This window comes from Coloeus monedula (genome assembly GCF_965178545.1).
Source record: "Coloeus monedula genome assembly, chromosome: 15".
In the NCBI taxonomy this organism is placed as follows: domain Eukaryota; kingdom Metazoa; phylum Chordata; class Aves; order Passeriformes; family Corvidae; genus Coloeus; species Coloeus monedula.
Window position 1 is genome coordinate 7,307,757 of NC_138795.1, and position 264,860 is coordinate 7,572,616.

Here is a 264,860-nt window from a genome sequence, read left to right on the forward strand (position 1 = left end):
GAAGAAATGGGCTCATACTGTTCTATTAGTGTAACAGAAATTATGCAAATTGCATAAGAAAATGTTGTTAGTTATTATATCAGCCAATGAAATAAATTATATATTCCCTAGACAAGTTTAGAAAAACACCTTTATGCTATACAAAACCACTGTAGTAATTTTAATCATGTTTCAAAAGCAAATACTGGAAGTTCATAAAAAATGTACTCCATTATCCGTAAACTAAAGAACATTTAGGTGCTTGCATGCAGTTCTGGTGACACTGTAGTCATGCACTTGAGGGCACAATGTGGCACAAACTGGCTCAGGTTTCTCCACAAGGAATTGAGGTTTTATGACTGAGTCCCTTCTGTAAGGTGCAGAATTGGAAAAGATTGTTAACTAGCAATGTGAGAAGTGCAATTCCTGACTTTTCTGCTGTCTTTGATTTTCTCATTTTCTGATTTCTCTACGAGTGACACTGCATACTAATTAGTAAGATATTTAGAGAGCTTAAACCAAAAGTGAAGTCAATAAATCTTCAGCTAGATTTGTCTTTGTTTTAAATAGAAACAATATCTTCTCTCTCTTCTTTCCTTTCCTTCCTCAGAGAGTTTTTCCTTGCAGAGTTGTAATTTAAATTTGGTATACCACACTTAGGGATAGCTCACAGACCCTTTCATTCAATAGGAATTTTTATGGGGTGAAAAAGGGAAAAAATGAGCTATGTGTTTTACAGATGTACAAAAGCACCTTAGTCATTGACAAAATCAAAGGGAAACCTGAGCTTTTGGTTAATGCAGGTGTGCAGCTCAGCTTCACCATGTCTCTATTATCAGTTCCCCTCATATTACAGGTTAGGCTAATTTCTCGTCAGGCCTTTCCGAGCTTGATGGAAGTTTGAGTGGGCAGGTTAGATGTTAACAATCAGATTGCTTAGTGATCTCTCACCAGAAATCCTTTTGAAATATCTTCACTAATCCATTTCAGGGAATTAATCATATGTAAGCATGTCACCTTTGGAAACAACTGAAAAACGTAGGGCAGTAGCCACTTTAGTGGTTTAAACTAGTTTAAAGGGCCACTGGAGTGCTGCTGTTCTCCTTTTTCTGCAGCTGTGTGTTCCCATTTCCTTACATAGCACTGCTCCCCATCTGACCTCCTGACAAGCCTCCTGACAAAGCAGCAGGAAATGCAGGCTGGGGCTCTGTAGCACCCCAAGGCGATCTGACTGCTTGCTGCCTTCTTGCCACCTCTTGCCTCTGGCCAAACCCTTCCTCAGCTCCCTTGGCCACTGGCTTGCTGAGCCATTTCAGTGCACTGAGTTAGCAGAAAACTAATACAACAAAAGCAAATAGTTTTTCTGCTGATTTAATGCACTGAAACAGCTCATATTTTCCAAATTGTGTGCTGGGAGAATCACTTCCTATATGGATGTTCTGTTCAACCCCCAGTTTTCTGCCTGCCCTGTGTTCTTCACAGAGGCTCCACATGGCAGATGTGCAAACAGATGATGCAAAACAGATGACAGAGTTACTACTAGAGTGTTTTTATCTTAAAGATCCTTCTTTCCATCTTTTCTTTGTCATAGGGACTCCTGGCATCATACCAGCACAGGGGCAAAAAGGACCAGAAATAGAAAGAGGAAGCATTGCTTTGGTAAATCCCAAAAGCTTCTAGTAACCAATGGATCAGAGACTTTGTGATTAGGAGTTGTATCTGAAGCAGCCATCTTTAGATAAAGAATATAGAGAAAACAAGATGTGGGTGTAGACTGAAGGCTCATATGCCCAACAGCAGAACCTCCCCAGAAACCTCCAAATTATTATTTTTCAATTTTTTCCATTTGGATCCTCAGTTTATACTGTTCCTGACTTACACATTAACCTTGGATGCTGATGGTGCTGTCATATAGGCAGATGTAACTTCCTTCCTCAAATACTGAGAAACAGAGCAACCAAGGAACCATGACAGGTTCAGCTAGGAAAAAAAAAAATAGGAGGGTCTAATAATGCCAAATACATTTAGTGTGCAACAGGTGGCATTGTTAGAAGTGCATACCATGGGAAATTTCTGTTGACACCTCACCTGATGTGTCTTTAAACTATCTCACATAATCAAGAGAATTCCTTTTTCTACAGCAGACTTTCTTAGGGGTGAACCTTAAGAGCACACAAAGATGAAAGTTACAGAATTGTGAAAGAACCATAATTTATAATAACTTGGGTGGCAATAAAGAAATGTAATGATGGCTTCAATGAAATAAATTGGAGATCATTAATCTTTGTAGGTGAAACTTGTTTAAAATTTCTAGCAGTGTGAAAGAAAAAGACCTCTAATTGAATTGCCACTTTGTGCAAGTGGGGAGGCAAAGATACCTCTGGTAGATGGCTGTGTTTTGTTAACACAGAGTGGTAATTGGCCTCCCACTGTTAAGATACAGTGTCTTCCATCTTTCCTTTTCCTTTTTGGTCTAATAATTTCAGAAGATTTTACACATTGCCCTGACTGCTGTTGGAAATTGTTTCAGTATTAGTAACTATTAGTATTAGTAGAAATAGTGTTAGTATTAGTAACTGTAATAAAATTTTCAGGACCTCTTTTAAAAAGCAAAAAAACCCCCAAACCCTCATCTGAAAATGGCTCATTGACTGAAGTGAGGAAGAAAAATGTGAAGCCCAAATGTAGTAATAAAGGCTTAAGTTGAAGAATTTTGTTGTTTTTCCAATAAACATAAACAAAACATGTTTGTTTTTAAATACAATAAGAGCAATAAAAAATCCCAACATTCTCTGCCAATTATCACTTCAGGCTTTGATCTTGTCAGAATTCATAAGCTCTCAACTCCAGTACTGCCAGGATATGTTGGTATTGATCTCCCCTGGATCAATGCTTTATAATGGTTGAAAGCATGAGGCCACCCAAGGCACTGTCACATAATACTGAGGCCCTGCTTTGGTCTTTAACTGTGTCAGGGTTGCCATATGCAGTCTGTAAACACGGAAGGAAAAGATCTTTTCTTTCACTGTGTCATATTGGTGGGTAACCACTGCTGTATTGGAACTCTCACAACAGACTGACATTTCAGGTGCAACCCCAAAAGTTCCAATTATGACGGTTCTTGCCAGTTGGGCATACCCTCCCAGGACCTCAGTGTTACTTCTTGGTGTTTTCTTTCTTAAAAATCCACCACCAGTTTCAGGTAAAGGAGAAAATCTGGAGATGCCGTGGAAGAAGATGAGTAAATGGGATTTAAAGGCTGTTACATTGGTTGTATTTTAGTTGCAAATTGAAAAGTCATTGAGGAGTTTCATGGTGTCAGAAAAATAGTTGGCTTTGCTTTTTGGAGAAAATGTTATGTTTATATGCAAGAGAGAAACTGCTTGATTAAAAAACTTCACAGTTTACTATTAAGTGATACTACTTTGTACTCATAAGGAGAAGCCTTATGGCTGAGACACTGCAGGGAAACTTAGATCTTTGTTCTATTCCCAGGTCTGGGGTAGTTTATTTATATCCTGACACTTATATTGTTTATGATTCCAAACTTTGCCTTAGTTTTTTTTCTACAGAATGGTCACTATCTTCCTTAATTTTGTCTATGTAGACTGCAGGCTGTTTGGAACAGGGACTTCTCATTGTATTACTAAATGCATGTATCATGCCTGGCACGACCAGAGCTAATGTTGTTTGGGTAAGTAGATATATATTTAATGCCACTGTTTCTAAAAAATTATTGTAAAGCGCTGCTGTTGAATTGGAGTGCTTCCAGTTAAAGTTACTTTTATGTCTGGTTGTAGAGAAAATGTTTCACAGTGAAAGCTATAAATTTTCATTAACCAAAACGAACTAAATTTGCCACAGGCTTCTAACTTCAGCTCATTATGTGTCTTGGAAAGTAAAGTATTTCAGTTATTTGTTATTTGTAGAGGCTGAACTGCAAAATCCTTAACTGCTTGAGAAATTATGTAGATATGATGGATCCCAGAATAAGAAAGATGGAGGGAAGGAAAGAGCAAAATTTTGTCCTGAACTAACTGGATGTGAGAGAAGATTTTGAACTAATTTGGAAGACTAGGACTGTAGCATAACAGAGAAAAGTTCTATGTTTTTCCTTCTATGACTTATGTTTTCTCACCACTGTGCTCATATTTTATAAAACCCAATTAAAGAAAAATCAGTTTGATTCCTGATATAGCCATGGCCACTCTTTTATCATAAATACAGCTTTTTTTTCAGGCTAGCCTCTGCTTAGTGCAGATACAAAACAATAATGGAACTGTGGATCTAGGTGCAAGTTAACTTTTTCAAAGTAGTTTCTGATACAAATCTCATTTTATTTGACTATGACACTCTGTAGAGATTCCTAATTAGCTAACTTCTTTTTAAATTCAATTTTAGATCAGAATCAGAGCAGTCAGTTGTTTGATTTCCCACTGGTGGGGAAGTGAGTGAGCAGCTCCATGGTGCTTAGTTGCCAGCTGGGGTTAAACCATGACAACTCATTATGTAAAGTTTTACTTCTAGAGCAGCTCTGAGATGCACTGAGCACAGAGTCCAAAGGGAAATACTTGCTTTGTGCCTAAAGTTTCTTTGAAATTTATTAAAACCAGTTTTGCAATAGTTTGGAGGTAGTGCCTAGGTCTGAACTTTGGGCCTTAATCCTCAATTCTGCCTTCTGTATTTATCTTCCTCCTTTATGGTTCCTAAGTGAGCAGAGGTGATGGTGTCATGATCACAATGCTGTCTTAACTAAAATTTGCATTGCTTTATGAAGAGGAACTTCACTGGCATTAATTAAATATATGATCCCTGCTTTTAGAGAAGGAAACAAAAAACCAAGTGATTTTAGTTCTTGCTAATCAAAATTTCAATCTCTGCACTGAATAATTGATATGAGATCCAAATCTCTGTGAAGTAAATTTAATTTATACTCATGAACAGGACAGAAGCCACAAGAAGCTGGTAAGAATTTGCTTCGAGAATTTTCCTCAGGATAGCGACCTTCCTCATGATAATAGTTGTGTGGCTGTCCTGGGTTGCAGTGTATTCTATTACCATCCTCATGAGCTGTTGAAATCAGGTGGGGCAGTGTTTCCTTGCCTCCTCCCCCCAGACTGTCTTTCTGTTAATGGCCCATCGTTGTCCTGCCGCCTGACTCAGAGATAACTCCCTCCGGACTATCTTCTGTTAATGAGCCTCATCAACACTTGGCCTCATGACTCACTACCCCATTGTGAGATGCTCCACCCAGAGGGAGGAACCAAGCATCCCATCGTGGATATAATCTGAGACTCTGAACACCAGAGACAGCCCTTCCACTGGATTTCCAGAGGACAGGAGCTACACAGCCACCACTGGACTTTCTGAGGAGGAGCAGACCCTTTTCTACAGGGTCACCGCTTCAGAGGACTGCAGCCACCATTCTACCAGACTGCTACCACCACCCTGCCTAACAGGGACTCAGGTTGTATCTTGACTCTGTCAGTTTGAACCAGTGTTTTCTTTTACTTTTTTTCCTTTTCTTTAATTTCCATTAAATTGTTATTCTGACTAGGTGCCTCCCACTGGTTTGTTTTCAAACTAGTACAGTGGCTTATTGTTACTTTAATTTAAAATTCCAGAAATCCTTTATATTTCAGGACAAATCAAATGTAACATGCATTGTTCTTAGGGATCATAGGAAGAAGAGATTGAATTGGGGCTTACAATAAATTGTAAGAAACAAAAAAATCCTCAGATGTTTTCCTGCACAGGTTAATAGATGTTCATTTTTGGTATTAAGCTTTGCAATGTCTGAGCCAGAGCAGGAACTCACAACCTCTAAAAGAGCAATGTCACTTCCTACTTCTTTTTTCTGCTTGTTTGTAATCAACATGTTCCTTTCTTCATCTTCTTCCCTTGGCTCAGGGACTCACCTGACACTTATCATGAGCTGATTCAGCTAAATCTGACTAAATGAGCAGAAAACTACAGCCCTCAAAAAAAAAAAAAAAAAAACCAAAAAACAAAAAACAACAACAACAAAAAAAACAACAACAAAACCAACCCCTCAGTATTTTTCTGCTTATTTGGAGGGTTGAATGAACTGAGTGGCAGAGAACGTGTAAGGATGCAAACATGTAATTGGGAGAGGCACTTATTCTCTCCATGGGAAGTTATATATCACTTCAGTTACAGGGCAGGAACTTCTGTTATTAAATTGAAACTCTAGGTGCAATCCTTTTTGTTTTTTAGTAAGTCTCTCCCTCTCGCAATTTAAAAACTTTTGAAATGTTACAATATGCATTTTTAAAAAAATATGTCAAATATTAATTTGGAATGTTACATTTTTGCCTCTTTTTTAGAAGACCATCAATACAAAAATCTAATCTTTGTGAATCATGCAAGCTGGCAAGGACATCTTCAGTATCTGCTGCAGTCTGAGAAATCTGTTCTATAGGTGGCACTTAATCTACTTTTCTTTAGCATATGCTTAATTTTTCTGATTTGAGTGATTTTGCTTAGGAATAAAATAGTCAGAATTTGAGCCTTGCCAACACAAAAACCTGAAGCATCTCAGGAAATGCCATGTTCCCATTTTTTTGATTAATTCTCCTTCTACTGGTTTGATCTACCAGTTATGGTCATAGTTAGACCAATGTGATTTCCATATCACTGTCTACACATACTTGACTTTTTCCTCTGACTGTGATAGTTTCCTACCTGCTCTACTGCAGTTTGATGAAAATTCAGCTGCTGTGAGAAACATGTGGCACCAACACTCTGTGATGACTCAAGAGCTGGCAGGGAGCCCTACAGTTCTGCTGAGTAAGTTGTTATTCCTGAGTTTGCAATTTAATGGCTTATATTTTTGCTGGAAAAATTATACTATGGTATGAGAGTTATTGTGGCTTCTTTTTAATTTTCATATACTCCTACCTATGACTTTTTCTGTTATTTTAGTATCAGTCTAAAATAAGTGTTTAAAAGCAGTGGTCTCCTTTTCAGAATCTGACAATGTTTCACACACCTCTTTCTCTGAGTTATTTCTGACTAATACATTGAATTGTAAAGGTCAAAAGAAAGAACTTGATGTTATGGTTTTTGATAATGATAGTAGAAAATATTATGAAATAAGAGCTATGCCTTGATAGAAGAAGTGATTTTTGCTGGACTGAATTTGCTGTCTCTCCCAGATTTTCAGTCTTAAAAAAGGCTTTTTTTTTTTTTTTGTACTACTTGTAGAAACACTGCATGGTACAATAGGAAATAAAAACCAGATTTCAGAAGGTTTGACATTTTTCTTTACAGAGATACACTCGATTTTTATTTTAATCTTGAAATATTGTAACAAGTCATGGGATTAGCTGGAAAGGACCTCAGTCTGCTGCTACCAGCACATTTACAAAAGAAACTTAGGAAACCCAACCTGGGAAACCTTCTTTTAATATAGTTCTGAGTATACAGTTCATTACTGTCACTAAGACACTCAGATTTAGCTTGACTTAAATGTCAGAAAATATTATTCAGGTGTAGAAGACACCAAAGATCACATCTAACTGGTATATTGAATCTTAATTAGCAGGGAGACCATATAAAACTCAGAAGCTTCTATGAACTAAGAAAACAACCCTGACATTCTCTGCTCAGCTCTGGATATTTGTTACCGACTTTGATCTCCAGTGATAATCTCCAAAGACCCAGGATTCTGGCTCACTTAAAAATTGGGTTTACTTTCAAACTTTGCTGTTAAGTCATTATTACCAAATAGCTGGAAGTATTAGAACCTCATAAAAAGCATTTTATTTCCCATTGCAAGAGTTGGAGTTTAGGCAACAACATTACATAAAGCAAAACTTGTTTCTTCTCTGCAGCTCAGTTTACTTAGTGTTAAATATATTCTATGCATTGACACCGTGTCCTGTTAGGTTTTTATAACAGTCAGCAGGTTTTGTGCAGGTCCCAGTATGTTTAGAAAATATCACAATATTTTTAAAAGATATAATAACCAAATAGTTGTGAAATGGCCTAATGCATCTTTGCTTGAGATAAAGACCACAGTCCACATCATAGTTAATGGACTCATCTGACAAGTAGGGAAAAAACATCAGTGTTTCTTCTAGATTTTCTTCTTTGATATTTGTTATTGGCAGGATTATTTCTAATTAGATTGTTCTTTTTCCCAGTCTCAGAAGGGACACATACAGTGAGTGAACAAGCAGACTTTGTAGCTCATGCATCTGAACTGCAACTAATAAAGTGCACTGACACTGCAGCTAAATTTGCATTTTTAAGAAGTCCATTGTCACGACTAATTACATAATTTCCTTTGTTATGTGAGAATGTTACGGGAACAATCTGTGAAAGACTCTGCATCAAACTTCAGATTATTTGGACTTCTATTATGGTTAAGTTTATGAATTTGCAGTGTGATCTTGAAAAATACTTCAGGTGCTCAGAAGCCTGAGGTGCATTTAGCTTTTATTTGAGAGGGCAACATTAAATGTTCTCTCATACTTGTAATTTAATTGGTACCATATCACCTGTATTATAAAAAATTATTGGGATATCAGAATCTGTTTTTTACTTCCCGACATTTCCATTGTTATGAAAAGCAAAGCTGAAATCTCATGTCAAAGATGTTGGAAAATATGGTTGTGTTCGTAATTAAACACAGGCAAAGCAACTCTAAGCCCATTTTCTCATTTCTTCCTCGAATAAGTAAAAACCATTCCTGGTATTTTGTGGGCAAGATATCTACCAAAATCAATGAACTAATACACAGGTTTGCATAAAGTGCTGCAAAAGTAAATGCACCAGGGAACCTTTCTGAATATTTATGTAAAGCCCCCATTGCTATGCATTCTGTGGGAATGTTATGTATGAGGACAAATGGGATCAACACTTGGATGGCTGAAAGTGATGCTTGGAGAGGATGAGATCAACTTACCATTGTGAAGTTGGGTTGGAAACCTTCTGGTTGACTGCAGCACACAAACCCAGATCGCCTTGCGTTACTGACACTTGTAACGATGTTGTGAGGAGGTTTCAGTCAGTGCCTAGCTGGCATTTTTTGTACAGAGTGGAGCTGATACAAACTTGCAATTTTCAGTTTGTGGGATGTTCTGAATTCCATGTTTTGTTTTCATCTCGGGATACAAAGCAATGCAATTTCCAAAATAATTCTCAATGCAGCTTTGTTTAAACTGACACATTGCTGACAAAAATGGTCTGTGATAGCCCAACATAATTTTTCCTGTGGCTGCTTTGCTGTGTAGAACTTCATTCTCGTGTATTCTGGGAAACTTCAGGTATGTAACTCTGTGTCCTCTGTCCTTTGGGAAACAAAGTGATACCATTGTCATAAAACACACAGGACACTATGAACACTGTAAGTTTTACTTCTAAGGTTTCGTAAAAAGGTCACAAATTTTACTTTTTACTTTGGATTTTTTATATTTTCCTACATTTTGGATTGCAAACTCCATTTAATGGCCAAATTCCTTTATTTTCATTGCCATTTTTTCAATATTTTCAGGAAAAATTTTTTGGGGTATAAATCTTGGATCATGACCTCAGTGTGATGGGTCTGCTCTATATCTGAAAGGAAAGAGACCTTGTCCCAGAACTCACCATCTCTGTGAAATTGTTCTGTGGCTCTGTTTGACAGAGGATGGTCAGTCACACTGGTCATGTTAGATCTTAGCGAGATTTATAGGTTATCTGTTGCTGTCTGGGCAAACCTTTCTGCAAAACCTGCTGAGAACTGCTGCCCCCAGTATTTCTGTTATATTGCCAGGTGCAATATACAGTGACATGGATGTGTCTTGAAGCCCAGACTTCACGTTTACATAGATGAAAATGATTTTATATGGTTTCTTTTTAATAAAAAAATTATTTTCTTAAATGTTTCCTGTATAATTGGATAATGTGAGTTATTTTCATGTTGGGGAGTAGAAAAAAGGAAAAAAACAGAAGCTAAGTATGCTGACTTCTATGAAGTTTGTGTTCTTAAGGCAATGATTCAAAGTAACTTATACTGTTACTTCTTTTTATCAGTGAACATAATTTAAAAATTTTTAACATCTCTTTCTGTGGCACTATACAGTATATACTTTAATTCTTCCGGCAGACACTGTTAATGCAACTGTACATTACTTCAGCCACAGTCTGCAGGCTGTTGATGAGAGCATGGTGATTTTCCCAATCCTGTTGGCACATCCATTCCCTGATATGTGCCTCAGCCTCTCACAGGGTACCATAGGAGTAAATGTCTATGAAATGTTGATGGACATTTCCTCAGTTGTCAGGATGATCATGAAGACAGACAATTATCTATGTTGTGGACTTAAGATTTGGTACTCATTACTGTTTACCACACTCAGATGTTAGGGCTGAAGAGCCATAGTATCTCTGCTGTCTGTTTGGACTAGAATTTAAACTTGGAAAATAAGAGTAGTGAGAAGCTTTTCAATGACCATTTTTACTGGCAGAGTGGGTTTTCAATCTTTTTTTTTTTTTTTTTTTGGGTGACTATTGATTATCTTCTGATTCTTTTTGATAAATATTAAGGGAAATAAAATAGTACCTGTTCATCTGGTGTGCAGGAAGTGTGATTTGACACAACCAAGTGGCTTTTAGGTGGTAGATCCTTATAAATAATTACATAAGAGTTACTTTAACTTAATTTTACTTCATTTAAGAAACAATGTAAAATGTAGGTACTTAGTCAATTGGCTTCCAAGAAGGAGGAAATGTAGGGCATTTACAATTTAACAAATATGTTACATTTAGAAATCCATAGAAACATGACTTTTAATTGCTTTCATTGTTTTCCTACTATCGCGTATATTAATTTTTTATTTTCTAATTTCTACCTTTTATTTTGTCTCTAGATGATGTCACTCTCTTGTAGTCTGTGATTGCCAACTCTTCCCTTCAAGAACAGATTATTGACCATTTCTTTGAGTTTACTGTTGGTGAAGAAGCTATTGAAAATAATTTTAGTAGGGTTGACTGAAGTCCATGAGTCACATGCTATTTGAGCTTTTTATCTTATTAAATTTAGGAGCTGAAAGTGACATAGTAATGAAAAGTCAGAAGGGGGAGAAGTGGATCAATATATTGCTGAATTCTTATTGAAATTCTCGTGCTTAGACTGTTCCGGGCGGTTTTATTTCTGCTTAACATTTGCTGAGTAAAAGTCATTGCCCTAGAGATGCAAGATTTATTGACACACAGAGATGAAAATGATTAGCTAAAAGGTTTCTGCACAAAGAGAATCAGAATCAGCTGAAACACTACAGGGTGGTTCATGTACAGGAGGCTGAGCTATTTCAAATAAGTTATTAATGTTCAAAGCTGAAAGCTGAGGTAGTTAATATTACACCAATTGTTTATTCTTTGCTTCCTTTGTAGGGGCCATAAAATTCTGAAAAAAATTCAGCTATATATATAGGCTTATATATTCTATACACACATGCTTTGCTTTTTAGAGTTCAGAAAGGCTTTATTATGTTACCATAGATTTATTTTCTAATTAAGTACATGGTTGTTTATTTAAAGATACCAGCTTTTGAAGAATTGACTTTATGGAATATTCCTGCAGTCCTGACAACGGTAAAGATCTATGACAATATATTCTGGTTCATTGGGAATCATGCACACTCATTTTTTTATTTGATTTCATATGCCACATACACAGCATCTTGTTACACCCTATTTAGCTTTTCAAACATCTGAAAGATGTCAGCATGGTTTGGCTTACAGTGCACATGAGCCTGCCAGGAACACAAGGCAGAACCTCTGCTTTTTGACGTAATGAAGAGCAGGTTTTGTCCTCAGACTCGACTTTCTCTTGACTTTGTACAGACAAGAGTATAGTAATGCCTGAAAAGCTTAATTGTCAGACAGATCAAATTGAATTACAGTGTGGTTCAATGCTCTCAGAAGTCAAACATAGGGAAAAATTAATCTTCTAACTAGATGGCATTCAAAAGAGTTTACTGATCTTACTAAAGCTAATCACAGTCCCAGCGCCACCACATTTCTAGTGATAATCTCTATTGGGCCACATCTTTGCTTCCTTCATCCAGGTACTGAATGGACAGTCATCCACAGGGAATTTGTGGTACTCTGTGAGAACCTGCTCTGTCCTGCCCTGGGCTGCCAGCACAAGTGCTGGAGGGTGGTGCTTCCAGTCACAGGGCCTGGGATAAAGAAGTGAGGGCTTCGGTGGATGGATGCCGCGTTTGCCCCTGCCGGGTCCCTCGTGGCCCGCTCAGGCAGCGCTCTCCCGGCACCCACGCGTGCACACAACCTCACCTGCGCAGGTGGTCACCAACAGCCGCTCACAGCCACAGTCTGTGCACGAACCGGAGACACAGAGGCGGGAGGGGCTCTCTGCATGCAATTCAAACACCCCGAAGGCAACAGAGGCAAGAAAGAACAACAACCGAAAGCCCGAGCCGCTTTTACCCCGAAAACTCCCAAAGGCGGGCAGAGCATCCAAAACCAATGGTCTGAGGGCTCGGGGGCAGAGGCGAGGTTGAATGGCATAACAGGGGCCAATGGGAAAAGGGATGGGAGGGGGAGAGGGCCAGTGACCAGCAGGATCTAGACAAAGGGAGAACTTTCTAGCAGAGTGTTGTAAGGAGAGACCACTTTTAGGGCAACTTGAGGGGTGTAAAGTGGACTTAGCCACTGCAACATCTCCCCCTAATTTACCTTAAAAGAAGGCCTCCTCCGTTTACTCGGAACTAACCAAAGTGGGAATTGTTCTTCCCCTTTCTATGAGTGGGGAAAGTGTATTTTGATTTTTGACAGTGAGGGTCCACGGTTGTGGCAGTATTTCAAACAATGAATGGATGGCAGAACAACCAGGAACACCCGCAAAGCCTCTGGAGGGAGGCATCCCCTCCCCCGAGTTCCCAATGTCCCAACAAGTCCTGAGTTCCTTCGACAGAGCTGGGTGCGGTGGACCTTTCTGGGCTACCGAGGCTGCTATTTCCATGCTCTTATCAGCCACAGCATCCATAGCCACAGCAGCGTCTCTGGGTACTTGCTCGGGTTAGGGACATCTAGGAGATGGCAGGGTGACAGGTGCCGGGTTCCATGGGGGAGCTGGGGCCGGTGACTCTGTAAGGGTCTCAGACAAAGTTGTTAAGGATCATGGCAAGATTATTGAAAAGTCAAATCACTCGAGAATTTATGAAACTAGAAATATTCATTCTCCCTTTGTCAGTTTCCCTTTTCCATCCCCTCTTTTCAAAAAAGAAGGTAGGTATAGGGTATAGGTGCTGGAAGCCCTGGTGCCCTGAGTCAGAGCTGGCTTTGAGGAAGAAGACATCTCACTGTTGAGCTTGTCTTGACCAAAGGACAGGGCTTTATATATCTTGCTGTTTCTCCTTATTAAATCTGGAACATTCTAAGCAAAAACTACTAAATAAAAAAGTTTAAATACAACTCACAGTTCAGAGAAAATGAGATGAGAGATTACTGAACACCAGACAAACCTGGAAGTATTGAATAATTATATATACTGTTGCAGGCAATGTTGTATGAAATTTAATTCCAGGTTTCACACAGGTTTTAAAGCTCTGAGCAGGTTTTATTTTCAAATAGAAATGATTAAATGTAATTTTTCAATAGTTTTACATGATTAATGTAACAGGCTGATTTTCCTTTGAGTACATCATAAATACCATTCACATTGGTGTGCTATATATGGAAAGTTTTATTGCTGCAGCACTTTATGAAATTATTCTTTGGGAAATTATAGATATTCAATGAATAATTCAAGGAAAAGAATAAAACAAAATCTAATAAACTCTGTGTATGACTGAACTTTGACATTATTACAGTAATGTGTATACACAAATCTCGCTGTTATTGTGGAAAAATTATTCAAGTAGACTGACTTTTGTAAGAAGAGATGTTTCCACACTTTGTCAGAGTAGAAAAGTGTAAATTATTAACTAATTGATAACCTGAACACCAATCACGCTTTCTTCTCTTTCCAGAGAAGTAAAGAGCAGAAGATATAAAAGATAAACTGTTGAGGAAATACTGGCAATTTGCCAGGGGTTCCAAACATTATAACAGTTTCTGTGAGTCTAAAACACTCCTGTAAGTCAGAAAATTAAAAACCTTGAGGAAAGTCACACCTTAGAGGATTATACCAAAAAGTGCCTGTACTCTTTTCTCCCTTCACTACTTTGGGGAAACTAAAGAGGTGAGGCAGAGCTGGTTACAACAGGTAGGGAATGGAAATGAGGAGAACCATGTGGTCTTGACTAAGCTGGGAAAAACTGGGGCAAGTAATGAGAGAGACTGAACAGGTACCATCTTGGTGTTTTCTTTTGTGTACAGCTGCAACCCAATTTCCTGCCAATACTTAATTACTGGCCTATGGAAAATAGTCCATAAGCTCTTTAATGTGTGCTTTAGACTGGTATGAAGAGTCTCTGCCACAAATATCTTGTTTAACTCCTTACAGGAGCCTTGGGTAACTAGAAAGTGCACAGAAGGGTACACCCAAAAGCTTCTCACATCTTTTTACATCCTCACCATCCTAAAGGACAATGGAGCAGGGCAAGAGAGGGGTATTTCCTTCTCAAAAGGGTTAAAGCTGATTCAGCACCATACTCCTGTGCTTATCTGCCCTCAGGATTTTGTGCTCTCTCCCTCCTCACTGCACAGGTGTCCTGTAGAGCCTGACCTCCTGGCTTAGCATGGAGGGGATATGAATACCTGTGCTATCTTCATGTTATGCACTGACTTTAGAGACAGTTTGAGGTAAAATACCCCCCATCACTTCAATGGTCCTTGAGCCTGGGAAAAGGACAGAGTCAAAATACAGCCCGCCCTGTATTTTAAACAGCTACAGCAGTTCCAGACATTTGTTAAAAAAATAAAGTCCTATAGCTCCCCTCCCAGAAATTTCCTACAAATATATCCAATTTTTCTGTTTTATTTGGTATATAACATGGCAACTCTTCTTCAGTGACTGTAAATCAAAGTAACACCATGGATTTTAAGAGCAGTATGTGAATTTATTCCAACTAGCAGGCTCGTGATTAGCTTCAGTGGTCCCAGGGAGATTCATGTTAGCTGGAGGGTCTAATCCAGTGATTTCAGTGGAGCTGTCCAATTTATTCCAGGTGGAGAGCTGCCTACATTCTACCATTATTTCTTTCAAATTTGCTAAACTAAAATCAGTGATCACAAGACACAGAAAAAAAATTTATGAGTTTGACATGTTGATGACTGTCATGGATTTTCCTTAACCTGAATGGATTTTTAGGTATGGAACTGAGTCTTGTTTTCTCCCTACTGTAGATCCCCAGCTCTTCAGTTTGTCCCTAAATTGAATCAAATGAACAATCTGACCGCAGCTGAACCACACATGTGCCATAGGACTGTGATGCTGCTAAAGTCCTTCCACTGGAAACAATTGACAAAGTTCTCTAAAACTAATGTAAATGAGAGTAGGATCAAGACTTTTTCTGTTAGTGTTTAGAAAAGATGTCAAAAAAGGGAATGGTGAAGAAACAGGTAACAAGTGTTTCCATTTGCTTGGAAAAGGCACTAGTGCTTTTTTGGAATTGCCTCCTGATTTGTTATGAAACTCTAAAATTTTTATTTTTAGTTCAGTTTCATGACTAATCACAGTTTGACAAATATGGAAATTTGTAAGTGTGGGGGAATTGATGTGCAGTAGTTTTTGTTCTTTCCCCTGTTCAGTTTGAGGATCTGCATGTTGATGTATTTATTTTGAATTAATGTTTATTTCAGTAAGCTGAGGGAATTGTTATGATTATTATGAAAGGGCCTGGTATATATGTAAATGAAATGCAGAGAAGTAGGAGAAAGGAACTAATTTGTTATTGGAATTTGAGGATAAGTTGTCTTGGTCAAAGCTTCTAGATAAATACTTTTCCACATAGCAAACCTGTTTCCTCCTTGTCTTAATGAATCCTTGTATTGTAAATTTGTGTGAGGGAAGTTGATTTGGAACACCAATATTAGTTTAGTCAGTCAGTCAGTTTATATGTTACTGGAATATTTTCAGTTACAAGCAGGGTAACATATGTCCACCTTATTTTCAAGGAATTTAGGGAAACAATATTCTTGTTGTCAATGTGTGATGATTTGGTGAAGATCTGGGTTTTAAAGTGTGATTAATTTTTATTTCAATTTATTTTTCTTGCAAGGATTTTACTTAGCTAAAATGCATAGAAATGGGGTTTTAGGAGACTTGGTTCTTTAGATATAGTAGAGGGAATGTGCTTCTTTTTTTGTTTGAAGAAAACTTATTTTAATGTGAATTACTTTGATAGTTGCAGTGTAAACAACACACAGTGGGATCAGTTATCAAAAAGGTGACTTTCTAATGCAAGTTAAAGGGTGAAATGATGAATTCCACATCTGTTAAATAGACTTAATTTCTGGTGACATTATAAACTGAAAAGGGCAACAAGCTCCTTCTTCATCACACACAGATCTCTCCAAACAGATTACAATTTAGAATGAGTTCAGAATCGAAGGTGAAACTGCTGAATGGTCTCAAGAATGCAAGTTACCCTGTTAGGGGAATACTTGCTGACTTTTTAGGATTTTGGCTCACTTTCTTGACAGATATTTCTGGATGCAGTTTTACAATTACAGAGATGGGCTCTTGGAGCAGATACTTGGTATCAGTAAATTTCTACAGTAATTTGCATTATATGACACCTGGCAAGAGTCTGTCTCATGTTCTGATATGTTAATCCACTGCATAGTCGAAGGATATGAACCTGAAAAACATACATTAATCATAATTTACCATTAATATGTCCTATGAAGGACATAGTCAAATTTCTTATGTCAGGATGGGCTATGGAATTATTGCCAGTGTACAATTTGAAGCAAACACTGACAAGTTATAGTTGAATCCATTATATTTATACATCTGTGTCCAAGGTGCAAGAAAAAATTTGCACAATCAAGTTTGCAATGCAGCCTTTTTAAGGATGCTGCACAATGAATTACCTGCAGGTTTGGTGCATTCTGTAACAATTACTTTGAAACAGGACTTCCTAGTGCTGTATGATTTCTTTTCATGGTAATCTGCCCCATCTGTTTCACAGATACACTTTTAGTCCATTTCCCTCCAAACCCCTTTTCTCTCTTCAAGGCAGTGATCATATATCTACTATTTTTACTTATCTGATGAGTCTGTTATAGTACTCATCTAATCATTTCCCTTTCTTTTTATTGCTTATGAATGATGAGATATATTCTAACTTTACAGCTAAAATTAATTTGGAAGATAGTTTTTATAGCTGATTATTTTTATATTCATTTCTGAACTATAATTCAAGTGCTACTAGTTAAAATACTTTGTCATGGATACACTTCCAAGTCTTTCATTTAGTGATATTTTCAAAGACATTACAATTGTTCCAAAGCTTTCTAGCAGAAAAATACACTTATGGATTAGGCCTAGGCCATTTGTTTATCTTGTGGTTTTCATAACCTGTACCGACTCTGCTCTATATTTTCAGAGAAGTTTTTTCTCTTCCAAAAAGACACTGTTTGTTTTACATAAGAGCCAGCTCTAGATTCTGAACCACTGCAAATTAGCAAGGTAGCATCTGTGGAACAACCATGTCCTCCTCAGTGCATTTATCTCAACTGTTACCATTTCTCTGAACCCGAGGAAACACAGGTCAGGAAAACATGCTTATAAAGGCACCACACCTTGACCCTTCCAGAACTGCATACCTGAGAAGCATAACAAGAATTTATAGAACAAATGTTCTTTTTAATACATTTCTACAAAATATACACTGCAAAGTCAGAGCTAAGAAAAGGACAGCAAGAGCTCTACAGAGCCTGACTTGTTTTCCAACATTGTATTTTGTAGTTCTTCCACTTCATTCCAACAATTTTCTGAGTTATAACTCCCCATCCTCACAATTCCTTTTGTAAATATCATAATTGACTACCATTCAGAAAAGTGTGATTTCCTCTTGACATATGTACTAAAGGGCTCGATCAAGGGCCTGGCATTGCTCTGATACAAAACTGGCTTCAAGCTGCTTTGAAGATTGCAGCGCAATCCCAACATATCCCAACATTTTGAAAACAAAGATTCAACAATATTCTAATATCACTTACAGGAATATGCTGAGATCTTTGTGCCTTCTGAGAGAGGGAATGTCAGCAATGGGAAAATCTGAGGGGTCAAATCTTTAGCATGGTACTACTCTGATAATTTCTTCCTTCAATTTTTTTCTTCTCCTGAGGTCTTAGTTCTGTCTTTTACCTTACACTTGTGCTCTGTACATTTTAATTAAAATCCTTTTCCCAGAGTAGAACGGAAATTATAAGTATGAAATTTTAATGAAATGCTTATTTTTATGAAATATTTATACTTTTTCATTCTAGTAAACATTTTTCATTGTCATTTTGGGACAGCAGGTGCTTGAAGGGATTTTGTTTTGTATTTTCAATGGAAGTTTGATGTTATTTGATGTAAATATCTTCTGACAAGCTAAGAGTATCACTGGGTTATAGAAAAGGTAGTCACCCAGAGGACAGATTCACTGAGGTGTGCTATCAGACTCATTTTCCATGCAGCCAGTCATTTAATAGCCAAGATGGTATCACTCCTGTTTAATAAAATGAGTTTTACATTGGAGAACCAACAAAGAACCTTGCAGAGTTTGACATTTACTGTTAGGACAGGGAGAAGAGTGATGCAGTTGCTAATGACTGTGTTGTCACCAGGTGTCTGAGAATCAAACATTATAGCAACAGGTTTTTTGCTCAGTCCTAATGATTCTGTTTCAGCAGTGAATCGATGAGCAAAACAGAAGCTAATGTCCTGTTCAGGTGTACCTTTTAGTCCTACAGAGCTTATTTCTGAGAAAATCTCTGTTTTCTAAGTAGGCTGATAAAATTTCAGGTAGTTATGACTTCACAGCCCATTTTAAGTATCCACTTATATGTCTAGGAAGAGCAAGATTGTTTTAATGTAGAATGCAATGTGGCAAATGATTACCAGGGGATCAGCTGATGGGAAGATTGAGGTCTAATAGCCAGTTCCATGCCTTGAGTTCCATCCTCATGGTTTATGAGTAGAAGGACCTTCACACTGTTTGTCCTGTATATTACCATTAAAAACATATTATTGGTAAAATTGACCAAGGCAGAGAATTTCTGTCCTCATTGTACTGGATTACAAGTGGTATGTTTTGAGTTGGTGTCATCCATGGAGATGCACTGGAGTCTGTCACACATGGGGACTGCAGCATGTGTTTGTAGTAACATACCCTCAGAGCTGCTGCCACAGAATCTGTTTTGTATAAGCAGCCTTGCAAGTGAGTTCTAGTGTGTGGCCCTCTCTCTTCCTCAGACAGGTCTGGCTGCTCAGTTCCCAAAGCACTAAGCGGAATTCCATCATTTATCTGTCTTTGCTGGCTCTTAGACCCTGCCATGCCTTCTACCATCTCAGCAGGTTCAGCCTCCCTTGCAGTTGTTCTCAATAGCACCCTGTAGATACAAAAATGCTGCTAGCAAGGATTTTCTTGCTATTTTCTAAGTCCGCGAGAGACTTTTCTCTCTCACAGAAGAGGGAGCAGAGTTCTGTAAACAACCAAACACCTGCAACCTTGAGAAGTCTTGTTTATGGTACAGTAGAAAAATATTTTGACAATGGATGTTTTAGGATTTTAGCCAATCACCCCCAAGGGGTGGCTGATCCTTGTCCAATTAGACTATGAAGAAAAAGTCTATAAAAGAGTTTGTAAAATAATTAAATAAATCAATCTTGCTGCACAATTCCTGCCTGCTGGATCTCCTCCTCCTCCTCCTCCCTACGGCTGCGGGACACGGGGATATACCCTAGGGCCCAGGCCTGTGGTAACAGCACCCACCAGTAATAGAAGGGATGGCTGAGTAAAGAGAGACAGAAAATTAATCTTCTGTGAAATTTTTTATGTTCAGTAAGAAAGAACACCATAGAACATTGAGCCAGTGTGGCTTCAAAATGAAAAATCACAGAGTACTGTGACCAAAAGGAGGGTTGCTCCTGTGATGAGGAATAAATAAATGGGGGAGATGCTTCTGTGGGACCAAAGCAGAGACAACACCTGTATCATCTAAGATATTTTCTTCATTGAGAGCATTGGATTTCCTCTGATCCAGGACAAAGTGTGAAGTTCTGGGTTCTTACTCAGTCGTCACTTTAGCAAATACTCATCGAAACTGGTGCCAGAACTGAAGTCTTCAGCCATGAGATTGCTCTCAAAATCTCATAAAACGCACTGCTTTTTCTTCCTCATCATATCATGTCATATCATATCAAGACAGTGCAAACATCAATGCCATTTGATGAACTGTAATGGCTGCTCATTGGTTCCAGGCAATAACTTTTTATTTAGCTCTATTATGCAAAGATTAATATTAGCATGATCACTTCATCTGATTATTATTTTTAAGCTGTCCCAATTTTATGGACGTTGTATGACTAAATTGTATTTGTTCTTTTTCTTCCCCTTGCAAGCACAGTATCCCTAATATTAAATCTTCCAACATCCTGCATCCTTTCTGTCAGGGTGTGCTGTTGCTCAGCAACAACAGATTTGCTCTTTAAAATTATCCAGGTTTCTTTAGCCAGCTTTGTGAGTTGGTGCAGCAGGGAAGCAGTAATATTCTAAATGCTTTAAAAATATACATACTTTTTATTCAAACTATTTATTACCATTTCTTGTCTTTGGGCCATCATACATGGGTATGTGGCTATACATTTAAAAATAATACAGTTCCACAAAATTTAAAAATTTTGCTATGAGGATTTTTGTAATTATATAACTGTACTTGTATAACATATATTAACTCTTTATACATAGGTGCGAGAAGAGAGAAAAATTTAAACATACATGTGCTTGGGAAAGTTCTTATCAGAGAGACTATTAATTGACTTTTTCCCCCTAAAGCATATATATTTCAGCTTAACTGTCTAGATGGTCATAAAAGTTGACAAAATGTTTCTTTTGACCTTATAACTGAGTGTTGTAGGAGTTATTTGCCTGTAGATTGTGGTAGTAACTATTTCAATGCAGACCCTAATATAGGACCATGTCTTTTCCAAATGTTTTATTCTTCAGTGTCAATTTTTAATGACAATAGCAAAAACTTTCATTACTTACTTTATTGAACTGTTCCTGTGAATATGACCATTACTAGCAAGGTGATAAAATGTGTGTGTAATACTTGCACATAAGGCCAACATCTGATTAGCAGGGTTGCAAAGCAGGAGAGAGGCTGAGGTATTGCCTACCTGGTGGAAGCTCAGAATCCTAAGAACCCTTGTGAAAAATTGGAAACCTCAGCCTCAGCAGAGGATTCTGAGTGCCTTCCTGCTCCTGTGCCGTAGCACAGGAATGCTTTGGGAGAGGAGCCTTGAGCATCTGGGCTGTTTACCAGGAGCTGAGTCTGTTTGAAGCACGTTCTTCCCTGTGTTCAGCAGAAAGTAATGTTAGCATGAGTTCAAACTGTTAGAACAAGGTACTGCGAGAACAAACCAGTGGCAATAAGTTTGGAAATGGAGCTGCACTTTCAGGCACAGAAAAGAAGAGACTGGGCTGCAGCTTCACACCTGCTTTCAGTTGATTTTCAGCTGTTACTAAACAGAGCAATATCTTCAGTCCTGCCCTTCATCCTCAGTAGCATATGTTCACTGTTCTCCAGAGCTGATGCTCGTAGATCTTTGCAATGAGTTATATCAGGGAATTTATTTGACTGAAAACGAATATTCAAGAGGGTCTTGCTGGTTTAGTTTGCAGTTGCATCAGTTCCTGTATCAGACTCACTGTGCAACCATGGGAGAGCTAAAGCCAGGGTTAGTGAGGGAATGAGAAGGAGCAGTTTCATAGAGAGAGGAATTTAGAAGTCCCCCATTTCCCTGGCTGACTGGGTTTATGCTGGATTAAAGCAGCTGTGTAACCATGGCCACAGATCTCCTAGGATAGCTAAAGGGTTTTACAGGTGCTCTCTGTGCTTTTCTGTGAAGCTTGTAAATACCTGCTTTGCAGAGGAATAGTGCTGCAAGAACCTCATATGTGAACCCATGAAGGTTTATGGGACTTCTTTGCTGTTTGTGTGATATAAGAAGAAGGAGTTCTGGGAAGATACCTTTGCATAAACCAACAGTGTAGCCATCAGCTGAATGTCTAAGTGGAAGAATCTTGCCTATTCTCCATCACAGCTTTCTTCTTATTGACTCTTCTTGTGTGCTCAAGTCAATTTAATGATTAGAGATCAATTTTAAATTAAAAGCAGAGAATATTCAACCTCTGGAAGACGAAAAGAAGGAAGCACTTGAATACACATGCACAACACATACAGCTAGAACAAATCCTTTGGCAGCCATTGCAGAGGAGGCAAGAAAGAAAAGCACAGCAAATAATGATCTGAAAATGTTGATTACCACATTTTTAAAGCTGTGAGAGCTCCTTGAAAATGTTGACCCAAGCAACGATAACACCTAAGAGAAACAAAAGGTAATTACTTAGGAGATAATAAATCCAAATGGAAGGCAAAAATAGTATCAGGGGAAAGTGTTAAAATGTTGTGCAAAGGATGAAAGGGTATTTTAAGTCCAGATGTTCCTTTATGAATTTATGGGAAATGAGCCTGCATTTGAATAGTACTTTGAAAGCTCTCCAAGGAGGAAAAAAAAGGCATTTTTAAATTCTGTAATTCTAATGTAACTGGGAGAAGTCTTTGTATTAATCAGCTCTCAGAAGGATGTCCTCAGACATAACTTTGTATTTCTCTTTAAGAATCTCATTTCCAACAATGTTTGTAAAAAGAATTGGCTGCACTTAGGTTGTTGATGTACTTGCACCTCGATTTATGACACTCACAGGCAATATCTGTATGTGCTGTGCTGTGCTCTGCATGTGGTTGCATACCTGTCTCCTATATCTTTGCATGGATGATTGGCTTTCTCTGGACAGAGATAATTTTCGATTCTGTGTTGCTACACACGTCGTCTGTCTGGGTCCCAGCCCTTGGCTAAGAATCCTACTTAGTGTCACAACAAGGATAATGCCATTCAAATGCCACTAAACCTTGCCATGCTTCAGAGTCTTCTGGCCTCTAACCTGTGCCCATAACAGTGAATTTCTGCTGCCATTTCTGAAGTAAGTTTGGCTGCTTTGGACTCCTGACCCTCCCTGACCCAATTTATCAAACTGAGTGACAGTAATTCCATTAAGTTGAACAGCTAGTTGGAGAAGAGAAATAGACTAAGAAGCGAACCATACCAGCTCAAAAAGTATTAAAACAAAGAAAATAGCTCAATGTTTATCATTAAAAACCCCCCTCAAACCCTAAGATTTTTTACTTAATCTCTTTGTAAGATAATAAACATAAACTTAGGCAAATGCTATGTGCTCTGTCAAATCATAGCAGCATTAAAGGAAAACAATAAAAAAAGGACATAAATCCATGCAGTGATTATGAGAAGTGACATTGGTCATGTTCCTCAGGATGAAAGACAAAGTTAAGTACACTTTCTAAGTTCTAAAATTTACAAGCCAACTCGTATTTAGTTTCCTTCTTAGTAGAGTATTGAAGGTATTTGCATATGGCCAAAGTCTCGGTCAGCACCTTTCAAAAGCCGACAATTTTCTTGCTGCCATTGGTCTACATTTTCACATTACCAGCATACAAAATCTTGAAGAAAGACCTTGGCCAGTTAATTAACTGGAAGAATTAGCTGAGGGTGGAGGAAAAGTGGGTTTGATAAATGAGGCTGTTGTTTTTCACTCAGTAGTTAAAGGTATTTGAAGCTTCTGGCATCCTGATGCACAGCCCGCAGCAGGTCAGAAAAGCAGCTCACTAGTTTGGTGTTCTGTACTTCAGCTCTTACGAAATCAAATTATAGCCACTCAGCTAAGTGAACTTATGCTTAACTTAAATCATATTGCAAAGCATTCAAGAAAACATTTTTTTCCAATTACATTAAAATGAAGCTAGCAAAAGTCTTGAGTGATGAAGGATATTTTAATGATATGCTTGATATTTCAAGATCTTTAATTTCAGTTTTTGAAAGTCACAAGTAGCCATGAACACTGCACATCATTATCTAAAACAAACACTTCATGATTTCCCTAAGCACATCCTGGAAATAATGATCAGTTGCCGCCTACAGAAGATAACAAACAACAAATACTGCACTGTAAAAAGAATGAAATTTTACATTGAAGCGCTTACCCTATGTCCGCTTTAATTTGCACATTATTCAGATGGTATCTAAGAGAGTATTTATTTATACACCAAAAGTTAAGCTCATTAAAAAGCGCCACCACACAGGCAACTCAAGATGTATATTTATTTTCCAAAATCTCATTAAGCTCAGGTACTTCTTCTACATTTCCTTTCATAATAATGAAGCACATCCAGACTTTCTGCTAACACTGAACAAGGAATTTTTTAAAGCAAGGCATACAATTCTTAGAGGCAAATCTGTTAGGACGAATGTATTCTGCCTCCCTTTTTCCTTTTGCCTTGGCGAAGGTTCTTTCGACACCTTGCCTGGTCCCCTTCTTCAGGTACACTTAACTGCTACTACTTAACTTCAAATACTTAACTGTAATAAGACAGCATATTATTAGCAATTGGAAGGGAGCATGAGAAACAATAACAAAGGCTTCAAAGTATAAAGCTGCTCCCTGTATTAGTTTCATCTTAATGTGGAGTGTTTTGGGGGTTTATCTAATTAAAACCAGCACTAGATCACAGAAAGGCAGTTTGGAATTTGTCAGTCATGTTATTCCCTCAGCAACATCATCGTTTCATCGCCCTGCCAGGGATGTGTGTGTTTGACCACACGTGTCAGTAACTCCTTAGTAGTAAACCTGCACTCACAGGTATATTTATAGAGTATATAAATATAGAAAAATAGATAACATTTATAATAAATATATATATATTTATTATATAAATATTAAACCCAGACAAACGCCCCATTATCCATTAATGATTGAAAAAAATATATGATCTTTACCTACATGACTTATCTAAATGCTTTGGCCTATCCTCAAAAGTTTCTCATTTTTCAAAGTTGTTTTCAACTGGAATGACATTTTGAATTCCTCCTAGTATGACTAATTGGACTAAAGCCTGGCAAGTATTTGTTACATTGAAAAAAAGATTAAAAAAAAGGTTCAACTTCCAATAACTTTTTTCCTTTTTTTTCCCCCTCCTTTTCCTGAAAGGTTCTGTAATTTAATACAAAAGAACAACATCAAAAGAAAAAAGTTAAATCTATCCTCTCTCCTCACTTTAGGGACTTGTTAATGTGACAGTGATATTTATTTTTGGCTTTTTGAATTCTCTGCAGAGTCACCTTATGTTCATTTATGAAATAGTCTTTTGAAGAGATGTTAAAAATTGAGATGTTTAATGGAAATGTGTGATTAACACCCAAGTCTACCTGAAATGTCCTGGGAAAAAATTTATTGTCTGCAACTGTGATTAAAGTATCTCTGTAAGTTCTGTAGCCAAGTTTGCCAACCTCTTTATAGCTCAGTCTCCATTGCCGGGGGAGAGCAGGGGATTAAGGAGTGGGAGTTACACTTCTTTATTTTCATTATTGTAATAAAAGATAAGTATTGTTTAATAAGTATATGGGGATGAATTCAGCAGTAGGGCTTGAAGTCTAATGAAAACATTAACTTCATAATCTTCTTAGAATTGCCATTTCCATATTCCAAGAATATTCCACTTAATCAGGACCATTATGGCAATTCCTGACTCTCTTTTCCTAAGGGTAGTACCACAACCTGACATCACTTCCTGAAAAATTATGGAAAAAGTTGTTGTTATGTAACATGGATGTCCCTTGTGCCCAGCCCAATGTCTGTGCAGATGTGATGAAAGTGAATTATACAGAATATGATGAGGCATCAGAATATTAACTGAGGAGGGGCCTGTTACAGCCAGAGGTGGCTCTGCTCCTTGAGATTTCACTCTGTACCAGAATAAGTGACTTAATTTTACAAAGATGATCAGCCTGTGGTAAGGACTTGGTGCATGGCGCTTGTGACCTTTGTTTAAAAACTGTTATTGAGTTTCTTTCTAGTGATGAAGTACTCACTGCTGAGAAACTATCCTGAGCACAATGATAAAACATTGCAGATGCCTATCTGGGGATGTTCATCTGTAAAGGTGGTGTTTTTTACAGCTGAAATATGTTATGCTAAAATACTCCCAGTTGGCCTAATTAAAACTGAGAAGCAAGTGAATGCCATATTTGCCATCTTTATGTTCTGATGCTCTTAACCTATAGTACATGCATTTATACTTCAATAAAGTTCATTAAGAACCACATAACTCAGGGATAAATGGCAGAAATTGTAATCATTGGATTATAGACCCATGACAGTATTTTACAGTAGTTATAATGAATTTTAGAAACCTCCTTCCAGTAACTTTGGGTTTAAGCCAAAGAGTATCATAAAGCACTAAATGGTCCTTTATATGAACAAATACTGAGTTTTCTTCATGTTGTTGTACATGTGAGGTACTGGCATACAAACCACAGTAAGTAGAGAATCCTTTTCTTAATGCATCAGGGTGAACTAAAAAGAATTTCCAGAAGGGAAATGTCCTTGTCTCTCTGCCTTCAGTGCAAATGACTGAATGCAGTAATCATTGCTCTCCTGTTTGGTTGGATATCGGCTTTCAGATTTCCAGTTTCACATCAGATCTTACTGGACTGGGACACAAAACTTTAAGTCATCACCTTTATTTTTGCTGTATCCTCCGTACTCATTTAAGGCATTGCATTCAGATTCAGATCTCTTGCTGAAAGTACATAACAATTAATAATTATTCAAGAATTAAAACTCCATGTTAAAAAGGAAAGCATTTTAAAGACAGTATTTCTTTGGCTAAGTAGTTTTTCTAATTATTACAAGACCATCTGCTCAATACCTTATTGGACCTTTAAGCACATATAATTGTTATGTTCTAATAGGTAGTCTTTATTTTTCTTGATTGTTTTTCAGTTTACTACAGGACTTGTATATCGACAAGCTCTTTTAAATGTCGATTTAAATAGTATCTTTAGTGTTTATCTTTATTGTTAATTGTAACTTTAGTGTTTATTGGGCTTTCAAATGGCTCCCCATGTATGTGTCCGCATGACCTGAAGCTAGTGGCTGCGTCCCAGGCAGGACAGTGACCTCTAATGGTAAAGAGCAGCTCACAGAATGAATTGCTGCGACTTTTCTCATTATACTGGCGATGAAACTGCCTTTTCTGTGCCTTTCTTCAGGGCCACAGGAGGCACAGGCAGAGCAGTGGTCTCCCAAGGCAGCAAGAGAATTAGGGGCAGCAACCAAGAGCCCTGAGCCACTGCCAGAGCACTGGAAGGTTCCTGCTTTTGCCTCAGGAGAAGCCGGTGTGTGTGACATGGTCACTGCAGGTGTGACAGCAGAAAGCCCTTTGAAAAGCCTGTCACTCCATGTTATATCATCTCATCCCTTTGAACAGTGTCAGAAGAAGCCAAGTTTTTCTCCCTTTCCAGATCTCTGGCTGCTTTTTGCCTCCATTTTTCCCCCTTCCCGGGAAAGGTGTGCCCTGGTTACTCTCCTTGCAGATGCTGCTGTTTCTTGGTTGTACTGGAGTGCTGAGAAACCCTGGGCCAGTTTTGCTGCTCCTAAAGAGGCACTGGAAGTTTTTTATAGGAGAAGGTACGGTCCAGAGCACAGCTGGAAAACGTGAGACACACAGAGATCTGCTTGAACCCAGAGAGATGAGTTGGGAAGCAATGTGATAATCTCCCCCCCCCCTTTTTTTTTTCTGGTTAAGTATGGCAAAACCTTTACCATTCTGTACGCAAAAATTGTGACTACCACAAATTCAACTCTGTAGCCTTTTCTAATGTATAGAAATCATAGCCTTGTGATTATTTTGAACCTTTAGCATTTCCCCTTTGTCTTCATAATAGTAGATCATATTGCAAAACTACCTACTGCTATTGGAACGGGGATGATGCTGTGGTGGTAGGTCACACACAGATGTGCTACATACGGATCTTTCAGCACCAATCCCAACCTGCTGCCAACAATATCCAGCAGTGCCAGCACAAACACCGTGCCTGCTTTGCACTTGCAGGTGTAATCATCAGGTCAAGATGAGAAACATTTGTCAAGGTGGAATCTGATCAAAGTAAATGAGCACATTTATTCCCCAATGTAATCCTGAGCTTTCTGGGCTGCAGAGTCTGATTTTTTCACTTTTAGCTGTGTGGGAAACTGGAAGTAGTTTAGCCAGGAAATGTCCCAGAACCTCGAACAGGAACTGCTCTTCACCTGCTTTGGCTGAACTTACCCTGCATCTCAGCAATGTCATATTTTACTTTTTGCTGAAATTCATATCTTGATTTTTCTAGCAGTTGGCAGAGATTTTATTTTGCCACTTGGTGTATTACACTGATATAGGCTGCAGATATAGGCTGCAGTTCCCAGGAACTCAAGGTTTTTCACACTTATTTCTAATATGACTAATATTACTGTAATTTTTTGTGTTTCAGGTTCTAGTTTTCTTTCTCCTCCTCCCTCCTCCCCCCCCCCACCCCCACCCCCCCGTATTATAATCTGTTTTCTTTTATTTAATACCAGAAATGCAATTGTAACAAGAATATCAGTGTTGACACCTTCCGGTTTCATCAGTGAGACTGTCAAAATTAATCTGAAATCTCAAATCTGTCCCTGACTGATTACTTCTGAATCAATTACTGTGCTGAAATCAGAAGAGGTTTATTATTCTAAATTTTTTTTGCAATACTTGATCTTGAATATTTCTAGAATTCTGGGTCAAAATTTTGTGAAAAAATCTGTGATTTGAGCCTTAATTTAAAAATGGATTTCAAAGAACAGATTGTTTCTGTACACGTCACTGGATAGATACCATTGAGAACAAATCAAATGCTTGTGCTAATATTTAAGGCTCCTATTTTAAATATGAATAAATCATCTAGATGCATTGGAAACTGGCAATCAGTAGACTGCAGAATCTTCATCAAAATAGCTAATTTCCATTGTGTTTTTTTCCTGTAGTAAATACCAATGTTGCAGGTTGATGGTGACTTAGGAAAAAGCAGAGGCTTACTAAAACAGCCAAAGGAGAAGGTAACAGAGTTTGTAACTTCCAAAATCTATTCCTTGGTGAAGTCAGAAAGTATAATATTTTCAGATTTGTATGATGGCAGAGAGTAGATTATCAGAGAGATCATGAAAAATGTATTTTATTATTCTTCCCTGGTAGTTAGAGTATTTCTTTTTGTCAAAACTGCAAACTTCAGGCTAATGTTATAAACTGAGATTTAAGTTAAGGAAGAATGAGCAGTGCTATATGGGCCTTCCTTGTGCTCAGTATAAGTATATTAAACCAGAGAGATTATCTCTGAGTTTTCTAATCTACACTAATTTGGGGATAGAATTACAATTATTTGATATAGTAATTAACTCTCCCAAATACATTTTTTCCTGAGAACTACTGGAATATTTAATTTAACAAATAAACACTTTGTGAGAATTCCCCAATATATATATAAAAAAATCCAATTACTGTTTCATAATCCTGTAAAAAAACTGTAAGAGGTTAGGTTCTCAGGAAACTTCAGTGGAGTTTTCAACTTCAGTATGAACAATTACATTGAGTGCTCTTGAACAGACAGTAAAAGAAGGTATAAATATTTACTGTTGCTCAGTTGTTGTAAAGCAGTTCTTTATAGTTTACTATTCTTTTTTGCCTGCATGTTTCCATCTTTTTATGTAGCATATATATGTATTAGATATAAATACAGTGTAATAGGATATAGAGGATATAGGTAATACATGTTCATATGTAATATTTCCTGCTTTCTGGTCTAAATACATGGTGGACTTTAGAAGGACTTGCTGGAATGAACTGTTTATACTTTGTCTTTAAAATCCTATGTGATATATGGTGATATAGAGAATAATAACTCAGTTTAATTAAAAAATTTTGGTTCATAGAGTTTTGTAGATGTGACAAATACAGATATATATATATACTCCAGATTTGTGTATTCACATCTCTGCAAATTAAGAGTGATTATGTTTTAACAAGGCAGAGACAGCTAATAATATAGTAACAACACGTTTCATCTGTGTTCTGAAATGACAATCAATGAACAATCTGAAGCTATTAACTGTGTGGTATATTTGGAACTTCATAATGATTTGGGCTTCTCTGCAGTTTTTCTGGGGACGTCTGTGTGTGTGTTCAGCAGTGGCAGAATGAAAAGATAAAAAAGTGCCAAGGATTAAACTCTACAAACTAATATACAGGAATAATAAACTATAATATTGTAAGTGACCTGACCTTCGAGGTGCAATTGCACACTAACTGTGGTGGATTATTAAAATTTCCTGTATGACTGTATTGATCCAGCTTAAAAGTGGATTGCACTGGGAAGAGCAAGCAGGAAAGCATTGCCATGCACAGATGTAGGTACAGGTGCACCAGTATTTGAAAGGTACACAGAAATAGGTGCCTGCTTGTATCCTGCCTCTGTGGTGCCACAAGCCTTATTCTGTGGGAGCTCAGAACCTGGAAAACAAAAACCTCATCCTGTTAAAAGTGCAATTAATGAGAGCCTTGACGGGCTATGATTTTCCAGAAGGTATCTATACTTTTTCAAGGCTGTTTGCAGGAGCTGTCACCCATGACAATGAGGTGGAAACAGAGTCTGTGATAACTGCAGTGGCCTCTGCAGGAGTCTAGCTAAGACCCTGGTGCACTGCAGGGCCCAGCTGAATCCCTGTGCCAGGTGTGGAGTGCAGTGTAGAACGGTGGAGCACAGCTCAGTGTTAAGAGTGTTTCCTGTATCTGTTCTCTAAATCCTAAAAGAACCTCTGCATGTATCCCTGATTTTATCATAGTTTATGATCTCCTGTTAAGATTTTATAGTGTGGAACTTGAATTTTCACAGAACGCATCTTCTAAACGAAAGCTTTAAAAATCACTAAGAAATGTTGTGACTTGAAAAGTGTGTGTGCAGTCATTGAAATATACAACACCCAGAGACACAAATCAGTCACATAAGATTATTTAGGCAACATGACTGAAGTTTTTAAGTTCTTGAATTTGAAAGTCTTCTACATTGCAAGCATGAATATGCACTATTTAAAAGACAATCTGTGATGAAATTTTTTTGTGGCTTCTACCTTGAACCACAGATTTTGCAGAGAGAATATACTTTTTACATGAAAGCAAACAGTTCAAATTTAGGACAATAACCACTTGGAAGCTTAAAGAGTCTAGATGAAATTAAATTCTACAACTAACCTTCAAACCTACATCTGTAGAACTGTAGATTAGTCAGTCTTATATCTCAATCAACCATGAACAAGCAATACAGTGCATTGAATAAAAGAACAGCAGATTTCAGCATAGCAATGAATTGTATTCTTAGTGTATCTGGAATAGGAATTTTAATCCTGTAATTCCTCTGTGTCAATAACTTGACTCTAGGTCACGGTAAATGATTCCCAAGAAATTCTTAATCTGTTCAAACCCCATATCAGATAAAATGGATTTACGTATCTTGTTTGACAAAAAAACACCTTTTACTTAACTGTAAACATCATAATAGGTGATTGTTAATAAGTCACTGATGGGTTGGGAGCACCAATAAATTTGTCAAAAGCACTCTGGGACAGATTTTAACATTTGTTTTAATTTTTACACCCTTCAGAATTTCAGCTGGAACTGAAAAAGGAACTTGATTTTGCTGTATTGTGGGAGCAGAACACCTAGTAATCCAAGCAGACTAAAACCTAGAGCTGACAAAACAGGGAAATTTTTTTAAAAAAATCAATTTCTAGGAAACCATCAAGGATGTGCAGTTTAAAATATATGCAGTCAATACCTGCATTTTATATAGCGTAGCTGTAAAATTTTATTGAGTTTGAATGGGATGTATTTAGGGGTTAACACTATTCAGCACGTGATGTCCACTGCGGCTCTGAAGTCAATCGAGTACGAATTTGTACGTCTCATGCTGAAGGATAAGTGCAATGTGATGTGACGGTTTTTCTGCCTTTCTTCTTGAAACAACCAGATTTATTTGAAATGGGTGAGCTCCTGTATTCAATCTGTTCACAGTAGCTCCTTTTCTATCTTCATACTTAGCTGCCATTAACATTAATGGCAGGTATGCACTGAGAAAGGAAATTAAATATCTTAATTTTCTTGCATCTGGTAGACAGCTGTACTTTAAAAGCAACACCATACAGGAGACTGAGGAAAGAGCAGCACTTCCTTTTATCTGCTGATCCCTACTGTAATAAATACAGTAGGGAATGAAGTATTGCAATATTCAACTAATGCTGAAGATTTTACAACTAAACCCATGGACAGCATGTTTGAAAGGAATTAGCAAATTACTGTTCAAAACTCACTGTGGACAAATTCAAATAGTACATGGCAGCTTGGGAACATCCCAGCCGTACAATTGGACAGTGTTAGTGTGGGAAAAGATGTTCTTTTTCCAGTCTGCATATTTATGGTGAACCCATGGCATTCCTATTTTTTTTCTGAAAGTGAGACAGCAGCATCATTTTCCTCAACCACCTCTGTACCCAAGAATCTAAAATTAGCTCGGTGTTATTAAGCATTGCCTGTGAGAGGATCGGACTCAGCACCAGAGATCAGGGCTGCTGGTTCACAGAGAAAACCTGGTTAAGGAGGGAGTTGTTGATGTTATAAACTGTGACTGAGCTGCCCACAGCTGGCTCAGACACCCACTGTGTGTGTAGCCATACAAACACATATTCAGTGACCAAACACACGATCCAGATCACAATGCAATGAGTTCTCAGGGAGTTCTAGGACCCACTCAAGTTAGTGTTCATTGCTCTCTCAGTGGATGCAGTATTTTAATTTGGATGCATGTTCATGGTCAGACTGAGGTGACCTATGACCAATGACCCCTGATCTCCCATTCTTCAGCCTGTCCAGGGCAGAAGGTGGGACAACCCATTTTGGTGACAGTGCAGTTTTAGATGGGATTAAACTGATTATGAAACCACATCCTTACACAGCAATGACAGTGTAGTAGGAATGTAGAAAACAATTGCATTGTCATATGAGTGAGTAAATTATTTTCTTCCATGAGAATATCAAATTTTTTATCCTAGCACATCTTTCTGTATCCTGCAATTTGCCATTCACCATAGTGCAGCTGCAGCAATATTCCTAACATCTTAACATCCATTATACATGGATGTATAACAAAACTTATCTTTTACCCAAAAGATCTCGCTATCTGATCAGGAAAAAATAAGCTCCAGCCTCAACTAATCCTTTTCTTTCAACTCCTCATTCAGATTAATATGTGCAAATTCCCTCACAGAATCCCTAATTACTTCTAAATTTTTCCATCTGTGGACACAATCTTCTTTTATTTTTTTGTTTGCAGTGGAAAGCTCATCTTTGTGTCTGCATTTTCAGCACATCCAAATAATCATCTTAGTTTTTCAGTTTCTGCATAATTTTGAACAATTGCCAATTTACAAGTGGTCAGCCAGATAGTACTCAGCGTGTGCTCTCTAGTTGACTGTGATAATTCTTAGCAAATTTTACTATGTGAAGATTATTCTAAAAGGGAGAGTGGGCACTGACAATACCTCAGAGTGGTACGTGGTTATTTTTGCTTTGGACTCAAATAGGCCGGTCCCTAGCCACAGTGGCAGATATATCATCTGAGTTATGTAATATATTTGTCACTTTTAATTCTATTTGGGAAGATTTAAAGAATTTAGGACTTTATGATTTGGGACTCACTCAGTACATAATGTTCTTTCTGCAGTGAGGGAGGAATAAAAGGTCTTGTTTTATGACTTGGCTGGTTGTCCTGCCTGTGATAGTTTTCTTCAGTGTGCGTGTTTTTCTTTGGTAGAATTATGGATGACAAAAGAGAACCAGAAGTAGCAAATTGCCAAGTGACAATTGACTTTAAAGACCAGAACTGACCATGAATGAACTGAAAGTCTTTCAACAAGTGTAAACACCTAATTCTTTTCTCACATGAGTGTCAATCAGAATAACTTCTGTGAGCCTGCAGTGATTCAGCTCGAAGTAAAAGATATTCAGCAGCATCATTGTTAGTATTTCCAATATGATGCTGTGTTTGGTGGGACATGGTAACTGATGTCAGAATTAAGACATTCAAAGTAACAGCAGGGGGTAATCTCAAGAACTATATTTAAACAGAAGTACAGCCCAGACATGTCTTGTTACATTTGACAGATCGGATTCTTAGTGCATTTAAGCTGGCTGTGCAAAATCCAATTATTAAATAAATGTTTAAGGTAACAATTTTGCTGAAGCCAGTTTGATGATCTTTGAAGCAGATCTCAGCTAACTTCTCTTGCTTTTCCTTGTTTGCATTTTATTCTCCCATCTTGTGCTCTGCATAGCTTGAGAATCACAGTCAGCTGACAAAAACTCCTGCTATAAACAGAAAACCTTTTTTCACTGAGTTTCCAGAGAGTATAGTGCTTCACTGCAGCAAGGGAGACCTTCCCAAAGAACAGGGCACTGCAGAGATCAGGAGTATAATTGCTTGGCTGCTGAGCATCTGAAAGTTTCTACAAGGCTTTTGAATGCCTTGGCATAAGGTGGGGTAAAACATAGGTCGTGTTTACAGGGTGTTATTATTCCTCTGTAATGATGCCAGTGTGCCTCTGCTTTCCTGTGGGAATGCTCTGTTCCAGAATAATCCTTTAAATCCTTTGTTTGAAAGTAGAATGCCTGCAGAAAGGAGAAACATGACAATACTTCGGGTCTGATATGTGTTTGTCCGCAGTTCTCCTGGGTCAACATAGCCATGCAGACAAGATTTTATCATAGGGTGGAAAAACCAGAAGGGTTTCTCTGTTTTGAACTGATATATCTGAATCTTACAAAGATTTCCTCCCCATGTTAGAGTATGTGATGTAGTAGGCAATGCTCTTTTAAAAACTTTCTCTCACATGTCTAATGTTATTTTTTTAAAAAAATCTTGTGTACAAAACAAAGCTACATCATTTCAGCTGCTGTCTTATCTCTTTTATGTCTCTCAAAAATTCTTTCAGCCTTGATGTATCTTCTGGGCGTCTAGATCCCGCTGGTGAGCTTTGACTGTCCTATTCATCCTTTGTCTTCTTTTACCTCATATGATCACCTATTCTCAGTGCCAGCTATTTGTAATCCATCCTTAACAAGAAACAAAGCCTAACAGAACAAGAAGCATCTTCTAACAAATATATCCAACTTTTCATGCTCTTCACTTGCCTGGATGTGATCACCTTGTATCTGTTTTTCTGTTCACACAGAACAAGAAGCATCTTCTAACAAATATATCCAGCTTTTCATGCTCTTCACTTGCCTGGATGTGATCACCTTGTACCTGTTTTTCTGTTCACACCTTGCTTGACACTTAAAGCTGCTGAGGCAAGACTGGGTTTTATTCTGTGTTTGCATAGCACAGGAGTGATCTTTCCATGCACTCCAACTACTGCTAACATATGTATTTTCACAATAGTAATGAAGAAAGGTTCTGATACTTGGGAGAATAAAGAAAGAAGAAAAAAATATAGTTAAAAAGAATGGTGGTAGAAATTCAGGATTCAGACAGACTGAAAGTAGAAAGATAGAAGAATATGCTGGACTTCTCAAAACTCCACTGTTATATAACTTCATATAATTTCAGAGGAGTGTGAATTTATGTCCATATCATTATCAATGTGTTCTACTTTATTATTCACTTTTAAATAAAAAAAAAAAACCAAACCAAACAAGCTCCTGAAGAGTGTGTTTATCCCTGCAGAGTTCTTTCAATAAACTAAAACGAAAGGCAACAGCTAAGTCAGTATTCTGCATCTCTCAGGTCTACACAGGTCAGAAAAAGAAAAGGAAAAAAGGGATAGAGTAAAACTGTCTGATCTCATTTTACAATCAGACCTGATTAAGGTTTTACATAAGATGACCAGTCGCAGGCACCCTATACAAATATAATAAAGACTTTTTAAAGGCATAATAAACAGACTTTTAAATTTATATTTGTTAAACAGCAACTCTCACAAAAAACACTCCCCTGACTGAGATTCACTAAAACCAGATTAAAATCTGAAGTAAAGCAAATAGAAACTAAAATAAAAATATTGATTATTGCAGTGGGTTGGGACCAAACACAGTTCTTTGAAACAGATCAAAGCTGCTGTAGGGATGTGATTTGCTCAGGCCAGGAACAAGTGAGCAATTTTAATTTTCATTTGGCTTAACACATTGGGCAGATCATTTCAATCAGATGAATTCATCTGATCCCAGCACTCCTTGTTATCCTTTATGAAATCAGTAAAAGAAGGGAAAGAGTAATGGACTGAAAGTAAACATTTTCAGTACATTTGCCCTCTCCAGGAGAGGAAGTGCCACAGAAATCAGGAAGCCCTTCTGCTGATCCCATCATGCTTTGGAGGCTGCAAGTAAAAGTCACTGGCCATGGTCATCAAGATTCCCAGAAACTTCAATGAGTAATTGATAGGATTTAAGAAGAAAGAAAGAGGATAAAACTAATTCCGTAAGAATTCTGTCACGGCTCACTAAACCAAGAAAATAATAGCAGTCTTTCAGTTGAATTTCATTACATTTTGGATCTGGCCTTAATAAAACATAGTGTTTCATGGGGCCATCACAAAGCACTTAACTAGATCTGTCTTTGGGAGGATGTTTATATTGCTTAAATACACTACTGACAGAAATACAGACTGAGTTATAGCTGGCTTAAATGAAAAATTTTCTGCCTCTTATCTCTTTCCTTATGGAACCATTTAAAAACCCTCTGTAAGGTTTTTGAAACTTCTTATAAATTTTAGTGAGGAATTATATCCCTATCAAATTCCATTGAGAATTTGAAAGACCCACTACAAATGTAGAATTCTCTGGCAACATCAATAGATCTCCAAAAGCACTCTACAGAGACCAATGATATTTCAATGAAACCTTGTTGTTTCATTCTACTTGGAAATCTTTGGTGCTCAGTTATTGGAGCAAAACTGGTTTTAAACACTCTCTGTCTCTCTCTGGTAGCTGCAACCTGTGACAGAAACCACTGAGCTCCAAGGCTGGAATAATGGCATGAAATTCTGTTTAATTCCATGCAACTCTCATGTTGGCTCTCCAACCACACGTCTCAGGTAGCTTTGAAAGCCATTACAGTCTTTAAAGCTCTTTCTTCCATAGGAGCCAGGTCCTACTCCTGACAAATCTACATACATGTTCCTCTGAAATATTTCATTAACCTGGCCAATTTCATTGGCCATTTCAGGTTAAGTCTTCTGGATGCTAGGTCCTAAACCAGCTACTTAAACCCTTACATTCTTCTTATGGAAAATTTATTTCTTTTTATGTAACTTTCCATTGCTATGGCTGGAGATGTCAGCAGGGAAGCAGAATTTTGCAGCAGTTCTTCAGATTTCACGGATGTTGACTTGCCCAGAATTGAAGCAATGAAAAGTGTCTGCAGAACCAGGTGTCCTAGCTGAAAAGGAATATAATAGAACATAAAATATATAAAACTCAGCTGTGTTATACCACATCTTGGAAAAGCAGGCAGTAATAACCTATTCTAAGAGACATTTAGAAAATGTGATCAAAGTTATTTCATTTATTTAGTTTCCATCCAGGGGCAAAATACAGTTATACCTAAGTGTGACTGCCTCTGCTGTGATACTTTCTGTAAAAATAGTCATGGATCAACTTGATCCCTGGTATAATTATATGGTATTAAACTGTCAAATATGCTTAGCACACACACACGAAGACAGGAGGTCATTTGTGGTAGTAAAGATTTAGAACATGGAATCTTCTGCAAGTGGTTGTTGTTTCATAAGTGATCATTGTCACTTCAATAGCTCTTCTGCTGTCAAGACTTTTGGTTGAAGCATGTGAAGCAATTCCTTGCTGGGCTCAGTGCTGTTATTGACTGGGGGATGGAGTGAACGTGCTGTTGCTGGGAAACTGAGAGGGGGAGGCAGAAGGAAAACATGGCAGGTGGAAGCAGCATGTGGAAATGTGGAAATGGTGGTATTTCCTTTCAGTTTGAACAAGACATCCCTGGATTTTTATTAACATGTACCTGTTGTAGCAGTCTATGCATAGGTTGTTTGAGGAAGGAGGTGCTTGGCTGTCACTGGGAAGTTATGGTGTGGTCAAAGCACAGCGAGGTGTGATTTCAAGTAAAATGTTACATTATTGGCAGAATGTTAGGGAAGAAAATGCTATACATGTTTCAAGAGCAAGAGAACTATCTAAATAGTGATTTTATATTTTCTCTGCTTATTTTGGGTAAAGATGTACCCTCTTAGTGGACTGTAGGGTAACAGAAGAACCAAAAACCCCAAATAAGCCAAAGAAGAACAGAATAACTTGGGATGAAGTACTTCAGTTTTTAATCAGAGGGTCGTCTAGAAAATGCCATGATTATAATTCCAGACAGAGGTCTGCAGATGCTACTAATGCATAAATTAAAAAGGAACAGAAAGATAAAGAAGAGGGACAGAAAACATATTGGAAACTATTTATGTTTTCAAGAGAAGGGCATAGTGTTGGTGCATCATGTTCATGCTGATGGAGCAAACATTTTTAAAAAGGAGATGGTAGGAGATAAAAATGACAAGAAGTTTTACTTAGAATAAATGTGTACATGATGGCTGGCATCTTGGTGTGAACTAAATCATGATGTCCAGAATGGAAAAATTCAGATAAATTTGCCTAAAAAACTAAAACACCCTGAATGAAGTAGTAGGATTTATGTCCTCTACAAGCTGGACACCAAGGGAAACCTTTAACCCATATTCCTCAATGGCAGAACCCAACAAAATGACAAATAACATTTTTGGATTAGAGCCAGCTGAGTTTTCCTCTCTTGCCCCCAACTAATGTAGGATCTGCAGGGATTATGTTAAACCTGGAAGTCAATAAATTTCTTACTTGATTTGGAATTAAACCGGCAGGGAACCGTAGGAAGTATGAACTTTAATTTTAGACATCCATTCCAAAGATAAAAAGCTTTTTGTCTTCCAAGGGACAAACTGACCTAGGATGTTACAGAAACCTGATTTTTTTTTAGCACTCACATAATGGGAAATGAAAAGTTCCTTTTTTCAGTGGTGGAGATTACAGAAAAAGAGCTAAGAACCTTCACATGGGAAGGAATATGTTAGAGCAACTTAAATATAGCACGACTTCCTTCATGTGCTGTCAAGGAGGCAGGCTGTTGTTTTTTGTCTTCTGAGAATGAAGAGGTAGTAGGGGGTAATCTGGCTGCTGCAGCTCATGGCTGCAGCCAGATGATCTGAGACAATATTTATGCCAACATGTAAAAATATAGTAGTATATAAGGTCTGTACATTGAACTTTTCCAGCAATTAATACTGGCAATCAGGTATGACACCAAAACTGGTTTAAAATTGTTTCCCAATTAATATGTGCATCAGATAACAAAGAGTATTCTTCTAGTTACAGTTTTAGTTAATATTGGAGGTACAACTGACTATATAATAAAGCAAGGATCATAGCCGCAATAGATTTGGGATTAAAACAAAAATGAAAGGGAGGAGAGTGCTGCCAAGAAGTTAAACATGGAAAAGGAGAAGTGTGCCCTGGAAACACGCTGTGTTTTATACTGCAAAGCTTTATTAGAAGGAAATATTTCATTAATGAAGTCTGGGGCAGAGAAATCATGAAATATGCCAAAGATGACTGTAGTAGGTATAAGAATAAAAGAATATTCCAAAGAATAAGGACAAAACCCTGCCTCATGGAAATCAATGAACTTTTGCCATTGGTGTAGTGGGATCAACATCTTCCAAAAGAAGTCAGTGGGAAATCACTATGAGAAATGTGCAGATAAAATGCACTGAGGACATTTACAATTGGATACTGAACCCTTTTAAAAAAAATTAGTTGTTAAACCTGAACCACTGAATATAAATTAAGAAAGGAATCGCTGTCCCTCCAAAGTTGCTTGGTCCTCATTCTGCCAACCTAACTCTGAAGTAAAATCAATAGGACTCTTCAAAGGGCAAGGTACTGCTCACTATAATGCAGTGACTTGCTAATATACATTAGAAACCATTGCTGGGGGCTGTTTAATTTGTGCACATGTTGATGACAAATAACTTAGTGAATAAAGTGTTATTTTACATACGTTTACTTGCAGTCATTCTAGTTTCCAAGCTTTGCTTGTGATGTAGAGTTTCTATGATCCCTTGGCACATCACAGCTCTGACTACAGCTTAGCCAGCGTAGGTACTCTCATTCCAACTTCCATACACTAAGAATAACTGCAAAACAAGTTAATGTCCAAAATTAATTAAAATTTTGGGGTCATATGTATTTGGAGTGATGCCCAGCATATGTATTGCAAGCTTTCAGCATGTTGGAAATGCTAGTACATGTTAAATATATTCCATCAGATTCAGCCAAGACATGCCTATAAGCACAGAATGATGCAAAAGGAAGGATGTGCCAATTAAAGCTAGTAGCAAGTCACTTCAGTGTAGGCAGAGCGCTGCTTTCTTCCAGGTGAAAATCCAGCTGAATGACATATCCACAAGTCATCTGCTCGTTGGAGAGCATGGCAGGAGGAAATCTGGCTTGTGTTACGTTTTATTGGCAAAATGTCTGCAGAAAGTGAATCAAAGCAGCATAGGCAAGAATTAATGGAAAACCTCTGAGTTTCCTTTGCTTTGGCTTCTGGAACAGGCCAGCCTTGAGCCATGTCGAGGGAAGCACATCAGAAATTTTCATGACACATGAGGGGATGTAACGCTGTGCTACAACCTTTTGGTGCCATCCAGCACGACCATTTAAAGAAATATTTCCAGTAGGGGCTGCAGTGCCAGGTTCATTACTGTGGTCCCCCCCATGCCCTGTGGTGCTGGACACAAATGTGGCTGGCAGATAAAGGATACATGGGAGCAGAGAGTGGGAAAGAGACGGTAGTGCTGGTGCCTGGAGTTGCCCTAGCTAAGGGAGAACCTTGGTGTGAGGCTCACACTCAAGTTAGGTTACCTGGCAGGTCTTGAAAGCTAAATATTAAATTCAAATGGACAGGTATCTGAATTGCAAATATTGGCACTCTATTCTGGGAATTGAAACAATTAGTATATAATTTCACCTGACTGCTTTAGTGATGGCTGTTGTCCTTTTCAGATGGAGACAGGAAACATTTTTGAAGAAAGTTACAGTATTCAGCTACAAGGAATCAGAAGAATTGTCCCCAGAACCTAAAAAAGAAGAAAATCCTAATCTTTCAGAGAATATTTGTAAGCAGTGGAATTTTTTTACCACGGTGCACAGTTCCTTAGCCTTACAGTATTTTGGCAGAGTATTCCACCTGGAAGCTGTTGTAGGTAGAAGATGAAAGAGGAAATAACACTGTCTACATTTTGCAAATGGAAAATTAAATCTAGCTCAATGGCTAGATTTGCAAAGTTAGTTATTTAAAATCCCCTGGAGTCGGATGTCCAGATGCCCATAAAAACCTTGCCCTGAGCGACTTGCCTAAGGTCACAGGGGAAGTCTGGCAGAACAGGAATTTAAATCAGCTCTCCTTACTCTCTTAAACAACATTATATTTCCTTTGAATTAAGCCACACTTTTCCAGCCACAGATTGCTGAGCTTTTCTGGTTTTATGAAGACCCCAATTCTACAGTAAAATCCATGTCTCCCTCAGCTTCCTTTATGGTGAAAGCAAGACATTAAAGTTAAACTATTCATACCATCCAAATTTAGATATTTAATTCAGCTGCCTGCAATAGGACCTCTGAGTTTGCACATAATCAGGGAAGTATACTGTGAACAGAGTTAGGTAGTGAGGATGCTCTGAATTGCTCTCTCCAGACTCCATTGACTATATTGGGTGTCCATACTACTGTGGCTTAATGTTAGATAGTTGCCTAAAATGAAGAGCCATTGGAAATAGGGGAGTTCTTACCTGTCTCTAAAGGAAAGTGAGGCAGAAGGGGAAAAGAGACAAAGTCCTTAAGTAAAATAGGCTTTTACTCAAAGTGTTTTGGAGGAGCCGCCTTACCTGTCACACTCACTATTCAAACAGAAAATAGTGAATAATTTTTAACAACTAAGTGTAACTTTCTGAAGTCAGTCTAAAAATCAATTGAATGTAAGGGCCTTGTTTATTAAGTAACTGTTCTTTTATACTGTTCTTAATACTGATTAGAGAATGGTTTGTTTTCAAGTAAATGTAATTACCATAGTTAATTAATGAATAGAAATGAGGGGGAAAACCTCAGGGAAGCCCTCTTGATTACTGCAAAGGTATTTATTCTAATATATAAGTATATACATTTATTACAGATGGATCATTTTAGGAGTTGGGCTCTATTCACCACCTTTATGTACAGTATAGTATGCTACACCATGTACTGTAGTCTAATTAGGGCAGGTGATTCAGTTAAGTGATCAGTCAGATAATTTATTTATAAAGCTGTTATCCAACTTGAGAAGAAAGAAAGATATGAACAATTAGAGCTTTTTAAAGCTATTATTTAAATGCTCTATTTTTGAATAAGGACTCTGTCAAGGGAATTGTATAATTTCCTCTCTTTTGTCATTGAAAGGGGCATTTTACACATAGTCTTTAGTTCTTTAATAGACTGGTTCTAAGCTTATTGTTGTCAATATATTGACTTCCTTGACAATTTACTCAGCCCATAATTGCAGCCAGTGTGAAGAACAAGGGAGCGGCCCTGAGTGCTCATTGCAGGGCAGAAGGAGGGCAGGGCACAGGCTTGTCCCTCACAATTACATGTTTCCAAAAAAGTTTCTAACAGGAATTACTCCCAGCAAATTCCTACACTGAAGTTTGCTTTTTAGAAATCTAAGGTTTTACTACTGAAGAGACGGCAGAAGAAATGGCAATCGATTCGAAAACTGATTCAGTAACTCATATTTCTGTGGGGTTAGTAAGCCACAGAAGACTAGCAAAAACACCCAAATGATCATACTCTAAATAAAACAAATGTAAATTTTTGGGGAGATATTTGTTCAAGACAGTATCATGGATTCACTGAAAAGCCACCTCCCTTCAGAGAGAACTAATGTCTCTGTTTTAAACTGACTTTCCTCAAGGGTAAGAAACATCCCTGCCCAGGTGGGCTGTGCTCGCAGCTGGTTAGATAAAGTACCCAGGTAGTCACATGTGTTGAAACCCAGTTCTCCCTGGAGGTAGCTGGCAGTATTATAATCACCCTGGGATCTGCCATGGGAAATAGTAAGACATGAGGAGAATAGTTAATTCTGTGGAAAATGTCATGGAAGAACATCAGGCTCCAGATAAAAATTCACAAAGTAAAAGTAATGTCTGCACTTGGTATGAACAAAATCTCCCAAATTTTTAATCCCTGTGCTTCCATTTAAGAGCTAAATAATACTAGAATTCATAATATCAGTACTAAACTTACAGGCTGTTCCAGTTTTTAAAGTCTTAAATATCCCCAAGTATACATTTTAAAGTCTACAGAGCCAAACCCCCCTTCTCCCCAACAAACCAGTTATGCTTCAATTATGGCTTCAAGGAACTGTCTTGTACTTCAGTGCTCTCCACAGAGGAATCAGTGGGAGGATGCAGGGGCACAACTACATTACGGGCATATGCCAATGCCTGGAAGATGCATTCCCTGGGTCATGAAGAGGCTTTGGATCCCTCATGCCCAGGTAAAACCATACTCAGCCAGCGGCAGCTACTTCAGAAAAAATGGTGGCAACAGACTCTCTCTGTTGTTCTGAAGCAACACTGTGTGCCCTGCATCTGCAGGCAGATTGTTTTAGGCACCTGTTCCCGATGTTTCCTCTCTGCCATGGGTAAATTTCCAAAAGTTTAAGACCCAATATTGCTTGGAGTTTCCCTGGGGCATTGCTCTGCAGCTGCCCTGCTTTCTAATGGCACAATCATACTCTAAACTGACAGGTGTTGCAAGCATAAGCGAGAAAGGAGAAATAATAAAAAGGGATCTAAAGAGCTCAGAAATATGTGCAGGAAGCAAAATGAGATTCAAGTTGGAGAACTGCAAGCTGATATATCTGGAGGAATTGATAAATTCAGTTCTGGCCATCTTAATAGCAGAAACGTGAAAGAAATTTAGAGACAACCAACAAAAATGATTAAGAGGCAGGACAGTGCAGCTTCTGCAGATCATGAGTAGCACCAACTGGGCAGTCCTGAAGCCCTTACTCAGCAAATGTAGGGTGATTGTGGCCTTCCAGAATCCAATCCTCTTCTCAGCCCAATAAATGACAGAATTAGTGTTCAGATGAAAGGTAATGAGGACAGCCTCAAGAGAAAGAAGGTTGAGGGACAGGAATTGACCAAACTCAAGTGCAGGAAGCCACAGAAGACACAGTATTTCCCTTGGATCAAATTTGCATCAGCATTAGAACCAGAACATTTTATCTCCAATTTCTTATTCCATGTGGTTTTGGGCTGCTTGTGTGCTTACTACCTAGAAGTGACTTTGTTTCTAGTGGCTGGAGGAGACAAAGGATGGTAAATGCTCAAGTAAAAATGTGAGGAAAGTGTGGGGTTTTGAAACAGAAGCTAGAAGCTTTTCTTGCACATGTGTTTAAAATGGCGTATGTTTGTTTGGCTTTGATTGTAAGGTATTACTTGTATGTGAAATGGTCAAAAGAGATTACAGTTGTCTTTGACCTCAGATTAAAATTTACATCAAGTAATTCTGATTTCTCATATTATAGCTACACTATATTTTAAAATTGTTTCATAAAACTGAGCAGAATAGACAATTTTATAATATTGTATATTTAGTAATTCCCTATACTTTAAAATTATATATGGACAGTAGGAAAGTTCGGCTGCCATGGCCTGTTGCAGTGAGGATACTGCAACACGCATATATCAAACCAGGAGTCCCGTGGAAAAAGAGATATATAATGGACTGATTCTTGGTAGATGTTTCAGAGATGTTTATTTCTCCAGCCGCCTGGCCGGGATCTGCTGAGGAACTGCTGCAATTACGGGACCCGAGGGTCCTTCTGCCCGCGCAGGGAACACAAACCAACCAATGGGAATGAGGCTGAGCAGGGGCAGGGAAACGCCGTGTCTGTGCCCTCAGGGCCCCTCTGCCAGGGCTCCATGGCAGGGGAGGGACCCCAACACCTCACCCGTTTTATTTTAATAAAAGGAGAATGAAAACAACTGGATAAACATAACAAGAACAGTTTCAAAACAAAACAAGCCACCCTCCTGAGTCTTTAAATGTCCAAACAGATTCTGTGGAACATCTTAGGGCTGACAGAAGGGAGACAGGACTCTCCGGTCATGCTTTGTGGGGAAACTGAGGCAGGAGAGGGTTTAATTTCTTCCCTCCCCCTTTCCATCCCCCCTTCGGCATCGGAGAGGAATTGTAGGGAAATGGAATTGTATAGGGAAACCATGGGGTGAAAAATGGATTAGGAATAAACTGGGCATAGGGTAAACTTAGGAAGGGGTACATATTGGGTATAGGGTAAAAGGGAAAAATAGGCTGTGGGTAGGGAAATTGCTGGGATGGATATTGTTTATAATTTTGTGCATAACGGCTGCCTTTGATGGGAATACCTCCAGGCCCAGTAACATTCACTGCTTGTAAACCCTTCTTTCCTTGCACTATATCAAATTGTACAACTTCCCCATCTCCTACACTTTGCAGGTAATTTTTTAGGGTTATTCCTTTTAATAGCAGTTCTATGGATGAATAGATCTTCTCCTGTATCATCTCGTGTTATAAATCCATAGTTGTTTTTTACATTGTACCATTTCACAGCTCCTGTGATTTTCATTGCTATAACTTGTCCTATCACGCGCTTGCGTGTTCGTCGTGGCTGCTGGTCCCGCGTGGCCGCCGCCTCGCTGACTCCGACGTCTCAGCCGGGCCCCCGCATTGCGGCTGCTCCGGCGTGTCTGGGCTCTGCGCGGCCCTGCGTTGCCATCGCCGCTGGCTCTGTGCCCTGTGAGTGGTTTCGCTCCGCCAACTCCACGCTGCTTTGAGAGCGGCCCTGTTCTGGCTCGGCGCTGCGCGGCTTCTCGTGTCGCTGTGGAAACCGCCGCTTCTCCCTCCGCAGGGCTCTCCGAGCCGTGTGCTCAGAGCTGCCTGCCACGCCAATGCCCGGTTCCTGGCTGCTCGTGGCCCACGGCACCCGCGGCGCCTGCGGCATCGCTCCCTCACTCGCGGCCGCGTGGCCGGGGACCCCGAGACAGGGATGGGGTCCGCGATAAGGAGCGCGCTCCCGAGGGGGCCGGGCGCATCCAGCACAGGCACCTCCGCCGGCACGGCTGCAGTCGTGTGCTCCCGGGATGGCGGCCACGCAGCCTCGGCCACGGGACTGTGGCCATCCTCTGCTCTAGGGGTAATGGGACCATACAAATGCTCCTGAATAGCTTCACTGACCACAAGGGATCCACGTAAGGGTTCAATCACTAATGCATGTTTTGTTTGATCCTTCATCTCCAACAAGATCTCGTGCCAAAAACACCCGTGATAAGCCAGAGGAACTCCAGGAGGACTAATATCAAAAAGTAAATCTCAAGAAATATAGAAGAAATTTTTGAAAAGCCAGGTAAAAAAATGTTCTAGATCTCCCGGTTCCAATACTTTCTTGTTTTGTTGTTCAAAGATTCCTTTAACTTCTAGATACATTTTTTTTCTGTGGCTCAGAGAGCCACATTTCCCACGATTCTTCCATAGTTTAGATATGGAATAGCAAAACAAAAACAAGAAGAGGAATCCAAAGTCTCTGGGGTTTACTCACACAAATCAGTCGCTTAGGGATCGGGGATCGTTCTGCCCGCATTCTCTACCATTATGTTGCAGTGGGGATACTGCAACATGCATATATCAAACCAGGAGTCCCGTGGAAGAAGAAATATATATGGACTGATTCTTGATAGATGTTTCAGAGATGTTTATTTCTCCAGCCACATGGCCGGGATCTGCTGAGGAACTGCTGCAATTACGGGACCCGAGGGTCCTTTGCCCGCGCAGGGAACACAAACCAACCCATGGGAACGAGGCTGAGCAGGGGCAGGGAAACCCCGTGTCTGTGCCCTCAGGGCCCCTCTGCCAGGGCTACATGGCAGGGGAGGGACCCCAACAATGGCCATTGTGTAATTTAAAACAAAAACTTGGTGAACTGAAAGGACACCTGAGTCTCACAAGGTATTGCACTTTGCAAATAACTTTTTAGCTTGTATTTTCAGTATATTTTTGCATCAAGTGCATTTATGTCAGAAAAAATTATTTTCTTTATTACTATATACTTTATTCTTGACATTCATTTTTGTCCCTTATCATTAAAAACCTCAGCAACTCAATACACGTTTCAACAATTCCTTTACTAAGCACAGTAATACAGAAGAAAAAATTGCTGTCTTGTGTGTGGTGAACTATTTGAGTATGTTCATGATTCCACTGTATATAACCAATGTTTTAGACACAGGCAGCTAGATACAAATCATGCACTCCTGGAGGATTGATTTTAGGTGACTAGGAAGCTGAACATCTGTTCTGTAGGTGAGCAGAATGGCAGCTAATCTCATATTGTCAGTGTGTTTATTCCCAGCCTTTTTTTGTTTGATGCTTGGCTGTGCCTCAGCATGGATGATGCAAATGGCATCTTTTGAGAAGAGCACACAAGTGTTTGAAACACGGGCAGGGCTGATTTAAAATCTTTTGCCACAAGTTGATCATGCCAGCTGTTGGGAAGTGCTCACCAGCAACCATATGTTGTGAACGAGATAAGCAACTACTGTGTGCCATCCAGGCTTTCTACTGAACAGGAAAAGCTTTTAAGGTAGAACTCCTCAGGAAAAGTTCTACCCCACTCATTCTGTCCCTAACCAGCTATTAGAGGGCATTGTTGCTAATAAATACCAGCAGTAATACTTAGTGAGGGATCACTGAGCCAAATAATAAAGTCACTGCATACCCTTGGGTTACAATTCCATGTCTCTGCAGGAATAATTTACCACAGAAAGAACTGGATGGGACTGTGTTTGTATTATTGTTATTTTCGCCTCACGATTGTTGTTTTCATTGTGACTGAGCCCTCAACCATTTGTTAACAATTTAGGTTTTTGTCAGAGGTGTGGCAGAGAATGTGAGTTGTTTTGGAAAAAAAACCAGTTGGAACAAGTTACCTTGATTGGTCTCTAGATTTAATCAGGATGACAATGAAAACAGGAGTACAGCTCCAGCCTCTTCCTACAGTAGCAAGAGATAGGGCCAGAGGGTCTTTGTGGAAGTTTTCTCTAGGAAGCTGGTGAGAGCTGTGTGTCCCCAGCTGTTGTTTTCCCAGCCTACAGGAGCACAGGCTTGCTGAACAGCTTTTTCCTGCTGTTTGTGGCCCTGAGCAGCTACTTGCAGGTGAGAAAATATGGGGAAATTAACATTCTGTTTGCTTTTACTAAGGATTTGGGATTATAATGTGGGATGTTCTGTATTAGAGGATATTTGGCAACCTTCCCAGTATTGTAATTTTTACAGTAGCTTTCAACTATGTAGAGACTCTATGAACATTTTTTTTCTGTCAGTATTGCAGTAGGGCCAATACAGAGACTGAAGAATCAGTACTCAGCTGAATGCCACTGCTAACAATTGCTGGTGACAGTGCCTTCCCCCATGCTTGTGTCTCCCTTGAGCTATAGGAGAACTTTCCCTAGTTAATATGTATTGGGTGAGGGCTTCGGTGGATGGATGCCGCGTTTGTCCCTGCCGGGTCCCTCGTGGCCCGCTCAGGCAGCGCTCTCCCGGCACCCACGCGTGCACACAACCTCACCTGCGCAGGTGGTCACCAACAGCCGCTCACAGCCACAGTCTGTGCACGAACCGGAGACACAGAGGCGGGAGGGGCTCTCTGCATGCAATTCAAACACCCCGAAGGCAACAGAGGCAAGAAAGAACAACAACCGAAAGCCCGAGCCGCTTTTATCCCGAAAACTCCCAAAGGCGGGCAGAGCATCCAAAACCAATGGTCTGAGGGCTCGGGGGCAGAGGCGAGGTTGAATGGCATAACAGGGGCCAATGGGAAAAGGGATGGGAGGGGGAGAGGGCCAGTGACCAGCAGGATCTAGACAAAGGGAGAACTTTCTAGCAGAGTGTTGTAAGGCGAGACCCCTTTTAGGGCAACTTGAGGGGTGTAAAGTGGACTTAGCCACCACAACAAATATGTAAAAGCAAATGCTCTGCTGAGTTGCCTTTAATCTGTGTCATGCAAGGCCATGCATCCTGAAGCAGACTGGTGCCTTCAAAGAGCTGACTGACCATAGGATATAGTTTCGGCTACTAAATTACTCTCAGAAAATGTATAGAAGGTTTTCTTATTTGTGTGTGTGTCTGAAAGAGGCATAAAAAGTTGTCTTACATAGAATAATACATATAGTGATGTGGCCTCGCAGTCCATGAAGAAGACTATGAAATCTCATGTCTTTTTATTTTCGTAAGTGGAGAATTCCCCCTGCTCCAATAAGTATACTTTGCATTTGGTGTAAGTTTGGGACTTGTTTAATAAACAGCTCACACAGCTGTTGAATTTTGTATTTTGCATTCATAGCATTTCTGCTTAATTTGGGGGTGATCACCTCAGATATTCAAATGGATTAGGGAGGAAATGGCTTTTCATGCAATCAAATCCTTTGAATGGGTATTTTTACTGGAAGGGGTTGTTTTGGGGGCTGTAGTCAGACAGCAAAGCCTGGATTTGTCATATTTTGATAAGAAGGAATTGGGTTATGAAGCAGCTTGCCATTGTCTTGGAGAGACTGAGAACACTGGAGTTCTGGACTCTCAGGGAACATAGCTTTTCTCCTGAGACCCTGGAACAGGAGCCGAGAGATGCTGAAAATCAACCTCCCCGTGTAGGTGCTCTGCACTCCAAGAAACCAGGGCCAAAAAAGTCCCCAGAAAGGGACATGTTCTAATGACAGCACACTGAACCCCAGCCGTGAGCAAATAATGTCCTTTTGAACTGTTACGTGCCATCCTGTGCTGCTCCATCTGATTGCATTTTATTTTGAGGCTTCACATAAACAGATGCAGAACAGTTCAGAATAAGAAGCTAAAAAGGCTTGTATTAGGGATAGCTCAAGAATTTTTTATATAGTTACAGAAGAAATTCCTCTCCCACCCTCCTGAAATGTGATCATTACAATAACATATATTGCAAAAGAAAGCATCTGTATCAACACCTCCAGACATAAATGAATGGAAATACTGACTTTGCCTATTATTATTATAAAGGTTGTTAGTTCTGCTAATAAAATGTTTCTTAAGCTCCACAGCTAGATGGGTTTCCTGTGGAATTGTCTAAACCCTTCCAATGCTAACTGTTTGCAGTATTCAGAAAAGTATTTGCAGAACTGCTGTACCAGAATAAGGCCACCTTTCCCAGGAAATACAGCTCCAGTTACAGTTGTATTGAAAGGAGGCCAAAGAGGCCAGAGCAGAGCACTTATAGACACATTTCCTCATCATACATGGAATGCTGAATTATTGCTGTATGCAGTGCTTGGGTTTAGAACTGAATTTGCAAGGGGAAGCTGACTGCAGTGGGACCAAAGGGCATGGACACAGAGTCCTGCACACTTCTACCACTCCAAACCTTTCTGTCCCACACATACAGAACACTTTAACTGCTGGTGGGTTCTTGTCTCTTTTTTAAAGCCCACAGGCTGCCTCGCCCTTCATCTTCCTGAATTCTTTACCATTTTCTGGCAGCCATCTGCTGTGTCTCAGTCGGAAATGTCTGCTCCTCTGTCTTAATTTAAAAAAAAAAAAAAAAAAAAAACCCACAACATTTTCTTCCAGTTCTTTTGGAGAGCAGTGCACACCCTGGGCTGCTGCTCACAGTGAGCTCTATCTTTGTCTCCATAGCTGTAACTGTGTGCAGAGAGAAAATGGGCAGATGCAAGATCAGCTTGCAGAGTAAAAAGTGGATGAGCCTGCAAACAATCTTGTATTCAAACCCAAACTGATTGCTGAACTTTCAGCTCAATTTTAATTTCCCTTGATGCCTTATTTTTAAAATAAATATGCAGGGCTTTTTTTCCATTGGTATTATCCAGCCTCCTATTGCAGCTGTTGCCAGGATGTTCCAAGCAGCCACACAGGGTGGATGTGAGAGGTCTCAATATCTGCAGATTGGTTACAATAACAATCTCTCTTGTCCCTCAGTTCAAACAATTTAAAATGTCATGTCAGGAATGAAAAGATATTAATCACTGCACAGCTAGAGAGAGTTCCTAGGAAGAAGACTGAACTGTGGATTCAGAAGCCTGTTGAATGAGATGGGGATGGGGCTGAGGAGAACCTCTGCCTTGGAAACCCGATTCAGCAGATGTGAGATCCTGTAGGTTCTGAGTACAGGTCCACAGAGCTCAGCTTCTCATCTGTTTCAAAGGGAAACACCCTGTTATATGCAGGAGCATTGGCACATACAGGGTAACACTTAGATATTTTGAGATAATTGAAATATAAAACTAAGCAAAATAGTTTCTTTTCATCATGACATAAGCAGCATTTTGTTTAAGCAGAATTTAATGATTATAACAGCAGGGACCAATGATTTTCTTTCACAATTAGCCCTATTAGAGTGAAGATATGCACATGGTTGACCTTGAAAAAAGAATCAATATTTTTTTTCACTTTTGTGTATGTTTTCCCTTTTTCATTCCTTTCATCATTTAATATACTGTTTGATCAATATCTAATGTGATGTAATATCTAAGAAAGGATTGGATGCAGGTGTTTAATGTAAGTTGCATGTTCTTACTGTTTCAAAGTATCAAATTACCAAACCTTGTAACAGTGAATTAATGTTTATCCAAGTGTAATGCAGATTCATTATGGTGATGTTAGATTATGTTCTGAGGTAATGATTACATAGTCCATTGAGATGTGTTTATTCTTGATTTTTTTAGCTGACCTACTGTATGATTTTAGGCAAGTTATACCCTTACTCCCTGCCAGTCATTTTCTTACCATGTTTATCCTGTCTTGTTTATGTAAATAATAAGATATTTACGAAAGAGTGAGTCATTTACTATATTTAATAGGATTTACCACAATATGTTCTGGTCTTGTTTGAATCTGCTTCACATTAAATAATTACTTATAATCGTGACTCTTAATCCACTGCAGTCACCAATGGCACATTTTCTTTAGGGAATCTGTATGTTAATCCTCTCTTATGCTGATATTGTAATGATATTAAAGTTGTAAGTGGTTGAACTGCAAAATTCAAATCTAGTAATTTAATAGCTTCTGAGAGCTTTGAGAATTATTTGGTTTAGTAAAAATCAGAGCAATGGGAATATCAGTTTGTGTAGTAATACTGGTCACCAGTAGCTCAGGTTGCCCTTCACTCCTCCCTTCAGTTTGAGGGCAGAAGTTTTAAGAACTTGCCCAATACTGCCCACCCTTTCTGTTTCCATAAGATTGAAATTCTGTTTTGAAGATTATTTCCCTTTTGTTCTCCTGCTTGCAATATTCAGTTAAATATAGGAGAGAATCAGCTTCATGAGAAGCTTCAAGTTTTTATGATATCATGGGAATGGCTGAGCTAAAATTGCAATTAAAGACTGAAGCCAGATGGAACACCATCAAGTAAGTAAGACAGGAGTAATGTTGGAATAGGGAAATTTCTAAAGAAACTCAGAAAAGAATAAAACAACTTTCTCTTAGAGGCTTGAATAACCTTGGAAAAGACAGCATCTTAGAAATACTTGGTCTCGTCATAAAACTGCTTGCTTTTCTTTCTTCTCCCATGGAACATGGCAGGTGCAAGTTAAAATACAAGACCAACTGAAGGAAGAGTACAGTAGATTTCTTGAAGACACTAAACAAACCGTTTTTCCCTTGTCCCTCAAAACCAGAAATGCTCATATTTTAGTACATACATATTCAGTAGCAAGTAATGTTTGAATAATCACTTAGAGGGAAGGGGTGAAGGAGTAATGAGGTGGTATTTGAAACTCTCTAGGAAGAGATTCCTCTTCCATGTGGACAAGGATTTGTCTTGATTTGTTTACCAATTGTACTCCAGCTGCATTTTCCCTTTTGCTCTTGATGTAACTTATTTCATAATTGGTATAATTTACAGTCAGAGCTATGTCTTCTTGAGAGATCCTACATACATTTTAGCACTCTATATTTATATGAGAAACCCCATGATTACCATCATGATAAATTATTAATTTAACTACTGCCAGTTGACATAAGTACGACATTTCTATAGAATATTTCAAGCATATTTCTAAGAGATGATGCAATTCAGAAGAATATATGGCTCTTGTTAAAATATTTAACTGGAGTCACTTTTAGAACGATGTCTGATGTCTGCTCCTTAGTTTGTGCATCTGTATTTGTGTGTACACAGCCACAGGGAAGAGAGGTTTTACAAAGGAAAGGTACAGAGATTAAAAACTGATTAGTTTTAAGAATCTCCCCCAGAATCACGCACATCAGTACATATATATTGTACAGGACATGTACTTCTTGCAAAACCTGCCAGACACAGAATGAAATTCCTTTTATGAGGACAGCTGGAGAGTTATGCAACTTCAGGAGGATTATGCAGATGTGTATAGGCCATGAAGTTGTCTGATGGATTATGAGCCTGTGTAGGTTTGATTTAAAAAGAAAAACAACTTAATTCTCTTCCGTAGTGAATGGAATGTTTCCAGAGAGGGCCAGAAGCCTGGAATCTTCAGAACTTAGAGTCTGATGAATGCACAGGCCTATACTGGTGTCTTCAGTCTGACCAGCAATGAGAATTGACCAAGTTTAGGCAGGACCTATGTTATTCTGTACAACCTATAATGGAAATTATGTTCTCAGTCTCTACAGAAAGTGCCCAAAGCTCAGTGTAGAAAGACTATTTGTAAATTAGTCCTGTTGAAATCCTTTTGTAATATGCCACCTAATGAAGGTGGATATTTTACACAGTTGTATTAAACTGTTAAATATTAAGCAGACATGTTCTATCAAGAATTGCATCAGTTGTAATTAGGAGGCAGATGTCATTTTACCTACTCTTTCACTGTAAGAGTTTGATCCTGTTTGTACTCAGGCATTGCCCTGGCAAAACTGAGTGCCACAATCTTCAACATTTGCAAACAGGAATGCTGGAAGCAAATATGCAGAGTGAAAGGCACAGCTATTTCTGGTGGCTGAGGGCTCTGTCCACTCAACCACAACACACCTTCGAGCTGGAGAAAGCTGCAGGGAGTCCTGCAGGTCCATCATGCTGTTTCCACAAATGCTTTGGAGAAATGCACTCATGAACAGAGATCAGAAACTAGAGTTGTTCTTGCTTTTAAAGAATCCATCTTTGACATAGACAAGATGCACAGACCACTTTTGAAGTTCAGTAATTCATGTACAGCAGTGCCTAAAGAAGACAGAATCCAGAAGTTATTTCAGGTGGAAAAAGTTGTCAGAGAATGCAAAGCACATTCACTTTTATCATTGATACAGTATCCCTTATGTAGTATCACATCATTATTGTGAGCATAAAAACAGATCGATAAAATACTCCACTGCAGTTGGTTAACTATTCTGAAACTAAAGCAGCCCAAAACCCCCTAAACTGGCCCATGAATGCCTGAGGAAATAAATTCTAGGGGATCATGTTTAGTAGATATACTTCATGTTTATCACCTGCTTCTGTGTTTAGGGATTCTTTGCTGTCTGGCTATGAAATGCACCTTAAATAATTGCCCAAAACTACAAGTTAGAGGCAGAGATGCTGTAAGCACAGCAGGCTGAAATGATTCAAAACCATGTTGTCAATAGGTGATCCTGATTGTATTAACATCCATTTCAGATGAGGGTCACAGCTCTTAGTTCAGTGAATTCACTCTTGATTTATATGTCTATAAAGGACAGGAACAATCATAAGATACTCCCTGTGATACTCTGAAATCAATACAAAGGACCAAAGAACAAGGAAGGCTGCTAACAAGCTTTCACGTCATGGACTGAGCGCTGCAGTCTACTTGTCAACCATTGGTTGAAAGTGGAGCAAAAACCAGTTATAAATTTGCTAAACATTAGATATCCGTTTGAAAGTGATTTTATTACATTTGTGAAATAAAGAAGGTCATTAGAAACATCAAGATTTTCCCTTTGTTGCCTTGGGGCACTGAAATGCCTAATGTGTGATTTGCACTTAACTGCTCTAAGCCAGCTTTCTGCAGCTTTGAATTTTCAGGTGAAAATTATTTCTTATTATGCTTTCTGAATGTGTTTCCTTAAATTTCCATTTCTGTGAGCTTGCTCTATTATTTCCACTAAACTGGACTTTCTGAAGCTGCAACAATTCTTTTTGTGTAACATAGAGCAGGCTTACCCAAGTTAAAGCTCTTCCCATTAGGCTAGACCCTGACATGTCATTTGAAGAATAAGCTGAAGAACAGCCAGAAACATTTGGTTGTTTTACTGCATGTGTTTCAATAATAGCCCTGGGCTTACTAGAGATTTTCCATGCAATTTTCCTTTGATGCTGGTGTGACACCATTTCTAGTTCACTCTAGGAGTGGCAGCTCACACTCAATAAGTTCTGATTGGGGATTAAAAAGAAGGCAGTGATGGGATCCAATTTCTGCACGATAAAGGTGAATACAAATTATTCTATTCTTAGTCCTTGTCTCAAATTTTTCTTAGTGAAAAATTATGCAAGTGGCTTGCTTTTAAATGCTCCTAAAGAATTCCTGCCCTCATTTCCTCATGTGAATGAGTGAAGGATTAGGCAGAGCTTCCATGTGCAGTGCCACATCATTTGGCAGGCTTAGAGACTGGAGCTGGAGGAAATGCAAAATTCACAATCTTAACATAACTCTCTTGTAAGAAAATGCACATTCCCAAAAGTTTCCCATTTCCCAACTGTCTGAGAATTGTTTTCCTTTATCCTTCAGGCACTGTGATTGTGACCTTCCCCCTGAGCTGGCAGCTCTCCCTAAGTCAAATTCCATGAACCTTCTGAGCTCGTTTGACTTGAGGCTGCAGATATTCCATATTGGATAAGATCCCAGTAATCTGCTGTGCTTTTCCTTCTGTGTTACTTATATACTGAAACAGCAGCTACAGAAATTCTATCATTTCTGTGACTGATGAAAAACCTCTTAAAATATGGGGTCCTGGGTAGTAGTAAGTTTTCCTTACCCTAATTTGTAAGGCCTTCTCTGATGAAGCATGGTGGAGCATATGAATTCAGTATTTCTGCCACTGCTTAAAGCTTAAACTCATCTCTGAAGATGCAATTATTTACGGTTTTCTCCCTTTCAGCTTTATGGCTCCCAGCAAGCATGATTAAGGGGAAAAAAAAAAAAGGCTAAGTTGCAAACGCACGGCATCTCTCGAGGAGATGGAGTAGGCGGTGTGAAGGGAATTAGCTTAAGACTTCTGTTGTTAAAGGATAAAATTATTCAGATAAATTGTTTGTAAATGTAAAGAATAAATACTATTTGAAAAGGGTGCCTACGAGTAATAGATAAGGACTGCAGAGATGATTTTTTAAAATATTATCCAACCTGTTAGGATTTTGGGATGGAAATCTTTATTTTTGTACTTGTTTCACTAAACTGTTATATTGAATTTTGTACTTAGGGAGGTCACTTTCTTCAGTGTCTTACTAACTCAATAGACCTCAGTCTCAGCTGAGCCTTCTAGGCATTACTTCAATACAAATATACAAATAATGATTCTGAAACTGGAAAATCTCCCTGTCTATTTTAAATGGGTATTTGTTTTTAGTGAAGATATAAATTACTAAGATGTCCTATTATCAGAGTGCAGCTGTGAAACAGGCAACAGGAAAGTAAAATTTGTTTTATTTGAAGAGAGAATTGAATCTGGAGATCTTGGTAAGTCTTAATTTTCAAAAATTATCTGTTTTGGGAATAATCTTGCTTTTTGGTTGTACTCAGATTTATTAATAAGTGTTAAAGAGGTATTTGCCACTAGTTGTTAGGAATATTTTTGCTTTGTTTCTTAATATATACTCTTTATGTGTATCTTTACTCACTAAAACAATGCTTAAACTGAACAAATGACCAATTAATATCAGCAGTGGGTGAATCAGTGAAAATGAGTGGTGTGGTTTTTCTGGAGAGTGAAGAAATCTGCATGGCTGAAATGCTTCTGAAATGATTTCTTTCTAGCAGAACAATTTGTAAGTATGGTTGGTTGAAACTGCTCCGTCAAAAATATTTCTCAACAATGAATTAGTATGTTGACTGCAAACATGTTTTCCCTCCAGAAATGTTTCTTCTGGAAGAAGCTGAACCTTCTCTTTTTAAAAAGTCATGGTGCACAAGGCCAATATATTTCAGCCAAACTTGCTAAATGTTTTCCTGGGAAAATTATGTATGGTTAGATTTGCACTGGGAAAAAATCCCAAACACTTTTTTGGGTCCTAAACTTCCTTTATAGGTAAAGCTGACAGGGAAAGTGATTTCCCTGAGAGTGGCAGATCTGAGTGCCATCAGACTTTTGTTATATTTCCCAGATCTTGCGCAAATCTGAACTTAGTGACTTGTCCCAGTCTGTGGCATAATAAGATGTTAAATAAGGATTGTCTTTCTGCAAGGTTGGAAGAATGTTGATAGGCAGGATGGGAGTGCTTTATTGTCACTGCCTGTGTACTTGATGTTTTTGAGATTTCTGACCTAGGAGAGTTATTTTGGTATCAGATTGACATGAACAATATGAAGAAGGGTAGAACAGTACTGAAAAATTGTTTGGTTCATTCATTGACTCTATTCTCTCCCCTCAAAATAGGTCTCTCTTATACTGGAAAGGACCTGGTTAGTAGCAAATGAGAATTCTTCAAGAGGAAAATCAAATGTCCCAGTACTAATTAGTTGAAATTAAGATCATTCAAATATTTATATAGGGAAGGCAAGTATTCCGGGAACATGCTGGGATAAATCACATGGCTGGAATATTAATAGTGAGGCAATAAATCTGAACAGAAAGAATCAAGGTGAAAACATAGGGGAGGGAATGCACTATTTATCAAAAGACAATTACACTAGCTGGTAAATACAGACGGTTAGTGGAAGAAGTGGTAACAATGAAATTTTGCATTTTCTCTGTCAGCATAATACATAAAGGGGAATTAAGATGGGACATCTACTATGGGCCACAAAGTCAGGACAAAGTGACTGAACCAAATACTGAAGCTGCTGAAGGAAGCTTGAATCCACCCCTGCTGTTCTGTTACTTCCTTCTCTGGATCTGAGTGCAAACTTGTGTGTGCCGACAATTCAGGTGCAAGGCTGTGGTCAGGCAGGAGCTCTGGGCCAGCACAGAAGGAAACTGAACCTGTGTTATCAATGAGCACAGACCAGAGAAGGTACCCACAGCTGGTCCCTGTGTGAGCAGCACCTTGCAGATTAATCTCTTGGCCTGAGTAAATTGCAGGCAGCATGGCCTTTTAACTGTCCCAGGCTGCAGGTGTACCAGCAGGTAGGGTTGGGAAGAATGCCTTCTACTCTGTTCTGTCTTGGAAGAATGGACACTTGGGTCTTAGACAGCCAAAATGAGAGTTAAGTCCCATCATCCAACAGTGAAAGGCTTCTGTCTGCCTAAGTTTTTCTGAGCAAAGTTCCTTAATCCTCTGAAATTCTGGGATATGTCCCATGCTGCTCCTGGCTCAGCGGAATCACCAAGTCTCTTGAGGAGCCTGGGCACACTGAGCATGTCTGGGAAGGGCGTAGGAGCTGATTCTCAGAAATCTCAGGATGAACAGGCAGAGGGGATGCCCTTCTTTTACACCTTCAGTCAGTAGTTTTCTGTTGAAGGCAGGATTTTATTAGTCAAAGATGTTAATATCTTTTGTAGTATTACCTGATTTCTTACTTCAGGAATCTAAGGGACTAGCCTGGGTATTACTGCTTTAATTTAGTTAATTTTCACTTATCTTAGAATATTTCTTTGGCACTTTCTTAAAAAAGAAGTGGAAGTGAAATTATTAGCAAGAGCTGAATAATTTGATAATTTATTAATAGTTCAATTGGTCTATTTTTTGTGTGATGCATTGTTTTTTTACTGTGCTAAACTAAAGGGGGGGAAGGTAGGACTGTTCCAATTTTAATTACTGCTCTTTAGCTTGCACTGCTTCAAAATCAGCATTAAATACATGCTTTTTTTTGTAGGTAGTATGCCATAGTGCCACATAATGGCAAAAGGGTTCAAACAATATGAAGCCTGGAAATGTCAAGGGTGAAGGAAGAGAACTGGCACACTATTTTAATTTTTCTTCCTTTTTATTAAACTTTATAACATTGCATAGCCACAAAATGTGCACGGCAGTCAAGGTTGAGAGCAAAGACAATCATCTGCATGAGAAACACAGGCAACACACAGTCCTTGTGCAGACAGGTACCATCTTCCTCATCAGGAGGTCAGGAATGAGAATTCCCCTTTTGGGGAACCTCTTACCTGAGAGCTTGGACTGCTTTGGGCTATAAGCAGACTCAAAGTTACCTGCTTAGGTGATGGTGTGCCCTTTGCAGAAGGCAAAATGCTGCAGTCCAGCATCTCCCCTCACAGCCCCACTAATATAAGCAAAAGAGTGATTTTCCCTTGGAAACAGCAAGAGATCTTAGAAATTTCAGATACAGTAAATTTCTCATTGCAATGTGCAGTTATATGTGTTTTAAACATCTTCAGAGCAGTATTGGTGATTAAGCTTAGGATCTTTTCATTTTCCTAAGCAAAATTGAATGTTGTGAGAATGTCTCCAAGGGAAGGTCTGGCTGCAGTTTATGCAGATGTACCCTAGCTGGAACAGGAACAGATAGCACAAACTTGGTGTGGATTAGAAGATCTGTAAATCCAATAAATACTCCACAGTCTGTGCTGAGCTCCATATCAGTTCAGTTACAGGACTGTTCATACCTCTGCTGACTTGTTTAAAGCTACTTCAGGTATTTCAGCTGCTAGAACACCTTTCCTTCAGCCTGGGCATTCATTCAGGACAAACAGAGCATCATTTTCTCCTTTCTATATGCCTGTATCTGGTGAAGGCAAACATCTATGTGACCAGTCATGGTTGGCAGCAGCACAGCCATGCTCTCAGATCGAAGTAGCCAAGCACAGTTGCAGTATCTAGTCCTTCTCCCTTCATTCCAGTAAAATAAATATGATGTGACTTCATTCACACCAATTAATTTAGAGGTTTGTGGACTATAATTAGTGCAGCAGTCCATACATTCCACGTTGAGTTTTTCTAGTTGTTCTAAAAAGTATAGAAGCATCATACTGGAGAGAGCCATGGCAATGCCCCACTAAGGAAACCCAGGCCACAACCTCATCTGTCTGCGACAAGAATCCCAGTTCAGGAAATGGAGAACTGGTTTTGAGGAGGGTATTTCCCTGAATTTCTCTGCTACAGTGGTGTAAGTGATGTAAGAACTTCTCTTCTTGAATTTCAGTCCTCTGGGCTCTGTGGTGGTTGGCATGCTTTGGGCCACCTTCTCCAACATGGATCCATTTTTCCTGTGGAAGGATAAGGGGCCATGTGGCACATCCTCAGTTGGTCTAAATCGCACTGAGAACCAATTGCAGAAAATCTTGGCTCTGCTGAAGTCAGTGGCAAAACTTTCACTGACTTCAGTGGGGATCAGGATTTATTCCAGCAAGTGCAGTGGAAGCAGAGCTTTTACCAACTGCAGCTCTGGCTCCATTGTTTGACACTTGTTCTCAGTTTGGTTTTGTTTAAAATTTTAAAGGAGTTTGTAAAACAGTCCCCCCCAAGCCCTGGAGCCCATGGAGCTTTTGTCTCCATGTGATAAGGTAACAACATGTGCACATAGAACTGGATTTCTGTATAGAAATAAACTGCATGAAGGCAGTTACTGATTCTTTTTGTTTATATCATTACTCTGCAGTACAGCTGTTATCCATATTAAAGCATATTTTCTAACCTCCAGTATTTTTAAGAGTAAAAAATCCATCTAAATTAGTAGAACTATTGGCTGGGTTGTTTTGTGTTTGTATAATCAATTCTGTCTCCTTTTTTCTTTTTTTTGACGAGTCATATACAAATAAGAACTTTGATTTCAAATGTAGAGGGCCAACCCCTCTCCATTTCAAGTTTTTGTGCAGAAGTTATTTCAATTTGAGCGGGATGGGATGGATGAAACATAAAAAAGCCACATCATCAGCTTAAAATACAAGTCCAATAAAAATGAAGTTGGAACTTTACCAGCTGTGTACTGATGAAAGCATATGAGATTTTAAGTAAGAGAAGCTGCTCAATATGGACTCAAAACCAAACCAAAACAAAAAAAAAAAAAAATAAGCCAACAGAAAACCAAACCAAAAGGAAGAACTGGGAGAGGCCTGGTGCAGACAGCAATTCCAAATAGGGGTAGTTTGAAAAGATAAGAAAAGGGATGTTTTAATGCAATGTACAAGTTGATCTACCTCATAATTCAGAATAATCTTTCCCTTTTTATCCTTAACCTAAAAAATGTGAAAGCCAAACCAGAACATCAAACAGAAATCATATACTGCCATAACTGATCAGGGCTGGGGTCCATAAAACCTCACCGTGGGCACAGAGCAGGACTGGCTTGCTGTTATTTTTCTTCTATACCCTTCATTTATATCCATAATATAGGGGTGGAAGGTAATAGCTGGACCCTGAGTCATAAAGGAGCAAGAATAGTCAAGGATACCCAGGAAAATTCCTTGGCAGAAGACCAGCTTCCTGCAGGAAGCCATTGCCTGCAGCTTTCCAGAGAGGTCTAACACATGCAGATACAGTGAAAACCAGCCTGGGGTAGGTAAGGCCGTGGGCTGGCAGGGCCAGAGGAAGCACAAGAAGGGCTAATAAGATTCTGCAAGGTTAAAGAGTAAAGTGGTGAAAACAGCAGATGATCCCAGTAATGTAAAAGCCGAGTAAATATATACATTATCTGAAGGGAATAAGTGGTATGGCATTAATCCTGGCCATATGGAAACAAATATAACTTGTTTTTTACCATAAAGGCCACTCTTGATTATTTAATTATTTAAAAATCCTTCTTCTATATTGTATTTATAGTATTCCTAAAGACTTCCAGGGTCTATCTCTCCAATTGCAGATATTTAATATAAGATTGCAGGAAGCAATTTCAGTCTTATTAGCAAATAGTCCAAAGAATTTTTCCTGTGAAATGGCTGCTTAGAGTAATTTACTGGATCAGATGAAGATCTCTGATAGTGTTTTGCCTCTGCTGGTGGCACTTTTTCCATTTGGGTCCCTGCTGTCAGCTGGAAACCAAGACTGCAACACAGCTCATGCCGAGGTGCCTTAAGTTTCCCTCGTCTGTCTCTGGTGTTCCTTGACTACCCGTTTCCATATGGATGCACAGCCGGGACGGCGCAGCCCGCGGACCTCGGTGGCGGGACGCTGCCCCAGCGCCCGGGGGCTCCCGAGCGCGGCGCGGGGCGTTCCTTTTCGCCTCCACACGCGTTCTGCCAACTCCCGTCCCCGCCGGCGGGCCCGTCCCGGAGCGGGGCGCGGCGCGGGGCGGGCGCTGCCGGCCGGGGCTGCCCGGAGCGCGGCGGGGGCGGCGCGGGGGCTGCCCGGCGGGGCGGGCGGTCCCGTCCCCGCTGCCCGCGGCCCGTCCCCGCTCCCCGCGGCCCGGCTGCGCCTTGTGGCAGCGCCTCTGTCAATCAGCCTGACTTCACTCCGCACGCCCTGTGCTTCCAGTACTATACCCCCGCCGCCTCCTGGTGTCTCTGCTTCGCTGCGAGCCGGGAGCGCGGCCGCCACTGCCGCTGCGGCTGCGGCTGGGCGAATGCGCGGGCGGCGGGGCGCGGGGCAGCGCTGAGCGGCGCGGAGCAGCGCGGAGCGGGGCTGCCGCCTGGCCCGCCCCGGCTGCGGGCAGCCCGGGCGCCGGCCCCCGCGTCGGGCCGGGGCCGCCGCGATGGACCCTCCCGCGGGCATCGCCTGCGTCCTGCTCTGCTGCGCGCTCGCCCTGCCCGCCGGCGCCCAGCGGCGCCCCGGGGACAGAGGTAGGTCTCCGCCGGGACGCCTTCGGGGCGGCTCGCCCTGCCCCGCCGCCGCCGGCCGGTGCCCGCAGCCCGCCCGTCCCAAGTCGGGGCTCGTCGCTCCGCGGCTTTCGGCTCCCCTTGAACTTCTTCTGCGGCTACTTTTGCCGGGTTTCCAGTTGTTTCCTGCAAGCGGCAGGCGGGGACGGGGACCGGGGCAGCCGCGCCGCCGGTGGGGAAGGGACGCGGGAGCGCCCGGCAGTGACAGCGCTGCGCCGGTGCCCGCAGCCCCGCGCCGCCCGCTGCCTGCCCCGCGGAGCGGCCGAGCCACGGCGGGCAGGGAGCGGTGCTTGGGGTTCCCCGTGCGGGATGAAACACATGGCAGCTCCTCTGCCTCCTCCTCCTCGTCCTGCCCGGGCTATCGCCTCCGTCCAAAACTCTCGGGGTTCCCGCCCGCCGAGACCACTCCCGATCGCTGCCCGTGGCGTCCCCATCACCGCTCGACTCAAACCCGCCGCACCGGGGGTAGTTTGAGGGACGTGCCTTTGCCTTGCAGGCTTGCCACCTGCAAACCCAGCCTCTACCCCTGCCCCTGCGAGCAGTCCCGAAGTGAATCAATACCCTCTCTTCAACGCTGGCCACCCGGGAAACCCCAAAGTCCCCGAGGCGACCCGGTCACTGACTGGGTGTGCAGGCATGCGGGGTCCCGGCTGGATGGGCAAAAGGGAGCGGGACCCCGCTGCAGGGGCAGGAGTGCGGGGTCCTGATGGGGTGGGGAGGCTCACGCTGCCGTTTGGTATTCTGGGGAGGAAAAGGCAAGTTTGAGTGAACTCTGCACACTTCATGCAGGTGAACCAAGTGCCTGCACAGAGTGCAGTGTCCATCTGCCTTATGTAAGTGTCTGCTGTGCTAATGAATAATGGAATAAAAATCCCGCGGCATCAGGATATGTTTAGTTCTAGTATCTCTGTCCTCTCTTGCTTTCTCCCTGTAAAGATTCAATTCTGAGGAATATAGAGGAGTACAGCCTTGTCATCCCCACCAGCACTGATTCAGAGGGCAGGTTCCTATCCCACTTGGTGTCTGGACCGCCAAAAGCACGCTTCAGGAGAGCTGTGGAGGACTTGCAACATGAAGCAGCAAATGAGCAAATATTTTACAATGTCACTGTTTTTGGAAGAGAGTTTCACTTCAGGTTGCGGCCAAACTCCAGGCTCGTGGCCCCTGGAGCAACAGTTGAGTGGCAGGAGGACTCTGAGGAGACTCATATTGAACCTCTCTATGGGAATTGCCTCTATGTTGGGGATATCACTGATCTGCCAAATGCTTCAGTTGCTATCAGCAATTGCGATGGACTGGTAAGTTACTTTTGTTATTATATCAAAGATAATTATATTAATTTCCTGCAGTCTTTAAATATAAAATGTGTGGACTGTCAGAAACTCACACCTCATATGGTAACTGTGAATGCAAATTAACTAATGTTCCCTTGTGTGGGAATAGCTGCGCTGCACCAGGCACTGCTTTACAGACAGTGGCACTAGAAGTTTGAGCACATGCTCTGAGGTAGCTACTCTGGAACAGAACAGCTGAAACCAGCATTTATGTTGATTTGTGGTAAAGTGACTTGAGGGGTCTGATGCTCTAAACCAGAGGGTTAAGTGGCAAATTCTCAGCATCCTCTTCCACTTCTCACTTCCAGCCTGCAAGGGTAAATGTTAGAAAGAGTTAACCCCAAATAATGGGCTGGGCTACCCTGGAAACAAATTTGATAGGTAAAATATAGTTTTGTCCTGGAAAATTTTAATTTATTCGGAGTCTGTTTTCTTGGATATTTTACTTGGTGAGTTTCATTGCCTAATCAAGTGATTGATGAAAAGTTGCAGAAGACTTTGCGTTTTATGAGCAAAACAGCCCCCTGTGTTACATTTGTCAAAGCTGTGTGTTTTAAAACTGGCTGCAGCTTTCTGTTCTGGAGTGCATGTTCAGCACCCAGATTATCTCTGTTTGTCCCTGACAACTGTTACACTGTCATTTGAGCTGTAATTACTGCACAGCAATTTGTTTAGTGAGAAAAGGGCTATATTTTTTTTTATAATGACCAGTTTATCCAGCCTGTATTTCCTTGCTATAACCTTTAGAGTTTGTAATTTTGAGATTGCTTAAACGTAATGCATTCTGCCTCGGCATAAAGAGCCAGTAGGAGTCATTTGTATTTCTATTTATTTAGTCATAGGAAGTTGTTCGTTTGCTGTGCCAAGAAGATGACATGTATGGAGATAGTATGTTGGCTATCTGAGAATGGAAGGGAATCAAATACTTTTCCCCTTAGTCTTTCCTTTCCTGTGGTTTCTCCTAGCCATGTGCATTCCTGTTTTGAGAAGCAAGTTTTAATGTTGCAGTTGTTTGATGTGGACAGCTGGCTGAGGGTAAGAGAAGCACCAGGACTGAGCAAGAAGAGCCATTCAGACAGCAGAGTGTGAGCCTGCCGTTCTGCCTCGGGGGGGAAGCAAAAGTTCTGTGCTCTCCCTATATCTAGCACAGATCATTTTGTGAAAGGCAAATTTACTTGCTCAAAATTTACTTGCTCTTTACTTTTAGATTGGGGGCAGAGCCAAAGCTCGTCTTCCTTGTTCATCTGTGCTGAAAGGTGGAGGAAGATTCTGTTGATGGCTACTCCTTGCCTTGTGCTCTTCTCCTCAGCACAGGTGTTGACTGTAGGGGCAGGGGGGGAGCTTGTTCCTGCTTTCTTCCAGTGTTTGCCTGAGTGTGGCCTCCTTATATTTAGAAAAAAGAGTTATAAAATAGAACAGTAGTTAAAGCCAAAGTATGGACGAGACTCTAAAGGTCCAAGGCCTCATGTTGCATGTAAAAATGACAAAGAATGAGAATGGTTTATAAAATGAAGTGAAAATATAAATGAAAAGGCTTTATGAATTACTGCTCTTTTTGCATTTGTAATTTCTCAAATGCAGAGGAGTGAAGCATCAATTCAATGGCACTCATAAATGACTGGAATCCAGAAAGCTACCAGAGGAATTGTAGTTTTCAACCTGGATGCCCAACCCATGCACCTGCCTTTTCCAGTGTTCTTGTTTTCATTAGAAGAAGCTGGAGAGTTGGTCTGGGTTGGGAGGTGCCACATTCTAATCTGGATGATTTTTACGTGGAATTACAACTTCTGTGGTTCTGCTAATACATTTGGAAATGGATTACTGCTTCCTCCAGGGTGCATCTATATGGTAGATGTTGCAAGGCAGAGACGTAGTTTTTTTTGCCCAAGTCACTGAAGCCTTCCTGCAGGAAGCATCGCCTCAATACCTTTAGGCTGTAAAGATTTCCCTGAGATTGTGCAGTAAATGTGTTTTGGAACAACAAATTGAACTCCAGTCCCTTGGGTAGCATGTTCCATCTCTACCCTTTCCCTCCATTTCAGGTTCTTTCTTTCTTGCAGGGTGAGAGTATAAAACAGATTATCAATAGAATTACACAAACTCCAAGAAATTATACCAGTGTTTCTCCAAAAGCCACTGCTCCCTGGACAGAAATAATAAGCAAGTAACCACAGAAGTTAATACTGCATGTATGTCTCTCCCTTTACCTTTTTATTTCTTGTTTTTGCAAGGAGTATCGAAGAGTCCTGGGAGCAATGTATTGCCAGCAAGACATACTTAGAGACCACTGAGCTGTATGCTTTTCTTGGGTTTATTGACATTTTGGAGGTGAATAAAGACATGGACAAGGCTATTCTCAGCTGTTTTTCTATGCTCATTTTTTACTTCACACCTAGTTTTCTTCAGTGGGCCCAAGTATTTCCACCACCTTTTCTAGGTTATTCTGGAGATACGGATGGTGGAGCTCCCTTACAACTGAGATGTCAAGTGACAAGTGCTAGAATTTTATGCTACAAACTTGATTAATTTAATTCCTAGTATTTATTTTTGAAGTGCTTGCTTTTGAAGATGTTTTCACATCTGTCTATGCTTCTCGTGGTCTTCCACTTTGCAGCAGCCATCAGGGCTGAAACAATACTGGTGTTGAAATGTCCTGCTTTGATCTTTACATTGCAAACTTTTCTTGACTGAATCTGGTTTAAGTCAGCAAATGCATCTACCACCTTGCCAACTTCTGATGTTATTTCCTTTGAACATCCCTTTTGGTTTGCACTGTACTGCCAACTCTGTCCTTTTTTCCAGTTATTGTCTGAGAAGAGTCTGGCCGATGGAATTGGTATTGCCAGATGAGAAGTTGCTGGAAGGGATTTGCATGAAAATAGTAGATCTGTGAAGGCACTTTTGAACTGTACTATAAATGATGATCTGCTGTCCTGACTGAGGAGATACTCATTAGTTTGGGTACTCACGGTTTTCTGTATCAGAAGTCAATGACAAAATGTATTGAGCTAAAAATCAAATCTGAGGTAGATGAAGAGAACTTCTGAAGTATGCAATCTAGGTGTGTTGTCAGAACTGAAGTGGGTCATTAAAAATCATGATTGAAGAATCAAAGTTGAAGCTAATCAATATATTTTTAACAGCTTTCTAAATTATGAATGTGATTTTTACCATATTAAAAAAAAAGTACTGTGAAAGCTTTCCCACTCAAGATAAAAACACTCTGGACAACTTGTTATCATCTTGGTTGTCCTGATAGCATTCAAATTAATTCTCCACTGAGTGGGCAGAACAAGCATGGTCAGCTCTCCATGGCCTGCAGGCTGTGGTGGAAGGTCTCGTGCTTTGAGTATGTTCTTGGTCCTTGGCCAGATTATTACTTGTGGATGCAGTTGGAGGATGAGGGAGCTGGCTGTCCTCTCCAAGGGTTGTGAAGGAGAAGTGGTTGCAGGCTGCAAAAAATGCTATAAACCAACAAAAAGTTAGGATTATGCTAATGCTTTCAGATTATTGCTGGAACTATGGGAACTCCCTTTCTTCACTTTAGCAGATGAACTCTATATTCATTTTTAGAATATTGTAGAAGAACTCTTTTTGAATCTGGATTTCTGATTTTTGATAAATACTTCTGCAGTGCTTGAGGCAGATATGCCAAAAATGTCTTCTTCAGGTTGACAGGAAGGCACTATTTGGTTGTGGAAATTCAGAGGCATAAATTCCCTCCCAGTCTCCTCATGACATTTGTAGTTTGTGAGCTAGAATGTGTACTTAGACAGGAGAAACCCAGTATCAACACCACATCTGAAGTGGATAATGAGCACATGATTAACTTAGGCTGCAGTGCAGAGTCAGATGTACTGACAGGACTGAGAAGACTGAGAATCACAACTTCATAATGAACAATCAATGTGATCTGATTGTACCCACTGAAGCAAAGGAGGGAACATCAGTTTCAGTAACACATCATGATGTCCTAGTTTGGCTCCATTAGTATAATCCTCTTCCTTTTTGAAAGTTAGAAGATCAGCTGTTCAAAAATTTCACAGTATTGTCATTAAAATGGAAAGTTATTAGACAAACATATATAGAAACAGCTTTTGAAGACATCTATGGTTGTTTGTTTTCTTAATGAGCTGTAAGCATTCCATGGCTGGGGGTACCAAGACACAGACACCTTACAAGTGCAGTGGACTTGTTTCTTCTTGTGATGAACCCGGCAGGGTTTGCTCTACAACATTTCAGTCTTTCCTGTGCTCTGTGCTAACCCTCCCAAACTGTTTGTGAGCCGCCTGCTGGCTGGCTGGCTGCTTGCCCAGACGCTATTTCTTCTAGAAATGCTTGGGACACCAGCAGTGCTTTTTGACTCATGCCCAATGCTACAGTATCTGTAGCCCTGGGCTGACCTGGGTGGGCTTGTGGTGATCTGTTTCCCTTTCCTAACCAGTCATGGATCCTCAGGAACTGGCTGGTGCTTTGGCTGCTGTCAATAGAAGTGCACATCTGTCAGTTGTCCCAAGACTTTGTTATGTATTATTTATATTATGAGTATTTTCTTTCCTGTTTTAAATCAGAGAACAAAACCTTTTCCCTCAGTTTTTATTTTACAGGGTTGTATGCTATAATCTAATTTCTAAGTTGTAAATGTAGACACTCAGGTTCAGATCCAGACAATGGTGTTTCCTAAGAGCAATTCCAGATACCCATGTGAAATGCCCACCTTTCTCCCCTTCCTCCTGCCACCTTCCCTGCATTCCTAAAGACATTTAGACGCCTTGTGAAGCCTAGCCTTGTTTAATATAGTTCTTCTTCGCTTTAAGCATGAGCTTGAACTCTTTAAAGTTACTGAAATTTTAAGGTTATTTTCTTATATACTGTCCTGACAGAGGTGCTTTCTTGGAACTGCCCACAGAGTTGAAGGTGAATCTAACTCACCTTAGATGGAACATGTAATTTACCTGCATAAGAGGGTGAAGGAGCTGCTCACAATGAATATACCAGGAGAAGGCAGACATGCTTATATAACCGTGTTATTTTTCCTTTTAGATATCCATCTCCTGCTTTCATATGGATTTACAATTTAGTTGTGGTTCTTTTTGATCTGGTTTTTGGATTACACTGGTTTGTGATGTAGCAAAAAAGCAGAGCTCAAGGTAGCACAATATTATCTTCAAAGTCTGGTCAGGTCTAGTGCCTGACAGTTAAAACAGATGCCTGCTACAAGTAATTCCAGTAATTCCTTTTCTGTATGCTAAATTCTTAGCATTTATATTATGGTGGGGTTGCATACATTTTAAGGAGATCAAAATTGGGCATATATAATCTTTTCATTTGGGAGCATTTTCTCATTAAATTAAACCAGAATCAAACCAAAGTCGCCATCTGTGGTTTTTTTTTTTTCTTTCCCCATTTTTTTATGTAATGGCAAAACTCACTGTGGGCTTTTTTGCAAAGTAGAACTGTAATACAGTGGCAGAAGAAGTGAAAATAATTTCTGTGACACAGTATAGAACAAAATGTAAAAGGCATTCTCATTAAGGAAGCAGCAGCCCTTCCTCTGCAGATGATCAGTGGGATCACCTTTAACCCTTTTTCAAGGGCATTTTGAATTCAGCTGGAATTTCCACATGGGTAAGCCAAGCATGTATGTGAATTCTAGCACAATCAGAGCCTGACTGCACATCCCCATCTACACATATAATTTAAAAGACCTGTGTTGCCTGGCAAAGCAATGGAGGTGTTTTGATGCCTAACCCTCCAGCATGTCCATGTTTTCACAGGACAGAGACTTTGCTTTGAAACCCATTCTCTGGGTTTCTGCTGTTGATTTTCCTCGCCAGCAAGAGCCTCATTGGACAGTCCCTTCTGCTTTGTAAATTGCACAGGCTTTCCCTTTTAAAAGTTATGGTGTGAAACACAAAGAGTGTAAACATTATGATTCAGCCTCTGACTGGAGTAAATTATCCTCTGCTGTCCTTAAAAGAGACTCTGTCATCAGTAAATACTATTTTTTTTTTCTTTGCATCTTCTGTGCATGGATCATCTCACCTACATTTTATCTGAGAGCAGAGCAAGTAATTTCCTACATTATACAGGTGGACACCATCTGGACAGAGTATCCTCAGGCAGTCAAAACTGGCATCTTTGTGGTATGTTGTAGGCCTTTGGATAAAATATAAGTATTTCTTTATGTCCTATTTGACCTTGTGTTGCATGTCCTCCTTGTAGTAGTGTCTCAGCTGTACTATACTCTTTGACCACACAAGAACTAATTTTCCAACCAGAATATTAAACTCTGTACATCCAAGGAAAGGTGCCTAGTGGCTCCTTCTGCTCTCCATCTTGAAAGACCCAAATATAGGAACTAATTTTGATAAGGTCATAATTAATTTCTGGAGTAAGCAGAACGTCTATTTTGAGAAGTCTGTCCCTCCTCAGCTTCCAAAGGTGTGTCCCTCAAAAGTGCTGTTAGCTCACTTACCTGCCAGCTCGCTGCTTCCTTGTGGTGTGGCGAGGGTGCTCCCTGAGAATTCAAGACTCCTGCAAATGGCAAGGCATTACCACACTTCAAGTTAGTTACATGTTTACTTTTTGCTACAGAAGGTTAAAAAATATATTTTTTGGATCAACCAGAATCCCAGCTGTTGCATGGAGCAGGACCTTTTCTCCAGATCACGCTACTGTTTTATTTGACCTACTTCTAAGTACTTTTTATTTATGGTGACTGTTGCTTTGTAAGCAGGTCATGCCATTACTTAATGGCACACTAGGACATTTCTCATACTGGGTCTGATTAAAACAGAACCAGGGAGCAGGTCTTGAGTGTCTTGTGGGGGGTTGCCCAACCTTGCACTGATGTACACACCCTCCTTTTTGGATCACTGTATCCCTTTATTTCTTTCTTTCTTCCAAAGTTTCAGTAAGTGCTCTAACACATCACATCTGGTTCCTTTAGCCCCTTTATCTGAGTGTGTTTTAAATTCATCTTTGTTTGCAGAGTCTTGACACAGCGGGTTCCCAGTTTTAATAGTCTGCAAATGAAAGGCCCACATTTCACACGCTATTTTCAGCACTGTTCTATTAAACTGTAACATTGAAAAGAAGAGTGTCCTCTTCAAGTGCAGAAGAGCACATTGCTTCCCCCTGTCTAAATCACAGCTTCTGTTATAGATCTTCTGAGTTATTCCCAGGTCTCAAAATGTCTGGTACTTTCTTCAGATCCGGAGTTCTTGGAGTTGTAGGTGTGAATCTCAGCATTGATGTTTCTGCTTTTTCTTCTAAGTAACTGTTTTCTGTTTAAAGGAAGTGTTTTAAAGTAAGAATTTCCCTCAAGGAAAAGACAGAGATGCCAGTTCTCTTTGTTGAAGTCTCAAAAATCATCACGCCAGTGAAAAGTGTCCCAAGTATGTAGTTTTGAAGGTGTCCTATTACAGTACAGATGAGTTTCTCTTTACACCTTGTGTGTTTTGTCTTGTGTGTACTTCTGAGAGGCTTTGAGCACTGGTGTGGGTTCCGTGGGCTGGCTGCCCTCCAAGAGGGGGAGGTTCATTTACTGAACATGGTAACTTCAGTATCATTTTATCCTCTCTAATCCCACTGAGAGAACCTGCCCTCACCACTGATTTATATCCTTGCTTCCCCCCCCCCCCCCCAGGACTGTATCTGTTTGTTTTCCAATCTTTGCCTTGCTGGCATGGAAGTCCCATTTGTACAACTTGCTGTTACTTTTTGGTCCAGCATCCTAACTGTGTCCAAATTTTTCAGTGTTATCTTCATGTTTATATTTTTTTCTTCCTTTTAAATTGGTTTATGTAAAATGTAATACTTTACCCCGTTATTACTGCATTTGTGACCTTTATCTTCAAAACAAAGACATAATTAATTCTTCACTTATGCATCTCTCTGTGGAGAATTCAGAGGCTGTAATTGCCCAGTGTCCCTGGTACTGTCTGACTCTTCCACCTGCAAAGTACAATGTTACCACTTTTCTTTTGATGTGGTGAGCTATAAATACAGCTGCTTTAACTTCTTTCCTACTGTCATTCCCTTTAACTTTTCCTGTAGTTGCCACCTCTGTGTCTGAATTTCATTATATGGCCAGACTGCATTTTCTCAGCATTTAACCTCTAGCCTGGTGGACCTCAGGGGACAAATTACAATCTATTTTCCACTGAAATTAAGTGTGAAGCCTACTAATCCTGTAATGAGAAAGTCAGTGGACATCGTTGGTATCTGTGGATAAGAAGAGCTCCTTCTCCCTGTAACCAGATACAGCTAATTCATGCATTGAAGTTACTTCTCTTCACCAAGTGTGCTGACTATAGCTTGCTGTTATTGCCCTCTAATGAAGGTGAATGATTTCTACAGATTTTTGAGGCAAGAAAACTGGAAGAAAATACCTGGCATATGGTGGCCATTTAAACTGTTTTTTGAAAAACATAAAATCAAATTATCTACCTGAGGTTTAGGGTAGCACAGAGCCACACCTTGATGTAGGCCCTGAGTCTTTAAGCCTTTATTAATGTGTTTTCTGATTTACTATCACTGTAAGAATAATGAAGTGGACGTGTGGAGAGGAACCTGCATGGCTAATGAGCAGGCTGGCTAATTAGCAGGCTGGCCAGCAGCTCTTTTCTTTTACCCCATCACTTACAATACTGACAAGAAGCAGTCCATGAAAGGGCAGGGGGGATTGAATTTTGTGAATGATACAGCAAATTTCTATAGAAGCCCTGATTGCAGCTCTCTCAGCCTGCTGCTGTACCTGCTTCCCAAGGTTGCAGGCAGTTCCTCTTTCACACCTGCCTGCTCCCTCTGTGCCCTGGGGGCTGCTGGGCTGCAGCAGCAGCTTCCAGCATGTCCAGTGGAGCTCTGGGCATGGTTCAGCCCCCTCAGGCAAACCCATCCAAAGGCACTCTAACATCATGCACCCAGGATGGGCACTGTAGACTCAGGGCTACTATTGCACAATTTGGTCTGTGGGAGGGATTTCTCTTTCAAGATTTCTCTTTCTGAACATGTGCTTTTTTGGCATGATTTAATGAGTATTGTAGAGTATAGAATAGAGAAAGTCAAAATAATATGTTGAGTCCAACAGGAAAGGAACGCTTTCTGTCTTGGGAGTAAAACTATTTCAAGAGCTAAACACAGTAATAAACCATTTACATTTTAATTCAAATACAGTAAAATGATACCATTTAGAAAGGAAGAGGGGAAAGCACAGATTTTACTTCAAGCACTTGCTAAATTTTTGGGTTAGATATTAGGAAAAACTTCTTCACCAAAAGGGCTGTCAGGCCTTGGAACAGGCTGCTCAGGGAAGTACAGATGTGGCACCCGGGGATGTGGTTTAGTGGTGGGCTTGACAGTGCTGTGTTAACAGCTGGACTTAAAGATTTTCCAAATCTTTTCCAACCTAAATGATTCTGTAGTTCTGCCATTCTAATTTCTCTGCTCTGTCCCCCATATGCAGAAGGCAGAACTAACATCCAGTACCTGCCCTAAGCAGCTGCACCTTGCATTTCTCTCATGATGAAGTATGTGACTCCCAAGGCTGGTATCAGTGCTGGTGCCCATGGCCGTTACATCACCTGCAGGGCAAACCTGTTCCCAGAGTGCATGATTTGGAAAAAGAGCCTGCAGAAAATGCAGAGATTAACCAAGGGTAGGTGGCAGCACAGGCTGTGGTTACTGTTTTAATAGTTGGTTTATTTGTTTTAAATCATGGCTTTTGGGTAAATCATGTTCATCCAACTCATATGCAGAAGAATATACTTCTTCATTCTTCAGAGTGTTAAAATTGTGAGGCTTTTCTCTTTCTCTAAGCAGAGGAGCTGTGGAAGGAATGTGAGAGATGTTGTTTGGAAAGCATTCTGCAAACCAGAATGTATTTAAGAAACAGTCTTTGAGAAATAAATCACTACCTGATGATGAAGACAGCTGAACTGGGCCAAGAGTCTTTCACGTGCCAGCAGTCTCTCTCTCATGTGACAGGAATTATATTGGAAGCTGACAGGCTTTGAAGCTTGTAAGGGTGAAAATGTCTAAAAATGTTTGTAAACCTAAAGCAATAGCTGGATAAAATGATGCCTTTCAGACTTCAAAACACTCTCCCTAGAACACCATGAACCAACATAAGGTCACAATCTTTTACCTATTGGGAACAACAACAAAAAAGCAACCCCAAAACCCAGAAGCAGAAACTTTATGCCACTTCTGTTCAATACCACTAAGGACTTCAGGGATAAAGAAATTTTAGAGATGAATTTGGATTGATTTCAGATTTATAACCAAGCTTGAAATCAGAGTTTTCTAATAGTTTTAGGTTTCATTGTAAAAATGGCAAATCCACCATTCATCAGTAAACCAAAATATTTAATTCCCAAATAAATGCTAAGAGGTATCTGTCACTATTAAATTTGTTTGCAAAGTTACAGCACATTAAGCCTGACATAAGCAGCAAGTGTAAAAATGGGATTAATCAAAGGATGATTTAGTACTCTGAAAGAAGAATATGAAACTCACTCTGGATAAGTAATAGACAAGCAAAGAAAGACAAGACAAATTACAAGATGTTTTGTATTAATTTAAATTCCTCAGTAGGAGAGTGTAATGAATTTCTGTGAAAATAAGGTGCTTAGTTCACTGCAGTCAAATTAAGGCCAACAATAATTGTACGCATCTTATAAAATAGAATAGAAATGCTGGACCTATGAAAATACAGTGTAATCTTGCATTTATCTAAACAGAAAATCACACAGGAAAAAAACCATATCTGTCAATGTTTGTGTCATGATCCAGCATCATTTTGCATAAGGGTCAGGGAGGTCCCATGGCAAGTAGCTGATTTTTGGTTCTGTTCCAAAGCTGCTGAAGTGAATGTGTTGGTTTCACTGTGTCCATTTGGCTTTGTGTGGACAGGTTGATTAGCAGAGTATTTGGGACCAAAACCAGGCCATGGAGTATTCCACATCATAACCTTGTCTTTCACCTTGTTCTCTGTCCCCTGGTGCAGTGGTGGTGGGGAGGGAGGTGAGGACGAGAGGCTCAAGTGCAGCTTTTCCCATGGCTGTTTATATCCCGTGTGCTGGATGGAACAGGACAGAACTGTGTGCCTCCAAACCTGAAATAGCTCTGCTAAACCTTCTTCCCCTTCTGCCTCACACCACATCCCCACCACAGAAGAGGTGATGCATTAAGTAAGGAGGAAGGATCAGGAGAAACCCTCCAGTCCGTGCCAGGAGGATGAGGCAATTCCAGCTGCCTTGAATTTGCAGGCTCATTCTGACAGCTTTTCTGTCTCCATCTTCCTATGAAGATGAGGCCAGAAAGGAGACAGATTTTCCTGCTTTCTGAGACTGCCCTTCTTTGCTTCTGCACTGCTGGAGGCGTGGTGGTGGGACGAACTTTCTCTGCCTGTCTAAGATGTTAGCTTTGACCTCAATAAAACTAGCATCACTTGCAAAAAAGCCCCACCCAAATGCCAAATACAACCCCCCCAATAAAAACACCCAACTCATGAGAGAGAACAACATGAGAAAAACTCTAATTGCACATCTGTTCAACAGACTTTTGTGATAACTCAGCAACAGCTAATTGAAACTCCTGGATCATAAATATGCTTTCAGCCAAACTGAAATTTACTTTCCCTGATGCTATCTCGTTTCAACTCCCCATTGCACTGTGAGGTTGTGGTGGTCAGGATTCCAACAATCTGTCACTAGATGGGAAAATTAGAAGTTGGGTCCATTCAACTATAATGAGCCAAACCTCTGTTAATCTGCATCATCGTGTCTCCATGGGTTTCTGGGGGTTTTGTCACTTTGCATTAGCTGAGGACCTGGCCTTATGTAATTAGATGTTTTCACACTCTTGTGGTGATATGCCCTCCTCCGACAGTCTGGATTACAGGCTTCCATGGTTTGAAAAGAGATACACTCCTTGGGAGGCAGCAGGACACACAAGATCTGTGAATGTGTATATGCTTTCATGAGATTTCACTAGGTAACATATTCAGGATTTGTTTACATACTTGGAAATGGCAAAGTGCATTGGAAAGGGAGACCAGGAATCCCAGGATCTTTGAAGGGTCCTTGATCTTGAATGGGCAGATGGGTTAAATACACAGCTCTGGGCACTGCTTCTTGTCACATAAAGCATAGCTCACTGAGGGCCTCGTGGCTCCCTGCCTCTGGATTGCCATTCTGACGTAATTTTTGTGACATTTTCATGTTATTATGCAAGCCTGTAGAAATCATGACAAGACTAGGAAAACTGTTGAATAAATGTGATGTTAGTAATGTGAAATTCATCTGTGATGGATATACTGAGGTCTTTGAAGGATTTAGCTGCTTCTGGCAATTTTATGTTCCTTTTGGGTGATTCAAAGAGGTGTTTGCTTTGACTTGTGGGTTTAAGAAATATTTGTGCCTAGGTAATGTTTTTATAGTGCACTTCCAGAATGAACTCCATGCAGTCTTTAACCCAAGGTATAATTTTGGAGTATTGAATCACTGCTTGCAAGTTCTACAGTAGATTCTAGCCATCCCACTGTGGGACAGAGTAGGTTTTTTTTCTCTTTTTATTTTATATTTGTTTATATTAAGACTGCTTTTCACTGACGTCAGAGACCTATCAGGTCAAATCTAATCCTCTATATCTCATGGTGTGCTGGCTAGATTAGCCCTAATACGTGTGTTTTCTAGTCAGTGTGGCGGCAGCTTTCACCTTGTAATGATGTCCTTCCTGAAGCTGGTTCTAGGGGATGGTTGAGCCTGTAGGTTCTCACTCCTCACCTTCACAGAGCCAGGGACCTTGTCAGCATCCCTCCTTTGCCGAGCAATGTGGAGCAAAAGGCCATGTTTGAAATTGCTGCCAAGAGGCAGTGAATTCTCTCCACCACAGTGAAGGCGTTTGAATTCCAAAGCTGCACAGATTATTTGGAAGTCTACCTCCCTCCCCACTGGCTGCTGCTGGGCTGCTGGGCAGTTCTGCTCTCCTTTTCACGATCTGGAAAGACTTTCTTCACTGGGGAAAAATGCACTGTGGTTCCTGTGGAGAAGTGTAGTGCTCAGAGCAGCAAGCTGACTATCTGTGTGGGATTTGGGGGAGAGGAAGGGATGTGTCAGAAAAAAAGGCCAAAAGAAAGAGCAGTTGGAGACATCTGAGCAGCGTCAGCAGGGCAAGATGCTGAGCACTGGTGCTGGAGTGCTGAGGTGGTGAGAATAGCTTGTGAATAACCCATACAGCAGGAAGGAACAGAAAACACTGTATTTCCTGGCAATTCACAATAGAATCCTTGCTCGGTGAATATTCTCCTTTAATGAGTAGCTCTAGAAGGGAGAATGAAGCAAGAAGTGATGTCCCCATTTATCCTCAGTGCAGGTTTGCAGGGCAGGGCTGGAATCTGACTCCATGGGAGAGCAAGAGGAGGTTCCACCTCCCAGCCCAGTGCACATGTCAGTACAAGGTGAGTCAGGGCTGCCCAGAGGCACTGGGCAGATGGGAGCAGGGGGCTGGAGACGTGTGCACACATCACCAACATGTCCTGGTGTGCTGCAGGACAGTCCCCTCCAGAGCTGCTGTGATTGATTGCCTGGGAAGGGTCACGGCTCCAGCCCAGAAGGGACTGAAGCACTTCTCACACTCGCCCTGAATTTTCTTCTTTCTCTATTAGCATTCTGCCAAAGTTGTTTTCAAAGAAAGTTGTCCCCCAGCCTATTGTGTTGCCAGGTTGGAGTAGTGTGAAATGAAAAAAAAACATTGAAACCAACAGCACAAGTTTGGTTTTTTGCTTGGGCTTTTGAGAATTTAAAAAATGGATTCTGTGGCTCTGCTACTGAGTCAGCACTGGTTGATGTGATTTCTGAACGTGATTTCTGTGGTCAAACTTGACACAGAACTTCGATGTTTAATGTGCTAGTCAATTAAAACATGCTGCTGTGCAAGAAATGATGTGGTGGCTTTGTGTGGCTTGCTTGGTATTGCCAAAATGGGTCAAAATTATCAGAAGAAGGTTTAATCTCCTTGTTTACATAGTGTCATTTTGCTTGCTTTGTGGTTCATTGCTTTCTGCAGTGACTGGGGTATAGTCTAAGAGCAGGAAGCCTCCTCTCTCCTCTGTGTGACAAAAATAGCTGGTGCTCTCTCCTGCTGATTTGATTAAAGTGGTTATGGAAGTTCAGCTGTGCTGCACTAGAACTGACTGCTCTGCTGTCAGAGCTCTCCTCAGCTGGGCCCTGGCTGTCCTGATCCCACCTGGTCAGGTGTGGGTGTCTCTGGCCTACCAGCCTTAGCTGGTGAACCACATTGGTGAAGTTTTCTGCAGAGCAGCCCAACAGACCCAGTGTTGGCACAACTGTGGGGGTGCCAGAGAAAGAACAAGTGTTTGGAGCAGGACCTTTTGAACAGTTCTGTTGCCAGGTCTGTCCTCCCACGGTGAACCCTCATGTTCTGGCCCAGCACAGGAGCCCCAGGAAAAGCTTCAGGAAGGCGTCACCTTCTGCTGTGGGAAGGTTTCTCCCAGCGAAGCTCTGCATACATTTAGATGCCTTCTGACACTTTAATCAGACTGGCAAAAAAAGAGCTGTCCAGCTGTTTTTATAAGATGTTCAATAATGAGATTTACTTTAAAACGGGTAAAAACCTTAGGAAGTTTTTAAGATTGTACTTTAAAGTGTAAGATTGGTATATCTGTTCTTTTCCTAGGGGTATTTTATTTGATTCTGGTATTAAACCAGGAGTTGGTCCAAAGCCCGTTAACATAAATGAAAAGAGTTTTATTGACTTTGATGGGATTTGGATCATGCTGCACTAATTAAATAGCAAAGTATCCATTAGTAGTGAAGAAAACAGAAGAGAGGAGAGCCAAATACTGTTGTGATGAACCCTGTGAAGTTGAGTGAACTGCAGCCAAAGTCTCAGCATCTTTACAGATGAGCTTTTCCATATTTCTCTGCCTCAGTCCTTCTGACACAGATACATTGTGGATTTTTAAGAGAGCTGAATTTATAAAGATCCTTGCATTTATCCTGCCTATTTACAAGTTTTCATGGACTTTATTCAATAAATATTACTTTATTCAAGGTAATAATAAAAAAAAAAAAGGGAAGTGAGGTGTGATGGAAGAAAAAATTATGCTTGAAACAACATTGAAATCAGGAACTAATAATTTGTATGTCCTTTGCCTGAATATTCTTGTAAGACTCTTAAGGAACAAAGATTTTCTAGATTCCAAGAACAGAAAAACAGCTTTTCACTGTTACTGATGTTGTAAGTAGAAGGTAAAGGAAATGTTAATATCTTATGTGTCTAGAAGATCTGTGTAAAAAGTGGGTTGCATTTTAAAAAATAAAATTTAAAAAAGCTGTTCTGGAACTGGCCAAAACCCAGTCATGTACAGACAGCTTAAAAATACAGTAATAAATTAATTTATATGGGCTGCTGGATGGATGTTAGAAGGATCTGGCATTTAAAACTCTGAAATGCTGGTCCTCCTTCCTCTTGCTGGGACCCACTTTGCCTGGGTGGCAGCAGTGGCCCTTGAATTCAGTAGCCTGCAGCCCTGCTGAGACAGGAGGTCAGCACTCACACAAAGCATTTACGGGAATTTCCCTACGACAGTGGGATGGTTGGAAAACACCCCTCATTTTAGACAAGCTGGATGTGTTGGGATTCAACTGTAACCATGTAAGCTGAGGTTTTGAGGACATGAGGAGCCCATCTGTGTTTGGCTGTCAGTTCTTCCTAGGTGTCTTTGACAACACAACCCTAAATGAGATGTTTTCTAAAAACAACTTGCTGACATTGTTTGCCTGCTGCTGCATTTACTGAAGGACAGTGCTCTCAAGCCAGTTCACAAGGTTTTTTCAATTTCAGATCTTGTCATCAGGTTTCCTAGCACCCTCTCTCTCAAACTTAGCAAAAATGAGGTTTTCCCACCTTCACTGCTCAGGTATTTATGAAGAAATGAAGTCTGCAATTTGATTCAGATTTCTGCTAAAGTTATCAAGCAAAAATGTTGATCGTGCCATGATGACACCATGACCCTGTCTTCTGTGTTTATAAGCATATCTTGAACTTCTACTTGCAGAAACCATGAGGTCTTGTCAGCTGCAGCTGCAGACTGGAGAATAATTTGAGTTTAATTGTAGATTAGTAGATTTGTCACTTCTGTGATGACCCAAACTCCCAAACAAATAAATGTTCTAGTAGACTGAAATTTTCTAGAATACTCAAAATAGGAAAAGATGAAAGAATCAGTCTTAGGCTCAGCAGTTCAAATGTTCTTCTGTGCTTCCAAAAATAGTGTCAGAAATAGAACCCCATGTCCCCTTTTTATAAATCTTCTCTTTCAAATCCAGTGGATAACTAATAGAAAGTTTTCAGAAGAAAAAATAAGGACTTTATGTTTTATGTAAGAAAGATTAAGTGGAGAGGGTTTTTTTTTCCCTTGACTAGATGGGTCTGTAGGAATTGTGTTTTAGAATCAGGCTTTTCATGAGGCCTGCAGAATAAAACTGTTGTTTGGGAATTCAAAATTGTTCTTGTGCTTGTTGGGAGGGCAGGGAATGAAGCAGAAGAGATTGGCATTGAAAAATGCCACTGCACAACAATACCCCAGAAGGGCAGGTGTCACCTTGCAACGGTAACAGGTTATAAAACAGGGCTTAGGAAGCATCTGAGAGCTGCCAGACTGCCCAAGGATGCAATTCTGCTCTTTTCTGATCAGTTCTACTTCTATATTAGTTGTATTGGCCAGTGTCTATACACAGTTAAGGTTATAGAAGAGTTAAAGGCTCAACCCTTCAAAGAACATAACCATTCATTAAAGTGATTTCATTAATTATAAAAAGAAAAGTAGATGGAGACTCCAGTACATGGGGATATAGAGATGGATTTGCTGTATATGAGCTTCAAAAGAAAGTCTTTCCATATAAAATTACTTTTTGCTCTGAGACAAGGGAAATAATCCAAAATATAATGCAAATGCTTTCATTATTTTTCTAAACAAAAATATTTCTGTCTGAGAACAAAAGACAAACTAATTTTTCCCCATCCTAAACCTAATTTGGCAACCAGCTAATTTGTTGGTCCAAGGTTGTTTTTTTTTTTAAATTCTTAATGTAAAATGTTGCCTTATGTTCCAGGCAATACTGCATGTGTTTCCATAGCAACCTTTTCTCATGTCTTGAACTTGTCAGCATCAACATATGACATTTTAAACTATAAAGTATTTGCATGTACTGCTGCCTCTTTGGACATGAGTGAGATTTGCCAAAACTGGGTTCTTGCAGACAGCTGAAGTGAGGGAAAGGTAATGGAGTCAGATGTTCTTTGTACCTCCTACTTGTTTACAAAGAATAAGGAAATTCTTTGAGTTCTCACTGAATTCAGGCAACAGGACACAGATTCCTGCTCCCAGCTCCAAGTTCAACAACTAACTCAAAGTCTAGTTTTTCCCCTAGGACTGTTTGTCAGTGAGTTCTGTGTCTGATTCTCTGCACTGTGTGTTTTTGGGCTGTCTGGCTTTGCTCAGGTGCACCTGCTTCTCTGTACTGTGTTCAGCAGAGTTGTTCTTGACCCTGGACACGCACAGGCTTTGGACAGTGATGTACACCAGACCTCTCTCTGTTGCTCTGATACTTTTCGTTTTGAACCCAGGGAATGGTGAACGCTTTTCAGGTCAAGTGCAGCCTAATCCAACTGACAGTGTATTTGCAAAACATTTGTGAAATAAAAGAACTGAAGAAGGGGACCAGAAAAGCCCTAGTCAACTTGGAGGAAATAGAAGAGGTGCTGTTCCAGTGAGCAGTAAAGAGAAATTGGTTTGACTAGCCAGACATAATTGTAAAATATTCTTTAGGAGGGAGCACTAATATAATTGTATGATATGTGCTTTTACTGCTTTCCTTTTTCTGTCTGTAGCACGGGTTGGCTGCTGATTTGATCTTCTAAAATATGTATTTGCAGATAGGGACACGCTGCCAAAAATGTGACTAATAAAAATGCCTATTGATCTCTTTTTAAAGGCTGCATTAACACTGCTCTCTGCAAGATAGTAATCACTTCTCAGTCTTTGTAGTATTTATACAGACACCCTCCTAAAGGATAGCTCTACTTTTCCAAACAGAGAGGGATACCTCTATCAGGTTTGCAAGGCAAGGTTTTGATACTGTGTGTGTGGGGACTACAGGGGTGGCCTCTGTGAGCAGCTTCTAAAATCTTCCCCTGTTCCCCACTGCCACTGGCTCCAAGATGGGCTCGCTGCTGGCCAAGGCTGAGCCCATCAGTGATGGTGGTTGTGGCTGTGGGATAACATATTTTAGAAGAAGGGGGAAAGAACTTGCAGCTGTGGTGAGAGGAGTGAGGATATGTGAGAGCAGCAGCTCTGCAGACCCCAAGGTCAGTGTAGAAGAAAGGGAGGAGGTGCTCCAGGTGCGGGAGCAGAGATTCCCCATGGTGAGGCAAGACGTCCCCATGCAGCCCATGGAGGAATACGGGGGAGCAGAGATCCACCTGCAGCCCAAGGAGGACCTCACACTGGGACTGGACAAGAGTGTGAGGAGTCCTCTCCCTGAGGAGGAAGGAGCAGCAGAGAAAATGTGTGATGAACTGACCACAACCCCCATTCCCCATCCCACTGCACCATTGTGAGGAAGGAGGCAGAGAATTCAGGAGTGAAGTTGAGCTCAGGAAGAACAGAGGGATGAGATGGAAGGTGTTTTTAAGATTTGGTTATATTTCTCATTATTGTACTGTGATTTCATTGGTAATAAATTAAATTGATTTTCCCCAAGTCGAGTTTCTCCTGTGACAGTAATTGGGGAGTGATCTCTCCCTGTCTTTATCTCAGCCTAGAGTATTTTGTTATATTTTATCTCCTCTGTCCATCCGAGGAGGGGAGTGATGGACTGGCTTTGGTGGGCATCTGGCTTCCAGCCCGTGGCCCCCCACCACAGTACCCCTCTCCTGTTTTGGCTCTCAGTGTGTATTTGGATTTATCCTTCACACGATTATGTAGGAGAGACCTGATTTATGCAGCAGGACTTGTCATGGCTTAAACCCTCACTGCAGTGGTGCATCTCCACATAAGAATAAAAACAGGTCAATGGTTTGTTTTCCCTTGATTTATGACTTTATGGCTTGGAGCAGGAGACTCCTTTTATTGATGACTCTGTGCATTCAGATGATGTGGGTGTAGATTCTTTCCTCTGTCTTCACTGAAAATAGATATCACAGTGATGTTTAACTCTTAGGAATTGTGCTGAAGCCTCCCCCCATGCACTGCTCCTTACAGGGTGTCCCTGTGCCATTTATTGGCCCAGAGACACCCATGTCCTGTGGGAGTTGTGGCCCTCTGGTACTCATTAGAGGTGATGGTTTTTCCAGGTATGGAATAAACCTTTCTCTGTGAGACCTGGGAAGAGAAGTGATGGTGGAATGAACTTTAGTGATTTGTCTAGGACTGGGCATGAAGTCTGCTCCCAAAGCAGAGCAGATACTCTTTGTGCTGAGGTAATAACTGCAACAAAAAACAGGTATAAAACTATCTGGGCACGTATCTGTCAGTATAGTGCATGAAGAGCCCATGTTTATATTCTGGGGTGATAACTTTATCAGGAGAGATGAGAAGTAGATGCTTGAATTTCTTGTGGACTTTCTTCATAACTAATCTGATACAGTATGTTCTTGGGCCAGTGCTTTGATCCAGCTGGGATATAGCCAGAGGGAAAACAATTTCATACTTTTAGTTTGCTAATCAGGAAATGAGATAATTCATATAAAAAAATCTCTTTTTGGAAAAAGAATGGAAGCGTTCTAGTCACTTTGCAGGCATTAATTTTCAGATAAAGAATTTCTATTTTGCTTCTGAACCAACCAAATCTTTAGTACAAATAATATAAAGCTTGGTGTTTTCTGTGTTCCTTAAATCTAGTTTCAGAGAAGAAAGTGGCCTTTCCTTCCTTTCAAAATACAGCTGCTCCTCTTGAAATTCTCGCTGTGTAAATGCACTTGTTGCTCTCTTCTGTTAGTTTTCTGCATCTTTTGCTCACTGGAGTGTAAAACAATAAATGGCATTATCACATCCTCTTTGGAAGACTGGGAAAGTTTTGTTCTGTTGTTGCTGGGGGAATTACTGAGTTTCAGTATTGCCTTTTATTTCCCCTGGTTTGTAAGGAATGCTACCATTTTCCAGAGTTGTTCTTACATGAACAGCTCTAAAGTGTTTGTCCCTTCCTTGATTCACTGTCTGATTTCATTCTCTTCTGCATGTTGAGGCCCAGACTAAATACAACATCACCCACTGAGATAAGGAAATTTGGGGCTTCAGTGTCCTAACATTCGTGTCTGTTGCTCTTTTCCCTTGCTGGAACTGTCACTCTGAGCTGCTGATGAGCTGCAGTTCCCCAGGTCCCTTTTGCCTGGCAGCTCCTTGAAAGATGCTGGTTCAGCATCCCTGCATAAGGAGAGGGTAAAGTTGGGGGTATGGGAGAGACAATTTTTGGATCATAAAGTGGTCCATCTGTGGCATATGCAGCCTCCTCCCTCAGTGACTGTTTTATCTCCCTCTTTTAATCTTCTCCAGGCAATAGACATGAGCTGTGTGAGGAAGAGGTAGTAAAGCATCCCTCTCTTTCCCATTTGTAGGAAATCAGTGGAAGTGGTAATGCTGTGGTGGCTCGAAAGAGGTCAGCTCGACTGAGTCCAGCAATAAGTGACTGTAGTGTTACTTTACCTTCAAAATGTAGTGGTTGCACTGTCATGGGTTAGCAAAGCATAGTCTCAGAAGTGATGTTCTTGCAAAGGGGTTCTTACAGCTCCTCTGTGACCTGACAGAACCTATCAGCTGGCCAGTTTGAATATGGACAATTCTTTGAGCCACTTAAAATTGTGACTGCCTCTGTGATCCACACTTCAGAATAGACAAACCCCGGGCAGAGGCTCTGTCTCGTTTCCAGCGCTGGCACAGGTGGCTGCGGGTCCCCATGTGGGGTCAGCGGGCTCAGCCCAGGCCCTGCTCGGGCCAGGCCAGGCCAGGCCACGGCCATCCTGGAGCCAATGGGCCCTGTTCCACCCACAGAACCCCCCCCACAGCCCTGCTGTGGGCAGCCAGAGCGGCCCAGCTCCCCCTCTCCAGTGCGGCCAAGATTCAGCTGAAAGCTGCACCGCTGTCCAGCAAAGATCATGTGAGCAACAGTGATAAGAGAAATTCCAGCTGCAAGGCCAAGGTGAGATTATCCCTTTTATTGCTGTGAAGAGCTGAAAACCTGAGGGAAGAGAAAGAGGAGATGCTTAAAGCTGAAATTCTATTGTAAAGCTATGATGTATCAGAGTACCCGTTGTAATCTCATGAAGGCATGGGGGGTGGAGCGTTCAACTTGTACTTGTGAGCAAAAGCACCTGCACTGAGATAGGCAGATGCTGAAGCAGCTGTAATTTGATGAGAAGTTTGAGCAGGGAGAGATGGAAGCGATGAGGACTCTTACTCCACATGGAAAGGGGAAGACCTCTGTTCCTAGAGGTGCTCCCAGAGATAGTCCTAGAGACAAAGATGAGGAGGACCCTTTGGTCCCAGGGAAGGAGAAGGGCCTCTGTTCTTAGAGATTAAATGCTCCCAGAGATGAGTGAAGAGAACTTTTGTTTCTGAATGGCTCAACCTTAAAACTGTACCCCAGTAATTCAAGAGTGGACCCTCGAAAGCAGTTGTGGGAAAAACTATAAGTTGGGGGAAGGGACTCACATGCGAGCAGAGAACCAACCTGGGCGGCTGTCTCGTTGTGATAATGTTTTCATAGCATGGGCAAGAGAGACTCCTCTTCCTAAATGGACTGAACAAGGTTATTATGGAAGTGATAAACAGACTGAACATCCCAAGGGTTGTCTTTTTACATTGTCAGTGGGAGAAGGGAGGAAGGTGGGGGGAGGAGAAGAGTTCTGAAGCTGTGGTATGATTTTATTTTTTTTCTTTTCCCTCTTTTAGGTCTGTTAATGAATGTCTTTATATTCTTTCAAGTTTGGTGCCTGCTTTGCTTTTCTCCTAATTCTTATCTCACAGAAGATAAACAGTAATGAGTATTTTAGACCAAACCACTACATGCACCAATTCCGAAATTGAGAATAATTCAGTTATTTGGGGCAGTACAATTAAAAGCCAACAGATGAAAGTTAATTTAACAATAATTTTCTTTTTATCAGGCATCAGGGTCATGTTTTTCTTTTTATACATCCTATATTTTAATCTTCTGCATAGACCTTACCAAGTACATACTGCTCTTTCCTTTAGAAAAAAAAGTCTTTCCAGTTTCTGGGTTAAGATTTATGGAAAATACTGAAAAAGGGAGGTTTATTGGAGTAGTCTGTGCATATCATTATATTTCTCTGTGTTTGAAACATTATATTGTATACTGGTCCAGGTACCACCTTTTGCAAAAGACAATTGATTCTTTTTGTGGAACTCACAGAAAATGAACTTAAAATATTGATGAAACAAAATTTGGGCTGAATAGTTTAGACTATTGTACATTCACAATCCCTTAAATACTTATAAAATGGAATAGATTGGCAAATGATACTAGTACACCTCTAGAACATATGGGGAAAATGGGTAAAATAAATAAATCTCTGTTACTTTCAGAACTTACAGGGAGCATAATGTCATTAAGAAAGAAAAATGCAAAACATGTGACAGCACATGCCAGACAAACCACAGTGCTCCAGCTCTCACAAGAAGCCCCCTTTTCAAGCTGTATGTGGCCCTGGCCAAAGCATTTTTTTTTGGACTGAGAGTTTTTCATTCCTGGTTTTAAGCCAAAGGTAAGCTCTCCTCTGTGTGGAAACTTTGAATAAAACCAATTCAATAATTTTTTGGATTCTCCCTCTCATCTGGGTACCTGCACCTTTCTCATTGCTGTGCCAATGCTGCAGCAGCTGTGAGGGCTCTGCCTTAGCTTCTTCTGGAGTGCTTTTGCACATGTTCACAAAAATATTGTTATGGTCCTTTGCCTTTTGTTTCTAATATGCACAAAAATGTTTATGATGCTGCTGATTGATCTCTTGTACAACACAAACCACAAAATCTCCTGAAGTCGTGCTGAAGCCAGCCTAAGAAAGTAGCTGAGACCCAAATCAACCCTCTCAGAAAAGTAAGAGTTTGAAACTTCCACTGATGTCAAAGGTTATGGTGGATTTTCTGAGTCTTTGTAGAGTTATGTAGGGAAATAAAAAAGATGCGTGGTACCCAGGGAAGCTTTCGCATTCACCTGACCTATGGTCTTAATTAACTTGATGCCAATGGGTTTAACTATCTCATTCGCTGGGGCTTTGCAGATCCCACCTGCCTCTTTGGTAGGTGAATACCTTTGGATATCTTGTTATGATCCGGTTTAAACCCAGAAAAGCAAAGAAAGCTAAGTCTCTGTGTATAAACCGGAAAGAACTGAGAAGGTTAAAAATATTCCCAGAAATGAGATTAAAACCAAATGAGGTTAGATGTTGATGCCAAAAAATTGATGTATTTTACTTAATAGTAGAGAGACAAAGAGAAGGAAAGAAAGAGAGAAAGAGAGAAAGAGAGAAAGAGAGAAAGAGAGAAAGAAAGAGAGAAAGAAAGAGAGAAAGAAAGAGAGAAAGAAAGAGAGAAAGAAAGAGAGAAAGAGAGAAAGAGAGAAAGAGAGAAAGAGAGAAAGAAAGAAAGAGAGAAAGAAAGAAAGAGAGAAAGAAAGAAAGAAAGAAAGAAAGAAAGAAAGAAAGAAAGAAAGAAAGAAAGAAAGAAAGAAAAAGAAAGAAAGAAAGAAAGAAAGAAAGAAAGAAAGAAAGAAAGAAAGAAAGAAAGAAAGAAAGAAAGAAAGAAAGAAAGAAAGAAAGAAAGAAAGAAAGAAAGAAAGAAAGAAAGAAAGAAAGAAAGAAAGAAAGAAAGAAAGAAAGAAAGTGTGCATGGGGGGTGGGGGCACAGGGAGAGGTGACAGGGGTTAGGTGGAAGCATATCACCCATCCGAGGATCCCAATAGTGTCTTGTTGCTCCCCTCCATCCGGTCTGCTGGTGGTGAGGGTCCCCTGTCGCCACCGTGGCCGCACCACTGCATGCCACCACATGCCACCACATGCTGCCACACACCAGCACACGCCAAAGAGTACAGAATCCCGTGGGTTAAGATGCGCTTTGGGCCAGGTGGGAACACCCATGTGCCTCTGCTTGCAGGGGCTGGCTTGACACACTGTCCCTTGCCACACTGAGGGTCTGTTGCATCATCTCTGGTGCAGGATCTGGGGACCCCTTTGAGGGGGCTCCCTTTGATGGGCCATGTCACCCCTTCTGCTGTGGATAAGCTTTCCCCTCCCCGGGTGAGGGCCCCTCAGCTGGGCTCCTCTGCACAGTGGAGGATGGGCAGTCACTGCGCCTCTGACCAGAGGCCTTTCTAACACACACCCAAACCCTCTCCTCCCTCCACCCTCTGGTGCAGGGGGTCCGTGTGAGCCTGGCAGCTGATAGCCCTGGGCCTGTGGTCTCCATCTTGGAGGTGCTAAACTTGTGCTTTGTGAATGTCCCCAGCCCTGAGTTGTTACTTTATCTTATCTTCATCACCAGTGGTGTAAGGCCTCACTCAGGGCCCCATTCAGGGCGCAGAATTCTTCTTTGCAGCTTTTGTAATACAGTTTTAAAAGTCCTTTAAGAAAATGTTTAAGTCATAAACTATAACATTTCAGTTTCTGACATATCTAACCCCACAAAGTTGAGTTTCTGAACAGTTGGCTTTTGTTGGATCTCCTTCATAGGCTCCTGAGGAAGTGAAGTCATGGCTGAGCTTCACTGTCCTCTTCTGAATTTGGCCCCAACTCCTTTCAAAATGGTTTGTTTAGGGGTTGTTTTAATGCTTAAAAAAAAAATTACTTGTATCTGTCCTCTGCAATAGCAGTGGTGAGAATCACTGTACTAGCAAAGAAGGAAGAGTGGAACCAAGGACTTTGAAGTTGCTAGAGCTCTTCAATGAGGCAATGTGAACAGGTCAGGCAAGACAAAGAGGAGCTAAAGCACATTTCTTCTGTTATTTGAAGGTAATTTTCAGTTTCATTTGGACTGCCTGGTTGAAAGACATTCACTTGTGAACTTGCTTGATTTTAGAGACTTCAGATCTCTTTTCATTTGAATGAGTTTATACCTTGGTGTTGTCATTCTGTTATATGAAACTTCCCCTGCTCACTTCTGGCTTCATGCACCTGGATTTTTCTAATCAGGCAAGAATGGTGGATGCAGAATGGGTCAGTTTGGGATCCTTGATAGGTTTAAGTGTGTATGAAGCTGAATCTAAATAACCAATTACTTGCTGTGGCTTATTTAATTTCACTCAGTTTTTTTTGCCCTGATGGTTTATAAAGTATTCATACCACATTTTCCCTCGTTGACTTAAGTTACTTCTTCCTTTTCCAAAAGGAAATATGCCAAACTAAAAGGTTTCAAATGAAGACTGACATCACATTGTAATTTTTTCGTCATCTTGACGACAACATTTAGTAGTGGAAAAAACTGCTGATAAAATTACGTGATAGAGTGCTATCAGACACTTAAGAAAAACAAAAGTCAAATGGAACTATTAGGAGACAAATCTGGCCACTACAGCAGTTATATCTCATGCAAGTCTCAGCTGTAATCTGGTTTTCCATTCATTGAATAGCAGATAAAGAATAATCTCTTCTTAATGTGATAATGTGGGCATTTGTGTTTTTTTGAGAATTCAGACTTATGTTCTGAAGAAACAAATGCTTTATTTCAATTTGGCAGGATATTTCAAAGCTTTTAATTAAGAAAAAAAAGAGCTTTTTAATCTAAAGAAATAAATGTTGAGTTTCTACTTGAATGCAGAGAGAGAGAAACTTACTGTTGCTTTTACTTTGTTTGTTTAGTTTAGTTTAAGGGTTTGTCTTTTTTTTTTTTTGAGTGCTTGTGCGTCAAAGGCTGTAATTGGCTCTGGAGAAGGCCTTTTACTTGTGTTTCCCAGTCATGGATGTCTGCACTTATCTCATTCTTGGCATCCTCCCATTTCAAAGTAAGACGTGGCAGTAAAGTATTCTGAGGCAGTGCCAAAGAGCAGATTGTTATATGGAAAAAAGTGTTCCTTATATGTTATGCTGAACTCCAAAGCTTTTAAGGAATTGAACTTACCCATTTTCCCTATAACATTACAGGAGAGGTTAATTGCCACCCAAATGACAAGTTGCTCCTCAGTGCTTTTGTGTACAGCTCATATGTTTGGGTGAGGAATAACTTTAGTCTGTTCCTCTTTACCTGTTCCACTCCCGGAACGTGACTTGGTCGCTGTTGTTGGAAGCAGTTGCTGTGGGAAGCAGGGAGGTGTATGGCATCACCCATGTGTGGTCTGCTCTGCTTAGACTCCAAGGCAGCTGCTGGGGTGAGGAAGGTGGTCATGATGTAAGAAACCCCGTGCAAATCAGATTTGCTTTGTTTTTATTAATCTGGTATTTTTGGGGTTTCTGCAAGTGATTTTTATGAGGTGGAAGTGAAAATGAATGAGGGTTAAAAAGGAGGAAAAGCTGCTGATTTTAAACATGTGGTAGGTGTAGATCAGCCTTCCTTATAGCAGGGTTTTGCAGAAAATAAATCCTCTGCTAGTTTCCTGTGGGATGGATTAAGGCATTAATTAATGATTTTGGCTCTAACTCTATTCCAAAGTAGTTCGTATACCTGAGAATATGGAGTGTGGTTACAGAAAGGGAGGAACTTCTCTCGTTAAACCTTCTATGTTTTGATTCATAAATCCATGTGTATTAATCTGTGGGAATCTACTTTGGAAATGGAAGGGATCACACCATATTTTGGTAAAGTATTAAATCTGCGTTGGAACAGGAGAAAGTGGTGGAAAGTCTGTAGCTGGGAAGAGGAGAATTTTTTGCATCAGTGTCATGTGGACCGTCAGCAGTGCTGGGTGAAGTGGTGCAAGAGGGCAAAGTGGGACCGTCTACAAAGAATTAAAACAGGAGATGAAGGAGAACAGTATTTTTAATCATGTTTCATCTGAGGCACATGTTCATTGTCTCAAGACAGATTTTGAGATTTTGTCCATATTTGAACTGGAACAAGAGAACAGTTTTTCTCCAGTTTTGCATCTGACTTGCATCCAAAGCAGATTTGGATGCGTGCCCCACCTGAATTGTTAAGGATTTGGAAGAAATCTTTCAGTCTTGGCCTATTTCTGGTTAAAATACATTCTTCTGCAATGGAGCAAAAGTATTTTTTTAAATAAGTGAAACAGACAGGAGGCGGATGTAATCTCAAAGAGATAAGGTTAAGATTTCAAACATCTTTTAAACTGATCTATTTTTGATAGGCAGATTCCTAAGACTTGACTGTTGGGCAGGTTTATTTAAACTCTCAGTGGTGTGTGGTATTGAGAAAACTGCACCATCAATGCAGGGAAATGTGAGTTTGGGCACAGCATTTGCCTTATTTACTTGAAAAATCTCACAGTGCACCCAGTACACAAAGCAGTTCTCCCGCTCATTATGTGTTTCCTGTTCTGTTAATTAGGATGTCACTGCTCTTCCATATCTCATTTCTTAAAGTAATTTCTTAATGAGTCAGTGGAAGTTTTTTGGGCATGGGAAATCTGGTGGACTGGCTAACATTTTCCTCTGATATCTGTTTTGATATCAATTATGCTTCAGCTTCCAATTAAGCAGGTCAGGGTGCGTTAGCAAGTCTCCAGTTCATGGCAAAATACTGCATAGAGAGATGGCATAAGAATAAATTCAAGATTATCCGAAGTAATTGGGACAGAAAATTATTTAGTTTGCCTTGCTGAAATTAGTCTGACTTATTGTTGAAATTCTGCCCGCCTTAGTTCAGTTCTCTCTGTAGTTCCAGGCAGAAGAAAGCCATTTGCAGCAGACTGTAATCTTTAATAAGGTTGTATTATGCAACTGAGTAAACCAGGGTGAGGAAAGACTGGAGCTGAACTCCCTGAAAAACAATGGACTGAAAAAGCAAAAGAGATGAACTTGAAATTAAAAGGCCAAAATTACACATGATCTGTTGGAAAATAGGCTCTGATATTAAAGAATGGTGACTAAGAATATAATTTGGGGGAAGAAAAATAGACGAGTCCTGTACCATTGAGTTGTTCACATTCATGTTTTTTACCTTCTTTTCTAAATATTTCTAATAGCAGCATAGGCAGTGCTCATCCTTGTCATATTGACTTGCAGGACAAGTGAAAACGATATCTGCGAAGCTTTATTAGAATATGTTAATTTGGCCAGGCTGTGTAGGATGTGGTTGGAATGCAGCAATTTGTACGCTAAGGAAAATGAGAATTTTTTCAAATTAAGTGATAAAATTTGGCAGCATTTCTTAACACAAAAATGTATGTTGAGTTGTATCTAGAATGAAATAATGACTTTTAATTTGAAAAAATTGCTTTGTGGTTATCAGAGATTCTTCTTACAGCTGGTCATGATCTGAAATGATCAAGGAAAAAAGTCTAAAAAGCAGTATATACTTATACTGTAAAGTTCCAGAGTCTCCACTCTTTATTTTTTTTTTTTTTTTACTTATTTCTTGTGATGACTAGAATTCTGCAGGATCAATCAAGTGCATTAGTATAACTCTTAATAATAGTATATATCTTTGGCTCAGGCTCTTCCAAGGTGAGAGAGCTCTTCCCCCTCCTCCCATATGAAAAATGAAATTTAAATCTATGTATCTGAAAGACTTCTCTATGTAACGTTCCTGTTTTTCTCTCACTATAGTGCAGCTCTTCAGACCTCGATCACTGATGTTGAGTGAGGCATTCCACAGTTGTCTCCAGGCTATGGACTGGATCCAAGAACAAGACAGTGAATTTTTTAACTGCTTATATAGAAGTTTCATATGTACTGATACCTTTTTTTGTGTGTTTCTGAAGCCTGCCTTTTAAAACCTTATTATGCCTTATTATGCCCTAGGAAATCACTGGATGCTGTTCTACCAGATGTGCATTAACCAATTTCTTCTCTTTAGGATTCTGCTTTCCTGCACATCTGACAAAAAATCTCTGGACCACAGCTGTCATTTAGCACTTTGAAATCGAACCATCTTTCATTACAGTTGGTATTTCTGACCTTCAAGACTGAAATTCTGAACATGCCCCCTTGTTGGCATTGGGTTTTATGCTGTGCTCTAGGCAGTAATTTGCTGAACCACTCCTGTGCCTTCCAAAAGCCATTTTGTAATTAAAAAAGTCTTCAACAGAGATAGCTGCAAGGAAAGTAGAGTATACAACAGACTCCTAAGGCTTCTGGCTTTTTTTCTGTATTAGGGAAAGGTTTTGGAAAAACTTTGATTCCTAAAGGCTTAAACAACAGCAATAAAAAGTGAGATAAAATTTGATGAAAAACTGATACAACTCATGAGAGCTGAGGCGTTATCCTCAATAAAGGAAATATTTCCTATAGATAGCACAACTTGATGCTCTGTGTAAAGTCCTGGTTACATTACATACATGTCACAGCACTGCTTAATTTTCTTAAATGATGATGGGATAGACTCTTCCATGTATTCTTACTTAGCAGATACTCTCACGCATGGCATACTGATAACTGGTTTTGCTTGGTGTATCTTTTCTGTGTGCGATGGGGTGGTGTTATTTTACTTGGGGATAAAGTACCTAGGGTGTTCTTAACCCCTTCTTTAATTGTCTTTGAATTAGAAGTGCTGCTTCAGGTGTAACATCAGGGTTGTAGTTTCCTTGGGCTGGTGATACAGGCAGTTGCAGTCAATATTATGGCTAATCCAGCTCCACAATTTAAATGGAAGAAAGGAAGCTGAATGTTTAAAATTAGGTCATTTTTAAGTGCTCAGATACGTGTTTGAAGAGCCAAACTTACACACACAGCTCAGTGTTCCAGTTTTAGTTTAACTAGTGGTGATGGTGTTTGTTTTGTTTTGTTTTCCTCACAAGATGCAAGAGGATTTTAAACTACTGCTACTTTTGTGAAGAGAGCAAAAAGGGGTGCTGAGGACAGCAGCATGCAGGCAGAAAAGAGAGCAGGAATGTTTACAAGAGTAAAAGTTGTTGTTCTTTTCTTTAAGGATGGGCCATTCTGAACTTAAAAACTTCTTTTTATTTCTTAAGGCAAACCTTTGCTCAGATGGCAGTGTTAAATTTCTTGTGCTTATCTAAATCTTCTATGTGGTCTCCTTGCCATGGAATTTTTATGGCGCCCTAAGTAAAAGGAGAAATTAAAAAGCATCTACTTGTTTACTCTGGTCCTGTCAGCTGAAATAAATGTCCCAATTTATCCCAAGCCCTGCTTACACTAAAGAAGTTCAGTTAGCTGATGGTAAATGAACCTGGGTCATTGTTCATTAGTCTCTGTAGCTGGACAGAGTGTTCTGTGTTCTGCTCTACCTTTTCCCATCTTACTTTTATACTTAAATGCTCTTACTTGTTCAGGATGGGTGTTTTTACTCTGTCCCCTGAGGCCCCTTATGAAAATGAGATGATGCATCTTAGCCTATTCTGTTAAGCAAAACTGTCTGAATAAAATACAGATCCATGTCTTATGATAACAGCTGACTGCCATGGTGGGGAACACAGGTCCCTCAGGACTCACACGCTCCTTTACCTTCTCCTTTGAATTTGATGAAACAGATGAAAGCTTCCTTTTATTTTTAATTACCTTTCCCTTCCTCTGCTGTAGTTTGAAAGGAGATTTCAGAACGGCTTTAAATAAAGGGTATTAAAAAGACCACTGTGAGGCACTGCCAGATCCCTGTGTCCCTCCCATTGCTGGGGCCATGTGGAGCATCTGTGCCAGGAGCAGAAGGAGCTGGAGAGTCCCAGCTCTGAGACCTGCATGGAGGCTCTGGCAGCAGAGCATTGCTGGAGATTGGTGCTAGAATTTCTTCTCCTCTCTCCTCTTGGCATATTTTGCTGTTTGGCTCCCGGAGGCAAGGTCTACCTCTTCTGTGATGATGGTGCTTCCTGTTATGTTAAGACTAATTTATGGCCAGGGCAAGGAGTTGTGGTGGCAGGCTTAGGCAGTGGGCTTGCTGTCCCAGCTAATGCATTTGTGCCTAGAGCTGTTTTGATATATTCCCTTGCCTCCATCATGATTACAAATTCTCCATCTCTCTTTTCACTGCTCCCAGGCTACAGTTTAAGAGAAATTCTGCCTGAAACTTAGGAGAAGATGATGAAAGAGGGAGGGATTCTTTTCTCTCCAGTTATCCATTTGTTTCTTGGCTTTGTGTGAGGTTTTTCTTCTTTCTTTCTATCTTTCCTGTTGTACTTCAATTTGCAGGCAGTTTCTCATCCCAGTCCTCCTCCTTTGATCCTCCTCCAAAACAGAAAAATAATGACCCCCCTTCCTCCCAAACACATGCTTTTTTAATGCTTATTTGTAATCCAGTCATAAGAACTTAATCTATTAGTAAGAATCATGAACTGAGATTTCACAACCTATTTTATTTATCTATTTTATTGTACCTGACAAGACTTTAATCTCAAGATACTTTCCTTTGCGCCTGAATTTTGAAATAACTACTCTCATGGCCAAATCACATATCCCAATGCTGACATCCGCTCTGTCCAGATTACTTGCCCTGCACAGAATGTACTCTTGTGTTTGGTGTCACGCTCCAGTGTGACATTGCTCTGTGCAATGGAAGTTTCCTTGTGAACTGCAGCAGCTTCTGGAACTGGATCAACCAAAGATGAAGATGAGCCTGGCTTTTGTAGGAGAGCATCTGAAGGATAGTATTTACTACTTTCTTTAATTTGTAACTTCTCTGTGTAGCTCAGCTTTCTGCAATGGAACTTCACTGGAAGCTACTGATTTTGGGAAAGGCTTGTGAATGGGTTGGAAGTGGTGCTTGGACTAATGATAGGCTGCAGGTATAGATAGATCCATCTTGGATATGGGGTTTTATTTGTTTTTAGAAATTAAGTTACAGTTTATTTTGTATGCCATCACTTTTCCACTGCAATAGAACACATCTTTTATTGGTCTGCTTTGAATAGGATAAATTTGGATAAAGTTAAAGTAGTAAGAACATTGGTCAGATTATATTCTCAGTATTTCCAAAAATTGTTTCCCTGCCCTTTATGCCCCACAGGGAATTGATGCAATGTGCCCTATGAAAAGAGCCTCAATTATTTAAGGAACCCAAAGAACTTTATGTAAATTAAGGATTTTTAAGACCATGGAGTGGAAGAAACCTCCTGAGCTGCCATGTGCTTTCTGCTGCTGGTGCGGGTGCCGCGCACGTGCGAGGTTGTCCCTTTCTCATCTCCATTTCACAAACCAGCAATCTGTGGCAATTACACAGATGGGTCAGTGGCAGGGCTAGCACAAAGCCAGGGTTTTGTCTTGCAGTTACACTGCACTGCCCTCTAAACAGAGTATTTACCAAGTGTAGAAGTCTCCATAGCAGTTCTGCCAGTTTCTATGATCACTGTGTGTTATGACTGTGAAGATTACAAGGAATGTGGGATAATGCCAATAATTTTTCTTACTGTAGATTTCTGAAGGAAATGGAATAATTCAACTGAAGTTCATTTTGTGATACATGTATGAACCAATTTTATTCTGAAAACGGTCTTCAGTGTTTTGCGATGGAGATATTGGAAGGTACAGCTCTCTGCGGTGCACTGATGGAAACGGGCACTAACTCCGTTGTGGTCAGTGAAATTGTTACATGAATACAAAGAGCCTAAGGGCCCATTTTATGATCTAGTGTCTGTTTAGGAAGCTGGCTGAGCTGGAGGATAGAGTTCTGTCTCATAGACGTGTAGCCACAAGTCATTATGAGCTTCCTGCTAATTCAGAAACTGCAGAAACCAAATCACTCTGCTCCCGGTGCTGTGTTGATTTTGCAGCCTCTGTGCATTGCAGGAGTCTAAGAGAAAGAGAAGTTTCCCTACATGTAGCTCATTGTTAGCAAAATAGCAAGGCATAAATATCCAAAGGCAAAGGAATCATGGAAAGTTGCAGATAATGAAAGTGAACATGCAGTAGTAGTTACTGGCTGGTGGCCTTTCCAGCCAAGAGTGTACTTCTTAGGAGGCTGTCTCATGGGCTGGGGATAATTAGCAAGTTTAAGTGCAGAAGAAGGAGGAGATGAGAATCTTTTGTTCATTACTAGAGCATCGGAAAACAGCTGAAAATGGTAATAAATTTTTGCAATGGATTTAGTAAGTAGTTTTTCTGGTCAACTTCTTTTTTCACCTAGTTTACCAGCATGCAAATGCTCTTTTAACAGCAAACCAAATTATTAGAGTTCCTGAAGGGTTCTCACCCTAATTTGTGGCTTCAAGGAGATTGCTAACCTCTCAGCACAACACTTGAGTAGCATAGATCAGGCCAGAGGAATTTCCTTGGTCTCTAAAGGTATGAATGTTGACACTGGATCTGATTTTAGGAAGTGTGAAGCACTCCAAAATCTCAAGGATGTTAATAGAAAAAATATGGAACAAAATTCTCTTTCTGCTAGAGGTGTGTGGAGCTGATTGGCAGTGGAACTGGGAAGCAGAGGGCAGGATTTTCAGTTCAGATCTTAAAATACCTTTGAATAAGATGGAAGTGGTACTGAGGAATGAAAATATTTGGTGTAGTCAGCCGGTTGAGAGATACAAGGAGAATTAAAAACTCTGCAGGGTGTCTGCCCTTTTCTTTGTGGAAGGGTTATGCAGCTAATTTTACAGAGGGGTTTGAAACTGTTGTGGTTTCATTAATCTGTACTAGAGATGATATGGGGAAAAGGAGTCAAGATTGTTGGCCCTAAAAACGAGGGGAAAAATGTCTTCTCAACATAAAGATGTTTATTAATATAAAAGTGTTTGTGAAGTGCATGTGTCAGAATCACACTGTGTAGTGTAACTGTTAATGCATACATATAAATACTGTAGTGAGCTAGTGGCATTATAAATTCTAGGGCACATAACAATGAATTATCCCAGTGACCTAAATAATTTTCTGGCAGAATGCTTTTTCCTTTTTACATTTTCAAATTGTCTGTAGTAAATCTTCCATGTGTTTCACTGAGATTTATTTTTAAACTCTCACACTATTTACCCCTTCAGGTTCAAAGCTTGAACTTAAGATAAGCAGCTGTAGAAAAATGCATGTTTCCCTTCCAGACAAGCAAACTACTTCTAACACTTACCTGACTTTATGGGGAAGGATGTGGGAGACATGAGGCTTTGCCATTTAGGCTCCATTAAACATATATACTTAGTGCTATAAACAGGATATTTAATGTTGTTCTCACTGCTTGCAGTTGTTGTGACTTGGCAGGTGTATTTGTACACCTTGTCACCAAGCATGTGTGAAAAATAACTGATTGAAATTGCAACACAAATAGGTATTGTGAAATAAGCTCCTTGTGGTATGCTGGAATTACTGGCCTATAATTAAATATTCTATTAAAATATGCACTTTACATGCGGTAGCAGGGGTCACAGACAGGGACAAATTTCATGTGCATAAAATATTCCATTACTCAAGCAGAGCATAAAGGAGTAAGAACTATTCTTAAACAGTCATTATTTGGTTGCAAAACAAAGGGGAATATTAAGATTTATCTACTTTTCTGGCAAGCGTGAAATTCAGTCATCGCTTTGAAGAACTCGAAAACCTGCCATATCATTGCCTTGTGAGCACAGTTTGTAGATATCATTACTGCTAGCAGTTATTTTACAGAGAATTTGGGCAGAACCTGCTCTAGGAGAAGTCCTACATGTCAAAGTACAAATGCTTATGTGGCTTTATGATTTCTTCTATAACCTTTGATCCAGACAGCTCCTGGGCTGAACACCAAGGCTTCTGCTCTCATTTGCTGGGTTTAAATCCTCCTGGGGATGTATTGCAGTAAAGCAAATTTAAAGTATTCTTTCTCAGTCCTGCTGTTCCACCCCCAAGTACAGAATAATGTAAAAAAAATAATAGAAAAGATTTTTTTTTAGTTACTCACATTCTCTTTTTGTTTCTTGATGCTGAGAATACCTTTTTGGTTGTACTAAATTGTTGTTTACAAGTTGTGACTGCTTTATTAAAATTTTTTTTAAAAGCCCACTGTGTGATAATGAACATATAAGTTTAAAGACAGGAACAGAAACTTGATCCTTTGGGGCTTTGGATAAAACCAGGACATAAAATTTACAGTTGCTTACAATTAAAAAAACAATAGATTTCAAAAACTTCAAGAATTGATTTTAGGTCTGTGAGTCTATTAGATTCCTTCTGTACCATATCCTGGTGCTGCTGGGAACTGGAGGAGCAAGCACTCTGGTTGATACTCAGTTCCTCAAAGTGCTGCTGTAATTTGAATAATCAGTAAGGGCTGTAGAAGTTCCTTCAGTGTGATCTCCAGGGTCAGCTCCCACCATGGCTCCGTGCTCGACCCTGCAGGCAGAATCCTTCCAGTGGGAGTTTTTTCCTGACACAGTGATCAGTCAAATGTCCCAGAGCTGTGTTTTTTAAGAGCCCATCAATGGACAGTGGCACTTCTCAGCCTGCTAGCAAATATTTAGGATGTGTCATGATTTTTCCCTGAGTTCTCATTTGTTTGCTGTGGATGGACAATGCACAAAACATCCCACCACCATATGTGGTTTAAATATTTAATGAGGTAGAGAAACCCATCTGCTTTTGAGTAAGTGCTTCAGTTCCCGTTGTGAGCTCAAGGTGAGAATCCAGTCTGACAGGATTTTGGTTGCCTTCAAAACCTGGAGTATGGGGATCTGTGATTCTGATCTGTCCTGTTTTAAGCCTAAGATTTCCTTGTAAAATTTTGAGAAATAGTGGTGTGTTAACCAGAAAAACCTGACTTAATAGTGGGAGAGTGGAATGGCTTCATGCTTGGATATATCCCATAAAAGACCATGAAGTTAGGCTCTGTGTCTAGGATTGTGTGGTTTTGTGAATGCACTGGAAGTGTCTTTTTCTCTCTTCAGTCCATCATCCATTGGGATCTGTGATACATTTTGAAGAGGGTCACAGTAGCACTAAACCCACCAAATCTATAAGCAGGAAGATAATTTCTGTATCATCTGAGTCCCTGTTTCCCTGGAAATTGTTAGATGTATGCACTGGAAAATGTATTGATAATAATGATGAAACAAAAATTAATAACCACCTCAGCCTTCACCAAATACTAAAATAAGTATTCTGTGCTTTCCACAGTCCTTTGCTCATTGGAATTGATTTTCTGCTGGAGCGTGCCTGCTGTGCAGCACTGGAATGAATTCCTGTAGTTTTACAAATTGGCTAGATTAGAAGGTCCGGCTTTACATGTCAGGAGTGGTTGTCAGATTCTCCAGATAAATGGGGTACTGCTTGTCTCAGGATTCTGGCTGGTTCTTAAGGCATGAGTGTATGGGAGTTTGGGACTTCTTTCTTTCTTTCTTTTACTTTCAGACTTCCATGGAAATGACTAGAACCTGTCAGGGATCACAAGTCATAGCTGCCCACTCAGAGGCCTGAACTGCTTTGGCTGCAGCTTGTGCAGCTACTAAGAGCTTCCAGGTGATGAGATGGTGAGACTTAAACCAAAGCAGGAACTCATAGGAGTGTCAGTGCTGACATTTCTGGAAGATGAATGGGAGAACTCTTCCTCTTGTACCATCAGAAGGGCACATCGGAAGGTCTTCAGGAAGCAATATTCCCGTCCTTATCCTCTCCTACCCAGTAACCCCATGAATATGACATTCTCCATCAGAAGGACCAGACAAGCTTAAAAGTCGTAAAATTGTGGAGTAGACTTCCCTTTCCAAATACCAATTTCCCCTTGGCATCCCATGGAAACACTTCCATGTGAACTCTGGGCTCTGGGAATGGATGGAGAGAGATGGTTGTAGCCTGTGGTTTCCTCATGGATTTCTGGTCAGCTGCCTGGTCATTGAGAGGGCACTGATGTGTGTTCAAACACACAATGTTTAAAGTGAAGGAGAAAATAAAGCACCTTGGTTTTCAGTGGAACATATAGAATGTAAAAGCCTGATGTGAGAATAGAAGCCAGGCAGAGTTGTCTCCTGCCAATTCAGTGTAGCTACTAAGGGGAGACAACTGAAATAAGCCATGTGGGAGCAATGTAACATGGTCTGTATTAAAAAATAAAAAGGGGAAAACAAAATAAATAATTTACCATCTCACAGCTGAGGTATTTCCTCGGAGAGCTACCTGGAAAATTCTGAGGGGATTTCCCAGTAGTGTTTGGGGATGTGTTCAGACATGGTTGGAAACCAGAGGCTTGAATGTAGGGCAGAGGGAAGCGCGTCAGTGCTTGTGGAAGTATGGACAGGCTCATAGCCAAGGCCACAAAGAAATTAAGGGGAATGGGTAGGATCAGGTCCCAGAGCTGGGCACAAAATGTAGCTAGTGAGCCTCCACTGATTGTGTCTAGAACAATTGTAGAACAGTTTTACAACGTTCAATGTTTGAAGCTATCTTCAAACTCCCCATTTTTTTCATTTTCTGTAAATAGGTTTTTTACATGCCAAGATTGTCAGATAAATGCCTGCTTGTTTCAGCCAAACTTGAATTTAGCTGACTTCTAAGCCATTTTGTTCAAATGAGGGCAAATTCATGGAATGAATCATAGAAGGGTTTGGGTTGGAAAGGACCTTAAAGATCATCTAGTTCCAACCCCCTGCCATAGCAAGGACAATTGCCATTTATATTTATACTTACAAACATTGCCATTTATATTCTCAAATTGAGAAGATGATTGTGAAATCTGACTCAAATTTAACTCAGTCCATGATTAAGTTTTCAGGACAGAGCATGTTCTTCATATTGTGTGTAAAATGATCTGTGTGTTTTCAGTGTTGTATAAAAGCTGCTAATAATAATTCAGAGAAGCTTCTGAAAAGAAGTTCTGAATCAAGTGTAAACAAACTGTAAGTGAGTACCAATTTCCTGGAGCAGCTGTTACCATTTTTAGGTTCCCATCTTACGTAAAGACTCAAAATATGCAACGATTTCATACAAACAGACATAAATACATGGAAGTTGGATACAAACTGCAACATGAATTTTGAGTATGTGAGTATTATTTTGTAACTTAGTGTGATGTGCAGAATGAAAAAGATGTTTCAGTTGTACTCTGAACTGTGGAAAGCAGCAGAGTGAAGCTATGAGCAGCTAAATCCAACCTGGAGTCCTTCTGCACTCAATTTAGGTCTATGGCCCTTAGATCAAAGGTGTGTTTGCAGCTTGTGTAGACCACTTGCAGTAGCTTTAGCTGAATTGAATATTGATCATAGTATTGCTGAGACATCAAGAGCTTGAAGGAGAGGCTACAACCCCCCCAAAAAAGCCTGTAACTGCAGCCTCCCTCATCCTGGAAAGAGTGATGAGCCTGAGCTGAACTTTGTGGTCAAATGAATACCCAAGGAACCTGCTTTAAACTTGCATGAGCTTGTAGGCATGACGTTAGGAAACAGATGGATAATCCGTAGAGGGTACAGGGGGGTTCATGTGCTAAATCCAATTGCTCAGAAAATGAGATTTGGTGAAAAATCCTCAGATTTGTTGTTTAATTTCTCATCATGTTTGGGTTTATATCTGCTGCCTCCCCTGAGCTTTTAAGATTGTGTTAAAGTTCAAATGTTTCTTTGCAACCACAACAGCTCGAGCTGTTTTGTTTTAAATGCAGGGAGAGAATTGCAGGGAATTATGCTCCTGCCAGAGCAGGCTTTAAAAGAAACCCCTGCTGCTATCATAACAACAGTGATAAAATTGTGAAATGAGTTCTTTCCTCTGAGCATGAATTGCTTGAACTTTACAGTGGTAGAAAACAGACTTCACTGAGATAGTAGAAGCTGTGGTTGTGTAAGGATAAACCACTAATTTTGCTGTCTGTCACTTTTCATCAACAATAGTATCCTGTCATCTTGAATTATAACTTGCAAATCTTATATTCAGATTGGAGCTTAACCTTGAATTGAGACTGAACATTTAGATGGGATCTCTGTGGCAAGTTTGCAGGAGGTATGATGTGTAATACCAAAATAATATAAAACGAAGCTATGGAATGTGGCACTATTACAGAACTGAGGATGTAGGGAAGAACAGCCAGGAATTGCAGTGGTAATATGTAGCATTTCCCCAAAACTTCCTCATCTGAGTCTCTGGAAGAGCAGACTGTTTGTATGGCAGTGTGGAAATGAAATGAAACTGTTCTTGGGCTCTGAGAGTAGAATGGGGGCTGTGATGAACCTGTCTCCAAGGGCAGTTTAAAGAGTGCTGCAGAGGACAGAACAATTCCAGGAGAGGGGAGATGGAAAGCGATAGCGAGATATCAAGATCTATAAAATCATGAGTGATCAGGAGAAGTCCCATGTCTCTTCCTATGGGACAACTAAGAGACATCAAGTAAAGCTTAGAGAAAGCAGTTTCAGACAAGAACAATGAAGCCAGGTCAGCACAATAAAGCCGTGGGACTACTTGCTGAGTGATACTGTGAATGGTAAAGTGCTGCAAAAGTTCAAAAAGTCATCAGAGATTCACAGAAGGAAAATTGATTAAGGGCTGGGAAGTATCCATTCACCAGCACTGCTGCAGGAAATCCCAGACTAGCACTTTGCTGGAAGTAGGAGGTATATTCTGGAGAATATCACTGCTTTCTTGCCTTAGTCTTACGTAGTTTCTTAGGAAGCAGTTACAGGACGCCTTTGGAAACAGGATATTGAACTTTTATTTGGGAGTCTCAAAGTACTGAGAATATTTGTTCTTATTGAAGCTGGGGAACCTTGGGGCTTCACAGGCAATCAGTAGGCTCACAAACTCTGCTCTCATATCTTTCTCTATCATCCTCTATTTATTTATTTATTTAGACAGAAAAACTCTGTGTCTGTCTTGGCCTGGTGAGAACAGACATTTGGTCTTATGCATCATATATTACGGAAAAAAACCCCATATTTCTCCACAATCCCATCAGCACATCTCATTAGTGTTGTTACGAGTGGCTTGGAGCTTTGCTGTTAATGCAGTTCTCATAGCTTTCCTATATTATATTGTCCAAATATCCCATCACTCTCCATGTATTAAATTCTCAGTTTCTTATTATGATACTTCTCCCATCTTCTGTTAGTTGGCATCAAAGCTTTTCAGACACTGGAGAAAATGTTTTCTTTGTCTAACTCACCATTTTCTTTAGCAGTATGGGGTTTGTGTTCGTTGTGATATTTTAAAGATATTTTCTTGGCATAATGACTGATTTGCAAGAAGTTGCAAAGATACAAAAAAGCCCAAGATGGGAAGTTAAATTAGATTTAATTTCTTGGCAATGTGAAAATTCATTTCTCCAGTCTTTCCACTTACAGGGCAAAATTTCAGCCTGTTCCCAAGCTATCAACATTCTTGGGTCTTTCAGTGGCTGAAAATGCGTTTCTCACGATCCATGTCATTGGGACAGGGCAAAAAGTGACCATGTAGGCTGCTCCATCCCATGCTTTTCTTGCTGCTCTGACTAATGGATGTTCAGAGACCCCTTGCTAATGGGATGTTTTGCTTATTCATAAAATTTCATCAATGCCAATTTCTGAAGAAATGTCGTAGTCTACATGCAGCATTGAACCCAGAGGCAGGAATTTGGCAGGCCTCATAATAAGTCTGAGTATTGAGAATTGTTATGTCTTCCTCACCAATACGTCTAAATAATGGTTCATAATTAACTGGCAATCTCTCCTGTCCAAGCAAAATTCATCATTTTGTAATTCTCTGGGGCTTCTGCCAGCTTTCCCACAAGCAGTGTCTGGACTGTGTGTGAAGAGGTTGCAAGGCCAGCTGAAACAGGCAGCAGATGATTCTTTCAATTAGCGTGGAGTGAGTGTGATGCCTGTCCTTGCTGGGAGCATGCCTTTCCCACCCTGGCAGTGGGGCAACCATCGGTCCCTGTTTGTAGTAGATAGCACTTGGTCTCGGTGGAAAATGAAGCCATCAGACTTTGCAGATCTTGTTTTTTGTTGCATACATGAGGCTTGAAAATGCAGTGGAGGTGGATTTGAATATTTCCCTTGAGGAAGACAGATGCAATTCCCAACATGGTAAGAATTTGCTTTCCATCTTTCTTACCATCTTGTGGTCACCATGTAGACTATTTGATATCTGTAGAGGACTTTTATTCTGACCCTTGTGCTGGGAATGAAGTCGGTAAGATCACTCACCATTCTGCAGGAGAAATACCAGGACACTGGCCTTAGACTGAGAACATATTAAGTGTTTCTTCGAATGGCTCACAATAGTCATGTATGTCCATCTGGTCTGCATTTTTACCAGGCTTGCCCCTGCAAAACAAAGTTACCACATGTCTTTAGAAGGATGGACTGAGAAAAAGATCTTAGAGTTTCTATCTCTGTTCCCAGAAATCACCATTACAGGAGAATGCCAGACTCAAGTGTTGACTCGGGATGGAAAATCCTATGTGTGCTTGGGCCATATGCAAAGGATTTGTGAGTCACATGGAATTTACACGTCACTTGCTGAACTCAAAGTTTGGATAAGACTAATCTTCTTTTAATTTATGTAAACAGGAAGCTGTGTTTGGCCATTCAGATGTTCTTAAGCTGCACACTTTACCTTATTTAATCACTAGATTTCCCTAGAGAATAACAATGTCCTGTCATCATGCCAGTCCTGCTTTGTATTTCATACCTGTACATTGACTCTGCCTGCATGCCTAATTCCCCTGCCTAGGTTTGCATTATTTTATCTTTCAGTTGGAAAACTATGTACATCTGTAAAAACAGAGTGTAATATATGGCAGTGGTCTGCTACTGTATTAATTTGAATTAATGTCCCTTAAAGTGCAAAGGCTGCAGAATTCATGCACTGAGGGATGGCAGAGCTCTGTGCATTTTAAGACAACAAATTCTGTTTTTATAAAGGCAAATTTATAACTTGTTCCAGGTTCATTTAATTTTGGTTATGCAACAAGAAGAAAAGTGGTGGCAAAAACTTCGATTATCTGAATTCACATACTGTACAATCCTGGTTTTGTTGCCTCTCTACCAATGGGAATTCTCCGTGTTCACATTCTTGATCCTTCTCTTCTTCCTTGAGGAAACACAGCTGTGGAGCAGGAGCCGTGACTGTATTGCACTTCTGAGGAGGGCAGGGGGAATTGGGTTGCACTGGATGTAAATGTGATTGTGTTGTTTCTGCCTGTCAAGAATAAGTGTTTTATCATATCACTTACCATCTGTTTTCCCATTAATCAGGTTTTTCTGCCTTGAAAATGGCCAAAGTCAAAGGTCCCAGCTACAGGTACATGAAGATTAATAGCAGGTGTAAAGTCATCCCCCTCTGAAGCTGAGTGGTTGCTTTTTTTTCCCTGAAATAGGAAGATTTATTTACTCCATGTAGTAGCCTTAAGATTTCTTTAACAATACTTGAGGATGGTTTGTTTGAAAACACAAAAAGTTGGTCAAATCTCCCTAAAACTGTGAAGTGGATGGGACATAGCTAGAGCATCTCAAGCCTCTGCCAGAATGGTCTTGTCTGGCAGTGAAGTGAATGTAGTTGCTGAATGTTCATCTGGGTAGGATTAAGGTATGACAAATCTTTCAGATGAGCATAATACCCAGCACTTAGTGAGCTTTAATTTATGTGCATCAACTTTGTGGAACTAGTTGATTCATTTACTTCTGCTTATTCTGCTCATCCTTCTAGCTTGGGATCGTGATGCTTCTTTATCTAGTAGGAAGCATTCAAAGTTAGGATTTCTTTTCAAACTGCCTGAAGCACCTTAAACATTTCTCAAATGCAGGTCTCATCATCCACATTTTCCCCTTTCATATATTTTGAGATCTGCTTTCCTGGCTGGTGCCCACAGCCTTGTTTCTAAATCAGTTGCAGCAACATCTACATGGTGCAGTGGAGTGTCCTCTTTCTAAATAATCTGGTTAACAAAAAATGTTGACACGGATGTGGCTGATGGCTGTGAATGGGGTCACCTTAGCCCCTCACCTCTCTCCTTGATCACAAGTGAGAGGCTCCTCTGGGTTCAAAGCCTTCCCCACCTGCTCCTTCAGGTAGTGCAGAACTCATTGCCAGAGAGGAGATCAGATCAGAACTTCATCTCTGATCTGTCAAGCTCCCCATGGAAACTCATTTTGCATTAATGATGTAAGTTGACAGCTACTTAGAGATGGTCTTTCCCTTTATCTCTACACAAACAAATAGGCCGAAGAGTGTGTTAATGTGCAGAGCAGCTGTGTGCTAGAGAGAGAACAGTGACAGTGGAGAGTATTGACACCAAGTTGTGAGTTACAGGGCTGATACCCACCATGAGCAGAAGTATGTGATACACATATGGGACCCAGTACGTGGTTTCCATTTACATGGTAATTTTCTTTCTTTTAGATCTATGTTTTTCTCCCCTCCTTTTGCTTTCTATCCCTATCTTTTAAAGTTCTTGGAAGAAGGAGGAAAAACCATTTTATTTGGAGCCAACAGCAACACCATGGGGTTTTTTTTTGGTTTTGGCAGTCTGCTAGCACTTTGGATTTTGATTTCCTTTACCTACTAGATATGTTTAAATACGTAGACATTAAAAGAGCACAAAAAGAATTTTGTCTGTTTCTGCTCATCTTTAAAACAATGTGCAGCTGTTGAACTGCACATGAGTGTTCCCTTGCTGTGGGTCATTCTTGATGGATGTGTTGTATTGCAGTGCCAGGCAGCGATCTCTGAGAACAGTGAGATGGGCTTGGTCTCTCTCCTTTAAAGACATAAGAATAATAAGAAATAATTCCAGGTATGTATGTGGTGAGAAAGAAACTTTGAATTATGTTCTTGGCATGATCACTTTTCATCACCTTATATTTCCTGTGACAAAAATTTCTCGTTTCTAAAAATTCACTGGTGGCAGCTGCATAACAAACCACTCATGACATTTCAGTTGAAACCCTGTTCTCCTACTCACCACTCCATCCCTTTCTGTTGGACCTTTATGCCCTTTACTGCAGGTTCTGCTTTCTCTCCCATTCTACCCTTGCCATATCTTTCTCTTTTCTTTCTTCCCTTTGGTATTTTCAGTTGTGGATCATTCCGTTCCATCTTTTTTCCTGCTAACAGCAAATAGAGGATTTATCCTAAGTGGTTTTTATCTGGAGGTCACCTGACACTCCAAGGAAAATGTTTTCTGGGGTTTTAGGCTGGTACAGAGTACACATGAGAGGTCACTGTCCAGCATTTTGAGTCATCAGATTACTCCTCCTGCTCGTTAGTCATGTTTCTTGGATGCAAACAGGAGGCTGTGGCTGTATAGGGTCAGGGTAGTGACATAGCAGACGGAACACAGCTGTGGATCCATTAGGGTTAGCTGGAAGTCTTTAGTCAGTTTTTCCTCTGAAAAGAACACTTTCCCTCACCTTCCCAAGCCCTAAATTTGCTCAGAAATATCTATGTAAGATTTAGATTTTCCTTCAAAGATGAGCAGCAGAAACTTCACTGGGATTTGCAGAGAACTCAGACACTGAAAATGAGAACAGAGAATTTGAGAACAGAGTTAGTTTATTTAATGCTGATATTTTTCTCAGGAAGGGAATGGGGGGACGCCCTTTCTAGTCTTTCAGAGATACACACTGGCTCTGCTGTCCTCTGTTTCTCCATCCTCTGTGCATAGCAGCACCAAGTACAGAGATACCACAAGTCCCTCCTCAGTGAGCACAGGCTTCCCCCTCACGGTAACCTGGAGGGACAGAAGTTGCTCTGAGGTGCATCACTACCTGTCCTGGCCCCTCTTGTTTATTGTCCTGTAATGCAGAATTGTGTTTCTTTTCCTGCTTTTGCATACTTCCATATTTACTTGAGCTGCCAACAAACCATTGAAAATCTGGCTAAGATTCTGGGAAAGATTGTAAATATTAGATTTGCATTGTGAGTCTCTTGCCTTCAGTGCTGCCTGGCATTTGGGATCCTGGTGTGCCCGGAGCAGCATGTGCTCAGCTTCCCAGCAGAGCAGAGGCCTCTGTAGATGCGTGGTCCTATCCTCTGGTGTGGTGCTGCATTTTGTTCTCAGGGCTGGGACTACAGCAGTGCTCTGTAATGTGCTGATTTGCAATTCCCTGACATATGCTGGTTACAATGATACATCAGGTTTCAGGAAAACAGCCCTCCTAATATACATGAGAGATAACACACCAGATGACTGTTATGGGAGAGATCTGAGACATCTTATTTAACGTAATAGCAAACCAAATGGAGAAACCTTGCAGCAATGACTGCCAGATTATCCTCTGTGGACCACAGCCTGGCTATTTGGCTGATGATAAAACTGCATATTTTTGTATTTACTATTAGGGGAGAAGTGAACTCTCCATGGTGAGTAATGCAGACAGCAGCAGCTCCAGTTCCTCTTCATTCATCACTACACTGCGTTCCCCAAGCAAAGGTCAATGAGTGTGTTTAGTTTGCTGACCTCTATTGTAGGATTTAAGTTCCTGAGTCACTAAAGGGTCTGTGATTGCATCCTGGCAGTGTGGACCAAAAGAATTGCTGTTTCAGGAGTCCTGCTCTTGGACAGACCCAAGTGATGATTTAGTGCAAGGTGAAGGTCAGTATGTGGAAAGTTTACTCCCTTAGCCTGTGACTCACCTTACCTTAAGCATGTTCTTTCATATGGCAAGGGAAAAGGTCTGTGATTTGGGCTTCATCCTGAGTTTTTTGACATCCAACCACTGTCAGATGAGAGGCAACATCTTCCAAATCTGCTAGTGACTGTCTAGGAAGTAGGTCACTAGGTCATGCCCACTTATCTTTAGTTTCTTTTTAAGGATAGCACTTGTAATTCAGGTGTTGATGTGTCTTTTAAACTGCAGATAAGAGAACACATTCTGCATTTGTGTAGAACAGGAATTTCAGATGCAGAACAGTTGGTTGTAATGACCAATCCGTGTGTGCTTTCCTTCAGGGTTCAGTTCAGTTTATTTTAATGAATATGGTATTGAGCTTTTCACAGTAGGGTTTAGTGAACAGATTGGAAAATCTGAAAAAGATATTAGAACTGGGTGAATAATTCATAAAGAGTAATTTATTTTATGAATGTCACCTCTTTCTATTTTGAATTGCCTGGGAATAAAGCATGACTTACTTGAATTCAGTTGTTAATTAAAATTATACACCAAATAATTTCTGCCAGCAATCCTTACTTTGTGGCTCATTTACAGGAGATTTGTTGTGAGCAGTTGATGTTTAGAAGCTCATGTGTTACACTGGACACAGAAGTTTCAGGATTTATTTTTCTTTTTTTTTTATTAGATTATCATAACTTGCTAAGTTTTTCTTTGTTGAAAGAATTGACTAAGATTCCAGAGTATTCTGATTCATAAGTTTATGGGAATATTGTAGTATTTGCCAGAATTCCATGTTTCGGCCAGCTGTTCTGCCAAAAAATTATTTCATGATAAGGCAGATGAAGCAATTGCATCATTAAAAATAGATTGTCACATTTGTTCCTGTCTTCTACATACTTTGAGACTGAACTTCTGATTTTTTGGAGTAACCAATACAAAGGACATGTCCATCATGGCAGCATTATCAGACTCTAGTGTTGACTTTTTCAGGCCTAAGCTTGAAGAAGGAAGAAGAGTTCTGACTTTTTATGTGTTATTCTGCTCCTAATAATGGCTCAGAACAAGTCCATGTCAGGCTGAGAAAGTATAAAATTTTCTGTAAGTAGATTGGTTTGTGAGTTGTTTTTAATTTTTTTGGTTTGTTGTTATTATTATTATTTATTTTTGTTTTAAAAACATGGACTCAGTTGCACAGTAGCAAGAATTAGTTCCCTTCAACTATCTTCCCTGTAATTTTCACAAATCGTGTCAGGTAATGAAAACTATGTATCTTTACTCTTTTTCTAAACTGGGAGCTAATGTAACACTGATGTGCAGAAATTGCTCCAAATTTTCTTGTGCCCATTATGATGGGCTTTATCAATGCACCAGATTGCAATATACAAAATTAAAGGCATTAGACATGTACACTGCTGCTTATTTGACAAGGTGCTGTGTGTTCCCTGTGCCAGGTTTGCTGGTTGCAGTGGCTCGGGCTGTACTTTATTGCATGGGCTGGGCTGGGCTGGAAAGCAAAGTTGACCTTGTCAAACACCCTGCTTTGCTGCCTCTCAATGCAATTCAAAATCCTGTAAGAACTTGAAGAAATGTGTGTAATTTACCCCAACTGTCTGTTGCTAGAGGAGTCCTGAAAGTGCAACTTCAGGAAAGCACAGGCTGGCAGCCCACGCTCCTGGAGTCAGCTGCTCCCCTGCCAGGTAGACACTTCTTGAAATAGTATTGCCTACAGGGATTGTTTGTAGCATTTGAATTGATAACTCTGGCAATCTGTTGTAACCTGTGTTGCTTTTTCATCATTTCTTGCATGGTTTTATGCCCTCAGCCTGACATGTGCCTCCCATATGGAGTCAGCCCCTGGGGCTCTGTGCTTTGGATCGCGCATGTTACGGTTGATGATCTTAAAGGTCTTTTCCAGCCTAGATGATTCTATGATTTCATGTGCAAACAGCAGCTCTGCACTTGGCTTGGGCAAACCCAAGCTCTCCAGCTGCTGTGTATTGGCAGATTGTAATTCTTTCTGATTACCTGGTGTTTACCCCACTCCTGGTTTGTTTTTTGTATCTAATCCTTGTGTGCAGGGCTGTAGTTTGATCATCAGCAATTTGTGGGTTGTATATTTACACAATGCCTCTTTACTCCTGAGCTACTTCAGCTGAAATAAATGGTAATACTGCATGTTCAATATTTGTTCTCCCTTTTCCACAGAGTCAGAGCTATATAATAGGATCTGTTTAGCTTTTCTTCATTTGCTTTGCAGAATTCTTCCTTCTTTTTCTCTGATTCTGTAGGTGTCTACTATTGCTCTTAGCTGTAGATTGTACTGCGTAGGTTTTCACAGAGTAAACATATACTCAAATCTGTACAGAAGATTCTTGGTTAATAATAGATGAGATGAACATAACCTGTTTAGATTTGACATTATATATCCCTAAAAGGGTTGTGTAGGGGAGGCAGAATGTGCTGTTTGAAATGCACACAAAGACAAACTCCCTGAATATTTATGTGTCTTTTTCAGTGTGCAGTTCCTTATACTTGGTCAAAGAAAAGAGGAAAAACAAGTTCCAGTAAACTTATGTGTATCACTAATGAGCATTAACTCACTCAGGAGGACCTGGGTCTTATCTGTAGCGCTTAACTAAAAAGATGCAGAACAGACCAGTGGAGAACAAATGGAAAAAAATATCAGCCCATTAACTCACCTGTTGTCTTCTATAGAGCAGGAGAATGAGACCAGATCCCCATAGGTATGCACTGCATGGAGGGATGTGCTTTTTTAAGCACAGTGTCCAAGGTCTTTGCTACAGCCATGGATACTGATATTAAGAGTGGCAACTACTCTGAGTCAGGCCTTTCCAGGGAGAATTGAGAGTATGGTTAATCCTTTCCTTGCTGAGAAGAGTTGCAGGCTTAGCATGACTAGTGAGTGGAGGGAAAGGTGACAGATGGGGGAGCTTCTTTAGAGGCTTCTCTATCCATGTTTTCCGTATGAATCCAACGCTTTTGAAGAACACTGTAGTCACATTAGACAAGGCAATCACATGGTCTGTGCTGATCTCTAGGTGTATATGCACTGCTTGGCCTGTGGTACTTACATTTAATGTAATAATTTTTTTCCCCATAGAATTCCCAGAGGCCTCCCAGTATCAGGCCCTGGCTATTGTTTTAGACATACATGTCAGGTAGCTGGCTGGTCTTAGCCTGTGTACTTCACTGAAGAAAGATTAGGTTCAGGTTTGAAAAGCAAGCGACCTTTTCATGCATACAAATATTTGATTGTATTTCAGCTCTTTTTCAATGAAGTGTAGTTAAGAATACCTGCATGTTAATTTTAGCCCTCCATAAAATTTGTACAAGTACTGATCAGAAATGTACAAATGCCCAAGTTTGCCTTGGCTGAGAGCAAAAAAGGAATTTGAAAATAAGTGGGTCTTTCAGCAATTTCTCCCCTATGAATCACTTGTAAAATAGGAAACCTCTCTGTTTGCCCACACCTTTCATGTGTGCCAAGTGTCTTGGTTGCTACAGAGTCACGTGCAAGTCTTGGAGAAGAACAGAGTTCCAAAGCCCAGTTTCTGCTACCTGAATTCTGTAGTTTTTGAAGTTTTGCTTTTATAGCCCCAGGACTGCTCAGGCACAGGAGCTGATCGCAGAGAGCTTTGGCCATAGTGAGTGACTTTACTTTTTGAAAGGAGACGTTCAGGACAATTTTTAAGGTGTGATTTAGTTTACCCCATGAGACAGAAGCAATAAAAAAAGATGGTGGAGAAGTTGTATTAATGTTTGGTTTTTAATTGATTTCTTTCCAAGGAAGTTAAAAAGGAAGGAAATTTGAATAGCTGCTGAAAGGAGAGTTCTGTTATCTACTTCTGTAACTCGAACTTTCCAAGGTTTGGCCAGTATTTATACATCTCTCTGCTGAGCTGTATTTTTGGCACTAAAATATTAGTTGTGGTTTGCATAATCACGTGTTTCACTTCACTAGCTGCCTGCCAGAAAGCTAGAGTTATTCTTATTTTAAAAATGCGATTAATTTTAAAGAATTATGCTAATTTTTGAAAAATCTCTACAAGATGTGGAAAAAAGCAAACTTTTGTTCACTCTTGAGGGATACATAAATAGGCTTGGAGAGAGTCAAATAAAAAATAAGTAGTTTTCAGTTCCTCTGAGACTGAACTAAAATGATTTTTTCCTTTTCTTCCAATAAACTTTAAAAAAATCAGCACGAACTCTGTAAGAAAGCCCTTAAAATCTTACAGAAAAATGTTGGCCTTTTCTGCTCTGCTCTTATTCCTACCTCCTCTTTGCCCAAGGTAGGAGGTAGATCCCGAAGACTGTTTCTGTCAGAGCTATTGTTAAGTGTCATTACCTTTAGTGACCAGTTACAAATACGACACATTTGTGAATGAGTGTAGGAGTTACTGAGTGGATGAAAAAGTTGGTTCATGCTAAGATAATTTGGTTCCCATGAACACAGTGATGCATTTATAACCAAGGATGTGTTAATACGTTTAAAGTTTTGTCTGTATTAATATTGGCTGATAAAGCAAAGAGATCCCAAATGTAATGTTGTGAGGATCACAAGTCCAGTGTAAATCCAGGAGGAATCTGAGCTCTGGGAACACAAAGGTGTTTTAAATATCCCTTTCTTCTACACAAGTTTCTTTCCCAAAGCAAGACCTCAGGGCTTATTAACCTTCCTTATACTTCCTCTCTTCCTCCTCTGGGATTATCTCCATGGGTTGAAAAATGATATCTCTTTCTCCATGTAAATTTATCATGTTTCTAATGGGTATTAGCCCAAATGGAAACCAAAAATGTGTATCTGCAAATTCCTTACTGAATTGAGGTGGCCTGAAGTATTTTTCTACGGTCACTCTGAAATGGGATGGTGAGTTTGTGGAGAAGGAAGAGGAAAGGCTCCTTCAAACACACCTCTGGTTGCTGATGTGATCAGGTGGAAGTGTGAACTCATCATCTTCTTTCTTTTGAGGCACTTGTGCCCAGAAGAAATCTGGGCTGCTAACTGAGGAATACCCCAGAGTTGCCACTGTGGGCAGTCTGTGTCTGTGCTTTGTGGGCACATGAGAGCCCACCTGAGGAACTGAGCGGGTCCTGTCTATAAGCAATGATGTGACCTGGCCACAGCAGGATATTTAAAGACTGTTTCATCCATCACTAGTCACAACTTTCAGGGGTGGCTTGCTCCAGGTGTCTGCCACCACAGCAGAGCTTTTGGCAGGCCAGGGGTTAATTGTCACTGCTTGTGCTCTCTTCAGGAGCTGTGTGATCCCAGTCTTCTCTCATGAGGCTATCTGGCCTCTGGCTTTCCAAGATGGAACAGGTTCCTTCCACAAACTGTAATTCTGACTGATGGGAGACTGCTTAAGAAGTTGAAATATGGCTAAAAATGACAGTACTTATCCCCAGGCTCTTCTGGGAGTGTCAGCATTCTTGTTCTTTTGTTCTTCTAGTTCTCCCTACCTTCCCTTGCACTTTAATTCTTTCCCAAGGTTTGTTATTCTTGAGGACCTGGGAAGAAGATGCCTATTGGTGTTTGATCCTTGTGCTGCCACCTGGGAGATGCCATGTCTGTGCCCATTCATGCTGCCCATGGGCCAGTTTGGCTCCAGGGGATCTGGAGAGTGCCTGGTCCTGTCCCACTGCCAGCTGATGGCCACAGCATTTCTGTCCTTGGCTTGCAGAGGTACAACTCACCAAGCAGCTGTGAGCAGAGCAGAACAAAGTGATCACATTTGTCCATTTACTAAAGCAAATCTGAGCATTGTGCCATCTGTTCTGCAGTGACATGAAACCCAGAGATCTCTTTGGAAAAGGCAGAGAATACGTTCAGGATCTGTGGAAAAGATGGATGTGAAAGTAAGATGCTGAGGTTTGTTAGGAGCGTGGATAACACCAGAACAGACCAAATACAACAAAATAAACACTTGAAGTAGCAAACACAAGAAAGAAAACTGCCTTCAAGTGGGGGAAAACACAACATTCATTGAATTTTTCTCTTGCATCTTCCCCACTGCCTTTCATACATGGTGCCATTTTTTCCCCAGTGATTCTACTCAGGAGAGCAGTTCTGGAGGGTATTTCACAGCTCAGAAATGCTGTGACAGTGCAGGAGCCCACAGTGCCTCACCCTTCCATGCCAGTGAGGGGGACTGGACCCTCCTGGCTGATGAGAAGCCCCAGACATCTCAGGGTGACACTGGCTACCCAAGCCTAGCATCGGGCCTCCTCTACCTGCTGCCAGAAGTCACAGCTGTGATCCAAAGCACAGCTGTGTGTCGTTTTTCAAAAGCCAGGAAGGAGAATTGCAGACTGTGTGAAAAATGATAAAATCTGGAAAACTTTTTAAAACAAGCTTTATAACTTTGTGAGATTCCTGCTTCCTGAGAGTTCAGATGAATCCCATGAAAGTCGAATTGTGTTAAGCTTCTTGTTGCAGTGCCATGGCTGGACAGGGCTGGTGGCCATGCTGGTGGCTGTGCTGGTGGTGAACAGTTGGCAGAGAGGGTTAACCAACTCCTTGTAGCAGAGTAGAACACGGACAGCATGTAATGAGGTATCCCACACCTCTTCTGCTTTGTAAACTGAGAGTCACTGTCTGGTTGGAAGTGACTCTCATGCTGAGAGCTGCCTGGAGCATGAGGTTTTTCTGGTAGGAGTGAAAAGGGCACCATTTGGATCATGCTCTGGACTTGGTCTCCAGGACATTTGGTTTCCCATCTCTGCCACAGAGTTCCTACATGTCCTTGGCCAAGTCATCCAGTTTACCCTCATCTCATTTCCCCAGTGAGCAATGGGGGACTGCTTTCCTCCAGCACGGCGCTGTGAGGCTCCGAGGAGTTGGCAGTTACCATAGAGATGAGAGACTTAAATAGAATTTGAAACCTGTTGAAGGAGAGCTGGAAACCTGACAGTGTTACCAAAAGAGCAGCTTGGCTTTGGCTGTGTTGCGTGGGGCAGCTACAACAGGTTGTAAAGCTGTCACAGTAGGTGTAAGTCCTGTGAAACCCAGGTCAGCTGGAAGACTGACTTGTAAAAACAAAAAGCTACTAGCACAAACTCAACCCCTAAATATGAAGCAATATCACTAGTTAAATAAATAAACTAAAAGAGATTTTCCCTTTAGGATCCTCTGGGCATTTTCATTTAATAAAGTCTTTTGGTCTGGCAGGAGTCCAAGACCAAGAAGTCCAGACCTGCTTCTGTTCTTTCTGGGGCACCCTGGAGCTTCTGAGGCTCCTCACTGTTTGTATTAAAGGTCTTTAATTTGCTGTAAGATGTCAGCTGGAGAATAAAAACTGTAGAGTTACTCTGTGATTTGTTTTAGGCAGGGGGAGGCAGGGGAAAGCATATTTAATGTAATAGACGCTCTCTTTATTGTGAAATGAAGAGATGACTTTCAGGTAGTCCTTATTACACCATTAATTGTCCTTCTCTGTCTTTCTCATTCATGTTAAAACAAATATTTAATGTTTTCAGTCTCCCTGCTGAAATGAAGATGGTTTTGAGATCCTGGTCACTCCCATTCAACTTCTTTGGAAATATTTGGTTGTATTTGCAGGCATCCTGCATCCAGTGTTTTCAGTGCAGCTATAGCACTGACTTGTGTAACAACAAAACAATGCCATCTGTCTTGTCTTTTTTTATCCCATATTTAAACATACTTTAAAAATTTTTTCTGTTTTGGTGCTGACTTTGTAGAGTGAGAGTGAAAGGAAATCTTTCTTGAACTTGCTGCAATAGTTGTCCGTCCCTCACCTGAGTTGGAAGTAGCTAATTTAGGACTTAGTAAGATGCATAGGTGGTTAAATGTTTCTAACAAAGCATTTCAGTTTTTTGTCAGCGTTATCTTTCATTTGACAGGTTCCTGTGCATTCCTTCCCTGATTTTTCACAGTTCTCTCTCTTGGGCTCTTGGTAGTGCTATCTCTAATCTAAATTGTGTAGCTAGCTAGCAGCAAATTCAAAGTGGAAATGCGAGGATTATGTTGACCTCCTTTGCAATTTTTCAAAAACATTTGGAAATTCATTGTGAAACTCAGTGGCTCACTGGTGGCGTGGCTGCAACTCACCGCCAGTGTGTAAGTGCACCTGTCTGTGGGATAAGCATGAGTTGGTTGGAACCTCTGTTTTCTGGATGAGGCATGTTTCCTGTCAGGCCCTGGATGCCTCCATGTCACTGCTGGTTGTCCTCAGTAGCACCCTTGGTGCCCTCAGCTGTTTTGTCCTGTGCTGGATATTTGGTCCTCCTCTAGACAGGACTTAGAGAGACGATTGGAATAACTGACTTCAGTTTTGAGTGGTGGAGTAGGTACATATTATCTGATAACTTTTTTTGAAAACTAACAATTTTTGCATTTATAGACGTAGATAACTGGCACCCTTACTAGAATATTTCCTCTGACCCAGATTCCCGGCTTTTAGTTGTTGTAACTGTATTTCAACCATTGACTTTGAAAAGTTTTTAAGCATTGTTGTTGGCTCAAGAACTACAAACGCTTTTGTTTTGTTTTGTTTTTTTCTCTCTGCCTAGTAATCTGAGTAATATCTTTTTAGTTATAAAACAATCCCATGAGATTTTAAAGGCAACTTCAAATAAGAAATCCACATCATTTTATAGCAGACATGTAAATTATAGAAACCACGCCACCTCTTGAATAACTTCCTTAATATCTTCTATAATAATAGTATTGTCCAAATAAACACACACCAGTTGTAAACTTACCAGAATGTGTGGTGGTGCTAACCCAGCTCTACTGGTGTGAATACATTAGCCCACTGACATATGGTGTGTAATTTGATTTCTAGTAGTTCTGAAAGATTTACAGGCTGACTTAGGCTTCTTGCTTTGCCTTTATTTTCCATACTCTCTTATGCTCCTTTACAGGCTCCATTTGACTCAATGTATGTTGTGTCAAACTTCCAACTACCTGTGTGCTGCTGTGTATTAATTTCTATTTATTTTGGGAAAACAGACACTTTTCTTTAAACTTTTGCCTTAGACTATAGGTGCTTTTCCAAAATGAAACATTACTACCAGTCTACTTTCTACTGCAACACTCATGATTTTTTCAGGTTTCTACCATTATTATCGAACTGTGGTTTTGTCCTTCAGAGTTTTGTCTGTGTAATTTAAATCCTTTTGTGCTTCTTGGAGTATGGTGAAAAGTTTATGGTTACTGGAGCCATAGTCTAAGAAACAGAGGGAACATTCTTATTCTTCAATTCACACAATAATAAATTGTTTTATTAGTAGCTGCAACCTTGGAAAGAGGAGAAAAATATCTGGAAAAACACGAACAGCAAAAACCATAAAAAAATGGAGGTGATCAAAATGAGGGAAAGAAAATCACACTAGCCACACTGTGTTTGATTAGATGTCCATGTGAGGCCTTATCTTGTCTTCAAAACCAATAAGTAGTGAGTGATTATTTTTGTGTCTTAACCTAGCTCATGTTTGACACTGTTTTTCCAAGGACATAGATCAGCAACTACTGACGAGCCCCCTGAGTCTGTTTTGGACTCAGCTGATGTTCTGTACTTTTTCCTCTGCAGAAGTCTGCTAAAATGTCTTTGTTATTGTACAATGCCTAAACCTTGGTCCTTGGACTGTAGGTACTAGTGCAGTGTAAACAATAAGGTTTGGTAATTTAAAGACGTTTGAGGACAAGTTTTGAGCTGGTTTTGCATAAGACTGCCTATAGCATTGCTGGCTAAAATTTTTTGTCAGAGTTTCTTTTTTTGTTTGTTTCCTGGTATGTCCAAGCTTTTCTCATCAGCAATTCTTACTCCTTCTATGCTTTCAGATCTTGGAGAGTTATCATATGCCTCCCTTCGTCTTTGTCATCCAGACAAATAGTGCACATTAATTCTTTGATTTAATCCTTCTTAATAAGCCTGTTCCTCCAGGGATTAATTATTTTAGTTTCTGTACTGTATCTTGCACTTTGTTGACATCTTGTACTGGGAGCCTACGACTGAGTGCAGTATAAAATTGAAAGCTCATCTCTCATTAGGTTTTCGTGCTCTCATTTGAAAAACTGTTTTCCAGGTTCATTTCTCCAGTACAGGGTAAGAGAAAGAAGGTCAAAATAAGCCTGGCTATAGGATGTGAAAAGACAAAAAGCCCCAGCTGCAGCAATCTTTTGTTACTTTTGTTTTCCTGTACTCTTACTGGCATCCTGTTAGAGTAAAGCTTGCATTTAGCAGAGAAGGACCCTGTCTGATTTCCAAGCCACGAATCCAGACCTGTGGCTGGATTTGGGTTATGAGCTGTTGCATGGAACAGTGCGAAGTGTGTGTGAGATGCTCTCGCCCAGGTGGGAGTTTTTACCTGCTGGGGGTCTTGCTTTCCCTGTGGTAGCAAATGTCAGAGGCTGCAGATCAGGGGCACTGGGTTCTGCCAAGGGCACAACTTCCTAGGGTGGGGGTTTTGGGGTGAGCTCCCTGAACCTGCCCACGGTGTGGCTGTGTGGGCACTGGGGCTGCTGCCCCAGGGTGGGGTGGCACTGGGAGGAGCAGGAGATGGGAATGGCCCCGGCCAGGGCTGGCTCCTGCTGCCCTGCAGCTTGTGCTCTGTAGTTCACACACTCCTCTGGAATGTGAAATGCTGCTGCACAACATCTTCCTAAGGGAATAATCAGGGTTTTTATAAGATAATTTGAAATTACTCTAAATGCTGAGTTTCCACTCAGATGAATTTAGTATATTAAGCTTTTTTTTAGTATAGTAAACATTTTTCTGCAGTTTTCTGTGGTCTGGATTTATCTGTTTACCATAGCAAAGACCTGGACTCTGTTTCCTACCCATTAATGGATCTGCAGAGTGTTTTTGGGAGGCTGCAATGGTGCTTTGGTAAAAAGTCTTTGGCCTGTCTTATATAGAACATCAGACTAAACTGCTTTAGTACTTATGAATCCATTTATAAATTCTGGCCTTGAGATTTATGAATGTGACACCCATTGACTTAAGTGGGTGGTGATTTGTGCCTTAAGCAAATATATTTTTGAAAAGAAACTTCTGTAGCAACTGTCCCATTTTGTGAGAGTTTGAGCTGAAGAGCTTTCCAGTTGGACTTGTTTTGTTTTCTTGCAGAATGTCAATTAAGTTTTATTGCTGAGGGTAGGGCTCAACTATGTGTTTTGTCAAAGTGTCCTCAGAAATGCTTTATTTCAAATGGTTCTGTGTGTCAAAATTGGGAAAGTTAATATTTTCGGATCTTGCTATTAGCAAATTCATGGATTTGATGTTCATGCTTTTCCTCTGGAAAGATTAAAGTTGAGAAGCTCTGTTTCAGGGCACTGCAATTACTATTCCCTCCTTGCAACAACAGCAATCAAGTTTACAATCCCCTGAGTCTGCAAGATCTGCCACATTTATCATTTTCATTCTTAACAGCTATTTAATAACTCACCTCTTTCCCACTTGGAATTACACATACCTGTGGACATTCAGTCTAGAGAATTTCCAAAATGTTCTTGCTTATGCATTATTTTAGCTAAAGGAGCTTCTTGTCTCTATTTGAAAAGCTGCACAACTGTAACACTTTTGCATCTGGGCTCATTGGAGATGAGGTTCCTGCTGGTGGTTGTGGAGGTGTCCGAAAGGCAGAAGCCAACCTGGCAAAGGTGCCAAGCTATTTCCTGCATAGCAGCTGCAGGCAGATCTGCTCTGAGTTTGCCTGCTTCAGAGCCTCTGCTGTACTTTCACAGGCTGTGCTCTGCAAAAGGAGTATCTGTGTCAAATACAGAAAGTTGTGGGTTTCTATATTACCTAAACTTGTTGAAAATGAGATTTATCTCTTGGGATCTTTGAGGATTTGTAGGTGAGAGGCTGGTGGGATGAGGCAGGTTGTGGGGGACAGAGGTAGGAGATTTACTGGAAGGAATTGCTTGGGGCTGCGCTCTGGTCTGCTGCTGCTGCTGGCCCTGGGCAGGCGCTGAGTGACAGAGGTGAGAATTTGGTAATTTTCTTGTAAAGGCAGAGAAGCTGAGAGCAATGTTTTTAGCATTGCTCACTGGTGAAAGCCAGGCACTTTTGGTTGGGACCCTTGTCTTGAAATCTGTTGGCATTGCTTTATGAAATCACTTTAATTGTATCTGTTTTCTCGATGGTTCACTGCGAATGAGACACAGTCTGTCTCACTATTGTGTCTCTTAAAAACCACAGAAAACCCTTTTGAGTTTCTAACATGAATTATGCCATACAGCTGCAAGATTTGGGTCCAGATTCCCATCTGCTATAAACTAATGCAGCTCTCTTAACTTCAGGTTATATTGGCTCAGATTTGTCCCCCTGCTGTTATCAATCACACCTGCAATTGTGTAGTGACTAAGCTGGGCTCTGGGGACAAAATTTTATTTTTGGTAGCAGTGGAAATCTGTAGATGCATGAATGGATGGATGCCCATCCTCCCTTGAGCAACAAGGACTGTGGAAAGCAGCCTGCCATGAAAGAGCTCCTAGCAGCAATAGCTCCTGTATGGTGCTATTCATTAGTAGTTCTCAAAGTGCAGTAAAAATGTGACCTTATCCCCATGCAGAGGGTAAATGGGGGCCCTGAGGAACACACAGCCTCCATAGGGTGACCCAGAAGGCTCTACCTCTCTGTCAGTCTGGCTGTGTAACACCTATGTGTCTCCATAATTATTCACCCCCTTAATTTTTTTGAGGACATGTGTAAATAACATGACTTAACTGCAAACAAACTTGAAAAAAAAGCTGAAAAGTACTAACAGTAACAAAAAATATATATGATCAGTTGAAAACTTTCTTCCCCATCCAGCCTGGGCCTGAATAGATCAGTGTAGATTGAGGGCAGCAGCAGAATCCAGCACAATAAATGCCAGTATGTTCCAAATATTTGCCACAATTTCTTCAGTACCTCCTTTCACTTTAAAGGAATTTGCAGCACTGCACAATTCTTCCTCTGCAATGCTTCAGTTGTTGGAGGCATGTTCTCAAAGAATCAAATGCAAATATGACATAAGAAGGTTTTGGGGGTTTTTTTGCATTGTTGTCTACATGAATTAAGCTGAATGGAAGTAAAATTCCAAATGCATCTGTTCCTGAATCAAGGTACTGTGTGATTGAGAATGAACACATTTCAGGAAGGAAAATGTTGAGAGATCCCACTTGGGCAGGGATGAGTTTGGAAGGTCTGTGTCATGTCCTTAGCTCTGCCATAGACTTCCTGGGTGAACTTATTCCAGTCATTGGAGCTCCTGGTGCATCAGGTCCATTCCAATGTAATTGAGCAGAGAGTATTTCTGTATTTGGCTTTCGTGTTGGGAGGACACATCTGTTGTTGTTTGGATAAAGCATATTCCTGTGGCTCTAAGACCTAGAGAAGGATCATGAAAGTAACGTGTGGGATTTGCTTGCAAATTCTCTGCTCTGCTGGTGCCCCTTCGGTCAAATGTAGAGCAGTTGTGTATTTAGGGTACAGACACGTTGATATAGACATGGAATAAGACTTTATCCAATATCTTGTCCTGAAAATATAAATGTTTTCCCTTTCAAGTCATCTACAGAGTATTTTTGGCAGCTCTACATTTAAATGCAAGTCTCTCTCAGATTCTCTGTGAATTGGTTGTTGGGAGAATCCCATATTGCCAGTTCCCGTCTGGAGTATTCACTGGCATTGCAGGGAGTGCAAGCTCACAACCCAGACACTGAGGATAAATATCAGATAGTTTGTACCTCACGTTTCTCTCAAGAAAATAGTCTGTATTTCAAGATTGTATTCAGGGTTTGTTCATGCACAGGTATGTAATTTGGCTAGTTACCTCTTTCAGAATCAAATACTAAAAAAAATTAGAGCATTCCTCTCTTGACAGAAATGCTGTTTCTAAGAGTTTCTGAAACACTGTTTTTGTAGGTTACTGATTTGATTAATTAACCAGACAGTGGATTTTTTAAAATATTAATTTCAGGTCTGTCCACATTTAATTTTATCTTCCTATCTGTATCATGTGCTTGGACACTGGGACATAAATCTGCCTTTATATGGCAATGAGAAAGTTTGTAAAGCTGTACTGATGAGGAAGAGAATGAACATTAATTAAACTTGTGTTTGCAGGATGGGCTGAGGCTCTGGAGTCCTGAAGCAGCCGCTGGATGGGTTACTTCATTACAGCCCAGAACAGGGAGCTGTGATGTGAATGGCAATGAGGAGACAATTAAGTCGCTCACCAAGTGCAGAGCCAGAGAGACATTTAATTATCCACAGGAGTGAACGCTCCCAAACCTGGAGTTTTCTGTAGATCTAAATATGCCAGGCAGTTTTTCTGTCAAATTAGGCTTCTGAAGAATGTCTTTAGAAGTGCAAGAGGGGCTGTGGATGTCGAGATGGGAGAAGAAACCTGCTGTTCAGCTGAGCTCTGTGGTGTGGTGGCAAAGCGCTGGCAGATCTCCTGGACTGGAGAGGAGATCTCCATCGTGTGAGATGGGATTAGTGTCACTAACCTGGGCAGAAAGCCCATGTGGCTGTGGCCATTGCCAGTCTGTGTAGATCCTGTGGTCCTTGAAAGCCTTGGGAGGTGGTCTCCAGGGATGCACAGAAGCCCTGTTACCCTCAAAAGAGATTAGTGGAATTCTAGACCCCCAACTCCGTGTGATGCAATGGACTCATTTGTGGCTTATCAGCATAATTCGTGTCATAGTTGGACAGGACAGTCACTCTCAGTCTTCCTTGTGCATTTTCTTCTGTGTGGTTTTCACTTCTAAATAACCCTCTTGCTAACCTTAGCAGAGGTTTTGATTCTCTGATCTGCCGATTCCTTTTGATTAAGTGTTTTCTGCTCTAGTCTTTAATGCATATTAATGAGTGCCAAGAAGTGCTTGACTTGAGTAATTTGCAGCTGGGATCTAAAAGCCCTTGGAAGGAAGGCCTGGGGATGTCCTGCTTTGGGAAATAGTGGGATATTGTAGGCTCTTTGCTACAATTTGGTGCATTTCGAAGGCAAATACTTTTTCTATTAATTTATATTTTCATTAGTCACAGGGCACAGTTGCTGCTGCCATTATCAATATTCCCATATTCAGCTTAGTTTAAAGTTAAAAGTCCGAGAAGAGGAGGGGAAGAGATAAGAGCTTAGTGGTTCTTTCCAAAATTGGACTTCCTTTCCACGGAGATGCCCAGTTCCATGCCTGATTCTGAATTGCACAGTGTGAATGTGGCTGCAAGGTGGTAGTGCAGGGTGAGCACTTCTAATCCATAATGCCAGGGGGTACAACATTCCTGGGATGGGTGGCAAGCAGTATAGGATAGAAAAACACTGCTGCTAGCAGGTACTTTTAAGCTCTTAGTTTGTGGAAGCACCTTCTGGGATTCTGTTCAGAACTTTTGGGGAAACTGGTAGCTGAAAGACTGATAGCCTGTTTTCACATCTTGTGGAGCAAATGTCCAGATGATGACGGTCCAAGAATTTTCTGAAGCCTTTGCAGTCCAAGGGAAGGCACAGGTGTGCTCAAACAATACAGCATTTCTGTTTCAGTCATCCAGAGGCATTCTCCAGGAAACTGCAGCAACTTTAATGCTCTCTGTTGTCATCACAAACTTGGTGGTTGTCTGACAGTTGTCTTGGCATGATGGGCTGGCACAGGAGTGATGGCAGCTGTGGATAAGAACAGGACTGATGAATGGTGAAGATGAAGGATGTGAACAAACCTCTGCTGCCTTGTTTGCTGCCCTATTGCTTGCTTGGCTGTGCACAACACTGGTGTTGAGTTGATGACTAAAAACAATCTCCCTTTCATGGAGGCTTTTTGAGGGTATTCTGAGTAGTATCAGAAAAAATACATTAGGCAATTCATCTTGAGCTTTTCACGTTCAAAGTATTTGACCAAAAGGACCCCCAAATCTGGCCTTGTAATTATCCTGCAAGACTGTTGTTATGCTGGTTCAGAGGTGGAGAAATGGAAGTAAAGAGGTTAAATGTCTTGCTCAAAGCAGTAAGGAAATGTGTGGTGGAGACTTTCAGGAGCCCCACATATTTCTTAATGAATCATTTATAGCTGTGGTTATATTATGAGGCAGATGACTTGAACTGTGGATTGCTGTAGGAACTCTGCCTTGCCATCTAAATGAATTTTCTTCTTAAAGTCTGAAACAGCCATTCTTTCTTATTTTATTTTATTTCATGACAATATGTTGGCTAATTCAAAAACTGTGCAGGAAATGCAATATATAAAAGTACAAAATTTTTTACAGTTCAAACATACATTCTTTCCTAATAATTCTGAACAAAAATAATTTATGTGTTTCTCAGCACTAAAGAAAAAGAGAAATTCCAGTATAGTCCAGGATTAAAATGAGAAAAGGAATATGCAGCCATGCAGGGCCAGGAGTTGGGCTTTGATGGTCCTTGGGGGCCCTTTCAGATGAGGAGATTCCATGATTCTATGTTTGAAGGTCCAATTCCTTCCTTTCTGCACCCAACAGAATTAGGGGGGATGCTGCCATGGGGATTTACAGAGTGGTGTCATGTCCATCCAAGAAGCAGAGTGTGGAATGAGAGCACCTGATGATGTCCTGCTCTTTTGCAGCTTCCAGTGCCACATGAATTGCCCTGCACGCAAAAGGGCCAGTACCAGGCACAATGATCTACAGGAAATGTCAGTATTTAAGCACTGTTTTATGTCTTGGGATCCAGCATTCAAATATCTCTTTCAGTTGCCACCTTCATCTTCTCAGGGAGGAGAATTCACTCTGACCAACTGTTTTCATTTCCAGAAGGCCACCATGCCTTGGAAGCTAAAGTTCACCTATAACAGTTCTTCTGTAGAGTCTGTTCAACTACTGATTGCAGAAGTTGCTTATCTGTTAATTTTCTTAGAACATCTAAATTCCTTCAAACTCCCATCATACTCCCTGCTGCACAAAGTGTACAGCAGCGTTTCCCCCTGTATCCTGAATTATGATCTACATTCCAAACTAAGGTCTGGCATTAGCTGCATAGTTAATATTAGGCTTAATGAATCCAAAAATACATAGGAACATGTGCACAACCATGGCTTTTTTTTTGACTTGAAGAAGCCAAAATCACATATTTTTCACATGACAGTCAAGCTCCCAGTATATTTCTCCTGGGTGTGCATATGGCGTGTGCATTGTAACCTGTGCTGTTGAACTTGCAAATGCTTGTTCCTTCTTGATATTTAGTTGTGCACTTATCATAAAAAGATTTCCAAATTTTTGGATATAATATTTAATATCCAGAAGAAGTGTGCGTGTAATGCAATTGGAATAACATTAAAAGGAGAGCAACATCAAGTCTGAATTTTTCATGTATTCCACTTTACAGTAAAAGATCAGTTGCTGTCTCTTTGGGTTCAGCACATATTTTCTTGGTTGTCTTGGCTTCCTTGAGCTGCTGAGCCTGTCTCACCTTTTCTGTGTCTGATGTAGAATCTAAATTAGATAAGAAGAAACAGGACATGATTTCAAATTCAGTTTCCTCTACACAGGCAGGATGGCATCAGCTTAAATTGCTTCGATATAATTTTGCTTCTTTAATCCTTCCTCTTCAATCTGTTTCTGTATACATTATATATATGAATTCTGGGACTGGAAATCTTGCCTAATGTAAGTTAAGACATGACAAATGAACCTGACATTTTTCCAAGGAGGGAACCAGTGAACATACTGTATTTATAGCAGTAGGAATGTAGTTTGCTGCTTGTAGAAGAAAAATATATGTTGTATGAGAACTTTAGTGCTGGAATATGATAAGTGTGTTTAGATGTACTTGTTTCAAGAGAGGGTACTGGGTTCAAAGGAGCCAAACTGGTTCCTCTGGGAGCTTGAGGTAGGGCTTCACTGAACAGGGGATTTAGGTTCCCAGAAGTTCAGATAGCAAGATGGAGAGTGTCACAGGGCCAAGTTTGAAACTGCAGTGTCTCCAGGATCATCACTGAGCAGAGTGGGAAAGAACTGGAGGAAGGAGCTTATGAAGTTGGATCTGGAACAATTTCATTTGTGTTAATAGTAAGACTTTCTGTCTGCAAGCTGAGAGTTCACTAGCTGAAGTTCTCAAATACAGATGTGCCAACATGCAGAAAAATTTGATTCAAGCCAACCATCTCTGCAAGCAGCTCTTGGCTGCTGTGACCTCCTGCAGTTGGGCAGGACTGCAAGACGAGACAAGCCCAGGTGATCCAGGTGCCAAGTTGTTTCACCTGAATAAAGATGATGAAAAGTCCTTTTATTTTTTACAGTTTTCAGTCTTTATGAGGGTTTCCCCTGAACACAATGAGAATTGCTTGGATGAGGTTCCTTTGAGGTGCTCTGTAAAAGTGCAAATTTCTTTTTTCATACCAGGGTATCTGGTCTGGTCTGAAAAAGTTTGGGGTTTTTTTAGCAATGCACAACTGACACTCAAACTAGTTGTGGCTAATTCTTGAAAGATTATTTGGTTGGCTGAACACTTTGTGTCAAGGGGGAAATAATCACAAAGCTTAGGTGCCTGAATGTAAGATGTAGTGTTTTTCTATCTTGCTTCTAAACAGAAAGGCTGACTCTACATCTTTTGACTGTTGAGCTGCACATTAGGACCAGCTTATGGCATTGATCTGATCCTTGATTCAACAGAAATAGTAAACACTGGAGTGGTCTGGGCCTGATGGATAGCTAAGGTCATAGTAACTCTCACTTTAGCTGTTTTTTAATAGAGAGGGTTATTTCCTAGACAGATTCTTAGACCTATAGTTGGCTCACGTGGCTCAAGGAGAAGTCCTTTTGGTTCAGGGTTGTACCTTTTGTCCTTTCTTGTCAAGTTGGGAAAATGATGCTTCGTTTTGCTTTAATAAAGAATTCACCTGGTTTCCTCTCTGCATCCTAATTGCTCTCTAGAGAGCACTAAAGTGTGCTTAAGCATATTGTAACTGTTTACTCCCAGCCTCTGCTGTATGTGCAGTAATGCAAAGTGTTCAATCTCTGCCCTGTCGCTGCAGGCTGGCATGATTCGCACGGACAAGGACGAGTTCTTCATCGAACCCCTGGAGAAGGGGGCCCAGGAGGAGGAAGAGGGAGGAGGCAGAACACACGTGGTCTATCGCAGAGCAGCTGCCAAGAAGCAGCTTCCTATTGAGAACGTGGATACTGTGTACAGAGGTAAGTCAGGCTGTGGGATAAAGTGTAGCTGAAGGCATGTAGCCAATGTGTTCTGCTACCTCTGGCTTTTCTATTCTTCAAAGTGGAAATGTGTTCTCCCTCCAAGGAGGGAAAGGTATGGAAGGAGTTGAACGTTTTGGATGGGCTAAGCAAACATCGCAGCAGCCAAAACCGTCTCCAGGATGGTGGCCCTGTCCTTACTTTGAAGAGTTTCCTTGGCTCCAGAGATGGCCAACATAAAGTTGTGTGTCTCCCCGAGCCCTGGGTCAGAGCAGAGGAAGGAGAGGGTGGGTGACACAGCAGTGCAGAGGTGGCTGTGCCTGCTGGGACAGGTGGCAGTGCTGGCTTTGCAAAGGCTGTGTTGGAAGGTTGCAACAAGGATGCCAAGTACATGGTACATGGGCTTCATTGACAGTGTCTTCACTGGGCCGGATTAGTCCCAAAAGGAAAATAATGGTATCTTCAGTATGAACACAAACTTTCTTGATTTATTTATGTGTTGCCAAGTGTGGAATTTAATGTATTAAGTATGTGATAGACAGTGATGGAATAACAAGAATTAAACATAAACACCCATTCTGTGTAGTGTTTTCTATTCCTCTGATGACTGCTTGGTTATTGCACCTTTTTTTCTGAATAAATAAGGGATGCAAATCTGCTAAGTGGATGTTTTGACAGCTGATGTTAACACTGAAATTAACTGGGTCATCTGAGTGGAAACAACAAAATAGCTACATTTTTGTTCCAAATGTGTGTACCAAACTGCAGAGTTATTTGTCACTCATACCCTAGTATTATCCTATTTCAGTATAATGGGGTTTCAAATATAGGAAGGAAGGAACAGAGAGCCACAGGGGTGAGGCACTGAAATTAGGGCCACATGAACGATATAAATTTCTCAGTGTTCAGGTTGGAACAAGGATTAAAAAGAAAGCAAACAATAGCATTCAACCAACTTTTTTCCTCCACTTCAGAAATGACCCATGAATTTTGTGACTGACACAGTGCTTTGCTGGGTTCTTCTGGTTGCCTTTGTACTCACTGTGGAGCAGAGCTGCGTATTGCAGGAGTCTGAGTGTCACAATCCCAGAAGGATTGGATGATAGGTATGATGGAAGTTGCTCTATTAGTAGATGTTTATAAAATCATTGCATGTTGGAAAATACCCTCTGCTCACTGTGTTTCCTCTTAAACAAAAGAGACTTGATGTTGTTCACACCTTATGGCAGTATTTTTGGTTTTGGATGGTAAATATTCCTCAGGAGTAGGAGTCTGGTACACAGAAAAGCACAAACTGTACATCAGCTTCAGTTACTGGCACCTGGTACCTGCTTGAGGAGGCTCAGCAGCGTCTGAGGTGCAGCCTGTCCCTGGCAGCAGAGCCACATGCCGTGTCTGATGCCACCAGATTCGGTGTCTGTCACCTCCCCTGTGTCAGGGCTGGAGTTTGTAAACTCTGGTAAAAAGGCACAAAGTAATCACAGCCACCAGCCAGCACTGTGGGATTGAAAAGCAAAAGGGAGGCTGAACTCGTGCAGGCTGGGCTGAGATGCAGCAGTGACCTTGTCTGGAGCAGCAGGTGTTAGGCATAGGTAGGAATAGTTGTGATATTTCAAACTTTTAAACTAAGGGAAAAATGCTAAGGGTAGTAATCTTCCCTTCCACCTCCTCACCTTTTGATTTGTAAACTTGATTAAAGATTAGTTTTTATTTTAAAAAAACCCCACTGTTACCAAAATCAGTAAAAATAAAAGCAGTACTGTAAAGGGGATTTTTTCCATGAAATTGTCTTTGCCTTTAACAAAAAAATTGAACAACTGCTCGAAAACGGTTTGTTCTCTACTTTTTATTAAACCTGGCTTCCCACCTCTGATTGCTCTAGGCAAAAGGCATGGGCAGGATGTGCTTTCAGAAATTGTAATTTTATTTTCCACTTGTTCTTTTTCCAGAATGCATCCAGTTTTGGTTAACAAACACCAAAATATTTGGTGATTTGGCATTCATAAGCACACTGAGCTGTGTGTTTCCATAGTGCTCTAAACTGATCGATGGGCTGAGTTAGGAAATACTTAGTAGGGCACTTTCAGCATGCTGTATCTATTAAAAAAAAGAGAAAAGGTTAACCAAGAACACTCCCCCTCTTTCCAACATCCCTGGAGACAACTGCATTGTTGCCAAATCCCATAAATTTACATGTGATGAATTGTAACACTTGGACTATTTTTAAAGGTCCAGCCTCCAGGAATCTTATGAATATGTGATGATTTTTTTCCCCTAGGTGAGCTTCTGGTTCTTTTAACTGCTGATAAAAATTTGTAGTTTCTGGCTGTGTAAATATTTTAAGGTAATGTGTGACACAAAGTTTATGTATTCCATACTTTTTAAAACAGCATCTTTCAAAATCCCATGATATGTTAATTTAATCCCATGATTTGGGAGGGGATTGTGAGTCATGATTTTTGAATGTTTTGGTTTGGATAGATATATACAAATTCCTTATAAATATTCCTATCTCTGGCACTCTTTTCACAAGAAATAGGACAAGCTGTTCTCTCCTCAGCAAAACAGGAGATGAAGGATTTGAAAACTCCATGAACTTGGAGTTGAGAGGGTCAGTCACCATTTCAAGGTCTTGGGCCTGCAGTGGGCAGTGGGCAGTGGCTGGACCTCACATGGGACAAGGGTTTGGGATTTACTACTAAATGCAGTTATTTTGGAGGGTGGCTTGTTGAAGAACTCGATGCCCCAAGTCAATGTGCATCCCCCATGGCTGCCCAGGCAGAGAACTCCAACATGGGGCTGCAAGAAAGGGGCACAGAGGTCCCTGAGGCTGGTGGGCAGCTGAACTCCCCAAGAGATAGCCAGGAATAATGGAAGATCCATTGACTGCTTGGGAGTGTGGATTCAAAAAAAAAAAACAAAAAAACCCAACCAACCAGAAAACCAAAAAATTGCATTTTCTGCACCATGGAAATTCTAAATTATGTCAACAGATGTGGTGAGATGGACCTGACAGCAGGGTTTTTCTAGCATTTTCCATGCACCGTTGTCTATCTTTCATACTACAATAAGAAAAATTGAGATTTTATTCCATCTGTCTAAAAATTATAAACAAACAAACAAACCCCACAACCTCCTAAACCCTGGTGTGCACCTTGTGTTATGAAGGCTCTGCTGATGTGCTGGGTTTTGAAAAGTGGAATGTGCTGGGAGAGATCTGCCCTGCCCTGATTTCAGACTGTGCCAGGTTTGCTTCTGCATTTACGTAAAACCTTATCAGAAGATAGGGAAATGTAACTACTTGTTTTGGCAACCTGACTCATTTGTTTTGACTGGTGTGGGATTATCTGGCATTTGGGGGAATCACAGAGTATGGGGTGTAATATTTCTGCCTGATCTTCCCCTCTCAAACAATGCTATTTGTTAATGTACTGGAAAAACGTAAGCATCACATTTTAGGCAAGTAATAATCTTCAGCAGAGTAGCACTGTGAAAGTCTGTGTGAGCTCACTACAAATTAGGCTAATTGTTTCAGAAAGAGAAATATTTTCATGTAGTGGCTGAAATATTGCAGGTGTGGTGAGAATAAATCCTATTTTCTCTGGCAACTACTTTTGCTGCTTGCATACATATAATAATTTATCTTCCTCTAGATAAAAATAAGCAGCATGTTGAACATATTTTAATATTTCCAGTTGAATTCCTTCTTAAAAACGGGAGAAATGTTTCTTTATAGCAGTAAAACTACCTACATAATAGAACTGGAATTAAATAGATAAACTAGAGTGGATTGTTTTTTCTTGAAATTGCTGGGTTTTTGCTTAAATGTTCTTTGGATGTTAACTGAAGAGATGGTAAGTATTTAATTAATGGTTACGATGAGGCCTGGAAAGCCAGCTTGATTTTTGCCTCTAAAGGCAATCTGATTATCAGGCTTGTAAGATTTAATATCACATTTCCCCAGCTAAATTACTGTGTCTGTTATGTTGATCAGCTGAGAGGAAATGATTATATTAAAACTTCCTTAAGGTTTGCCTTTTCTCTAAAAACCATTGTTTAAATACAATGCTCTGAGTTTTATTGTATTACTTGATTGATAAGAAACAGAAACTCAGCTTTAGTGACAGTTTTATTTACTGTGCAGATGAAAGATGACCTTAGCCAAGAACAGTTTATTACTGATGAAGAGAGTAAGGTAACTCCCCAAATGTGTTTAAACCAGAAAGTTGTTGTTTCTGTGAGTGCCAATTAAATCCCTTGGAATGGCCAAACGCAGTCTGACACAAGCCCCATCATGAATAGCTCCGGGCTGACAGGGTGGACAAACCCACAGCCTCTACTGCAGACTTGTGACCCCTTCCCATGGCAATACTTGGGATTGCTGGAGGTCAGACCTGCAGAGGGGTTGTGCCTTGGTGCTGAATGGTGTGACCATTTAATGTGACCCCGTGATGTGCTTCCTGGAGCAGACCCCATACTTTTTTTTTTTTTGTAAATTTTTCAACTGTTTCCTTTTTTTACATTGAGGGGTTCTAAAATCCCCCTGGCATAAGCACATGCCAATCAGGTAAGAAGACAGAAATAATTTGCTGCTTCTACTCAATAGTGGTAGCCAGCCTCTTCCTGACAGACCCAAACCTCATCAGAGCAGATCCTCAGTCCTGTCACTGGCATCCCCTGGCCCTCCACGATGCAAAAGGACAACACTCTTTGACTTTTAGGAACCCTGAAAAGTTAGGGGCCAATTCAGCAGGAGAGAAACCCATGTAAATTCAAGCTGAAACAACCCCACTCTAGAAGTTTTTTGAAAAGATCAAAGTTAAAAATATGATAAAGTTGTAACAATTCACTTGCCAGAGCTTTGCAGGTTTTGGAGATGATATTTCAGAGGAAGACTCCTCCATCATAGTCCATCAAACTGTCAATGCCATTGATTTACTAATGTATTTAAATTACTCTTTAGAAACCAACATGCATCTGGTGTATATTTTTCTGGATTGCCTGAAACGACTCAGATTGGCTGCTGGCTGGCCGGTTGCCATTCTAATTTACACAAACTTTCCTGGTTACCTTTGCAGGGGAACAGTTTCTTCAGGAAACTGAAGTTTCTCCAAATCCAATCAATATTTCCTCTGAGCCTGCACTCTTGCTGATTAATTACTGTTCCCTTATTTTGCAGTCAGTAAGACTCTGATGACAATATTTTTTGTCTCCTTCCTACATGATCTGTGCATGATAAATACATCTGTCTTTCTCTCCTGTCTTGGGTTTTCTCTGAATTCCACATTTCAGATTCATGGGGATTTCTGGGAAGAGGAAGATTGAGAATTCAGTTGCAAATCAGTTTTTGATTCTAAAGCAAGGTTATACACTCACAGAAAAAACAAGGCTCCAGAGAGTGAGTGGTCTTAGGCCAGGGGATGTCACCCTTCCCAGCCATCTGCATTACAGCTGATGAGGCAGTTTTTTTCTAGCATAGGCAAATGAGATCCTTGCAGTAATTTTGGGAAAAATTGAAAAGTTTCTACTTTTATAACAGTGCAGTAAATCATGTGGGATGATTAGGTGAAGGCTAATGAACAATGCTCTTAAATGTACTTGATAGGAAATGCAAGAAATAGCTTCTTTTTCTCCAGAGCTGATGGAGTTTTCTGCCATGGACTTCCTCAGTGGGTGGCCTTAGCTGGGCCACAGAACGGTGTCAGTCAACCTGCCCAGTGCTTCTGGGGTAGTCAGTTTCATTTTGCCTGGAAATAAAATTATTATGAAGTTAATTGAATTTCTTTTTTCTTATTATCAGTAATTTTGCTCAGTTTTTTTGATGGGGGACGTGCTCATGTAACTAAAGATGCGTGGTGAGGCATATGCATATCAGGACCACAGCAAAGCTGTGTGGGCTACCTTTGCAGTGGGCTTTTTTGAATTTCGGAGTGCTTTGGGAAGTATATTGCATCTTCAAAGGATTTTTCTTTTAATTAAAGGTGCTCTAAATCACTTCCAGAATGATTGAACGTTCATTAAATTGTTTCACATTATTATATCTTCATGATATCAAATCTGTAGCTGCTGCAGCATCATTTTGTTTCACCAGGAACAAGAATCCTCTTGTACAGAGGTAAAAATTGGTGGGGTGGCCTGGAGCTGGAGCAAAGCTGCCACCTGGTCCAGCTCCACTATGGGTTCCTGGCAGTGAGCTGTCATCTCCCTCTCCCACACACCCCACTAAACTGTAATAAACTGTTGCAAAACTATTATTATCTTCCTGGAATACAGGGACGTAATAATAGTATGTGAAGAAGCTCAGTTTCTGCATTTGTCCCTGCCTTTCTCATTAGGCAGCTTGGGATCCACGTAGACTTTGAGGAAACACTTCAGTGCAGGCACAGCTTTGAGCAGGTACTTAAATTGATTTCAGTGGGATTCAGATATGTGCCTTAGGCTAAGTGGTTGTTTTATTCTGAATAAAATTTCTGATGTGTTATTGTGTTTCTGTTGTGGTTATGAGGCAAGTTACTGGAGCGAGTTACTTCCATTCAGATATGCATTGATTAAGGGTGAACTACTTAATTATTTGTACTTGTTTAAATATCACTGATTTGCCTGTATCGACAGCTAATGTAAAAATAAAATTCATTTAATTCTCAACTGATGAGTTCATTTTAGCTCCTCTGCTAAATTCAAACTCTATAAGGCTCTCCAAAATGATTGCTGTGAACAGCTTACAGCTGGAGTTGAATATTACCAAATGTTGCTAAATATAACAAAATGATAATAAAGTTGATATTGGTCTATAAAAAAAGTTTCCAGTTCTCATATGAATAGTCCTGCAAAATTTTTGTGATCAGCTCTGACGAAAGTATGGAGAAAGCACTCATTTTACTCTTCACATCCTTCTATCAATTAATTCAGCTTTGGGGCTGTGTGAAACTTAGGTTGATTAATCACTTTTTTGTGTTTACATTTAGTCAACACTTGTTTATAAAGACAAAACAATTTCAGCAGATTTCATTAAAGTTCATTTTTATTCTTCCTTCTAATATCCATTGATCTCACAATCCTTAATGGATTTAGCCTCTCAATCTCCTGGGAGGAAAGAGAAAAGAAAATATTTCCCTTTTGGACAAGGGTAACATAAACCTTGTTTTCACTGCAAGCTGACCCTGTGTCTTGCTGGTAAGAGCCCCGTGGAAGGGCAGAGTTCACTGGAGCAGCAGTTGGGAAGTCAGCTTTGCCTCCAGAGCCCCAGCAAGAGCTCTCATGTGTGAGGGTGTGCAGCAGCCCACAGGCGTGTGGGGAGGTTTGGCTTATGAAAATGTATGTGCACACCCACAAGGTTTTGCAATTTCACATTTACTGGTGTGTTTTTCTGTGAAGTGTCATCTTGTTGGGGTTTGTTTATTTACAAGCTGTGTTCGTGTTGTCCAACCTGCTGAGAAAAACAGAGGATGGCAAGGATCCAGCGGGTCCTGCCAGGCTCAAAGAGGGAGAAACTTGTTCGCAGGAAGACCTTAATATTCTGTCCTGACAAATTGAAAGTGTTCTGCAACCTGTATCTCTGTTTAGGAAATGGATTCTGAAAGTGAGAATTCAAAAATATGGGTAGCATGTAGTGTTTGCCATTTTGTACCACGGGCTTCAAACTCTGTGTTTAATAACAATACACAAAATAGCATCTGGTAGGCATCACTAAAATAAGCTCTAGTAGAAAATGCCAATAAGCATTTTCAGTTTAAAATGTTTTCTAACAAAAAGTGGCATAAATTTTGTCAGCTGTCCCAGATAATGATGGTGCAGTGGTTTGATGAGGTTGAAAGACACCATCAAGTGAAAGCGATGGGCAAGCCCAAAGCTGCAAGAGAGATGGATATCCTTCAAACATCTACATTTCTATCATTTCTCACAACAGGAGAGCCACATGTGGGGCCTTGTGAAGTGGTCCAAGGTTCAAAAATGTATTCCAGCTGGTTCTGACTGTTCTTAGCTGTGTGCTCCTTGTGGGCTGGCCAGAGCAGCAGTGCTGTGTAGGGCTGGTATCTTGGTGCTTGCAAGAAGGGCACTGGAAGGATCTCCGTATTTATGGTGTGTGAGCCCAGCTGGAGAATGAGAAACAAATGGCTTGGTCTTTCTCTGCACAAATTTCCCTCTTTGCCACCAAACACATCCCTACAGCCCTGTGTTGTTCATGAGCTCAATGTTGGTTTAAAGGAGAACATTTCAGTGCCCCACAGCCGGTGCTGCAGTAGTCATTGGGCACCTTCAAAGAACAATCCACTGCCTGAGCTAAAGGGCTGTTTCTTTAGGTGGCTGTGTATACGGTGAGTTATGCATGATACAGTGTGTTTAATCGCTGCGTTATGCAGTGTTCCCTTTAAAAGCTGTTCTTCCCCCTGCCCTAAATCCATAGCCAGGACTCCTGCTTGTCCTGCCTTCCCCTTGCAGCCACAAGTCTTGTGTGGGTCAGTGAGACACAGCAGTGCTGAGGGAGCTTAGCAGGGCAGGCACTGCTGCTCACCAGCACTGCTGCTGGGTGAACTGGCAGGATGGAGGACACAGGGCATTTCTCCTGCCTTTTGTGGAGAGGGTGAAAGGAGGATGAAGCTTTCTGGGCCAGATTCTGCCTCTGGTGTGTGTCAGTGCAGGGATGAGCAGGGAAGCTCGTGCTCCTTGGATGTTTATGCTTTAGCCAAGCATGTGTTACACTCTGCAGGAGGTGGGCAGTACACCTGTGGTAACCCGGTGGTTGATATGAATTAGGTGCCGGGTCTGCCCAGCCTTGATTTATAGCTAAAGCCTGTAATAACTTTAATAATAATAACTGTAATAATAAGGGTAATAACTTTCCATAACCATGTTGTGACTCTTCCTTTTTTTTTTTTTTTTTTGGTGCTTTCTGTGTTTTGAGTTCCCTAAGCAGTGCTTGGGGCTGTTTGGACCTTTTAGGTAAAAATATCTTTCATTTGAAAACAAGCAACAGCAGTGTTAACTTTCTTTTCCACTAGTGCAAGGCTCCTTTCCCCTGTGCTTTCCTGAAATTCTAAAAGGCAAGAGTGTCTTAGCCCGGGAGAAAAACAGCAACATTTTTGATTAGAGTTGCTTTGAATCTGCAGTTTGGTAACAGTAGTGAACAAATTTCTTCTTGAAAATTTGTGCTTTTCCATAGAGCAGAAACACTGTTTTGAAACAGTGAGATAAGTGGGATAAAGCAGTAACAGAAACTGTTACTGCAAACTATAAGTGCAAACTCTGATTTTTCTAAATGATTGTCTTACAAATGTTTTATAATTATTTTTCTAAATGTTTTGTCCCAAACTGTGTAAATCACAAAGTCCCACATACATGCTTGCTGGTAATAGTTTGAATTTAAATGTCTTCGTTCCTTTGAATATAAACTTCTGGAGTTGTTTTACTTAACATTTGCATATTAGATTACAAATGGTCTGTCAGCAGGACTGGCTAGGACCATGACGTGTTTTCAAGCCAAACAATGGCTGTTTGTTAATATAGAGGTGTTTTCTTGATCCCTGCAACACTGCCTGCACACACCTGCACACACCTGCATCCTGATACTCCATCACTGAAACTTTACCATTGTAATACAAGCAAAGGCATGGGCTGGTAATTGGTTTAAACCAGTGTAACACCATGCTAACGACAGACCAGTCCTCTCTCTCACTGGCCACAGTCTCTTGACAGCTGTTGCTATCTGAGCCTCATTGCTGGAAGGGATGCAGCCACCAGCTGGAAGGTGTTGGATGTTCCAACAGAGCCAAAGCAGGCAATTGAATCGCTGCACTGCTTTCCTTGATGCCTATGGAGACCCTGTGCTCCACTGGCTGCGTGTCTTGAAAGAGACCCTCAGAGATTGGCACCTGGTTCTGGTGTCCACTTGTCCCATCCCCATGCAGAAGGTGAAGTCTCCCGCAGACCAACAGGTTCTTAATTTTCTATGTAATATTGTTGCTCAGCTCATGGAACTGCAGTGCTTGTTAATGGGTTAAATACTGTGTATTTCATTTTTCAGCAGGTTCTTTGATTAAAAGCCTGAGATGCATCTCTGCTCTTCCTTTTATCTCTGAGTTTTTGTGCAGTCGCTTCCTTGTTCCAGCTCTCTGTGTGTGCTCGGACCATCTGGCACGGCTCGGCTGCCCGTCAATGTGTGCTGCTTTCAAGGGGAAAAATTATTAATCACAATCTGGATGGTGAGGGGGTTAGGGATGGGTTTTATTTCCACTTCAGAGCTGACAGTTCCACAGGTAGGCAGTCCTTCAGGGAAGGTTTCTCAGCAGCCTTTTGCAACGTTGCCTGATGGGTGTGTGAGGAAAGGCAGCCAGAAATCCCGCAGGACCAGGTGCAAGGGAGGAGCTGGGAGCAGCGGTCCTTGGCAGCTCAGCTCCACAGTCCCTTGCTGCTGTCCTGCTGCAGGAGCCTTGCAGTGCTGAGGATCACCTTCTTTAGTACTGCTGGGCTCCAGACAGTTGTCCTTGGAACAAAACTCATTTCCCTGGGCTCTGCTCCACTTTGCAGGGTTTGGTCATTACAGACTGTCAGTTTTAAGAGACATGGTTATTTATTTTTTCCTGGTAACACTAATATTTTAGCACTGCTTCAACAATCACAGCTTTGTAAACATTGGAGTGATTATTTACAGAACATTTGAGGAAGGATTCTTTTACCCAAAGAGTGAGTTGCACATAAGACATGCTCAGTCCTAAAAATAACCTGAAAAGACAAGCCTAGTGGTGGTTTCTATGAACTGCCACCTGTGGGAATTTTTAAAACCTGTAATCTTGTCAGGTATCTGTGCACTCTGTGACCATGTCTGTTTGCCTGTCAAGGAGATCTTTTTTCCTGTGGTACATGTGGAGGCATATTGCAGTTGTTGAAGGTGCTTGCAGATTGTGAATGGTGAGAGACACTGAGAAATGTTTTGTGCCTGAAGCAGCTGCCTCCAAAACGCCCCTTCCTGCACCTCTTTCAAAAACCACCTTGCATGGTTAGCATGGAAAGTTTACCTTGCTGCTGTAGGGCTTTTTTTTAACTTTTAAATAAACATGAACCATTTTTTTTCTTTTCTCTGTCTCTTTTCTTTTTTTTTAAAATGAAATATTTTAGGAATAAATGGGTGGTGTGGTTTTAAGTGATGCAGGTTTTTGAATGGGTCTTTGGATGTGGGAACTCATGACATTTTGGAAACGCCATTGTTCCACAGATCAGCAAGCTCAGGTCACTTCATGGGAAAGCAACTGGTGTGACTGCTAGCAACTGTACCTAAATAGTGACATGAGAAACTGCCCTTGCCTATTAAAATATATGAAATTATCAGGCACTGAGAATTACATCTTATGAGCTGTGTTTTGTTGCTGCTGAGTGGGCAGCAATCCTGTTTGTCTAATTGAGCTTTGCTAGATCATAGTGTTCAGAGTACATTCATCATACTGGGTTTCTTTCTTTCTAGGGTTTTCCATTTTTAGAGAGACCCTGTTCTATATAGTAATGAACAAATTGCAGTTGTGCATGCCTTTTTCCCTGTGGAGCAGGGCAGAAGTTCGGATCTCATTTTACAGAGCTCTCATTTACATTTTATTCACAATGAAACTGGGGATGCCAAACCCTAGATATTTGAGGCTTGTATCTATTTGTTATGTGGCTTTTAAAGCAGATTTTTTCTTCAATGCATCAAAAAATGTATTTCTTGAGGTTGGAAAATCAGATCTTTCAGGGGCCTGAGCTTAAAATGATATATTGTCTAAAGCTATAGATTAAATCTCTGCTTGAGTCCTTGTTCACAGACTTGCTGGCTGTTCTTTCTGCCAGTTCAATGTAGCCTTTTCTCAGTCCCTCTTAAGAAAGTGTTGACTAAAGAACAGGCTGAAAATCATACATGTTAACTTTATATTCTGCTTGCAAGCTGAAGTATTTTTTGCTTTGTTTTTCTTTTAGCAGAGCCTCTGGAGACTTGTTAAACTATGAAATGGTTACAAAAAAGTAGCCCAAAGGTTCTAGCTAACAGTATTAAATATCCTAGGAAGCTCAAAAGTGCTGCTCCAACTTCAATGGAGTAAACTATAAGAAAAGGGGAAAATCTGATTTTGAGTCACTGTAAGGTGACTTGAATATAATTACAAAATTTCCAGGTATTTTTCTAGGATATCCCAATTAAATGTGTGAAGAGAAATGGATGGTATTGACATTTCCATGGCAACCTGTTGTAGAATTTAAGGTATTAACCTGCAGGTCATATATTACTGAAGCAGAATATTTTTGGAAGACTGGCAAAATCTATCAGTCTACTGCAAAATGTGCAGGCAACAGCATAGCAACAAGATGCAGATGAGAAAACACAGGCTTTGGAATAAAATCGAGGCTTGAAAGTTAAGTGGAAGTTTTGTCTAAGACTCCACTGGTGGTGAGTAACATCAAGTGCCAGCCCCAAGGGGTTAACTTCTGCTGTTTTATTGCTGTGGATCTGGTTTGTATTTGTGGCTGGGTGTGGAATAGAGGTGGGATGATTGCAAAAATGTTGTAGGAACTCTTATAATGCTTTAATTCCAGGTGCTAACAGACTTTGGGGAGCCTGAGGGGGCCCTTTGTGCTCCTGTTCCACCGGTCACTGATGATGGTGGTGGGATTTGGGTGGGAGGGGCACTCAGCCTGAATTAGTTAAGCCTAAGATCTCTGTAGAAGTCTTTACTGGTCTGTAATGATGGATTGCTCCTTGTTCCACGTGGGAGCCTCTCACCAGACATCCTGAAGAGAATTAGATGGCCTTTTGTGCTGCTGAAACCCTGGAGAAAAGAGCTGACAAAGGGCAGAGCGTTCCCTGCAAGGAAACTGGTGCATCTCAGCTCTGGAGGTTTGCAGCAGATCAGACTGATTGCACTGGTAGGATTTACAGACCTTGTGGGTCTCAGGTCAGACAACTGGAAAGCCTGATTGTCTCTGAAGTGATGGTGGAGGCATTTCCAAGAATCTTTGGAAGAAAGAATCCTCTTAGCTAGGAGGCCACATTTCTTTCTTAAGATTATTTCAGTTTTTTAAAGGAGAACTTGGAGTCTTTGCAATGTGAGGTGGAATTGTGCTCCCACCAAATAAATTACAGTGTCTTTTTCAAATTCCCTGTAGGCAAGGCGTGCTATGTGATGGCTAATTCTCACAGACCTTATATGAATGCATTTTCTGGGAACTGCCTTTGTAATAATAAATTACTGGTTGGCAAGTGGATAGGGTTCAGCCAAGCCATGCACTTGATCCTGTTCACACTGATTTTAATGGAAAAATTCCCAGTGAGTTTAGTGGGGGCAGACGCAGTGCAAGGCTGTGGGAAACTGGATGTCTGAATTTGCCTGAATTGCAAAGTGTCTTTCCTTCTGTTTAGATTAATTTTGTACCTTCTGGTTTTATGATTTACTTTGAGATTTTGTAACTTGAAGTTATGTTAAGAATTGAGCACTGAGAGCATGACCTGTGTATTGCTAATGATGGAGTGTATGGATGGACAGGAGGGAATGGACCCAGATATTCCTAATGAAGCTACACTACACAGGTTCTTGCTTTCTAACATTCCTTTTATGTCTGTTGAGAGACAGCAGCATCTTTCATTGTTCATGAAAAGTTATCAGAACTGCTTTGAAAATATATTTATTTTTCCCTGGTTTCCCGCTGTAGAGCTTGCAGAGGTTGTGTGCCTTGTGCTGCTTTCCAGTTGCAGCAGATGTGCTTTCACCACTTAGGACACAGACAAAGACTTGTGACAATGTCATACACATTCATCTCATTTGCTCAGAATGCAGGCAGAGTCTTTTCCTGCCTTCAGCAGCTTGGCCACCAGGAGATGGGTTTTTTCCTCCCTGCTTATGTTTTGTCGATGCCTTCCCTTATGTCAAGAAACACATCATTAGTTTCAAGCAGTTCAGCCAATTTGTCATTAATGAACCAGATAAGAAGCTTCCAGACCATAAATGACCAAGTTATTTGTCATGGGATTTCAGTGCTGATCCTTTTTGTTTTAATGAGCACTGTCTTTCTTCTCTCACCCAGCCAGGTGCACCTTCCTCCAGCATTTGTTAGATGCGTTCAGAAGTGGGGTCTAATTTTGTTAAACTCTGTCGGTAACAATTGCACCTCTATTCCTCCTTGTGCTTTCTGATTAAATAATTTTCTGAATTTTCTTTGTACAGCTCTCTCTTTGGATATGCACTTCACTCTGCTCAATCTCATTATTCCATTCATACTTTGTTTTTAATCTAATTTGCAGGAAATACGTGGTGCCTTCTTTTCCCATACTACTTTCCAAAAATCACTGCTTTGTTGCATGTAGAAGTATCTTTTCATCCCTCTGCTCCAATTTTCTGAAAAATTCTCAGCTCATTTCGATAATTGATTGAATTCACATTGGGCTGTGCTTCTGTATGTTTCTTCAGTTCACCAAAATGATTTCAGCTCTACTGTGTAGCTGCAAGAAGTCTAAAATTTTGACTCATCAACTCTGCTTTTACTGGTTGTCCTTCCAGTTCCTCTCTTTTTGTCTTGTCCAGCTGAGTCATTTTTTGTTTGTTTTTTTTAACAATTGGTCTAATTTAGCTCTCCAGGTGATGTCTCAGTGATTCCCATGTTTCCCACATATCCTAGTATCTTTCAGGCTTGTCATCCACATTTTCCAAGGAACCTATCATGCCCTCTCAGTATTTTGACCACTTTATGCCAAGATGTCATGTTGCATGAGGCCTTTTACTGCATTCATTTTCCTTTCTCCCAATTTATAGTGAAATTGTTGGAAGAATTTGATATTGTGTCAACATTTAGAAGAATTTCTCATTCATGGGAAAATTTGGCTTGAAACACAAAACCTTGCTCCCCAAATCCCAAAATATCCATTAAATCCAAGCGAAGCGCCTCTTAATTCTGATATAGCTAAAAAGGATAGAAATATACTTCCCTGGGCACTAACACCAAAAACATCCTGCACTATTGGCCTTTCCACATTCTTCCAGAAGTCATTGTCACATGCAAACACCTTTCTCACTTCCTTCATAGTAAAGGTAAATAGTTCAAGTTTTTAAAAACAAGCTTCAAGTTCTTCAGATACCCAGGAGAAATCACTGTCTTCAGCCTTTATAGAAAGGATCTCAAGAAGATAATTTTGTTGGTTTCAGGATCTGAAGGGAGAATCAATAAGGCACCTACAGACTTTGAAGCTCCTGGTCTGACCTCTGTATTTCTATTAGCTGCTCCCCTCTTGTTTCTCCCTTTCACAGTCACTTTAATGACAGTGTAAGCCCTTGGACTTCATTTCATTTCATGTTTGACTCTTAAAAAAACCAAAACATAAAGTGCTTAACAGGATGTTTCAGAAACACTGCCAAGAGCTCTGGGTGAATTTCCTTCCCTTGGAAGTGCTGACCTCAAGCTGGAAGAGGAGGCTGCTGTGGAAATCCAGCTGGGATCTGCTCTCCCTTTGCAGAGGGGTCCAAAGATGCACCATGGCTGCAGGTGCTTCCTTTGCTCCAGGCTCTTGCCCTTTGCAAGGAAAAAACTCCTTAGAGTTTTGCTTAGAGCGTGGCCAAGTGATGCCTTGCCCCTGCCAGCCGAGGGGCTCCTGGTGGCTCCCAGGCGGGCTGGGTGAGGACAACAGCACAACTCTGATTCTCCCTGATCCCTGGGGAGGAGCAGCTCTGGTGCATGCCCTGTGCAGTGCTTCCCTGCCAGTATGGTGGGCAGGCAAGGTGGAACGGCACAGAGAGGAGTGAGGAAGCAAGGCAGGAGTGCCATTTAGTGTCTGGTTGTACAGAGAACTGTATGCTTGCAATATGTTTTACCTTCTGCCGGCAGTCCGGGTGTGAAAAGCAGCATAGCTTAATTAGGCAGTGTCAAGATACTTGAATCTTCCAATCTGCCTTCCAATCTGAAGTGTTGTTCTTTGCTGATTTAGCTGTATCTTGCAAGAAGTCTATATGCTTATTGCTGAATGATTGAGTTGCATGAAAATTTTCAGTGTCACCTGATATTTGATGGATTTTTTAATAGGACTTGGACAAATCTGTCAGGCTCTGTGGATCATCATTCTGTCAGGATTTTCCAAAAAGGGATCTGTGTGTGCTTTGACCAGAGTGAATCTGCAGCATCCAAGTTGTGTGGGATTTAATATGCAAGAGTAGGATTTGGTGTGCTGCATGTCCTGCAGCACTGGTCCACCTACATGTTGTAATCCCAGTACATACCAGTTACATCCTGGTTGCTGCACGTGCTCAGGAGATTTCAGAGCATACTCTTAACATGTGAGACAATGCTGAAGGATGTCCCAAATTTACTGGTTACGTGTGTGACTCACTTGTTCCAGTACCTTGCAGCTGCACCAGATTTACTGGGGTTCTGGAGCTGGTCACCTCATGGTCAGTTCTTTTCCTTGGAGGAGTGGTTCAAAACACCTGTAGCTTGGTCAGGAATTTGGACATCAAGAAATGTGAGGTAAACAACCAGCATTCTCTAATTCCACCTGGGCAAAATTTCTGGGAAGATAAAGAGCAGAAGCAGGAGAAAACCTGGGTAAGCAAAATAATGTCAAAACTTTAGTCTCAAGGATGAACTGTTGGCAAGGGCTTTGTTAGGACAGTGTTTGATAAGAATGAAGTTTCAGTGGGTTTTGGATTGTTGTTGAACGAGATGACGCTTTCTTTGCTAAATTCAGAATGAAGAAGACAAAAGGAAGTTGTTATTGGGTAAAGAATTTTTTTCTTACTAGAACCATCTTCCCCTGAAATATGAAAGATCCTTTCCAAATGCAAAAGTTATGCAAACATGTCTGAATATAGAAGTGAAACTGGAGAGCAGTGGGTTTCTTCTGCCAGTTTTGCAGGAGGCCACCCACAAAGGTATATCTTATTTTTTTCTCTTTCTTGTTTTGTTTCTTTCCCTTCTGGAAAAATACAGAAAAATTTTGGCCAAAATCAGAGCCTATTTTGATTTTATAGCCTTTCTTATCAAAGCAGGATTGAAATGTAACTTGAATTTTCCGAGTAATGTGTAATTAGCTGAAGGAAAAAAAAAAATGAAGTTGAGGATTTGGTGCAAATGGTTTATCACCAAGGCTATAAGTCCTTGATTAGACAGACTCATACATAATAGCCTTTGTCTACATGAAATGGAGAATCATTTAGTCAGACTATTTGGTGTAAGCCATGTGCCTTGCTATTAGTTGGTGCTGACTGTATTTTTGTCCTAGCATTGAATGTTTAATAATGGTTTTCTGTATTAAAATAAAAGTCCTCTTTTGATTTGATATTTCCAATCTGTTTTTTGAACGTGTTATTCTCAAATTTTGCTTGTCTTTAAAGAGGCTGTTACTTTCTATTCTGCATATCCACTCCCTCTGACCAAATGGGCAGGAAATGTACTTAATTTCTGTGTAACCCACAGAAATGCAGGATTCCCTGTGGAGGGACACTGCAGCACTTACAACCCACCCCACTCTCCTCACATCTGTCTCTCCCCACGCTGCTCTGCCTTTCATTGATGGATGATTTCTCAGTGCAAGCAAAACCATAGAAATGCAGTTGCAATGCAAGTTGTTTATTGTTCTTTTAGATTCAGAAGCCAGATATTCCAGATCTCTGCAGTCACTTCTATAGCCAGTGTCAGTATCCTCTGTCTGCTGTGGAAATGATCTCCTTGGTCCTTTGGTGCGCCCTGAGCCCCCGTCCCACCACTCCCTCTTGTGCATTGTTCAAACTCATTTAGCAGAATTCTAGAGGAAGAAATTCAACAATTTGCACTTGGAGTCTACATTGTATTCTAAATGATCTCACCGCTTAAAAATGTTTTCTTGGGTCTAAGTTTAATAATTTTTCACAATCTAGCCTTTGTAGCTAACCCTCCCCCACTTTTTTCTTAAAAAAAGTTCCTTCCCTTCCATGTGCCAGTGTTTTGTAGACATATAAGCTGTTATCAGGTTGTCTCAGCCATCTTTCAATCAAGATGTACTTTTTAGTTCCTGTAGATCATTATTTTTTTTCTTCATCTTTATGTAAATACAGAAATCGTACTAATGTAACCTCATGTAGTTAAAATGATACAACCTCGCTGGTGTCGTTGTGTAACTTAGTTCTGCGGGAAGACAAACTCTGCTTGGGATAAGGCACCTTTATCCCAGTACCCACACTGGTGCTTGTACTGGTAATTATCACCCAGAAGGTAAGTGATCTAGGACAATAAGCCAGAAGGATGCCTTTAAGTGAACAAAGATTTCCACACCCTTAAAACAAGAAAAATATAGCAATGGGTAGGCAGCTTGGCAGCAGAGTCCTCAGCTGAGTAAATGTGTGTCCTTGAGCAGAGTTCATGTTCTGCTGTGGTTTGGTGGTGTTGGATGGAGGAATGACTCTTATTCATATGTTTGTATTCCCAAATAAGTCTCAGTGATTAAAACATCCTGACTGAGCAGAGTTGTTTTTTATGGATTCAAAACTGGGACGAAGTAATGTTCAAATGTGGAGGCCGCTGTTAATCCTGCAGTGCTGTTTTGACACTGGGTGTAGTTATTTTCTGCAAGGGATGCTTTTTCCAGAGTTGTTTTGGCCATATGTTGTTGGAATAGTATCACATCTGGACTTTGAATTAATAAGGGTTTCAGAGTTAATCAAATGTAATGATGACCAATAACGACTAATAAGATGAGTGTTGGATTCCTAGGTCTGTGTTGTATGGAGGCTTTTTAAGAGTTGGAGTCATTAACTTCCTTCAGTTACACTGGTGATGGTCCAGAACTCTTCAAGGACATTGAGTTTATTGAGATTGCACTAAATATCTACCAGCAAAACTGAGAGTTGACTCTAGTCCCACCTTTTTCTTTTTCATGTGCTAGACCATCTCAAAAAATGGGAAGATTGTGGTTCTCTGCAAAGAGAAAACTAGCTCGTTCAATGTCTGTGCTGTGGTGTATATTAACTAAAACACAGGAACTGGTGCCAGAAAATTCCTAGCTAATATAGCCAACTTATTTCTTCAAATGGTTTGCTCACCAGTTCATTGCATTCTTTGCTATTAAATCCTAAATGTCAATAAGCTTTAAAGGATAGGTATTACCTAAAAAATGTTTTATCCAAAATAATAAATCCTTTCTTGTTCCTAGAAATGGTGCAGTAAAAATCTGTGTTCAATGCTAATCATGTATTAAGTTTTAGGTGTTTAGATATGAGAATCTTCTGGTTATCTGTGGTTACCCCGTAAGTGGCTCTGTTGCAGTGACACTGAGAAACAGACATCTCTCCATAGAGTGTCTATGGCCTCAATCCGATTGATCTGAGGGTACTTTCCTGTATGAATATGTTTTGTTATTACCAATAATAAAAAGATGTAGTTCTGTTAGTGCTACATCTGCATTGCCTCCTCTTTAAACATTTGCACCAAGAAGTTTTTGCCCAAGGGCAGGGCAGGCTGGCCAGGACAGGCCCAGTGGCACTGACTTGCGCAGCTGCCATCCGTGTAATCCTGGAGAAATCTACCTAAATCATCCAAATCAGAATTTCATGCTCCCTGTATGAGGCTGGGTGTGAAATTTTAATTTGCACTTGTCAGTCTGAAGTAAGGGGAAAAGGGAAAGCAAAAAATAAAAGGCATATGATAAATTTCACACTTTCCCCCGAACAAAGCAGCGCGGTTCTTTCCTCCGGGTGCCTCAATGAATCTCCGTGTGGGCAGCTGGAAGCTGGCGGTTTATCTGGAGAGGTGGCAGAGTTGTAAGCAGAGTGGGTAGTGTCAGCTATCGCCGAGTTTACATGATGCTTCCTATTATTGAACTCAGATTTAATTTTGCTAAAAATTTGCCAAACCTTCCTGGTTTGGGCTGAAGGTTTTTGTGTCAGGTGTCTGCCAGGACTGAGTTACACTGAAGGCTTGGGCCAGATTGCCTTTTGGCAGTGCTGTTCAGGTCTTATTTGATGAACAGAGTAAAAAAGGCTCTCCAGGGAGAAGCTACTTAGGGTTTTGTTTTCTGTTTGCTCTCCAGGGTTTCCCTTCATCCCTGCTCTGATGACTGAACTTTCTCCAGGGTTTTTCTCTGATGCTCTAAGTGGATGTTTCACAGCCACTAATGCATCTACTTTTATAGCCCTCCACAAGAAGAGAGTGTTTTTTCCACATCTTACAGAGGAGAGAACCAAGTAACCAGTGGTTGGAGCTTGAACTTCCCTTGTATTCTGACTGGCCCATTTGAGGCACCCTTTTTTGAGTGCTTTAAACAAGTCAGGACACACTGAGCAACTGTAATGCCCAGCTGCAAACTGAGGAACTTGAGGCTTTTGAATATCCAAGGAAGATGTTTCAAGCCAGATGGCTGTGGCACGTACTTAGTGGTACCTGCAAAGGAAAATCTTCGTGGAACATGCGATAGAGCAGAGTTTGCTTCTCCACACTTCTTATCTTTTGCAATGTGTGATAAAATATATTCCATGAAAACTTATTTGCTGTCCTCTCCTGAATCATGTCTATGCATGTTTATTTCTTACACAGTCAAGGGTTTGAGGGAAAAAAAGAGTATGTGAAGATCTAGAAATCTGCATCATAATATGTAAGGGCTGGGGTTCGGGGTTACGGTCACACGAGCACTACTAAAACATTTTCAGTAAGCAACCCTTAGCTGAGAAAACCTTTGACACTGATGCTGTAGAAATGCTATTTTAACATGGGATTTCTGGTTTTCGGTATTAGAGAGCTGAAAGGATCATCTGTAATTTTTGTTTCCCATTGCTATCATTCAAAGTGTTTTCTGATGGATTGCTGGGCAGTGATTGATTCCTGAAGTACTTCCAGTGGGAGTTAATTCACAGCTCAATGAAATCATTGGTCTTCTCTAGCACCAGACTGCGGAAGAAGGCCTAAATAATCTGTATCTATGCTACGGATAAGTGGCATTGTAAATGTCATATTATAAAAGTCTGGGCTTCTTTGACTGATTTTCCTAATTTCAAAAAATGTTGCTCTTCAAAATGCAATATCAAAGGATGTGTTTTAAAATATTTATTCACAGAGTTTTTCCTTCACCCTGATAATTTTCTAGAAATTTGGGTGAAAATCGCTGCTTTCCTCTAGAAAAGGACTCAGAGCATTTTGTTGGTGTCTTTTTCTGAATGATTGTCAGGAGATGCCTTTTTATCTTGTTGACTGTTTAGAGAATCCAAGGTGAGCAGATTCCTGAACAGCCAGCTGCATCAGATGCTCCAGCTGGGCACAATGACTCACGCCATAGATAGTGACCTAGTTTGAGTTGTCTGCAGGGGAAGGTGTGTGAGAGATTCAGGGAGTGTTGTAAGGACAACAACAGCCATGGAGCTGGGTGTGTCAGGGAAATTCCACTACATCTGTGTAGTGTTTTTGTAGGACAGACCTCTCACACAGCAGATTCCAGGATGGAAAGGAGCTCATGAAAAGCTAAGCTTTGCTAAACTGTACACAACTGACCTGACCTTCCTTCTGCATGTACTGAATGGGTTATTCTTCAGGATGTGCAAAAATACACGAACATGGAAGTATATAAAAGGTTTCTCACTGGGGTGGGTGCACGAAGTTTTTGCAGGATTTCAACTCAAAGGCCAGTTTCCTGGAGCTACTGAGCAGAAGCTGCTGATGGTGTGTTACTGAAAAGACAGAGAAGTCAAGCAGAAACGATTACTCTCCTGAAAGGAATAAGGGCAAACCACCCCATCTCATTTGCTGAGTTAAAATGCTTCAGCTTCTTTCTTAATTCACAGAGCTAATATTGAGGAATTCTTAGAGCTTATATGGGCAAGAAGGTACCTTTCCAAATGCTTCTTGTGTTTACCTGTAAACATGCCAGTGGCAGAAGGATGTTTGGCAGAATGGGAGGGCAGTACTGCTATACTTCCTATGGATATGGGAACACCAAATTTAATAAATAACATTTTTGTTCATTGCTGGAAATGCTATTTTATTTTAAAATCTTATATGTATTCCATCATATAAATTTACCAACCTGCTTTCATGGTCATTTTTCTACAGGTAATCTATTTTTTTCAGTTAAAAAATACTTTCTTCAAGTAAAGCAACATATGTCTAAGAAATGAAAAGACAGTTAAATTGCCTCTATATTCCACAGTTTAATTAGTGAAAATAGTGTATGTTTTATGCAGAGCAAAGAGATATGTTGTTTTTTGTGGCTATTAGTGGGATGCAAGATTTGACAGCTTGAATGTAGGTTACAGAGATTCCGTTCATTAGTGATACTAAGAAAGCAATTACAGTTTCTGGGAGACAGGTAAAGTCTCCAGTGACAGTTTTTTGGGTTGTTGGCTTTTGTTGCTGTGGATGTGGGAAAGACTCTTTCCTGTTTGTTTGTTTGTCTGTCTATCTGTCTGTCTATCTATCTATCTATCTATCTATCTATCTATCTATCTATCTATCATCTTCTGGGAGAGCTGAATGTACAAATTGATGACTAGGAGAGGAAGTAAATGACTTCTTTGGTTCTCTTCATTATGGTCACTGTGACTGCTAAATTCTTAGTGTGACAGCTGCTATTCAAGGACTAAATTGGAATCCTAATTTTTCTCCACCTTCCCCACTACAGAGTACAACTGAGATTTTTTTTATTTTGTTCTGTTCTATATTACTTTGAAATGTGTTTGATGAGAATCAAAACTTTCTTATGCCTTGATATAAAAAGAGGTTTCCTTGTTGATCATTCAGGCACTGATGAGCTGCAGGATTTCTTTTTCACGAACATGTTTTCCCTCTTTGTCTCCCCTCAGCCCCGGAAATCATGCTGAACGCCCCTTCATGGCACTTCTTATGAAGGCCTCTGCCCTGGATGTGTTTATGGTTGAGTCCCCTTCAGCTGTTCTTAGCACATCGTCTTTCCTCATAGAAGCAACATCAAAACTGAGCATCTCTTAGACAGTTGACTTTGGCAATCCATAGAAGGGAAATCAAATTTCATAGCCAGTTTGGGTAGTTTGAAGAGAACAAGCATCCTGATTATTTTTCCACTGAGTTCAACAGGTGACCTACATTTTTGAAGGTAGCTGCTACATTACGGTTTTTATACTTCGGAAAGGCCTTGTTTTCAAAAATTGCTGAGCCATGCTTGCTCAAGAAGTCAGGCTTACTGAAGATATTATAGACCAGAAAGTGCTTGTAGCCTGAGAACATCCCAATTACTGAGATTGTATTTGGATTTTGATAGACAAAACTGCCTCACCAGACAGTGTAAAACACTAGCAATGCTTTAAAAATATAATTGGTTTAAGACTAATATAATGATGGAGTCAACTATCCTTTATTGCAAGAAAAAGAATTTTCATTTCTGTTGCTAATCACACTGAAATCAATCTTGGGTCACTGGAAGGTCATTAGGTTTTCAATTTAGATGTTTACTTAATGAGTTTTAAAGTACTGCAACTTTATACTATTCTTAACTCTCTGAATTAAAAGAAGGCATAAATCAAGCCTGAATGGGCCCTAAATACACACTAAAAATAGTCTGGGATGTGTCTGACCTTTTCACAGTGGATGGAAATCTGCCTGCTGCCAGCTGTTTATTTAAGCCAGTGATACTGGTTTTCTAGCAAAAGCTACCAGAGGTGGCAGGAAGGGAGAGCTGGCAGGAGTTCAGCCCTAAAGTATTAAACTGTCACGTGGCAGGACATAGCCAAATAAATAGCAGCACCTTTCAATGATGAAAATTTTGATCCCTGAAGAAAATGGCAATGTTTTCACTTGCTTTCAGTTCAGGTGCAGGTACCAAATCCGGGATGAGTTACAAAAACCACTGGATAAGCCCTTCCCCTTGCACTGAACTGAATTATTCAGGGCCAAATGGGAGAAACCTCCTGTCCCTCCACCCAGTGTTTGTAGGGGAGCTGGGATGTAATGACTTTAGGCCTTTCAGTGGTATAACCTATTCTACATTTGCAGGAAATCTTATTTTTTTGGCCTATATTTGAAGGTCTGACCCATTTCCCAGTGGAATCAATGGAATTTTCTGCTGGCTTTACTAAGAGCCAGATTGATTTTTAAAATGTAATAAATAAATATACTACTTTATTAACTGCGTGTTCCATTTTAAAAATAGAAGTGATATTTTTTTCCCCTGTATAACAAACAATAACATTGAATGATGTTGATGAAATGATGAGGGTAAAAACTCATGTGAAAATGACATGAACTGCCTTTGACATTTTCCATAGTTCCTTGCAGTTCTGAAATTTTATTTGCACATGAGTAATGACATCTGAGCCTCTGACCGTATAAACTTTTAAATATAAAAGCATCATAGCAAGTTTTCTGGAACTCCATATGTGCCTGCAGATAAGGATGTTAGTGAGCACTGTGTAGTTTGAAACCATAATATGGGATGAAAACCATTTTGGGATTAAAAGTCTCCGGTGGAGAAAGTTCTGTGCTCCACAGAGCCTCACTTTAGCCTTTTTGAGGTCTTTGCTAGGGCTCAGTGTGCGTAGTTCCCATCACAAATATATACTGCATATAGTGTATGTTGGATATTGTATCTATGTGCATTAGAGCAAACATCATGCAGACACAAGAGATATCAGCCCTGTTGTAACCAGCAGGATCCTGTACAACTACTCATGAAAAAACTTTGCAACTTCAAAAAATATGCTCATTTAATGTAATAGGCATTAATATGATACGGTTTATCACCACTCCGGTTTATATTAGCAAACTGAAATTGCTGAAATGAAGAATTAAGAATAAAGCTGACTTCAGTTTGCTGGAAATGGGGCTGATCCATGGCTGTGTTTGCTGAAGTTGGGTAAACAATTTGTGTCTTAGAATTGACTTCAGAGTAAACAAAATGTTTGTTCCTTCTGGAAAACTTTGTTGGCCTAAGGTATGTTTCACCTTATTTCAACTCCCGCTCAAAATAATCCTGCATGCCTGTTGTTGTTCTTGGAAGCTAATAGGGAGGAACATATGCTAAGCATTGGTAATGTCAGTTAAGCCCTTAATTAGTGATGAACGAACCTCAGTTTTTCCCTGTGGTTCAATTCGGATACTGCTCAAAAGCTGAGCAGTTCTCCAGGTTTTAGCCAAGCTTTTTAAGCATCTCAAGTCTTGCAAAACTGGTTTTGTTACTCTGGTAAAGTTAAGACTTCTCTGGTGTTTCTAGATTGGGAACAAGCTGTAATATCCTCAACCCTTTCCTGGCAGTGTTTTGGCACTTTGGGATGAGGAAGGTATAAACAGCTGTTCAAAAAACAAAAACATGTTTGGATCAGGGATTAAATTGTGTCCGCTCCACACACTCTTCTCAGTTCAGGAAAATCTTAAGTTTAGAGAGTGCTCCAGCAGAGCTTTGAAGGCAAGTAGATAAGGGTTTGGCTGAGCTTGTGTGTCCTCCAAGAAGGGGATTTGGGCTGTAGGATCTGCACTAGGAGCAGCTGGGTGGGTTGTACCTGCTCTGGAGCAAAGCAATAATGATGAGATTTCCAATGAGAAGACATCTGTTCATTACTTCTCTTCTTAGTAAGCCCAGAGTAGTCATTCAGGGCAGGGTACAGTGGATATCCAGATGTCTCTAGAAGGGGAACAGAGTGCTGGAAGCGAAGGCCCATTTGGTCATTTTTGTCTCTGCTCTGTCACCTAATTAAACATGGTGCCACAAATGGCACTTACGGGCAGTGGGATTGGTTCATCTGGAAGAGGAGAAGCGAAAATGCATTTTTGCAGAGCTGGGATGTCTGAAGAGCTACGAAACTGCAGTTGTAGGCTTGGTTTACTAAATACCCCTGAAGTATTTCAGCTTTGTTTCAGAGCTTCTCTGCGCTATGTTTTTAGCAGAATGCTTTTAAAGTGGGACAAAAGCCGTAGGTTTGGACCGAGATGAGCAGAGCTCCCAGCGCATGACTAGGCCCCTTTCCATGTTACCTTGGCTGGCCTTTGCTGCAGTGTTTTCTTGACATCCTCTTATAGGCACAGAATTAAAGGTTATTTCCATTCCTGCTTCTTATCACTTTGATCTTTTGCCAGCTCTTAACATCTCCAGCAGATTTGCTCTGGATCTGTTATTCCCATACCTACCCTCCGCTTGCGACATTCTCTGACATTTCCATTTTTGCACCACCCCTTAGCTTCTTTCTCTCCCCATTTATTCTTCAAGACTTTTTTTTTATTTTTCTCCTCACTGGAATGGCTACATGAAATTACTGATATTTCCATGCAGTTGCTACCAAATTCCTAAGTCTCACCCCATGAATCCCAAAGCCTTCAGACTGCTCTGAAGATTTTTACAATTTCTGGCTGTTAAGCCCCCCCCCCCAAAAAGTTTAAAAAATTGCTGTGTAATTCTTTCTGCAATACATCTTCCACATCTTCCAGGTGGCTTTCCTCTGTGGTTTAATTGTTTATTAGCTCCGGGATCTTTTCTGAAATCAGAGAGAATCTGACCAAGGACTGGCAAAGATTAAGGCACAGTCATGATGGTATGACTTCTTTCTTTCTCTGGGGAAAATAAAACCCAAAAACAACAAAAAAGGATGTTTGGGGTGGTGGAGGAGGAAGAACACGCAAAGGAATGGATGAAAGGGAGACATTAAAAAAAAAGGAAAGCAGAAAAAAGGAAGTTTCTCTGTTATTTTTTAATTACTGAATATCTGTTTCTCAGCTAAATCTAGTTTCCATGGATTAAACAAAAGAATGGAGTGTGTCTGAACCTGTTGTAGCATGAAACAATATCTTTGTCTAATGATCTGCAGCCATGACCAGGAGGTAGGAGTCCCCCACTATTCATTATCCTGCTGCTCCATCCTGCGTGTTCTCAGGCCAGTCATTAATGGCATTTATCACTCTTCCTCCCCTGTGTAATATTCCTCACAGTGAGCTGGGTGTGATAAATTACCTTTGAAGAAGACAGCACCCAAAGTGAACCAATTTACAGCTTTTACCCTCTGGTGTACAAAACACAACCCAGTGTTGTAGCTGGGTCTTTGAAGGAGATCCACACAGACAGTGGAATCAGAAATTAGTAAAAAGAGTTTTATATTCTTTTCTGTGGGGAAAAACAGACAATAAAATTCTGATGACGTTGAGTTTCCTTATGCCTGTGGTCAGAGTATACTTGAAAAGAATACGACTTGGAAGATTTGCTGTTATTAAAGGTGCAGAATAGCTGGTGGGCATCTCCAGAGAGCAAACGGTGCAGGTGGGATGTTGTGGTGGCACTGGTCTGGGATGTCTGCTCTCCATCCATCACCTCCCTTTCCAGAGCTGCATTTTCCCTCTCTGTACCACGGTGTAACAATAAAAGTCTCTTTTGTAAGTGTTTTGAGATCTGTAGATTAAAAATTTGGCTGCTGCTCCTGCTCCCAGTGCTGCTGCTGCAGATGTGGTTGTTAAATCCACCTGGAAGCTCAGGCAGAACTTTACTGACTCCTTAAAAACCCACCTGATCTGGTACCATTCACATAGCACATCTCTGTGCAGGGTGGGATGGGCTGTTCCCTGCCCTCAGGGCAGCATCCCAGGCCCTCAGGGCTCACCTTTCTGGTTTTGGGGACTGCTCCTCACCAAGACTTTTCTCTCACCCAGCATGACAGCGTGGCAGGGACAGCTGAGCTGCAGCTCAGTTGATTTAGGAGTGAGATTCAAGACTTGCTGTCTAGACGTTCTCTGCAGTGGATTTTCAGCGTCAGACTTAACGTGTTCCTTTTTTCCAAAGTCATTCAAATTGACTGACCTTTGGAGTCTGCTGAAAGAAAAGCAATCCCTCATTTCGAGATGTTGTGGTGATATTTCTTTTGTGTATTTGTAATAAGTCGCTTTAGCCTTCTCTTCCATCTTGTTTATGCTTATCTCAATTTAATCTCTTAAATTTATATGATCTCCTACTGTAAAGACAGTGTTAAAGATATTTTTAAATATTATTATGAATATAAAACCCCGTTGCTTTTGGAATGCTCTAACTGCTACACAAGTATTCAGGTTTCAGAAGAATTTATCCCCTGCTTGTATAGCAAAATAAAGAAAAGTTTGTGGGCACACAGGTTTGGATTCAGGTATATGGCTTGGGAAATGATGCAGAACATGAATTGCTGTTGGTCTTTGGGTAAATGCAAGTTTTGTTGAAATGGCCATTAAACAGAGACTGAGGGCTTCTGTGGCTCTGCCTGCTGATGGGTCGGTCTCGCTGCCTGGGTTTGGCAGAACGAACCTGTGGCTTTATGACACATGTTTTAATGGAAATGTCCCATAGCAGAGATTAACAAACTTTCTTGCAGACAGTTTTGCTTTATGGTGCTGGCTCTGTGTGTGCCTCTCCCAGGGCTCGTTACCCTCTCTGCAGAATACAATCTCTGCTAGTGCACTTAACTGGGGGCCATTCCTACACTAAATAAAACAAAATGCTTATGTTATTACTGGTCCAATTTTTAGTTAATATGTGGGTTTGGGATAGCACAGGATATATCCCTGGTTTTCAATAGTGTCTCATTAGCCACGCAGACAGCATCTTTCTGCATTATAAGTTACATAAGTTTAACCTTTGTTTTCCTTAACACCAATTTAACTCCCTTCAGTTACTCCTAACGTTAATAGAAAAGAATCAGAGTAATTTTTGATTGGTAATATCATATTGTCAAAAATGAGTATGTATATTGAAATTACAATTGGGAATAATCTAAAAAGATGATACATTTTAGATGATGCAATTATCCCTAAATTAGGAGTAACAAAAATGAGGTGTATCCAACATTGAGATTATAGTCAGAGAAATCCTAGCAAGTGAAGACACAAAAATATAAAGGATGAATTATTTTATTTTTTTAACTTAAAATTTTAAGTTAAAAAGAAGATTTGCATCTATGTTCATCTATATTCTCAGGGCAGGATGCTATTCTTTGTGATTTAAGTTCTGTAACTTCAGACAGGATGTACTGTGTCCTTCATATGAAGATGGTTGGAGCCATCTGAAATATCCCCCAGGCTGTGCAGGTACTCACTGAACACACACAGCAAACCCCAATACAACTAATTTCATTCTCCCTTTCCCAAGACTAGGAAAGTTTCTTTACACTTGGCTGTGATGGGCATAAAGCATCCGTACTGCCTGAGTTTCAGAATTTTGCTGAAAATTCCTTGGAATGGGTTAAAGAAGAAAGAAACTTGACTTGTTCAATTTACCAACTTGCATTCCAGGATTCTGAATGTTCCTCCAGCTTCCAGTGATTAAATAGCAGTGCTGGTGTCTGGACAGGCCCAAGGGACCTGGCTGTGCTTTTATGGGCACAGACTTCTCTCCTACAATGTGCTCTGATTAATAGCCATTGTGTTGCCTGCTCTTTTCCCATTACCAGGAGTTCCACAAGAGCATAACTCTGTGGTGAGCTGGGATCAAGCTTTGAAATAATCTACTTAGAGAGATTTGAAATGGTATTTAAAAAATAGTGGGACAATGATTGTGAGCTCTCTGCTTCTTCCTAGCAAGTCAGAAGCAAAAACTGTGGTTGGGGTTTTAGGCTGACTTCTCTTTTGATTTTGAGACCAGTGATGCAGCACATTGGTTGAGCTAATGATATCTCCAAGTGTACTAACAAAACACTGCTCTGGTGGTCTTGAAAAGCAAAAATATGGGATAAATACCTCGCAGTCCTCTCAGCGACATGATTATCTCTGGCACAGATGATGTCTGCTTAGTAATGCTTATGTTCTTAGTTGCATTTTGGTTATCTTGCAAAGATTAGGATGAAACTGTGGTGCTCTTAGTGGGGAAATATCTCATTATTTTCTGGAGCTGAAAATATGCTTGTACATTTTGGAGTTGAGGTTTGAACCAGCACTAAACTGTCTGCTGTGAGATAGGACCTTGATAAGGGGAAGGAAGAGAAATATGAAATGACTTATAGGAAAGACTGAGCAGTCCAATAGCATCTGTGGTGTTGCTCCTAAATGCTTTTCTACTCCAGAAAATGTATTTAATGTATGGCAGCACGCACATAATCTGTTGCACCTTTCTTTTTCTCTGTTGTGCAGTTTTATCGTGCACATTAAGTATCTCACCAGAATCTCGGTCTGTTTAATGTTCAGGATACTAGAAGATGACTTAGACCTCTACATGAAGGATACCCAGCTGTTCCTGTCTGCAAGCATTTGAGTTATATCTTTATTAGCTAGTAAAATAAAAGGCTGGATAGCAGAATTGTGGAGATTTTCCACCGACGCACAGTTCCAGTGTGCCTGCAGCTCACACTGGAGGATGTTTGAAATGGCTTTGGCATGTTTTCCTGTCTCTCTTACTCAGTTGAGCACATACCCACTTCTCAGAACTATTGACAAGGTTACTTCAATTCACCCACATATTTGGATTAGTTTTTCACTGGTCTCCATGGTAAATAACGGAACTAAAGGCCTTGGCTGAATGGAAGCTGGAAGAACAATGCAAGAACATCTGTGCTGCTTGCACACGTTATTTGAAAACCTCTTCTGTCTACGTATCAAAAATTTGTGACAGCTGTGAAGGTCCTACAATTCCTTCAGTGCAACTAAAAGATTAAAAACCTAAAAAAGTCTGGAATTGTATTTAAAGCAGTCACATCCAAGAGACTTTCTGAAGGCAGCTGCTGGGGAATGAATTTAAACACTCTTTATGATATCTGATGGAACAGAAGTAGAAAAAAGTTAGGCTGGGGTTTTGAGAAATTAAATCCTACTCTTGCTTCTCATGGGTTGTCATCCCAACACTGGCCTGTCCCTGGAAAGATGCTGCTTGAAACACTGTGCTGGGAAGAGAAGCCAGCAAGATAGAAAAGGGCTAAAATCCACGAGGGTGTGTGGAAGTCACTGTGGAATATTGCAGTCACCCGGGCAGTTTGGAGAATTACATCTGCATCGTGGAGAGTCAAGTACCATGGAGAACAGCTGCTGAACCCTGTGCCTGTTGCCAGCTGGACAGATCCCCTCTCCTGGGGCAAGGCAGGGCAGGCTCTGGCGGGGATGTGTGGTGCCTACAGGGAGGCACAAAGGTCTATTTGCTCTGTGCTATCTTTACCGTGGAAGAGCCTCAGGAGGGTCACTGGGCTGGATTTAGGAGGTGTCAGGTCCAATGGACACCATCTTGCTAAAGCTGATCACCTGAATCATGCCTTGTGCACTTTTCCTTGTTTCTAGTGTGGAAACCAGGCAAGAAAAACACTTATGGAATGTGACTGCTTCGGTGTGCCACTGCATCTCACCTGTTTGCAAGGTGTGTGAATGTGCTGTAGATAAAAATATGCAATAAAACCTGCCTGGGTTTTGTGTTTGGTTTTTATTCTTTTTTGATATGGGTAGTAAGCTCACAGGAAAATGTGGTTTAAATTACCAGTAAAACCCATTAATGGAGGAAGCAGGATGGGAAGGATAATCCTCAAGCTTGTCTGAAGGTTGAATGAGGCAGTGGGGGTTCCTGGAATATGCTTTGAAGGGTGCTCCATGTCCTGCTTAATTTATTGCTGCCCTAAATCTGAGCAAGGACAAGGCTGAAGACACATCCACAGGGCCCATGGGAAGTCTGGAAAGGCTGATTCTTCTCTTTTGGGTGCACCATGTTGCTCTCTCCAAGCAGAAGACTCTTCTGAGCCAGCCTTGGAGGCACAAAGGCTCTTAGGTGGGATCATCTCCTCCTGCTGCCATCTCCCTGTTCTGCTGAAAGGCCAGCTGATTATCGTGAATTTTGCTGTTATTTGATATACAGCATTTTCTAACAAAATCCAAAGAAAGATGTGATGAAAGGTTTATATGTAAGTAATTATAATGCTGCAGTATTCAGTGCAGGCAGAAATTAATATATGAGGTGAAAATGTCAAAATAAAAGGTCAGGAAAGTGAATTACAGAGAAAGCTGAGCATTAGCTAAGAGGCAGTGTTTGTTGGCAGAAGCTCCCTCCAGTATAAAAAAGGTTAGGAAGGAGGCTTATGAAGACCGAATATTTCACACACAATTAAAATTCTGTATCAGTTATCTTGAAGAGTCATGTAGCATAGTTAAACTAGGACAATTAATATAATGAAAAATTCATGTTTATAGCTTCTGGCTTTTGCCTGGGGATACTTCATAATCCAAAAGTGACCCTTTCCCTTAGAGGTGATTCCAAGAGCTTGACACGACATAGGTGGGGCAAGGGAAATATAGTCAAAGAAAACAGATTTCTTAAAATAATAGCCACCAACTATAAACACAACTGAGAAACATTTAATAACATTTCTTTTTCATAATAAACGGAGCTGTCCCTTTATATAAGCAGGGCAGCCATGCAGCATTAAACAATGATTTACTAGGGCTGTGAGTGGTGGAATCACCGTTTCTATTTTAGCAATAAGCAATAACAATAAATTGTTTAGGAGGATGCTACAGAAAAAAGTGTTGGAGGAAATGCATGATGATTGATTTCTCAGAATTAAACTACACAGACATATTGAATCAATGAGCTCTTTGTTCTTAAAGCTTCACCTACTCTGGCTGCTGAAATTGGAGATTTATGTTGTCAAAAAAATTGTAATAACTATAAATTTCTATGCTGGTGTCTGTTAAAGTTAATCCACTTGCTTCCAATATGAAACTGATTGTTTTTTGGTTTTCCTAAGTTGCCTCACAGATTTAGTCATCGGAATAGCTGGTTTTCCTTCCAGCAGAGGTTTGCTATTAAAGCTGTTGTCCTACTGAATGTAGATTTCAAGGATTATTCATTCATTTACTTAATGTATTGCCCCAAATTACTTATGCAAAGTAATGCAATTTAATGGTGGAGTTATTGATCATTTTTGCTTTTGTAAATGTACTTTAAGGAGGCAGATTAAATGAATCTTAACAAAATCTGAAGTTAAGTACTAAAAGGATCTCTACTTTGGCAAGCTTCTGTAGGCAGCGTGCTCTAGACCTTGCATAACCTGGCATGGATCGATGGCATCTGGTGATGTGCTGACTCTTGGGGATGCTGCACTAGCAAAGTACCTGTGTGTGGTGTTCTGCCTGCAAGCCTGAAAGTGACTCTTCTCCTCAGCTGCACAGAGACCTCTTGCACATAGTATTCACTTTTGTCCATCTCTATTGATAGCTGTACCCGAATCTTCATTAATTTTTAACACAGATGCACTGTATGCAATGTAGGAAACTGATGTCTCCTAGCCAGACGATCCCAGCAGGTCTGCTGGCTGCCGTGAGTCTGCATCCTGCCCCTGTACTGGAAGCACTGCCCACAAACCACGGGTGTCAATAGCAAGTCTTGTCTGTGGTTTCACACCAGTTGCACATACAAGGTCCAAATCCGAAATGGATGTAGCTGTGTATTTCCTGTGGTATAATTCATTTATCTCACATAGAGTTTCCTGTTCTCTAGACCGCTGTGAATGACTGTAACTATCCTCTTGTTAGATCCTTTGCTCCATATCCCCTGCTTTTTTACTCTATTTTAAGGAGGCAAAGTTTGCCTATGTGTGTAACTCTCCTCCTCCCATTTTTCCATCGTTTGCTTCATCTTCTTTCCCAACATTCTAACCCTCTGCCTCAAATCAGTGTCCCCAGCCAGCTGACCATCAGCGGCAGGTGTAGGAGCAGGTAGTTTCTTGAGTTACTGGTTTTAATTAAAAGGTTGTTGGAGGTTTTTTTGTTTGGGATTTTTTATACTATTCAGCTACTACTGTATAATCCCAGCTGTGTTTTTATGTGCCCGACACAACCTGGTCTAGGTTGCAGTGGAGGAATTTTTGATGGCGTGGTGCAGCTGTGGGTGCACTTCTCTTCTGAAAGATGACTTTGCAGAGATGACATTGTGGACTTCCATATGCATTGCTGTGAAATGCTGCCAGATTTCATTGTGCTGTTGGAAATAGAGCATTTGTTTGAGTGCTGACCTATATGAAGTCAAGCCTGGGTCACAAAATCAAGGTGATTTCTCTCCTCCTCCACTCATCACCAACAACAGAGGTTTGTACCCAGAATTTAGGTAACCTTGTTATGTCAGTCCAGATGCAACCCAGGTCATTTTTCCACATGTATCTTGATCCTGTAGTAAAACAAAATCACAATTAATTATGAAGAGAAATGGGTCAGCTACAAAATACATCTAGAAAAAATGCATGATATCTTAAAATATTTTTAAATCAGGCATGGGATAAGTGTAAATCCTAAATCTCCTTTAACTGTTTTTTTTTTTCTCAATGGGATTAGTAAACCTGTGCCTAACCTTACCTTACTCACCTTCTCTGGATGTCATAAACTCTGTCACAGGCTCCTGGGACCCAGGATGCTGCTCCTGTTGTGTTACAGCCCCACTGATGTGACTGTCACCTGGAGGTTTGGAGAGTGTGGTTCGTTTTCTGTCCTTTGGCTGTTCCCTATGTTATGAAATCACCATTTCCAGAGCAGTTCACCTCGAAGAGAATGTGTTTGCCTGGAGTGCCAAGGCTGGCTGTGCTGAGCCCTGCCTGCCCTCTGCTCTGCTGCAGAGCTGTTTGCAGTCCGTGGCCTCAGGATGCTCCCGTAGATCTAACGTTGATTTAAGAGGAAGGACCAGATTGGGGAGAGCAGTGGGCTCACTGAGAGTTAAAGTTTTTAAAGCTTTTAATGGAATCTGTAACATCTGAATCTAGAACTGCAGCATAAAAATTAATTATCAAATGATAATGCCTTTGATAGGAATCTCTTGGTTAGGAAAGCTGAAGATGATTCCATGTAAATGCTTCTCCTATTTGAATTATAAGAAAAATCAGTGTTTCTGGTCCTTCTTCTCTTTTAGCAATTTAGATTATCCTCCTTAAGGTAAGACCTGCTCTGAAGCTGATCATGGATTTTACTCCATGTTCACCACCATGAGGTATGAAAACTTTATACTTCAGTAGCTGTAGGGAAGTGCTCAGCATCTCAGGGCCTGTGTTCAGGAGAGCCACCCGTCTGATTTCTAGTTAGTTATTTTTTGTGCATTATCTTTCTGCAGATACAAAACTATTCTTGTCTTTTTCATTTTGCTTATCATTATTGCTGTTTAATGATAGATGATTCAAGGGAATACACAAAATGAAGAAATCTTGGAAACCTCCCTTAGGGTGTTGTGGAGAGTATATGTGGGAATGCACAGTTTAATTAAGACTACCTGGCAGACATTCAGGCAAAGGAAGTCATGTTAAAGTAATTTGCTGGAGTTGTTTGAGGATATAACTGCCACAAGAGATAAGGGGAAGTCAGTGCTTATGATATATTTAAATTTTGAAGGAGGTTTCTGCATCCAGAATGAGTGTCCATGCTGTAGCCTGGCAGGAGAGGTTCATGACTGGTAGGACACTGAATTCGGGACAAGGTCCATTGGGAAGCGGTATAGGAATAACAATTTTCCTGCTAATCTTCTGTGCTAAATGCCACCTGTATTGCTGTGTGCCCTGGGGAAGATGTTGTGTTGGAAGTAATCCATCATGGAGTGGGACAGCTGAGGAAGTGGAGAGTCCATGGGTATCTGTGGGAGAAGAAGTTGTCAGTGGAAGCCACCATTCAGTGGAGCCTGGGGACAAGGGGACACAGGGACTGTGGCACTTTGCCTGCTCTCTACTGGTGTCTGCTGCCTGTTCCTGCCAGGAGCTGGGTGTTTGTGTCTCCTCCTGGCCTTGCCTGTGGCTGCCAGAGCACCCTGGGGAAGGGACCTGGCAATGCCAGCCCAGCGGGGATGTGTGGGAGAACAGAGCCTTTCTAAGCTTCTGCCTACAGCTGAATGGGGAAGGATGGATGTGTGTGGGGATTATCTCTATTGTAGGTGGAGATCCTGGCTGTGCATTCATAGGCTGCTCTGACCTCCTGTGTATAGGTGGCTGTACAGGAGCCCACCTGGGTTCCTGCGCTGAGGCCAAGGGTCATTCCCAGTGATAAACTCCCATGTGTGTCATGCATCCAGCCAGGAAAATCCCCTGTCCCCTGCAAAACAAGGAATGATGTAAACAGACAATGCAGACACACTGTGGTATATATAAACTTTTATCCAGGTATTTGTGTTGTATATATATGGAGTAGGTTTAAACACACATAGCAGGGAATTGTGTAACAACTATGCAGGAGGATTAACCTTGATTTAATCGGAACAGTTTTTTTTATTGCTTTTAAACAAATTGACAGGTAAGCACTGGCTCCTTAGACATGACAGCTCTCATGCTAAGTCTGAATGACAGAAGATTTGAGTGGTTTCAACATTAAAACATCCAGAGAGGCTTTTCACAGCCCTGGACCCAGTTGATGTGATGTTAAGAAGCCCCTAACTTCCCAAATCTCATAAGGGCTGCAAAGTTAAGCACAGTGTTCCTCAGCTTAGAGTTTAAACTTTTAAATCCCAACCTGCCAGGCAGTCAGAACAGGCCTCTTGTGAAGGTGAATTGCATTTAGCATATGGTTTTATTAGATGAGACTCTTCTCAGCCATGTCAGGCATGAAAGACTGAGTATAAATAATGTGTTTAAAAGCTGCATAGAACTGCTGTCTGTAAAACAATGTGTTGCTCTGAAATTGCCAATTAGGTCTCCTGTTTGTTTTGTTGTGGAAGAAAGACATGCACTCTGACAGTTCATACTTTTTTCTTTTGTTCAGAGTAGGAAATAGAAAATCCTGGTCTTTTCTCACATTTCCAACTGACATTCTAAAGAGGCTTATTCAGTGCTGAGATGTGCACGAGTTACTGAGTTTTATTGGGTTTTAGTTATGGCTAATAAAACCCATTTTCTGCCCAGTTATTTAATTTGCATCTATAATTGCTGCAGTTGTACATAAATTAGACATGCAATCGGAAGCCTAATTCAGCTTGTCTACTCCTTCTGCTACACCCATAATTATGGAGCTGTGGTAGCTTCATGTTAAGAGATTTACAGAAGTTTTGGGAAGCATTTGGCTCCAGGGAGGAAATGGCTTGTTGCTATCAGCTGCTTTACGTGATGGTCATACAGAATGCCCAGCCTGGGCTGGAAACACCAGCACTGATGAGGGACACTCCCTGCCCTGCAGGATTTCCAGTCAGAGCAGATCTGGCAGGAGCTGTAGCAGCAGCCACGTGCTGTGGTGCCAGTGCCCCCGTTCAGAGCCTGGTGCAAGTGCTGGCCCTGCGTTACCTGCCCTGGTACAAGTTTAGTCCCTGGATGTGTCTTTCCAGCCTCTTTCCCTTTCCTCCCAAGCTGCCAAGGGGAAGAACGGGGAAGCTCCTGGGATCTCTACTCTTGTCTTGGCCTCTTTCTTTCCCATGCATCCGTAAGTCTGGGGGAACTTCAAAAGCTGAGAGCTGGTATTACTCACATGGGCATTACTCCAAGATAACGTGTGTCAGGAAGGCAGGGGTAGGAAGAAGGCTGTGCTGGTGCCAGCTGAGCTGTGGTGGTCCCACATACATGAAATGGCTCCGTTTGGCCCTGTCAGCCTCTCTTCTTGCAGTTCTTCACCAGTGTTTCCATCAGTGGTCCAACACTTGAAAGCACATTAAAATGCCTCTTCCCAAAGCCCTCTGGCTCCATGGTCATACTCTACAAGTATCTGCCAAACAAAGTAATCTTCTTTCCAAACCTAAACAACCCTTCTTCCCTCTCACGCATGCTTTTTGGCATGAACCTTTCCTTGCTCAGATAATTATCTACAGAACCTGTTGGGGTTTTGCCATGACTTGTCTTTGGGGAAGGGGGTTGGTTTTCTGAGGATATTCTGAGTTGCAAGGAGAGAGAAGGTGGAAACATGTCCCTGTTAAAATTAAGGTGCTGATACCAGCAGGGCAGGATGTTGCCCACAGGCCCTTGGGCATGTTTTGGCCTTGCTGAGGTTGATAGCTGTAAGTAATGTCTGAATTGAACTAGATACAGGCCTGGAAGGCTGGGAAACAAACAGACAGGAGCTGCCTTTGCAGCTGGATGAGAAAGTACTTTTTTTTTTTCCAATCTCTCTTTTCCCTGACTAATGGCAGCTGAGGGTTTCTGCAAGACGAGTTCGTTTCCCTGGGTGAATTTGGGACATACAGGCAAGACCACATGCTGTACTCTATAGGTTTTGGGTTTTTAAAAATCTTTTCACCAGGAAGTTCAGTCGGTTGCCTTAGTTTCTCTGTTGTGAGACTTCAAATGCATCTGAAATTTGTGATGTTAAGATATAATCCTGGCAGGTTAATGCTTCAGACATTTTGTTCTTTGCTGACTTTCCTTGTACTTTAGGTGATCCAAATACTGGTGTTCTCTTTTGTCTCCCACAGCATTGCTTGGCTTTCCAGATGAATTTTTAAAACATAATTTTAGTGGAATTGCCAAAAAATATTTAGTTCTCCCGAACATAAAACCCTCACTGTGGAGCCCACCTTTGGTCAGAAGAGATGGCTGAAACTCATGCAATGGGCAGTGGTTGCTGCACTAATTTCATACCACAGTTCGACACTCTTGCTTTGCGAGGAAAAAAGAAGAAAAAACCTTTAAAAGGTTTTTCCCTTCACAAGCTGCTTTGCTTCCCCTCTTTTCATATTGTAATTTTTTCATTGAGGTTGGGTTTGTTTGGTGTGGGTTCCCCCCTCTCCCCTCCCTCAACAAGCTGGTTGCTCAGAATCTGTATTTTCTGCTTTTTGGTCCGGCTAAGAACCATTGCTAAAGTCAGAGAACAATCTCCCATTCAACTGGTCAAGAAGTCAAGGTCAAGACTAAAATCTCAAAGCTTAAAGTGAGGCAGTCTCTGCAAAAAAATCAAGCTCTCAGGTGGGATCTCCCTCATATTCCTGGTTGTGTCAAATTCCCAGAGGTTCCAATTCTTTGGCAAGGTGCAGCCCTTTCCTTCTTTCTGTGAACTAACTGCTTTAAATCCCATTATACCTTCAAGACCTAAGGCATGGACAAACTTTGCCATGCTTGGAGTCCCACAAGACAGAGCTGGCTCCTGTCACTGGGAGATGAGCACCCCTATGCTGGCAAGGTTGAGTGTGCCCAGAGAAACAACTCAAGGCCAGTCTGGATGAGGTTTTGAACAACTTGATGATGCCTCTGCACATTGCAGGGGGGCTGAAATAAGTGGCCTTTAAAAGTCCTTTGCATCCCAAACTATTCTATGATTGTATGTCCTCCTCTCTGCTGTAGCCTGAGATGGTTGGGCGCTTTCATATTGTGGCATATATGTTCACCAAAATGAAATGTGAGTCCTTATTACATTATTTAATTTATTTTTAATCACTAAAAATCCCCTGTGATTTGATTTGAAAATAATTTCAAAACAATCACAACTTTGTTTTTGGTGAACCAGTTATTCAGCAAAATGTAAGAGTTGCCCAGCTGCACTGCAGTATTTGAGACCAAGGCACCTTGGACTCAAACCAGAATGTAAGAAACCTTTCCGAATGCTTCAGAAATTTTAGAGAAGATAAGCCAGAAATAGATTGGAAAGAGCGAAAAAGTAATACATTAAAATTCTCTGATCCTAAGAGAAATGTAGGAAAGGTTGAATGGAAAGCTTTGCACTGAAAAGGCAGCCTGGAGCTCACTTGAAGAGAGACTGGAGAACCAGGCAATGAGAGCACCTGGATGCCATCAACCCTCAGCTTTCTTCTGAGGCTCGCTGGGACAGTAGTAGCTGCTGACATCATTTTTCTAATAAAGTTGAAACCAGTGAGAAAGTGATGGGTATTGATTAGTGTCAGCTTCAATAAATACATGTCCAGCTCCCACACTGTGCTGGAGCATTCCGAGTCCTGCAGGTCCAAAGTAATTGTTGAGGACTCATGGGGGCTTCCAGAGCACCACAGCAAAGAGGAGTCTTTATTGACTGTGGTACTTTCATGTCTTATTTCATAACTGAGTAGCACTGTTGTTGGACAAGTAAATGCTGTTTTGTATGACTTTCAAAAACATTCTTTTTCAGCACTGATTTATGGTCTCAGATCTGGTTGAACAGGTACAATGGATGAACTGAAGGAGACTGAAATATTTGTGGTACTTATGTTGCTGAGGAGACAGGTAGGAAGCTGCTCTTTGGGAACAACAATCTGTTGAAGAGACAGACCCTGACACCCAACATGTGCCTTCTTCAGCTGCCAAAAAATATTACTTTTCCCTCCAGCCTTGCTTCCCCTTTGCTACAAATGTCACTTCATTCCTTTAAAGTAAGTTCAGTTACTGTTAACTTTGTTGTTTATCTTTGCAGACTTTTCTTTTTAAGATAATGGGAAAATATGAAGAATTGCTATGTTGAAACATTGAAGAAATAATACTCTTTTGCTCAGCAAAAACTGAAAGTGGATGGAGTCTGTTCTGACTTCAGATAAGGGAACCACATTACTACTTCTGTTAGCACAGGATGCATTAATAATTAATATCATCAGAGTTTGTATGATCTATTACCTAAACATTTAGGTTTTTGGAAGAATAAAGAAGATTAATATCGACAACTTTTTACCTCTTGATTCCCAAAATGGAACATAAACTCTGGTGCTGCAGCCGATGATTTGTGGAAGGTTTTTGTATTTCTGTTTTCTCCCTGTGATTGTTGTTCAACTGATCACAGGTATTTTTAGAATCAGGTAAAGTAGGAGTGGCTTGGTTAGCCAGTTCTTAACATGTGGAAACACATGATAGAATTCAACTAATCAAGTCCAGTATTTGGATAAAACTTGTAAGTCATTGCACGAACTCAGATCTGGAGTGACCCTGTTTTTACCAGTTTTAGAGAGAATGTGTTAATTACTGGAAGCCTTTACCATGTATGTCAGCACTGCTCTCAGTTAACTTCTTGGTTCCTTTAGCAACTGCTTTTTAAGGCAATTTGAAAGGGGGGTTTTTTGGTGTTGGCTTTAACATTTCCATTTGTTACTATGCAAAAGTAACAGGCTAGAGGCTAAATGGTCTTTAAATACTGTTCCAGTTCCAGAGGCAGAAACTACTTGGAGCTTTGGAACAGCTGTCTACTTTTATCCTTAACAGCATCCACTCTTTCTCTAACATCCATTGACTTGTCTAGTCCTCTTAGCTTCCATTTGGGTTAAAACCATTTAAAGAGAATTTAATTGAGTTTAAAAAAACTTTAATATCTCAATTTTCTGTTGTTTCTGATAGTTTTCTAATGTTTGACTTAATTTAAAAACATTTCTAATAGGAAGCTATCAAGTGTTTTTCATCCCTCAACCCTCCAGCCACCTTTGTACCTTGTTAAAATACACAGTTCTCTTATTTTAGCAATTATTACATGTAAGTATATTTATCCATATGTGTGTGTGTGTATATATATATATATGTAAGAGGTTTCTCAGCCCTTCTTACGGGGCATTGTGCATTTGCTTTTCAAAGTCTGATTTCATTCTCTGTAGTAAGACCAGAGCAGTGATTACTATTAAAGCAATTTTATAGCATTCTGCAAAGGGAATACAAATGCAGTTGCTGACCACTTTGAGCCTTATTTGCACAAAGATGATTTCTTTAATTCAGGAGATAAATTCCTTGCTACCTAATTCTTGAAAGGCTTTTATTTTGAGGTAAGTCTGATTTGTCCCTATAGGAGAGTTGTCTGTTGCCTGCCAAGGAGCACTACATCCTACCAGCTACATCTCATTTAGTAGACGAATGACCCAAGTTTGATTAGGCTACAAGCCAATTTGAAGGACAAGTCAGTCAGTGCTGAGTATACCTTCTTTATCAATAAGATGTGAATAACCCAACAAAAATACAGAGGTCCTGAAATGATGATTGTTTCTTTGGAGGAATGGGGGTAGATGGTGGAAAGAGAAGAAATGGAAACTCCTTTTAGTCCTGCCACTTATAGTTGAGTTCGGTGAAATTTTTTATTGGTAATAAAAAATCCTGGATTTTTCACTGAACTTCACATGGGTAAAGGAAGAAAAATGCTGAAAATGTTGAGGGGTTTCATGGCAGTGCATTCTAAACAAACCATCTCCCTTCTTTCCCTTGAGCTATCTTATAATTTTAATTGATTCTCTGCATTGAGACTCAAAGTGCATGATTTCATATCAAATGAGTAAAGTATGATTTCAGATGAACTGAAATGTTTTGTTTGTTCCTTCAGTTTAAAAAAAAGTTCAGTATTCAAGACCATTTGACCTGAAAGGAATTAAAAATATTTTGGACCTGCCAGAAAACTAAATAAATGCATGTTGACCTGTTCTAATCCCTCTAAAGCTCACAGATATTAATGTTAAATTTATCTTGAGAAAGGAACCTGCCTGCAGGTGCTGGGGAGATGGTTTCCCTGGCAAACCTTGGCGTTTGTCCCTGTTCTCCCTGAAGCTCAGGGGCTGTTCCCAGGACACAGCTTTCAGGGATGGGGAGTGGGAGGTGGGAGGAAGCCCTGGCATTTCTTTCCTATGAACTGCAGCAGGAAAACTGACGGTGATTTCTTTTCACTTTTCTCTTTTGCATTTGTGTCCTCACAACTTCTGCCTCTAAATTTGCCTTTTCACCAGAGGGTTTTGGTATCCTTGCACCCATTCTTCTTCTTTCCTTCTTCCCTACCATCCTTCCCCCTCTCTCCAGCCCCAATCCATGTTCATGAAGAGCACTACCTGTTGAAAGCACATTTTCCCTGCTGTCATTGCCAGGACCCATCTCCCTCCCACCCATCCACCACAATAGAAGGGCAGCATTTCACAGTTTGCCTTTTGTAGGGCCTGACAGATTTAGAGCTCTTGTACAAATAACAAAAGAAGCCTTTGCCCTTGATTTTGAAATGCCTTGGGACTAAACCTCATGCGCTTTCACTGGAGCAGAGACTGATTCTCTCTTTCAGGGCTTTTTACTGTCATTTTGAAGTTTAAGAAATTCCTGCATCCTCCAAGTGCGCTTTGTCCTTCCTACAGTCTCTAATCAATTGCAGCTGGGTTTGTTAGTGCAGAAGGTCCAAGCAGATTCAGCAACAAGGATATTTTAAAAACATAGGTAAAATTGTAACTCCTTCTCCCTCAGTTTTAAATCCTGCCAGCATAAGTAGCCAAGGCATCATGTATTGCAGTGCCTTTGCTCAGCCTGTCCAGATGAGGTTTTCTTCTTCTAATACTCCAATTTACCTTTTTTTTTTTGTCTGTCTCTCTGACTGCTGATTTATGGCATAATATTCTGAGATGTACAAGAAGTCGGTTGAACTTACGGATATTGCAAAATACACACATTTTTTACCTTAGAATTTGGGAAAATTTCTTCCTATACTTCTCTTCACAAGATGAAATGAGCAGACTGTTTACTTTGTCTAATTAAAAGACCATTATGATTATGTAGGAAAGAGGAGCTGTTTGCATTGTCATTTTTGCAGTATGTTATTTACACTGATGAGTTTTATATTCTACTTGACATTGAGAACATTCAATTGTATAATTTACGACTTTGTGAGACTTTATAACTGAGAAAAGTGCTGCCCTTTTAAAAGGATGGAATAATTCCACTTTGAAATGTTTCCAAAAGACAAGACTTGAGGTTATGGCTAAAAAGCATAGGAAAGATACATATTTGCTTCAGCTGTTATTTTCAGTAATATTTCCAATGATATATCGTTATTTTATGTATTTCTTTGTCTTTTTTTCCGGATCTCACCCTCCTGCCCTGGATAGGAATTTGACTTTTGTTACCTGTGTGGTTTTTAATATTATTTTGTTAAACTGTAATTAAACTTCATTTCCCCTTCTTGCAGAATACTTGGCTTATGGAAAGACAACTGCCATCCCATGTAATCTGTTGTTATTCAGGTCCTGCACCACGGCTTGGCATTTCATTCTGTTAAAAATGCAAGTGGGATTGTTAGACATGTCACCTACAAAGCCAGGGGGTCAGCTTGGCAGCTTACTTAATGTGCTAATTTGCTGTCATTTAATCATGCTTGGAATATGGATTGGACATCTGAGTATCTCGGTGGCAGACTTGGACTCAAATAGCCCATAAACACTTCGTTAAAGCCTGGTCAGGAAAAGTGAGTTGCGGTCGGCTCCTTGATCCCTTGCCTTTGGGACTTCAGGTGGGGTCTTTGGGGCTCGTAGAACTCCATGGAGCTGTGGCTCTGTGCCCAGCGCCTGTGTGGAGATGTGGCCGAACTCTGCAGTTTAATTAATTATGCATTAGCTGCAAATGAGATTGAGTGCGGTGAGCTCCCTTTGTAGCTCTCTGTGAGTGATACAGAGCAAAGCCTGCTTTGCCCGGGCACAATGTGCACTCCAGGGCTTGGGAGGGGTGGAGCCCTTTTCCCAGGCCAGATGTGGGCTCTTGGAGTGCGTGGGGTGTGGTAAATCAGGCACCTTGTTGTGCAAGTCACAGGCTCTGCAATACAGGCCAGCTTACAATGACTTGCCAAAATATTTGCCAGATAGCACTTCTTAGATGCAATCAATTAAGTCAGTGAAACTTAGAAGTTGGCCCCTAAATTAATTTCCTAGAGTAGCTTTTTTGCCCCTTTTTGAGCTTACTTTTAAGCACTGAGTTTGGGCATCTTGCTCATGCATTATTTGGTGCTAAATTGTGAAACCTGTATTTGCATTAGTAAGGCTGATAGCTGAAAATTTTCCAAAGGATAAGTTTCGCTGTTGGACAAAAATTTGCATTCTGTTCTCAGAGAGCTCCATTTCAACCAGGTCACACAGACTGGCTGGTTTACTGGCTGGTTTGCCATTTCTTTCATTTCCCCTTTTTGACTATTATGTTGTAAGGCGAAAGTTAAAATTTTAACACAGTATGTGTCACCATTTAAAAAAAAAGTTTTAGCCTGGGGTATTCTATTACCTCGCTCTCACTTAATCTTCTAACAGTGCAATTATCTCTCATCTTTATGTTATTCTTTGTGTGACTCTGGTCCTGATGAGATCAGTTTAGTTTTCAGCTTATCTTTTTAGTATTGTTATATCTTTTCTCTTTCTTGTGATATACCAGAAAAGATCTCCCTGGCAGCACCTAGCTGTGGTTATTCTTAGTGCCTCTGGCCTGGCCACTTGCCACTGTGTCCACCTGGCCATTTTCACTGCACTAATTGGTTTACCCTTTGGAAAGACCTTTTTTTTTTTTTTTTTTTTTTTTTTTTTTTTTTAAATTCTCTATTTTTCAACTTTGGTGGGTTCATCTTTGTTTTCTTTATAACACTGATTCTCTGATCTAGGTTTAGATTGCATATTAAGAAAAAGATCTTCTCTGTGAGGGTGATGAGGCCCTGGCACGAGTTGCCCAGAGAAAGTGTGGCTGCCCCATCCGTGGAAATGTCCAAAGCCAGGTTGGAGGGGACTTGGAGCAACCTGGAAAGTGTCCCTGCCCATGGCAGGGGGATGAAATGAAATGAGCTTTAAGGTCCCTTCCAACCCAAACCATTTTGTGATTTTATGATTTAGGCAGGCACTTGAGCATGTCCTGAGTTTCAAAGTCACTGTGCTGTTGCAAAGGTGACAAGAAGAAAAGGGAACATTGCTTGTGCCTGTGTGTTTGCAAGAATGTGCATTCACTCTGCAAATGGGGGACAATAGTTCTACCCCAAGGAATTTACAAGAATTGCTCTCTATATGAAATACTGTTAAATACTTTGAACTCCTGATTTCAAATGCCAGGACAAGACCATTCCAGCAGGAGCTCAGCTGCTGTTATCTGCTGGCCTTCAGGCAGCTTGAGTCTGAGACCTATTTTTGGCGAGCCCAGCCCAACTTACCCCAACAGCTGTGGCAAACTCCCCCATGTCAGATGAAAGGTGGAGCAGGCTCTGTGTTAAAATGTGATTTGACCAGAAATGGCATTACCATAACTGAGAGGCAGGGAGCTTGTAATGAGATCATATGGTCAGCAAGGCATGCAGCCGAAAAGTTTCCTTTTGGATGGCTGCTTCTTTGCAGATGAGGGCAGGACAATTCATAACGTTGGAGAGGATGCCTGGTGCATGCCCAGTCTTTGGTTTACTAGTGTGATCTTGCTTTTGGTTTATGTAAAAAAGTGTGAGGAATTTGATCATGCTCTTCAAGAGAATTCTGCTGCAGTAATTGCTCTTGGTTAACGATTTACCAAGTAGCAGCTACTGTTAACCTGTGAGTCAAGAAATCCCAAGGATCCCATGAAAATTGAGCTCCAAGTTAAAATTGTGTTGAGGCAGTGTCCTCCTGGAGATGCCTTTTAAACAGGGCTGACTTGGTATCCTGTACCCAGTGCACTCTGTGAGATTTCCTTCTCTTGTTTAGGCCGTTTTCAATTTGCTTTCACCTCACAGAAGCTCTCTCCCATTTTAATTCCCTGCTGCCTTTACCCAGTTTTCTTATGAGTGATCTATAGCAGAAGGGTCCAAATTCAGACTGTAGCATGGGAAAGGGATTTATAAATTATGAAACACCAATGTAGCTGAGCAGGATGGTTAAGGGGGAGAAGAAAGACAAGTAGAGGACATTTGGAAAACAAAGCAGAGAGCAGAGGAAGGTGAGCAGGGCTGTAAAACCAGCAGAAATAAGTTTTTAAAGAAATTAAAAATCAGAGAAACTATTGGTTAGGAAATGAACAAAGCACAACATGATTGTGCGCAACTGGACTGAAAAACAAAACCCCAAACTGAGGAACTTAAAAATGGGAGAATTAATCACTAGGGGATAAAATCCAAGGTTTAATGACTGCTCATTGTCGACTCCAACCTCCATGGGTTGGGCTTCAATTTACCATGGAAGACAAACAAGGGTTTTGGTAGAATACATGATCAGGCTAATTGGAGGCAGATTACGGAGTCAGTTGATCGCAGAGGACTGATGCAACAGAAGCCTACAGGATCTGAGTGGCAGGGAGTGCTGCAGAAAGATGGCTCATGATTTAAGGTGCCATTCCCAAGAGAGCAGTTCTCTGTCAAGCTGTCAGTGGGGCTTGGTACTTTTCCAGAGGTGCAGATGTACTTGAGCAGTGGCAAGCTGAGAGCTAAAGCAAGTCCACCCTGTCTACTTCTGCTTCGGTACCACACAGCCTGTTCCTCCTGCATTTGCAGCACCGAGGGATGGATGGGCTCATGCCTACACTGGGATTGTAGTTCCAGGCTTGGAGTGGCACTGCCACCAGCTGTGGTGCAGCTGAGCAGGGCTGGGTGCCCAGGCCTCCTGTGCTGCCACAGATGTATTTGCCACCACAGCAGAACAGGCTCCAGCTGTGCTTCACTGGTGCTCAGTCTGAGTCACTGGGGTGAAAAACATAAAAACAACAACGCAAAAGCTAGTGGTTTGCAGCAAGGAATGGGAAGCTGGCAGTTCCTTCAACAATGTGTCCCAGGAATTGAGATGAGTGGCAAAGCAGCAGATCAGAAGTGCTGATCCTCGTGTGGCTGCAGAGAAGGTGCTCAGCAGTCGGCTCAGGTGTTCGTCTGCTCCCACACTGACAGATTAAGTGTCCACAAAAGCAAACCAGCTGCATTTCAATGGTGGCTGGCTGGTCTGAATCCTGCACACTCAGGTTTGAAATGAAATTCCAGCTCATTGCTGTGCTGACAAGCTGCAGATGATGGCTGTGAACATGACACACAGTTCAGTCTCCCAGCTGCTCATCCTGGTCTCTGCTCAGGGCTTGCCAGAAAGTTTCCTTCTCCCTATCAGAAAGAGGAGGTAAAATATTAGAAACTGCTTTATTAGGACAATATTGCTGCTGTGAGATTGGGGAACCCTAAGGCTGGTACTGTTAAAGTGCAGTTGTTTCATAAGGACTGTAGGTGCAGCCATATTTTCCTGAGCCTTTTTGAAAGGGGTCATGAAAAAAACCAAAACAAGGTCATGAGCCAGCAACTGTGGATTTGGTGGATGTCCTAAAGGGAGTGACAGAAAACACAGGGAGAGGCAGTTTTCATGGCAGGCAGTGTGTTCATGCTTCAGTAACTCAGAGCAGCTGTTTGAGCTTTGCCTGCCATGATGGGTGAGGCAGAAATCAGGAGATGTCATGTAATTGGGTTTCCATAAAGAACATGATATCAAACATTCATGAACAAGGCGAAAATTCCCAGAAAATAAGGTGGTGTCATCCCAAACTGTTGCAGATGGAGAATTCTTCTGAAGACCTGCAAAGGCAATACTAATTTACAACGTGGGCACTTTTTATTCCTTCTCTGGAAGATGGTCTGCAGTTGTAGGAGAAAATTACTGAAACTCCACTGAGTTTTCAGCTGGCATTAGAAAAAAAGAGGGGTTGAGGGATTTTTGGATGAACTGTTAGAGTGCTGCTGTCTTTTGATTTATTTTGAATGAGCAGCAAAAGTGAAAAATAGAAGCTTGTCTCTGAGTGGTTAATTTTCACAAATGTGAATTTTTCCTAGCAGGAGCAAGAGGGTTTCAACACAGGCTGTTGTGAGGCTCTGCAAATGCTCTCCATCTCTCTTGGGAGATGGAGAACAAAGTTGGCACCAATAATTAGTGGCTGATTTGGCAAAAGCTGCTGAAAATTGATATCTGAGGCAGAGGTCTTGGGATGATTTAGTAAAACAGTGCAGTTTGAGATTACTTTTGTGATGTTAGTGTTCAAAGTGCAGGGGTGATCAGAAGGAATGTAATGTGCAAAATGTGAAGCAGGAATATGGTGTCTTATTTAGTTCTTTGTGCTTTCTCTTGAGCTTTTCTAGCATATTGTTAGCAGTACAATGATACAGCAAAGTTACTGACGTTAACTAAGGAAAGTTGAGATGCCAAAACACCACAAATTTCTCATTTACTACAGTTGGAGCTTTGTTTCTCTTTGCTAAGATAGGGGTATTAATTTCACTTGGATGTAACTGTCATTTAGGAGCAAATCCAACATGGAAATAACATCGCATGGTCCAGCAAATCCAGCAATTCATCATTCAAGATCCTGAGAGGCAGAGGAGCACTGGAGGGTTTGTGGTCAGGCGTGTGTGGAGGCATCCCTGCCCATCTGGGGACAGCCTCCGGGAAAGAGCACTGGGTGGGAAGTTGGGATATGAACCAGAAATCTTGCAGCTACTGTTGTAAATGTTTTGAGCTGTGTTTCTGGTCTTGGGATGGTTCCAGCACCAGCTGGAGCCAGTGTGGCTTTCTTTCTGCTGGGAAACACATGGGGTTGGTGCCTCAGAGGTACCAGTGCCCACTGGATGTGTTGTCTTGAGATGGAACAGTTGAGGGGTGAAGGTAACTGTGTGTATGGGGAATTTTTATGGTCCAAAGAAAATTTAAAGTGGTTGGTTGGCACCTACTGGCAGTGAGATGACTTCCAAGGAACATCCTGGTAACTTTTCTCAGGAGTTGGCAGGACTGTAGGGACTACAGTGTGACAGTGATGAAGTGAGCAGCAAAGAGGGAGGACAGGCAGTTTTCACTGCAGGATGGTAGGATCACATTTTGCCTCTGGCTGATTTACTCACAGCAGGAATAAAGACACTGCACCAGGAATTAGTTTGACACATAAGGGAAAGAAATGAAAGCACAAAAGCTCAGATACCTTGACAGCCAATCACCCACCCAAATAACAGCCCACTATCCAGCAGAGCTTCCTGTCCACAGCCTCACTGCAGGGCTCAGGCTCTCCCTCTACCCAGCACTACTGTTCTGCAGTAGCACCTCTGATAGCTTTGCCTTGCTGCTGATTGCTTTAGCTTTTTATAAGCAGCCGAGAGAAGACATGACCTGCAACCCCTGCCAGTCTAGGCTTACTTTCTTACAGATCTTTTAAGATTTATGGTCAAATTTTACAGTAACTGTGATTTTTCTTGTAGATCATGAATATATGATTGCCTCATGGTCCCACAGTGAGTCCCCACTGTGATGGCTTGGTCACTACTTCTGAGCACTAGCTAGGAAATTTTAACACTAAAGCTTTCCTGGTGGAGTAAACCACGAGGCAGGGCTGGAGCTGGCTGCCTGGCAGGTCTGGAGCCTGATAAAGAGCTGCCTCCATTGCTGCCAGGCCAGGCTCATTCGCCCTCCATGGTTTACGTGGGAGTGACAGCTGGGCTCTTTGTGAAGAATGAATTTTCATGCTGAATCATGGATTCTGATCAGACTAATTTTAAAAGCTTGTGGCCCCAGGAGCAGAAGCTGCTGGGAGCCTTGAGGCTGGCAATGAGAACGTGGTGGTTGTGCTTGTTAACTACATGAAACGTTGCTGTTTGGGGAGAAGGACATGGGGGCTCCATGGGGATGTAGGATCATGACGTGGGACCTTCTCTCTGTCCACTGAGCAAGGGGAGCCCTGCCAGTGCAGCGCAGAGGAGATCCCTGCAGCTGTGGATCTCAGGACAAGCGTGTCCTTGAAGCTTGCTGGAAAATGGCAAGAAGCTGTGTCTTTCAGGGGCTGTCCTTTGCCTGGAGGTCTCTTCAAAGAGGACAGAGACCAGCTTCTTACCACACAAGGCACAGCCTGGGGCCCGGGGCAGTAACGATTGCTCCGTGTGGGTTGGGGATGCCTGGTGTGTGTCCCTGCGGGCAGCCGGAGGCTGTGCAGGTCGGTGTGTTGTTCTCACCTCAGTGGGGAGCTGTGGGGCACTCTACTCGGCCTGCACATTGCCCAGCACCTGCTGACACAGCAGCCTGAGGCTGCGAAGTTCAGGCAAGAGCGCAGATGTTCTTGCGATGAGCTCAGTGATCTGGTGACTCATTCCCTTCCCAAGCAGCCACTTTTGATGTGAAAACTTCAATAAATGAAAATGGAGAATCCACTTTTGTAACATTTCCCAGAGCTATTTCTCATTTCTGGTTTGAAGGTGACGTCTTGGGCTTCCTCCCTTTGCTTCCCAACATATTTCTGTGAATGAAGCATTGGGACCTTTACTCAACTCACAGCCCTCTCACCACCTTTGCTGACCTCTCCAAGCGAGTCTTTCCTGACATTTGCTAAAATCAAGAGGTTTTTAGTGGTGATTCTAGTCTCTTGTAATGCAAATGGTAATAATGATATTAATACTAATCATTGTTATTCTGTACGATGAAATGTCAAGATTCCATATTTTCAAGTTAATTTTTAGTGGGTAAGTGCCACATTAAGCATGTCCATCTTGTCAGAGAACATGCTTTTCATATCACAGGAACTGTTAGAAATTATTAGTAATGAAGGGGACAACTGCCGTGCCTGGTGGGTTGGTCTTTGACATGCAGTAATGCAAAGTGACATGGAAAATTCAGAATGAAGGGTGTAAAGCTGCTCAAAAAATTGTGGAAGTTGCTATAAATTAATTTATCTTGTATCTAAAATGTGGTACTGAGCTGTTGTGATAAATAGGATCCATGTTACTACTGTTGGATTGCATGTGTGTAACTAGGAAAGGAGCTAATGGGATGAGGCCAGTGGGACTGGTTTGGTGGTACCTGCCTGGATAGCAAAAGGTTGTAGTGGCAACTGCACTTACCTTGCAATAGGAGTCTGTGGGCAGTAAGATCAGATTTTGAGGTATGTGTCTATCTTTAACTGTTCTAAATAGAGGCTATCCTGGGTAGCACAGGATCCCTGGACAGTGTATTTCTGTCAGAAGTACTTTTAAGCAACAAGTATTTTACTGCAAACAGCTCCATTCTTCTCATAAAGATTCTCATCATTGGTATGACTTGCTTCTCTTTTGGGCCTGTATTTATTATGCAGTATTACTTTGTAGAAAGTATTGCTTTTACTTTGCAAAATAAAAACATTTTAGGTCATATTTCTCTCTCAATTAGGTCATTTTTAGTTGACATTACGTGAAACTAATATGTCATTATTAGCTGTTACATAACACTTAGAACATAACAAATACTGCTACTTCAAATTTGTCTTAGCTGAAACCTGAACCTCTCCTGGCTGATAACTCATTTGTCTGTTTGATTTCAGCCTCCAACCTCACTGGTTTGGACAACCTCGACAGCGCGCTGGGCCTTGTTGAAGAGCAGGTGCAGAGATCGAGGCAGCGCCGTCGAAGGCATGCGACAGAGGATGATTACAACATTGAGGTCCTCCTGGGGGTTGATGACTCAGTTGTTCAGTTCCATGGGAAAGAACATGTTCAGAAGTACCTGCTGACCTTGATGAATATTGTGAGTACAGCCCTGCGTGCTGCCTGGCGGGAAGGCTCTGAAAGGGCTGGGAATGTAGGTTGGGTAAGCCACTTGAATAAGAAGTAAAAGATTTTTCTCGTGGTAGGAGAAAAAATAACTCTAGGAGGGAAATCCAGGCCACTTTCAGAAAATCCAATAGGGGAGAAGCAAAAAAAAAAAAAAGAAAAAAGCAAAAGGAACCAAGACAGAAGCTGAATGTGGGACTGTTAAAATGTTCAAAGTCCTGCTTATGTACTTTGGTGGGTGGGGACACAAGGTCAGGGGCTCAGGTTTTTGGAAGTCATTATGTTTTAGCTGTATATTCCCTTAATCTAAGCTTCCTGCTGAGGAACACAGTTTGAAGAACTGTCTTCAAATAAGGTTCTAACAGAAATTACAGTTGGCTTTTACATTTTTAAAACTACTCAGCTAAATTCTTTGATTTCTCGACAGCCACTTTAGGTCCCAGGGCACCTCCCCGCTCCTCGTTCACACTGCAGTAAAATGTTATGCAGTATAACACTGAGCTTTCTTAAATTGATTTAGTATTTACTCCATGACTGACATCTTTAGGTTTCCTTAGTTAAATATTTAATCTTCAGAACCATAGTCTGTGCAACAAACTATATAGTGTAGGAGTGATGAAAGGAGACACTGGGGAATATTGTGTTTGAAAGAATCACTTTTTATTTCTAAATATCAATGCAGCAGTCCTCTAGTACCCCAGACAGTAAGCAAGGATGCTATTTTTTAGAAAAGAACCAAGACTTGAAAAATCATCCCAGATCAAAACCAAAATAGATTTTATTCTTTTGCCCAAAAAATAGAAGTAAATGATAGCCCCCCTAAGAGGCAACTCATTTGGGGATGACTTCCTTCCTTCTCCTTCCCATCTGGAATAGGAGTCTTTTCTCAATAAGACACACTTCTGAAAAAGCTTTGGGCTCAGTGAATGTGTGTTCTTAGTAAAATAGTGTTGAGTAAAAATTTGTAGGTCTGCTCTGTTTTTGACAAATGGAGTCTGACTGCTGAAGTTTACAGTTGTGTCAAGAGGATGAGCCTGTAGATGACTCCTTTCACTTTACAAAACACAGAGGCAGAAATCCAGGCTATTAGGTAGATTTGCCTGGGATGTAGCTTTTCCAAGATATATTTTTTCAATTATGAAGCTTGGTTTTTTCTTTCTTTATTATGTTCTTTTAGCAATGTGCACAATATCACTGTTTTTCATTTTAAATGAGAGCTGGAATACAATTTAAGAAAATCCCCTGTGTGATATAAATTCAGTTATGACTTTTTGGAACAGCATTGTAAATAGTTAAAAACCTGCCCTAACGCTGGAGTTATGGGGTACTTGGTGTCTGCTCTGATGGCTGTAAATGCATATATTCTAACAGAAATGACATAGTGAATTTCATTTATTTGTGTGGTTTGTTTCCTCTGAGGCTTAAAACAAAGTCTACAGTGAAACAGATGGTTTTATGCATCTCTAAATTAACAAGTCAAACAGGCCAAACCAGGAATGTGGCAAACAAGCCAAAATAGATTAAACAGGACTCTTTACTTATCATCTCACTTAAATCTATTTTTAAGGATTAAAATATACAGTAATGGTAAAGAAGCCATAAATGTTCCAGCTCTGGAATATACTTTTTCCTAATTTTAGTAAACCATCCAAGACACAAATTGCAAGAAATAACAACTCTTAAGCAGCCTGTCTCTGCAAGTGGTTTAGAAAGTGCAGCCTGTGTAACCATCCCCACAGGGCACAGCAGCTCTTGGCATAGGCAGCAATTGTTCTGTTGAGAGCTCTGAGGTACAAGCATGTCTTTTGGGGACTGAGGATGTGTCCCATGCCTTGTGCCCAAATTCGAGGAGCTGTTTGAAATCCCCAAGGCCTCTTGAGAGGCTCTGGATAATCACTGGCAGTCATCAGTGTTGTCCTATTCTTTCCATCAAAACTCAGCTGGTTTCTAGACTTTGTATTTTAGCAGAGGGGTGGGTGATGGTAACCAGTGCTGTTTCCAGCTCTAGCACAGAGAGGTAAGAGGACTTTGTTAGTGCAGATGGTGGTGCTGGGGACCTGTATTGTGTCAAGGGACATCACAGTGCAGAACCTCTCCTTCCCCTCGGCAGGGCAGCTCCAGCTCTTGCCCTCATTACTAGATGGGTGCAAGGTGTCATTCTGTGTAGAACATGGCTTTGGTCTTCTTTCCTGAGATTCACAGTGATTCCCCCATTGTCCTCTCTTCTACCTCTTTGAATAGTTGGGGGTTTTAATTTAGAAAATGACCCCAATATAAAAGGCTTTGGGGTCCCTGACTGTTGGGGGTCACATGTATGCAGTGTGTTTCTGATGAGATGTGTTGGTCCGAGGTCACTTAAAAAGAAGAGACAGCTACAAACAATTCCAGCTGTATTTTTAAATCTAATCAGAGATCCTCTCATTACCATCAGATTGTGTGTACCCTGCTGGTTTTAGGATGTAATCAATTAGCTTCCTGTAGTAACAAGGCATAGAATCAATTAGCTTTGTATGGTAACGAGGTAGTAAGCATATAATCAAGAATGCATGGTAACAAAGTAAAATAATAGTGAACGTGTTTACTGGAGATAAAACAGGTGATCAAATAGTTGAATTTCTGAGGTTCCAAAAATGTAATAAATCTTAGGTGAATTGCCTCTCCTGGGGCAAGACATTACTTTCCCAGAAGCAACTCTGAGCATGGTTGCTTTTCCTGCTGTGTTTGATCTCCTTGTGTGTGATGGCGTGAGCAGTTGTCCTTAACTAACTTTTCCCAGGGATCTTGGGTGGAACCCTACCACCAACCCAATCAAAACAATATTTCTTTTTTTTTTTCAAGCCCAGTGCAATGACTGCAAATTCAGTAAAATCTGTTTTGTGCAGCTTAAGTGATGTGTTACAGTCCACACCTAAAAGCCATGAAGTGAGAAAAGACAGGGGCTGGGTGTCCTGGATATCTTGAATAGCTGTGCTAATATTTATCCCAAAGTTTGGAAATGAAGTCACTCCCAAACAAATGGTGATAGATGCCAGAGGATTTTTAACACATTGGGCTGCAGCCACGTATTGTCTGACTGTGCGCCAGCCGTTCCACTGCAGTGAGCTCGGCCTCATGCCTCCCCTTTTTCATCCTCCAGTCATTTCCTCTGGAACTCCAGTTTCTCTTGACCTCGTCTCTTTTGTCTGCTCAGCACCATGGGGACATTCAGTCACCTTTGGAAAATATGCCATGATTTTCTCTTTAGAGACCCTCGGCTGCCTCTCGCTTGCACCATTTTCATTTGTACGTCATGCTGTGTTTTTTCCTGGGAAGGATATTGGCCTGCACAGTCCTCTGCATTTCCAAGCGTGAGCCCACACATTGCACAAATTAACTTTGTATTTATAGCATGCAGGAGCATTGCTACAGAGGAGAGATATTTGGGTGGATTCTTGTAGCTCTTTACTTACTCAAGAACGTAGAAGGTAATTCAATTTCAGCAAGAAGGCATCTCAAACCCCCAGTAATTCTATCTGCTTGTATAATGGTTTGGGAAACATTAGGAAAGTGCAAGGTTAGAAGTGGCATTGGAGAATTACCTTGTTGGTTGGGAAAGAAAAGGTTTTCACTGCAGGATGCTTTGGGAGGAGGAGAAGGGTGCTGAATGGATGTCATTGAGTTGAATGGCTTGGATGGGTGCACTGATCACAGGGTGAAAAAACTGGCTGGATGGTCAAGTCCAAAGGGTGGTGGTGAACGGAACCAAATCCAGTCGGCAGCCAGTCCAAAGTGGTATTCCCCAGGGCCAGCAGTGTTTAATATCAGTGATCTGGATTAGGGAATTGAACGCATCCTCGGTACACGTGCAGGTGCACCAAGGTGGATGGGAGTGTTGATCTGCTGGAGGGCTGGGAGACTCTGCAGTGCGATCTGGACATGGCCTCAAGTTGCTCCAGGAGATGTTTAGATTGGATATTTGGAAAAATGTCTTCATGGGAAGGGTTGTCCAGCATTGGAACAGGGTGCCCAGGGAAGTGATGGAGTCACCATCCCTTGAGATGTTTAGAAGATATTTGGATGTGGTGCTTGGAGATGTGGTGTTGTGGTGGCCTTGTCAGTGCTGGGTTGATGGTTGGACTTGATGATCTTAAAGAGATTTTCCAAGCTAAAGGGTTCATTGACTCTGAAGTGGGTGTTGTTGGTAGCCACCCCTGGTGCTGAAATTCTCTGATCATTTCATAACCCTCTTAAAAGTAGTTTCCAGGGTTAAGCAATTTTCAGGGGTAAAAAATATTTTAATTTCTTTTCCATTCTTTTACTGTAAAAGGACTGATATTACAATATTTATATATATTCATGTAATGGATATATGGCCAAAATATTTGTGATACCAAACTCCATCTCCTAAGTAGCTAAGTGCCTAATTGCTGGTATTTCAAAGGGAGATAGACCTTAAATAGGATTTATGCCTCACTCTGGGCTAGATTTATCTGAGTATTTAGTCATTTACTTGCTTTTGAAATCAGTGAGAATCAGAATTAAAAATTAACTCATGGGATTTTGTATCCCCCAGCCTTCAAGTGAAACTTCAACTCCAGAACAAATACATTAAACAACTTTTCATTTGAATAACTGAAATCAATGAGAGTTATGCAGCTGGGGGCTTTGGAAAGTCCCTGGAGTCTTTCACCTGCATCTTTCAGCACTACACATGTCTTTGAAATTGTGGCCCTGAGGCGCTGTTGAATGTGTTATCTGTCCTCTTTAATAGGATGTACATGATACTACTATTATAGATGAGATTTCTGCTCTCATATCTCTGGCTGATGAGGGATGAAGATTTGCAGGTACAGAACAGCAAGTCCCTAATGAGAGGAAAGGGCAGAAATGCCATCGGTTTCTAACTGACAGTTGGATAAAAACCTGAAAGCATGTCTAATTCAAGCTGTTAAAAAGAAAGTGATGATTGAATACATTGAAATAATGGTGCTCCCTATCTTCAGAATCACGCTTTTTAAACTAAAAAGCATTTTTTTTAGACAGCAAGGATAGTTCAATAATGCAGAATTTGACTGGATTTTTGAAAGTTAAATAATTCATAAGCTCCAATGCTCATTATTTAAAATCAGTTTATTTTAATACGGGCACTTTAAATTTGAACTAACTCTAAGAAGTTCCACAAATAACAAATGTGAGTCCAACTCTATTCATCTGAGGGACTTGAGCTGTCAGTAGCTGAATTACAGCTTGTTTGAAAGTTTAAATATATGTATGTGAGTTAACTCCACCTTTTGACTGTTCATTATGAACCAGTAGCTGTGGCTGGTGTGAACAGTGTCTGAAGAGGCCTCCATGAGGGTATTTTTGTTCATTATCTTGATTGCCACCCTACAGCGGAAGCTGTAATTGTGATTGGGCATTCAGGGGCTCCTGCAGGAGAGACCCTCTCAGAACTCTTAGAGGTTGTGCTCATTTTCACAGGGATAGTATTCCCAGTGTCAATTAGGTGAGCATTGCTCATTATTGGTAACTGGAATGTGCCTTGCTGCCCTATCACACAGGTTTTGGTACCGTCCTCAAGGTAGAGGGTAGGTACTGTTAAAAGACAGATTTTTTCCTTTACTCCAAATACCAACATGAGCTTTAGCCACAAAGCTAGTCCCTTTCAGCCAGGGACTTCTGAGTTGTGACAGTGTGGTTTGTGTGATGGAGTGTGGATAATTAGGATCAGCTTTCAAATTCTGGATGCTTTTCTTAACCAAACCACTTAGATTTCAAGAGGTCATCATATTTATTACTTTGACACCACACCCCTATCCCTTGTAGTAAAGTGATAAATCAGTCTGCTTAATTATTTTATGATGCTATAGTTGATTTTATTAACATGATCTTGAGACAGTAATTCAGAAAAATACTGAGTCTGTTGGTGCAAAGGTAATTTACAGTGTTAGAGAAACTTCTCACAGCAGTGGTTTATGAGCAAGAATGAAAAGTTCCAAGCGCCTGCGGGAGGAACTAAGAAAAATAAATTAGTCATGAAGTCAGAAAACAAAGTCTATGACCTTTCTAAAGCCAACGTTACAGTTGAAGATGAGATAGAGACCCGTAACATGAAGCTACCTAGTGCCTTGCCAACACATCTGCTGGGGAATGTTTTTCATTTTGATCAGAAGCAGCTAACTTGGACTTGGTAACATCTACTGACTCTGACACCAGGGAAGGTAAATCAGGACTCAGACTCATATTTGCATAGAAAATGTGAGATTCTTATCTCTGTTTTGCAATGTACATTGCCAAGCTCTTGTAAAACTGCCTGGTGTATGTGGTTTTGAGCAGAATGATAGATGTTTTCCAAATGTGAGATCACAGTTTGACCTTTAAGTTTCATGTGTGTTGTGTGCTTTCATTCTTCTTTTTTCCTTGTGATGCTCAACAAAGATTTCAGAAAAAAGAAAAGAGTTCCTCTCTGAGGAAATGAGGAAATGCCTTGTAAGGACTAGAAAGGGAGACTAGGAGCCCTTGATTTTGCCTTATGACTTTCTGTGTGACCATAGCACATCCACCAGAGGAATTGATGTAATGTTATTCCTGTGAGATTAAGATAAAGCTTTGGGAATGTCAGAAATGCTCATTTGGAATCTTCAAAAGCATAAAGGAGGTGATGAAAATCTAAGAGCATAGTGGTGTTTGAAGTGGGACCACAGAAAAATAAAGTGAGAGGGGAACGCTTTTGGGAGGGTCAGATTACAGAAGTTTGTGCTCAGTATCCACCATGACATTTCTGGTTCCTATTCTGTAATTCAAAACAGACGTTTCTTACAGAAATAGACAATCACTGGATGCCCACCAGGCACCAAGGCTTTGCTGCAGACAATTATGATCTGATGAATGAGCTGCATCTCGGGCTGGGCTCTAACAATGGCTTGCCAGGAGCTCTGCCATCCCACAGGGAAGGAACTGATGCTCTCCAGCTCCTCCAGTATCACTCTGGCAGAGATCCACGCATGGTCTCAGCTCTGCCTGGGAGCACGTAGCCATCAGTAATTTCTGCAACAGTAGTTGTGTAAGGATGCTGGGTGATCAAAGGGCAGGCTAATCAGCTCGGATGGATCAGCAATTTGTGGTGGCTGCAAAACCAGATGGCTCTTGGTTTGTGCCCTCTCCAAATGGTCAGATGTGCCCTCTGATTGCTGCTGTCACTGGGTCGGGGCCGTTTGACACTGATGTAGCCCGAGGTTGAAGCTGTTGAATGTCCAACAGGGGTGTGTGCTTGGTAGCCCGAGGGAGCAGTGCTTACCCAGGCGTAAGGAGCAATCCATGGAGCCGCCTCAGGATGAACCCGATGGTTTATGGTTCAGGAGCCGCGTTGTGATGAAATGATCTGCCTTTTGCATAGCAGATACTAACAAACTCTGCAAGGCTGGGAACTCCTTCAAACTGCATGAATTAGTTTGCTGATGATTTGCCAAAATATGCAGATTATTCTCCTATGGCGCATTGGTTTAATTGGGGATCCAGGGAACCACCTGACTTTCCCTAAAAATCCTGCCAGCTCTATCAGCATGTAACCTGCTCTGCACCAAGACTAGCAGAACTGCAGGCTGTTGATTACTATTTGTGTTATAAGAGCTTTCAAAATTCCCTTATAGGGTTGGGCCCTGCTTTGCTCAGTAATCAAAACTTTCCAGTGCTTCTTTTACCAAGCATGAGACACCTCACAGGCGCTTGGCTTGCCTTTAGCTTTTTGATGTATTCTATGTGCTTACTGTGCTGACTTGAAACTTGCTCAAGGCAGAAGAATTATAAAATTAGCAGAGAGGGACAGATGAAAAAAAGTAAATAAAGTCTTTGTTTTTCTTATGTAGCACCAATCTGTGCCAGCCTGATTTCTACACAGAAACTTTAAATAGAAATGCATGTTTTCCTTTGAAATATCCCAGAAAAAGAAACCAAAGATATCCCAAAATAGTTTGCGAACTACAATAGCTTGATGAAAGTCTCTTTACAGTGTTTCACTGTGCTTTGAATTCTTTGAGATTTACCCAGCCTTCTTCATCACCCTCTATAAATGCTGAATCACTGTAGGACATCTACCAAGATTTAATGCATTCACTGCCTTCAGTTCAGGAGCTGGGATTTTGGGATGGTCTCTGTGTATATTTTTTTTCCTGTGCAGCAACTTACTTTTGGACTTACTGATGTAAGAACAACAGGAGATTGACGCTGGCTTTTCTTCTGTTGGTATTAATCAGGATGTCCTGCTGAAGTACATGGAGATGCAGTGCTGGAAAAGTACTTGAACTCTTTTTCACAGCCGTGTGTATTTATTGCACAGACATCTGAACATGTATCTCCATTGTCTGATTGTCTCTGCTTTCAAAATAGGTTTCAAAGTTTAAGTTGCTCTCAAGCCTGAAGCTTTCTGATTGCACAGGCTGGTTGGTAATTTTCTGCCTGATACATTGAGCTGCATTAGCTTGACTCTGCTTTCCTGTTAGAATAAGAGGTGGAAATATGGAGAATCTGAACTAGGGATTGTGGTGGCCCTTTCAGTGTGTTCACTTTTCATGAACCTTTGAGAGCACAACATTCGCTTGGATCTTGTATCTCTAACAGCTTCCTGAAACAAATAGGTGTGATTTAGGCCGTGCTGAAGAAAAAGAAAAGCATCTATTTCAGCACATTATCTGTGTGCAGTGAGACACTCCTAGCAAACCACAGTTTAGCTCAGAGAAAGATGCTGTGTGATGAGGGCTTGGGCTCATCCTTATTAATGAAACCAAGACCCAGAGCTTTGAATTGGCCCACTGTCTTGCAGAAAATCCAGGATCCCAGGAGAATCAAGCAGCTTTTTACAGTGCTTGTGCTTTTCTGTTCATTCAGTTTGTTTGTTAGATGTCATTTGCATGAATAGTCAAACAATGTTTTAATTCTGTTCCATCAATGTTTTCAAGCCAAGTTTCCCTTTGGCACACGACAGCGATACAGTTGTTCGGTTACTCAACGATTGTTAAAAGAGGCTTAGGTTAAATTCGGGAAGTTAATGAGAGAGCAGTGTGCACCAATTTGGATTATGCTTTATGAACTAATTAAATACTTATTTACATGCTGTGTTTACTGTCCTCTATACACAGCAGTTTTTGTTTAATACTCATTTCATGTACAGGTAGTTTACAGCTTATTTCAACCTCATATTCTTGATGTGAGTGCTCTCTCCCACCACACAAAGAAGGAGCTAAATATTCCTGCCTCCCTTGACAACATTCAAGGGTCTTTTTCCTGGGTGAAAAAATTTTTGGAAAGCAAAATGTGTTTATGTCTTACCTCTTTATAACCTGTGTTCAGCAATGGTCCTCAAAGTAAAAATAAGAGAGTTTTTAAAATTTCAGAATATAAAGTTAGTCTTCTAAAGTCTCATTTAAACATGCAAAGAGATGATCTGATTTCTAGAGGGGTTGTTTACAAAGCAGATCTGAACATAACCAGCTCCTTCTACACTGCAACAAAACCAGAAGCCCCTGAAGCCACTCATAGCCGTGGGCTCCTCATCCATCATCTTAATCCAAGGATCCGCTTACACATAAACCAGTAATGAGCCTGGGTCCCAGGCATCCCCCAGAATGTTCCCCAGGTGTCCTGGAGGGTGTGAGCCTCCTCCTGGAGCTGTGGTTCAGCAGGACACTCAGCACTGTTGAAAACCTGGATGTCTACCAGGCATAAAATAAGGCTCTTCTGTCAAAAAATACTGATGAAACGAATTAAAATTCACTTTAAAATGTCAGTGGGGATTGCTTAGCAAAACCTACACTGATGTATTTAATTTTAATGATTTTTGAAGAGATAAAATATGGGCCATTAAAACTGGGGCTGATTGAAGTAGCAGGACATTATTTACCATGTTTCAAATGAAAGGTTCCCTGAAAGTTATTTATTAGCTTGAAGTAATGAATCTCGTTTGTAGGAATAAATGAAACCTAGGTCCAACCAGCAAAGCAGTTCAGTTTGGTGCAACCTTTACTGAGGGAAGGAGGTTTAAGAAAAGGAGCTTGCCTTGCAGGGATCTCATCTGCCTCTTCTAATTTGTAAAGCTAAACTCCTGCCATTTGGCCAAGTCTCATGCAGTCTTCATCACCGAATACTTAAATCAGCCTCTTTAACAGTTAGTATTTGCCCAGCTTGCTTGTAGCAGTGTTTCCTAAGTAATCATTATTCATCCACATTTCATTCTGTACTCTAAATATTTACAGTTTTCTTTTCAGTGTTCCTGGGGTGATTTCCCCGTGTGCGTGTTCAGTTATGTAGCTCTGGTATATAAAAAAAGAAGACAGTTTTAATTTGCTGGCATTTTGTAGCTTTTGTTCTGCTTGCAAAGTTTAACACTGATGAGTTTTGACACGCAATAAAGCCAGCCCATGTGCCTGACCAGCTTTTCGGGGAGGTACATCCTCTTGGCAGAGTGTGATATGATGTGTCCCAGATGGAAGAGTTACAGGGTGCAGCTGAGCTGATCTGGTGAATGGCTCTTGGGAGAGAGGTCCTGTCTCTTTGCTCATTCATCCCCTTCCCTATGCATGGTCCTGCTCAGCAGAAAGATATTTGGGATTTTGCGTGGATTCCCAGGCTCCAGTGGGCACACATGGGTCAGCTCAGCTGCATCATATGGGCACACCATGATAGCTCCAAGTCCGGTTAGGCTGGAACTTATATACCTGCTAATCTGAAATCTCTGAGTATATGTTTATTTTAAATGATTCCCTAAATTATGGCCTGTTGGGAGACTACAACAGAGTTTGGAAAAAAAACCATTCCCTCTCTCATTAGTGGAATTTTTCATGTTCTAACTATGATCACAAAGTGGTGTCTGGCCTAATGACAGAGCATGAAAGGTACCGACTGTATCACTGCCTTCATAGTTACCATTGTTAAAGTGCTGAACTCTTTTGCAGGTTAATGAAATTTATCATGATGAGTCCCTGGGTGCTCACATTAACGTTGTCTTGGTGAGGATAATCCTGCTGAGCTACGGCAAGGTAAGGAAAGGTTAATTTAAATGGAGGATATCAATATCTATAGACTTCATTCTTTTATGAACAGTGCAGTTACCGGTGACACGTATTTGTTTTGTATTTTAATTCGTATGTATTATCCTTACCAGTCCATGAATATAAAGAACTTTCATGATTATATATATATCTGTTTATCAATTGAACTTTACATTTCAAATAATTTCAATTTCTTCTGGGTTTTCTCTGTGTCATTTAGAGTTACTGCTTAGCTCTGACAGTCTGTCTTTTCAGATTTGTTTGGAATAGTCTATGAAACATAGAGAACATTTTAGGTCCTAAAGAAAACATAGCATGTTCTGCTAGAACTGTATGTGAGTAACAGTACACACAAGGTCAGTTCTGTATGATGCTGATGGCTACAGCCTCTTTCTAAGAATCCGTTTATAGTTGTGCTTATAATCAGTGGAACTAAAGATGTGCTTAAAGTTAAATGGGAGTTCTGTGGTATAGGGGCCAGAAGGCAAGAGCTCTGCAGATCAAATCTGTAATTAAAAACATCAAGTGTTCTTTCTCTCAGTTTCTATAGAAGGGGTTGCTCCACAGGCAAAACTTGGGTAAAGAGGAACAAAATGTTAAATGGGTTTCAAAAGTATTGATCTGTTCAGTACCTGTGTCCTGTTATTGCCAAGTCAACATCAGATTCCATGGAAACAGGAACAGGGCATTTCAAGTATGTTGGTAACTGCTTTGGTTAAGGACACGTGATTTTAGTGCTCTCCAGTGCAGCATCAGGCCCAGCTGCTCAGAGCAGGGTGCTAAAGTCTAATGTACCTTCCTGTGACTGGAGTTGCTGGCATTTGCACGTTCCTGTAGTTAACCTGGATTCTGGATGACTCCATGTCTGTTCATGGAAGTTGCTGAAATGCAGTCATCAAAGCGCCAGTGCAGGTGGTGTCAGTAGTGAAGCTCCACTGGCATTCACCAGTTTACCCTGCTCAATATCACCTGGGAATTTTCCTCCCTGGTGCAAATGAGGGAGCTCTGAGGTTTAGTCTGGACTCTGCTGGAGACTGATTACCTGGATGCGGGTTAAATTTTTCTGTTGGAGCTTACCCATCTGAGAACTAAACACACCAATCCATCTCTGCTTTTCCTGCAGTGATGATGGTGATGAGGTAGTTATGCATTTTGGATAAGCTTAATCAGATGTATGTCCTAAAATAAAAGGTGAAAAAGGTAATATTTGCCATTCTGTGATTGAAAGTTCATGGAGTGTGTAGTTAACATTGAATTACAAAATAGCTGAAATATCTTTGTGATTGCTGTAATGGCAAAAATTTGATTGCAGATTGACTTATGCATCTCTACAAACCTGATGTTGCAATAGTGGTGGAAGCCAGCAGAATTAGTACCTGGGCTAGTCACTTCTTTGCAGTGATTCACAGGGAATTGCATAATCCTTATGTGTGTCCATCTTTAGCCTTATAGATCTACACCAGTCTGAGCTCTGGTAACTTCTGCCATTTTCCTGATGGCAGACAGTGGCTACAGCAGTCATCATTCCATCTTAAGGATCTCTGTTCTCTTGTGAAGAGCAAAGCCTTGTCCATTTATAATTTGAAAGTTACCAGTTTCATATCCTTTAGAGATGAGAGTTGGGGTGGAGGACAAAAGCCATCATTTCTTGGTGGGTTTTCGGCCACATCACAGAAGCAGCATTTGCAGGTCTGTGTAATCTGCTTCTGGACATTCTGCTTCTGGATTCTACATCCATAGTCTGCAGTGGACAGTGCTTTAGCTTCTGAGTTGTCCTGCTGGTATAGAATAATTCTACTATCACAAGCTTGCCTCAAAGATAATTTTTCTTGCATTTCTGTATCTGATTCTTGTTTACATGAAAGACAATCTATGGCTTTCTAAAAATAGTATAAAGAATATATAAAAGATACAATTCCAGAGCTCTTCTACTTTATGGTGTGGGGACCTACATGCCAGGTTGTTTAAGAATACATCCTTTTCTGTTCATGTTTTTAAAGCTCCTGATCAGAGGACTAGTACCAGCGAGTAGAAGGTGAGGAGATTTTTCTTTAGAGGTTTGGGATAATTTAGCAGTGGAAAAGCAGAGAGAAGAAGTGTATAGTTCTTATTTTCTGAACCTGTTCTGAGGAATTAGAACAAAGCCTTGAATATTTTACTATCCCACACACCAGCACTAACAATTTTCAGGAATATATCTATTCAAAATACATAGTATTAAGTAGGGTACATGTACAAGTTGAGGCAGTGCATGAATGAAGCAGCCTGATTGGCTTCACAACATGAAAATGTTATCCCAGTCTTGTTTGAGTAAGCATTTCTTTTGAAGGCATGGAGCTGATATCTTCAGATTCATTTGCTTCACTGCAGGCAATTTATACATATTATCAAGGGTGCCATTTAAATAATCATAATAATTACATTATAGTTCTGTAATTGATGAAGAATGCACCATCAACGTCAGGTTTATGACAGCACTCTCAGTTATTGCCAATTCTCCACCCCTGAGCAGTCTTCTGCTGTATTGTGGATTTTTTTAGATGATTATATTATTTTATACAATATGTCATCTGTTGATAAGAATAATATGGACAATACTTGAGTTGCATAGCAACCAACTTTTCGCTGGTTCTTGCTTGAAGGTACTCCACTCCTTCAAATGGACTTATTTTTTAATATTCTCAAACACAGGCAACTGTACATGCGGAAGTTTCAGTAATTTCAGGAATAGAATTAATTGCCCTGGTAAAATGAAAAATTTGAAGATATTCCTTGGTGATCACATGCTGAAATTACTTCAGGGATGAATTCAAAAGATGTGACATGGTTTTACTGAATTAGCACTTTGTGTGAATTGTCACCTCAGGACTTTGAGGGGGTGGCAGGCTGAGCCCTGCCAAGAGCACCAGGCTTGGGCTCTGGTGCAGGCAGAGTGTGTCTGGGCTGGGGCTGGGGTAGCTTTGCAATATTTTGCAGGAGCTGCCAGCCTTTCCCTGACTCCCTACTTTTCTTGTAGTACTTTCAACAAATGATGTACCAGAGACTGATGTGAAGGCTGCAGCTGTGCCTTGCTGCTGCCCACTCATTTATCAATTCCATCATTAGGACAGAAAAATGTGCTCTTAAAAGGCTGCTCCAGATCTGTGTTGGCTTTAGAAGCCACAATGCATTTCTCTGCATTTTCTTGACATCGACTTCCAAAGTTGCTGGCTTTTCTGATGTGATGGGATACTGCAAATAAGTAAACAGGGTACATGCAGTGCATTTTTCTTCAAATGGGAAAAAGATGAGCTGGCTCAATTCTGCCTTTTTGACTTCAGTAGTAGGAAGATTGGTTCCAAATTTTGGCAACTGCAGATACATTTGAGATAAATATAATTCAATGTTTGTGCGAATTATTCCACTTAGACCTATTTTGGTTGTAACAGCTCTGTAATCCAGCTAGCTCTAGAATACTCAGTGAAATAAGCAAAGCAACCACGAGCACCAAGTGCAGAGGAGGTTGCAAGAGATGAGCTGAACATGCATTTAAAAAACCTGACTGGTTATTCTAAAATGTTTGGAAACACTTAAATACTGAGCACTGCATAAAATCCTCTCATCACCTCTTTGAGGTGAATGAATAAAGATTATTATTCCCATTTTACAGCTAAAAAAACAAAGATGCTAAGTGTTATTTTCCAAGGCCACACGGAAGGCCACTGGCAGGCTGGGGATAAGACCTCATAAATTCCTGGCTCCAGCCCCACGCTCTGTCCATTGACAATGGTGACTCTGTGTGCAGATGAGCTGCCCTTGCACGGCACAGAGGAAAGCACGTTAGCTGGGATGGGTGTAATTAATACAGTGATTAATGAAAAAACACTTGGAAAGAATTTTTTAAGAACTGCAGGGTTTCAATAAATGCAACCACCTGAGGATTCGTGAGGGTTATTTCTTGGGAAATGTGAATGTGGCAGTGCAGGACACCCCTGAGCTTTCCTCTGGCACCATGCACAGCCCAAGTGGCCTGTATTCAGCCTGGAACAGGGTGGGATGGGCTGAGGGATGCTGGATCTGTCCCATAGCATCTGGAAATGCAACCAGTAGGGAGAGAAAACCCACATAACCTGTAAACCACTGTTGGCACCTTAACAAGTGGTTGGACTCTGACCATGTGTTTACTTACTTAGAGTGAAATAGGAAACTGACTACCAATGCAAAGAGCCTTTCAAATAGCTTAGAGGAGGGAAGAAAACCCAAATGAGTTCAGGATGGCAGTTCAGGTAGAAGGTACTACGGGGTGGACACCTGCAGCCTCATAGGACAGGACTGTTCAACCCAGAAGAACTTTTCAATTTTGTATGTCTAAAATATTAGCAGACCTCCTGCTGCCTTCATTTGGGACAGGACTTTACCTTCGATCTTTTCATAAAATGATGCTCTCTTTATCTGTGCCATCTGACCTTTTCATGTCTAAGCTTGATGCAAGCAGGGGAGATGTTCTTGGTTCAGCCACGATGGGAAGTGCTGGTTCAGTCTGAGTCAGGTTCTTCTCTCTGTTTCCCAGAGGGCAGCCTTGGAAGCACAGATCAGGTTTATCCCTTAAATCTGGTGTTTGTCCTTACTAGTTTGCTGTTGACCCTGCTGTTTCCCTGGAGGGAAAGGGATGAGCACCTCCACTTACCTCAGCCTCTCCAGGAAGGTGCAAAGGCTCTGGCTGAGCACACCTGTGCCTGGCAATGCAAGGAGGTTGTTAGCTGCACGTTGAGGTGTCATGGAACAGCTGTGCTTGGAATGGACCTCTGGACATCATCTAGTCCAACTGTCCTGCTCAGAGCAGAATCACCTGGAGCAGGTTGTTCAGGACCTTGTCCAGCTGGGTTTTGAATATTTCCAGAGACTCAATGACCTCTCTGGACAACCCTTCCCAATGTTTGGCCACTCTTATGGTAAAACTACAGTAATACCCCTAAAGGGTATTTTTCTTGCCCATTGCCTTGTCTCCTTTCTCTGGATACAGCTGAGAAGACTGTCTCAGTCATCTTTATTCCCTGCCCAATAGGTATTTATATACATTGAGATCTTCCTGAGCCTCCTTCAGCCTCTCCTTGTACGAGGTCACAAATGTGAGCTGAGTATCTTATTTTTCCACTGACATTGGTAGATGGAGAAGACCTGAAAGAATCAGCAGGAAACAAGCCCTGACCTTACAAATGTGCGTGAAGATGGAGTTGTTGACCCCAGCATTTGGCCCTATCCAGTAACCAGTTCTGCACAGGCTGAGTTGCAAGGCCAGAACCTACACATGATATAGCATTTTGGCAGCTGTTCATATTTTTGCACTGTTTCAGATGTTTCATATGGGGATAAAGAGAAGAGATATTGCCTCTCCTGTTTTTTATCTGGGTGAATTTTTTAATTCCCTTATTTATGTATTAGACTTAGAGCTTATAATTTCCCAGTGTGTTTTGTTGGGACCTTGAAGAATATGGAGCTAGCTGATAGCATAAACAGTGCTTTGTATTCCTGATCTGCTTACGTTTATATAGAGTTAGAGACTGAAAAATGTTTACAAACTGCTGCCATAAGAAAGCTTTACAAATCCTTTGAATGCAAAATGACAGTTTGCTGAATGAGCTATTTTTGTTAGTTTGGTTACCATGGACATTCAATAATTGTATTTATTTATCTTTTGCTTGTCTTGTTCAGGATGAGAGAAGAATAGGGAAGTTCTAATCCAATACCCAATGAACAATAGAAGTGCCAAGTAGAAGCGATGTTAACTGTGTGTTTTGCAGAGACTTTACACATTCAGGAAGGGAAAGTCATATGTTAAATTGTTTCCTGAATGTGTGCTATGGTCCAACTTTTGCTGCCATAGTTTGAAGCCTGTCATGTTAAGAATATTTCTGCTCCTCCTGGAGCTACTGAAGAGCTGCAAAGCCTTCTCTGTTGGTACTCTTGGAGCACCACCTAATGGATGAGTTAGGAAAGGTCCCAAGCTTCTGACCAGCCTAGATTTCTTATGTTCTTATCAAGTACCTGCTCGTCATCACTTTTGCAAAGTTGTAGCCAGTGATGCCAAATATCAGATAAATAAAAGAGTTCTTTAAGGGGAGACACCATTCCATGTGTGATACCAGTGTGTTTTTCACATGGGCTGGCAACTTGAACATTCTTGAAAAGTTCGGGTAAAATATAAATTTGCAGTTTTCTTCCAAGATAACTTCGTCGTTGTTAAAGAAAAAAAAATTACATACTTCTTCCTTGCCCCACAATCTCCACAAGTATTTGAAGGACTTTCCACTCAGCTTCATGAATGACTTGTTCTTCAGTGTGTTCATATGAGAGAACTGAACATCACACTGATAACTTCCCAAAGGATAGGACAGGTAGCAAAGAAGGTTCCGAGACCTCTCTGGCTTTCAACCAATTCTTTCTGCTCTGCTTTGTGTCTTTGTATGAATGGTAGGTGCAACTCTGTTGTCTTCTATTTTTATCTAGGTTTTTTTTTTTTTGCTGCTTCCATCTAAGAAGGAAGGGAGTGGAGAAGAAATGAAGGCAGAATCAGAAAAAGGAAGGAAATTTTACAACACTGGTAGATGTTGAGTTCCCCAGAGAAAAGGCCTTGGCTAGTTCTGTAGGGCAGACTGTCCTCGTCACCCTCTGTGGTGTCCCCTTGCCTGGGGGATATTTTCCCAGCTGAGCTCTTTCCACTTCTTGGCCAACATCTCCATCTGTTTCCATCAGCAGTTCACAGATTTTTTGCTTTTCTTGCTGTGAGAAGGAAAGTTTCTCTTTCCATTGGCAGTTTTCCTGCTGATCAGCTGAGTAATGCTCTCCACAGGCCTGCTGTCCTGCTTGGAAAGAGGTCTTTCCCAGCCAGGCTGGAGCTTCCAGACAGCTGCAGGACCCGCGTGTTCCTGGCAGTGTGGGCCCTTTGCTGGCCAAGAGTAACACCTACACCTCTTCTCCATGTGCAGCCTGATGGCCCCCAAACTTCCCCTCTTTGCAGTGTGACAAAGAGGGGTTTTACCTTTCAGCCCTTACTGCTGTACGCAGCTCATCTCTTTTCCTCTTTCTCATTTGCTTTGCACATTTGATAAAGGGTTGGGCTCTCCTGTGTCTGATGAAAGCCCACATTGACTTCCAAAAGAAAATATTATTAAGTGTTATCTGATATCTCTTCAAGAGTAATTTTTGGACAGCATCCTTCTAAAACATATGACATCTGCCCTGTCTACTAACAAGCTCGGCCTGGTCCCATGATCTCCTAAGTTCCTCCCTTTCAGGACAGCACCATTTATCTGTAAAGGCAAGGCAGCTGGAAAAGCGGATAAAATTCTGTATAAAGGCATGCCTGGCTTGGGAAATCTTTGATCCAAAGACCACTGGAGCCTTGGAAGTTCTTTGGAGGGGAACACTACCTCCAATTCCCTTCCCTGGCCATACCATTGCTTACTGTGAGGAGAGGGCCGTGGTGTTCGTGGTTCTTCGGTCTCAGCCAGTGCAGTTGCACAGCACAGTGAGCTTGACTCACTGTCAGACTCATGATTCCCCCGCCATACAATATTTGCTGTCAGTACTGTTGAAGCCTTTCTAATTTGAAAGTCTTTGGCAAATTGTGGAAAGTGGGCGTTCAGGTGAAACTTTACTAGGAATGAAGTGGGTTTCTCTTTTCAGGCCGCTGCATTACAGTGAGGAAAGACAAGGATTAGTGACCAGATGATTTGAGTGCTCAGTGGACTTGGAGTACTCAGCAGGCAGACTGAGTTTTTCCTCTCACTCTTTGAAGTCCTCCTCACTGACAGGACCTTGACTTGCTGCTTACATTTGTAGCATGTGGACACTCCAAATAATTGACTTCCTACTGGATGTCTTGTTTCCCAACTTAAAGAGCAGTAAGGCTCAGTTTTATGATGTTAAAATTCTGTCATTGGCAAAGAAATTGGCTCAGCTGAAACATCTTTTATAGGACTTGTGTGTTCTTAGTTTCCCCTCCTATGCCAAAGGGTTTTCTTCATTCTCCCCATTGTGTTGGATGCAAAAACACAACAATGCTCCACATTAACTGGTTGGTCCAACTTCATTTGCTTGAAAATGAACTCTAAAATCAGTGTTTTGATAAGTAAGCATTGAGGTTCTCTTGGACTGAGCCCATGGTTTCGCTCTTGGAATGGACTTCAATATACAGTGAACAGTTGTTGACTCATGGCAGATGCCAGTGCCGTGCCTGAGCCACAGGAGCTGCTGGTTTGCTGTGCCAGACTGAACTGGCCTGTGGCAGACTCGGTGTTAATCAGAGGAGTGCTGCAACCTGCTCTCTTAGCTCATTCAGACAAATCTTTCCTTTTGTGATGGACTCCACCGTCCATCACTGTTTGCTTTAGCAGGCAGGGAAGAGATTACATATGACGGAGGAAAGCTATAAAGCAGTAGTCATTAGGAAACAACTGACGTTTTATTTTCAATGCTTTTTTGCTGACCATGCAAATTCAAGATTTCTTTGCAAATAATTGGATACCCTTAAACAAAGCATATGTTGATAGGGTGTGTGTTTTCATTGTTTTCTGATCAGTGTGTCTTAAATGATGTGATTTTCATTTGGTAGAATGTACACAAGGAGGTCATTATGATGTCAGGAAGTACTAGCAAACAGTTCACAACTAGAGGTTTCTCAACTTCATTTTACAGCATTCTTTGCTTTTGAGTCTTGCAGTCAGATTTTTCACTGAGCTCCTTGAAGGGATTGATCTCTTTTGTGCAGTTTTGGAGAAATAAGAAGAGTGGAGGTGATGTAGATAAGTTTTGTGTTTGTTTGCTTGTTTGTTTTTGTTTTACCACTGACGGATGTTATTAAAGACCTCAGCAATAGTCAAACCCTGTTTAACTGACTAGGATTTTTGCTTGAAGAGCCAGGATTTTGCCCTGTATTAGTGACTCAAAGTTTGTTTAAGTATGTTGTTATAAACATACAAAGATTTAATAAAGGCTCCACAACTGTCCCACCATTTAAAATACAGTTATTAGCTCAATTTCCAATGGGATCATGGCTGGAAGCAGTATGATCCAGCACAGGATTATATTACAACTTTTTCATTCCACAGTAGTATCAGGATCCAAACTGTCCCTATATTTGGTTTATAAATTTGTTTTTCTGAACATTTGCAGAATTGTAATATCTTAGTTTTGCCAAAATCAGACCTCAGTTTGGCAGACACTTCTTTTATCAATTCCAGTTGTTCTTCTACAACCCTTTGAGGATTTTCTTTTTCATGTAGTTAATACTCTATGTACTCCATCATGCACTCAATTAGAGGACACATCAAATACATCTGTATTTAAACATGAATTGTATTACTTCTCTCTTATTTTTGGCCTAGGCTAAGTTTTGCTCTACATTAAGTATTTTGGAATGATGAACGTTTGCAGTACAGTATAGCATCTAAATTGTAGTGGATTTTGTTATGATTACAGTGTTGTCATGGTAATATAATTTTTGCAAATGAAAAGCCAGGGTTCACATCTGTAGCTCTTACAAATCCTGGAAGGCCTGGGACAGGTCAGTTATACATTTTATAGTATCCCACATACAATAAGCTTTGTAAAGTCTTAGCAGTGCACAGTAACAAGCAGAATTAGCTGGGAACTCTTAGGAAAGTACCACTGAAAAAAAAAAAGGGCAAATGTAATAGTTGGATTTTAAAATCTCTTTCATGCTCATGAGAATTGTCCTTTGCACCTCACCTAACACATCAGTTCACTGGAGCCAGCCAAGCCGTGTCAGTTCACCACCCATGTAATGTGTGGTTGGAGATGGCATCCCACAGTGGGAAGTTATATGTTCTACCTTCTGAATGATCTTCAAATGGGTAAAGGGATAAGAAAATGCAGTTTAAAAGACAATCACTGAGAAAGTCCATTTCTGGAAGTAATGATTCAAGTACAGCTGAAAAAGTACCCTTAGTTTTACACCGACAGCATGGAGGGGCGTGCCAAGGTCTGACAGAACAGCCTAAACAGCTCAGTTTCATGACAAAAGCAGCTGATGAACAGGGCAGGGTGCTGGCTCTCTGCAGTTGTTGTGATTGCCTTCCCTTGGCCATTAGACATTGCTCTTCCCCACACTGGGTCAGTCTCTGCTGGTCGAGACCTGCCATGTTTCCACAAGGGACACGGGCTCCATCAGGAACTGTATACCCAGACTGGAAGAGATGGTAAAGAGACAATAAAGTGATGTAAACTGATGCCAGGGTGGCATAGAAATAATAAGAGTGCACAACCCAGTATCAGTTTTGTCATTAAAATACCCATCTTTTTATTTCTCTTCTTTTTTTTTTCTTTTGTTATATCTTAGATCTCGTTAAGTGCAGAAATCACAGTCTAACCATGAACTTTAGCTATTTTCTTGCTTTCTTGGTCCAGTAAAATTTATTTCTGAAGTGTAAGTATCTCTTAATTAAGACCAAACTTGTAATGGAAATGGGATATTTAGTCAAGTGCCTGAAAAAGTTGGGAAAAAAATTGCCCGTGCTTTCAATAAATAACTCTTGGTGTCTTTTTTCCCCTGTGTGTATGCAGTCTATGAGTCTGATAGAGATTGGGAACCCCTCACAAAGCCTGGAGAATGTGTGTCGCTGGGCCTACCTGCAACAGAAACCCGACACTGGGCACGCGGAATATCATGACCATGCCATCTTCCTCACCAGGCAGGATTTTGGTCCATCAGGCATGCAAGGTGTGTGTCTGGGTTTGTTTTGCATTTGCATTTATCACTGAGACGGGTTAGTCATGCAAAGTTTAAGTGTGTATCTTCTGCTGAGCTGTGCTCAATGTTTTCTTTCCCCAAGAGCTCTGCGTAGGGCCATTTCCAGTTGTAACTGTTTCACTCATTATTTTATCCTTTCTTACTGATTACCTATTGGATCATTTCCGTGCTCCTACTGAAGCCAAGAAAATGGGATCCATATGTAAACAGTCCTGAAAATGCCCAAACATTAAAGAGTAGATTTTGTGTTTAAAATGTTCCAAAGCTGTTGCTGTGTTACAGTCAAATTGCCAAGAAATATTGTTATGGAGAGGCCTGGAACAGCAGAGCCAAGCGCTGTCCACTTTCTTCTTTTTTTCAGGCCTCTGCCTCCTGTGAGATCAGTTTTTTCACCAGAGGGGAGAAATCTCAGAGCTTTCCCATGCATTTTGAGTTGGCCAGAGCTGCTGTCAACACAGGGCTGGGGCTTTGCTCCCTGAGGGCTGGAACAGTATTGGGCTCCTCCACAGAGCAGCATGCGGTGTCCTTTGCCTCTGTTGTCTTATGCACTTAGAAAAAGCAATTGTAGGACAGTCCAAAAGGTGACAAGAATTTTCTTGGTGAGCCAGGAAGTTTTAATTTGTTCAACAGGCTGGTTTCACTTGTTTCATAGATGGAGGAGCACATTGTTAAATGTTTAGGGGCAGAGGCGTATTGAGAGGACCACTTCAGCTATACTCATGTCACAACAAAAGACAGATGCTAGCTCTAGAGCTTCCCACAGCATTGTCTTTCTGTACTTGTTCATTTTCTGAAACACTTGGTGTTTCTCACAGGCTACGCTCCCGTCACTGGGATGTGTCATCCTGTCCGAAGCTGCACTCTCAACCATGAGGATGGTTTTTCATCTGCATTTGTGGTGGCTCATGAAACTGGACATGTGTGAGTACAACTGGACATCTGTGTTGTACCTTAATGGTTTTTGGTACAGACAAATGCTGATGACTTTGGACAGATGCACATGATGTTAAGAAACAATATTCTGGGTTAACTCTGGTTTCAGGTCTCAGCTCTCACAAAGCTTTGTTTATGATCTTAAGTAAACTTTATATTTTGGGATTTTCAAGTGGAAAAAAGAACTAATACCAAAATATCTTCCAGGGCTGCTGTGGGACTAGATTGAATGATGTATTGTAGTCTCCTGGTGGAAATGTAAAGTACTCATAATAAAGAAATATGAATTCACTTAGTCAGTGGAACACAGTATTCTTGCAAGCAATCCATACTAAATAAGCACATAATCTGTATATGTAACTGCTGATAAAGGAAACAATACTGTATAGAAACGAGGTGCCAAGCACTGCAGTTACAACTGTTCTACGTATCTCATATAAAAAATGCAATTATTTTACCTATTGATGTGATTTGAACCAATGCCTGGGCAGCAGTTGTCAGAGCTTTGGTTTCTCCCAGATCTTTTTCGTTTCCCTGTTTACAGAGAACTCCCACTGATTTCCCATTTTCTCTTTGGTAGAATAATAGTTACCAGAAGGCTTTTTCTGAACAGTTTCCATCTATTCTGTTCTCCCTAAGAAAGCCTTCAGGCCCTTTCTCTTTTTTTAAACAATAAAGTGCCAAAATTTATTGAAATCGCTATAAACATATCTTAGACAGAGACATCTATTTGATATCCAGATAGTATTCGATTCCAGAATTTTTGAATTAGGATTAAAAAGAATACAGCATAAGCTTTAAAAGAGACAACACTGAAGAAAGTCTGTAATCCCTCAAGTCATATTCAGCCCCAGTCTGTTAATTTGGTTTAATTATGGGCAGTTATTGCCCATATTAATCCAATAGTGCTTATTAAAAATGCAGTATAAGATCCTAACAAAGGAAAGAAGCAAACATATTCATAATAAAGACAAAAAGAAATTTTAAAATATCTGTAACTTGGGGTAATTTTCTAGAAAGCACCCAGCACTTTCCAGGCTGTTTCACATTTAAACAATGTGGGATTGCTCCTGGGCAACAGCAGCATCTTGTCTCAACTAGCTTGCTGTGTGGTACCTTTCTTTTTTTCTATGCAAAAGATTTGTCTACAGTTGCAAAATACTTTGAATTAAGCTAAGGTGTGGTTTCTTTAGAAGTTATATAAATTCCTGAATAGCTCAAGATTAGAGCAAGAGTACATTTCTATTAGTATTCCTGGAGGGTGGACAGGCTCAGTAATTCAGAAATGGATTCACATTTAGCTGTGTTAATTCACGAATGTGCATGTGTACAGAAGTCCAAAAAAATTTTTTTTAGTGTTTTTGAAAGTGAATTAGGCTAATGACATGAAAGTACTTTCAAGGGTCAATCCTTCCATGTGGGAGTTAGTTCAGGCCAACTCTTAAGCTTCAGCCTCACCCTGTTTTACTTCTCATGACTTTGCTCATGTGGACAAGGGCCATGGGCCTTCAGAAGCGTGTTGGCATCAACCACTGGTGACACTGGGGAGAGGGAAGCACTCGGGCACCCAGAGCCCATCTGCAACGTCACTGTTGTGTCTCTGTCGTGTGCGGGGCAGTTTAGGAATGGAGCACGACGGCCAAGGGAACCGCTGTGGGGACGAGGTCCGGCTGGGCAGCATCATGGCCCCCCTGGTGCAGGCTGCCTTCCACCGCTTCCACTGGTCCCGCTGCAGCCAGCAGGAGCTGAACCGCTATCTCCAGTGAGTACTCTTCAGTAGCTGTTCCCCTTCCAGGAGGGAGTGTGTAAGAACAATTATGCATCTCGTGTTCAGTTTGATGTTGGTCCATTTAAAATTATTCTCATTTCATTTACATCTGTGCATTTTCTGGACATTAAAGGTGTATTTACTGCCCTCTCAAGGGTGATGGAAGGCACTGTTATGAATCTCATTGCTAAGTTTCCTCCCTCCCTACTGTAATCTGTAAGTGGAGGAGTTCCTTGGCTACCCAGCAGCATGGTGTGTGTCTTGCCATTTGTTGCTTATGACAGTGTCAGTGACAAGATAGTGCTGCCTAGAGAGGAAAAGCTGCCCTTTAAGTACTCAGGGCTTTTCTCAACTTTAGTAGATATCTAAAGAGCACACACTGTTCTAGAATTAGTTCTTCAGTTGTTAATTTTACTTTCAGTACCTTAAATGCAAAAGCTGTTTAAACGCCTTCATCCATGCCCCTTGCCTTCCTTTTGGACCTGACACTTCAGGCATTAGACCTGTGCTGGAGTTCCCTGGCACATTCTGTTGTTTGTGACCATTGTTTTGCTCCTTACAAAGAAAAACTTCCACTTGTTATGTGCAAGTTGTACAGAAAAATATGGGGAAACTACTATGATAACCAGAAAAACCTGAAATTGAGTAGAAAAAAGTGCAGCAAAATGCATGAAGTAAACATGAGTCAGTCTTTTTGTCAGTATTTTTATTATCGTAGCTATCTTAGGTGTGGCAATAAGGAATAAAAATATTGTGAGGGAGGTGTGATTGTTTCAATTAGCAAGATCCTCCATAGCTTTAGCCATTAAATAAAAATCATCTGGCCTAGGGGGCAGCTTTACATTCTTTTAAATACAACTATTTTTAAAATGTCTTATAACAAAGCAGAATGATGGTTTGCTTTGAAGTAAATCTAACCTCAAAATTCTGCTTTCAGCTATTGGTATCTTCAAGGCAACCTTAATGATTGCCAGGATAGGCTCGTGTATTGTGTCCTCATGTCTGTTAAATAACTGGGAGACATTTCAGAGATCCTGCGGACTGTGCTGGTGCTGTGAATCAACCCATACTTACACTGTGTTAACCATTTGGTGGTACTGGCATCAGTCCTTTGTCCTGACATGGCTTGGTCAGATGTAATTCTACAGGCCATCCTCACTCCTTAGGAGCAGAGGAGAAACTTTCACATTCATCACACAGAAAGGAAACTTAGTTTAAGCTATGGATGGAGTTGGGGGTGATCAGGAGAAGCAGAGAGAGGGAACAAACCCAAATGGTTAATGTAGGCAGCAAAGTGCACCTCTGTAAGTCTGTAAATGAGTCACTGCTTCTCAGGGAGGACACAGGGAAACTGTAAGTTCAGTGGTATTCTGGGCTGGTTACCCTGGCCTCTGCTTTTGAAACCTCACTTGAAAGACAGCTGCAGACAGCAAGAAATTCCACAAATGGAAAATTAATTAAACTTTCTTTTCTTCTTGGTCTCATGTGGATTCTTCCTTTGATTCCTTTCACATAAGGAGCCTGGAGACTGATAGGAATTTACCTGCAAGCTAAATGAAAATTACAATGGAAGGGCTTCAAAAAAAGATGTGTAGAATCCATTGAAGGTGGATATGACATGCTAAAAGTGAATGTGAGCATAATTGCAATATTAGCTGCTCTTCAGGACCAACATCTGAGAAATAGTAGGCTCTATTTTGTTTGGAACAAAAAGGCAATGAAACCACAAACACTGTGCAAGCCTCACAGCCCCATCTGTTCCTGTAATTTTTGCCTGTTGCAGTTCCTACGATTGTCTGCGGGATGATCCCTTCGAACATGACTGGCCTTCCCTTCCACAGCTGCCAGGGATTCACTACTCCATGAACGAGCAGTGCCGGTTTGACTTTGGGCTGGGATACATGATGTGCACAGCTGTGAGTATTTAACTTTAGCTTCTGCTATTTCTCATCCAGGAGTGGTCTAAGTGTCTCTGAAATGTCCTTAACAGGGACAGAGTAGTGAAGTCCACAAAGAAAGATGATGTGCCCTCTTAGCTGTAAGCAAGGATTAACAACTGAATGTTGACATATATGTTATTCTAAATGTCTCTTGGTTTGTTTTTTTTTTTAACTGGAATTACAGAAGTAATTATTGTGTAGTTTCATAAATAGCTGTAGTTTTCAAGCAAACAAACTTGCTGTGTTATTGAGCCTTCTCTTGCTGGAAGCTGGTTGTTTTGCTACAAAACTCCCACCCCATGTGATGGAGATGGATTTGCTGCCACATCTCGTAGTGCTAGCACAGGGCAGCATGCTTTTATGATCCAATTTTATGGAAAGTGTGATGCATTTTGATACCTAGCAAGAGAAAAAAAGCATGACAGCGAGTAAAGCAACTTGCAAGGGCTCTTGATGCCATGCTTGGCTCTCATGTATGAGGAAAACAAGAGCCAAAGTCTAAATTTAAAGCGAAGCAAGACTGGTGAAATTCTCAGTGGACTGGCCTCAGAAAATAGAGTCTTCTGCAGCAGGGCTGTGCCTCCCACCTCCAGCTCCTCAAGTAGAACAAAATATAAAATGGAAAGAGATGTTTTCAGCTGCTGGCAGCTGCTGACGCATAACATTTCTGCTTTCATTCCCATCTGCAGGAATATATGTGCCGAGCATTGTCCCTAGATAATGGATGAGAACTTTTAGAGCATGAGCTGTAGTATTGTGTCTTGACACAATTCCCTCTGATGCTGCCTCGGAAGAATGTCCCAGCCAAAGAGAATCTTTTCTTGCAGCCCTCCTCCAGAGCCTGGGAGATGGAGGCTTTCTATTCTTCTTTGTTCAGAATAGCCAAAAGCACGTCCAGACATCATGATTTAGTGTGTTTTGTGGTGGGTGGTTCCCATCCTCTCCTATAGAAGCCATTGCACTGCAGGTAAAATGCCGATTTATTCATGGATTGGGGACCTGATCTCAAATTTCCATCCCCCTAAGAAGGGGATTACAACAGCTGAGCTAAAGTCTGAGCAGCTCATTTCCATCTCCCATGGGTGCACAAGGATTTTTTCTTTGTTTGCCAAATGAAGCAGCCCCATTTGGAGAAGCTGTAAGAAAAGGCAACGTGCATCTCACTGCCTGGGGAAACTGATAGCTCACTTGTGTAAAACTATTTTTGCCTGACTTTATTCCATCACATGCAAGTGGGATCTCACCTCAGAGTCATGATTCTGTATGAAAACTCAAATATTCAATCCAGAGACATCACGGTGTTCCTCAGGAATCAGTGCTAACAGCTGGCATTTTATACTTAGGAAAGGATCACCCCAAACTGCAGCTTCTGTTGCTGTTTCCAGTGGGAGGTCTCTCAAAGCATCATCCACTCTGATTTTTTTCCTGTGTTCCAGTTCCGTACATTTGATCCGTGCAAGCAGCTGTGGTGTAGCCACCCTGAGAACCCCTATTTCTGCAAAACAAAGAAAGGGCCTCCGCTGGACGGGACCATGTGTGCACCAGGAAAGGTGAGAGCTGGTGCCCTGTGTGCCCACATGCACACGTGTGTTTGCGTGTGTTTGTGTGCAAAATCAAGAGGAACAAGAGAAGAACCTGTCTGGAGCACCTGAGGTTTGCTGAGATGTGGGGCAAACTCCTGAGTGCAGGTGAAGTGTTGAGCATTAGCTCAGCTGGTTAGAGCATGGTGCTAGTAACACATGGGTTTGATCCCTGTAGGGGCCATTCACTCAAGAGTTGGACTTGATGATCCTTGTGGGTCCCATCCGACACAGAATATTCTGTGATTCTGAGCAGTGTGAGCGGGATGTAGGAACCTAGAGTGCCGAGAATATTTCTCTGCCTGCTTCTAAGGGTTCTTACCCCCCTGAACAACACTGTTTTAGCTTGGAAAAAATTGCCAACAGTCAGACAACAACTAGAAAATACAGTGGTGTGAATTAGGTGATAGACTACTATATAAGATTGTCACAGGGTGAAAAATTTAGAGGTTTTAGGCTTCTCTTTATAGTAAATAGATAAGAGTAAAAAATATCAAAATGGAGGATTGTTGTTGTTCTCTAGACCTTCTTCTTCTTCTACTACTCCATATTCTGCAGTAAAAGTGGTTTGGATTGATTGGATAGAAAATTCCGCAGTTCCTAGTTGTGTTACTGAATAATTGGTAAGAAAGTGAAAATAATCTGCGTTTTTAGTAACTATTGATTAAAATATCTTTAAAAGGCTGTGTAAATCTTGATAATTGGTCTCACTCCTACTTTTCCTCCTTCTATGCTGTACCTGGGTCACGCTAGTGGCTGTGTTCCTCTGATAAGACTTAATAAACAACTATCTAGAAGCATTGAAACTAAAGAAGATGTCTTGCTTTATCTCTCAAACTCCTTGCAAGGACTTTCAGCAAATTCTCTCCCATCAGGAGAGACTCGATTTATGGCACGGTAAAGTGTCACGGGGAACATGGGGTGAGGGCTGGTGTGTCCTGCATGGCCACTCTGGGACCATTAAACCCTGTCCTCAGGCGGGTCATGGCAGTGTCTGCCCCGTGCAAGTCTCTGTAGCAAAGCCAAAAACGGGGAAATTTCCTCTCTCCTATGACTCTTTTGAGGTCAGGGTGTTGTGCTTGTACCAGCAATGTTGCTGTGGTGCTGACTGGCTTCCCCTGTGCGGGGGTGCAGAGAGCAGTGGGGGCTGGAGACACGGCCAAGCCACAGCTGCTGGAGCTTCCCAGAGGGAAAGGATGGATGTGGGAGTTGAGTGCCAGCTAGAGAGAATCAACATGACAGCACAAGAGGGACTGAGAGGGGAGAAGGGCAGGTTTGTGGAGGTGGATTTGCTGGTTTGGTGAGAGCCCAGGGAGGCATGAGGAGCTGTGGAGGGATGGTGTGAGGTGGCAAAGGCTCAGAGAGCTCCGGCCTCTCACCACCACGCTGGAGCTGCTCCCAGCCCCAGTCATCCTCCATGGAGATCACACTCTGCTCAGAGTGGGTCTGAACTCCAAGTCCTTTGAAGTCTGCTGAAAAAAATCTGGCTTCCCTAGGCTTTGGATGCAGTGACTGAGGGGGAGAGGAAGATGTTGCTACTTGGAAAGGTTTTTTTATAACCCAGTGTATGACATCATTTATGCGATAAATGAACCATATTAGCAGCTGCTGTTATGGTTTGAAAAGTCTTTTTTATGAAAATGTTATGTTAAATTAATTCCCCAGCAATTCACGCTCTATATAAACCACTCCCTTCTGGTTTTCTCTACTTTAAACTATTCCTGTAATAACAGCTTTGTTTCTTGTTAAAAAAAAATTACATTACAATCCAAAATTTTAGACAATTTATTTGAATACACTTTTCTTTATCTTGATTTTTACGTTAAAAATATTCATGACCCCCAACTGAAAAATACAGTTATATTCCATTTTGTTGCATCACTCTCTTCCCTGAGCTATTCATTCATATTAGTACTTGAACAGAAATGAGGAGAAAAAAGGAATTTGTAACCCTACAGTTAAGGATCTGTCAGTGCTTCCATTATAAACAGTTTGTCAGGATATTATGCAACTCAGCTGTAAAAATTTTCTTTGGACTGGAACTTGGGATCCAAGGCTTCAGCAAGCTGTGCAGACAGCCAGGCTTTTGAGCTCAGCAGAGATGCAAGAGAGTATGTGCACATTCTGAAGTTTCAGTAGATGATAGGACTCTGACTGTTTTATTCTCAAGGGAGCTGTCCCAGTTTTTTGATAAATAAACTTGCTGCCACCTTCCAGAAGTACCTGAGAAAATTTTGTAAAATGAAAACCATTTTATTAGATAAGGCTCAGCAGTCTGAACTAAATGGTTTGGGTTGTTTTAAATAGTGTGAGTTCTGAAGGTTATATAGCTGACTTTATGTATCTGAGCTCAGCATTTGACCAGTGTATTTATTAGATGTTGGTGTTTTTAGTACAGGTACATCAGATCAGTGCTTTTACATCTGTTCCTTTCCTTTTCATCCCTGCCCTTGATTTTGCCTTCCCCTGTTCACTCTCTTCACCAACTGGGACAGTACCAGAGCCTCTTGCCTGAATGCACAGGGCTGTAAAATGCATTTATTGCCCAAAGCTGGGACTCAGTTGCTGTGGGGCAGCTTCCTCTCAGGTACCTCTCCCATGATACCTCATCAGCATTTGAGAAAAAGGAAAATAATTTCAAACATGGTTTCCTATTTTCTTTGGAATCATGTCAGAAAAGAAAAATGCAGAAACAAGAAATAAGCAATTAAAGATGCTGATTGAGAAAGATTCATTTGTTTCCCACTTTGGAAACTTGCAGTTTTCCTGATTTCATACCTCTAATTCCCAGGGCCTATTTTAAGCACAAACCAATCACAACACTGCTGATGTGTCACAGAAACATCCTGGCTTTGCTGCAGCTGAGGGGACCGGATGCCAGAAATGAAAGTGGTGCTGGGGAGGCGAACACGGCATGTGGTGCATGGATGTTCTCACCTAGGGCTGGTGTTCACATAACTGATAACTGATCCCAAATTTAGCAAGATGCCATTGAGGAGACTCCAGTCCATCTGCCTCCTTCCTAACTGATGGTCAAGGGGCAAGAACAGGCATATGGGAGACATGAAATCTGTAGCATATTTTTGGCAGGCAGGATGATAAGAACCATGTCTGTGCAGACCCAGGCTGTGTCCTGGACCCAGGCACCAACCCTTTGAAAGGGAAGATGAGGCTTTCTAATGCTGTGTATTACTCTACATGTATGTGTACAGATAAGTGTATAGTTATGTAAATGTATGTAAGCTCTTCTGTGCATCTGGTTATTTGAACTAAGTTACCAAAAGAGCAAGGTTCTGCCATTTAAAAACTTCTTATTAAGTCTTCTTGTGCAAATGAAGATACTGAGCAACCATTATGTTAATTGGCGGCAAACTAATAATTTGCTGGGTTTAAAGATAAAAAAATAACATATTCTCCTGGAGCTTCCCAGACAGAAAAGAAAACTACTATTTTGGCGGAATCCTCAAGGAAATAGAATAAATTTTATTGCTCCCAACTTGATTTTTTAAAATCAGATTGAGTTTTCAATAGCAAGAGGGAAGTTTCCATCAGTTTTGCGAAGCTTTGATGATGGTCACATTAACTTCCATGAAATAACTCCAGTGTGTAAAGTTAAGCACATGGAGGTTCAGAGTCACTGTGGAGTCAGAGATACTCCATAAATTGCTATAGTAAACCATGCAGACAAGACATAACTGCACAAAACTTAACTCTGCCTGGCATTCTGTAGATTGAAAGGAAACATATGTTGTCAGCTGATAATTTATTTACTTGTATACAATTCTGTCAGCTCTACTGTTAGCCTCAGGCTTCTGAATCCAGGCAAACTTCAGAAATATATCATCATTTTTTGTTATTCCATTTAAAAAAAATATTACTCTTCTGGGGAGACATTTATGTCGGCTGAAGTAGCTAACTGCTCTCCACAGGGTAGAAATAAAACCCAGAGTCAGTCATGCAGGGAGATCACATGCTTGAGTCCATCTGCTTGCTGCAGTGACTAACATCAAGGTTTGCACCACCTGAGCCTCATTTTTTTTCTTTTCTTGGAGGGAGGTAAGAGCCTGGTAGCTGCCACTGCCAACCAGGCTGATGTTGCTCTTGGATTTGGCTTCTGTGCCAAGGATCCAGCACAAACCTAGCAGGTCTTCTCTTTGCTTGCACTGTCCTAATGAGATGATCTGAGTCAAACTTGGAATGATTTTTTACTCTGTCAGGAAAGGAACGGAATGATTAAATATTGAAATAAATAGATATTTTTGAGAAGAAAAATGGACCAAGAAAAAAGGTTTCTGAAAACACTAATGTGTGCTCAAAGCCATCCAGATAATTTCCCACTGAGAAAGCTGACCTCAGCTTCTCTCAGAGACAGGAGACAGATGGGTGAGTGTGTGCTGTGTTAGTCACCACAGAAACAGGGAGAATACTTGATTCTCCACTGAAGAAACTTTTACTGGCTCAGAGTAGTCCTTAGTGTTGGAACTTTCAGTTCATCCCTTGCAACTAATTATTCTCAAACAGATGGAGCAGAGCGGGCCAGCCTGCATGTGATGGGGAATACAAATAAATAAGGTCCTGATGGGACCTCAGAAGAGTGAGGAGAACAGAGGACCCCCAGCCATGGTGCAGTGTGAGGGGCTACTTGGTAGATACCTGGGGTGTCAAGTGAGGAGATCAGAGCAATGCCCATCGCTGCTCAATATAAAATAGTTACAGATACCCACAGAAGATCTTCAAGTCTCTTCTTGGAAAATTGACTTGCAGATGTGTTAAGCCCACAGGAACACACTGGCTCTTTTTTTGGCATCCACTGCAGTTGTTTCAAAGAACTGCTGAAAACAGCAGTGGAATGTTTTACTGCAAGAAATTTAAGCTCCCTGTCCTGGAAATTGCACTTGTTTTGGACTGTGCTGTTTGCCAGAAAAATAGGCGAGACTGCAAGAAGTCGTCTTGTCTTCAACTTAGAAAACAATTTGCATTTACCCATTTTTTTCTCATTATAAAAAGAAATTGCTTTAAAATGCTTCATTCTTTAAGTGAAACCCCTTGTTTATGAAGGGAATAGTGCTTGAAATTGGCTCTTTCCCACCTCATTATGTAGTTAATGTAGTAGCAATAGGAAGGGCTGGCTTTAACTTCCCATATTACACTGGAGATTGTTCTCTCTCTGGTTTTACCTTCTCATGCATTTTCTTGCACGGTCTGCACAGAGTAAGATTCATTAGTGAATCATTTTGTTTTCTGTAGGCTCCTTTCTTTTAATTCCACAAAAAAAGGCAGAGCTGTGGATGACTCATTTTACATAAATGCTTGTCTCCTAATAGCTCTGCCTCAGCTTCCCAACAATCAGCATCTGACCAGCTTCTCCACTAAAAATCAGTGCTGCTCTTCCCTTTACACAGCAATGTTTGCCTTCCAGTTCAGGGACCAGTCCTAATGTCAGAGAGGGGGTTTATTACAGGTTGTTGCAAACCTACATCCCGCTGTTCCTGACTAAAACAGGGAAGAGGTTGGGAAACACAGTGTCATCACGTCTCTCCCTCTCCTCCATGAGTCCAAGCACTGGATTCTGGATCATCACATAACAAGCATAGGCTAAATGGCTCCTGACATGGATTTGGTGACTGCTGTCACCTTACACCTGAGAGATGCAGCACCCTGATAAAAGGATGTGTGAGCAAGCACAGATCAGGAGCTGTCACTTCACATCTGCTTCCAAGCCCAGCTGAAATATCTATTGACAAGCTGAAGCATTGCCAGCTTCCCCCACCTCTCTGAGTGGTTCCCTGGCTGTGCAGGGCCCCACGACTCAAACAGTTTGTTCAAACAAACCCCTCTAAAGCCATAAGTAAACAGTCCCTGATGGGTACAGCCCTTAGCTTCTAAACCAAAAAAAGCAAAGGACATATTAGCATTTTGCATTTCTTTCATGCTTTGCTGAATTATCTCTTGTTCAGTCAAACATCTAAGAAAAATGTGCCCATTACAGCTCTGGAGCAGGATTGGTATAATTGGCTTTGTGGTAACTCATCTATTTCATAGGTTTTGACTTCGAATATCTGAAGTCATGGGAAAGAAAAAAATAGTTGAAACCTTATTTCTACTCTCTCTTCTACTCCTTGTCCAATCAAATCAGCCCCAAAATAAATTGCATGAATAAAGAGCCAGTCACTGAGCAGATTAGTGAATCAGTAAGCTGTGCCTTGTCACCATTTTACTAATGATTCTCTCTTTAAATTCAGCATTATTAATGATTATCCATCACTTTTAAATTTGCCTTCCAGATCACTAATCGCTCTATGCTCAGGAACGCTCTCCTGTTATATATCTTCTGATTTTGTTTTTGCTGGCAGCATGCATTTAGCCATATGCTTGTCTTGTGCAGCCTGCCAAATTCCTGCGTTCCAGGGCTTGTTAAGCTGTGTAAAATGTTGTTGTTGACTTGAATGTTAAGGAAAGTAAGTGACTGATTTCACTTGTTGTTGCAGCCATCTGTGCTCCTTAGCCAGAGCTCTCATCCCGGCAGTAACCGTTAACGCAGACAAACTATGACAGTCTCATGCAAAGTCGTTTGTTTGCTGGAATATATTTTCCAGCACCCACACTTCATCAGTAGACTTTTATGAAAGCAGAAATAGTACTAAAAGGGGCCAGAATCTTGTGATCCTTGAGAAGAATTCTTTCTGACTTCAGCTGAGAAAAAATTCCTTGATTAGGGACTGGAGAGATTGGTGGAAAGGCACTGACAGGTTTCTTTAACAGGAGATGACAGTAGAGATGATCAGTACTGGAGCTATGAAGGCTCTTAACGAAATAAAATAAATACCTTAGTGGTTTGGGAAATGTAGCAAATTCTATGCTTCAACTGCTGCAGAATAACTGTATTAAAAAAACAGGTAAAATAAAGGAGAAAATGTGGTAGGGCATGATGAACTGTGCTGCTGTAGGACTGTCCAGGGCTGTCCCTAAGGAATGCCTCCTGCTATTTTGGTCAGGTTTACTATGAGATCTCCAGGGCGACACTGCCAAAGTTTTTATTTAATAGCATTAATGTCTACAGTGCAAGCTGGCTTTGATTTTGTGACACTTTGCTGATCACATTTATTGTAGGAATATGTGTGTGGATTTGGGAGTGGCTGGGCTGTGGGAGAGGATGGTGCTGTGGCCAGAGCTCCTGACAGTGCTGCCTGAAGAGGCTGCAGGCAGTAGTGGAGCCAGGATGTTACTGTTAGCCTCCAAGATATGGGATTCTGCCATTTCCCTTAAATGATATCCCCTCTGCAGAAAGGTGGTGAGGAAATATAACACTGAGAACAGTTTAACAAACTTGGTAGCCTTAAAACCTGCACGCACACATGTGCATACTGACATGTAAATTCATAAAATCTGAGTGAGTTTGGGATCATGGGCACAATCTGACAGCAAGTCCCTCTACTTTCTGCTGGAGACGTGAAAAAAAATCCAGACCTTGTGCCTGAAATTCCAATGTGTGGTATAACAACTTCTCATCTGATACAAGTTAATCATCTAATCATTCTGACATCCGATTTTCTCTTTCAGCATTGCTTTAAAGGTCACTGCATCTGGCTCACACCAGATGTCCTGAAGCAGGATGGACACTGGGGGGCATGGAGTAAGTTTGGCTCTTGTTCCCGCACGTGTGGCACCGGGGTGAAGTACAGGACACGGCAGTGTGACAACCCACAGTAAGTGGCACCCCAAGTGTCCCACTGATGTGCAGAGGCTGCACAGGGAGGATCCTCAGTGCATGCCCAGTGCAGCAGTGCAGTAAAGGATGTTGAGTGGTGCTTGTTAAATCTGACCTATAGCATAAGTTGTCAGAAATTCTACTTTTGGCCCTTAGCAAGTCATGAATCATCTTTATTTCTCAGTTTATCCATCCATTAAACTGGTTATGCAGTTAGAAGGATCTTGAAAGTGCTAATATTGTGCTGTGTAAAGCATAAGTAAAAGTTTAGGGTACTATTTTTTTTTTTTTTTAATGTGAGTATGAAATGATAGCAGTGATTTACTGGATTTTCTTTTAAAAACCTTTTAAAAAGTTTTCTTTAATCCACCTTTTAGGATATTTCAACAAGGTCTTAAAATATTTTCAAACTGTTTTCATTCCAAGTTGGAACAAAGCTCCTGAGATCAGAACCTTCCCCAAAGTTAATTTTAGGAATTTTGAATTGTCTTTCTTTAATAACTTACGTATGGGTCATCCAGATAATGTAGAATGATTCCATTCCAGTAAGAGTGGAAGTAAAGTATAGTTAATAAAGATTGGTATATACAAATGATACGAAATGTGCAATTTTTGCTATCTTAATGTGCTATCATAAAAAGTCAAGATCCTAACAGCAAGAACTAAAACAATGGTCAAAATTTTATGATTTTAACAGCGAGAATATTTTTAACGTGGAATTTCTTGGTTTGTTGATAAAGCAATTGAACTTGACTAGTGTTAAAAATCATCTTATCTTTTTTTTTTTTTTTTAAATTGAGTTTTATGAAGCAGCATTTTCTGATGGAAATTGTTCTGTTAAGAAAAAATTTGCCAGTTCTCTTTTCAGCTTTTATTACTTTGGCAACAAGGAATTGACCTTTCTAATTATGGGCACAGTTTTAGTTGTAGAATCTATTTACAAGTAGGAAAAGCCTAAGGTACTATTGAAAAGATTTTCTGTGTTTCCTGGAAGAGGGTGCAAACCCAGCTACAGGTTCTGAGCTCTGTATTGCCAGATCTGCCAGGGATCTGGTGCACATCTGCCTGGGGCACAGCACTGAGCTGGGCTGTTCTGCCTTTGCTGCTGCATTAGGGGTGAATGGGAATGAGTTCTGCTGTGCTTTCCTTTCCTGGCTATACCAAGAAAATGGCTTTCCTTGCCTTTATCAAGTGGTTTGAACCTCTACTTGCAGAAGTTGCTTTTTAAAAGCTAAATAGTGACAGTGGGTTTTGAAAGAGAATATATATTTTACATATCAGAAACACAGCCCTGGCTTCATCAAGTGCCTACTGGCATGACTGGGAAACAAATTGCTCCTCAGAAGATTTGATAGACAGTTGATTAATGAAATAATGGCAAAACTAACCATGGGTTTCTCTCCCTGTCGCAGTCCTGCCAATGGAGGCCGCACATGTGTGGGGCCAAGCTACGAGTTCCAGCTGTGCAACACCCAGGACTGTCCCAAGGACTTTGAGGATTTCAGAGAGGAGCAGTGCCGGCAGTGGGACCCTTACTTTGAGTACCAGAACACCAAACACCACTGGCTCCCTTATGAACATATCGATGGTGAGCAGCCCCTTTCCTGTGAAAACTAAAATCAGTTGCAAATATGAGTAAAAATTATATAGGGAGGGGTAAAACTTCTTCCTGGGAAATCAGGAACCTGTTAGGAGTTGTTTGGAGGGACCAGTGAGTATCAGTGTATGAGTGATCCAATCCATGCAATGTACTTGGATTTTCAAAAATCTTTAGATACTGTTCCCCAGTGACAGCAGTTAAATGGATTTACCATGAGATAAAAGGAAATGGTTTTGCACAGGAGCACAGCCCACTCAGCTGCAGAAGGACCTTGTGACACTAAGTGGCACAAGAAGGCAAAGGAAGTTTGGTGTTAATGAATGCCAGTAATGGCTATGGGGGTAAAAACTGGTGTGTATGTGTGTATGGATCTGTACAATGGTGGGCTCTGAAGAGAAAGGCTGGGAGTTGGGAATAGCTTTAGGAAAAGATTGGTTCAGTGGCTGTGAAGGGAGAGATGGAGAACACTGCTCTGCCTCCATGTACCTGCACGTTGTGTCTGCACTTTAAATACTCACCCAGTGCAGCTCAGGTTGTGCCCATCTCACTGCTGCCCATGCTGCTAAAAAACCCACAGCTGAACTCAGAAAGACCAGAATAAAGCAAACATAAACAATGACTTCTGGATGAGGAGAGTTTGGATAAACCAGGACTTTTCACCCTGGAAAAGCAAGGATGTAGATTAAAAAGATAGAGTTACAGAGTTGTGAGTGGCCTGAGACTGAACGTGGAATGATTGTTGAGTTTCTCATAATGCAAGCCTGGGAACATCAAATAAAATTATCAGGTGGCAGATTTAAAACAAATAAGAGGAAAGACTTAGTACAAAGCATCTAATGATCTTGAAATTCCCTGCCACAGGAAGTTGCAGACGCCAGAAAGTTTTAGAACTTACTTTGAAAAATTCTTGACAGTTCAACAATCCATTAAGAGCTATTAAACACCAAGTTCCAGCCATGATTTTGGAAGTCCCCAAGCTGCAGAGTAGGAGGAACTTGGAGAATATTCTGAGAAAGCTTCAAGTTTTTCCTGTGTCTTCCTGCAAATGCTGCTGTCACTGTTGGAGGCAGCTGTTGGGTTGGATGGGTGCTGGCTCTCAACCAGCAAGGTCAGGCTGATTTTGTGGCCTCTTAACAGAGATCACCTCCTAGAACAAAAATGTTCCTGTTCTTGTTAATGCCTCAGCTCAACTGTCAATGCAAGTGCAGCTGGTTGATTGGGACCATGTCTGCTCTTGCCAGAAAACACGCTGAGATGTTTCACCAAACAAAAAGGCAGAGGGCAATGAGTCTCAACTTGTTGAATGAGCAGTATGGGCTGTTTGCCGGTTTTGAACCCTGTCACTTCACTTGAATGACAAACTCATGAGGGCAGGGTTGGCCTGGCAAGGGACAGGCTCTGGGCACTCACCCCATCCTCAGCCCAGTGTCATCACTGGGAGGGGAAGGGTCACTTTGGGTGAATCATTTTGCATTCCAGTGAGAGGATATTCTGCCAGAAATTAATAGCAAATTCCTTTAATTAATTTGCCTTTCTTCCCAAAGAGTTCTCAGAGTTCCCTCATTCTTTTCATGCCATCTTGGTCAGTCTGGAATTTTCAAAGGCACAGACACAGCCTCACAGCTTAATTTCATGAAATAGCATTGCTGGCACAGGGTGAGGGGATGAAGGCTACGGCCTGCAGGACCTTTGCTTACGCTTTAGCCTTTGGAGCAGTCTGCTGCAGAGACCACTGGAACAAAGCAAGTTTTTTTCTATTAAATTCAATGGCTTCTGGGTCAGAAACCAGCTCATTGATGTCTGAGCACTGATCCCTGCACTGCTGGTTTCCCATATAACTATGGTTTAACTGCAGACTCCTTGAGAGTTACATTTACCTGTGCAGGGTTATTAGAGGGAACAGCTTTTGTGTGAAAACAAGGCCAGAGACAAGCTTGTGCTTGAACTAATCTATTTAAAACTCCTTTTTGTAAGGATAAGGCATATCAGTGACATACTTGTGAAGATAATGCAGTTGTGGCTCAGAAGTGACATAAATCCATACACTTCACAGGCAGCTCAGCTGGACGTGTCTGACACATTGTGCAGGGGATAGGAACAGAAAGGAGTGCCTCATGCTGTGGGCAGAGAAAAGCCACTGAGCCACACCCCAGTGTGTCCTTGAGAATCCCGATGCCCTGTTGTGCCATGGCCTGTCTCCTGTTCCAGGCCCTCTGAGCCACCATGTCCTCATCCCTGCTGTGCTCACAGACTCCTGCATTGTGCATCTGCCAGGGCAGTAGGGTGTGACTTTGGCTATGAGCTCCCAGCCTCAGTTAAACGAGAGTGGACAGGCACACCGTCGCATCCATGCTCCTGCACCTCTACTGTGCCCAGCACCAGTGAATAGGAAGAAAACAATTCCTTGCAATAACAGGGTCTAATTTAGCAGCCCTTGCACATTTACTGTTCCCATGGAGCAGTGGGAACAGAACCATCTCTAAAATAAGGCCCTTGTACAGAGTTGTTGGCACCCAGTCAGACCTGCTGATATTTTCATTTAATCACACGCAGTGAATGCGTGGTATGTGTGGGGTGGGGGTGGGTGCATACCCAGGGGTGGTGTGTAGACATCTATCTTGTGCATAGCTTAATGTTTCTAATATATGCAAATACAGTACGTCTGTCGTTATCATGATCTTAATAGTCTCCTATTAAGAATTTGCACTGAAAAAAGTACCCGTTTTAATAGATTAGACCCTGGATTTTTAGTGTGACTTCCCTGCATCGTTTGGGAGTGGTAACAAAGGTCTCTGATGTACCAATACCCAGTGGCCTTGAGGACATCAACAGCAATAACAAGGACTTTATAAAAAGAGGGCAGAGGCCATGGAACTGTACAGGGGAAGAACGCAAAGGGCCTGTGAAGATTTATTTCAGCTGAACTGTTATAATGGAAAGGTCGTTATTGTTTTAAATGGTGGGAAAAGCTTTCCAACTTTTAATCATGTTAAAATAGCAGAATCTCTATTTGTTTCATCTAGCAGAAAGGCCATCTGCTCTTCAGTGCCAAGGAAAGCACAGTGAATCCTATTATGGGGCTGAGGACAGCAAGAGACATGGATAGAATGAAATACACTAGTGGAATACAACTTTATTCAGCCAGTGACTAGTCATTTTCAGCTTTATTTTTTGTTCTTAGCTCTTTGGAACAGATTAGAGAAAATACCACTTGTCTGGCTGTTTGTGCATGTGTTAGCAGTAAAAAAATGGTTTTTTTTCTGAATCTTTTTTGACATCTCATCTTGTTTAATGGTTTAAATTATCTTAAATAAAATTACAACCATGAGGGAAAATTAACTTTGTGGTTAGGATGAAATGCTCTGGCCCAGATGTCTCTGAAGAAATTTTGGATGCCAGGTTCACTCAGTGTCAAACAGCTGCTTTTAATGGGAAAGTTACTTTGGCTTTATTTCATTTAAGTGCCGTGCAGGAGAAACCAGCATCTCTCACAGGTAGCTGTGCAACTGAGGAAAGGTCTACCAGATTGCAGCATCTGCAGAGGATTAAATAGATCCCCCATCAAAGTCAATGATCTGTTATTTTTAAGTCTGTCTCCTAATGGTGACACATGGTTGCTTTATGATGCAGCAGTTTCCAAGAGATCACAGGATTTTTCAAAGGGGATAAGCATCAATGATTTATGGGTACCACGTTGGGCTCTGTGATGTGTGCAAGGAAGAAGGGAGAACCAACACTACTGAAAGTGCTGCTCACAAGGTCAGCAACTGAACTGTGAGAGCTGAACAAGCACAATTTGGGTCATTTTATTTTTCAGCTAAGGAGAGGTGCCACCTGTATTGCGAATCAAAGGAGACAGGGGATGTGGTGTACATGAAAAGGATGGTACACGACGGGACCCGCTGCTCCTACAAGGACGCTTACAGCATCTGTGTGAGGGGGGACTGCCTGGTGAGTGTTTGGGGGCTTTTTCAGAGCTCAGTATTGTGAAAACAATTGCAGTTGTACTCTGAGTGTTTCTCTCCAAGAATGACTAAGTATAACAACACTTTGGGCAATAAGGAGGTTTCATTAGGATTATTGTCACAATATTATGTGTGATATTCACAGTTGCCATGCGTGTGACTCGGTTCCAAAAGCACCTACCTACACAGGAAATATTTCATGCAGTATTTTAAGATGATCTATTACAATTAGCTTTCAAGGAAAGCTCTTCCTGCTGAGGTTTAGTGGGGGTGGAATGTACAATGAAACAGGAATGCACAGCAGCTTTCAAGGAAAGTGGTGTTAGGATATGGCTGATGTGCATTCTCTCTGTAGTTGATCATGTTATTTTTAAAAAATCAATGACAGTTCCTCTAAGTCGGGATCTGCTGCAGGTCATCTTTCAAAGGAATTAGTCTCTGACTAGCAAAGCACTGGTGGAGGTGCTTATCCCCATATAGATGCCTAGATTCTCCTGGAATTTAAGCATCTGTCTTAAGATAAGCTGAGGCTTAAGAGCTTTTCCTTAACCATTCTGCTTTCCTTCAGTAAGAGAACCCCTGTGAAGCATAATATAAAAATATAATCACCCAATTGACAGCTGCTATAGGAACTGGAAGTATTAAAATCTGTTTAGGTGTTGATCTTCCAGGAGAATACTACAAGGTGTGCTGCTTTTCTGAAGCAGAAGGTGGGATTGATACACGAGGTGAAGGCTCATTTGACTTGAAGGGTGGATAAATACGAATGACTGTTTCTCTCTTTTGTGCACAGAAAGTTGGGTGTGACAGGGTCATAGGTTCCACGAAGCAGGAAGATAAGTGTGGTGTCTGTGGAGGAGATAACTCCCACTGCAAAGTGGTGAAAAGAACATTTTCAAGAGTACCAAAAAAGCAAGGTCGGTACATTCAGTGTGGTTTGTCCTGGGGAGTTCCGGGTATTTTTTCTTGATCTCTTATGTTTAATGGAAAATACCATTACTAAGTACATCATGTGCAGCATCTTTAATTCCAATAAACAATCTGGACTTACTTCCAGATGTGTTTATAATTTGAAAATAAGACTTCTGTCCAGTGATCAGTTAAAGCTGTTGCTACCAGGGCCTGTGCAGGCATAGAAGAGGACTTCCCTGCTCCTTGTTGCAGAACTGTGGATGTGCTTGTGCTGCTGATGTCACCCAGCTGCTTTTTCCAAGTCACTGCAGAGCTACAATAATATGTCATCATCAGGCACTGTCAGGCAGGAGATTGTGTGGCCTCTGTGGGTGCATACGGTGCTCAAAGGCCATTTCAGTCTGAAGCAAAGTCTGTTGATGATACTTCAGGCATCCTTCTTCTGACCCAAAGCCCTTTGTCCCTGTTACATTCCATCACCTGGCACAAAAATGGGGATGGGAATAATGCTGGATTCAGTTCATCTTGTTTAATACACCCTGCTTTCAGAAAATAAGATTTATTTAAAAACCTAAGACAAACCCTCCCTGTTTGTGGCATATTAATCCATAACCATATTTTCAAATACTACAATTATAGGGTACATTAAGATGTTTGAAATTCCTGCTGGTGCGAGACATTTACTTATACAGGAAACAGATGCCACTGCTCATAATCTCGGTAAGTAACAAGTAGGAAAATTTTCAGTCACAATAATTTTTTCTGGTGTTTATTTTTGTCTCTGGAGGCTGACAATGTGTTTATACATTTGTTTACCCATTACCCTCCCACACCACGTGCTTTCTCTATGTTAAATTAGGAAACTTGTTTGGCAATTCTATTTCCCTCTGCTATATTCCAGGGTGTCCCAGCCAGATCTCTGTGTTGGTATGTGCATGTGTGAAAGCTGCTGGAAGAGGCACTGAGTTACTTTATGGGGTGCCATGTTATCGTCTTTGGGGGCTGGAACTAGACAGTCTTCAAGGTCCCTTCCAACCCAAACCATTCTATGGTCTTTGTGTGCATCTTTCGTGCTTCCCACCCTCAGTCATTTCCCAGCTATATCCAGATCTGTTCCAGATTCTGCCCCCCTGCTAACAGTATTGACACGAGGCTGCCAAATCAATCCAGTCTAGGAGGTAATGGAAATCCTCTCCTCCCCGAGCCCTGTAATCAATGGGAAGCAGTGACTAGTGGGCTGCTATTAATTGGAAGTAGATTCACAGCTAATGGTCTGCTGATTGTAGCGTGAGTCATCCCAGCTTCTCCCCAGTGGATGCTTCCCTTGCTGCTCAGGGCACCCGGCCCTGTGGATCCGGGAGCAATTCTCCTTCAGACAGAGTTCTGTCGGGGTGGGGTGAGTGCTGTGCACATGAACAGCTGGCTCGCTGTTGAGGCCACTGCTGAGGGAGCCGGATGCTCAGGTAGCTGCCAGAGAGAGAATGGAGTTAAAATCTGGTGTTACATAACAAAGAGTCCCTGCTTCTTCAAACGAGGAGGGCAAATTTTCCATCTCAGGTGAAAACCTGTCCTCATACAAAGGTGGCTGAAGTGTCTCCAGGTGAAGGACAGAGCACTGGTGAGAGCTGAAGCAGAGGAGCCAGGCTCTGTGTGCAGTGGCAGGTGCCTGCAGGAGCTTAACAGGGCCGTGTTGGTGTCAGGACTGGATCTGTGCAGGAGAATTAATACTGTTTCTAGTGTCTCTCTCTCACTGAGGGGACCTGCTGGGGGCTAGCTCAGTAGCCATTCTTTGATGGAGCAGTAACAGCCCTCTGAGCTGCCTTACAACATATGAAAGAGCTGAATAGCTCTGGGACCCCCACTGGCTCTCAAATTGGCTCGGATTTGGCCAGTGGATTCAGAAGTTGTTATAGGGGAGCAGGCAGCTGGATCCCTGCGGTGCAGCCGCGCTGGCCTCATTTCTCTGGCAAGGCAGGCTGTGAAAAAGGAAAAAAAAGGACAACTGATGTTTCTGGAGCTGAGCAGAAAAGCATTGGCAGTTCAGTGAGACACCTGAAAAAGTCTTTCCAAACCTGTGAGGAAACAGAGGGAAAATGCACACTGGCCTTTTCAGCTTCTTCCACTGGGACACAAGCAGGACAAAACTGGAGGTAAGAAGTGAACCTCTCATATTAACTTTTCTTGTGTTGTTCCCAGCTATTAAAAATCGTGAAACGGGGAAATTCATTCTAAGTGAAGACAACTATGTGCCAGACTCTAAAGTCTTTATTGACATGGGTGTGGAGTGGGAGTATCGGAACGACGATGATAGAGAAACAGTGCAGACCATGGGGCCACTGCGTAATGGAATAGTTATTTTGGTAAGTCAAATGGAAACCACCTTCCACAGAGCCATAATGGGCTAGCATATAATTCAGATTCCTCATGTGAGTTACAAGAAGACATCTGCTTCAACTATAAGACAATAGAAGATGTATTTTAGTTCCTTTCTCCTAATTCATTGCTCTGTATGAGACCTATTATAATTCAGGTTTATGTGTTGAGCAACCAGCTGTCCTGATTATTTCCTGTGGATGGCCTAGCAATCAGCCACTGAGTAAAGACTCTGTACTTATCCTATCTGACCTGTGAGCACTAGTCAAAAAAAGGTCAGAGTGGTTCGTATCAGCTGGATCTTATAGCTCCTTCTCCCATCCATGTTTTGAAAATGTATCCTGCAAAGGCAGATGCAGGGTTCTTGTGCTTCCTGGCTGCCTTTTTCAGGGCAAAGCCAGTTCCATAGTTCCCAAAACCAGCCAAATATACTCTTTTTTCATTGCAAACTAACAAGCAATAGACTGCAATTAGCAGGGATGAGTTGATTTAAAATCCCTCTGAAAACAACTGTAATGTGTTGGTCTACACCAGCTGAACTTCAAAGAAAGAATAAATATTATGTTTCTGGAGGACCAATATTTTGCACTTTGTTCACATTGAGTTCCATTTTCTTCCATTTGTCTTAATGCAGTGTGATAACAAAACATCTTTCTAAATAGTTTATATTTCTATCAAGATTAAGTAAAAAGCTTTGCAGAATTCCAGGATTATCATAAGAATATTTGTGTTTTATCAGAAATATAAGCAATTTCTTTGCCACTTTCAGTTACTTCTGCAGTTGAATTTGCTTTGTCTTTTAGTAGAATTATCCATTATCATTTCAGTACAAAATTTCCTTCCTTTGTGATGGGATATGGAAAAAACTTAGTATCATGATGTCAGCCCAATGCTGGCAAGGAAAGTAAGTCTAAATCAACAACAGTCTTTCTTAATATGCAGTTTAGAAACTCTGTGTCATAAGGATATACTTTTTCATCAGGGAAAAAATGTGTTGAGTGCAGCTAAAAGGCTGAGATCCCTGCGGGGATGTTTTTATATGTGAGCCACGATGACTATTCCATGTCATCTCACAGAGCTCCTGATATCAGTCTTTCATATCTTTTTTCCTTACATCTGTTTTTCTTACTAGGTGATTCCTCATGGTGGTGCCAAGATATCTTTGACTTACAAGTACATGATCCATGAAGATTCCTTGAATGTAGATAACAATAACGTTTTGGAAGAGGACTCAGTGTCATATGAATGGGCTTTGAAGAAATGGTCCCAGTGTTCAAAACCTTGTGGGGGAGGTAAAAACAAAACCGCAGATCATTCAAAATTCATTCATTGCCACAAGACATTAGGGAGACCAGAGTATGGGAGGCGTTTTATTTAAGTTAAGTAATAGATAAATAAATAGTGAATGGGGTTAAAATGTGACTTAAACGGTTTGGGGGCAGATCTGGGCTGGTTCATTTCTGATTTATGGTTATGAAACTGAAAAACTGCACAAGTGTGCAAGATTTGGATGAGGGTCTCCAAGCTGTGAAGGTGCCAAACCTCAAGGTGCCATGGGGAAGCCCTTTGTAAATCCTCATCCAGTGATGTGGTCTTTGCAGTGTCAGACTCTGGTTTTGGGGCAAGATGTGAACCCTGATGCCGTTCCCCAGGCTGATGGTCAGGTTGCAGCATTGGTTTGTGGCTAGGCAGGTTTACAGAATGTTTTTGAGATGCTGGATCTGGCTGTTATTTTCATTAAAGTCGTGAAAAATAAGGGGGGTGAGCAATTACAGGTGTTAAATTCGTGTGGTAAGTGTTTATTTGGTGCAGCTTACAGCTCCTTTGGTAGCATGTTCACCTGCTGCAACTCCTGCTGCAACCCCTGACAGCATTTGTGCAGTTCATTTGAAACTCGAGCCCTCTGTGAGGTCTGCCAGTCCTGAGAATAAGAGGAGTGTCTTTCCGCAGGCTACCAGTTCACCAAGTACGGCTGCCGCAGGAAGACGGACCACAAGATGGTTCATCGGAGCTACTGCGAGGTGATCCAGAAGCCCAAACCCATCCGCAGGGTGTGCAACCTCCAGGAGTGCTCCCAGCCCATGTAAGCATCCCTGCACCCAGCACTGCTCCCTGCAGGTGCGGGGGCACCACACGCAGCCAGCGTTGTCACCTCAAGGAAGAGGGCTTTAAGTTCACCTCCATGGTCATTACAGAGACCCAGGACTGTGAGGATGTCATGCTCTATTCTGCTCATAGAAGTATTCTTTCTGTGATTGCTGGTTCCTATGACTTATTTAATGAGTTGGATTAGAAAAGAAGTGCTCTCTTGATCCAGACATTTGTGTTCAGGCCATCTTGAGGTATCAGTTTATATCAGTGGATTTTACACACTGTGGGTTAACCATGTCAGAACAAATGTACAGAGTGCTACAGAAGACAACCAATATCATCCAGTCTCTCAAATCCAAATCTTCATAAAGTTCACAGCATAATTTCAGACATTTAAACACAGGGAAAATATTTGACCTGCTAGATTTCTCTGGCTGCCCTTGTACAGCACGAAGTGCCTGTTGTACCTTCATTTTTGCTCTACATAGTCAAGTGTTATAAATATTATAGTTCACATTTTACAGGTGATTTTTTTGACTGGCAGGAGGTTATTCCTGCCACATGTAGGACTAATATATTCTTTGTGCTTCTACTGCAACAAGAAACGAGTATGTTGATTCCAGCTTTTATCCCTGGGGACTAAATACAGGTTCCAGGAATCACAGCAAATAAATAGAACATACTACACAATATTTCCTAACTTCCTTTCAAAAAAAAGATTTTAAAGAGAGAAAAGGCAAGAAACTGTGCCCCATAAACTCAGCATGGGTCAGGGTTGAATGTTTATTTATTGGAAAACTGAAGTAATAACCTAACTGTATCTCAGGCTCTCTGGAAAGGACTGTATCCTCCTTTCAGCTGCAAATATAATTGGGGCCAGGTACCACAAAGACTCAATAGGATCCTAAATTGTGCTTGGATCCCTGAAGTTTCAGTTTGCTCTGTTTCCATAGAATGCCATCCAAGCATTTTGCTCTTGTACATAGGAGACGCAATTATATAAGAGATTTTACAAAGCTCTGTGACACCCCCTACGTTAATGTGCTGCTTTTCACTTCTGGGAAAAACTCATCTTTGTCTCAGAAGTCACCTCAGGATTCATGGCTTGACAGCTCTTGCCTTTCTCCACAGCTGTGGAAATTCTGTAGGTTACAAAGAGAAACTTGGGTGAAATTGTTACTTTCTATTTAAGTGGAGTGTGCAGTGCAGTGCCTTTTGCTATTTCTTCACTATTTCCAAACCCAGGATTTTATGAGTACTTTAGGACAATTCCTTCAAGCTCAGGGTGTTTCTCCAGACTATGTATATTTTTTGGTTAAGTTTATCCCATGAATACTGTTTACATGGAACAATATTTCCATCTTGCAAATCTCTGCACTCCGTAAATATTTAGACTGCTATATATCTTCACTTAATTATAACCAAGGCTTCAGTAGTCTAGATACATTTGCTCTAGGCCTGTCTGTCTCTGTTGTTCTTCTCTAAGTTCTTTACAATTTGTAGCTATGATTAATGAGCCAGTTTGGGTGATCAGTGCAGTTTTCAACTACAGCACATTACAAAGATTAGGTTTCATTTATCAGTGGCCATACTGATTTAGACATTATGAACTCGAACCTTCTGGTTTTCACTGGAGGGTTGCCTTCCCCCAAACCAAACATTTTTGATGATGAGAACCTTGATCTGCCCCAGCTCAGCACTCACAGGGCTTTGTCAGTGCTTCAGAGATTGAGTCTGGCCAGGGATATGGCCCATGGAGTGCCCAGATACAGGCTGGGCTGGAGCTGCATTTCTAGCCCAGATGTTTTGGCTTCACTCATGTGGGAACCAGCTGTGGGGACAGCCGGTTCATGCTACATTGTGAGACAAGACACATCTCATTCTCATGCACCCAGACCTCGGAAGCTCAGCAGCACCCTTGGGTGGCTGCTTTTGACATAAAAGCCACCATATTTTTATGTGCAGTCTTGGAAAGGGCAGCTTAAAATCAAAGCAAATACAGCCAAGTAAGAATAATGCTTATCTTGGAGATAATGAGAAAGTAATATTGAAGATCTGGGTCTTACTAATGATATTTCAGGGGCAGTCAAATAACCCTCACCATGTTTTTTGCTATCTTCTCTTTTTTTCTGTATTAGAACTAGTATTAGCATCATGTTAAACTTGTGTTTAAGAATTACAGATCAACAGTTTGAATTTTACTCTGCTCACTCTCTTTTCACCAACCTAGATGGGTTACAGGAGAATGGGAGCCTTGCAGCAAATCTTGTGGGAAGACAGGGTATCAGGTACGGTCTGTGCGCTGCATCCAGCCCCTCCACGACAACACAAATCGCTCTGTCCACACCAAGTACTGCAACAACAACCGCCCGGAGGGCAGGAGGCCCTGCAACAGGGAGCTGTGTCCAGCACAGTGGAGAATAGGACCGTGGTCACAGGTCAGTCCCTTTCTGGAGGTCTCAAACAACTAGTTTCTGACTGGATGGAATGAGCATGACAAGTACTGCAACCCCTGAATTTGTGAATAGATGGCTCTGGGAATAGATGACTCACATGTACAGTTGTTTGTTTAGTGCTCAGACCATAGCTCATTCTTGGAGTATTTCATAATTCCTGGCGTACCACAAGAAGCAGTGAGTGGCTCTCCCTCTTGCTTAGCTACTATAGGTACTGCGGTGGCTCAAATAATGCACCATGTCAGCTCAAATCAAGGGCAGTCTTTTAAAATTGAAAAGCTAGTTTCTGATCCATTGTCTCCAGAGGGTGGCTGGGCTGTAACTGCTGCATGTCCTTTCAGTGCTCTGTCAGCTGTGGCAATGGCACCCAGGATCGCCCGGTCCTGTGCCGGACCAGGGACAACGCCGTCGGCCTGTGCAAGGAGAATAAACCAGAGACCGTAAGGATTTGCAGACTACCTCCGTGTCCCAGTAAGGGCTTGTCTTCTATGGCTTCTATTACATGTTGGAAAAGCATTAATTTATTTATTTGCAATGCCTTCATTGTACTGATACTTGTGTGCTACATCTGCCTGGGGGGACACTTCTCCATAGTCCTTGTTTTGAGCGGAATTCCAAATGTGGAGCTGCTGTGTGGCTGATGGGCTCCTTGGGCTCTTCTCCTGCTGGAGAGCACTGCTTGGCCCAGGACAGCCTGAGAAGCTGGGGCAGAGCTCAGCACAGTGCTGATGGCTGGATGTGGCCAGCAGCTGTCAGCTGCCCTGGGAGACGAGCAGTGCCTGAGTCCAACCCTGCACCCCTGAGACCTGTGGCGATTGGCAAGGGTCAGCTGGGCTCTGGCTAATGAAGGATGCCTCTTTGCTTTCCCCATCTCCACCAAGAGTTCCAGACTTGTTTTCCATTCTGTCAAACATAAATTATCTGCAGGGGTTATCTAATTCAGTTTTTAAAAGCTATAACTAATTTGTTCCTGTTTAATCCAGGCCAACAAGACCTTTATCCTTGTTAGCTTTTCAGCTGTTTGCAAATGATACTTGTGAGATGATTTCACACATTCCTATTATTAAGTAATTCATATTTTTCTTTTTTCTTGCTGTATCTCTCAAGGTAGCTTTTGATTTCTAATTAATTAGAAGCAAGCTGTCAATTATCGTCTCCAATACAAAGATTTTAATGAGGCTGTGTGACTAAGATAGACTGCATGTCTCTGGGGACATGTGTGACACTGCCATGAGAAGTGCTGCTGTTGAACTGGCCCTTGGGCTGTCTTCAGTGCTGACTGTGAAGTGCTGGGCACAAGTTGTAGCAAACTCCCCGAACAGTACCCTTTGCCCAAAATCACACAGCCTGGTTGTAATCCTTCCCTGGGCTCCTTCACAACTGGAGCCCACTCCCTCTCTGAGCTTGTCCCCTTCTGACAGGGCAAGAATTTAATGCTGTCTAACATATGTTGTGTTGCATCTTTTTTTTTTCCTCTATTCAAGGAAACGTTTCTGATCCTTCAAAGAAAACCTACATGATACAATGGCTGTCAAGACCTGATCCAGACTACCCGATCCAGAAAATATCTTCAAGTAAAAGACCCATTTATAACTCTGCCTTTGCCCTTAAATGCATGCCACATCGAATGTGGACTTTGCCTTTTGCTCTCTTCTTCTCTCTATGCGGAAAGTTCCCTTGACTTTGCCAAGTTTAAATCTTGGGCTGAATCTGTTTTTTCACACCAGGCACTTGGTGCTCGGTGTCTTTCTTCTCTGGAGCTTGCGTAGCACTGGTGGTGGAGGTCTTGAAGTGTTGGATGTGTGAAGTTGGATCTCCACAGTATGTTGCAGTCCTCTGAAAGGGAGCTGGGGTCGGTTTGCTTGTTTGCTTGGTGATGGTGAAAAAAGGCTCTTACTGGTTCCTGATGTTCAGTTTGATAGCAAAACTGAGAACTTATTGTGAATGTGATCACATCACAATAATGACACCTTGTAGTGCTAAAGTTCTCCTTTATCTAAAAACCCGAAATCTCGTAACTCTCTGGTTTCAGTTCGCTGACAGGGTAGTCTGATGAGTGGAAGAATTTTTTCATTCCATTTTCCTTTGTGGTGCTGTTGCTTTCCTCACCCTTGCTGCTCATTTTTTATTCCTGACCCTCACCTTTATGTTTGTGACCCGGGGAGGGCTCACTGGGAAGCAGAAGCTGAGTTTCTGTCGGTCCTTTCCGTGCTGCTCTGATGCCGTCTCTCTCGCCAGACTCCCCGTGGTTGTTTGGTGGGTTTTTTCTCAAGAAAAGCTGCGTTCATTTTTTCCATCGCACAATTTTTGCCAGTTTTGCATATTTTCACTTTAGAAACAATCCCAAAGCAGAACAGGCATGGTCCTTGGTGAAGGTGGCGTGGTGGTGTTTTTCTTAGCGTGGCGGAGGCAATATGATGTTTTCATTGACTACGATGTCTCCAGCTGCTCAGCATGGAGCTGTTTATACTCATTACATCTCTGGTCTTTTTTCACCATGTGCATGTCTGACTTGACTGGTACGGTTGTGTGTGTGTGTGTGCGTGTGTGTGCTCTTAGATGTGTCAACTGGCAAACATAACAGTGTGAACTACTACAGAATTACCTCAATTTTTATTGCTTTTTTTGCTTAGGAGATGAATTTTAGAAAAATGCCTTAACGTTGAAATGTAAATGGCATTAATTTACCAGATCCAGCTTTAAATATGAACAGTACACTGGTACCTTGAGTTAATCTTCATATGGAGTGTTTTTACTTGAATGATAACTATTGGAGGGCAGTAAATTTTATTGGAGGTTAATTTGCACAGTGCATATCCATATCTTCATTGAGACAGGATTGTGGCCTGACTTAATGAAATTTAACTGGCATCCGTGCTTCACCTTCTGTGTTTGTGTTGAGGATTTGGAATTCACAAATCATAAAGTTCTTTGTGACAGTCAGTACCAATAGTAGAAATGTATCAACTGTAAAACTGCAGTCTTGGAGCAAATTACTACCTTATTGCTTTGATCATATTTTTTGGAAAAGTGGCATTTTTGAATCTTTGGGTCGTCAACAGTGTAGCACTTCAAACTTGTCATTATCATGTGATCACATATTTAAATTTTGCTGTTAGTATTTCCTGAAACATGTTAACAATTTACATGACAAGGTGAAAAAGCAAAGACACGTATCTGGCACTGAATACTGTTATGTAAAATAATCGGTGTTTAACTGTATAAATATATTCATGACTGTTACCTTTAAATAGACAATGTTTAGTGATGTTTCAAGAGATGGGTGGCTATAGAGAATGGTGCAATAAGGTATCTGGGCATTGTGCACTATGTCTATATGCACTTTGGTTTATCAGGGATATTTTATTAGTGTTTTGTATGTATTTAACATAATATTAAAGATGTGCCAATTCAGTTTGCTTTTCAATATTTTTTTATGAGACTAATGTGCACCAAAGTGACTGTGAAACTGATTTATTTTTTTCTTACTGATGTTTTGAATATATACTTCCAGTCTGTCATGCATACTGCAAGTAAAAATAAATAAAAGTTCAGCAAATCTGGATATTTTGGTTTGGATAGAGGATCAAAATTTCATTCTGTCATTGAGAAGTTACAGAGTTTATTTATATAACTTATCTGATGTCACTAATCTTATTACATAATGCAGGTTTATTTCCATGTATTGTTAAGCTTGACATTGCATATTTTTGTTAGGAAAAAGGCATTTTTCTAAAGGTGCTCTTACTGATTCTTATAAAGCCAAGAACAGACCTGCCTTGTTAAAACCACATTTAAATATTGTATCTGTTGGCTTTTATTATGGAAGCCATTTGGAGGAACGTGCATAAAGGTCATGCAACACAAGGCACAATGTTCAAAGGGGACTCTTACAGGGTATGTAAAAAAATATATATATTAAGCTGTATAGGCACATGTAGGCCTTTGTGTGTAGCTGTGCATGCAGGTATGAACAGTTCCAGCTCTTAAAGGCTGGTTTGAAAGGCTCTCCAAAACCAAGGTACTATTCTTAGGTTCCTAAGGAAGGAGTCATTCCTAATCTCCAGCAGCATTTCAGTTTAGCTTTTTAAAAATATGAAAATTAACTGTCAAATTCTAATGTAGGAACTAGAATTTTGTCTTTCTGCAACAAATGCAACAATCAGGGCATAGACACCATGCACGGGAGGTGTTTTCACCTTTCTCAGCCAGCACTAGCATTTTAAAGCAGCAGCACCAGTTGTTAGTTTATTTTAGGCTGATATGTTTGCCAATTAAACACTCACTAGGCCCTGTTTTGTTAACTGAGGATGAGTGAAGAGGTGGCACCTACGCTTTCTAAGTCCCCTTGGTATCTCTCAACCTGCTCTGCTTCTCTCCTTTGCTGTGAGGGTGCTGACACAAGCCAGTGCTTGTAGCAGGAGGGTGAAATGTGAGCTCCAGGATCAGGCTGACAGCACTGTCTGCCATCGGGTGCACTCTAAATAAAGGCGAGTAATTGGAGTTACTCATCCTTTACTGTAAGAGTAGGTGGAAATGTAGTAAGATCAGGGAGAGAGACACAAGTGATTTCATCTCTGTCTCAGCACTCTGGTCACAGAGAAGGGTGTTTTGTTATTGATGATGCCAAGTGCTGGTCAGTCTGCTTTTCTCCTCAGCGCTCTCTCTCCTCTCCTACAAACCCTCTGACTCCTCTCAGCGTGGCTGCACGTTGGGATTTTTCCTTCACTGCAGTGCCTGGCTCCATTACTTCTTCTTGGAGGCACGGGAGCTGAGGGATGTCTGTGTAGGACAGAGGACAGGCAGCGTTCTCTCCAAGGAGCCTGCTAGACCCTCACCGTCCATTTGCCACTAATTCATGCAGTCCTCTGCCTCCCTTGAGCAGAAATTACAACGGTTTGGGGAATCTCTGAGTAGGCTTCTGTTTATGTTTCTCAGGCAGGAACTTTTTGACCACATCACCTTTAATCCCTCAGCCTACAATTTGCCAGCTGCATTTCAGCAAGATCAGGATCTGCCATAACACCTCTATTACAGTGCAGATTGTTGTAACAGCTATCGACAGCTTAAAGCTTATTGAATATTATCTAGAATTCTTTCTCTTTTATTACAGTCATTGACACAAAAATCAGGACTTGTTACTGAGTCTCCCAGTCATTAATGGACTGTCTTGGCTCCATTACTGTGGAGTTTGTTTGTCCAAAAACTATCAGCTCCCTTCTAGGAGGAGGAGAAAATCTCATGGTAAATGCACCACTTTTCTCTCAAACAAGAGACATGCTGAGAAAATGCCGCTGTTTTCAGAGTAGAGGTACCTGGCAACAATATCACTCCAATGGGAGATGGATTAATTCTGAGGGTTACATGGTACACATCGAAATAGGACTTGACTTTCCTGAGACAGTCCAGATAACTATATGTTACCCCTAACCATGGTTAGCCACTGTTTGGTTGCAGAAAAGCATTAAAATGAGCAAAGAGGGAAAAAATAGATTCCTTAATATAAACCTTGATGACTTTGTGGGAGTTCAATGTAGTTTTAGCAACAACACAGCACAATCAGTGTGTTATGAAGTTTAAATCACAACAGTAACACAATTCATTGTGGCTTCACGGTCTTCAGGGTAGTGCTTCCAGGATGTGAAGGCAAAAATTCAGGTGTTATGATCTAGAGCTTGGATGGTACAAACAGTTCAGATCAGCTTTTGCAGCTCTTGAAGTGAGTTGATTTTTAGGTTGAATATAAGCCTGCTTCTGCTTATAGAAGGCTCATTTGCCAGTTTCCCATCCCACTTTAAATATCAAACCCTCTGCCCACTGCCAAAGCTTCAGCTGTGTTTCTTTTTCTGATTAATGTGAAGATGCTCTTTATTTATCTGTTCCCTTTTTCTCTTGCAGAAGATCATTGTCAAGGAGACAAGTCAATGTTTTGTCGCATGGAAGTTCTCTCCCGTTACTGCTCCATTCCTGGGTACAATAAGCTGTGTTGCAAGTCCTGCAACACGTACAGCAACGTAACAGAGGACGGCAATGTAACTGATGCTAATGTAAATAAGAATAATGTCATTGAGGAGGAGCTCCTGACAACCCCCAGCCTTCCCATGGGAGTGTCCACCACACAGTCTACCACCAGCCCTCCTCTGGTTTCCAAAACACGTGCACCCCCTTCCAATGCGACTGAGGAGCACCCAGAAATCAATGCAGTGGATGTTCCCTATAAAGTTGATGGGTTGGATAATGAAGTACCACAGCACAACATCATTACACGGAGGAGGCCTTATGAAAGGACAAGGAATCAAAGAATTCAGGAGCTGATTGCTGAGAAAATGAAAAAAGAGACTCTTAGGAAAATAAACTAAAATGGAAATATGGCACAAACAACATTTTTCTCTTATAGAGATGTTACCAACATCATAGTATTGGCCGTCACAGAGACTAAAAATGGGGAAAAATCAAAGTGGTGCTATGGCAGAGATAGCAAATTCTCAAGCCTACTATAAATGGAAATGACAGATTGTTCCATAAGTGCTAATCTGAACACTTTGATGGCTAGGTTAGGTGTACAGGGTACGGCAGAGTATTAGTGCAATATCCCTACAGTGTCCCACTGAATCCAAACAAACCACATTACTTAGGTCAGGTTAGCAGATTTCTCAGTCATGGGCTCTTTAAAGTCTTCTATGCCTGTGTAAAACTGCTTGGGAATAGTAATGGGAGTTACACTTAGTAAGGAGGAAAGCAGTCCCAAGACATAATAAATCCCTTTAACTCTGACAAGCAGGGGGTCAGCAATCCTGTGATGCTTCTGTGCATTGCACAAACCCTGGCACTAACACAGCCCACTTCGGGAAGGTTCTTAGGACATGCCAGACTCGGTTTGGCTGGCTCTGCCTCTGTGGTCACAGCTCGGCATGTGCTCATGAAGCTTCCTGAACCAGGACTGTGTTATAAAATACAGAGAAAATTCTGTAGCCGTATATTTATGTGTAAATTAAAAACTGACAAACAGTAGTTTACATAATTCCATAAACAATTTCAAAGGATTCTCCTAAACTTTTGGATACATGTAAGACATTTAGTAGGGTAGATCTGGCCAGCTTGGACTGACAATATCCTAGTCTTTCTGTTTACAATTATCCATATTTTTTATAGTCTTTAAGTTCCTGTAATGCAACAGCCTCAGTGATCATTATTGGTTGGTGCTTTTTTTTATTGGTCTGATTTTTTTTCTACCCACGTTCTGTCTAACTTAAAGATGACTGGATTCTTCTTGTCTTTTCTTTGGTGCTTTGTTAAGACAAACTTTTTTTTTCCCCCTACATAGGATACAGTTATTTTTGAGGAAATAATTTTTTTTTATCTTCCTTTCCTTAGGACAGCTTTATTGGTGCAGAAGTGAACAACTGTTTGCTGTGCCCTTACATGAACATACACACACACACACACACACACACGTGTCTTCACAGCACCAGGTCTGCTAGAAAACTTTAAGATGTGTAACCTGACAACCCTTTGAGTACTTTTTTCCCCCTCAGGGTCATCATGGTTTTCATAGGTCATTTTGAATTCCCAGTTGGAGAATAGAAGATGAATTCAGTTTGGCTCTAACACTGCTGAGACAGGGAGCATGGACTGGTTCCTGCAGTGGGTGGCATCTGAGCAGGTTTTTTCCTGGCTTGGATTCTTCCATTTGTTTCTTTGCTGGTAAACCTCCTGCAGAGCCCGGGGCTTCCCTGAAATCCTCTCTTTACCACTAGTAGGTCTGGTGGCTCCAAGTTCAGATTTTCCAGTCTGAGAGGAAGAGTTCACCCTCCAGCCTGAGCTGGTTTGAGGAGGCACCAGCAATAAGCCTGTATGTACAGTCACAAAATTATTGGGAATGTGCAGCATTCCCAGCAATGTGTGAGCTCTTCTCTGGCCCAGTTCCTGGCACAGAGCTTCACAGGTATTGCAAGGTGAAGCACATGTGACTCCCTGTGACCCTACCTTCTGCCCTCGACCACCACGACTGAATGAACTGCCCGGTCTTCTCTTCCATATGAGCCATTCCTGCTGGAAAGGAGGCAAGAGCCTGCAGGAACCTCAGGCTTTACAGCACCTGCATGTGCGACTGTTTTGGCCTGAATTGTGGCCAGAAGTCTTTGAAGCACAAGACCTGGTCTAAGAAAAATACTTCATGGAGATACTAGCCCAAGCAGAGAAGGAATGTTTTCAGCTGGTGTCATGGCACCAAGCGCCCCTTCTTACACAGGACAGAGGTGATGCACTTCGAGCAGCTCCAGTAGTGCAGGGATGAGAGATACACTGAAGACCATGAAGAATGGGAAGCCCAACAGGCCTCCTAAGAGTCCAGAGCAGTAGAAAACATCTCCTGAGCCAAGCAGATGTGGCTGCAGATGTGGAAGCAACAGGCAGCACAAGCAAAAATCTGTTCTGGTTTGGAGAAGTAAAACTCAGGCTCTGCAGTTTGGCAGCACAGCAGGAAGAGTTCCATTGCAGGCTTTCACTCCTGGGACATGGAGTGTTTTCCTGCAGTCAAAGGGTGATTATCCTTAGTGCCCTGTCCCAGCCCTGCTCCATGGCCTGCCGGCCGTCACACAGCCACGGTGAGCGGGCAAGCCCCGGGAGCCTTGTGCCAAGGGATTTGTGGCTGCCTACAGGCAGGACAAGTTTGAATAACAGTGTAGGGTCAGGTTATGTCTGTGCACAACAGCAATGTCGTAATGAGCACTGAAGGGAAAAAAACCCCCACCATTCTATTTATAAGCAAGGAAGACATGTCTAAATCAACATCATTCCAGCTGCTGTGCCATGGGAGACACAAGCTGTAGCTGGGCTCGCAGCCTGTAGTCATAGTATTTCTTGCCTTCCACATTTCCTTTACAGAGATGTGGTTAGTATAAAACTCATCTTTTCCCCTTCAAATTAACATCCTTCTAGCTCTGTGGACAATAAAAATAAACCACAACCCCCAGCTTTTTCATAGACTAGAAGCTCATCCAAGCATATGAAACTTAGGGAAAACCCTTACAAACCCAAAGATAGAAAGGGTTGGAGCTGGATTTACGCAGATGGGGAGGTAAAGGTTTGCTGCCTGGAGGGTACCAGTCACCCACTGGGACTTTTTTGAGACCCTTTGCTCCAACCTCCTGAGGTAGCTCATCTAATAGATTCTGTTCTGCCTTAGCTTCTGGAATAGGCTTAGTCAACCAGGCAGTGTGAAGAAATACCACAGGAGGCAGCACCCACAGCTCAAAAAAAGCATTTTTCCACATAAAGTGGAAAAATGCTGCCTCAGGGAGCAGGAACAGCCTCCTGGAAGGCTGGTCTGGTGCTATGCTAGGTCCAGTGTTCATTAAGGACCCAGTGCAATGCCTGGTGGCATCTGCATTTTGGAAGGGCTCGTTCCCTTCTCAATCTCACTTTTTGGGAAATTTAATTTGATTTGTTTCTCAGTGGTTTAAATTCTACTGAATATTTCTTTAGCTGTTACTTGAGGAACACTGAACTACTTGAAGCAGCAGCTTCAGGCTACATTGCTCAAGCCATTGAGAGGCTGATGGACCACCTCTTTAAGGAGCAGGAGCCAAGAGCTGCCTTCTCCTCACAGTCTTCCTGTATGAGAAGGGGGTAATTTAGGTCTCTTCAGACCGGGAAAGATGCCTTCTTTTCAAGCTGCCATTTGTTCACAAAACACCGAGAAGGTGGTTTTTTTCAGCAGTTCCCCATGAAGGTCATTCCCCAAGAACATGGGCATCACTTCTACTGGAAAACACAACGCAGGGCTCTACTGATAGTGAAAAAGCAGTCCCAGACAAAAGGTGGGGGTTTGCTCTCCTGAGCTGATCTAATTTCTGTGTCATGCAGTGGAAAATTTGGTCTTTTTTTGTTTGGTTGGAATTCGACAACTCTTTCATTTTTTCTACAATGCTGTAATTGGGCAAGATCATCATCGCAGTGTATCTTCTGTAACCAGTTTGCTGTTGCCCAGGTGCTGCATTTTCAGACATAAGAAGCAGAAAGTGATATTTTAATGTAACCTAATCCCCAGAAGCTAAAACAGGTTTATAAACAAATATATTCCTGCAGAGACCATCTCGGAGATCTGAGAGATAAAGTAATGTGCTCCTATGAAGCAACGGATTTATGATCTAACCACGCAAGTACATAGTTTTCTCAATTGTCATTTTTCTGGTTGTTTAAACTTAAAATCCAACTCACAACCTCTCATGAAAAAAAAAAATCCCAAACAAATTCTGGTTGCTTTGGCTTCAGTCATCTGCCATTTTTTCCACCAACATTCCTTTAAAAATTTCTGTTATCTATTACAAATGCATCACTTTTTATATTCATATATCCATTCAATATTTAGAGTCTCACAACATCTCCATAGAATGCTTTCAGATATTCTGAGAATTCTAGAAATGGTGCTTTACCAGTACTCAAAGGGGTTTATGTTTTATTTTATTACATAATGCATTTAATATCTTATTTACTCACCTACAGTGCACAGTATTAGCTATGTTCATCTGAATATCTATATGCAACTTCCATTCACTTACATATGCCTTAACAGAAATTGCAATAAATAGCCATTTCTTGTATATTAAAAATGTATATACAAATTAGAATCTTTAATTTTATAATTTATTAAATTCAAATGTCTGTGTTCTTTTGCAAGAAAAGTGTTTGGCTTTTCCCTGTGCTTTTTTCATTGAGTTGATGTTATGCAGAGATGCTGGAGGATGAAGAATCAGCATCTTCAGATTCAAAACCAATTCAATTTCTACAACTGAATGAAGTGGGATTGGGATACACTTGCTGCTAAAGTTCTACATCCTTGTTACAACATCCATTATCCTAGGCTAAATATCATAAAGTCATTGGACCAAAACCTCTGCTGATAACTGCACAGAAATTAATCAAACTCACTTAAACCTGCTTGAGGCCCAAATCCATCCTGGTCCATATATCATCTCTTTAAAAAGCTCAGTTATTTGGGCTTCTATTCAGGACTGATGAGCGAATTCTGCTTTGCATGTCCTATTGATAAAGTAATTGCTCCTTTCCATAAAATTCTTTTGCACACATTCTCCTGCCGTATCCTGCACACTTGTAGCCAGGTTCCCTTTAAAGCATAATTGACTCTTTCCCATCTAATTGAAGTTTGTTGCTTGAGGATTTGAAAGATTCCTGCTTACTATGATTATTCAGGGAGCACCATGCAGTGCATCCAAGTCCAGCATTCTTTAATCAGGTAACAAGCCACCTCAACATTTTCCACCTGGGAAAGTAATTTACATACTTAAATGCCCTGATAAAACAGTGGACCAGCCCAAACCTGGGGTTCATTTACTGTGATAATTCATGCAGCATTTACAGCTGTGACAAGGGTTATATTTAATTGCCTTTTGCTTTCATAGATGTTAAGATTTTTAGGGTGGCCATGGCAAAGGGTCTCACGTCTGCACCCCAGACACAAGAGACAGCAAGGTGGGTTCAGTCATGTCCAACACCTCTCCTTCCCCCCAGCCTTGCTCTCTCTCTCTCTCTAAAATGCCAAAAGATGATGCCCACAGGAGGCCTTCTCTTCCTTTCCTGGCCTACATCAGCTTTTTAGCCCTTTTCACCATCATCTGGCTCTGAGGAAAAATGAAAAAAAGGCAGCTCAAGGAGGAGTTTCAGGCCAGGAAAGCAGTTATTCAGGTTATTCTTACACCAGGCAGAAGGCAGCTCCTTCAAAGTGTTGTGCAAATTTGACTGCTCCTTCCCACACTGAGGGGGACACAGGATGATTTCCAGCCTCCCACCCCATGTTCTGGCTCAACACTTGGTTTTGCTCACAGGGGTCAACAAATGCTGCTGAGCCTTCCTGGGAGATGAATACCTGGAAACCCCACTAGGGCTCTGTGTGGGCATGTGGATGTGTGTGTGTGTGCATTGCTCACCTTTGCTCTCCCCTTGCCCCCTTCCCACCACCCTCCCCAGTCCCTCCTCCTTTAGCAACTTCCCGAAACCGAGCAGGGTCTGAAGCGACGGAGCCACAGAACCGCACCAAGCACAAGCAGCACTTCTGAAATCTCATTACAGGAAGGAGCAGAGCAGGATGACACATGTGGGAGAAACCTTATCCTAGTTAATCTGCTGGGGTTTATGCTTCATCAGCAGAGTGCTCTCTCCAGCATCCGCCCAGCGATGAAGCTGAACCGTGGCAGCCCCAGCAGCACCGGGGTTCCCAGCAGGCCTGGGATGCTTCACCTCTCAGTTGCAGTATCTGGTGGAGTCACCACTAGATGGTGGCACGGCACAAGAAGTACGATTATGAAACGGCTGCTGGACTGTGATCCCAGCCTGAAAAATCCCTTAATCTGGTGAGATGTGCTCAGGAAGGGCCAGATGGAGTAAAACCCACTCGGCTCAGTCCCCACCGCAGTGTGGATGTAGTCGAAGATGCTGCTGTGCTGCTGTCATGCCCTGACAGTGGCTGGGGGCTGAAGAACGAGCAGGGATCCTGAAGGAGAGAAACACAGACAGCAGCAGCAGCGGAGACAGAGTCATGAACAATCCCACCACTCAAACCACTGATAATAGTTAAAGAATAAGTTGTTTTCTGGAGCTGTTATTTCTTAGGGCATCTAAACACATCCCAGCTACTCTGAAAAGAAGAAAGTTTAGAGGCCAGTAACATTACAGGGGGTTCCACTGATGGTTGTAATTTAATTTTTTAAAATTTCTTACTAAAGAAACACAACAGCTATGGAAAGACAAACCTGTTTTAGGTGAACTGGGCTGCTGGCAGGACAGGGGGTTTCATGTGACCCCAGGCAGGAGAAGGCTTTCAAGTGATGGAAGTGCTGCCCTCACTGAGCCCTGCAACAATCCACAGTGCTCATCTCTCCAGCCTCCTCGCGTGGTGTGTCCAAAAGGGACCAGTCAACACCAGTGTTCAGGCACTTTGGGATATGTATCATCTAAAATGATGTATGAAAAATGCATCCATGTAAAGATACAATTTAATCATAGGCAGATCAGTAATAACAGAAATAAAATAGTTTATATTATTTTAAATAAATAGTCTGGGCCAGATTCCCAGGGGAAGTTGCCAGCGAGTTGTCACCATGGTTTGCACTTCTGAAACTTCAAAGTATTTTAAGAAAAGTCTGCACTGGCACAGAGCTCTCTCTGTCTGCTTGTCATGACCAACCACTGCCAATGGAGCCATGACACTGGCATGGCCTAGAAACTCCCAGGGAAAGTTCCCAGGAGTCATTTTCCAACTTAATTGAACTCCCAGTGAAGCAAAGTGCCTAAATCTCTCTGAGCCTTTGCAAAGGCTCCTGGCAGGACTCCACCCATGTTCCCAGTGGGATGGAGAGCTCAGTTCCTGCAAACAAGCCCTGTGCCAATGTGCTGCAGTCACCCAGCCCTCACAGCAAATGGTTCCTCACCTGCAAAAGGCAAGAAATAGCCAGGAACTTATGGAAAATCTGTGTGCATCAGTGACAGTGTTGGCACATGTAGCCACCACCAGTTGCTGTGTGAGCTGCAGTCAAGGCAACAGCTGTGGGTGCATTTCCAACCCAGCTCTAGTTAATAAGAAAACAGCTCATTAATATTTCATGGCAGTATCTTCACTGGTACCATAGTGGCTGCTTGCTGTAATGCATGGGAGGTTAATGGGCTGGGGGATGTAATTAGAGAACACAAATCCTCTGGAATCTGGCACAAACCAGGTCAAAACATTTTCCTTTCCTAAACTTCTAATGAAAAACATAGAAACACAGAATCACAGAATGCTTGGGGATGGAAGGGACCTTAGAGATCACCTCATTCCACCCCCCTGCCATGGGCAGGGACAACTTCCACTAGATCAGGTTGCTCCAAACCAACCTGGCCTTGAACACTTCCAGGAATGTGGCACCCACAACCTCTCTGGGCAACCTGTGCCTCACCACACACACAATAAAGAATTTCTTCATTATTTAAATCTTTCCTCTATTAGTTTAAAACTGTTCCTCCTTGTCCCATTCAATATCTGCCATGTAAAAAGTCCCTCTCCCACATGCAAGAGAGGAGCAGCTCTTCCAGGTTGTTGATGCACCTTCAAGAAGGACCTGCACTGAGGTGTGGAGATGCTCATTGTCATGTTAACCCTGTCCCCCATCCCTGGAAAGAGCCAACAAGCTTCAAAAATGCCCAGAGGAGAGTCACCTGTTACACTTACCCAGTTCTGCTAAACTGTGTGGATTTTCCAAAAACTGGAAGCATTCCAAAAAGAAAAACCTAACAGACAGAAAACCAAACCAAAAAGTAACTGTCAGCATTTGTATCTCAGACACTCAACCAAGCCCTGCAGAACTAGCAACTGCTGTTTTCCTCTGCAGCTCAGGCACTGCTGCTGTTGCTGTTTTCTTTTGCCATTAATCCCATTTGGTAACAGTTTTTATGCCCCCAGGAATGCTGATTCACTGCACTGTTGGGGAGTATAAGTACAGGAAACCAGGATGACTTATCCAGAACCATCTTCACAAGTGCTTGGAAGAAACCTATGGCAGTCTTGCAACAAGCATTCAAAGTTGCACTTTATTTCTTTTAAATTAAGATTTTTTGAGGACGCAGCTGATGACAGAGGAAACCAAATGGCTGTGGTTGAGGAAAAATAAAAGAGGCATATTATATTTGTCCCTCCCACCTGGCAAGTTCTATTCATTCCATCAGACCTTCAAGAAGGAGGCAACTCCAGCAGGAAGGAAGAACTTACCAGGGCAGAGGAACCATCTTGAAGACTCTTTTTAAAGAGAATGTATCCATGCACACCTGCACATGTGGAATTTGTTTCCAGATCAGTGCTCTTCCTCACAAAATGTTTTTTCCAAGCTCCATACTGCAGCTGCTTAGCATAGCTGGTGTCTGAGGAGTTTTTTCCTTTCGATGGTAATTACGTTTCCTGCAAGCAAGAAGGAAAAATTGAAGCTCTAAGTTACTACAGCATGATTCCAGCTGATCACTGCTGCTAGTGAATTTAAAGCATGAAGGTTGTGGGTCATTTCATCTAAATTCTGCTGTTTGGCACCAGAAGTTCAGACAAACAGCTTGAGCTTACACACCTGTCATATTGAAATGCTAAGCAATGGTTATTTCCAGAAAAAAAATAATCTGCTTGGAACCATATCCTGAAGGGATGCAAAAGTGTGTTGAGCTGCTTATTTCCTTTTACTGGAGATAAAGAAAAAACCTGAATGAGGAATGTGGGCTTGGGTGACTAAATCAGCAGTTACAGCCAATTCCAGCCTGATTGCTGGTAAGAGAATATTTGCATTTAAACTAAAGTGATTTTTAATCTAGGATTTCTGCTTTTCTCTTCATCCCTCCAGCAAGTCAGGACAGGCGTTGTGGGGAGCAGCAAGGCTCAGAAATGTAGTCACACTCCCTGGCCTGGGCACACAGGGATGTTGTGTGGGATGGCTATTCCCCCGAAAAGAGCAGCAGCTGTTGGGGCTGCCTCTGAGGAGAGTGTTGGGAAATAAATACAGAAGGAAGATTCTGCTGCAACATAACAATTCATCGCCCCACACAACATGATGCTGCAAGAGAAGCTATGAGAGAGACACTAGGGTTATTCCAGAATTGCAATCAGTTTGCAGCATGTTAATGAGCCAGGAAACAAAGACAAATCCCTGCTGCCCAGGGACCTGCAAGGTTGGATGCTGCCAGTCTTCCTGGCAAAGCAATTTGCTGTAATGCACTTGTGTGGTCTAAGAGAAACATGAACAGGGATGATGCTGGCAGCAGTCGGAGAGGGTGGTTGGTGGAGAAAAGCCCTGGGAGGTGCCGTGGAAGGGCCGGCTGCTGCTGTGCTTCCCACAGCAATATGGATATACACCTCAACCCAGGGATGTACAGCTTGGCCCAGGGAAGCACAGCTCAATCCAGGGATGTACAGCTTAGCCCAGGGACGTACAGCTCAATCCAGGGGTGTACAGCTCAGCCCAGGGATGTGTGGCTCGGCCCAGGGATGCTCGGCTCAGAGCAGAATGGAAGCAGGGACAGAGGAGAGCAGAGAGCAGCACTAACGACGCTGCAAACAACCACTGCCTCTTGGGCAAACCAGCACAAATTTGTTCACAAAATAGGGCAGAGAAGGAGCAAAAGCAGCCCAAAACCCTAAGGATTCCCCTTTCAGCAATAAAGCTTGAAAGAACTACGGCGCCTGTTTTCCCACCGCAGCTTGGAGCACAGGCAGCACTTCCCCTCCGGCACCACGGCCACGGCCCCGAGGTCCCTTCCACACGGGGAATTGTCGCCAGGCAGCTGAGCCGCAGGGATGTGTGGTGGCCAGTCCTGGAGGGGCCGGAGTGGCCCAGGCCGGCTGTTGCCCGCGGCTGCCCCGGGGCCCCGGCGCCCGCCGGCTGCGGCTCGGGCAGGGCAGGCAGCCAGCGGGATATATTTAGCAACAGCAACAAAACAGGCAGCGGGATCAGCTGACTGAGGCAGGGAGCTGGCGCATGGGTTAGTGTTAGACAGCACATCTCCTGTGCTGGGAACAGGGAGGAGGGAGCGGGGCAGAGCCGTGCAGCCAGGGGAGACGACAGCCGCCCGTGCCCGCACCCCGCAGGTAAGGGGAGGGGGTCTGGCCAAGGGCTGTGTCCTGGGGGTCGCTAGGAATATCCGGGATGCTGGTAGCCAGTGATGCTCAAGGCGTGGTGGAGGGGAACCTGCAGGGCAGGGAGTCCTGCTCCCCCGGGGCTGCAGGTGACGGGGAGGTGACCTCGGCCGTGCCAACGCGGTGGTGCCCAGGGCGAAGGGCATGGCATCCGGGCGGGACCTCATCCATCCCATCATCAGAAGAGTTTTACTGCAAATAGGTAATTTAGTTTCCTTCCGGAGGAAGGGCGTGTTGGCAGGACTTAGTTACTGATTAGCGCTATCGTGATTTAACACGACATGCCCGTGCCCCTTATCAGGGGCATCCGGCCGCTCTCACTGCCGGGCCCAGACCCGGACACTGCCGAGCTCAGGCAAGGGGTGGGAGGGAAGGAAGGCAAAGGGACAAGCCTTTTCTTTAAGGCTTAAAGGCATGAGAGAAACAGAGCAGGCAGGAAAAAGGATAATAAAAAGGCCCTAAGGTTTAAAGCAAGCATCTCCTGCTCTCAGGTCAGCAAATCCCAGCTTGGCTGGCTTTACCAGTAGCGCCTGAGAAAAACCAGTAAGGGCCAGCAGCAGCCTGGGGAGGGATGGGCACCCAGCGAGCTCTGCCCTGGGCTCGGCACGAGCTGCTCATTTGTGCTCCGTGTGTGATCTGCAGCTTTGCAGAGAGGTTCAACAAAGCCAGATTTATTTCCAGCAAGGCATTAAAATAGCTAGCAAAGCACTTTTGCGTTTAATCACACAACAAAGCTATATTGTGTCTGCAGATTAGTCACATAGAAATTTCATTGGGGGAAGCAGTGGAAAAAAAAAAAAATCCAGGCTATGTGGTCATTTCTGCCAGAAGGGGAGATAAGCAGAGCACAGCGGGGAGTCTTTGGAGAAAAAAAAAATCAGTACAGTTAGAAAACACTGCAGCACAAACTATACTGAAATATTTGTAATTCAGTGTGTTTAACTGAGTAGTGGGAGAAGTTTGATGGAAATCCATCCTAAAAGGAATTGAGAACAACTATGTGAATATAAAGGACATGAATTAAATCCCTTTGACTCTAAGTAAGCACTCAGGGAAGGACCTACCTCTCCATAACTACATTTGTGAACCACTGGCACAGACAAAAGTGACCCTGTACATTCTCACCTACAGCTTCTAGAAGAGACCACTGTAACGTTGCTGTACTTACGTGGTGCTCCCCACAGGGGCAGGGCAGCTCCTCTTCTGTCATGTTCAGCTCCTGCCTGCTTGGACAAGGGCGAAGTCAGAGCCCTGCCACAGTGAACAGACATGGAGCATTAAATAAGGAGAGTAATTTACGCCTTGCTGCTACAACAGGGGCAGTGAGACAAGCTCATGCCCCTGCCCCACACTTCTCCAGCTGTGCTCTCTTGCATTGCTTCAGGAGGGAGCACCACTGCTGATCTCCTTAACGAACCTTTAATTTACTGCCACATTTAATGACTTGGCTTCTTCATACATTTATGAAGCCCTTTACGAAACCATGGATGTAAAAGTACTGCCAGCAGACTTTTAAAATGCAGTTTTTGTAAACAGCCCTGTTTGCCACAAGAAGACATTGGGTGGCTCAGGCAGAAACAAGCCCAGGATTTCTTTACCACAGCAGGTTTTCACATGCTGATCATGTCTGCTCTGTTCTTTGCAGCCATGGCGCCCCGGATCAGATTGAGCCTTTCAAAGCCCCTCCCAACCATACGGGAAACCCACGAGGAAGCGATGGAGGATCCAAGCAGCAACCCAAAGCGTGCTGGAAGCGCTGCAGCCAGCCCAGACGCGTACTCCAGCGACGACTACATCCAATCCATCTGCCACCTTGCCAGACCCACCTTCCCAGCCCTTCTGGAAAGCAGACGTAAGGGTCAGGACAGAAAGACCCTGAAGACCCTTGAAGACATGTCACATTCTCCACCCTTTGTGGGGACACAGCAGGAAAGGTCAAAATGTAAATTGACCAATTTCATCTCGAATGTGGTGCCACTGGGAAAAGTGCCATGTGCAGAAACCGGCTTTTGGTCCAGAGAGGACCCCCTGGAACAAATTTACACCAATACAGGAAATCTTTGCTCCTCCAAGGCTTCTTCCTATGGTGAAAGTGCCAGCACTTGTCACTCACGGGGCAACTCTTCTACCCCAAATGGTGACCTTCATCCTGCAAACCTGGAAGAGGAAAACACAGGGAAAAGCAGTTTCCCACGAGTGTTCAGTTTTCCAAGGCTTCCCTCCCCAAGACCAGTTCAGAAAGAAGCAGTATATTCAGAGCTGAGGTATCTCAGAAGGGATGAGGGAATGGTTTTAGGGAGTAACCACAGTCAGAAAGAAAATGGCCCTGTATCCATTAACACTGAAGAGCTATTGGCGCCCTCAGCCAGAGGGAAGCTGGTAGGAAACCCAGCCCTGCCCTGCTCCGTAAGAAGGCAGAATTTGTTCAATACAGCAGACATAGATGAAAAAGAAGGAAGAGAAACCTCTCACTGTGACAAAAATGTCATGGGTGATGTCCCTGCTAAGCAGAGATACTTTGAGTCTTTCCAGGTACCTAAAAAAGCCACCATCCATAACTGGATTTCAGAGCACAGATGCATCTGGAAAGAAGCAAAGATAAAAGCTTGTTTGCTCCCAGCCATTGCTGAAGTGTGAAGAAGTAGCTGCTTAGAATAATTTTATTCACAAGATATAACCACCCTGTGCTCTAGCAGCTCTCCCTGGAGTCCTCACACAGAAAATATGGCTTGAACATGCATGCGAGTCAGGCAGACTCTTGTGATCCATCATATCCCTCATCTGTGGGCAAAGGGACAATTCAGAGTCTCATCTGCTAAGGAAACAGCAATCAGTTTTCATTTTAGAAAGGCAACAGTTCATAAAGCATCTCCTCCCACCTACTGCCTAGAACTGCCCTGAGCATGAAGAAAAGCTGGAGAGAGCTGGAGAGAACACAAATCCCATCTGTGCTGGAGAAGAAGTGGGAACACTGAAATACCAGTGTTTTCCAGCCAATGCCAAACAGCCAAGCAGGTGTTGCTCACACTTGGGTACAGTCATTCAAAAAGGAACCCTTTGCCCAAGGCTCGGACAGTACGAAATGCACTCTCTCTGACACACATTTACTGGGAGACCCATCACAGATCCCTGCCTCTGCACCAGGATCCCACTGGAGAGGTCATCCATTAGAGCAGTAGCATAAAGAAGTATTTCTTAAAACTCATAAGAAGCCTTTTATGAGGATTTGCTGGAGGGCAATATGGAGAATATTACAACTCCTTGAGTGGGGATTTTCCTGGTGCTTACCCTGGCCCAACTCTGTTCCCTTTACTACTGGACTTACCCCTGGCAGGAGGAGAGCTGGGAGCCCTGGTGGGCATTGCCGTGCCAGTGCTGTGGCTGTTCTGGAGCCAGCTGTAAAGAAACAGGCATCATGTTGGACTCTGCACTGACACAGCCAGGCTGCACACCACAGGCACCCAGGGGATTTGCTGCTCAGGTTCAGGAGCCCATGAGCCCACACAGAGCTCTGCAGGCTCAGAAGAGCAGCCTTGGCTGAGGGGCAGCCTAGGGATGCTGGGCTGGTGCTCACAGAACCTGAATGTAAAATAATAACTGGTGTTTCCCTTCATATCTGTGCTTCTGTATTCTCACCTACCTGACCTTGCTGATGATGTTGACTGAGCTTTGCTTTGTGCTGCCAGACTGAAACATGGAAAAAACAAATGTGCATGTTCCAAGCATCCAGCCCATCACATAGACAAACAATTTATGTTGATATTATTTCTACATGGGACGTCTGTAGGATGAGAAGCATTCCCACAAGGCTGGGAGGTCCTGACATGGGGCGATGGGCACGTGCCCAGGCCATCCCTCGCTGCCACACAGAGACTTCTCCATCCAGAGAAGCTGTCATTGGCACTTTCTCCTGTAGTCAGAGCAACTTCACCCACCAGTGTCTGGTGCCACACTCCCCATAGCCAGTCAGGAGAAGTAGCTGAGAAAACTGCAAAGCAATACCAGCCTAATTATTACTACTACTAGGAATAAATGTTTTGGCACAGCAGAGAGCAGAGGGACCAGGCTGTTTGCTCAACAGCAGCTAAGATGAGAAATAGCATCGGAAAGCTGCAATTATAAAAATGCTCACGAGTGATTTCCAAACCACCCTCAAGCAGATGAAATGAAAAAGCAACTTCTACTCAGTACCAACATGAGTGTAAATATGCTCAAGGATCAAAAGGTGAGAGTGTTTGAGCTTCTCATCCTCACATCTCTTACCTCAAATATTTTTTTCTCTTGTTGAAACTCATTAGTGCTATGGAGCTGAGCTGCTTCTCAGCTCTGTTTTTGAACTAACCACACAGCAAGAACAAAAGTGAAGGTGGCTCCAGCATTCATTATAGCTGATGGAGAAAGTTGAACCTGGAAGGTCCCAGCCTGCTCTGCCTCCTCCACACCTGTCCCTCCCTTCTCAGGTAAATGCTGGGGGTTAAGTGATGCTTGTCATTTAAATTTCTCTCCATGTGAATATTTATTACTCTAATGCCTAACAAGTCTTGTGCCAACTGCATGTATCACTGCTTTTGACAGAGGAAACAAATAAAGTCCTTCCATCCAGTTGTTGTTTCCATTCTGCATTCCACAGGGGATTATTTTTAGTGCTGGGCTGGTCCACAGCACATGGGTTGTGACTTGCCATGCAAACACCTTCTCACTCTACCAGGCCTTCACACCTCACCCCTTCAGCAGCTGCTGCCCAGGACTGTGATTCCTTCTCAGCTGCCACATAATCCTGCAAGTCTCTACACTCCTGAAACCCATCACCTTTTCTCTCCAGAGCAAAGAGAACCAGGAGCAGATGAGAGCTGCAACTCAGGACACACTGGGAAAAACTTCGAACTCCTCTGATGTAGGACTGGGAGCAGGCTGTGGGGCCTGGGGCCAGGGTTGGGCTCAGAGCTGGGGGCATTTGAAAACACAGTGTTAGTTCCAGGTTTGCTCGTCAGCAGCTGGTACATGCCCATGGAGGACCAGGAGTTTGGAGTTAGGTGCAGCCAGGTTTGGAGCAATGAAGCTTTGGAGTGAACTGGCTCTTTCTTGGAGCCATACTTTTTCTTTAATGAAAACTGAGGTTCTACTCAAGCAACTGGACTTTGCAAGAGGAGCCAAAGCTGCTGGGATGCAGCAAAGATGGGGCAAAGATGCATGGGCAAATTGGGGGCATAGGAGTGGCAAGGCAGGGAAGGGAGGAGGGAAATGTGGGGCTGGTGGTGTCAGTGAGTGGGCAGGGCAGCTCCCAGCAGGCGGGGGATGCTGGGTGTCAGGGCTGGGAGCCCCAGGCTGAGGAATTCCAGCTGTGCAGTAAAAGCCATGACAGGTAAGAAAAGAAAACTTGGTTTAACACAGAACAGAGGCAGCAGATAGGGAGGGTTGTTTCTATTCAGATTCAGTTAAATCCTGTTTTGAAAAGCACAGTCCTCACCTTCACCGTCAGCTCTGTTGGAAATGAGCATGATGGTCCTTATGAAATCACAGCACAATTAAATATGCACCAGCTCCCTGGATAAGGCAGTATTGCAGTTGTACAACATCATCCACCTGCTGCAGATGCACTTTGGGCTGGTTCAGGGAGGGGTGGGCATTGGGGCAGCCTCGTCACTCCCCTGTCACAGCCTCTCTGCCCCCCAGCTGCTGAGGGAGCCTGCAGTCCTACCAAAGGAAATAAAATTGGATGCTGTTGGGTGGGATAACGTGGCCTGTAGTTATACAGCACTTTTCTGCTGTTCTTCCCATGGATGCACTCCTGGGCCATCAGAAAATGCTCCCCCTCTTCCCCTCTCTGCAGAACAGCCCCTGAGGAATCACTGGTCGGGATAACCCTGCAGAAATTGCTGCCTGTTCAGAAGAGCTTCCAGACAAGAAAGAAAACCATGTCTAGGAATTTAGGTCAGAGAGAGAGATAAAAGCTGTGCTGCTTCCATGGCCAATCTCATGGCAGGCTCTGCATTTGAAGTCACTGGCAGAAAAAATCTCATTTATTGAGATCATCGGAACTGCCGAAGGGATTTGGATTAATTTGAATGGGGAATAGGTATCCAAATCCCACCGGCAGCTTTCAGTCTCAGACTTCACATCCAGCTCACAAGCAAACTGTGAGCTAACATGCAATTTTGCTTACATGATCATGCAGCCTCTCCCTGCTGCAAATAGTAAATGCATTTGAACACAGAAAATCATTACCAGAATTTACAAACCAGAGATGATGAGGCAGAAAGAAAACTGTCCCACTCTTTACTCAGGTTGTTGTCTTTTAAATGACAAAGATACCCATCAGCTGAAACCAAAGGAAAGGAAGCAACAGCTCCAGGAGCCTCTCTCTGGTGATCAGACCGGAGCAGTGCAGGAGCTGCTCAGAAACTCCTACAGCAGCCACAGCACAGAGAGCCTCGCCCACCCCAGGAGGGGCTTTTCTGTGCCCACACGGACAGCCAGCAGAAGAGATGTTGATAAGAAACTAAAACGTGAGCCAGTGCAGCATGGTTACAGACAGGGATATGCCATGAATGGGCCTCTCTCAGCCAGGGATTTTAATGGGAGAGACAAGCAGGGGCAGATCAAAGGGCTGCCCACAAACAGGGACATGCAGGTGGGGTATGAACAAGGTTAGCAAAATCAGTTTCTAAAAAGGTCTTTAACTCTGAAGTTAAGATTAAAGCAGGTATTTTTGATTTAAGAAAAAAAAAAATCCAAATCTTAAGGCTCCAAGGAAAATTTAAAGCTCCCACCTTTTAAGGAGATCAGACCCAAGCCTGAGGCAAAACCCAGGCTGCCTCAGCTGAAAGCAGGGGCTTTGTGGGTGGTGCTTCAGGCTTTCCCCCTGCCCTGAAAAGCCTGCATTTGGGCCTAATTGCTCATTGAGGGCATATTTTAATTAACTTTGAGCCTTCCTAAGTGGAGACTGATTTCATTTTTCATGGTGCAGAATGAAGTTAAACTGCATTTAGCGACTAAGCAGGAATCCCTTAGCTTTGAATGAAACCTTGACTGAACCATCAGCAATGTGATTAACGGCAAAGGGTTTTGTATTTTCCATTTGCAGCTGTAACCACGGGCAGAAGAGAGCTCTGAAATGATGGCTGAAAGCTTTTCTGCTTGTGCTTGAAGAGCCAGAGTCTTCAGGCACAGCTCTCTGCCTTGCTTATCAGAGTCCACGTGCATTTTTGTGGCTGGCACCACTTATGTGGGCCACAGTTGACAGCAGGGATGACCCCTGAAGCACCACATCATGGGCTTGTGGCCTTTCCCCATGCTCAGGGATTCTCAAGTATAATCTAATTTGCTGGACATGAGCTAGAGCTGATGCAAAATACATGTTGTGTAAATGAGAGATATTGTTCCTGGTAATTGCAGCCTTCCTGGAATTAATGGTCCTGGAGGCAACGCTTCCTAGGACTGTTGCGAAGAGCTGTAGAAAAACTGGGCATTTTTAGAATACCAGCTTGTTGCTACATAAAGTTTGACCAAATGCCATTTAAATCAAAGGGAGCCTTTAAGTGCTTTGGAATGGGCTTGTAATGGGAACAATTTTCCGCTGCATTTAAAGCGCAGATTTCTAATAGCAGCTGATGAGGAAAATCAAATTATTAGTTTATTTATTTGTGTGTATTAGCATTGTATCAACTGTTTCTTGTCTTCGCTTTTAAATTAGCCTAGATGAAAGCCCTCAGCCTGCTGTGAGCTTAGCAAGAACTGTGTGTACACCACAAGGCTTTAGCTGCCTCACACACCTGCAGTGGCTTTGTCCCTCGGGATCAGCAAATCCCAGCTCTGCAGAGCGGGTGGTCATGCACAGTGAGAGCAGAAGGAGCCAGCAGGGACACTGCCACATCTCATCTGGCAGCACGATGTGACATTTGCAAGTCAGCTGTGCTTAGCTGAACGTTTTGTTGTTTTTTCCTGGATGGCAAGTATGTGGGAGAGAAAACGGTTCATACCAGAGGTGCTGAGCTGCTCTCTAAAACTCTCTGACAGGAGGCTGTAGCCAGGCGGGGGTTGGTCTCTCCTCCCAGGTAACAAGTGGCAGGACCAGAGGAAATGGACTCAGGTTGTGCCAGGAGGGGTTTAGATCAGATATTGGGAAAAATTTCTGGATGGATTGTCAAGCCTTGGAACAGGCTGCCGAGGGAAATGGTGGAATCACTGTCCCTGGAAGTGTTCAAAAATCACGTGGATGTGGCACTTGGGAACATGGCTTAGCAGTGGGTTTGGCAGTGCTGTGCTGAACTCAATGATCTTAGATGGCTCTTCCAACCTTAATTATTCTATTTTATGTTTTTTTATCTTTCCAACACACTCAATGAGCACTGGCTGAGCTATTAGCTCAGCTGCAGAACAGGGAGATGTCACATCTCAAGTGTCCAGGCTCCAAAGCAATTACACAAGAAACACCAAATTTGCTCCAGATGTTCTTCACATTCCCCCTCAGGTCATGCTACAGAGGCATCAAAAACTGCACAGAATAAATTGTGATGTTGGCTCACAAATGCCCTTCATGGTTTAGCAGTGCCAGCCTCTCACCAGGCCCTGTTCAGCTGGGGGCTGTGTGAATGCACAAAGTAGCCAGCCCGGACTTGCTGAGCCTACGAGCCACTCCAGCCTCATTAGTGGCATGAGCTGGGAGCTTCGGACTGGGGCTGATTTGCACAAAGAGCAAAGGAACATGCACATGGTCCTTGCTCACAGCAGAGCCAGCTGTGAAAACCAGTGAAAAATATACCTGTTTTTTAGGGGAAGCAAATACAAGCACAGGCCGATCATGCCCAGTTTTGTATCCGAAATGTCCAGGTCCTACTCCAGACCCCAGTTTAGGACAGATGGGTATCTAACAACTGGCAGTGTTTGCAGGTAAGAAGAGCTTGGTGGTACAAATATTGCAGGTGAGTTTTCTGGTCCTGCCCAGAAGAGCTGGTAGGGATGGGCTGGAGAGGCTGCAGCTGGGACTCTGCTGCTGCTGCTCCCAGCCTGGTTTGCTCCCAGCACTTTCCAAAACATCACAACACCTGCTCCTTCAGGCACTACAGGGGGACACAAAACACAGCCAAGCTGTGGTGACATTTGAGCTGCTTAGTCAACGTTCAGCTTTCCTTCAGGTGTGGTGGGGTGTGAGGCATCCCCAGCCCTTGAGGGATGGTGACATCCCTGCCTCAGATGCCAAATTCTGTGTTGACCCTCCATGCTCTGCTTAAACGTGGTTTGCTGGAACAAGGGCACACAGACAGAAAACAAAACAGCCTCCTTGCTGTGCAGGGTCAACTCCTGGAATTAATTGCTGCAGGATGTCAACAAGATAAAATTCAGCAGGACTCAAGAGATGATTAGACAGTCCTGTGATCAGGAACATTTGTGCAATGCTAACTGGGTCAAAGAAATACAAGAGAAATTAAGTGTTGTGCTTTCCTGAAGGGCTGAGCTGGTACCAGCTGGATTTAGAACAGATTCCTCCCCACCTCCCTTTCCCAGTCTTTTTATAGCAACAAGCAAATAGCAGGATCTATTGCAAAGTGTCTTCTCTTCCCTTAGAATAATAAAGCATTGCCTGCTCTAGGAGGTCCTCGAGACCAAAGTGACAACTGATCCATGCTACAGCACTCAGCAAAACCCTGTCCATGTCATTTTAAAGGCAGAAAATGAAAGTTTCCTTTCTCTGCTGCCTCTAAGCTTCAGATCAAAAATTTCTCAAGAAGGGAATGAAACGCACAATAAACTGGCTGAAGATGAGCTGGTTGTATCTCCACCCTAAAACCCTTTTCTAAGCATAATTAACCAAATTAATTATATAACTGTACAATAGTGTTAACCAGAAAAACATGTGGGGTAAATAGCTGAATCCAAAAGCCAACAGTGGTACTATAGGGAGGTGTTGGGGGATAATGGGAGTGATGGTTTCTACCACCAAAGAGAGCAGAAGAGATTGGGTCTTGCAATAAGGAAGAAAAGGAGCAAAATCCTCAGGATTTTGGAACAGAGTTCACTCTCCAGGTTGACAGACACTGCACCAGGTGCTCCAAGGTGGGAACTGCCATGGAGGTAGAAGGTGGAGGCTGGGGCACCCAGTATAACCTTTTCCAGCATTTTGTTTTTCAGTAGGAAGATGCTGACAAACATCCATAATCTCTGCACATTTTTCTGATACGTAAAAGTGCTCCTGGCACAATTGGCCAGAAGGCACAAGGCACTGCATGTGACAGCAAGGGCAGTGCAGCTGCTCCGAGCACATTGGTTCACTTAATTAAATTTCACTGTCTTCAACAACAGGGTTCTGAGAGAAAAGTCTTGCTGAGGCTAATGCTGGCAACAGAAAATTACCTGGTGATCTCAGCTAGGTAGCAGAACTCTTTGGATTCTGTGCCCAAAGATGAAGCCTCCTTCCTACAGTCCATTGCAAAGGATACAGGATAGAAAGGAAAACATGTCAGCATTTAAATATCACCCCATTAGGCTTGACAAAATTTGTGATGCCCGTTGTATTCAAAATTTTCATAGTATCTTAGAATGGTCTGGACCTTAAAGATTATTTTGTTCCAACTCCTTTCCATGGGCAGGGACACCTTCCACACCTTCCACTTGGTTGCTCCAAGCCCCATGCAGCCTGAACTTGAATATTTCCAAGGATGGAGCACCCACAGCTGCCCAGCTTCTCTGGGCAACCTGTGCCAGGGCCTCACAGGGAAGAACTTCTTCCTAATACCCAATCTAACCCTGTCCTCTGTCAGTTTGAAGCCACTCATTTTTGTATTTGTTGCCAAAATTGACAGAAAGAAAACAAAAAAGAAACAAATCTTCCCCAAACCACCCCACCACATTTTGTTGCATCTAATACTAATTCTAGCAATTTAATTTCAAAAGGAAATTCAAAATGTTTTTATTGTTTCTCTTTTCCCTGTTCTTCCAGGAACAGCAATGGCTAATATGGCCTGACCCACTTTGTCAGATTCCGAGACCTGTAGGGGCTGTGAGGTCCCAGCTATCAAACCAAACACTGTAATTAGCCTCTATTAAAATTCTTTCCTTTCTCACCAAGCACCACATTTACATGGCAGTTTGTCACACACGTTTGAGTTTTTTAAGAAAAGTGGTTTTTGCTTGGAACACAATAAAACAGTTGGACTCTTAGATTTTACTGCTCCTGGTACAAGCACTCACGTCCTGACCCACAGGAGCTCCCAAGGTCTCTCAGCTCCATTGTACTTCAACAGACAACACAGACTTATGCATCTTTATGGATCAGGGCCTTTGCAGATATATTTAAGAAGTCATTGCTCTCAGAACCTTGTACAGAGTGTTCCAAGCCAGCAGTACAGTACTTTTAAAATCACTGTGAAAACAAAGCACGGCACCACACGCATTCCTTTTCCTGGGGGCAGGAGGGAACCAACCCACCTGACAGACTAAAGGCACATTGCTCATCCTGCTGTGGAGAGGAACTCTAGGTAGGGCAAGGCCATGGCTCTGTACCCTCCTCAGAGCATTTGATCTGCCTGAATGCAGAGTAGTTTTACCCTTTCTTAAGTCCCTCAAGCTCATGGGATGAGATTCTCACCAGCAGGACAAGAGGGAGTAGAACCAATCCCAGAGTCCGAGCTGCAGGTGTGACCTACTCCACCACCCAGACACCCAGGACCTTCAGCAAGTTGCTGGCTTTTGGAGTTATTTCTGCTTTCTGTAGAATGGAAATCATTCCCACTTAGGGGAAGAAGATTTCTAAGATTAGCCAAACGTGTAAGAAAAAAGTAATTATATAGAAACAGATTTTTCAGAGCCAGCAAAGAACACAGAGGTAAAAGAGGAACTTGTGTTGCAGTGCCAGGTGGTTCTTTATTCATTTCACCCATTTCTACAGGACATGAGTAATACAGGGACAAACGTAAGGGAAAGGCTGATTGACTCCTGAGGATGATGTAACAAGTTGAAACTTCAGTTTTCACACCATCAAATTGAAAGCTTCATTAAATTGTACAGCCGTGCCAGGGACTCAGCACTGGACCCAGCAAAGATGCAAACTCACTTCAGTGGAATGTGAATCCTGTGTTGGGTGCCACAGGTCAAACACTGCCCTGCTGCCTCTGCCGGGCTTTGGGGGGTTAGGACGGGTCTCATGGAAGACAGCCTGTTCCACATGTACATGTGGTAACTTCATCTTTCTGTACTCCTGATTATGTTTTCCCAGTGAAAGCCCAGTGAAGTCAATGGAAAATTTCCTGTTGGCTGTCTTGGGCCAAGACCCAAATTGCTACTTTTTGTTCATCTCCCTCTTCCCTCACTGGTATGTGGATAAATGATTCCACCTGAGGGAGAAAATGTTACACAGGGTAATCCCAACCCTTCCTGTAGCCTATTACCTCAATTTACACTAGAAATACTCCTAGTTTACTACCTGCAAGCATTAGCAGGCACAGCCCCCACTAACACAGGGGTTCAGCCTCTCAGAGAGCAGCTAAGGCACTAAAAACCTTCAGCTACCTCACACACCAACTGAAGACACTGCAAAGGACATGAAAATACGTAAATATGTGAAGTCAGAAACTGAAAATCAAAGAGCAGTTGAAGGATAAGCATGTTTGATTTGATTTTCTCTCAATGAGCAATACATGTAGACTTTTTACTGGGTGTAGTTGTTACTATTCACTGGAAGACTGTCCAGCCATTAACCCAGCACTGTGAAGCTCACCATGTCGCCAAGTGCTACAGCTACAGGTCTTTTAAACCCCCCCAGGGACAGCCACTCACCACTTCCCTGGGAAGCCTGTTCAGTGCTTGACAATCCTTCCCATGAAGACATTTTCTAGGGAAACCTAATATCCAATCTACACCTTTCCTGACAGACCATTTCTTCTTCTCCTGTTGCTCCTGTTACCTGGGAGAAGAGACCAATCCCCACCTAGCTACAGCCTCCTTTCAGAGAGTTGTAGAGTGGGATGAGGTTTTCCCTGGAGCTCAGATTTCAGAGGTATTAACTAAGGCAAATATTCACTGTATCGCCACTGGTTCCCTTTGCACAGTAACTCATATTTCTGAAACTGCAGCAGCTGCTCCATGGCTGGCAGCACATGCACCCCCATGACCCATGTGAGTGCACAAGTGTAGCAAGAGCTTGGTTCCCAGCATCCCACCACTACACTGGCCATGAAGCACTCTCACAAGCCACGGGAACCTGGCACGTTGCCAGAGCCCAGAAAACTGCAGAGAAAACTTAAACTAGAAGAAAAAAGGCATAGCCTCATCAAGTAACTGATCTGTTACTTAAATCTCTGTGGTCACTAAAACCTGGGAGGAGAGTATGTATGTTTTTATTTTCTGTAGTGTGTGCTTTTTAAAAATAAACATCTAGCATTTTTTAAATAAATCAGTACTGTCCACTGATATACCAGGAAGATTTAACCAAAATACACAGTCTTATATTTTAAAAACTGATAATCTGCAGGAACATTAGGCTTATTTTGGAATAAGAAAATATTCAAGTGTACCAAAGATCCCTGTAATTATCTTAATTAGATTTACTGCTTTCCGTACAGAGCAAGGGAACATTTAGAAAGCAAACAATTAGTGCCTTTGGGTTAGGAAGGGAGGATGAAAAGCAAGAAAATAACCAGAACACTCACCTTTAGTGGCTTTTCCCAAAAGGGCATTCCATGTACCTGGCATAGTCTTGTCCTTTCCACTTACCTTTTTCTGTTTCTCCTCCCTTCCTCTTTCTCTTTGGGCTCAATTCCACAGGTTTTAAGGTTCTTCTGCTTCACCAGCACCAGTAGAACAGGCAAGCCACACAATCAACTGCTCTGATTTGGGAAATTCTCACCCTAGAAAAACCAAATCCAACTTTTTTCTATCACTGAAGAGCCAGTGGACAAGGGGTATGAAGGACCAGTAACCAGAGTCTGTCCAGAGACATTGTGTAGTCAATTCTATTAAGATAGTTGCAGTTATTTTACTGCAAGTTAAGGAAAGACAAGATTTCTTTGACCTGGCTGAGGACGACAGGACACAAGCTCAGCTCAGTCCTTTGCCCTTGAGGGAGAGATGCTGTTTTCTCTGTATATTCTCTGACAAGGACACTGGCCTCCCTGATAATTTTGGCAGTTTCCCTACAAACAGCACTCCCCACACTTACATGGCAGGTTTGCAGATACTATTTAAGAGCTTGTAAACTCCAATCTGGAACCACATAACAACTGTACTCATCTGAAAACATAACATTAAGTACATTAATGCAGCAAGGGAAGGCTCTAGTGAATGATTTTGTCACTGACGAACAAGTAGGTCCTTCTCATTCCCATGTGATAGCTGGATTTATAAATCCAGTATTAATTGGCATGGATGTTACCCAACCAACAGCTGCCACTAGAAAAGGTTCATCCCTGGGCCTGAATTTCCACAAATATTCTTAAAAACAATTCTACAAGCCACACTTTGTGCATGGCACTGAAATAGGTTCAGGCTGTACGCAGCTGAAACCTGTGTTTCCCACACCATCTAGTGGCAATCCTGCAAATGTGATGGGAATTAACATCTCACCCACAAGACAAAACCAAAGAGAAATCATTGCTAGGCCTGCAATGGACTCATCACAGTGCTGGGGACTTAGAGCTGCTTCAAGACAGCACATTTCAAAACTACAAACAAGCTGAACATGCTGGGGCCTGTGGTATTTACAGGAATGCTGAACTAGATCATTTATTTCATAGCAAAGCAGCACCAACATACTGAACGTGGGCTTTGAGGAGGGCAGTAGTGCCAGGAGAGGTCTTGGGTGCTTCATTGCTACACTCACACACACACACTCTCAAGTGTCTCATGTTTGCTGCTGCCAGTGATGGGAACATCACACCAGATGTGGTGAGGCTGCACCATGACACAGACACGGAGACAGAGGCACCCGCAGGGAAGGAACATGGTATGAAAATACACCAATGGCAAGAGCTTGCTGAATCTCATTCCTGAAAAAGAAGATGCAAAAAGTCTTCACTTTGTTCCTCTCCCACAGTAAATTAATGGAGTATTTGAATCCCTTCCTGCTGTCAGACCCCAAGTCAGTAGACTTGTGCTTCTGGAGCAGCAAGAGGAAGGAAGGAGTGGGGTGTACAGGACTGAGACAAAACCACCACTGCACAACTGGCCTTACAGACTGAGCTGGAAGGTCAGAGGATGGCCAGCTATGAAGACAAGGGGTTGAGCTCTGAGTAAGTTTGGACAGAGTTCTCCACAAGCTCTGGAGGCATTACTGATCATGCCCTCACTCTGCAATCCAAACCCAACTGACTCGAGCAGATTTCTGGTGCGCAGATCTAGAAAGTAACAGGAAGTACAGCAAGATCTTTCTGGGATTATCAAGTTCCTTCTGCTTCCAGTATACCCTGGACACACTTCACTCACTTTGGCTGTATGTGTAACTCTTGAGGAAGAGCTTCAGGAATCAAGTTAAAATATGAATTAGACTTCAAGAAGGTTTCAAACAGATACTGGATTTATTGGTCAGCTATGAGTAGGAAAATACATTGGTAAAGAAAAAGAAGACCCTGTATATAAATATAATACTAACTAGTTAAAATTTGACCAAGAAGAAAGTTCCACTGAAGAGAACAGTAAAAGCCCTTGTTTACCATCAGACCATATTCAGTTTCCCATTTATCTTATTGAAGAGCTGCCTATAGACAAATGCAACATTCTTTGAGCTTAGTGCAGATAATGTGCTGGTTTTTGTTACATGAATGGTAAACAAGAGTTAGTCCAGTGCATTACACATTATACAGAAGTACTGTGAATAAAGACTAAGGTATTCTATTTTAGACACTACTTAAACATACCAAGACACTTAAGTGTTACAAATTTATGCAACCAAAAGAAAAGAATAGCAGTTAACATACTAAAAAATACTGTGTCCGGCTGGATGAGAAAGGCTTTGCTACTGAAGCGGTTAACTGAACTTTTCAAAGTTTTACAGTGTAATTAGTTTTCTTTTTCCCCCTCTCCCACAATGGTGTTGCAATTATTTTGTCTTTCATACAGGTTTTGCATGGTTGAAAAAGCAAAGCATAAGCTATTTTCTAAGCCTGCTCTAAAAAAAAAAAAAAAACAACCTTGAAAGATTGCTGAAGTTACATCAAAGATGCACACAATGTTCTTAAAATCAGTTCAGTCAAATGCTAGCCAAATTTACCTTTAATTTAAAGCTGCTAAAAGGACAAAATAATTACAACACACACCAATTTATATGCTCTTCCCCCCCTACTTGTGTTATGTTAAAAGCAGTAACTTGTGGTATTAGTCTTGTACTCTAAACAATTGTTTTAGTTAAAGGTGTAGTTCAATTTACACTTTCAAACCCAGAATTCTTGGTAAATGTAAATAAAACTAGAAAAGATACGGCAGAGTGTACTTTAAGTGGAAAAAAGCCTGGTCTTAACTAAATAAATCCTTTTAACCCCAAGGATGTTCTGTGACTTTTTGCTATATGTGCTTTTACAACAAGAACACTGAAGGTACATTATGGCAACACCCAAAACCACCTGGAATAAAAATATTGCAAATAACCATTTCATGTTAAAAACTATGAAGCAAACATTTTGATTTTGTGAAGACACGGTTTATTGCCTTATTCTATGTTATAGCTGGAAATTGAGACTTTTGAGTTAGATTTGTTTGACACAAGAATGTATTTTCTTTGAAAGATTGTTTGACAAAGTTTATCTCAGCTCTGTTTTGGTGCCATCTGGTCTTTCCCTATTTTCAAAACATTTCTCCTTCCTTCCTTCAGCCCCCAAGTCACAGCTGCAGTCCAGTTAAAACCCAGTGAAGTCAAAGGAGTGCCTTCAACGGATTCAGAGGGTTTTCAATCAGGACCGGGTGGACTACTAAAAAAGCTGGAGGAAATGGTTACTCAAATGGACCCTTAGACCATAAGGTGACTAAGCAGGAACAGTTGTGTCTCCAAAAGCACAAGGGGCCATATTTTCACATGCTGTCATAAATTCAAATATTTTTTAAGACTAAGCAATAGAGGAGAACACATACTGGATAAAGCTCAAACCTTTAGAATCTAACAAGTGCACTCAAGCTCCAGCATCTATTAAAGTAAATTATCCCCCTCTAAAAAAATACAAAATGAGTGCGTGCTTCCCTTCCCCTTCTGTAAAGCTTTCTGGACTCCTTACACAATCCAGATATCAGAAAAGAAAAATAGTTTGCTTAGTCTGACAAGCTAAATTGGCTCATCATTACTGGAAATTGTCATGATGTACATTACCAAGACATCATTAAGGAAACATGAGTAAAACACCTTTTATTCACACTTTACAAAAAAACCCCAAAAAACAAACAGAAAAAAAATAACACTACGCATTAAATCTACTACAGCAATACTACCAGCATTTCAATGTACTGATTATAAACTGGACATGTTTGGTGCTTTTACAACTAAAACCAAAACAAGATAACCCCAAGAGATCAGGTCCCAGACAAGGATTCAAGATCAAAATTCCTCATATTGAAATTTTAAAATGTACATTTTACACATCCGAACTGTTTGTAATTTTTACTTTGAGCTTAAAACAGAACGGTTTGAGCACACTTGTGTGCTGACTACTTTAATAAAATTTTGAATCATTATTACCAATTCACTCTCTTATATATAAAAAATTCACAATATTTAGAAAGTTTTCTCTTAATGCTCAGTGTCCTTTTGCTTCCCTGCCCGCAGCTGAAACAAAAGCTGTTTAAGACCAAGCTCTATCTCCATTATTAATTTTTTTTTTTTTTTTTAAACATTTGATTATTCAAGTTGTATTAGTTTAAGGAGATGATGAATTCTCCCTTTTAGGATACAAATAGACAAGTTAAACTTGTAAGCTGTTACATACTTGGCTTCATGACACAAATGGCACTGAGGGTACACTGTAACTTCGGTCTTGCTTGACACTTTAAAATAAGACTTGGTCACTTTAAAACAT

The 264,860-nt window shown here is 41.5% G+C and overlaps 1 protein-coding gene across 1 annotated transcript; it reads left to right on the forward strand.

Annotated features, from left to right (window-relative positions):
* Positions 1 to 62,906: 62,906 nt before the first annotated feature.
* On the forward strand, positions 62,907 to 236,569 carry ADAMTS2 (ADAM metallopeptidase with thrombospondin type 1 motif 2; the record flags this gene model as incomplete). Its single annotated transcript, XM_082291267.1, is given in 24 exon segments — positions 62,907 to 62,934; positions 62,937 to 62,982; positions 62,984 to 63,123; positions 64,096 to 64,457; positions 129,033 to 129,192; positions 180,885 to 181,087; positions 192,039 to 192,122; positions 202,698 to 202,854; positions 203,700 to 203,805; positions 205,436 to 205,579; positions 207,369 to 207,501; positions 208,962 to 209,075; positions 216,666 to 216,811; positions 218,226 to 218,401; positions 222,231 to 222,364; positions 223,172 to 223,295; positions 223,930 to 224,010; positions 225,487 to 225,650; positions 226,796 to 226,955; positions 227,614 to 227,746; positions 229,985 to 230,192; positions 230,552 to 230,681; positions 231,695 to 231,784; positions 236,109 to 236,569. Coding segments are annotated over 24 exon segments (3,684 nt in total).
* Between the last annotated feature and the right edge of the window lie 28,291 nt (positions 236,570 to 264,860).